Raw genomic sequence first — 251,448 nt, forward strand, 5'->3', positions numbered from 1 at the left:
GCTATGGTGCCCACCTCTGTAGAGAGTTAACAGTGCAATAGAAACCGTATTTCCAGTCCACTCCCCCCTCGACCACCACTCCACTTCCTTTAGAGAAAATCAGCACGAACACTTGCACTCTGAGATGATTGGGTATTGCACCTGTATCCACGTACAGTATTTCTGTCTTAGAAAGCCTTGACAATACCACCGGAGGAAAATCTTGTTGATTGACTTGACGGGTTTGCAAGACATCCCCTCAGGGAAGGAGCACGAGCGCTCAGAGAAACAGTTTCCCTCCTTGATGTAACGTGGCCAGAACCTCACGCCCAAATCCTTCCAGGTGTGTACCACAGGGCAGTGCGTGTAGGTCCACAGCCACTGCAGAAATTTCCTGCGGGCTTTCTTGCCCACTTTTACCCGCTTTCCATAGGGGGTCTCTGTGAGGTCCAGCTTTTTAATCTCGTTAGGCATGGGCCCCTGCAGCTTCACCTGGTTGTCTGGCGCGGAGAGGTTCACCAGCATGGGCGAGGTGATGGACATGAAGTTGGGGTCAAAGTTACTGCCGAGCTTTTTCCTCAGAGTCCTCTCGGCCAAGTCCTGCTCCCGGGGGTCGTACTCCGGGTCGGGGTCCTCCTTGAGGTCGGGCACGGGGAGGTGATCACTGGGCGATGGACGGAGGCGAAGGTAATGCTGTGAAACTCCAAGGTGAACACACACCAGCACGTAAACGAGTAGCGTTTGTGAGAGGCCCATTATTCCTCTTGGTTTTACGCACCGGTTCTTCTCGCGTAAATAATATTCAATTCTCTTCCCGGTCACTGTGTTCTCTGCAATGACTTGCCCGGGGCTTCATAAATAGTAGAAGTTCAGTCACCAGCAAGGCGATACTTTTAATAGACCACGTCGGGTTTGAATGACATGGAGCGCTTTGCTTTTTAGGGCTCCTTCAACTTCGCAATTTGCCCGCTGATGCAACTCTGCAGCGCGGCGCGGTGCCCCTGCTTTGCAAAAAAAGTGTTTAGTCTAAACACAAAAAAAGCACAAAACAGAATGGGGAAAACTCTATTCACGCTCTCTCCGGCCTCACCCCGCTCCCTTGGATTCACTTTGGGTTTCTTTCGGTTGTCATGGTTACCCCGGGGACTCGAAGCCACGACGAACTGTCTACACTGGATGACAGCGGCCGAGGCGAGAGCTGCATGGAATGAAGTGTTTTCTAAAGAGACAGAATAGATCCGGAGCGTCCCGAGAGAGAAGGGCGCACAAAAGAGTACTTGACCAAGTTTTAAATGTCACGCGCCCGGCAATGAGGGCTGCCTTGGCCAATGTTATTTTTACGCACGGCTTTTATAAACGTGGCTTCTCTTAACGTCGCCTGACGCTCTCAGGTTTGACAAGGTCCCAGGGCGCACAATCCATGGACTGAGGAAATGTTCTCTGCAGTCAGTCCCCTGTGGTATTCCAGCCGTCGATCCGTGCACCTCGCTGAAAATGTCCAAAAATAACTTAGAGAAGAATGCGCCGCAGTGGGATGCAACTTATGAAATAACAGCCATTTATCTTTCCAGAGGATGTTCCAAATCGCAGAGCAGCTCTTTACACAAAAGTCTCAGGCTGTATATTCCCAACACAACTCTCGGCTGTGCATGTAATTTGAAATAAACGCTGAAAAGCGGCGTTACAGATTGCAGTGTCAGTGCATATCAAATGCAAACTGCAAAAAAAAAAAAAAAAAAGCCAGTAAACGCTGTTAGTTCAAAGTTCCTTTCACTGTGGCATTGCTGAATCCTTTTCAGAAAAGCGCCAGGTCCCACTGTCGCTGCATGACGAGACAGTCCATAATCTGGAGCCTTTTTGCCCGGTCGATGCAAGCGGTCAATTCCCGAGGGAGCGTCTCTACTCCTTTGATAACTGGTACAGAAGCTCCTACAGAGTCGCTCCTACTTCAGGAGTCTGAGAGACTTGGCGCTGGAGCGTTTCTTTGCTTAGGCACACTGTGTGTGAGTGTGTCTGTAGCGAGTGGTGCTCAGTCCCAAGTTAAATATCCCCCTCCGACGGTACAAAGTGTCAGAGGGGCCTGCCCACCCCGGCCACTTTCACTATGATTGACAGCCCCCCCTCCGGGCCACCCCCCCCTTCTCCCCTCACAACGTGGAAAATATCAGCCACAATCACAGAATCAACTGGGTCCTAGAGCACCACTTTTATCCCATATTATAGCGTAATATTCCTCAACACGAGCAGAGTTATTACATTACAGGGCATCTGAAATATCACACACACACTTTAAGTGCTGTACCAACTGTTTTCTCCTGCGCGTTTCATCAGCAGAGTGTCTGTCATGCACTAATAGGTTCAATACGCTGTCAATATTCAGCTGAGGACTTTCCTTGGCTTGAACTTTCCCATGAAATTGATGGGAAACGTTTAGTCGCTTGTCTGCGGAAAAGGGGCATCACATTCCACCTTTGTTCGTCAGCATTTGGGTCCACACAGGAATTGGCCCGTTGAACTCAGGGGTCACAAAATAGGCGCGTAATTAAGGGCTATAAATGGCCATGGATAACTAAGCGGTACCTTTCCCATGCTAAGCAGTCATTAGGCCATGCTGGACTTTTGCTTCAACTATGTTGGACCTTATTTAATGCCACTTAGGAATGATTCAGGCAAGTTTAATTTGTCTACTAAATCAATGTTTCTAGACAGTTTCTGTAGCCATAATAAACCGCTATTTGTTTTTTGGTGCATATGTTGGCCTGCAGTTTAAACAAACAACAATACATTTAATCAAAATTATTTTAACTTTTTTTTTTTTTCCAAATCATACATAAAACAGTTTTACTCATTATGTCATTACAGTCACATAGGGTGGTCATAGTCTACATGTGGTTCCCCATTAACTGATCCTGGCTCTGGCTGTTGTATTTACCCTGGCTGACCAGTTATTGGGCATTTCGATTTGTCATTGTGCTTGTCTTTTGTAGTGGTCACTAGAGGGCGTCGATCCAGCACGGTGTGGACCTGCAGTGAGGGGCTCCCCAACCTCTCCCTCACTGTTTGACTCCTCATGTTTGAGTGCATGGGGAAGGAATGTGCGCTCATACATAGTTATGATACAGCTCGAGTGAAATTGCTCACCAGTTTTGTGATCAAAGATCTAAAAACCAGTGCTTGAGTCATTGTGCCGAATGCAGTGATTAACCTGAGTCATCTATAATGTGAGGATGATATGAAAAAAAAGTTTCCTGCTGAAGTGCTGAAGGATGGAGGAACTTTTATCACTAGAGGTGCTCTAATTTTAGTGTCTGGCTGGATTAAGAGGCTTCATTATCCAATGCTAACAGCATGAACCACATCGGAAGAGTTGCCAGCAGTCTTTTACATCCTAATAGTAAATTCCCGCTGACCCCTCCAGCATGCATGCAGACACAATGTCATAATCTGGTTAATGATTAGGGTGGCAGTGTAGACAGAGCTCAGTGGGCAGCGGGGACAGTAAGGCTGAGCTGGCTACTGTAGAACTGGCCATTTCCATTGTCTTCCTCCACAGGTCTTGAGGTGCTGAACTGAGAGAAAAAACCCCATGCAGGGAGAGACACTTCCCTTCCTCCTATAGTCTCAGGCACTAATGCTGTGGAGCAACCCTAGCAATGAGTCCACCCCCATCTCCTTGCTAATTACTGAAGATAAAGACAAGGAGAGGAGAGAGGAGGGGACCGGTGAGCACAGTAGGGAGGGTTGGTGGTGGTGGTGATGGTGATGATGTTGAGCAAGTGGGGGTGAAGGCAGAAGATGATGAAGATGGTGGTGGTTTCAGCAAAGAGAAGAGGATGGGAGGGGGCGGCGGTGGTGCCGGATGGCAGTTTGCTGTGGAATGGCTAATTAAATAATTCCATAAAAGGACCCCAGCTCGCTTTAACGAAGCCCGTCAACCTCTGACGAGTGGGGCTGGGGTGCTGGGATGGGGGGTGGGACGCGCCATGGAGGAGAGAGGTGGGGCTGGTGCTGAAAATTGGGCTTGTATAACAAGGGGACTTAGCTCTTTGGTTTTGCAGTGATTGTTCACGCTCCCTTAGGTCTCAATAGGGCGCATGGTGAGGGTGCGTTGGGGGGCAGCCTTTAGGCACAGATAGGACCCCCTTCTCCTCTACTGCTGTGAATGCTATCCACACACTAACACGCAACACAAACACATACACACACTAACACCCCCACGGCTCTACACAAAGGCCCCTACCCAAGGTCCAGGCAGGAGCTTATCCAGTGCGGGGGCACAGCAAGGGGCAGGCCTGGCCAGACTGGCTGACTGTGCCCACTGGGGACTGGTAGAATGGCACAGGGGGGGTGGATGGAGACGGAGAGCTTGGAGAAGAGAGAGGGGAGTAAACAGGAGAGACTCAGAGACCAAGATGAAAAACATTGCTAAGCAGAGCTGACAAAATCAGCATTGTTTTCGCATTTCATATCTTACTCTTGCTGCGTTAAATGAGCTAATGTGAGGAGATAAGGGAAGTTGAGGAATTTGGCATGGTGCTGTGGCCTTTTAGAAATAGTCTTGAGTGGCAGCGATAGTGCAACTCTCAAATCCCCAAGCCCCCCCCTCCCTTCAAACCGACAGATATGCCTGGAGCATGTCTCCTAATTAGTTTTATGTTGTGGCGTCTCCAGCAGAACACTCTCAGTTGGATCTTTGGCACGCTGACAGATTTCAGAATCAAGCGGAGCGGTCACACGATTTTTGGAATTGTCAAAACTGCAGAAAAAAATTCAAAGTATTCTTAACTTAACATTTCCAAGTCTCCTGAGACTGGAACCACAGCATATTTGTTTCTAGTAAAATCCAGCACCCACTGAAATATTCTGTTGTAATAGCTGTACGAGCAAGATCAACTTATTGTACTGTTGGATTGGCTCGATAGATATCTCTGGTCTTGAATACACATGCACCCCATGCCACAATAATTCAAAACAGAGAGGTTCACAATGCAAATAAATAGCTTTCCACCACTGCCTGTCAATATTGCATTCCCTCTATTCCCTGCTGCCCTCGCCATCTTCTCCAGCCTTACTCCCCTCTTCTTTCTCCTCCATATTCGACTCTGTCTCCGAGCCTTAACCCAAAGCAGATGGCTCGGGAAGCATGTCAAAAATCTGTCTCCCGTTAACGCTACTTTTGAAGCCCCCTCCACACTTTTTTTTTTCTCTCCCCTAAAATTCATCATAAAGTTATTTTTGCAAAATACCCAGTAAACAGCATCAAAGTGATATTTTTCCCCTCTTCCTCTGATGACAAGGAGAGGAAAAGAATACAGCACTTAGTGTATAGCTTGTTCCTGTTACTGAGAGAACGCCACGCCACTCTGATGTGCAATCTGAAGCCAATCTGAGCACGGCCCTGCATCCTTTGTTTCTACTACGGCATTCCAGTCATGATGGAGAAAATGTTGCTCGATGCTTGATCACAAGCTGTGATTAATGGTGATCATATCGGAGACGGCTCGGTGGCTTTGTGATGTGATGGCTGGGCCCACTTTGAACTTGGGGGCCTGATGAACTCAAGCTAAGCCAGAAAAACATCACTATGGCACACACATGCACACACTTTGAATATAAATGTATTGCTTTAGATTCTGTACGTGTTCAGTCACAACTGAGGCTGAGAGGAATGCCATTAGTTTTGCAAGTATTTGGTCATAAACCAAAATAACTAGTGACAAATTGAAATTTGATGTCACTAGATGAAAAGTTAAGGGACCACCACAGTGACTCCAATTTATCCTGAGGGGGACAGGAATGTCTGAACCATATTTCAAGGCAATCAATCTATAAGTGTTTCAGATATTTCATCCAGAACCACAAATTTGAACTTCATGGTGGCGCTAGAGACTGAGCGATCACTAAAGTCACTAGGATTCATCATCTGGGAGCCATGAATGTCTGTACAAAATTTTGTGCTGATCTATGTAGTGGATGTTGACATATTTCACAGGAAATGTGAGAACTTTGTCCTAGGTGCTAAAAGAAAAGTTAGGGGACCACCAAGATCACTAGGATCCATTCTCTGGGGACCATGAATGTCCGCATTAAATTCCTTGGCAATCCATTTAATTGTTGTTGAGAAGTTCCAGTCTTGGTAAAAATGGTGGACTGAACAATATGGCAGATCTTCTGGCCAAACTAACTCTCCAACCTTCAACTGTTCAAGAAAACAGGTAGCCAGACCATCGCCAAGGAAATCGCACACAGACATTTGAGATGGCTAGGCCATGTGCTAAGAATGGAACAGGGCTGGATCACGAGAGTTGCCTTAAGCTGGACACCACTAGACAAAAGAAAACCCAGAAGGCCCCTAACTTTCACTGAAGCCTTATGTCCCATAGGGAAGGAAGATGGGTGATAATAATAATAAATTCGGTAAAAAAAAAACCCCAGCATAACATCATCGCGTTTGCAGACTTAAGTTATGTAACATTAAAACAGCTTTTTTTTTTCTAGATTTCTTTGGGGGGCATTTTATCTTTATTCGATAGCAAAAGCTTAAGATAAACAAGACAAATGACAGCTAGGGGCGACGTGAAGCAAAGGACTTAGCCTTATATGTACATGCTTTACCAGTTGACCCACCCGGGCACACCAAAATAACTGCTGTTTTAACTTTACGTGTCACACAGGCATTAGAGTTAGCTGAAAACCCAGCGTGTCTCATAGAGATGCCAAAGGGTGCCTTTGACATCAGTATCACATGGCAAGGGGTGTACCAAAGCGATGGTATTTTACCTGAGACCTGGGAATGAGAACAGGCTTGGCTAGCATGGCTAAAAATTATGAGCGAAGTTGTAATTACCACTCTTGTTGCAAAGTACTTCAGTAGAAGTCCCCCTTGTGTGTGCCTACTAGAATCAATGCTTTGGGCATGGTGGGGTTACTTGAAGTTAGGGGCTGTCAGTTTCCGTAAGCCTCTCCCCTCTCTTTCTTGATGAATCATTACTTTTCTTCTGTAATGGTGCCCAGCAGCTTTTAATTGGGGAGGTCGGTGTGACCTCAGAGCATTCCAGGGTGATTAGCCTCATTCACATCTTATGGAGTTAAAATAAAATCAGGATCTCAACAGCTTGGACCATCCTGTGCACTTCATCTTTTCCTCCTCTTTCGTTTTATTTGTTGCATCCCATTTTGGAAGAGAGTGCCCCCATGCTTTTTCTATTCTCTGCACCTCCTCCTCCTCTTGCCTCCCTCCCTCCTTCCTTCCTTCGCCCCCCTCCCCATGGCAGGGAGTGATGAGGATGGAATTAAATTGATCACTGCCTTCCGGAAAACAACAGGAAAAAATAGTGCATTCCGAACGCCAGGAGGGCGTTCCCCCTGGTCTTCCCTATGGCAGGATGACATCATTGGCCTGCTGCCCAATTCCCACCGTTCACAATAGGGTCACTGTTGCCTTCTCCACAGTGGCACAACAGCCAAGAGAGGAAGACAGACGGAGAGACCAAGACAGAGAGAGAGATACAGAGAAAGAAGGGGGAAAAGAAAAAGGATGCCAGCAATGTTAAGACCTAAAGGCCTCTGCTTTACACAGTAGAACACAAACATCTTCAGACAGCCACGCTGACCAGTGCTCCACATTCCTCTGGACAGATTTGGCGGGTTGAAGACATCAAGGAGTGGTTGAATGAAAGCCATGGCAGCGATATGAGAGCCGTGATAGTGGAACATACAGTATATCACAGTTTATTTGGATGGTTAAGTCATGTGTTTTCACTACTCGCGACTCCTCAAGATTCAATCTGTCATCCTAATCTACTCTCTCATCAGTGAAATCATCGTTGGCACGCTGTATTGATCCCACTCTGCATGCTTGTTGTTATGAAATTACTTCCCGTGCTCTTGGTTTACACAAGATGACAAATGGAAAAGAAACTAGAATGGAATAAAGACTTCAGACGAAACATCATTTGGAATGAATAAGTTACTTCAAACTCCACTTGAAAAGATCAAATTTTGAAAACACAATTGTGTCAAGACAATGTCATTACCCTTTTTTATATCCCTAACTAAAGAGTGATTTGATGTAAAATGTGACCACATGTCTTTCAGAAGCTCTGTCCAACTTAGGTAAACCCTGACCACAAGTACTGGCAATTCGGTCATTCTCCCAACCACTAAGCCATTGTGTTGCCACAGGCCATCTTGTCGAAATGAAACAGTTTGCCCACAGCCACTGACCACAACAGATGTTCCCTTGCCTGACACTCTCCTCAGCATGTGTGTTCTGTTGAGTCTAGAGCCAAGATACTTTCATAGACTGGCACTGCGTAACAAAAACAAAGGGAGGGAAATTCTACGATGGTGTCTTCATTGGTCTGTGACAGGATTCAGATTGAGGTTGCCCTTGTTTAAACCTGGCAGCCTGTTAAAACCGCATTAAAAACTCCTGTGTCCTGGATGGAATGCAGTCAAATAATCAACGCAGGTTGCACACACATGATGGACCGCATCGGTGTCGCGACCTGAACGAGTCCCACCGCCCCTAACCCCAATCAAGCATGTTGACAAACGGGCAGCGTTGGCCTCCGCTGCCCTTTGGCCCTCTGGTATGTTTGTGGAACACGCAGCAGGGTAAGAAGGTGACAGCCTGCCGAGATGCCAGGAGGACTGGGAAGGCTTTGGGAAATGTCTCGCCGATGTGTGAGCGCGCACTGCCGCCCAGGGGGTGCCTGCCTGCTTGGGAACCGGACGGAAAAGGGACGGGGGTTTGACAACAGGCTGAGTGTGCGCTCAGAGAGATAGTTTGTCCAAGGGATGTACCAGATGTTGACTCACACTGGTTTGCTAATCGGGAGCCACAAGCCCCTGGAGCCATGAGTAAACAGGAGCGTCTGCCTTTCTCTGTCACCACAGGGAAATGGAGCTGGGCTTTGGGGGGTCTCGGAGGGCCTCGGAGTACATATGAAAACTGAAGGGGGAAGTAATGAAGTGACAATGTCACGAGAAACTGAAGTGGTGCTGTGGTTAAAGAGCAGCAGAATAATAAAGGCCTACAGCCTCCTTAGACCTCAACGTCAAACTGCTTATGTCTCAATCAAGGATTAAGGTGGTTTTTTTAATTGGGTACTCAGTGGGAGCAGGGAACACCCATTCCCACCCACCTGTCATTGTGAATAAGAATCGCTTCTTAATTGACCGCCTGCTGAAATAAATGTGAGCAGCTACAGACAGCATAGTTACAGAGACTGACAAAGCCGAAATGCAGTGTTGCATAATGAAACCTAAAAAATGATGATAGATTTCGAAAATCTACAAATCTGAATGTAAAAATGGGTAGATAGTTTTTTTGCATAAGGGCCCTGACAAACCAAGCTGATGGTCGGCCGTTGATCGATGTTGGGCCATCTGTGAACATCTGTCCCCCTTGTTTTGGCAGTGAGTTCTGCGCCATTGGCAGTAGTCGGCCCGTGTTGGCTTTTTTTTTCCTTTTTGGCCAATTCAGCATGTTGAACTAGTATCAGAGACAGCAGTCCGTCTGTGAATGAAATTCTTTTGACTGGCAGTTAAGCTCAGTGCACAAGAACACAAACAACCTTGTTGTATGAGGTTAGATTATTTTTTTTAGCCACTGAGCCTTTTAGAAGAAATGGTTCATAATTGTTTGTGTTATTGTTCGCTAGTGCGTGTAATTTGTTCCAACATTGTGTTGTGTTGTTAATGTGCTAGCTGACTAACTAGCATCTTAATTCGGTCCTGTTGGTCTTCTGGTTTCCCTTTTTTAAAGATGAATACAGACTACCGCTGGTATGGAGAGTTATATCCTGTCACGTAGGCACAGTACGTACTAGTTTGCCGTTGGCAAGTGTAACTGTTTGGTCGAGACACAGGCAACGTGAGGCAAAGCCTTTGTCGCCATTAGTTCTTTGATGTCGGTTTGATGTATCTGGGCCCTTATTCAATATTCAAAACACTTAAACCCAACAAGGCATTCTCCCAACATCTCCTCTCTTAAGTCTGTTGCAATCTTTTATCAAATTACATTGATCAGATTATAATAATTGAACTAATCAATTCCCGATTGAACTGGAAACCCTCGGCTATGGGCACAGATAGCTAAGAAGCAGGAAGCAGACAACAGATAGCACTCTCCATACGCAGAGCAGCAGACAGAGGCAGTTAAAGGCATTTACACTCCAATAACTTTCACAAGTCAGAGGGCCCATGGAGACAGAGAGAGAAAGAGAGAGACGGCAAACTGCCTGGCCAAGTAGATCAACAAGGAGCTATTGATACCAGAGATCTGTGCTGGTGTCAGTCTGAGAGCCAAACAGGATCACAATTGTGGTTTGTGCCAATAACCTTGTTGACCTTATTTAACCTTGGATTTGGCCAGTTGAGAGCTCAGACTACAAGTGTCCATTCAAAAAGAAAATTGGGAAATCCATGTTTGTATGAGAGCACTCTGAATCTGACTATTCAGATACACTCTGGCGAAAAAAAGCATGTGGACACCAGTTTGAGCAAGGCCTCTTAGATCTAATTAAGGCAAATCTAAATGCTACAGTTGATGATGATGTTTAAGGAGAATGTGTGCATCCAATTTTGTATTAACAGTTTGGGGAAGGCCCTTTCTGTGTCAACATTGCAATGCCCACATGCATAAAGCCAGGCAAACGAGTTTGGGTCGAGGCCAGATGGTAACCCCAGATTTGCAAAACTCTTGCAAGCTGCTTCAAAATATTCTTGTCTGGCAGTTTTACGATGTGCCAAGGCTGTGATTAAGGTCCGGTCAGGTTTGGACACAAAAAGCAATTAGATTCGGTTGGGGAAAGAAACTGGTTTGTGTTAAAATTATCCCTTGAAACCTGGAACATGAAATATCTGGATAAGTTTTGCAAATCTTGGATTACAACCGTATGAAAAGGGAAGTGTATTTTGAAAGAAGACAATGCATTTAGCAGGCAGAACTTGTGACGAGGTCGGAGTGAGAATGTGCTGGGGGTTACCATCTAGACACAGTCACAAGTTTATTGTGGAAGAAGTTGACCAGTCTACACAGAGCCCGCACCTCAGCCCCATCCAACACCTTTGGGAGAAATTGGAACACTGACTGCAAGCTACTCGTTACATAGGTTGATTAGGAGACTTTGGGCCTTCGGGCACAGATATGCAAAAGGCCCCACCACCTCTACTACACAGGAGCAAGACACAGACTTTTTGGTGGTTTTGCCTCCTTTTTTTGTTATTTTCCTCTTTTTGTGGTTGTTTTGTTTCTCTTTGAGGTAATTTTGTGTCTTTTTGTTTTTGTAGTAAACCCATTCGGTTATCCATCCATGACTCCTTATCGTCCAACATCAGTATCCAACCTTACTAATGCTCTTGTGGCTGAATCCACTCCAAAGACCAAGATCTTTTCCTAACATTTATCATACACAGACACTGTTATGAATTTTAAAAACACTGGCATGGGATGTTTTATTTAACTCTATCAATGGTTTTGCAATCGCCTAATATTAGTGTTCATGTTGGCAATAGGATTGGACTGAATGGGAGCAAATCCCTGCTGCCAGGTTTAGAAATCATCTGGAAAGATTTCCAAAAGTTGAAGCTATTGTAGTAGCATGTTCCCCAATCAGACATGGTATTCAAGGTATTCTTATAGAATAGAATAGAATAGAATATTCGTATGATATCCTACGAATTTGCACCCCGTGAATGATGTTACGTCCGTAACGTACAGTTCTGGAGGTTAGGTTTAGCCAAGTTACGTTACCGTGGTTAGGTTTAGGAAAACAAACATGATGAGGACATACCTTTAAATGACTCAAAGTTCACACGGTTGCAAACACGTAACTCCAGAGGAAAGTCCTGGGGGAAAGTCTTGTATTTTGTGGCCCATCCACCACCACAACCTGCCTGCTTACTCGGGACTGCCTCCTTGTTTACTCCCCTCAGCACATTGTTTACATGATCGCAGTCTTTCAAAATTCGTGGGTTATGCACAAATTACTGGCTCATCATCATGTGGAATATGTTCAAATTTGGGTGCATTACGTTTTGGAGGAAACGTATTTTGTGAGAACAGCCTAAAGGTTCATGTGTGCATATACTTTACCCATCTTGTGTATGATTTCTGTTATTTTGGAACATTCTTGACATGCAGTCACAGCCCTCTCTTTCAGGTTACCTTCCTCAAACTGCTTGTAACTGTAGTTCTGAGGCCGTTCAGGTGTGATAGAGGATGTCATGGTGGACATAAAACTATAATGAGATAGGGAGACAGAATTCAGGAGCCGGGGCACCTTTCTCAGTCTGTCTGGTAACAGTGTGTGTGCATGCATGAATGTGTGTGTGTGTGTGTGTGTGTGTGTGTGTGTGAGTGTGTGGTGTAATTACAGCCAGGTCCCCGGCGTGGAGCCCAGTAGAAGTATCGTCAGTCTGTCTGTGGCATGCGGTGGTGCTGACCTTCCCTCTCTCCTCTCCTCTCCTCTCCTCTCCTCTCCTCTCCTCAGGCCTGGTGACTCTCTGACTGGCTCTGGTTCCACCAGACACTCCCCACCCCGCCGCACCGCTCACACACAGGTGCGAGTAGGACAGCTGGCTTTGTACGTATGTATGTTCGGTGAAGTCTTCCCTATGCATGTATCAGTCATTAATCATACTGAAATGTATGGGTGTGCTGATGTTGATGCAACAGTCGGCACCGGGACTAAATAGAGCAGCTTCTACCTTCATTGTTTTGTGGCGATGTGTCTTCGAAAATTTGTTGAAACCAGTTCTCAAAACTGTTTCAACATGAAGTTTTACTGAGCCATTATATCACAACATGAAACTGGTGATCCACTCAGCTTCAGACAATATTTACCTCTCTGTATGTCTAGTATTTGGTCAGTTGATCCAGCTATCCAGCTTTTACATCTTCATGCTGGGCTGTGGGCACACACACACACACACACTCACAACATTATAATGAGTGAGTGTGTGTGTGTGTGTGTGTGTGTGTGTGTGTGCCCACACTCACAGCATTATAATGAGTGAGTCTGGCAGTAATCTGTGAAGGTTTGGTCCTCAGCAGGGCAGGGCTCAGGGCCTTGGAGATGGAGCCGAATTGGACAAGTGTGATATAACACCAGAGAAGAAGAATGGGGGAGGATGATGGCATGCTCATCAAACAATCAGTGTGACTCACTAAGATCCCCAAAGGAAGTCCATCTAGTCAAATCCAAATTCTGCACAGCACTCCACGTATTCAAGCAAGTGCTTTTTTATGCATGTCTTTGTTTGTGTATATAGTGTGTGTGTTTAAGGGTGTGTGTGCAATCAGTGAGTCTGGAATGTCTCAAGACATTGTGAATCCTGATGATCAACATTGTGATCCTGTGTCACATGTGCTGCATGCTCAGGGCGCATTTACCCAGAATGACTTAAACCACTTCTGTGCTGTGGAGACGAGGCCCCTGGTCCTATGTAAATGCAGCCATTCAATATGTATTCATTAACTAGATGAAAGTAAAAATACTTTCAAGCATTATCAAGACAGAGGACACGTCAAAGGAAAGGATTTGATTCTTTTGGTTTACGCCTCTTTTTTAAAACGGGCACAAAGTAAATTAAAGAAAATACACACATCTGTTAAAAGTGCAATTGTTGGCAGCGCTAACCTGAACATTTGCTTCGCTGTCAGACTGCAGTGCAAAAAGATTGAAACAGTTTAAATGTCGCCAAGTGTTGATCCAATGGCATTTTGAAATGTTTTTGTATGTTCACTGAAAAGCTAAAAATACACTTCAAGAGAATCAAAGTTATAGCTAAAATTGAAGCACTGAAAGAAGCTGATGTGGCAGTTAAAGGAATATTCCACTCCCCAAAATGATCATTTTTATATCAATTATTCACCCACTGAATTTGTAAGGAAAACTTTGTCTTTCTCACATGCCTCCACTGTGATCGAAGAATCCAAATACAGAAAGAAATCTTGATGATTTGAAATAAAAGGGGTCCGAGTTTAACAAAACTATATCCAAATATTCATATTAAAACTGTTACACAACTCCTGCAGTATAATCCAGATCTCATTTATCCAGTCGTACGCTCAGTACTTGTCAAACAGATAGTCGTTTCAGATGGGGGACTGAACTGGAAGTGAAACTTATCTACGCTCTCTTTAAAACCAGACTCCATTGACAAAAACAGTAATTTTACCTCACTCAACACAGGAGCTGCTAGTCTAACGCTGCCTCGATCAATAGTTTGTTTGTAATATCATGTGACTAAGGTGCTTTAAACGATCACATATGAGTCAAACAATCACACCAACAAACTAACCGATCCAGGCAGTGGCAGACCAGCAGCTCCTGTGTTCAGTGAGGTAAAATTACTGTTTTTGTCAATGGAGTCTGGTCATGAAGAGAACATAGATGAGTTTCAGTCTGTTTGGGAAGTACTGAGCATGTGACGGGATAAATGAGACTTGGATTATACTGCACGAATTATGTCAGAGTTGGTACATGAATATTTTTGATGTAGTTTTGCTGTCGTTAACTTGGACCCCTATGGCTTCAATTAATCAAGAATTTTCTCCTTTCATGGATTCTTCATTCACAGGAGGCATGCAAGGAAAAAACAAAGTTTTCCTCATGAATTCAACATAACACAGGGTGAGTAATTGGTACACAAATCATCATTTGGGGGTGAACTATTCCTTTAAAGTGGAAATGCAGGAAGTGGGGAGCGTAATGAAAGAGTTTTAAAAATAGTAGCCAGAAAAAGGCACACAAACAAACTATCTGTCTTGCTGTCTATTTAAATGTGAACATGAGATAGCTCAGGTAAACATGCTCAGTGTGTGTGTGTGTGTGTGTGTGTGTGTGCCCGCATGTATGCCTGCAAACTCCCCCCCTCCTCACTGCATCCAGGGGGATTTATTTGACCCCTTATTGCCAGCGGTGAGCCTGTGGTGGAGATGAAAGCATGCCTTCCCAGTGTGGCCCCAGTTTCTATAGCTATGGACACAGACTCACACTGGTCGCGGACAATAGAGGGGCCCTGCCACTCGCCCCTGCCAGAGCCCTCTCCTCTCCCCACCCCATCCGTCACCGCAATCATATTTTCAAAACAATAACACAGCCGGGGGGGTGGGTATGATTGAAGTGTGTGCGGGTTTGATCTGTTGGTATGCAAGTGTGTGAGTTGTGTGTGTGTGTCTTTCGAGCGTGTGTGCATGTGTGCTGTTATTTTTAGCCACGCGTTTGTTTCATCTGAGTGTGAACATGCTCGTTTGACTTGTGTCATAGTGTCTGTGGGTCCGTAGATGCAGTGGGAAAGCAACTGTGTGCACGCATACTTTAGTGTGTGCTGATGCAAGTGTGTGTGTGTGTGTGTGTGCTGTGAGCCGGGCCTTTGATGGCGTGGCCGGAGCGTGCCTAATGTGACTGCTTGCTGGGGTGGGGTGGGATTGGGGGGTGGCAGCGTTGAGCCTCCTGCCCTCATACTGTCTACCCTGCCGTGGCCCAAGGCTCCCCCTGCAAACTTGAAAGGACCAAAGGAATCCCCCCCTAAACCCCCCGACGCCGCCCCCCACATGTTTTCAGAAGGCATGACATCATCCTTTGCACAAAGGGGGCTGGAGCTGGGGTTAATATGGATGTATGTGTGAATGTGTGTGTGTGTATGTGTGTGTGTGTACAAGCCCATCGGTCACAACATTGAGGCTGAAACACAAGATTTGTCCTTTCTCTTATATTCTCCTCTTGTTTTCTAAATCCCCCATTAGATTCGAACTAGCAGCCCAACTGCGTTTTGCATCTTCAAACACTTCCTCCGTTTATTCTGAGGTACCTGAATCCTCACATGTCCACATGCACACACACACACACACACACACACATCAAACCAAGCTGCTGTTTTTCTCCTTCCTCTTTCCTTTCTTTTCAAGACCCTTTTATGTCAATGACTAACGTGGATTTGATCCTAAATGTCTGGGGAAAGAAAATAAATTGCTTTCAGGTTGTTTGCCAGGCGCAGGATACTGAACACAGAATACCCTCGGCTGGTCCGTCCTTCTCTCATCTTTGTCTGCTTTTTAGATTTTTTTTGGCATCGGTGTTGGCTCGCTTCGTACCAACTCCTCTGGCTCCTCTGCATGCACCCAGCTTTCACTGCAGACCCAAGCTGTTGTTTTCCCCAGCGTTCACAGCACAGGGTGGGTGAGGGAAGGTTGGAGCGCTTTCAGACAAATCAGTGTGGGTCATAACTGTGCAAGCGGTTGACACGGGGAGCATCGGGGGTTGCAGCTACACTCCACAAGGATGTTGGATGGATTGTTTTTGCTTTGACCTCTTTGTGAAGTTTTATGTCAAGATGTGACCCTTTTCTGTTTTGTGTGGGCCTGTTTTGGGAGTGACAGGAGGCACCGAACCAATCCAGTTGCCAGAATATGTAGCATTTGTACATTATTATGTAGCTGATATGTTGAAACTTTACATTTCTTTACATTTCAACAATGCTGTGGTTAATGCGTGGTTATGTTTAGGCACAAAAACCTCTTGGTTATGGTTGGAAAAGATCATGTTTTGGCTTAAAACACCCAGTGAAGAAACTGCAGGTTTCGTTGTCTTTGGTCTCTAGCAGTGGTCTGCAGCTTTGCATATGTCTTGCCTAGATGTCACGCCATCCACCATCCCTTCCACCTCCTGATCACAGTTAGCAGAAACGTACAATGCCAATATTTTCTTCTGGCGACTCGGCTGACCAAACTCATATAGGTAGGGCCCTCAGTACCCTTTCCATATGATTTGCTGATGATCAGATGCCACTGTGGTGTGTGAGTACATAAATGTGTGTTAAAACTGGTGTACCAGGAGAGAATGGACTCAAACGCACGACTCAGGAGGCAGTTCTGGTAAATAAATGAGTCCTTACTGGTCCAAAGTGTGAACGTACACACAGGACGATCATCAGAGGCAAACAAATCCAAAGGGACAAGGCAGAGGCAGAGGCAGAGTCAAAAAAAAAAAAAGCTAAGTCCAAAAAAAAAAAAAACAAGAAACAGGCACAAGGAAACAAAAGGCTGGAACGTTAGACACACAAGGAGCTAAGACGAACTGGCACAGAGAGAAAACAAGACACACACTAAATACTGTGGTGAGGGGGAGGGTAACAAGGCACAGGTGAGGCGAATCAGGGCGGGGCAGACAATCAGACGCAGGTGAGGCCATCAAAAGGGAGGGAAAACACACAGGGGTAGGAAGTGAAGTGATCTGAAATGAGAGGAGGTGTGAGTTTCAAAGTAAAACAGGAAACAACATGAATGAATGAATGAATGAATGAATGAATGAATGAAAACACAACCTAAGAAACTTGAGCTGAGACAATGTGCATACTTGTAAAAAGATCAGATCAGATCCCATTTACTAACTCTTACTCAAGCAAGTTAACATGCTGTTATTCTACCTTGATGCTCTCTGTAAAAGGTTTGACAGAGCTGTCTCACATTTAGGCTGGTAGTGGAAGTAATAACTGCGTTGAATAAATGTCTGTGTAAAGGGACAACTGTCAGGATGGGACCATGGACGGGACAGGTGTGCGGTTTGGACAGTGTGTTATGTGTGCTGCTAGCAGGCTGATAGTAGTTAGCAGCTAACTCAAAAAAGAAGACAGCTCAGATAACGTCTGGATATGCTTTCCGATAGAAGTACGTTTTTAGGAGCGACTTAAGCCTAGTTCACATTACAAGAGTTTCACCACGATTTTAAAATTGCAGAGGATCTTGAGAGCCACCTTGGGTCGGAGGTGAGTCGGCAGATAGTCTGCCACGATGAGTCCTCATGTGTGGACAAGCCTACGCCTCCTCGTCTGTGACTGGGACTGGATATCTGGCATGCTAGAAAACTGGAGAAGGCTGACACGACTGACAAAGAGCATCAGCCAATGAGAGACCGGATACGTCCCACGTCAGCACGCAGGAGGACGGAAGAAATGTGAGGAGGACAAGCTGCAGGGTTGCCACTTGCCAGGTCCTTTTATTTGCCGCAACTTTGGGCTTGTTTCTAAAGTGGAATTGCTTATTTGGGCTTGCTCTCTAAATGTCACCTTCCTCTATATATCCGTCTAATAAGTTATTTAAACGCATGATAGTTGCTTCTTTTGAGCTTGTTTCTATAGACCTGGTTGCTTGGTTCTCTCCCAAGATCTGGCATAACTGACAAGCCGGCAAGCAACAACAACAATGGCAGCGTCCATAGGATCACGGGCTCTGTCGGCGAGGGCTCGGTGGAGAAATCTTGTGGTGTGCACACACAGGTCGTAATGCAACTGGCGAGACTCCTGCTGACAGAAAAACATGTCGCCAGGTACAAACACTCAAAAGATTACAATAGCCTCCACGACGCAAAATCAGGCTTTAAATGAAACAGTGACTCAGACAGCCTTATATCCTCGGGCTGGTCATTCCAGAGCCTTGGGGCCCTGGTGGCAAAGGCTCTGTCCCCTTTGGTCTTCAGCCTGGACTCCGGGACAAGAAGAAGACCTCTGCCTGAGGATCCCAAACTACGCAGAGAATCATAAGGGACTAAGGGCTCATTTATGCTCAACGTTAAATGCCAATCCGGATATGGACAGAGCCTTATGTCCGTGCTCTGCGTTCATTTCGTCCGTATTTCTGCACGTTTTCATAAAGCTTACGGATACGGGCCAAACAGAGCAGTACCACCGGGAACCGTGGGGGCAGTGTTGCTGTCACTACCCGATACGTAGCTCTAGTGAGACACGAAGAAGAAATAACAATTCAATTTCTCTGATCGGCAGTACTAGAGAAAAGAATTCTCGGTCCTCCAGTTGCGATGTATTTAACGGCCTCACTGACCCCCGCCTCCTACAACACTGCCCCTGTTTTTGTCTTTTATGCAAGAGGTACATTATCAATATCTCCTCCACAGTCGCCATGTTTGTTTTTGAGTTTGTTGTTGTCATAAACTTTTGACGCTGGGCTGCCTCCTGGTGGATATATTGGTTAACATCCATGCCAACGTAAAGGGCGCATGGAAGTATGTCGGCAGTGACGGTAACATTGTTTGAAATGGACGTATACATTTTCATATGTAAAGGGAGCATAAATGAGCCCTAAGAGGTCTGGAATGTAATCTGGAGCCAGGCCATGACGAGCCATAAAAGTGATCAATAAGATTTTAAAACAAACAGGGAGCCAATGTAAAGAGGCTGAGACTGGTGTGATGTGGTCGTGCTTCTTGGTTATATGATATATGTCACAATAGAAGTCAATGCTGAACATCCCATGTTCAAAGGCAGTGTCCTTGCTGCAGCAGCCATGGGTTCGATTCCAGCCAGCCCACCCCTTGCTGCATGTCACCCCCCCCCCCCCCCCCCCCCCCCCACCCCCAATGCTTAAGAATCTGTCCTGTCAAATAAAGGCAAAAGTGAAAAAATAATCTTAAAGAAAAGGTCAGAATACACACACAAGAGAATGGGTGTTGTGGAGGGCAAAGCAGAGTCAAAGCCACCAGCATGGCCAATGTCATGGCCACTGAGTTTTAACTGCCACTCCCAACACACACACACACACACACACACACACACACACACACACACGCAATAAAATCAGAATCAGAAATACTAGGAACAGTATGAAATAGAAATATGCAAATATAAAATAAAATGTAAAAAAATGTACCATAAAATAAAAAATATATAAAAAATAGAATGTGCATCATGCTACAGAAATTAACTCTAGTACTTAAGATATAAAAATATTAAAAATAAAATATATATCGTCACCATGCTGAAGCTGTAAGTGTGAAATTTAACTATGATCATACATCAATAAAATAAACAAGAATAGAATAAAAGTAAACAAGAAATATATGCAGTTATTTGCATGATAAAGTCATACTCTGCACTCACATGCTCACTAAAGACTTATGAAGCAGTGAGATTTTTCATTCACACATGAAATGTACACATAATTCCCTCACACACATTTCTTGATGACTTTTATCTCCTTCCTCCCTCTCTCCCTCTGCCTGTGTCACACTCTCTCTCTGCTCTTACAAGTGTTGCTTAGAGGTGAGGGCTCGTCGCCCTCGCCTGTTTAATGGGCCGTCCGTTTGCCAACTGTTCCTTTGAGGGGGCCGGTGCGTCGGGCGTCAGAGCCGGGATTTGGGAGGGAGGGCCGGTGCCGCTGGATCAGACAGATGGAGGGGGGTCCGGCTCCATTCATTTAGCTCTATGAGAACAACAGAGCCCCACTTCAAACAACAAGGACGCAACCTGCTGGCCCCATCGTCTGCGAATGCATACGCAGACACACACATGCTGCAACACACGCATGCTTGTGCTCAAACACATGTGCTTTTATTAGAACTTTTCTTTGCATGTATTTGATTTGATGTGTCTTAAATCTACCTCGAGGACATAAAGTCAACACCCCACAGACAAAGTTGTCACCGTTGATGTTCACGCTGCATCTGCAGCTCATCTGCCACCCTCACACACACACACACACACACACACACTCGCATGCACACACATATGCACCGCACACTACACACATATGCACAGGGGGGCATAAAAACACAGGCTCCACAGTGCCCACCCCCATTCCCAGCCCTTCTTTCCCTGGGACTCCCTCCTCTGCTACCACCCAGCCCCCCCTCTTGAATTCACTGGCACTTCCAGAAAGCTCCGAGGCGCCAGCGGAGCGGGGCTCATCTCTTGGGAACAATAAAGCCAGATCTTCATAAAAACTTCAAAAAGGCCTCGCCAAGTGTTTTATAGGTGCTTTAAAGGTTTATGGGCCCTGGGGAGGGAGGGAAAGAGAGAGGGAGAGAGAGAAATGAGTGATGCAGTAGTGGCAGGCTTCACTTTTCCCACCCACTGCACACACACACATATACAGAAACACACACATGCCAGCGTCCACATACATGTACGCCGCTGCTAATCCGCCAGTAAGTGCCAGGCTGAAATCGGCTGGTGGTAGGAAGGGTGGGGCGGTGGGATGAGAGGGGTTGGGGAAAGGGAGGGAAACAGGTGATCGGTCGGTGCAGAGTAGAAGAAGAGGAGAGGGATGTCACTGCGGCGTCAGTAGAGAGCTGTCAAAGCTGTTGCTGCTGATGTTTGGTTGAACAGTGCATTGTCAAATTCCTTGAAAACATGTCTGCATCCAGGGTCACATGTTTAGGCATCCATCTATACAGGAAAGCTGCACATGTTGGGTGAGCGTGCCCATTTATGATGCATGTAAAATGAGCTACAATGTATGTATGTGTGTGTGTTTGTGAGGTTATCTGGCCAAGGTGTGGACCCACCCTCTGGCCCATAATCCTAAACAACCTCACCAAGGGTCAAGTTGAAGCTCATGGAGGTAGGGAGCTCCAGGAAACAAAGTGGAGCACAGGCTCATGTGCAACCAGCAGTTTAGAGTTTTCCTGCTCCAGTACGTAAGCTTAACAGCCTCTGAATCCTGCCTCACTGCCAGAAGGAGGTGCTGACAAAATCAGATGATCCTCCAAGATGCACAACTTGACTTTGTTGCTGCACATATTTTGATGAGTCACGAGCCGCTGCGCCTGCACACTCCACTTTGAATCTCTTTTATGAGCATGAATGGCCACTATTCAGGGTGTTTTGGGAATGTTTTCTTTGTAGGTATTCAGATATATGCCAGGGTTTATATTTAGCTCGGGTCCTCCTGGAGTCAGAAGGTTTAAAATTAGGAGGTGTCAGAATTCCAGTACAATTCTTAAGTTACTGTCAATAAACGGTAAAGGGCTGCTCTTAAAGGCGCAGTGTGTTGGCAAGGATGCACCGTGGCATGATTTGTGTGTGATAAGCTGCTTGGGAAAGTGTGTGCGACTTTGTCTTGATGTAGTACAAAAGTGTAAATCCTCTGTGTGGTATACATGTGCATTTGCACATCTAAATATCAAGATTCCTGAGTGCCCGTGTGCACCGATGTGTGTTTGTGTGTCCATCTGCATATTAGTGTTTGTAGGATCTGTTGACAGGGAAGCATGCAGCATTTTATTTGCTCAAGGGCTGAAAAAACACATGGCGCTAGCGAGGCAGTGCTGTGATATGAGCCTGCTGAAAGCAACCTGGCCTGCCAGGATTCAACCCTGGGATCACGACTCGACTAAACATCTAAACATCAGAGCTGTGCAACATAAATCTTTCATTAATGCCTATGCAAAAACGCAAAGGTTTCTTGGTTCCATTGCTTTTAATTTAATAAAATATTGCTTAAATATGTAAGTAAGCACGCTGTGACATGAATCACTGTTTTATTTATAAAGTGTTTGTTTTTTTAACATTTCATTTTAAAGTTAAGCAGACCTACTGAAAATACCAGAAATGTCTTAAAGTGGTACTTGTTTAGACGTGTTCTCAATACTTTCTGAAATGTATTAATGCCAACAGTAAGGACAATACACCTAGCAACAGAGTCCTGGTTGAGTACCAGCTAGATGGCTGCTCAAAAAAATTAAGGGAACACTTAATCATCACAAGATAACACCGCGTCAGTTAAGCTTCAGAGATATCAGTCTGTTCATTTAGGAAGCACCAGCGAGAAGGTTTGCTGTGTCTGGACTTGACTTGGAGATAATTAGCCCTTCCTAAGTCCTGCCCCTTTTTGGAACATGGCTGAACCTCGGTGAACTTTCAGCTTTCCTTTTATACTTAGATAAGCTATGTGCTAGGCGTCTCTGTGCTGAAAAGAAAACCATATCTTGAAGATGGTAAAAAAGATGTGGCTGGGGAACTCTTAGGACCTGTTTATATGGTTCCGTATATTTCTGAAAACGGGTATTTATCTTTGCGTTTGCACCTATCATTTACACGGAACTGGCGTTTTTCTCGATGAAAACGGAGATTTTCAAAAACGGCCTTCAATGTGAAAGTTTTTAAAAATATCCATTTCTGTGGAGACGTGTAAACAGGATAGACGGAGATTTTGGAAAACGATGACTTTGCAACCCACTTCGCGCATGCCCATTAGGCGCCCAGGAACCACAACGACAATGGCGGATATATGCCGGGTTATTTACGTTTTGTTTGCACTTTTGGGACTACTTATGAGCTTACAAATGAACTTAGCACTGCTGCATCAACTTCACCGCTACATCTGCGAAAAAAGACATCTGGTGTGGCAAATATTAGTAAGTGCATAGCAGCTAACTATGCTACATAAGGTTAAAATGTAGTTTATCATTGTTTCTATCACTAGCTCCAAGAGGAAAACAAATCACTGTGCATGCGCAGAACGTTCTTCTATGGTGTTTGACATATGGCGTATCACCACCTACTGGCCTGGCATGCTAATTGCAGCAAAAAGCTGCCGTTTTTGCGTTTTCACAACTGATCGTGTAAACCCCCCCCCAAAATTTATACGGGATAAATAAAAATCTGTTTTTATTTGTATCGGTATCTGTGTAAACAAGGCCTTACAATCTCCACAGACTCATTAAATTTTATAAACACTGATAAACACAGCAGCAGCAAACTATGCAAAACCGGCATCTCCGTGTTTATTTTTGTCAAGCTTGTCCGACTTAGCAACAGTAACTAAAGGGGGTGGGGATTAGGATTGTCCAATTACAGGTGTCTATTTGTTTCCCGTACTGAGCTTTGTGGGTGCAGGTTTGCAAAACTGGACCAGTGCAGGACTCTGCTTGGGAAGCTCTTGATGTAAAAGAACGCTAACATTGGGTTCAATATCTCACTCTGCTACAGTGACATACAGGTGCGCTCCTGGACACTGTGACATCACTGCAGGGTGTGGTCACAGGTCACTTCTGGACACAGTCACACTCCTGCTGGGTTTGGTCAGAGATGAAACTTTCAAAATAAAGTGTTCTGTCAGTGTGGATGGAGGCCTTAGAGGTTAATGTAAGGGTTTGTTCTTACAAAAATATTTAATTCAACTGATAATGGGCCAAAGCCAATTTGCAACAAATATGCATGTAGCAGGGTTTGATGTTTACTTTCTGGTTCTTCTATTAGTGCAGCAGAATGACCATTTTCGTTCTCTTCAAGCAGAAAGGGACAGTAATAGTGTGCCTCTTAATTGCTCTGTTAATTCAACCATGGATAAATAGTAATGCTTACAGCTTATAATTCATGAGAGAACAACACTGAGTTTCTCCACTAAAAAAGAGGCATTTAGATCTTATTTTAGTGTAGTTGCACAAACATGCTCATCTTTACAGTGCTGCATTGAGATCCTAAAGCTGATGTAATGCACATCACCCTGAAACTGGTGGAGGGGGATGTCATTATGTCAAGTATTTTCCTAATGCTAAGCCTAAACTCTATTCAAACCTGTTACAAAAAAACACACTGGATCAACAGAGGCAATAGTAACATCATTGTTCATCCCTGGCGAGTGCACGCTGCAGGCTTCATGTGGCCGTGCCCACTACTTACACTGTGAGATTCTGTCTGCAGCTGCCCACCATTCAGTTTTCATCAGCCGGGTGGCAAACGCTGATGAGGTCATTGCAATATGGCATCTGTAGGAACAAGTGCCCTGTATTTGTCATTGACTCTCATTCATATCAGATGAAGGAACAGCTCTTGGGAGTGCATCATACATGTGGATGAAACTCCAAACTAAAAGAATAAGCCCCACAGAAAATCTGATCTGCACACACGTGAAATATAAGCTTGTTATGCCTCTTATGGCTGATGAGGTGAGCCAAAACATATCATGGCATCATAGTGGAATTTCAGCTCTCGAATGAAGACAGTGTTGGGCAGTTGATGTGTAAATTACTCTATCTCTCAAACAGGAAGTGTAAAAAGGTCAGTATGACGTTTTTTCTCAGTGGGACTCACATGATGGTTAGAGACTTCCTCCACTCGTGTGTTGCGATCCCTTAAAAGAGAAGAAACCCTCATAAACAACCGAGGCTTTTATTTTGTAATATTCATTTATTGTTCAATAAAAATAGATTTTAAAAAAGTGACGTGATGTCTCCTTCATGACTTCCCCTGATGGATCTGCCAACAGCTCCTTGTAAACATGGGGCTTTACTATATTTTTCAACTGGAAAGGGAATTCAAAACCACCCTCTTCCCCCTTTAGCATAATCTTAAGACAGACTCCTGCCTATAACTTCACTGACCTTTGACCTCAGTAGTGATGACAGCCCCACATTCACCTACTTTCACATTTCGGGCAGATACAGTACATTCAATCCCTGGTCTTTGTTCATCTATGTACATGGTTCGGTTTCTTTGTTGTATTTTTTTTGTTTTTGCAGTTGGCCCTCGTAAAAACAGCTTTTAACAACGTGTATAAAGAAGACATCTAAGCGCTAACACAACAGTTCAAGCCATTAGTGAAACCAATTACAACTTATAACATCTTAAGACATCTTTATACAGTAGTTACACGTAAACACATCTTTGAAAGTGTAAGGAAACTAAACTCTGTAAACACTTTGAGAGACGCCACCGTTAACTCCCCCCCTGCGACAGGTTCCACAACATCCTGTGAACCTGGAATGCTACAGTGCTACCCATCAGACTCCCCTGACTCTTTTGGACCTTTCTGGTGCTACATTTGGAGATGCTGCAGGTAATTTTAACAGTATGACATTGCTGAGCTTGTGCTGATGCTTTACAGCCAGAAAAAGTAGTTATCATATGCTGAAAAACAATTGATAGGGAAAAAAAAACAAAACACAACAGCCTGCAGTTTGACATGTGGAGCAATATGTGGAGTTTCACAGACTGTACTGTGTGAACAGAGAAATTGAATTTTGGCATAGGTTCCCAAAAATTACCTCATAAGGATGGTTTAGATTGTTAAGAGGCCTTATTTGTTGTGTAGTTAGAATTAATGTGGTTCATCCCAAAAGTACCTGCATCAGTGTGATGGTGATTGAGGTAATCCACAGATTAGAGACTCTCTACTGAACGCTACGACTTGCAAGGCAAGGGTCCCACAACCCATCAGGGTAGACAAACTACTGTAGCACTACTGCTCTTGACCTAGGCCCATTCCTATGTCTACCCCTTAAATCTTCCACTTGGTAATGAGTGCCCTCATTTGCGAGATAACCCTTGATGAGGGAAGTGAGAAATATTAGGGTAGAGATCTTTCCCTAAGAAATGGGACACCACTTCATGCGTCATCATGCGTAGTAGCAACGCAAGATACCGGTAGTCATTCAGGTTTGAAAATGCCGGCTCCAGCGCTTGTGTTGTGGCGTGTGCTATGTTTATTCTTCTCCATCTGATGAATCAACGGAGAAGAAATGCTGACAACAGGAGGTGCCTACGATGTCTTCTAGTTCTGATCGATTTTGTTCGGGTAAGTTGATTTGTTTAAATATTTTGATGCTGTGTTCAACTGAGTTGCTGATGAGTTTACGCTAGTCCAACCATCTGTTGTTTGTATAGCCTACATTCCGATCGTACAGTAACAAATTGTTTTCCAAAACTTGCTGAAGTTGCTGACTTCGCAAGGTGTTCTGGGAAATTTCATCTTCCACTCTCTTGGAATCTATGGCGGGTTTTAAGTGTTGGAAACCACTTCCACTACCTCAATTCTGTTTTGGGACACCACTAGCCTAAACGTGACTGCGCATTACCAAGTGCAAGTGGGTATTTCTAGGGGAAGTGTGGGTATTGGGACAGGCCCCTAATGTGCTAGCATGTTTACTGTGGACTAACCACAGTGTTATCTAATAGACCACAATGAAGCCCCTTTTCACCAAATTAGCTCTGGTTCTGTTCAGGATTCATGGGACCTTGGTGCTATCTAGCGAACCAGTTTCCACCAGTTTTGAGCCGAACCATATTGACTTGGGCTGCTTTCAGACCTAGAGTTGTCTTGCTTTGGTCTGAATCAGGGACTAATTTTGTTGCAAAGTTGCATAATTGCCGAGAGTTGGTTCGTGTTCTCATGGCAGCATTTACAAGCAGACTAGATGAAATGCCTTGTGCGAGAAAGCTGCTCTTAATTGGTCAGAATTTCCATGTGGGAAAAATCCAGGAAGTAAACAAAATGTTGAAGAAGAGTACACTTGCAAGATAAATGTGACACTTTCTAATGTCACAATGGAGGGACAACTACGCAGGCTGATTTTAGTGCTTGTCATCGTGGACTATATTGCTGCTGAATGTGCATATTAAGGCAGTACAGGAGGAGGCGCACATTAATAATCCTCCAGGACTGTAACATGCTCATGCTTGTTTAACCCAAATAATGTGTAATGCGACTGCAGGTGGTTTGGATCAAGGTTGGAACACGTTCTCACCACAAAAGAACCACACGAGAGTTCGTTTGTAACCTCCTCCACCTCTTCAAGAAGGTCTCGGTCCAGTTGTTTTGGTGTGCCCAAATGAACCGCACTTAGGGGATAAACAAACTTGAATTTGACTGAACGGAACCAAACAGGGCAGATGTGAAAGCACCCTTAGATACTTCTGGGTCACTTCCAAAGCAATAAAGATGATTTGACTGCAGCCATAATGTCATATTTTTGAAGGAGGTGGTTTGCTACAAGTGTGTAGATTTTATATTTGACATTTTGCCTTTACTATTCTCCATCTGTCACACAAATTGCAGGTCAAAGTGGTTTGTTTGGGGCTAAAATATATATTTTATCCATCTTATAGTTAAGTTCTTTCATATATAACTTAATTTTAGCAGTTCAGAAGACAGTCTGGTTTATACAATATGTTACTTTGCTGGCAAACAATGGGCCTCTTAACAACTTAAGTCATCCTTCTCACACTGGAATCCCTTTGGGAGACCCTGCTCTAGACTGGCGGGCACCATTTTCTGATCCATCTGGGAATACCACTGAACCAAACACAACAAAACACTGAACTGGTTAACTTTTAGCACAGCATGAACTACAGTACTTGAGATGTACTCGGCACAATTCTGGAAGGTTTACATGCTTTTCCCCAACTATCAGAGAAACAAAGAGTCAAGTATTGCTTGTGTTTTCTCTGATGTGAAAATCCAAATTGGCTGGTTTCATTTTGTTTCCTCACAAGATGAGTATTTGTTAGCTACACTACGACTGAGACTACTATACAGAGAATGTGTTGCTGCAAAAGGGAGGAAAAGAGCACCAGAGAGCCAGTGCCAGGTTGTGAAAGATGCAGCCTCCACCCTCCTCCTCCTCCTCCTCGCCCTCTCTCGCTCTCACTCACTATCAAGCTCTCTCTCCCTTGCTTGGCTGCTTTGCTACCAGACAGCACAGTGGCCAAGAGCAGTTGAGTGACAGGCTGACGGGCCAAATCGTCGGGCCGATTGCGTCCCCAAGCGGAGACGCCAGCCCCCCTCTGTACTCCTCTCTTCCTTCCTGCCCTCTGGGCCGGCTCCAGAGCCCACATCCTGGGAACATGGGGCCGGGCGGCTGCAGCCGACAGCTCTTTGGGAATGACACAATGAGAGAGTTCATAGGAAAAGCCGTGTCCGCGTGTGGCTGGGGAGGATGATGCCGGCCATGTCGTTTTGGCAATGTGCGCGGCCCGATGTGCCGGCGTCAATCATGCCAGAAGTCAAATTGACGCTCCATTAATCTTGCTCTGCATCACAATCTTTTTCACAAATGATTTCTGACAGCACAAAACTGTGTTCTCTTTGTTCCATTTTGTTATTGTTCATTTGGTGTCCACATGAGGGTCTCTGATGTTCATAAAAAAGAAAGGTCCTACGTATGGGAGAACACATTTCATGGAAACAGAAGCTTTTCAGATAACAAGAACACAGCAGAAAATATGACATGTCGTAGCTGCAGTTGTGGACGCTAACACCACAGTGAGAGAGAAAACAGTGTAGAGTTTAGGAGCCTGTTTGTACAAATGTAACAGTTCCTTCATTTCCATACACATTTTTCCAAGGATACTCCACTGCACATGGCATGAGCTCTGAATTGTTTTCTTGATTTCGTTCTCTCTCCTGGAAGCGTCACACTGTGGTGGCCCGGCTGTGTTTGAGCGCTAGTGGTGAATACTCCTTAATGCGAACGCACAGTTTGCCCCTCAGCCAAGGGTTTTGGAGCTCCAGGGGACAGAAATCATCCTGAAGCCACTTTTCTCTATTGTCCACCACCAGCACAAGGCCAAAGTGCTTCAGCTGCTCAGGACTGTAGTACACACACTGCTCCTGTTCACCTCCGCTGCCATTGAGCATGCGCCGCGACACAACGTTCATCTCTTGCACAACTAGCTGGACCATCTCCTGTGCTGACGTTCCTGGTGTTACACAAAGCTGAAACACAGGAGGAAAGGTGTCACAAACACAACAACAGTTTAAAGGTGAAATGCTTCAACATGTCAAGACATACCTTAACACTGGTCTCCTTTGGCAGGCCTGTGCGATACTGCGGGTACACTCTGAGTGTGGCGTGACAGCCTTTCCTGAGGGCAGCAGGGGATGGTGAGGATAGTCTCTGTGTGCCGCTGTCCTCTGATAAGGTACGTGCTGGTGGAAGATGCGGTAGGCAGCGCTCAGCCGAGCAACAGCGGTCCACCGACGAGGGTCTGTGCCATCTCCGCTGTGGTGAGGTGGAGGGCGAGAGGCAAGTTGTGTGGTAGGAGTAAGGCTGGTGGGCTGAGGTGGCGGAGGGGAACTCAAGGCTGCTGGTTCTCACACAGAAGGCCTGTCTTTTCTCTGTAATGTGCAACAGCTCGATCTGCCTGCTGGGCAGGATGAAGTCACTGTCAAACAGCTCCGGGACCCCCCTTCGTCTATCCCCTCCACACCGACCTCCTCCACCGCACCGCTCGCTTTCCCTCCCGTGCTGCGGTTCCGAGGCTTGGAGGACATCTGGCGTGGAATCCCTTAGCGCCCCACCTCCGCGTCCACCGCTATTGAGACACATCCCTCCAGAGCTGCTTCCGTCACTACGCAGGAAACCACGAGGCTCCAGTGGCGCATTAGATGAGAGGGGTGAGGGGGGCAAGAGGTCCAGCTCGCGAGGACTCTGGGCACGACTGGAGTCATAGTCGCTGTCAGTGGTGAGGAAGACCTCAGAGGAGCCTTCCTCATCTGACAGTCCAGCAAAATCTGAAGAACGTGAGAAAAAATACTTACTGATGGTGTGTAATTATAGCAAAACACTATCAAACTCCTGCATGTTAAAGGAATAGTTTGGATCTTTTGAAGTAGGGTTGAATGAGGCATTTATCCAGAGTCAGTGTAGTACATACAGTAGATGTCAATCGGCATGCCCTCAGTTTGGAGAAGCAGACAGGAGTACAGACACAGAAGCTAAGCAACGTACTGCTATGGAGGGGTCAGCTACAAAATTCAATTTAAAAAAATCAATATCATGTAGGAGCTCCAAACTGGGAGTGTGCTGATCGCCATCTTCTGTAGGTAATACACTGACTATGGATAGGTCCCTCCCACTTCAGGAAATCCAAACTATCCCTTTATGTAATTTTTGTGGCATATGAAATCCCGTATATAGCCACAGTATCCGACATGTTTCTGTTCTAAGAGTTGATTCTGACCTGAGTGCTTGCGGCAGGGTTCTGGTGAAGGTATGGGGGAGGGCATGAAATCTGGCTGAGAGGAGGTGGAGGGAGGCTTGTCCGGCAACGTTTCCTTGGAGAAGTCAATTATCCAGCTTATAGATATGCCTCCTGTTGGCTGCTTGTAGCGGGCATACTGTAAGGCGTCCATGATCCACCTCGCATCACGCCAAACCTCCTCCATTTGCTGTCGTACAGTCAACAAGATATATTGTATTACTGGATCCATCTGAATCCATCTACCATGCAAATACTAGTTCAACAGTATATACAATCCAAACATTTAATGTATGTTCCAGCTGTGTTACCTGCATGTGTTCCTGGACTTGCTGGTGTTTCTTCTTAGCAGCAAGGAGCTCGGCCTCAGAGAAGGCCTCCCTCAGCGCCTGCTGGGACATGAGGGACTCCAGCTCCAGCAAAGCCGATACTCTGCAGTACTGGCCAATGAAACTGGGGCAATAAGCATTAAAGTGGACTGTGGGGAAAAGGGAATCCAACAAGAAAAAAAAAAGGAAATGTAAAACACTGTGCCATTAAATACAAGAACATATACTGTAAATTTGGACACGGCAGTTGGTGTCAAATTTCCCATTTCTGCCAAAATCTTTATATACTGACCTAGCTCAAAGATCTGCAGGGGCAGGGTGAGGAAGCCAGAGCGGGGGGAGTATGGGTTATTCTGACCAGGAGCTGTGCACACTTCATCTGAGGGTGGCAGGAGGAGCAGGAAGGACACTTTCTCCCCAAATTCCACCACCTCCTGGCTGTAGATACGGAAATCCTGCACCTATAGACACACAAAGACAGGTGATGTCAGTGGGCTTTTGAAACCAAAGGAACCTACAGTATATAAGGAAGTCTAACTAACTTAAAGCAGTGACAGAATACTGACATCATGTCCACTTAGAATACTTCACCCACAAAATGACTACTTGTAAATCAATTAGTCCTGCCATGCGCTCCCCAATCAATCAACACGACAAGACAAATTTATTTACAAATGGTCATTTTGTGGGTGAAGTATCCCATTAATATGTATGCAATGCTCTTTTGTTCCAAAATTACAACAATCAAGACCATTTACTTGAACTCTCCTTCTTGTCTTTAATAGATGCACTTATTCTTACGGTTATTTCAGCTCTTATTTGATAAATAGAAGTAAAGACTGAGTTCCTGGATGCACTCAAACCACGGAAGTCACAGTTATGGGGGTATGGATCACAGAACAAGACTGCGAGGCCACCATGAAGTCAATTTTTCACTCATTTAAGTATTTTGAAAGTTGAACAAGAGGCTCCAACTCCAACAGTGGAATGAGAAGTAAGAAATACTGCAACTGCTTGGTTTGCTGTAATTAGGGGTTATTGCATATCACTAATACAGTGTTGGTCTCTTTTGGGGAGCGGGTCAAGAGAAAAACTATCTTACTGTTAAAGTCATAATTGTTGTTTTTAAACTTTTTTTAACATCCGTCCCCTCTGGAAACAAACAAAGTTTCAGTTTGACATTCTGATGACAGTCTAATCTATCGATATATATATTAATGGTCATGTTCATATTCGACTTTTCATGGTGCAGTCGTTGAGCCAGTTGGAACAGTGGGTGGTAAAAGGTTAAAGTCAAACGGACAATGATTGCCATTGTGCTGGAATTCAAACCATGTTCTTTTACAGAAATCATGTAGAATTAGTGGTCTAACCAGAACTGGCTCAATACCCATTGGGATCATTTTGCTTTGAGCTCTTGCTACTGCTTGCCTCTGGAACTTGGCTGGAAATCTTTCGAGGAGTTTCAACTGGTTCCATGATATCAGTCAAAATCAGTCGACATAAAATGCTTTTGCTTTTGGTAAAGAAATGGTTGTAAATTTCACTGAAGGATGGACAAAAATACACTGTTTCAGACTGACTCTGACCTGATTGCCAGGGACATTAATGTGTGCCATCAGGTCCTTGATGGCGCTGCGTAGGTCCTGTAAGAGGCGATGCGGAGCGCTCTGTTCTTCGCGGTCCATTTCCAACGACTCCTCCAGAGAGGTGAGAGCCTGCAGCCACTGCCACTCCTCTCTGAAACCGACACACAAACACAACACAAACTCACAGGGATGCTATAAAGGGAGCATCGGTCCAAGTCGAAGGCATCATTGTCAATGTTTCGTACACTGAGACTTCTACTGTATATTCAGACGTCTGGTAGAAACTCATCAAGAACCAACATACACTTTTCAACCTGGACCCCATTTTGCCATGTTTTTGTGTCTAAGTGACTAATGGGAACAACAGTTTTTGAACTTGGTCCAGTATTGAGTGAGAGAGCAGCTGCCGCCGCCACCCGTGAAACAGATTAAAATGCAATCTTTGGGGCAATGGTGCGTACGTAGTCAATGTACGTCCACTAAAAGTGCTTGTTTCTGTCACTGACAGGCTCAGATTGTTATTATTTATAAGCGTCTGACAAAGAAAAGTAATGTCTTTCTTTACCTTTCACTTAATGTGGTCTGTTTGTTACTGTATTCCTGCCGCAACTCAATTGCTGTGACTTTAGAACAAGACTTCTCCTTGAGCGAGACTTGGTTGATACAATAACAAACTGACCGGATCAGGTCAAAGGTAAAGAAAAATATTTATAATAACAATCTGAGCCTGTCAGTGCCAAAAACAAGCACTTTTTGTGGGCGTACATTGATGGTGGGGTATTACCCCAAAGATTACATTGCAACCCATTTTGCTGCTGGCAGTAGCCGTCTCGCTCAATACTGGACCAGTTTCAAAACTTGTTCTTCCCATTAGTTGTTTAAGCCCTATTCGCACAGGACTAGTATTACCTGGAGACCTCATGTGACTTAGAAATTACACCCCCATGTCTGTGTTTCCTGTGGCGCATTTGTATGGGATAAGCGAGTCCATATTTTACTCATACTGACATTACTGACATCCCCCAGATATCATGTGCACAGTCATTCGCAACTTCACTCTACACAACACAGAAACACTAAACTGCACTAATAGCGATGATGTACAGTGTTGATCTCCGTTTTTTCTTTTTAAATGTGGGTTACACAAACAGAACCGATTCTGCCACACATTGTTACACTATCCATCTCATTCAAGATATCGTCCTTCTGATGGATTTGACATCACTCTTTTTGCAAACGGGTCTCTAAACTGTGTAGCGAGATATGCCCCTTGAACCAAATATGCTCTCAAAACTTTCATTTATAATGGCCAACCCAGCCTTTGTAATTCTCGCTAAGGGAAGAAGCAGAAAAGAGGCGCAGAGGAAACCAAAAACCATAATAATATTAGCACACGACCTCTGTATTTGGCAAAATGTGGTAGGTCATTTGCTGTGGAATCTTTACTTGACAAATTACAGACTGCGGCACGGTGATGCAGTGGTTAGAATTGTCTCCTCACAGCAAGAGGATTCCTGGTTTGAACCTGGGGTTGGGGGATTCAAATTCTGGGGTGGGGGAGCCCCTCTGTGCGGAGTTTGCATGTTCTCCCCGTGTACTCCAGCTTCCTCCCACAGTGCAAAGACATGCAGATTAATTGGTGACTCTAAATTGTCCGTAGGTGTGAATGTGAGTGTGAATGGTTGTTTGTCTCTATGTGTCAGCCCTGTGATAGTCTGGAGACCTGTCCAGGGTGTACCCTGCCTCTTGCCCAATGTCAGCTGGGACAGGCTCCAGCCCCCCAGTGACCCCCAACAGAAAATGAATGAATGAATGAATGAAATTACTGATGTGGCAGATTCCAATGGAATTAAGATCACAGACAATTCTGCAAATATTACAAATCACATGAAAAGTTTCCCTTTAAGTTGTACATGATCCCCACCTGGACACGTTGCTATTGTCCCGAATTTTGGTGTGACAGAGGACATTGGGGAGTTTCTGGGGCACCAGCGCTCTGATCTGCTCCACTGATGTACACAGCTTCAGGTAGCCCAGGTATAAACCTGGAGATAACATCTTCCTGCTCCGCCTGTGATATGCCAGCTTCTCCTGGGGAACAGCAGGTGGAGAGAGATAAGTAAGAGGTGTGCATGACAGTGTCGACTGGGGTTGATTGCGTGGTGACACTGATTCTAATTTTGTCTCTTTAAGCGACCTCACATTCATCTAAATGATGTTGTTTTCATGTTTTGCTGCTGTTAGTCCCTCAGAGACTTCAGTCTCAAGTCCTTCCAACATGTTTAGAGTGGAAGTCAGCACGGCAAAAAAGCCCATCAGCACATTTTTATGTATTTCATCATACAATTTGTTCATAACTGGCCACAAAACAAATATTTCAGTGAAATGTGGTTTTGCCGAAGGGAGTCTCCACCATTGTTTTGGAACCACAAGGCCAAACCGACTTACACTTGAGACAAAACAGCATTGCAACAATAGTATCAAGTTTACCGGGCTATATAGACAAAATCAACTTGTGGTTCAGTTCCAGATTGTGGTCGCTGTGAACAAAACAGCCACACAGCATTAGTTACAAAACACAAAACAACAACAGTTAGTGAGATTATCATCATCACGTCCACAATGCTGAAATTCAAATGTAGCCTTCCAATATTCACTGCCTGAATGAGCAGCCTTTAAAAACAGAGTGACTGAGATGATTAACATTCATGTTGGGTTGGCATGGATCCAAGATTTGACCTGAAATTTGGTTTTTAATTAATCTGTTGGCAAGCAGATTCAATATGTCTTTACAAAGGAGGTGACAAATGGAAGAAGAGAGTCATGATGATTAATGTTTGTCTAAATAAAGAGTGTCTGCACATGCAGCTCTCATAATTGGAAGCACATTTCAATTTACAGTCCTATTGTTTCAGCCACGGAGCCTCGTGTTTGCTGGTTTTCTGTGAATGAGAGTTGAAAGACATTAGAGCGATACCAATAGATAAACGTTTTCCAGTTTTTTGGAGGCATTTTGTTGTTGACAAAACGCCTTACACTACGCCGTTTCGTTTCGTTAAATCTCCAGTTAACAAAAAATTCGAAGAATGAGCCTGATAAAAACCACAACCACTGTTGACAAACCCTCGTACCATTCCTAACTGCCGTGGAAGCAGCCTGTCTCCAAAACAAAAGCAAAAATAACCCATTTTCCAAAACTGAACTCACAACCAATCCCTGCCCGCCTATTCCTGTGGGACTCACGTGCAGTGTGATGAGAAGCATGTCCAAGGCGGTGGGCTCTTCGGGGGAAGAGATAGACTTGCGTTGGAGTTGGAGTTTGCAAAGCTGCGTCCAGTGAACCCCGTCCAGGTTGGGACAAGCGTTCATGTCCTTCAGGAGCACCAGCAGCGCGTTACCATGCTTGTCTTTGATTGGCTCATAATATACCTGACCAAGGTCCTGGGTTCCCAGCATACCCTGAGGAAGGACATCAGATTTGTTTAGTGCACCGCCACAACTTCCTACACCATAGCCCTGAAAGTTTGTGACACTGAGGGCAATGTGTACTACCTGTAGAAGGGAGACAGCCTGCAGCATCTTGAGGCGTGTCTGCAGTGTGCAGGAACAGGACGACTGGGAAGGGCTGAGACACTGCTGCAGCCAGGGAATCTCTTCCCATAGATAGGATACCTGAAGCATGGATTGAATATACACATGCAAATGTTTAGCATTATCTTATAAATTCCTGTAGTTTTTTATCAGTTATATGATGATTGTATGAATGGGTTTGCATCTACTGTCTGACAAATATATCAAAGTTTGTTGCTGTATGCTTCTTTCTAGCTTTCTGTTTTACTCTCTGTCTGTCTGTCTGTCTGTCTGTCTCTGTACCTTGGTAAACCAGAGGAAGTCCTGCATGAGGGAGCTGGAGTAAGAGTCTTCAACCTCCACAATAGGAATCTGGTCCTCTGGAGTCACCAACACATTATCATCTCTGTAGAGTATGGTTGTCAGGTACAGACCTCTGGAAAGTAACATGGAAAAAGTATACGTTATTGTAGAAAGACTACAGCACTGAGTGGGTGACTATCAAAATGATACAGATTCACACAACTCTTCCTCACAACAACAGACGTTTTGTGCTATCTTGCCTCGGTGTTTGAAGGTGTTTTAATTTGATGGGATTGCATTGACGCTTACACTGGTCTGCACCTTGTTGTGTGTGTGTTCTCAAAGTAAGAAAGTATCAAAATGATTACATTTCATTAGAGATGTGATATTTAAGTCAGTTTTTTGTATTCCTTTTTTGAAATTATCATTGGAAATGATGCATTTTATTGTTCTTTTTGCTGCAGAAACTCGCAATACGAGACAGTGACACTTTTGCTCCCTTGCTTCTCTTCACTGGAGTTACCTCCCTAGGCTGTCACCACCCTCTGCCCACATCTAGAGTTTGGAAATGCAGTTGAAGGGGCTGAACTTTCTGTCTGCACATTGTCACCCTCTCTGTCTGTGTGCGGTCCTCATCTTTCTCCTCGTCATCATCATCCACCTTAATATTACTATCTGACCTTTTGAAATTAAGCTATCTTTGATATGAAATGATTCTGTGCACCCTGTTCCTCTTTTGTTGCGTATATATCTGTCCCGCAGGTTACACCACATTCTCTTCACTGCTTCTTGGTCAATCATCTCTCTAAAGCAGTGGTTACCAACTGGTGGGTCCTGATCCAAAAGTGGGTCCCAGGTCCGTTCTAAATGGACCGCAAGTGACTCACAAACATGTCAAGTTTGTAAAAAACACACTTTATTTTGAAGTACAGTGAATTTCCGGCACAGAGCTTTTATTTTGAAGTGCCGCTCCCTGCTGGTCAGCTACATGATAAAGACAGCAATCTAGCTCTATGACATGGCCAAATGCAAGTATGATGCTGAATGTATTGAACTGTTTGGACCTTGGACAAATGGCTAAGGAGAAATCTGGACCCCTTGGCTGAACCATTTGGGAACCACTGCTCTAAAGGCTCTGTCAGTCAGTGTGCAATGGTGATTGATACAACATAGGGGGATCAGGCTAGTTTTTAACATAACAAATACGGACTTAGTGTGCAACGGCCTTTGGACCCAACAGCTAGTTGCTGCCAAGAAAATCACTACACAGACAGGAGTATACTGTTACGATTCAGTTCAGGGGAGGTGGACCCAAAAGCAGATCAATAGGCAGGTTTGCAGTGTTCAACAGAAAGCAAGCTTTAATGTAGCTGATTCATAATTTTCAAAAAAGACAGGCAACTCAAAAAACCATCTAGGAGCAGAGACAAAATCAAAACTAAAATAAAACAGCTAGGAACAGAAATGAAGACTGGGGATGGATGCAGGAGCAAGCACAAGTAAGCAGACATGAGCGGAGAGACTGACCAAGGACAAAGGAAAATACACAGGTATATACACACAGAAGAATCACAAGGACGAGACACAGCTGGAGAAGGAAGACATGGGCAAAAGGAGTGAAACAGGGATTGTAGCTGACAAGACTGATACAGAACAGGTGTGAAGGGAGGACTCAGGGAACAGGGAAGGACTAACGAGACAGGTGTGGCAGAAAACAGGCCGGAAAACGCACAAAGACAGGAAGTAAAACCACACATGACACATGAGGAGAGAAGCTACAGAATAAAACAGGAAACAGATTAAATATGAGCTAAACAACATGAAACAATGAACACAAACTATTTTTGTATTTGTTCTTCTGTCCAGCACCCAGTATTTATCATTTTTGGATGCATGTGCTGTTTTTTAGTCTTCAGGTTGGTCGAAATGAGCATTTACCTTTTCAAGCTTTTAACAAATTTGCTGGTGGGTTGGAAGAGGTGGCGGAGGCTTTTGGATACTGAGTGCTTCCTCCCTTGTGACGGAGCTTTGCACTGTTCTGTGTGGACAAGACAGAGACAAGAAAAAGACATCCGTTAATTCAATAGTAACAAAATAATTTGAATAAATATTCCGATGCTCTAAAGTCAGGGCACTTGTCAGAAGCTGTGGCCTGACTCTGATTGGCTGTCTGATTTTCTTGCTAACACCAATGAATACCTCTGTCCTGACAAACTCTAGAAACATCTCTTCCAGTGACAGGCCGTTACCTAATTGACAACAAACCTGACACGTCCAACAACACGGTCAGAGTGGAATGTTTTTCGACATTTCATGCGCTCCAGTGGCGCGGCACCATTTGACAGTCATGCTGGCTGCCAACAGCAGACTATGGGCCTTGAGGGAACCACTAGCTCTCCGCTCCCAGAGGGACACTAACTGTGTGTATATGTATGTGTGTGTGTGTTTACCTGCACATACTAAAGCTGCTGGAGCATGGCATGTCTTGAGCTACAGCCATACGAGTGGAGCCAAGGAGTAATTTGTGTGTGTGCGTCTGTATGTGTCTTAACCCTTTGCCACTCACTGACAGGGAGGTCAGTTAAGTCTGTGGGGACATGTTTATTTTTAGTGGGCCTGGAGGGGGTTGGAGGCGAGAGAGGGAGGTGTGTGTATATATGCATGTGTGTGCGTTTGTGTGGGCGCCTGTTGGTGAGATAACGCACCTCCCAACTCATTAGAAACCCTGAGTCCCAAACCCTTCACAGATTCCCTCTCCTCCCCTCCCCAGGTGATCTGACTCCAGCCCCAGGCCACTTAAAGTCAATAAATCCCCCCATTCAGGACCCGAAAAGAACTAATTTTCTCTTCAGGTGGACGAGTCGAGGTGGAGCAACAAGAAAAAACAGCACCCCTCGACCCCTCTCACCTCCCCAAATTTCTCTTTACTCGTGAGTCTGTTCGGCTCTAGTCCTCCTGGCCTCAGTCCCTGTTTGACACTGAGTAAGACAGACAAGTAGGGCTGACTGCTGGGGTGCTTGTGTTAGTCAAGGCCTCTTTCACAGTTTAATTAATAGTGTTTGGACAAGAGGGAGAATGTGGCGTGGGCTATAAGCCGGGCTGCGATGGGGGGTTCGCACATGGACGTGTGCGAGAGCGTCAGAGCTTAAACGGGGAGCATGTACTTGAATATTTGTGTCTGTTTCATGTACATGTGTATCTATGTGTGTGCCTGTCTATCTTTACGTGTGTATATGTATGGACAGTAGACAGGACGACTGGCAGGCTGTGGGGGGTGAAGGGGGAGGTAGCAGTAGTCAGTGTTAATTTATGCCCTCTCCCGACTCCAGCCCGGGACTCGTCTCTTACAGGAATAACAAACATGACCCCGGGACACGCCACCTTGGCTACCGTGCCTGAACTCTCAAGCTCAATCAGTCGCCGTCTGACGACCCAAGAGCCACTCAATACTGACTATTATATTGCGTCTCGCCTTATTGCAAATACAGTCTGGGCCACAGTGGACAATAGTAAGTGGGCGAGTGTGTTCGGGCGTGTGGGTGTGCGAGAAAAAGAGAGACAACTTGCTCAATGCTAAATGCAGTTTGCCGTCATGTAAAGGAGTCAGTGTGGACAGGTTTTGACACTTATGGGACCAGCTTACAGCCTGCAGTGTTTGGGGATATAAACAGCCTGAGTGTGAGAGAGGTTGATCTGCATTTTGTCACAGAGAGAGAGAGAGAGAGAGAGAGAGAGAGAGAGAGAGAGAGAGAGAGGTATTCAGCAGAGGAAGGGCAGAGTCATGGAAAGATGTATAAGGGGGTGGGGGGGTTGTTGAGACAGAGGGGAGGGTATTATTTTTGAGGTGGCATGCCGTCTTAGGGTGTACGGCCCCCGAAGTACTTGTCGTGCTTGAGATTGTAAAGTGTCTGTCAAGGTGAGATGAAACACAGCAATTGGCGAGACGTGTTACACCTGCGAGTTGAACCGTCCATTGCTCATGTTTGTTTACACCCAGAATATTTCTCAAACATGAACTCGACGGTGGCTGAAAATTCAGATGTGTTTGTTTAAAACGTGACGGGCGTAGTGAAAACGACAGAAGCTCAGGTTAATGTCAGAAGCTCATACCACAGCTCAGGGTGCATTTCACCTCAACTTCTGTGACTTTACTTCAACTGATACCACAACTAAAAGCTGATCTGTCAAGTTGTTATTCTACCTAGGAATTTGCTGCATGTAATTTCACAGTTAAACCCAAAGGCAGCTTAAAGCATCTAGTGAGATATAGCGTGTGCTCATATGCAGAGAACATCAAGTCGCTATCACTACCAGGTTTGGGCATTGGGTTTCAGCAGGGGTCAGCTATGCAAACCGTTAAAGCTCTCGTATTACTGTTTGGTCTTTTAGGTAAACACGCCCACCAAATCGATCAAAAAGTTGTTGATACCATGGCAGACACAGTGGCGGTGAGCTTCTTTTATCTGCCCAAGTAGCTGGTCTAGTGCCTCCTTCTGGCCTCTCTGACGTGGAGCGCAGCCATCGATATCCCTCCAGCCTGCAGACAGAGGTGAGAGAGATGATATTAGAAAAGTGGCCATACAGTGCTGTGTCTTTATTCAGAGTCATGGTGCTAAGTTAGGATCTCTAGACAGGTCTCTTAAGTTATATTGTGCATCATGGTACCTACACACTACACTTTTCAAAGTAATCACATTGATGTACTGATCACATTTTACAATGGTGTCATATAATGCGGCACTTTAAACAGGTGATTGGTGACAGGGGGCCACACATTGCAAGACATTTCACAGGGAGGAATCCCTGACAAGTCTGTCTGATCTCCAAACTACATTTAGTCAATGAAATACATGCAAGAAGTGATGTGGGAAAAGTTGCAGGACCATTCATGACACAGGAGTTCTTTCCTCCAAATACAGATTTGTGTAAGAACCTAGGAATTCAAGTTGTTTGTGCACTGATTTGCAGCAAATAAACACAGTTCACACAAAAGGATTTGGTCTCAGAGACAGGTCCAGATATTTAACCTGCATCTCTCAGATTGTTTCTTTGAAAAGTCATACATAGCGATTGTCGCTCACGGGAATGAGCGCTGATTTGCCTCTGAGCTGAGGCTTTTGTCAGTGCTCTACAAAAACTTTTGGTAAGTAGAAAATCAGGGTTAATATTGTGTAGTGTAAACTCACTATTAATGACGGAGAAGCAAAGATGATGACATGCCCCAAGTCTAAAAAGTTCATTAAATGTGTTGCTATTATGTCATAGCTGCAAGATTAACTTTTAGCCATGCCAGTGGCACAGCTCTTTGGTGTCGGTCTGCCGAACCACCACTTTGACCCAGACTGAAATATTTCAAAAACTATTGGTATGAACTGTCATAAAAATGTGTACAAACACTTGTGGTTTTCATGATCCCCTGACTTTTCTTATTGCATCACCATGAGGTTGACAGTTATGTGAAAAATTTGTGTGTGAAATGTCTTTACCGAACAGGAAAGATTTCCACATTCATGGTCCCCTTATGTTGAATTGTAATAACTTTGTTTATCCCTTAACTTTTCATGTGGCGCCATTATCTACCACATATGCTTAAAGACACCTTTAACATGTTTTTAATGTGTTTGCAGAGATGAGCGGACAGATAGTCGTTTTCCATACATGTGTACTGGCTTGGCTTGACTCTGTTTGACTCAGCGCATCAGCCTGCATGGCAGGGATCTGCATCTCCATACAACAGGGCTACCTGCTTGAGGTGCATCTTTAACTAATGATGCACTTGTCTTAAGTCCATGACCTTTAAAAGCAGCACCCTCTTGAACAATGTTTACTTCTGCACTGTACGATAGTTGTTGGTAGCCGGCTAATTATCATCATGGATTTTCAGGCTGTTGTTACAATTTTGCTTGGCATCTACCACTTAATGCTTTAACAAGATGGTAAGATAATAAAATGGATCAAGAAGAGGAAGATCATCCCTGAATGATGATGCTGAATTGTCCCTGAATGATGACGAAGCCCATCTGATGCCACCACAATCAGGAGGCAGTTAGGCGTGCTTTGGCCTGAGTCTAGAGATGGTCTATCTCAGGTGAAACTTGACACAACCTGGGGCGTTTAAACTGTCAACGGAGAGACAAATCAACAAGGCATAGTTTGACCCGGTGCGGCCAAAAGTGCTAACACTGGACGGCCTGCTGTATGTTTGGTTCAGCAACGTAGGTATTTAGGTACATCAGGTTTTAGGCATAGTCTTATTAGTATGCATCACAAAACTTTTAACGTTCTCAAATGGTGGTTTGAACAAAACTGGAACAAAGAGAGGTGTCCGTCTTTGTTCTATTTATTTTCCACTGTGGAGCCATGTTTTCATTTGATTTTAGCCACTAACAGGTAAAGGTAGCACGCACATCCCAAAAACTTAATGCTGGGTGCTGGACCAAAAGGTAAGTATGAAATAAAAGATAAAGTCCGCACACCAGAAGCTGCTCCTTGAACATTTATTTAGACGTAACGTTTCGGGCTCCTGCCCCCCTGTCTGATTAAGGGCAGGAGCCCGAAACGTTAAGTCTGAATAAATGTTCAAGGAGCAGCTTCTGGTGTGTGGACTTTATCTTTTATTTCATTTGATTTTAGATCAGTCCAATCAGTTTATTCGTTTTCTATGAATAAAGAAACATTATCCATTGTTATTTCCTTCGTTTTGTTGTGTAGGTCTTGTAAGATTTTTATCATGGACACGTTGCTACTGGGGAGGCATACATATTGTGCTAACAGTGGAAGGTTTTAATAACACTGATTTATTTGAAGTAGGTGAACCTGGATCTGTGGACTATGGAGCAATAATTTTGGTTGGATGAAAATAAACTGTGCTTAAACTGACACTTTCACTATTGTATGACCATACGGTGCCGACACATACGTCAGTGGGACTCTATGTGAGGTTACGTCTGGGGATTGGTAGGGGGGTTGATCAAATTCTGCTTGGGACCCCAAAAATTCTTGGGCTGGCCCTGTTCCTGAGGCTTCCAGCGGTAGGAGTGTGAGGTGTGTGAGACGGCCTGCTTCTCAAACAGGTCTTGTGTGTGTGTACTATAGGAAACAGCACCCACCCCAGTGTGAGAAAGCTGTGGTTGGCTGACAGACAGACCTACTGAGCACCGCTGCTTCTGGCTGGCCTGCACATATTTGGGATTAGAACAGTCAGTGTGCACACATGTACACAGACACACAAACAGCGTGTAGCTGTCCCAGTGACAGCGAGTTAGGAAAGTAACACACCATGCATCCTGCTACGCTACAGAAAGCAAGACTACACCCTCTGTTTCTGACTGTTTCAATTCCTCTTCCTGTGTGTTTCCTCTTTCCCAATCACACACACACACACGACCATCTCTGTAGAAAACGATCCTTCAGCACCTTCTGCTTACTGTGTTACCAAGCCAGCATCCTTGCTTGCTCACTGGAGGATGTGTCAGCGATAACCCACCCCCCCTCTACCACCATCAACCACCATCCACCCCCCCCTCATCGCCCCCACCCCAACTCCCTCTCCTAGAGCCCCCCGGAGGGCGCGTGGGGCTGAAACACGGTGAGCTCTATTCCCGGAAAGGTGCCTGTCCCGACAGGACAAGCGGGCCCTTTAATGGGCGTCCACGGCCCGGTATAAGGCCCCCACTGTTGGGGCCGCGCCGCGTGCTACAGCACAGACATGCAAATATTTCCAGTGGTAGGCCCAAATGGAAAACACAAACACGCAACATCGAAATTAGCTCCGAGAGAGGGAGGGAGGTGGACAGTAGAGAAAAAAAAAAAGAGAGGGAAAGCCCAGTCTCCTCAAATGAACACACACACACAGTTGCTGAAAAACACGGTGTGCTGATGAGGACAAACATGTTCATGTGTTCCCCAGATGTGCCCTAAGTGTGCCAACACACCCACACTCACAGTACCTATGTTCACTCTCCTACAGTAGGTGTGTACTTTACATGCTGCACACAAACAGCTATCAACTCATAAATCAATACACTGAATTAATAACTGCACTTAAATAAATAAATCTATCTACAGAGCAACAAATGTAATAATATACTAAAAACTATATACCACAGAAAAGATTTTAAAGTCTTAAATCTGTTCTTAGATAGATAGATAGATAGATAGATAAAGACAGAGAGGAAGAAAAAGGGTCAGAGCTGCTCTGGTGACTCAACACCTCAGCTGTTGTTGCACATGACTTCACGGTTAACTTCTTGGCTGAACCCGGACAGCTTCTCCTGCCAGCCAGCCCCAAACGCCATCCTGCGGCTATGGTTACACACTCTGACGTCCACAGAGGGCGTCCCAAAACCCACCCAGCCTGCTGGCCCCGCTGGGTCCAGCTGTCGCCCCGCTGTAATGATGTCAAAGCAATGTCGGAATGACGTTGGATTAACTGAATCAATTGATGTGTAATAATGCAAAGTCTAAGTCCCCTTTTATGTGTGGCAAAGAGAGTATCATTCATGTGGGACACACTCACATACACACATCTCGCAGCTGAGTCCTGTGTGAAAAGGATTTTTCAGTGGTGTTAATTCAGTGATCCCAGCCAAAACCCTTCAGGGCTCTTGTTCGGAGCTGTAGTTAACGGGAAATTTCATGTTTTGCTTTATGTAAAACTTGAACATACACATATGCATAGACACAGTGGAGACTTACTGGAAGGCACAGCGCAGGCAGGGGTGGAGACTAGTGGAGGCCCCCAGCCCTTCATGTTGTAGGCTGACACCTGGACATAGTAATAGGTCCCCTGTAAGGACAGGACATATGACAGTCAGAAGGCACCATATACATATGTATGTGTGTGAGTCAGTGCATCTGTTTGTCTCTTGCTAGGTCGCTGTCTGTCTTTATTTCAGTGTGTGTGAAGGGTGAAGGGTCTATCTTGAAGCTCTGTCTGTCTCCGTGCCCAGTGTGCAGACAGCAGGCCTCTGTCTCTCCTTTCTCAGCCAGATCAATCAAACCAGCCGCCGACACTTCCTGACCTCGCCTTGACCCCTGTCATGTGACAGGAGTGAGCTCTGGCTGGCAGCGGGGGTCTCAAAGCGGGGGAAGGGGTTTTCTCTCACACAATAACAAACAACCAGTGGAGCGTCCATTTGTCTACGTGCCCGCTTAAAAATGCCAAACATAAATCAGGTGGCAGGCTACCAAGCTGCTCTTTCCATCATCTCGGAGGCTGTTTTGCAACTGTTGCTAATGAATGGTCAGGAGCCAAGACTCTCAACAAATAACAAATAAACTGTGTTTTCCAATTGTGTTTTTTTTTCTTTTTTTCGCAGGGCCATAAGTCTTTCACCCCCACCATCATTTAGGATTGATGGTGACCACAACTTGTGTGTGGAGTTTGATGTACGTAATAAAGGAGGGTCACTTGGGAAAAGCCTTCAGATGTCACCAAAGCAAACTCCTCGAGCTCACATGTAAATAATATCAGGAGGCATTCGTGTGGGAGAATAGCTTCTAAATTCGGTCAGCGCCAACAGCTGGAGAAGCTGGGGCTTAGTGGTTCTTTGTGTTGCTTTGTGTCACCCTTAAACTATCAGATAATGCATGACTGTATCCTTTTTTATCACGTAGTTCTTAGGGACTGAGGTGGGAGCAGAGGAAACGCTTCACTGGGTTCGTGTGAAAATGGTGTGATGTGCAGGAGGGGATAAATACACATGGAGAGATGTTCTATCCAAATCATCTGATGTTACCTTTGACAGCATCACATATAAGAGATTCTGGATAAGATTCTCCCTTATTCCTACTGAGTGAATCATCATACTGAAAAACAGCTTAGAGCATCAGTTCATGGCTGAGATAATGTCAAATCTGTGGGCAACGGGACAAGATTTTTGGTACTGGGAGTGTTCTGAATTTCATTTGTAGTCCACATAATAGTATTGACCAATTATATCCGAGCAGGCTTTGGTTGCGTGCAGGTAAACACTGTGTGGAGAGCAAAAGAGATGGAACGCATCGGCCGAAATGCAATCTCAGAACCCATTAGCAACTGTCTGATGATGATTTAGCTTTTTATTTATTCATCAGCATTGGTATGCAAACATCTGTTTATAAACTGTCTTCAGACTAATGGGTTCAGAGATTGCTAATCTGACTTTAAACAATGACTGGCACAGGAAAGAGGAAGACTTGGCCTGGTTATCCGTTATCCAAATATTCGCTAGCCCCTAACATATTGCTCTGTTGTCCACAGAAGGTACATTGTCCTCGAACTGATAGCCTATGGGTTCAAAGATTGTGGCAGAACTTACACAAGTGAGTCCAGTGATGTTGCACTGTAGTAGAGTGGTGTCCTCCACCACCATCTCACCCAGCAAAGGACTTAATGACGGAGAGCTGCTCCAGCTCACTGCAAATAAACACATTTTGTAACTTCAATAATAAGCAGTAATTGGTATTGAAAACCTACGTACATGCTATTTTTTAAAGGTATACTATGCAGCATTGTCAGTTACTGTCTGGAGACACGCTTGCTGGTGAAAGTGAAAGTGAAAGCCAACCCCAGATTCATTGCTGCTTGGCATTTTGCCTCGCTATATTTGCGTTTTTTGGCACTGTGTCTCTTGGATGCCTGCTGCTTGCACTCTGGCACCTGGTGGCTACCTTCTTCTAAAGCTCTGACCTCACCTGAGCGCTGTGCGGGTACACACCCACAAACATCCCGAACATAGAAAACAAGAAGAAAATACAGGCAAATTGCAAAGTGTCTGCAGAAAAATATGCTGCTACACACTTGTAGTTTGTCTTTACATTGTTTCTTAGGAAAATTCTGCATAGTATACCTTTAAATCCTTTCCATCTGCATCTCATTAGCACCCGAGCTTTACATATTGTAATACTGACTAGTTGGTTCTAAATGAAGCAGTGTGACGGGCACGGTGGCTGACCTTTGTACTTGGTAACTACAGCAGAGTTGACACAGAGAGGTTCCTGGAAGTCCACCCTCAGACTGGTGCTGCTGCTGACGGACAGGCGGACTACACTGGGGGCGTCTGGAGGGTCTGGATGGGCAGACAGAGAGAAAGAGGGCAAGTGAGTACGAAGAGAGACAAACAGGTAAACACAACCAGACTCAGATCTTTCACTGCATATTATGTCCAATAAAATGGAGCGAGCACATACAACTGGCATCTGACTGTAGTGACATCATTTCGTCTTCCCGGTCTGTTGCACAATGCATTGCTCAGTTACAGAAATGGGGAAAAGTTTAAAAAGTGTCAAGCAATGGATGCTTGAGGCAATTTACAGTCAGTAATGGAATCTGTGATCTTCACAAATTAATGTCAGCTCAAAACTGAGAAGAAGCGAGGACGTCAGTGATTGTGAATGTAACTACACAAACATCATTTTGACATGTGGTTTATAATTTCCATCCATGTCCAGACAACTTGCCCATCAATTGACATGAGAATGTGAAATTACAAAGAGGGGAACAATCTATTTTTTTTCCCCCTTGCATTAAAGCGCAGATTGGTTGAGTGTAAGGGAGGAGTGTGTGCGTGTGAGTGAGTCTGCGTTCGGGGGTGGCTGTCTACCCTGCCACTAAGCGTGTCATGAAATGCCTATAAAAAATTAAAGCAGGAATACAGGCGTGTTATGTTAGCACACACACACACACACACACACACACACACACACACACACACACACACACACACACAGTCTTGCGCTAGGCTTTCCAGTGTGGAAGCCATTAACTCTGCCCAGACAGAATGCCAGCAGAGAAAAAGGGTGCAAAAATGAAAACCAAAGACTGCTCGTATGATCTGAGCGGCAAACTTCAGCATGTACAAAAAAAAAAAAAAAAATCCCTCCAAGAAGAATCAAAGTCATCCTGAAGCCTTACTAGCGTGCTCGAAGCCCGTCTGCATGCGTCGGAAGAGCCGGAGCCTCCACTCCCAGGCCTTTAGCTGCCTCTCACGGTCGGATCCCTCCCGCTCTCCAGGACCCTCGCTTCGAACTTGGGCCTGGAGCTCCGACACCCGCTGCTCGGCCTCCTGCACCAAGGTGGCCAAATGCACCGCTCGGCCCTCCAAGCTCACGACTAAGAAACACATGCAAGAGACAGCGAGAGGGAGAAAAGTCAATGCATGCATACTGTATTAAAAGTGACTCCATTATTTCAAACTTACTTTGACATCCAGGAAAAGTACTTTATATCCACACAAAAAGTTGGAAAGCACTGGACTACAAATTTGAGTGTGCTGTTTTTCCAACCAAGATAAATGCAAAATACTGTAAACCCACAATAGTAAAAATTGTTATTAAAAAAGAAAGTTCTCACAAGCATTACTTTTTGTAGCAGAACTACGCCATGGTGGATATTTTGAGGAACAAAACATGTTTTCATCACAAAATTATTTACTAGCTCAATTACAGAGGTAAATATTGTGTTGGTCTGACTTTTATCAAGTGCACATGGTTATACTGATATTACAGCGGCCTGCGAAAGTGGCCCACAAAAGCGAGTGAAATTGCTTTTGCAGGGACTCTTTTTAATGTCTTTGTTTGCCAAAATGCTGTGGCAGATTCCTCAATAAACTTCATTTAACTAAGCAGGCCCTCTTTAGGCATGACATCACCTAGAAAATGACACAGAAAATGTGGCAATGAAAGTGAGAGGGGCAAGAGAGGGAGGAGTATTCTTCTTTTGCGGTCGTAAAGGGAACACAAAATGGTGGGAACGTGCACCGGCATCACTTTAAACGGCCGTTGTAAAACTATTTTTCTGCAAAACTGGTGGAAAAATGTGTATAACTGATCTATTTATATCATACACCGCAGCCTCACACAGCCTCCATCGGAGGAATGTTTTTCTGAGAGGGGGTAGGGGTGTTACTAAAATGTGAACAATGATGTTTACTTCAACAAAAAACATCTCCATAGTAAATACAATGCAACACCCAGTAAAAATATTCAAATCATGGCCGTGCGGTTAGTGATAGTGGCTGTGGGTGGCGTAACACAAAGATTGCAATTACCAGCGTGTGCAGATGACGCTAAATAAAAGTGTAGGACAGGTAATGTAAAGCTGTTAAGGTCACACAGGACAGTAGCATACTGTACTTCGTCTTTGGTGGCTGGTGATTCTGGGAGTGTTTGGGACTGCTGTGTGTCTGTGTTTAGTCTGTGTGGTCTGTGTTTGTTCATTGTAGATTCCACTGTTGAGCGTTAGATTCCACTGTTGACAGTAAGTTTAAAGCTCCGTGTCAAAATGTCCATCTGGGTGTTTAATTCTGCGTCTCTCTCAGTGTCTCCTCAGCGGCTGCGAGCTTCTCTTTGAATCCCAGCGTCTCTTCTGGGTGTCAGTTTTGCTGTTGTCTTCGGCCACTTGTGTGAAGACTTGAAGGCCGTTTGTCACTTTTAAAGCAGGTGACACGAGGGTTGGGGTTGAGTTTTAAGGTTAGGGTCAGGGCTTAAGTTGGGATTATTACTGAGGATCCTTGGACTCTGGATGGAAATAACTCTTAAAGGTCCATTTTGATTTACATTTCCAGCCCTTCCAGGCCAAGAAACTGGTCCAGATGCTGTCACCAGTGTGTACGTGTGTCTTGATTTGTCCTTATTTCACATCAAGGCTGGGATCCTCTACAGCACATTAAAGTGGCTTTGTCCTATTGAAAGCCACCGAGGGATTTATAATGTGAATATGAAGTTGCTTTGGAGAATCTGTTTGATTGTCTTTGTCTGCCTTTGTCTCTCTGGTAACCACACACTGTGAAGTCAAGCATGACAATATCAATAGGCATCGGAGTCAATTCCTTTCAAAGCTCAAGGAAAAGTCTGCAGCGTCTTTGATGTCAATTCTCCTCAGATGGAGTTTGATTAGTACATGCTTATAAAAATAGAAGCCTTTACTTTGCCTTATGTGCTGTTGTTCTCTCTCTCTTTCTTTCTCTGTTGCAGTCCTTTGTACACACACACACACACACACACACACACACAGCTTACACTCTCACATGAGTTATTTGAGTTCTGGAGAGAGAGCACAATCAAAGAGCAAACTTCAGTAAACATCACTTTCCATTCAAGTGTTTTCAATTTAATGATACCTTTATAAGACGTCTGGCTCAGCTCTGGAGAGTGTGTGTGAGTGTGTGTGTGTGCGCACAAGTACAAACACAAACAGCCTAGGAGCCTTGCTGGCGAGTTCTAATCATTAACAGAGGAAGGGAGCGGAGGCTCAGCAGATCACAGACAATGAAAAGTGCTTACGAAGATGACTAATATTGCATCATGATTACCACCCCTTCATCGCCTCTAATATGTTTTCACTGCCAGCACAAAACAAAAAGACATGTGTCAGTAGTGTGCGGATGAATGCACCACTGGTATGCATGATAAGAGATCATGCTATAAGCTATGTGTGCGTCGTTGCTTTGGGCAACACCTGTGGTTGCTTTGGTGGCAGTTGATGTTGTCGTGGCAGCAGCTGATGTTGTCGTGACAGCGGCTTTGGCGTCCGCTTTGTTGATTCCCATCGAGCCACTGTGGAAGCCCAAACAAACTCTTGTCTGGTATCAGTTCTGAGCCATGCTAAAGACTGAAATCTGCATAGGAAAAAAATGATAACAGATCTGTCAGTGAGTGACAGATGTGGTTTTGTTGCCTCGCTCACATCATAACTTGCAAAGGGTACAAGTTGTGATTGGCAGAAGACTTCTACCTTTGGCTTTTGCACATATCACAGAAGATTCGATTGGCCAAAGGACTGGGCACATCTACTTGCTTCCTGCTCAAAGCCAAGGTAGCATTTGCTATGGTATGATTCACCTGTGGGCCAGCCAAACTCCACTACAAAAGTACAAAATAAAGAGCTGTCAAATTTTACAAGGAAAAATACAATTTAATACAAAAGACTGAATACATGAGAGAAACATTGCTCTTTCAGTACAAAGACATTACAATGACCCCTGAAGAGATCTTGGATATTTTCTATGGAAACACAAGTTCAAAACAGCTACTGCTGACTTTTATGTACTAATTATCTTTGTGCATATGAACTGTAACAGTAGTTGTGTTTCCACTCTAGGGCTGCTCAGAATACCAGTTTTAAGGCATCAAAGCTTCAGTGAGAAATGTCAGTGATTAATCAAAACTTTGGTGGGGTGGGGAGACAATGCGAGACATTTTTTCAAACATCACTTTTCAATCAATGCACCTTAAAGGGACATTGTGTAACATTTTCAGTTGTTCATTGGCAAAAATTGATGTCTGCATTCATAAATACGTCATCATTGGTATATTATCACCTCCACCAATAATCTGACTTATTCTAGTAAAAGGAGAATTTCAGATTTGTTTGTACATTGTGTAAGTCGTTTGAGGGGTTCCATAACATTTCGCCATCTTGAGAATACATCCGCCAGCAAGGGACATACAGCCGAGCCTTCTGCGTTTTCGTTGAGAGCCAGGCCAGTGCTGCCTGACTGAGAAGCCCAAGGAGAGGAGCAAGACGCGTTTTGCTACTATCCCGGCACTACTGCAGTATAACAAAGTCCCACTCTTTGAGCATAATGCAGGATCATGCATATGCAGCATCACGGGAGACGGAATCCTTGTCGCCAAGAAAGCGCAAAGGGGAATCAAAAAGGCAGCGTGACCGGCAAATTCAAAAAAGGAGGGTCAACATCAGGGTAGCCTTTCCCAGGTGGAAAGAGCTGCTGAAGGAGAAAGGTAATGAAATCACAGGCCAGCGAGTGATGTGAGGAGAGGGATGAGGTGTGTGAGGTTGAGCCACTTGTCAGTTGTCAAAGGACAAGACGTGATTGGTTTGTTTCGATTTACACCCGTCCCAACAGTCCTACATTGTAAACACAGCCAGCATGGTGAGGAGGGTGTTTGTCAACTCGCGCCACGTGTGTCTGTGTAGGAGCCTGAATGAATGCTCCATGAAGTATCGGATGACATGGTTTCATCAATGTTATCATAGCTTTTTGGTACACAGCGGCTACCGTTGTTGCAATATGTGTTTGAAACAGTGAGGCGCTAGAGTGCGCTATATGTTTGAATGCAATATATGATTTCAACGTTAGATGGGAGAAATTCCTACACACTGTGGCTTTAAATAATGTGAATATTAGTCACTTTGTTAGCATGCAGGTCACAGCAACATAAGTCATAACAACTAAAAAAAAACTCTGTAAAACAGCTAAGCTGTTACTTACAGTTTTCTAAGCTGGTTGTAGATTTGTGATATGCCTGTTTCCTCTGGCATACATGGGACTTGACTTTTTGAAGGTAATCTTCTTAGATTTTGAAACTATTCCTCATGTTTGACTTTTTTAACATTATTCTAGCATATCTCTTATCTGTTATAAGCCTGTCATGTGTGGTCAAACTGTCCAAGTCACAACACCGGCACATACAGGCCTATCACTAAGTTTAAATGTCCTTGTTTGAGAAAAGCTATAATTAATGTTGATGCATGATGAATTATGTTGAATTACTATTTTTTAATTTATGTTCTATTTGGAATTTTTGAGGTAATGGTTTCAGGAAAACTAAGCATTCAAATACTGATGTGGACACCGAATACCATAGTACAGATCAAAGATCGAAGCTTCAAGGCACTTGTGTCAGCCCTATTCCATTTATTTGTCTAGCAAATTCTTAATTGAACTTTAGAAATGTCACAAGAAATAAATGCAAATTAGGTGCCTTTCCACTAACTGACTTGCAGCAAATAAACGAGGCTATGCAAATCATAGTTTCGTCAATAGTTTGCGGTATAGGCTACGTTTTAACCATGGCTGTAATCTGCCAGGAAACAGAGTAGCGGTAGTAGAATGTCCAAACCGGAAACAAAACAAGTTGCCTTGGCCATCTCTCCCATCTACGAACCAGAGAAAAATGGAGAGGTCTTCAGGAATTTGTTTCCATTGAGTAAGTTTTAATTGATTTTCATGTCAGCTAGTACTGGCCATGTTTCTTGCTGTTTGGAGACAAAGACAAATTGTACTGTTATAATAATATCTGGGAAGACACTGACAGCACGTTACTTAAGTTAAATGTTTACTACGGTATAAGGATGTCTCCATATCCCATTTGGTGCATCAACTCTTTACCACAAAGGCAAAATCAACCTTAAGTGAGTGTAATTTTTGTCATACAGCTTTTCTAATGCAATACTTCAAAATGTGCATAAAAATATGCTAGTAGCATAGCGATAGCTTTTCACAACTTTTTATGACCTCCCTTTAAATGTGTATGTTTTGGGTTTAATTCCACTGTTGTCATCAATCACAGAAAATGAACACACTCCATAAAGTGGGTGTTTCTGATGTGCTGTAAAATGAAACAAACAAACAAAAAACTATTTAATCCCATTATGGGGACAAGACACTACAATGTGTGTTCACCAGAATATTTTTCATGTCATGAACACTTTGGACAGCACCCACTGTGCAATATGCTCCAGGAACTGCAGTTTTTGATTTGTTCCATTAACATTTAAATGATGACCAGGGAGGTACCACAGGTACATTGTGTTCCTCTACTCACAGTGGGGGCTCTCCTTGGCGCCAGCTCGCAGCAGCAGCTTGGCCATGGGCACGTTGTTGGTCATGATAGCGATATCGAGAGGCAGGAGGCCCTCACTGTTTGGGGTGTTGAGGTCCAGCTCCTCCAAACTGTACTGGGACAGAAGCAGCTGTACCAAGTCCATCTCCTGGTGCTCCACTGCCTCAAACAGCGCTTCATTGCTCTGGAACTGCGGCACAAAGAACGTGAAGTTAAAAAAGCACATGATACCTTTGGCATGTCAGCTTGTATTAGTGAACTCATTCTCCCCACACACACATAGAGAACACACACACATATTGTTTCTCACAATATATTTTCTATCTTGCTCTACGATAGTGAGATTGGTGGGTGTATGATGCTACTACCTAAGGTTCACTCACTATCCAAGTCTATATGTTTTCCCCTGGCTATTTTTAGACTACAATGTTCCTGAGCTTATTATTTTTTCCCTCTCTGTCTCCCTCTGACTTACTATGGTGGTTTTGCGCAGCCTCTCCTTGTCTCCTCCCCGTCCTGACACCACACTGTCCTCCAGGGCAGGGGGGTTGGTGCCCACACGGAACTTTCCAGACAAGTTGCGGTATAGGCGGCGAGCCGCGCTTGGCGAGGACAGGCTGGCCGTCTTGCGGGCTGGGGCCGGCTGGTGGGCCTGGTCCCCCCTCATGGGCTGCGTCATCTTGGCGGAGTCAGCCCTGGAGGAGAGATGGGTGGGTAAGGGACAGGAGGGATACTGTAGGTGAGAGAATGGATTCAGTGCATGGACCCCGTGAAGTTTGATCACTTAGTGGATCCATTGTAAGAGTTTCTACCTCTGGAGCCACAGACACATGCTAATGTGCGACAAAGCCAAAAGAATAGAGGAGAGTTCTGCACATCTTAGTTCAGAAAAGGCATTTCATGAAAGCCAGTTCTCTTCTCTTCTTTATAGCTTGCAAGTTTATCTCCATAAAACTGTGACTTGCCTAATTTAATTAAATTTGACTAATTAAATGTGTCTTAATATAAGTCAAAAAGAGTTTCTGCTGTTTGATGGCGGAGGAATAAACCCAGCTGGTCATTATGTAATTAGACGTTAGATGTTGACATGTCCACTCATGACCCCTCTGTCATAGGGTGTATATGTAGAAAAAAGAACAGCTGATTTAATAATTATTTTGCCTTTTTAGCTTTTGTGGTTTATTAGAAACAAAAGCATTTACATAGTTCAAAAATTCTTTTTTAATCCCATTATTATCACAACCCCCCAAAAAATGATCTTCAGCCCCCTGGGAAAGGGGGTCCAAACACCTGGCTGAGAACCACTGATCTATGGCATGGTGATAAATTACACTGATCTGCCAGATGGGCACCATGTTGGCATTATCAGTCCTCACTCACAGATGCCATGTGAGTCATCCTGCACTGGCGATGCTAGCCTGGTAGGTTCGGTTTGCCAGTGCTGTTCTGTGATGTCATATCTTTCTGATGTGTCTCAAAAAGATCAGCATCTCTCTCCACTGGTGCCTTGGCATCATTGGTATGACAACTATGCTGGCCCTCTCCATTCTGCCATGGGAACTATGTAGATGGCAGTGTGTTTCTACGAGGAGTCTGGTACGTGGTGTTCACACACACTCGACTGCTGAAGGAAATGTCATCAGGGCTCCACAGGCGATGGTGACAGACTCTGTGACGGGTCCCACCAAACAAAGGCGGAGAGATAATTGAATTCCTCAAGGAGCGCACTTTCAACAGCTTTCTTGTCCCAGTCTTCTAACATCTTATGAACTTGTTTCACTTATCATCTCTTCCCCTCTCTGTTTCTCTGCCACGTTCTTTCCCCTCGCTCTTGGCTTTACCCTTTATCTCCTTATTGCCTCTCATTTCTCTCCCATCACCTCCAACACTCTTTTCTTCCCTCGTCCTGTTCTCCCTAACACCTCTCTTCTTGCCTTGAGTCTACTCTGAATCCCCTTTGTATAGCAGTACAGCTATAATCAAATAATCTTTCTGAAATAGACAGTTATTCTAGCATTGCATCCCAGTAGAAGCCTCCATACTCAATTAATTTTGATACCGTTTCTTGACAAGGTTTCAATGCAAACTGTTAGACAGTAATTAGGTTATGAGTAAGCAGGTTATATAACATTTAGTCATTTATGCTCCAAAATAATGAGATAAAGATGATTACAATATCTGATTTAAAAGGGAGCAGTTACATCTATTGGCATTTGCCGAACAAAAAATCATGATTTGAATCCACACAGCAGTCAGCGCGTATGTCTCAAGCTACGTGTCCTCTTCAAGTCCTTGAGAAACGCTTGCTTATTATCAGTCACTCTGGAAAACATCATCAGTTAAAGACCACAAATGTAAATGTTGTTCTTAAAAATCAATGGGGCTGGGAGAGGTTGGGGGAAAGTAAATAAAGGTTGAGTTACGTTGGTCCATCATGCCATATGCCAAGAAGTATCACACGGGCCAAGAACAGATTTGTCAAGGTGAGAACATCTGTAGGAAAAATGTTATTTATATTCCTGCTCGGCTATGGACGTGTGAGCCCACACAAGCATACACACACTCACACAAGCCCTCCCCCAACACATGCAGTTTGTACAACAGCTGACGGCGGCCCACATAGTAGACTTTAAAGCAGCTCCAAGCCCCCGCAACAAGCCCTTTTTCACAGGGCCGATACACCTAAAATACCCCCGATCCCCGTCCCTTCCCGCTCCGTCCCATCCATCTCCACTCCATCCCGTAATAGAGGCCTTATTTTAGACATCCTCGTGTTCCCGGCTGGGCCTAACCTATTCCAGGGTTCCAGATAAAGCGCGGCAGGTATTTGGAATAATTTTTCCATGGGCCTGGCCCGGAAGATAAAACAAGAGATATATTTGTAATGCGTGTGCTGGTATCCCATTTCAAAGAGAAAGCCCATTGGAATCCAGCCCTGGGCTTATTGTTATTTGCCTGAGATGGAACAGACAACTTTTTTCTGTCGGCAGGACGGTGCCCCATCACTCTCTGACGACATTAGGGAGAGTGTAACATGGTGTGGGGTGTGTGTGGGTGTGTATTTACTTTCAAAGAGATGCTGCATCCTACATGTGAGATTGGGATGTCATTCCCCAATGACATGCCCCCTAAATATGAAAGACAATCATAAAACAAAAAAAAAGAAAGACAAAGTGTATCAGAGAGAGAATGTATGATAATAAAAAATGAATGCCATTCTAACACAGCTTTCAGCAACACATTTATTCATACTATATCCAAGCTGATGACCACTATGATGACTGTATGCTTTTATCCAATCAGTGGCCCTGACGGCTATAATTGCAGCCGCAGTCTACTTTCAGTAAATGTCGACAATGATCATGTTTTGTAGATTCATATTTGATGAACAACGGTTGTTACAAATACACTGTGTTTCCTGTGACTGAGAACTACCTTAAATGACAGAAACCACCTTTAGAAAAAATTTGACCTGTACTGTGAGTTTTGAAGGGGGCGTGGCTGATACTATCATCAAGATGTTTTGGCTTCACTTTTGGGGAGCCGTCATGCCATCCATCTCTATATACTGTATACTCTATATACTGGCTGATGTCGGTGAGATAACCTTTAAAATGGCTAAGCTGAATTGCATGCATGCATCATTTCCTGTGAATCCCTCAGGTTTAGGTCAAGTGGCAACCTCTGGGGCTAAAAATGAAGCCAACGCAGGAGTGGCATAAACTGCAGTTCTTTGAATGGCCACTTGAGGCAGGCTCCAGAAGCCAGTCAATCCCCACAGACACCCATGTTAAAATGTCCAACTTTACACCAGGAATAAACATGTTTACAGCCTGGTACAAAAGACGGCTTGGGTCGCTATCGCATAATTAAGGGCGGGCCACTTTGAGTGACAGGCTGTCTCCTGACAGTATCCTCGGCTTCTCAGTCAGATCCACCCTTCACCCCTTTACAGCGCCAGTCTCTCACCCAAATATGGTATCTTCTGGTTTCAAAACCAAGATGGCAACGGCTGAAATGCTGAACCTGAAGCTTCAAAATGGGAGTCTACCAACCAGTGGGTGATGTCACGGTAGCTATGTCCATTATTTTTACAGTCTATGGTTAAGTTTAATCCAGCACAGGAATGGCAGACACTGCAACTAAAAATAAATACTACTATATAGAGAGGTCAGTATAGAATGGAAATACATGGAATAACTATTGCTGAAAACAACAATGGCTGTATTACAATGGATCTACCACTGTTCCAATGATCTGAATTAATGACTTCAGATTCAAAAGCACAAAAACATCACAAATGCACACACACACACACACACACACACACACACACACAGACTATGTGACACAATTTCCTACACTTTTACCAGGTTTGGGAAACAGGAAGCAGTTGTTCTGGGAAACCAAAGTCTCTACCAAAAGCCAGCCTTCATGTTTGGCCCCCGATCAATCCCACATCAAATACACGCAGCCTGCTACAGTGAGACTGCATCAGCCCGACAAACAATCAACACCCCCAAACTGCAAGCATACACACACAGCATTGACTTTATTAGTTGTATCGGCCTGTTTACACAAACAGCTTAGTCTTCCAGACAGTGAGTCACATGTAAACAAAGACTACATATAAAATACGCAGACAGAGTCTAGACATGCACTGACTAAAAGTCAAAATGGGAAAAACCTGCGATTTAAGAAAATGTTTAAAAAAAAAAAAAAAAAAAAAAAAAAAAAAGTTGGCTCTGGCATCGCAGAATTTCTGAGATTTTTGTGCGAGCTAAAGGGCAGCCACAAGTATGCACATAACAGCTCATAACAGTTGTGTGCAGAGGGAAATCTCAGAAACACTTCAAAGAAAATCTGCAAACTAACAGAGAGTGGAAAATGTTGCTTAGTCTGACAACTCCCAGTTTATGTTGCAACATATAAATGACACCATCAGAACCGTGAAAAAGGAGGAATCCATCCAACCTGTTGTCAGCAGCACAGGGATAACCTCACACACACACATGGGAACACACACATCTGACTCAACTGTCAATAAGATTTGATACCCCAATTCAAATCTGAGCATCTTGGTGAACTAGCAATGAAACAGCCCACAGTTACAAGACACTTGTCCCTTTCTGTTGGCTCCATTTTGTCAGTTTCTTCTCATTTTTGTCAAGTTTTTATATTTCTCTTGTTGTCTTACTCACACACAGTTTGTTTTTAGTTTTCGCTAACTCAGCCTGCCTTGTGTTGTAACGCCTTCTTCACATTTGTTGATGCAACTCGGGGAATTGTTCAGCCCTCCTAATGTAGAAATGGTTAAGACAAATGGGAACTTGAGTGTGAGCAGAAAAAATGTTCTTGGCCCGAGCTTCCTGCTTCTATAAATATAGATAATGTTAATGTAAACTATAAACAATGGAAAATGTCTTTACGACACACACAGGCACAAAGAGTCTAAAGCTACACGTTGTGTTGCACAGTGGGGTACCTACAGACATGTGTTTACGTGAGTGTGTGCATATGTGCATGAGCGTGTAGGTGCCAGAGAAAGATACATGGACGGCGGCCCAGATTAGCTACAGCGGCACAAAAGGAAGATATTTTGATAGTGAGAAACGACAGTGCGGTTATGTTAAAGCAACAACAATGCAACCATATATGGACACCTGGATAGCTATATTTGTCCCGCAGAGCTTCAAGGCATGGAGCTGTGTAGAGGACGCCTTTCACAACAATGCTCCAAAATCTCTTTTCTCTGTCTAGTTTCCACCACCTTTCTCTGTCTTCCTTCTGCTCCACCTCCTTCTCCAACTCCATCCTACGCCATCACATCACAGTGTGTCAGAAGGTCTTTTGGGTCAGCTGTGTGCTGACAGGATCCCCCTCCTCCTTTTTCCAAACCTCTCACCAGTGGCTAGTTTACTGCCACAAGAACACATAAATCTCCGCTGCATGTAAGTGTGTGTCTAATCGTGTTTATTACACACAGGCACAAATGACCATTTATATTAGATGACATGTATTGCATCGGTTGTCTGCGTAGGTCAAGTCCCCGCAAAATAAACAAAGGGCTGGAGGTAGGGTAGATGGATAGAGAGAGAGTGACGAAGAAAAGGCAAAGAGCGGCACCAGAAGGACAGTGCCTCGCTGAAAACAGGGTGGTGGGGGTCAGAGAGGCAGACAGTGAGAGGAGAAAGTTGCACACACACACACACACACACACACACACACACACATAGAGTACGCTGGCTGCTCTAAATGTGGCTTGTAGAAGGAAATTCTGAAATCTGAGTCTTGGCACCAGACAGGCTGGAAGCAGGCAGGCTGCTGGACGCACAGAGAGAGAGGGAGAGAGAGACAGAGAGGGGGAAAGAGAGGGAGAAAGAGGTGGGGATCGTGGAGGCATTATTACTAGAATTCATATAGCCGTTCCCTCTGTTTGGCTCTTATCAGCTTATAGGCAACACAAGGCCACACCAACGCTATGACCCGCAGCCCCTCACGCATACTAAGTTGGCATGGCAACACAACAAATGCAGACATACACACGCATGCTCATAGACTGAGATATATGTACGCACATGTGCAGCCCTGTGTAGGAAATCCACATGATTTTACATCCGAGAAGACAATCAGAGTGACTCTTACGGCTCTTACGGGCCACATTTTACGGACGTGATTTTATTGAGGGATGTATCAGGTGCGTGCACAAGTGTATTAATGTTTCAGCGGTATACATTTGCTAAAAACATCCCCTTTCACTGTATCTCCAAGGGGCCTACATTGTGAGACGCAGATGGATTATCCTACCAGATGTGCATTTGAAAAGTGGCAGACTGGCCTGGACGCAATGTACCTGATCAGCATGATTATAAACACGGACCGTGGTATTTAATTGGTGTTCCTTTGATAAGCTGCCTCGTAAGTGCTGAGAAAACATCACAGCCTGTTGCACCACAGGCAGCAGACAGCACAACTGATACCAGACAGGATAAAGCCCATGGACTCTGTTGTTTACACCAGATTTACACCATCTAGACAATATTTTTCCACTGTTGAGTCATCCGGTTTTTGTAATCCACTGTCCGCCCTATAGCCTCGACTTCCTCTTTTTGATAAGCCGGCTGTGCTGAGATGGTGTTCTTCATATCACTGTTTTTCTGAGGTGATGTTTATTTGTTGTTAGCTTTGAGCGAGTCAGGCTTTCTCTTCTGATCTCTCTCATCTGAGTGCTTGTGACGCATGCAGCAAAATCCCAGAACATTGGTTGGCTTAAGTCTGTGCTAAGAGCCCTGGTACCCATGTTGGCTTGTTCACATCTGCTGTTAGTCACAGTTAGTCAAACAGTAAGTGAACTGAAAAACCCTGTAGGCATCCTGTTGTTACTTATGCTTTCCATTCATACTCACTTTTAAGTGTGAGCTGTGTGCATAATTGGGGAGTCAGAGCAAACTCTGGACGCCAGGTATATGCTTTGCTGCATTCTCCCACATGAACATGCTCCCGCTGCCCTTTATCTCTCCCCTATTTACACTGTCTTTTTTCCCTGTCTCCCCTTTTATCTTGTCCTCTTCTTCTCACTTTCTCTGCCGCTCTCCCTTGGGAGAACGGCAGAGAAAGAGTGGGCGGTCCGCTGTATGTTTAACCTTTGAAGTGGGCCTGCTGTGCCGAGCAAGGCCTGCCACCTGTTGGCTCTGTGTGTGTGCATGTGTTGTGTGTGCATGCAGAGGTAAATCTCTCTAATTTTGATGAGCAGAGACAACAGCGGAGTCACCATGGGGATGTGGTGGCGGGCAGCGGCCGACGTTCTCAGGAGGGGGGGGGGGGGCTTCCAAGGTGGGATCACACACACACAAACATACACAAAACCCCTCCTCTGTCAGAAGCTTGGTGACACCATGTCTCCCACGGCGATCGTGGGCCCAGCCTGGGTGGCTCCAGGCCTTCTGTGTGTCTCTCAATGTGTGTGTGTGTGTGTGTGTGTGTGTGTGTGTGTGTGTGTGACACCAAAGGGGTCCCTACTTGGGCCGCCATATGCCACCCACCCAGCCAGGGAGAGGAGAGGGGCGGGGGCGACCCCTGGCCACTGAAGCCACCAGTTGGCCCATTCTCTCAGTCACACGCCGGCCGGGCGCCATGTTTAAAGTCCCACGGCTGTTTATCTGGGATGGGGATGGAGGGAGGTGGTCGGGTGGGTGGGGGTGAGGGGTGCGGTTTAGTCTCCTGACTATGATAAATCCTTTGTAAAAAGGATAACGTGCATGCTCACACACAAATATGTACAACCCTGATTGGACGGATAGATGGATGGATGCTTATAGTACAAAGGGTGGCAGGCGGTGTGTCTCTGAATGACAACACAAACTCATCTGACATCAGTGTGTGTGTGTACACTTTAGTGGATGGCAGACATACAAGAGCTTGTTTCTGGAAACTCATGCACACCCACAAACATGGTACACACGTAGACACTCAAACACCCATGACTGAAATTCATCTATCGTCCACTGAGCATTGACTTCAATCGGAAAAATGAAAGAAAGGTGTGCACAACTCTTGATGAAATCAATAAACGTCAATGGCAAATGGAAGCTATAATAAAATTGCTACCTTTTATGGAGGGAGCCGCATGGGAACTCCCTGATGGAGTCTAGAAACTTGCGGTGGTGAACATCTAAAGAACACTGAGCCTTGGATGAGACTTGAATCCGGACACACTCTGGAGCTGATAAAAGCTATGGGTGGACAGGTGGAGGTGGGTCATGTAAATCATACGCTAACGTGACAGCTGACAGCAGCCCAAAAAAGAATAATTTTACCAGTGATTGATTAACAAAGGTTGTGGCATCTGAAAGCCTCGACGAACCCGTCAAGTTGCAGCTACAGTTTACATCCATGTCTGTCCAGACTCATATGTAGCCATGGCAGAAGACAGTGCCTCAAATATGGATGCTGCTGTCAATAAACATATTCTAAAACCTGAATGTTTCATACACATCTTCAACCCTGCAGCACAGAGGATCTATACAATCAGCAATGTTAAAAGATGGACACCCAAGATTAGAGTCACCAATTCGCTATCTGACCAAATGTCTCCCCCTCTGCTCCTGAGATATGATAGAAAAGAACATTTTGATGTCACAATGAATTTGAGCTTTGACCCTTTGGATACAAAATGCCACCACTTCAATATTTAACCCTTGTAGACAATTGTGTGAAAATTCGTCATAATCAATGTATGAATTCTTGAGTTATGGCCAAAAACATGTTTTGTGATGTCAAAGTGACCGTGACCTTTGATTGCTAAAATCTAATCAGTTCATTCTTGAGGCAAAGTGGATGTTTGTGCCAAATTTGAAGAAATTCCCTCAAGGTGATTTTGCATTCATTCAAGTATGGCATAGACATACCTACATATACAACCCAAAAACATAATGTCTCTGGCTATGGCTTTCACCGATCCGGAGGCATAAAAATCATAAATAAAAAGTGCAAGAAGTGCAAAGACTTCTTCTGGATTGACACCAGTAAGTGAAACTCTTTACTGGCTCTCACAGCACTTCTGTTCTAATGTGGAGTACACTGACGTAGGTGTGGAGGTCTTTACTACCTGAGCTTCCTATCTCAATCTGTAAACCATTTTCTTTCAAGACCTGTTTCAAACCACAACTCTCTTGGGTCCCCAGCCGATTTTCTTTCTGCCTCTGACCCTGAATACAACCTTCACAAACACACAGAAACACACACAGACACACACATACATTCACAGAGAGTAGGCAGAGGGGTGTAGTTTCTCCAGCTTTATTTGGTTGTCTTTTATCAGCTTATAAGCAACACATGGAGCCACGCTAACCCTTTGACCCACTGGCTGTCTGTCTCTGCACACACACACACACACACACATGCAAACAGAAACAAACACACACTCACACATTAACTGGCTTTCTTCCCCCCATACTCTTTATTTCGTAACCTCTCTCCTTCCAACTCCACAGTCCAGTTTTCAGAGCTCTTCGTCCCTCACTCTAGCTGTCTCTCTCCATCATCTTTTCAATCTGCCATTTCATCTGCTTCAGTCTCAATCATTCTCACTCTCTCTCTCCTCCTCTTCTTACCTATTTCAGTCTTCCCTGACATCCCACTTCCCTTTCAGCCTCCCTCATTCCCCCTCTCTCTCACTGCCCTCCATCCCCACCCCCTGTCTCTCTGTGTCTGTGTGCTGAGTTGAGGTTTGGAGTGGAAACCAGAGTATCAAGTCGGAGACACACAGGACAAGAGGGAGCCAGCCTCATAAATCTCGCTTAGTGCGGCCCACAGCATCCAGAGTTAAGAACACAGTGTGAGGGTGTGCGAGTGCATGCATGTCTAAAGTGTGCACGTAGGTGTTTATATGCATCTGTGCATGTGTGTACTTAATCTACTTAATTTATGTGAGTGCATGTGTTTGTGAACGGGCATGAATGTGAGTGGGTTCATATGTTTCTGTGTTTGCTGTTTGCTGTGTGTGTGTGTGTGTGTATGTGTGTGTGTAAGAAAGAATAGCCCGGGGCCTATCCAAAAGTAGGGAGGTAAGCAGAAAATCTGCTCCCTCGTGTGGACTGGAATCTATAGTCTATCATCTTGCCAACAACTCAGTCTCAACAAATTAATATTACAGGCCAAGAAGCAGTTGAAGTCCAAACTTAACAGGACAGCTGAAACAGCGTGAATAAACAGTTTTGTTCTGGGGAAAATAATTCCCCATATCCTCAAAGAGTTTGTCAATAAAAAACTTGTTTCGATTAGTGTCATCGGACAGCACAGGCTTTTTTATGATATTTTTGCAGGAGCCAATAAAGGTGATTTCAAACCCTCTGTTTGGTTTGGTTAAAGCAAACTCATGTCAGTTTGCCTGGTTAGTACAGATCATTCAGGCAGGTGTGAAAGCTGCCAGTTGAACCCTTGTGCAAAGCAAACAACTGATCTGGGACCACCTGGAAAGGTGGGATTTAGGCCCCGTTTATACGACAATGATTTCAACTGAAAACGGTAAACTTTAGTTGCGTTTTGGCCGATTGTTTACACGACAGCGGCGTTTTGGGTGCCTGAAAACGCAACGATTTGAAAACAGGTTCCAGAGCGCAACGTTTTGGAAATGGCAGCGTCTCCGTTGTCATGTAAACGTGCAATATGCAGTTCCTCTGAAAACGGAGACTTTTCGCACTTGCGCATTACGGTTCTAGTCACTAGGCATGCCGACCGTCACAACAACAATGCCGAGCTCTGTTTGCGCTGCTCACCCTGTTGATTTGAAGTGAAGTGTAGATCTGTTACTGTAGCAACTCCACCTCGTCGTCTATCCAGACAAAGTTATCTGTGCATGATTTTGCCAGTGTGTCTTCTTTGTTTTGGTTTGTAATCACAGCGTTGGAGAGGAAAGCGCTTCAGCGCAGGTGCATGGCGTCATGCTGTGGTGTTGCTTTGCAAATTTACACTGCCACCCATTGGCCTGGCGTGCATACTACAGCGTTTCCAGTAGATTTTGCGGCTCCGTGTGAACGAGGATCGTTTCAATAACGTTGTCATATAAACGCAGAAGTTTTTCAAAACGCAAAGGACAGACTTCCGTTTTTACTGAAATCGTTGTTGTATAAACGGCCCCTTAGTCCACTGTCAAGAGGACTCTTGTGTGATTTGTTTGTGGTGTGAAAGCAAACAAGCCAACCACAGGGTTTTGTGATAGCAGATACTGTATGCGATTTTACCATCATTTCAAAAGCTAAACTGCTAATGATTCCGTCTGCTGCTCATATAATCTGTTCAGGAAACCATCTTGTAATTGATCTGTATAAGGCAATATACTACCTATATTTACCTTGATCCAGTTAATTAATCCCTGTGTAACCAGCTGCATTATACTTGGCAGAACTGAGTACACACACACAGTCAAGCTGGCAGCAATCCCACACTGCAAGAACGGAGACAGTACAGTGGGTGAAAGACTCCACTCTGCTTCGCCTACGTGACGTGATGCAACTGTATCCCATGTATTTCTGCTGTAATAGGTAAAAAGCTGTTAAAACTGCTGTGCTTGTCCAACTCTGTGTACTTTGTCAGTTCATTAAGTCAATTCAAAAAAGTGAGTGACAGGGATCCCATGGTAATATGCCCCAAATCATTACTGTTTTGTCCTGTCTCTGTTAATCACTATTCATTTAATACCACTGATTTGCAGTCTAATAATTAGGGGTGTAACAAACCATCTATCTGAATCGAGATATTGATTCAATGATCAATGACTCAGTATCATCAATGCAAAGTGAGAACATCAATCCATATCATCATCTTTAGATTACACCTGGCCAGGTATCTCACTCCGCTAAGAGACTTACACCAGCAGTGAGCAAGATAAAATATAAATAATATGTCATTTATTAAGCTTGAGTAGAGGAAAACTCCGCTAGCTGCTAGGCGAATTTGTGCACCGTAAACATGCTTAAGCTAATAATGGGTCACTAGCAAAAAACTGTTGTTTTGCCCATTAACCTTGAGAGTTATTATGGAGCTGAATGTTATACTTATGTTAAATTATCTTGTTGTTAGTCCATGTTTTATGGCTGTTAGCAGAAGTTTGCCCTCAGGGTTCTAAGCCAGATAGCCCTGAAGTTTTATTTAAAAGATCATGGTTTGGGTTAAAATGAAAACATTTCTTCTTAACACCTACAATAGGTTATTTCTTTGTGAGCTCTTTGTGGCACCATAGAACATAAATATAGGCTATATATAGCATCAAGGTGCTGAATAAACTTTTGTCATTCATCAAAATTTGATTTCCCCACATGGCTCCGAAACTTGGTTCTTCTGCGTAACTTCATGTTTACTCCTCTTGGTTTGTATGTAAAATACCAGAATGAACAGGAACCAGGCCAGAACTAAAATGCAACCTATATTTTTATCCCCTTTGTCCAGACCTAATGAATTGAACTACAGGTGTGAAAGCACCCTCAAGATAGTTAAAAGAACAATCTCACCACAAGGTCCATTTATACGGTACTGTAGCTGTCGTATGACACGATCTTCACCAGCAAAGTTTGTTCAGTTGTCATGGAATCGCAGATGTTCAAGTTTCCATATTTTTTCTGAACATCATTAGGACTTCTTGTCCTTGTTGACATGAAACATTAAAGCATTAATAATAGTCTCTGGATGGAAAATATGACAGAAGACCACTGATGAAAACAATGATGCATATTTTCTGTGATGACAAGACGTCCACCTGCACACAGAGAAAACGATTCCAGTTTCTAAAAGCCTACTTACATGTGATGTGTGTATAACTGTAATATTTCTAATGTATTGTACATATAACAGCAAAAAAAGTAATAAAAATAATCAAATAATGGATGTTCTGTCCCAATATTGCACGTAGTTCATATATTATCTGAACTACATCTCACTTAAACAGCATTTGGCACTATCCTGTGTGTCAACGCTTTTAAGTGTTTAAGACATTCTCAGAATAATGTCATTTAAATGCAGCCAGAGAGGAGAAGTAAAATGTTGGACATTCCAGCACAAGCAGTGAACACTTTCCTTTTGTTGTGATCTTTAACAGTGTGTTCTGAGCTGATTTTTTTTGTAAAGACAAATTATAGGGATCTTTAACCTCCTCATTTGTCCCTCTTGTTTGAACTGACAGTTCTCAGCCACAGAAAAGAGGAGAACAATCTAAAGGGAGGATGAAAAAGAAAGAGCTGGGAATATTAAATCAAATTAGAACCAAATGAGGCGAGTGGCACATTGTCCAAAACCACTTTACACCCAGGCCCCTTGAGCATTGCCCTCCACTTTCCACTAAGACTTTAGTGATTTTTTTCTATGTTCTTTTTATTCCCTTTGTGCACAATTCATAAGGATTAGCACTTGGTATCCCCCGTTCCCCCTCACACACCCAACGCAACACAGTGCTAACTATTACAATGTGTGTTTGCTCATGTATGTGTGTGAGCATGAATATCAAGAAGAAAATCAGACATGCAGACATGAGTTTTTACCACTATGCGTGTGTGTGTGTGTGTGTTTGGGTGTGTATTAATATATCGACTACGGGAATGGGAGGCTGGCTTCTCTCTCTCTTCTTCACATCAAAATTAGGACGTCATCCTGAGAGTGCTGTCAGCTCCTGAGTTATCCCTGAAGACAGGGTGGCACCAGGCAGAGCAGAGAGGCCTTCAGGGGATGGAGAGGGTTTAAACCCTCCAGCGCATACTGCATAACCACACACATCACAATCAAACACTTAACTGGTGTGGTAGCAACTTCAAATTTCAACTTTTATTTATGAAGTGGATATGGTTTGAGTGCTGCATGCTACAGTACATGTTGATGTTTAAGTACTTATGTATAGAGTTTCCTCTCCAGGCGTACTGCGGGGGAACTGTTGAGGGAAATAAAAACTGCTTGGCCGACATACATGGCTGCCTCTCCATTGTACTCAGGGGTTTTGGCAAAGGGCTGGAACTGCCTCTCTGTCACCATGAGAGGATATGGAAATAAAGACTTATTTACTGGCCCTACGCTGGAACAGAACCAGTGTCCCTTTATAGCCCCAGTATTGACTCTCTGACTCTGCTGGATGTCTCCTGTGTCAACGTCATGCACAGGAAACAAGGCAGTAAATACATGCGGCAGTGGGAAACAGACCTAAATTAGGCTGAGCGTATAAGTTTAGATATTGAACTTAAAGGGACAGGTCACCCCAAATTCAAAAACACATATTTTCCTCTTATGTGAAGTGGTATTTATCAATCTACATTGTTCTGGTTTGAGTTGCAGAGTGTTGGCCAGCCATAGAGATGTCTGCCTCCTCTCCAATATAATGGAACTAGTGGGCACTCAGCTTGTGGTGCTCAAAGCGCCAATTAAATACAATTGGAAAACTCAACAGCAATGTCTCTTTCCAGACATCATGACCCAGTTAATCATGATAACCCACAGACCTTGTTGTTAGCAGCCTGATAGACCTTTTTTCTTTCTACCAAACTACACCTGCCAACCACATCACCATGCAGAAGAAAGCATGCATCTTATGCTAGCTTACCCAGCACCACTGAGCTAGCGAAAGTAGCAGCCAGGGTCTGAAATTAACACTGTCCAAGCACTAAATGTGGATAGATTTACCATCTGATGAGCACTATCCATCGCACTGGTGGGAGAAGTTCTGTAATAGGGAAGTGAATGATTAACCGTTAATAGGTTAGCGGCTGAGAACATTTTTGACCAGTTACACATGTCGGTCTGTAGGTTCTACTCTTCAGTTTACTGCACTACTCAACACTTGACTCTGGTAGGACCGAGGTGCTGCTCAGTGGGCCATTACCGCTAGTAATGCTGTACTAACCTGACAGTGTTGCCGTGGAAACATTGTGCCCACCCTCCCATTTTACCCAAGGTTGATGCAGCTCAATTTTGAGCCATAAAAAACCCTCTGAAGCATTGTAAGCTGTTAGGTCTGTTGACACCATTAGCAGTGTCAGCACGGCTAGTGATGCTAACATAGCAAACAATGCTAAAAGTGTTTTGCGGCTCAAAATGAAGCTGCTTACCCTCGGAGGCTAGCTTAGGGTCGACCAGAGGGTGGAAAAAAATGTTTTCCGGAGCAACGCATTGCACAACCAGACAGTATTACCAGCTGTAATTGCTAAATGAGTGGCGCCACCAGCTACTTAATGTTAGCTCCCACCCGACCCAGGTGGTGTGAAGTGCAGAGCAGCCAAGGAACCAGTGCAGACTGGAGGCTGGGTGGTGTGCATGTTCACACATGATAATGCAGCTGGCCGGCTGTCTGATAGCAAAGCCAACAGAAAATAAAATAAAAGGCAAGACATGTACATCACAAAACTGAAATTTCATCAATTCTGAAAGGACGGTGCTTTAAAATGCAGCGCTGAAGTTCACTGAGGCAATGAAGTGTCAGACCAAAAGGAAGGGCCTCTTGTATTTTCCGTCTTTTTCTTTTCTTAAACATTAACTGGTTAGTTACTGGTTAATGTGGGTGAACCAAAATAAACCAAAATTTACATCCTAGTTTGTACCAAAAAAAAAAAAAAATCTATGCTGAGAGTCTCTACCATGTTTTGATGTTATTTTCGGGGGCACTGCTCTACTGCTCCTGTGTTGTTAGTGTTGGAGACACACACACACATACACATGGATGTGTTTTTACACAGGCTGAAAAACTAACAATCTCAAGTGCTTCTAGTTTTGTGGCACTACAGGGCATTAGCTACTCTGCTAAACTATCACATGAAGGTAATATTATAACGCAGAGGCTCTGTAGTCTGAACCAAGATCAAAACTCTTTATTGCCTTCCACACTATCAACAACAGCATATAACAGCTTCACACCTTCCTTTTTTTTACCTTTCACAATAAAAGCCTTGAACTTCTAATTTGCATCCCTGCTTTCCAGAGAGACCTCTGGCTTTAACTTTTGCTCTCACCTCTTTTCAAAGTTTGAATTTAACATTATACCTTATTAGATCAATAAATGCACTGAAATAAATGTATCAGTGACACAAAAAGGCAATTTAATATTTTGGCCTGTGTAGCTACACTGGTCCAATGAAATAATGGCCTGCTTCATACAGATGTCTTTTAAAAGAACATTTTTGTTCTCTTTCTCTGTTTTTTTCAGACACTGTGAAAACTACAACAAAATAAAAGATATAAAAAGTCTCTCAAGGTAGTGCCCACTGATAGCAGTCCAAAACACAACAGAAATGTGCTGATATAAAATATAAATACAATTTTTAGCCAAACATTTTTTTAAGTACCTTTAAGACCCATTTTTTTTTATCAAACGTTTTATCATTTTAACACCTTATTTATTACATTTTTAATCACTTTTTAACAACTTTATGAACTTGAATGATTATAAAGTTATAACTGAAACAAACACAATAAACACATCAATGAAACTCTCTCTGAGACAGTAAAAACATGCCTGGCCAGTAGATTTTCATCTACTAGTCCCCTTGGCCAATGAGTCAAAAACCTGATTTCAGACACTGGTTACAGTGTGTGGTGATACAGCTGGAAGGTTTCATTTGGTGAAAATGTAGTAATTCCCACATGAAACTGCTCACAACAAAATCTGTGGATTATCCTGAGTAAGCAGGTCATGATTTCTGGAAAGAGACATTGCCGTTGAGTTTTTCAAATGTATTTTTTGGCAAGTGCCATTAAGTTCCATTATATTTGAAAGAAGGCAGACATCTCTACGTCTGATATCTCTAACACTCAGCAATTCACACTGAAACAATCTAGATTGATAAACAGAACTACAGGTAAGAGGAAAAATATGTATCTTTTATCTTGATGTGAACTGTCCCTTTAATGTTCCCATAATGCTTTTTATTCAGAATTATATAACAGTAATCTCGTAAGGCCATATTTTCCCAAAGATGTCACGGATGTAGATTATAATTTCTTATACTAATGGTTTCCTGGGAAAAAAAACAAAAACGTATCAATATTTTTTCAGCAATCTTACGAGGCGGCATATATCCTCTTATTTCCCCTTTACTGCCCCCTCTCACCCCCTCCTACTTCTTTACTCCACCCATACCCTAGAGGCCATTTACTATGATTACCAATAACAATAACACTCCCATTATCTTTTATTTTCCCAAGGCCCTGCCAGCTCTCACAGACTTTGATAAAGCTACAAAACGGCTCCTGTTTCCAGCTTGTATATGGGCTGCCTTGGCTTACAATTCCCTTAATGGTCACAGTTTGTTTGGGTATCTGACTTGAATCGACATAAACGGCAATGGTCCACTAAATAGATAGTTATAGAGTTAAGCCACCTGAGACTATTTTACTGCGGAGGGCTGCTGGTAGGTTTCCAGCTTGGTATTTAATATGATCCTTGTGTCACTTTACTCTTAATGGTTTTGATTTAAAGTGAACAGAGGAGGGGGGGCAGTGCACAGATAAACATAATTAAACCTTCATTTGAAAGTGTATATTGGTGGGTAACGCTACATTTCCACATTTCACTTTCATTACAGGCAAACAAATTCCAGTCATTTAACAGCTTCTGTCTCAAGACACAAAGAATTCACTGAAGCATTAACAGTTTTTAGACAACATGTACCTATCTACTGTAGATCTATCTGAACTGTACTCTGATTTCTAAGCATATACAAAACGCGCCTTGATTAGTCTCAGAAGAGAAATGTTCTATTCCAACATTCAAACACGATAAACTGGATGAGTACACTACTTTGAGAATATAGCTCTGTGATAACAAGTAGTTGTTAGCAAAACAATAACACAGATTGCTTAGACAGACCACAGGAAGTGCAATAAATGTCAAACAATTCCAAAAATGCAACTGATTCATGGGGTGTTTTCAGTCAATGCTACACGCACACGTGTTTTCCTTCTGACAGTGTTGATGACTGTACATTCCAGAGGAGCCGTGCTGGTCTTGTCAGGAGCCGGACCGACCTTGTTTCACCTCCCAGTAGCATGACTCAGCCCTAAACCTTGAATCTCTCCTCCTGGGGTCCCTTGTTTATTATGTCACAAAAGACCAGTCACACTCCCGTAATGGCGGCTCGCCCCAGAGAAAGTCAGAATCCAGCTGTAGCCGAGCCCCCCCTCATCCCTCTCGTAAATGAGCATGTCCAATCTACCCACTGTGTTTCATTAAAACCAGACTACATCAATCGGGGCCTGAACTTTAAAGGCCAGGTCCCCTCTCCAGCAACATGGGAGAAAAACACGAAGCTGTTAAAGTAAAGGACCTCACACTGCACATACACTCACAGCGCTCATACACTTAACACCACATTTCTGCTGGCGGACCACACATCGCAACGTCAGTCCGAGACCACACAGTAGGTCTCGTAAGGCCGACAAAAGACCTTGTAAGACCTCACACCGGGCCCTAGCATGATTGGACAGGACCTCAGAGAATCTCACACCTGTAACTCCACAAACCACAAAGTAACTCTACTGAAAAGCTACTGTAGTCCCCGCACAGCCATTAGAAACCTGGAAACTGTTTAGACCTGTGACTGTTTGGACATTTTTTTACTTGACAAAATTAAGTGCAAAGGAAGTGTAAGATCCGCTTTAACCCGAGGCTATTTTCCCAATGGTGAGAGAAGTCTAAAAGAAGAGCCAAGAATACATAGCAGGAAGCTCAGGGGGGATGCCAGATGGACAGACGGCAGGATGGATGGGTAGATAAATGAGTGGAGGCCGTGCAACAAGAGGGGAGACTGGGAAGGAGTCCCATGGGTGGGGACGGGAAGGCAGCCTCGTGATGGAAAGCTTTCAAACTCCTTTCATCGGCTGCCTGAGGACTGGAGCTTTACAAGAGCAAGATGAGCCGGCGCCACTGGAGCTGCTTGGCGCTCTTCAACGAAACCCAGACGCAGAGACTGAGCAGGACCCTATCACCACTCCGCTCACTCTCTGCCCCCGCCCCAAACACCAGCCCCCCAATCCTCATTGACCTCAGCCTTGACTTTGTACACAGACACATCATAGCAAGGCTCAGTCGCAGTTGTGTCTCTTGTTAGGCGTTACCTTTTGGATTTCAGTTGCAACAAGGGAAAGATTCTGCTCAAAACACTGCTTCTGATACCAATTTATGAAGACTTATTTTATAATCTGCACAGTCTCAGAACCTTAAAGTCATGAACACAGGTCTCAGGGTTGATGTAGTGAAGGCAGAGTACACTATCACAACTTTCTAGGAATCATAAAAGAATTTGATGATGCAGATTAAGAGATGGTCTTACCAGTCGACACTGAGAGATCGTCTTCTGTAGGATTGAGGTCTGTCCGTGGAAGTCTTGTCTGTTTTGGCCACACGCTCCTTGAGGGACAAGCGATGGGTAAATTTGGAGATCCCTGATTCTGACCTTGGGGACAGAAGGAGGAAAAAACTGATCAAAAAGAGTTCATGTTTTAGAGGGGGTTAGGGTTTGGGTTACCTTAGGGCTAGGGGTTAGGGATATGCAATGGATTCCTGGCCCACTACATAGACAAACCTCTATAAACCTTTTGTGTTCCAACATATTTTCCTTTCATACATTATTAATTCTTACATATGAGTTCAAGAGCAGTTAACACCAGCGCCTTCTTTCTCAGCTCTCTGACATTTGTGTTGTGGGTTTATCTTCTACAGTACCACGGAAATTCTCCCTGCCAAAAACTAAAAATGCTCAGCTAAGGTTAATATTACTGGAGAAAACGGATGTCTCCGTAAAATGGATCCTCTTATGCCTAAAACTACACTCAGTTTTGCAGAAATCACAATACTCGGTGGAAATGTAGTCCATGAAGTTGATAAACAGTGTAACAATGCTGCAGTTCCCTGAGGAAACATTAGGTTTCAGGGAAAGCCGCATACTTCCTGCCTAATTTTCTCCAAATCTTTTTCACAGAAAAAAAAAGTGAAGTCACACACATTTTAATCTCCTCTACTGGGCTGCCAATGTCCCAGTTCAACTTTTCGCTCAAAATTAAAAACAGGAAATGTAATATTTCTTCCGTTCCAGCCCGGGACACATTTGATGAGACTCAGCATTGCAATATTGCTGTGGTAACAGTGGGGACTAATCAAAATGTAATAATATTCTCTATCAAGAAGCCAGGCTCGCAGCAGAACTTTGCCGGAGCACGGAAGAGTATGTGATGTAAAAATTCACAAGACTTGTTAAAGGTCCGGTGAGTAGGATTTAGGGGGATATATTGGCAAAAATGGAATATCACATAATAAGTATGTTTTTTTCTTCAGTGTATAATCACCTAAAAGTAGAAACTGTTGCGCTTTCGTTATCTTAGAGTGAGCTGTTTACATTTATATAGCGAGCCGGTCGTCATCTATGGAGATTGCCATGATGTTCCGCCATGTTTCTACAGTAACCCAACCTGGACAAACCAAACACTGGCTCTATATATTTGTCTTTTTGCGATGGCCACTGTAATTTGCAGTCCCTCTGCAGCGAGAGAATTTGTTTAAAGTGTTATTTATTTTATGTGAAACTGTTTTATACAGTGTTTTAACCAGCTTAAATCACCAAATCATCAAAGGAAGAGACAATGTGGATAATTGGCTGCCGGTCAAAACCTCCTTAATGGCTGGATCTTAACTTATCAGAGAAAAAAAGGTGAGCACATTGGTTTCAATCACCTGGTCCACTTGTTTTGGAGAGAAGGCCTCTTTGGATAGTTTGGCTCCTAGTTAAAAATGCCTGACCAATGAACAATGAAGGAATTCTAACCAGAAGTTACAGCTTATTGCAGTCTACAATTCTCACCACTAGATGTCACTAATTCCCCCTAAATCTTACACACTGTTCCTTTAAACAAGGGTTTATATAAATGTACCCAAAGTGTACAAAATACAAATCTGTGGATAAGTAAAAGGACAGACAAAGCACTGCAGGGGAAAAAAAAACAAAAATCTAAAATACGTAATTGAAGGATTTTCCTACTGGTGTTGCCATGAACTTTTTTTTTTCAAAATGACAGAGGGTTACATAAAATGATGCCCAAACATTGCACAGCATTCTTTGCTCACCTAATCTAACACACATGTCGTTTCCATTTCATTATGAAATGATAAAACATCCTTAATAATGACTCACATGTACACGCACACGTACATATATCTCCTCTCAACCTGAGCCAAAAAGTGTTTTAGTCTCCATGGTGAGCTCTGCTGGAGACACGCTGCAGGGATGGTTGATTGAGGACAGCACAGACTACTGGGGTGCACCCTGCCACTCAAAAACAAAGCTTGTATCTGCCATTGCTGTTGTTAGTTTATGTAAGTTGCTGCAGGAATAACAGCTCACATAAGGCTTTGATAAAACGGGATTGATGAAATCGAACACAATAGCTCACGTCGTTATTTTAATCACTGACCAGTGACATGGATGAATGACAGTGTGGTGATGCGTCCAGTTGCGTGTAACTCAATTGCCAAATTGGCATAATGTCGTATCACATGCTCAATGTTTTGGCATCCTGATGCAGAGGTCTGACAGGACCTTGAATAAGTAATTCATATGCTCTTGTCCAGGGGAGTGCTTTACTTCAGAAAGAGGACAGACAGTCTGCGAGTGTCCTGTCAAGTCTAATGCTTCTACAAGAGACTGATCAGATCTGAGAGAATGATTCAATTGGATGGAGACATTTATTGCATCGCAGAATTTTAAACGTTGCCACAGGTGTGAGTTAAAGACTGCCGTGACCTTGGAAATTAAAGTGAAGCCCTTCTTAAAGTTACAGATCCATGCCAGCTGAGCTTTCTGCTACCTTGCTTGGAACATTCTCTCCTCTTTTCCAAACTGATATAAAAATAAAACGTCTCGTAATAAGATTGCTTCATTGCCAAAATTCTATTTCATCCCTCTCTCAAAACGGGCAGAGTCCACATCCTTGACAGGCATCATAAATCAACATTCTATGAACACCAAGTTATAAAAACAAAACAAAAAAGTGACAAATGAAGAGTACATTTTAATATTAGATAAACCTTTTACAGAGTAATCATGGGCATGAAATCAAAGCACCGACATTACCATCACACTTTCCAAAAAGCTTTTCTAGCTATATAAAACTGGGAAGTATTTTCTCCTTGTAGCATATTCTCTCATGCTACAAAGACATATTCATCATGAGACCAGTTGTTGCACTATAAAGACGCTGCCCTAAGCTGAGATGAAAATACATGAGTTTTCATTCAAAATGACCTCATGCTATGGCTTATCTAGTAGAACAAACCCCCAGTCCCACTGCTTTCGTTCCCACTCCTACACCCTCAACTACTGTTTCCTGACCCTACGCCAGCTTCTCCAAAGAGTTGGTTGACCTCTAAGACAAAGAGGCATATTTTCCTGTATGAATCACACAAACGGGGTGTGGGATTTTAGTCAGATGGCGGAGCAACCCCTAATTGATGGTATTAAGTTAGGCTGGGCTTCTTCTTCTTCAAGGGCTTTTAATTAAATTAGTAGCACTGCCCTGTGCACGCCAGCTACTGCCAACCATTGATGCTAATGTCCCTTTCCATAAACTGCGTATTTCACTGGTCCGAGAATATCTGATTCATAAATAGACTACAGGGGTGATTGGTTTGGATCATCATTGGTTGTAAATAATTGCCTTGGTTTATATCTCTAATATGTTTGGCCTATGCCCAATAGTTACATTAAGAGTTCCCTGTAAAACTTCAAACAAACTTTTGGATCAAACGCATGACACAACACGACCATAGGATAATGACTTCAATGCCATGAAAACACACAGGATCATGACTTCAAAGACACGGGGGCCAGTGGACATAGAAGAGGACTCAGGGAATCCCTTTGAGGGGTTTAGAGGACAAATGGACATGCGAAGCAGGTGGGTCTCAGCGGAGGGGATCTGCTGGCAACTGGCTGCCTCTTGGCTCCCTGAGAGCCTCGACCCCTGGCTCCGCCCCATGCAGCTGTCCCCGATAACATCATCACAGCAGGCACACTGTGATGATGCAATCCCCTTGGAGGCCCACTCAGGATATCCCAGTCGATTATCCTCTCATCAGAATTATATTTTCTCTTTCATTTTCCTGGTGTTGATTACGGCTTAAGAAACCAGTGATTGATTGTTTTTCCTTATAGTACAGAGGCAACGATGTGACCTTGAAGCCATGTGATCCCATACACTCACAACCGACAAAGCTTTTCACCTATACCACCACCAGGAAAGTGCATACATACTGTGAGAGGCAGCCAATGCTTAGGCACCTGCCAGTCTGCCCTGAAACATCCTACAGAGCCAATGTAGGCATACCTGTATGTGCCCGTCCCTAGTTGTTTCCAATCTCACATATCTGCAACCTTTCCTTGCTCTCAATGAACGCAGACAAAGGCTATTAAGCCATTCAGACCACATGGAGAATGGACGCCGATCTCTTGCTGAGCGAAGCTGCACAGCATGTGAGCACACTGGACAGCAGCTATGCAGTGGAAGCTTTCTTTTTCCATCTCTTTTCTATTTGTCTCTGATGTATAAGGCTGGTAATTACAGAAATACAATGTAAAAACACCTTCTGAGAACTTATCTTTATTCTTAATTTTACATGGGATGTCATTTTTAAAGTTATTTTACTGGTATCTGTTGTTAAGGTTGACCATTCCTGATTTTAAGTGAGATGTAACGAGTATCATTAATACACAAAACCAGCTTGAAAATGAAGGTAATCTGAAACGATTGCATTAGAGTCAATAGAGGACAGCTGTGTTGTTGTCGGACCCTGGTCTGAGCTGACCCAGTGCTACGTGATGATTGGCCAGTCTGCGTCATGGTCATGATCATGCTACCACTAAGGTGCTACACACGGTAAACAATACTCCATAAACATCAGTATGTTAGCTTGTCATTGCGAGCATGTTTTTATGTTAACATTAGCATTTAGCTCATAACACTGCTGTTGCTCAAGTACAGCAACAGAGAGCTTGTAGCGTGACTGTAGACTCTTAAAATATACCCAACAAGTAAAGATAACTATTTTTATTACAATGTTAACCACACAGAAAGAAACAAAACAGGATACTTTATTTTCACAGTGGTTGGTTACATAAAATCACATGTTTTATAGACACAGTGTCTACAAGATACGATAAGTGTTCCTAATATATCCCTCCAATGTGAAAGCCCACCACTGCCTCACTGCAATGTGACTTAGATTATGATCTTGCCAGCATTAGTAACTTTCCCCAATCCTGCAGGACAAGAGTGCTTTTGTCAGCGCTGAATGGCTTGTGTGGTGATACGGAGAAAACGTTGACCTGCGCTCGCATACACACACTTTCACACTGTCACTGCGAAGGATCGCTTTCTCGCAAACAGCTCACCTAATGTCACTTTCCCTCTCTGTTCTGTTGCCATGGCAGCAATTAACTGTTCAGAGGTATTCATGTGCAGAACACATTCTGCTAAAGAACTGATTGTTCTTGCTCACAGTACACAAAGCTATCGTCTGTGCACTTTGACCCCCGCTCATAGCCTCAGTAACCCACTGCTATTTGAGAGCAGAGTTAAGACTGTGTGGAATTCTGGAAAAAAAAACAAAAAAAAACAGTGCAGCTCAAAGATGTTTAACACTGACCTACAGGACTCATTTTTATTATTGTTACAACGGAATTATGAATATTATAAATATATTAACAAAGCCCCATTCCTCAATGTGTTGGTTATAATTGATTTATTGTTTTATTTTGCCATAATTTAAATTCTAAATTACTATGGTTTACATTCCAGCCCTCCTGGTTGGCACCATACATTTAGAGCTTCAAAGAGTAATTGATTAATCAATTAGTTGTCAACTATAACAGGGTGTCTACAGGTATCAGACGGTTAAATTTAATGCTTTTTAAGACCCGTTCAAGATGCAATTTAACCAAATTTAGGACAGATTTTTGGACAAATCATGTTTTACTTTTCTAAGCATCGCAAGTTAGCATTGCAGGCAAGAACTACATATGTGGTCTTGTGCAGAGGTAAGAGTGAGAATGAGTAGAGTGAGTAAAGTCAGTCTACATTTTGCTGACAGGTAAGTGCAAGAGTGAAGTAAAATGACAGTATAATAGTTTTTTTTAAAGATTTGTAACATTAGAAATGTCGACTTTTACATAAAAAGGCTTCACGCATTTCTACAAAAAGAAATAAAAAAATGGATAACTTAAATTAGATTAAATGTTTGTAGCAGTTGAGACCTCACAAATTCAAATTTGAGACTATTAAATAACTTTAAAGGCCTTATTGTTGTACCATTGAATGGTTTGAGTATTTTTTTAGAATGAATGAATGAAGAAAGACAAAAGGTCAAAATGTCTTTGATTCCAGCCTCTTAAACGTGATTTTTTTAGTTTCTCTACTGCTCTGTGACAGGAAACTGAGTATCTTTGAGTTGTGGACAAAACAAGACATTCGAAAACGTCATCTTGGGCTTTAGGAAACACTGATCAACATTTTTCACCATTTTCTGACATCTTATAGACCAAACAACTATTCCATTAATTAAGAAAATAATCAACATGTTAACTGACAATGTAAATTGTTAGCTGCAGTCCTACATACGTTAAATCCAAATATAGATTAATTGGAAAAAAATATGGAAAGCATGCTGTGCAAAGCTTCTCAGATCATACAGAGGGTTCTGTGTGAGACGTGTTTATAAAGGGATCCCACTGAAACCAGCAGAACGCTATGCATTACACAATCTATGCGGTCTGTCTGAGATTGGGCTGCTCTTAACCACAGATCTTATTTCAGATTACTAAGGCACAGACACGATAGTAAATCATAAGCAGGACAGACAAATATCTGACCCTGTTTCAGCAATTATGGGCAATGGCCGCCTACCTAAAACAACTATTTTGGAGAGAAGGGAAAACAAAACGCAGGGATTTCTTTCATCTCTGTCTCCTGCTATGGCTTCTTATCCCTGCCAATAGAACTCTAATACACCAGAAAGAATGTGGGCACCCACCCATAAAACAGATACATGCAAATGAAATGGATGCAGGCACACATGCTTGCTGGCATGCGCATGCACACATACACAAACACGGGTTTAATTCAGGAACATACCCCTCAATGTGTTTCATTAGGCAAACAAAAAGGCTTTCAGTGGTCCAATCATAAAAGAACGCAGCCAAGCTATGAACATTGCTAATTAAAATCTGCTCAAAGAAAGCCTTGTTTTCCACTCACCATCTCCATCCAAACCCATGTCTGTGTGTACGTCTCTCTACATGGTGGAGGCCGCTTTTATTTCACTTGGACTGAGGTCTCACCAATAAAACATACTGATATTTCTTCAAGCTAACAAGCTTCTCCTTCAGTTGTGATACGATTACATTATCTGAATTGCTCAAAGCGTAATATTTAATCGTCGGTAGCAGTGGGGGTCGACAAACGAGACGCAATATCATAGCAGGCTGTTGCATAATACCTGATGCACTCTGGAGTCTAATGAATTTGGCTTGCTTCTTACTACTATAAAATTGTCTGAAATAATGCATCAAAATCATACAATGCGTGACACGGAGCAAACATGTCGATGAGAGGGATAATTCTTCGTGCAGCCGCATGGGTCCAGATGAGAGGGGAGGCATTAAACAGCCAGCTCACTGCCTTGACAAATAAGTCTTAACAATAACTGCCTCAACTTCAAGCGCTAATGATCTAATCACACTGCTACGTGCCAAACGAAGGGACTCTGTTATCACCCTACGCACATACTCTCATATGCTGCCCATCCACCCACTACGGTAAACACAGATATTTCCATCTCGGCTCCTTTCCCTCCATCCCCTCATTTGCAACGTCTCTGAGTCACACTCATCGTTTCATCTTCTTTTTTCTCCCTTTTTATTACATCGCTCTCTCTCACTCCTGTTTTCCACAGAATCGGCACATACAGAATTTGTCAGGGAGACAAAAATGAGGGAGGAATTCGATGCCTTTTTTCACTTTCGGTTGGCTTGATACCATTCCCTCTGTGTCCCCCTCTCTGCGTTTGATGTGTGCCATAAGGCTGACTCAACACAGTGAGACATACGGATGATGGATCTGCACTCAAATTAATCTTGAATTGAGCTGACAAGCGCGTGGAAGCCAGCAAACTATTAGAGCCTGTAGCTGGAGTACAGTACCACTAAGACGGGAGGGGCAAAGCGAGCGGTACCACAGGACAGTTGTCTTTTTCCACTCGCCTTCAGTTAGGTGGGATGAGATAATAATGTGATTTGGAGGAAACTGATCTGGGGTAATTTAATAGCTATGACACTGGATAGATGTGGTAACACCCAGTTGAACATACAGCAGTGTGTACCAGCGGACATACACACTGCACACCCACAGTAGGAAGGCACACACACCATCAGTTAATGTACTTCAAATCCAAGGTGAGCTGAGGCATCAGCTCTGATTTATTAGCGGGAGACAGTCCAGGAAAGACATACATACATAGTCATGTTCAAGTGTCTGGGGAGGCTGGATTTATCTCATTGAACCTGAAAGCCTTGTCAGAAATCTGCCAAACCTGACAACAATCGCACATCATCACATGACATTGTAACCCACTAATAAGTCTGCACAGAATCTCCTCATAAAACTCCACATAAGACTCCAGCTGGTCTCCTCTAGGACACAGAAAAGCTGATAAAACCTTGTGGAGCCTGGATCTTAACCCCCTGTATTGGTACACTCAGTATTGCAGCGCTGCTGCCGGCCTGTAAGGGCTCGTGGCTCACTGCCTGACTAGCTAAATGGTGAATAAAAGGCAATATGAGAGGGTGCATGTATTCCAGCTTGAGTTCTTCTCTTTGCAATTTGCAGTAAATCGCTATCATTTAAGTGAATGAGTCCGAAAAGCTTCTGTGAGTCCACGGTTGTGGAGCTGTGTGCCAGCCTTAAGTTCTACACCGAGGTTTTTAGAGGCCTGGCCTGACGGAGGTGGACACCCCTCTGGTATTATGTTTATGGCCTTGAAACAGCTTTAAACACACACACACACACGCACAGGGCACCCCACTTTTCCCCATCAGCCCACAATTGAGCACGGCGTCGAGATTCCAATCAGGGTCGTGCCAGCAGACTGAGGGGATTATTTATGCTGGAAAGGAGAAGGGAACCTCGAGGAGGGAGAGAGATGTGTGCGGGTTTCTTGCATTGCTATTCTTGTGAGAACCAAAGATCTATCTTAAGGATAGAAGTTGAGCAAAATCCCTGAGCACTTGTCCAGTTAAAGAGCTAATTAACAGTTAAAGCTTGGGTTTATGATTTAAGTTACTAGGATTAGGTTTTGGTTAAGGTTTGGAAAAGAGTAAAGGTTAAGCATTAAGAGGAGAAAGTTAATGTTGGGCATTGGAGCAGGGAAACACACACACATACACATACACACAAACAAATACCTCTTTCAGACAGACGGAATGACGTGGGTTAAATTGGCATTGGCGGCCAATTTGAATGAGTCAATATGCATCATCCAGCCTGGCTTCGTGACCCGTCCTCTCAACCTGGGTCCTATGTGGCTTGGACACTGCTCTGCTTTGGTGAGCAGGCGATTATATTAGTTAGGAGAATCCAGTTATAAGTAATTGAGGTTTAAAAGACATTTAAGGGGTATTAACTGGTCGAAACCAATATGTTTTTTTTTTGCGTTGGACCTGTTGTCCAGTGTTTGACGGGTAAAAGGAATGCCTGAATACTGCTTTCGTTACAGCCTCTGTGAGATGATGCTGTGGACTGTCTTATTCATGGAAGAGGTAGACACTCCAGGCTTACAACTTCATAAGTCATGTCTTACAAAGGAGGGGGCTTCTGTACTGGGAATTTAGAAATGCAGGAAACACAGAACCTTCAGTTGGCTACCATAATGGCTCCCACTGAGCAGTGCCAGTAGCATTTTATAAGGTTAAGTGTAGGACAATTCTGGGTTCAGGGTCACCTGGTAAGATCTCCCTCCCCAAGGAAAACTCCAATTCAGAATGTCTTCAAGTGACCTTAAGATGATGTTCGCGGTTGAAATGCTGACTTGGCTTGTTTGTACCAAAAAGCTGTTTAATCCCAAAATTATATTTGTCCAATTGTAAGCCAGCAAAGTACGAGCATCCAAAGTGTTGAGATGTTTTTGGGAAAGCTGATCAGATTTTGATGTGTGGTTTCAAATGTAGAGGGAGAGGTTTGGTAAAAGCTTCAGTTTGTTGTGCAACATAATAGAAAGACATTTTCCCTGAGAACTCCCTCAGCTCATGTGGTTGCGAGGATGGAGTGTTCGCATGTTACGTTGTTACATGGTGTGTGTGTGTGTTTGTGTGAGTGTGCATGCTCTTGTATTTAAAGCCAGAATGGAAAAGGCTATGCACTGCTAGAATAGCACTGAGCATAGCAAGTACTCCAAATTAAACTTGCCTTCTCCCTTTGCATCTCTCTCTCTCGCTCTCTCCCTCCCTCCCTCTCACACACACACACACACACACACACACACACAATCATGACCAGGATGCCTTACCAAAACAATGGCTGTCTCTGCCCGCTCAGTTCTTTGGCCTGGCAGCCTGGTCTTGGGAAGTTCTCAAACAACCCAACATCACTGCAGCCAAGCCACATCAAAAAAGCACACACTCACACACACACACACGCCCACACACACACCCACACACACACAGAAAGAAGGGCAAATGCTGCTAATATTCAAACAAATACACACTCTCGATGTTTCTTCCACTCACTTGATCAACAGTTTATGGGTACAAACACACTTTGCTGGTAGGAACATGTGCGCACACACACACACGCACACACACACACACACACACACACACACACACACCAGATTAACTGTACAAATATTCACACACTCAGATAGTCAGCCAGCAGCAGTCTCCTATGGCCCGCTGAGTTAGCTCCCTCTCCCACCACCATTACCACTATTGTAAATACTCCTCAATATGTATTTACACTGGGATTTCAAAACCTTGGAAAAAAAAATGAGGTGAAAAGAAAAAAGTCTGGAAAAATGAAGGAATGTGTTTCACGTCGGTCAGACAGCGGGAACCCTCAGTCCTTATTATCTTTCTGCTAGAATTTGCCTTGGATTGTCCCTCTGGGGAACGAGATAGAGTGATGTGGTGGGTCTTCTCTCTCTGCTTATTTCCAACTGATGCAAAACACGCAGGGCGAGAAAAAAAACACTGTTTCATGTTCATGCTCACTGGCATGCGTGCATCTTTACGTGTGTTTGGTAGATAAGATGTAGCTCATTCGTCCATTGATGTATTCTTCTTTTCCTCTCTCATTTCCTGCCCTCTGATCTGAGACATAAGACACTCTGTTTGATCAGCCCCATTCAGGACTTTGTGTACTGAACATTGAATGAAATACATAAAACCTGTGATGTCCCCATGAATTAAAATGCTGCAGGGCTTTTGCTCCTGTGTCACCTGTAACCACGGCAACAAGCAGCTACTGCCGGGAGGTAAAGTCCTTCAACTGTGGGGGAACGTGGCGGTAAGAAAACAAACTATCCCCCACTAGAAAGCAAAATGATTTCAGTGACAGCTTTTAGAAACTGTTAATGCAGATTTGCAACGATGTAACATTAGAAGACAAAGGACTTCCTAAAGTTATTCTTCATCTATTGGACTGTCTCTGCAAAACCACTTAAGGAAGCCCCTTAATATTCATCACTATGTCCAATATACAACATTTTCCATACACCTCCTATGTGGGGTGTCAGAAGTTACTTTACAGTTGAACAGATACATTACTCTGAACTAGAATATGCTTTTATTATCTAAACAAACTAAGTCAGGCACAAAGAAGAAATGCTAAGGAGCAAATATCCCCTCTTACACACATAGACACACGCACACCTACAGTACGTCACCCCCATATGAGAACAATTACATGGCTTGCTCCCGTGAATAAATTAGTCTAATCAAGTTCTCTCTTCCCTGACATCCGTACCTAAATCCCTTTGCTCCATGAAAAACGCAAAGCATCCCCCAGCCTCCAAGACACCCCCAGTGCCCCATCCTTCCATTATTCCTTCCTTCCTGTACTGTCTGCACCCAGCATGAGTAGGAAAGACAAGTTCGGTTAAGAAAGTCAGGTTTTTTCTATACAGAGTCAATTTTTTCATGAGCAAGCGCTGCAAAAGGTAAAGTGAATAAAATGTAGTAAGATTATGAGTGTGTATAAAACAAGTGCAAACTGCGGACTTCCAACTTTGATACAATACCTTAAAACATCGGTATTTGATACCATTTTCGATACCACAGTGAAAATTGTCATTGAAGGCATATAGTTTAAAATTTGTGTTAAAAAATAACCCTAACGAGGCTATAACATAAAAACAACATGTTTTTAAATGAATGGAAAGAATATTATTTGTGTGGTAGTGCACACGTTCAAAAGCCTCTGAGATTGTCATCCATTCACAAAAGTAAAAAGCAACAACAAAAACCAACAAAACCATGTCACAGAAGCTGTTAGTAAACAGTATGACGTCTTTTGGTGGACGGGGCTAAGATGAAGGCCAAACAGTTCTCCACAGACATTAGTTATCGCTAGCTAGCAAGTGCTGTTGGCTTGATTTTTTTCAATGATGGATGATGATACAAGTGGTGCATTCGGAAATACTCATTCTGAGTACAGAGGTGCACTCTGGCTAATGTGGAGTCCTGTAAAAATGTACCGTTCGGTTATCCAGTAGCGGTTATCTGGAGGAGTTATCTGGGGAGACGTAGCAGCAGAGGGCCAAGCGGAGTGAATGTGTGACCAACCTAATTGTTCATTAATTCATGTAGAAATGTAACGCTCCGTTTCTTCGTCCAACAAGGTTCTCATTTTAGTGCAGAGCATCAGACTGAATTTACGAGTCACTGGTGCGCGGAGCGGAGTCCGCGTGGTCGTAAAGTCTGAGCTTTGCGCGCACAGGGCTTGCGGACGCAGAGGCAGCTGGTATGTGATAAAATTTAAGTTTTGAGCCATGACTCCTTCTATTCTGGCTCCCAATAACACAACGAGACAACATATCAAGACTGCTATGTAGCCTACAGCCCTGTGGTGGCGAGTTTTGCCTCCAGCTAACAAACTAATGTCACTGTGACGTCAGCCCTAAAAGGGTCTACGGGCAACTGGTACTTGTAAGGCAAATAATGATAAGACAGCATTGTGAGTGAGTAAGAGGAGGCGGGGCTATAAGGGAACTGCAGCAGTGTGGGTCAACTTTCTGTTGGTGAAAAGAGAGACCAAGAAAGTAAAAGGAAAATAAGTACTGAAATAATTTTAGATATTAAGAATCAATATGTATCAATAAATTGATATTTTTGAAATCACTACAGACAGTGTCCGTAAGGCCAAGGAGAGACAGTCTAGGAGGAAACACTGGTTTTAAAGTTGGACTACAGCACAATTAGGAAGCCCACTGACCAAGGTAATTTAAGCGTTAAAATCAAGAACGTAAACTCTGACTTAATAAATTTATGAGCAATAGCAAAAAGTGAGAGATAAAAAGACAACTTGGAGCTTGATAAAACCTCTAATGTCTTAAAAATGCATTGAAACCTGTTCAGTAAAAATCTCTGCCAAACGCAGTAAAATGCATCCCTCTTGTAAAGTGCTTCCTTTTTTTTGCTCTGCTTCGTGCAGGAATCCTCTTTTCCTCTGAGTCAAGTGGAAGGAAATATATCAAAATAGGTGTAATGTGAGACCTTTTAGCACACCTGGTAATAAGCCTTGCAGATGGAGTCTGAGCCACCTGTAAATGATCCAGTGATTACCTGCTAAGGCATGAAAAAGAGAACTGCAGTGATCCAAGTGGGACAAAATAAAGGCATGAATGATCATCTCCATCTGGAGGAACAATGAGCCAGAGTTTAGCAATATTCCATCCAAAGGTAAGAAGAGGAGCAGCTCAAATCCTTGACACGCTGGTCAAGAGTTAGAAAATGGATGAACCTAAGATGCCCAACACATTAGTTCACCTTATGGAGCAGAAATAAGCAAAGATTTATCTGCACTGAGATGTTGAAAATGACTGACAATACAAAGCTTTATCAAATATTTTGACATTATCAGGCTAAATGTTTGTGATTTAGGATAGACCTTTAAAACTACTTATCATCTTCGCAATGGAAAGCTGAGCAGAAGGCAGAATAAGAGCCAGAACAGAGAGGAAGTGATTGTTCATATGACGTAGGAAAGGATAATACAGATGGGATATTAAAGATCACAGACTCACACAGGAAAACAACACACACTTTCGCCTGTACGTTGTCATTTGTTTCTCCTGGTAATGATTAGTTTGAGATGGAAACCATGTACACATGTGTGTGCATACTGTTTCCCATATACCCCACTGTATATGTGTATGGCCATTCATGTTTCTGCTGGCATTCTATATAGTAACATAAAATCTATGGTGGAGTACTGAACACTCTTCTCTCTCCCTCTTCTTCTGGGGAAGACTCCTGCTACTTGACATCCCATGATGGCTATACTGCTTCTCGAAAATAGCTGCTCGTCTCCTGGCAACAGATGTCTCCCATTCTGGCACACTGAGTGCTCACTGTGCCAGCACACCTGGCACATCAGACACATCCGATATGACAAAAAAGTATACATTACATCTAGGATGCAGCACATGTCCAACTGTCAGTGACTTAGCAGCATGGACAAAAGAGAGTTCAGCCTCAAACACACATCATACACTCACACACAGGCACACAGACAAAGGACAACTATAGTGATTTTTACTATTAAGAAACATTTTCAGCCAGCAAAAGAACGCTTCTTCGATTCAGCCTGATTGTGTCCCACCATTTTTTGTTTATAAAGATCCAAGCACAATGGGGTGTCTTGAGGACATCACACACACACACACACACTGTACACGCACTCATACAATCCTCCATGTTTAGATAGCAAAGGCCTGTTGCTATGTAACCATGCGAGCATAGGCAGCTGAAAGCAGTGTTTTACCCAAGTAAACACATTATCACACTCGAGACTGGCCTGTACAAAGATAAACAATCAATAGTTTTGAGAATACCTAGCTGAATGTACTGAAGGAAACAACCAAACAAATGTGACACTCACTGAAGCTTCGATTCAAAGCAGTGGTGTGGCTTTCAAAGGAAGACAGCAAGACAGAAAATCTTGTAATGGGTTAATTTGCTAATTGGTCCAAAGTAAGGCATCCTGAAATGTTTTGGACCGGGATAAAGAGAGGAAAATTGGATAACCTCCTTCTTGGTCATTTGAAGAATCCATTCATAAAGAGGAACTCTAGGTTCATAGGGTGTACTGGCTGCACTGCTGACAGGAGGAAACAGACAGGAGACAGGTATGTTGTGATGATAAGTATGAGTGTCCATGGCTTTGGTTGCTGGGCAACTAAAATATACAGCTAATTTAGTTTGATTTAAGTTCCCGCCCCACTTGTCTTTCACTATGTGCCCATTAACTCACAGTGATCTGCAGTGCATCTCAGATGTTGGGTCTCAGAGTGGTGCAGGAATGAGTCCTAAAACCCGGACATGAATTAGCATTCTAGCACTCCCTGTTCCCTCATCTTGAAGTCGACATTTTAAATGGGTTTTTGGTTAGATGCCTGAAATAAGGTCTGTGGTTAACACAGTCTAAAAAGACTTCTCGTTTTGTTCTACAACATAAAATACTTGAATAAATACTAGATCATTCTGAAGCCTGCGCATGTCTTAAAAATGGCGGTTTCTAACAAGTGGCTAAATGAGACTACAGAACATCATCAAAGGCGAACACAAACATGGCTTTGGTGGTGTAGTTCTGGAGATTGCAATTACGTTTCAAAAATCATAAGTGGTGGTCAGTTGTGAGGATTATTTTATGATTTTAGTATCATAAAAGTTGTTTACCACAGAGCTTATTTTCTGCAATAATCCAACATCCAACAGAAAAAAACGTCTTTTTGTCGAGGGAACAAGGGCAGTGTTAACTTACAGGTTGACCTACAAATAAACATCATCCCTCCTGCACTCTATTAAAGTATTGTTTTTTTTCTATTAGTGGCCCCAAACAAGTGGCAACCACCGGGGCTGAAAACTGAGGTGCCAAAAACTGCAGTTCTTTGAATGTCCACTTGAGGCTGAAGCCAGTCAATGTCCCGAGACTCCCATGTTAATATGCCCACCTTTACTTTAGAAGTAAACATGCTTACAGCCTGGTACTTATGGCTTAAAGTTATACATAATTAGGGGCGGTCTGCTTTGAGTGACAGGCTGTCTGCAGGTGGGGTCCTCAGCTTCTCAGTCAGATCCACCCATCCACCTCTCGCTCCTTCACAGCACCAGCCTCTCATCCAAATACGGTCACTTCTGGCTCCAAAAAAACCAAGATGGCGATGGCCGAGGTATAGAACTTATAGGTTCAAAACTTTAGATTACTTGCGTAACCCTGGTTCTCAGAGTAGCATAAGTAAGATGTCTCACTATGGAATAAGCAGGGAGGCATATCCCATAGTGACACATCGAAACGAATAGAGAACAGGAGTTCACAAACCAATGGGTGACGTCACTGTAGCTATGTCTTTTATTCTTACAGTCAATGGCCCAAACATAGTAGCGCACAGGTTACAGACAAAACATATTCACAGTAATGATTTGTTTGTTTGTATAGAGTCAGTGTAGAGTTTGCAATGACAGCAAATAGCAGTAATGGGAAATATAATGGTATCAGATCAGTAAACCAAAAGGCTTCTCACTAAACTATGATAAAATACAAAACTGGGGAAATAAAGTTCTGTCTCCTAATCTTCTTTTATTTTGTTGATACCAGGCTGAGTGGTTAACAATGTCTTATCAAGCAAAAAAGTTCCTCGGTGTGAATCACAAACCCATAGAAGATGTCATTGTCGACATCAGTTACTGAAAAAAAAACACTACAGTCAATTTTCCTTCACACAATAACTAGGTTTCTCTCATAATTTTATTTTTGGAGTTACTGAAAGCGGGTTTAAAACCTCTGAGTGCTTTTGTTCCAGGTAGCAAATTAAATCTTACTCTGATCGATCCAAATGGTGCCATGCTATTGACTGAGAAGCATTACTGTTATGGAAAGGATTAGGGGTCAGGCTTAGACAGGCTTAACTTACTTTTCAAGCACACACACAATCACACACACACACACACACACACACACACACACACACACACAGGCATCTAAATACGTATGAATCAGGTCAAATTCTTGGCTTTGTGTTACTTGAAAAACTTTCGATCGATACTTGATGTTCTTCTTGAACCACAATGAGACATAATTATTTATGTAAATGAGGTCAGTAAGCCCATGTGCTCTGTTTTCATGGCAACACAGGTCTTACATAACCCTAGATAAGTACAGTATAAGCAAACTCGCAGGTTGTTACAACAGGAAAGAATGACAACTAATATGAACTTTACTGTTGCGTTTAGTTGTTGCTGTTGCAACCATGGTCTCTTACCACAGTGGCAACAACCACTGATTTGCAATCTTGTCCATGGTCTCTTTTGCTGTTTTTATGACATCAAATATCTACAAAAGAGAGGAATACAAAGATGGATGGGACTTACTTCTTGTTCTGATTCTCCTTTCGGTCTGCAGAGCCCAGACTCTGGAAATAAGAGAAGAAAAGAGACATTACAATCACCATCTAATACTGGTGGCATGTTGTGGTCCTCCATACTTAAGCACTCACTTATGGAGCATACTGAAAAAGCAGAGGGTATAAATAGTAAGGGTGTAAATTACAGGTTTCATTACGATACGTTACAATATGTTATCATTTCAATTGATTTTTTTTTTTTTTTTTGCACAATTTGCTGATATTATGAAGCCTGCCACAAAACGATTTCGATTAGATTCAGTTCAGCGGCCTGCGATCAATATGAGACGATATCAGTGAATATCCTTACTGTGTTTTTCTTGTCAGCCTGGTGCTGGGCTATTAGCACTGTTTAAATGCTTAGGATGGAGGTATACTCGAAGACATGGTGAATAGTGACACAGATGTGACGTGGTAATTTCACAATAAAGGCGAATCTTCAATCAAAGCATCAGCAAGTTAATGAACCCTAACAACAATTACAATTACACAAACACAAAGACAGAGATATCCTGCCAAACACAATCCTTAATTGTGTTTGGTTTATTACAGTCGAGGTGACCTACATGTATGTCCCAACTCACCCACGAATCTGGACATCTACCTTCAAGGCAACACCAATCAAATGATCAATGCCACTCTGTGAGAGACAATTACATGGGTAATGACCTTGTCTCTGGTGAAAAATAATTAGCGCTCCAGCTACAATTACAAACACTTATCCGGTGGATTTACTTTATTCACATGCAGTTATCAAGATGTGGTGACAGTGTGCAAGCACCTGTGCATCTATCTTTAGGAGCAAAACGTGAGTGTGAGGAAAGTACAGAAAGAGAGGCAAGGTTAAAGGCCATTTCCCTAATGAAAAAGACAACTGTCCAGAAACTCCAGGTGCAAAAATCCCTCCGGCAGAGCCAACTTACTAGGCATACATGCACAGCACACGCATTGACACAAAAACACACCTATACAAACATCTGCACACACACACATTATATCCCCCTGCTCTCCGCGTACTCTAGAGGTGTATAGCTCTCAGCAGTGACACATTTTTAGACAGACAGTAGTGCGCACATAAGACATGCACATGACACATTCACGGGTACATAACTGGCCCGAGGCTGAGGACATTTTTGGAGTGAAATTCTTTTGCTGTTTTGCATTTTCACATTTGGCAAGGAAATTAATTCAGACAGCCATGCTATTACTAAAATAAATTTGAAGAACAGTGCATTACAAAATATTACAGTGGTGTCAAGGCTCACATAGACCTCAAGAATATGTTCACTGACTTCAAAACACTATATTTTCCTAATTAAAGACTGTTTAACTCCTCTGTTACAGTAAACTGAATATATTCGAGTTGTTTACAAAACATGACATTTGTGGATATTATCTTGGGCTTTGGAAAACACTGATGGTGTTTTTCAGCATTTTCTGACATTTTAGACACCAAAGAACAAGAAAATAATCAACCAATTAATCGATGATTAAAATAATTGTTAGTTGCAGCCCTAGCATGAATTCGGCCAGCAACAGAGTACACTGTAGACAGGTTGCCGATCGTACATAGAAGGTCACAGCATGGTCAAGTTTGAACCCAGAATCCTTTGTGAGACAGCTGTACAAGTATGGGTGTATTCAGAGAACTGGATACCAAATTTCAAGGTGGCACCCCATTCATCATTTTACAGTCTTTTGTACTGATTGTGTTTGGGAAATCAAGTCGTTTTGGGCCACCTTGCATTACATGACCTGCATTTCCAACTGTAGCTACTCTGTCCAAATTGCCTCATAGCCAAGTACTGTTGCCGGGGGTTGGGTGCAGGAAGCATGTGTTCTAACTGTATCCTATGTCATATCACAAGTGCAGAGCAATAGGTTTTGGGCACACAGACAGTGTGGGCGTTTTCAAGCACACCTGCTATTTTAGTTTATGTAGGTGCAGCAATGCAAAGTGCAAAAGGGCTGGCTGGAATCAATATATAAGTCAGAGGATGCGGTGATTATTAAATATCCTAACAGCCAATCACGTCACTGGTCTCATCACTCTGAAACAGACATGTCAACCACTAGGGCTATCCCCTAAAAATTAGAGACCACTCAGTGGACCAAGACTCAAATCGAGCAGTTTTTTCCCTCCCTCTTGTGCGTCAGTGTGCAGTGTACTTCTGAGGAGAGCCCATGGTTAGTCTTGGTGAGACAAAGGCGGCTGCCTGGAGAAAGAGAGGTTCTGCCCAATAAGGGTTAGCATGCATTAACTCGTAGGGCTGACTTGGCTTGTTTAATATATTACCTGGACATCACCCTGAACATCCTGCCGAACAGCCAAATTTGACTTGATTGACATAATATTGAGTCGGGTAGAGCCCTACCAACCACAGTGACGGATGATGACCATAGCTGAACAAATGGAGAGATGCTTCTTCAGGATGTCATATTGTTGGATGCTTGTTATTTCTTTGCATTTCAGTATTTTGTTGTATTCCGATAAAATTGTCAGATGAATGTTACTGAAACATGACACAGATGTGAGAAAGTGAATTGCAAGGTCAGGAACATACCAAATGTAGCAAGCACTGCTTGTACTTTCTGTTGCGCTGCCATGAAAATAGGGCCTAATGTCACCAATTTCATCAGCGGAGCAACTAATGGACTCTGGATCTGCTGCTGTTCAGCGACTTGAGTGGTGCTGTACATCGAGTGTACCCTTGAAAAAGAAGTGAGGAAAAGGCATTCGCTCCCTTTGAATCTAAAACTGAACATCAGAGAAAACTGTTGTTTTGAGTGTCACTGTGTGTGTGTGTGTTTGTGCTTTCATGTGAGCAGTGCAATGACATTTTGACCAGCAAGTGACTCCTTTACTCTGGCGTTTTGAGTGTGTGTGTGTGTGTGTGTGTGTGTGTGTGTGTGTGTGTGTGTGTGTGTGTGCTTTTAAGTGTGCAGCACAGTGACATTTTGTCCAGCGATTGACTTCTCTATGCGTTTAAGACTGCGTATGAGTTTCATCCTCCCGGTGGGGAGAGGATAGACCATACAGAGTGACTGACCTTTCACCTCCCAGCTCCCCCACAGTGCCCTCAGGTAGTGCCACTCTGCCATGGGGATGAGGGCAGGTGGGTGTCTTTCATTTGAAAGATAAGTCTGTGGGGGGTGAAGGAGCACAATAGAGCGTACCATTCAGGCTGAAGTAATGACTGCATCAGAGCATTAGGCTGAGACTTAATTTCTTTAGGCTGAAACTATTATTCTTTACAGGAATACCATCACTATGACGTTATAAGCAACTGCAGGATTGCAGCGGATTAATTGATAACTGATATTTGGGAAATGACAGCCTCTGTACCTCTTGTCATATAAAATGCCCAACTTAACAATTCACAATTCACATCACATGATAAGAGGCATCGTCCTGGAAATTTGGTGAATGGACTGCATTTTAAAGGCGTTTTTCTACTCATAGCGCTTCACAACACAAGCACCATTCACCAGTTCACCCACATTACCATTGCTACCATACAAGGTGCCACCTACTCATCCGCATCATCACACTCACATGCAGTTGAGGTTCTTCAACATGTAGACTGCAATGGCCAAGGACACTCAGATTGTTGAACGACCAATCTACCTCCTGAGCCATAGCCGCGCCATTAGGGCAATTATTTGGGCAATCACCATGACAAAAGCGTTTCCTTTTCAACGCACGTAGTACAGTGTCTTACATTTCTGCAAACCCTGGATACATTACATTTGGACTTATTTCATGTAGTAGATACACTGAAACTTAAAGTCTCAACAACACTGTGGTTAATGGGATGCTACAAACCATATCTGGAGCCTAAAAGGTAATGGCTTGCTACAACACAACCGCTTTTCTTTTTTGTTGGTCTCGAATAGTGATCTGCAGTCTTACCAAGGTAACAAGCCATCCACCATCCCCATCATCTCTGGATGACAAAGTCAGCCCATACACTACGTCACTAGAAACATTATGATACATATAAAACTTACTTATGTAACCTATTGGTGGTTTGCAGAAACGTACAATGCCAACATTTTCTCCTGGCAACAGGGCTGCTTTCACTTGATAGCATCCTGGAGGGTATTAAGGATTTATTTAGGAGAGCCTGAAATTTACGATCAAAAGAAACACTTATGACCAATGAACAGTAACAGAATCATTCCCCATGTGACAATGTGTCATGCACAATATATTTAGTCAAATAGAAATATTCAGTGTGTGAAGTTATGGAGGCGAGCTTCAACTAAAACGCCTTTTCCATGTAGATTCCATCATCAGTCAATCATATCTACCAAAATGTAGAAATGAATTGCCTCCGAATTATATTTTGCCAGTTTGTACACCAGCCTTTCACAAACTTGCTCACGGTGTTCCTGCAACTTGCCATCTGTGTCCTCTCACATCTGTCTGCATTTATACACAGAAAGCATCCCTGACAACTGTACAAAAATGAAAGCAAAAATCAAATCAGGGCAAACAGCTCAGGTGCAATCTCAGCTCGTACAAAACCTTTCCCTCCCCATGCATCATCGTTTATTCCCCTGAGCCAAGAAAAAGCACATTTCCCTTGACAACTGTAGCAGGAGACATCACACCTGACAGCTAATAGAGCTATTCTTAACACCTTAGTCAATTATCGAAATGATAGTGAGAAACGTATGGGTCACAATTGGCTGGCTTTACACATCACACATATAACATATTTGCAAATTCTGTGCAATTGCATTTCAAAACTAAAGCAAAAAGGGACATTATATGGCTCTTATAATAATCATATAGCATAATAATCATTAATCAGACTCCAGTTTTACAAACAAGCTTAAGTTTGCATCTTTCTCAGTGTAAGTGTGGAAGCAGGTGTAAGAATGCATACCTCTACAGCAGGTACCAAAGAAAAAACTTGGCATTCCCTCACAGCTGTGAAATTGCAGAGACAATATACGCTGTATTCCTGCCAAATGCCACAAAAGCATAATCCGCTTAACATGTGTTTCTTTAAATACTGACTCACAAGCAAACAAAAATATACAAACAGTAAAACAAGATTTAAAACACCATCATATTTGCAGAATACCTTCACTTTCTGTCCATTAATTCCAGCACACACACATACCTGTCGAGTCCAGCCCAGTGAACCCAGTCGGAGAACGTTACTCCACTCTCCCTGTCTTCTTTTTCTCTCTTCTTTTCAAACCCCAAAGTCCTCACCACAGTCTTCCACTGGTGGCTCTAATTGCTGTTCACCTGTCCAACTTCAACTCTCTAGCTCCGTTTTCCCTCCCTCCCTACCAAACTCTCTCTGTTCTCCTCTCTTTCTGTCTAAAGCCGTTGGTCACACGAAGGTTTGTGAAGCTTGCTCCGATGGTGGCTGCTACCGCCACTGACTTGTTGTACTTTAATTGTGGTTGCTAGGCGATAAGCTTCTCCAATTCTGCACACAGTGAGAAGGGGAGGACAGGAGAGGAGGGGGGGAGAAAGTGAGAGAATAGGTGGCGTGGGGGGTAGGAGGAAATGCTCATTATAGACACAGTAGCCTGAGGAGAATGATCGGCGGGGAGGAGGGGAGAGGTTTACAGGAGGGGAAGATGTTGTGCAGATGAGAGGCATGGATGGATGGAGAAGATGGGACCTCACATAGCAGGTGCACTTCCTTATTTTTACTTTGGGACCTTGTGCAGCTTGGAGCACTTAAGCCATAGCAATACTGCACTTGGAGAATTTGCTATAATACTTCCAATGGACAAGTAATTAGCATTTCTGTACACACACTTCTGAAAGCACTGTCACTTTTTCTGCTTGTGCAACGAATAATTCAAAAAATTTGGATGGGTTGGTATTAGCTTTTACTCAATTTAGACTACAGCACTGTTTTGCAATTATGATTGGACTGACATTCAGATCTAGAGTCAGCAGAGAGTAAACAGCTAGCTAATTATCTTTTTGAGCCCACGTCTCCCTGCTTGTCTTTGATGTACACAGGTGTCTACAGATGACAAACAGCTCAAATTAGCTTGTGTGTGTACTATGTTATGTATTTAAAAGATGTACTTTGAATGGAAACCCACGCCACTGTTGCACTTGTCAGATTGATGGAAGCTTAATATGGCATTTACATAAAGCCTGCACGAACAAAATTAGTCACAATGTGTGATGTCTTTGATTAGGCAAGAATAGCAGCTAGTCATCGGCGTAGAGTGGGTGACGTTAAAAACTGACATTAGATGATTCCAATATGTCATTGCTTAAATATTTAGTAATGCCTCTCTCAAGATTTCTACTACACATTAATGCTGCCCACCGGCAGAGTGGCTGAGATCAGTTTCTTCTTCATGTCAATGATCAGACATATCTACATTAGATAGAAACATAATTGTGTTTTCCCACATCAAAAAAAGATTACGCCCACTGCTGAATGGGCTACATTTCTGTGTCAGAGTACAGAGTCTGACAGCCCCTATTACTGTCAATACCCTGAACTGATGTTTCCCACATAAAGCTGACTCACATTAGACCTACTGACCTGTGATATCCTTGGAAAAAGTCTTACATAAGATGTGGGAGTGGGACTCTGATAAGGCAAAGGGACCCATTAATTGTCATCATCTATTGTCAGGCTTTTCTCATGCACTCTTGGTGCATATACCTACAAAAAGTAATGCACCGAAATTGAAAAATTGTATCCCACGTAATCACGAGCCAGTAATTTGTGTATATCACAAGACTGCCATCACATGACCAATGCGCTGAGTTAAGAAGGAAGACATATTAAGACAGCAACGACACATAAGGATGTAGGTTGAGGTGGTGGATGGGTCAAACAGCACAGGACATTCCCACAGGAGACTGATGTTAGGAACCATGTGAAACCAAGCTCCATCTTTGGGGTACTTCGAAGCACTTCCCCCTCTTGTCTGAGGTAGAAGGAAACAGCTCCACAGAGCTCTATTACCAGCCAGGCAACTTTGTGGCTGGACTCCAGGCTTTGGAGCACTTTGCTGCACTTCCGCGTCCTCCAATGAGTTCTCAGGTACCAACATTTAGCACTGATGGGTTAAACGTAAATCAGTAATGGGTAATACAACCCTATTTTAGTACCCTTAAAAGTACAGAGTTCAGTACCCAACCCTAATTCAGATAAAGTAAAAGGTTCACTATATTTTATAGTAGGTGCTGAAAATAATGCTGTAAACATTTCTTAGCAAGTGTCTGGTGTCAGGCACCTCAAGGTGCATCAAAAGCAGGCTGCTGGACATGTAACAATGAGTTCTTGACCTACACATTGAGTATCAATTTAAAAGGATGATTAGACAGATGAAAACCAGCATGCCAACAGCACTCCTGGAGAGCCCTGGTTATGACCAGTATGCAAATCATGCCTCCTTTCACAGTAATGGCCAACCCGCTCAGACTTTCAGCTCTGGTGGACATAAATATAAATCAATTTAGTCACGAAATCTACATTGTGCTTGGTGGCTGGCGACCTTTAGTGTGACTGTGGGTAACCGCTGTGGGTGGGTATATGTGCATGTATGAAAGACAGTATGTGTGTGTATGGTGTTGGCATGGCGTATTATGACTCACTGTGTGTTTTCAATGTCTGGCTGTGGGCACACACAAATCTCTGCCACCTCATTGTCCACTGAGTGAGCACTGTGCAGCCTGAGCACGGAGCGGTATAGGGAACATTACTCATAGCTGGTGGAAATGTCAAACATGCTGGCATTGCTCTGAAAAGATACACAGGAAATACTGTCATACTTTCTTTTTGTATCCGCTTCATTTCTACCTGTGTCTATCCATCCCTCCATCCACCCTTGCTTTCCGCAACAATAAAATCCACCTGCCAATTTCTGCGCCTGAGACTAGAGGAGATGCGAGCACCCAGCATGCACCTCTGAGGGGCCGCAACAGGTTGTCCTGACATCTGTCAGTCAGGAGAAGCTTTTCTAATTATAATTCACACACAATTACGCACACATCCTGATACAACCAAATGCGCACCCACACACACCCACACACCACTCATTCTCATACATGCACGTATCCACACACAACCTCCTTGAAGGGCTCTCAATGGGTTCCCGGTGGCCTTTCAGTGTATCCTTCTTATACGGGCTCCTGGGAGGAAGTGTGACAGCTGGCTTCAGGATACAACCTGTGCACTGCTAAGCCTCCCATCAACAACAATATCATAATCCTACCATTGGTAGCAAGAAAAACTGCAGCTTATTAATGTGCTAGTGTATATATAACCACTAAACTACTGTTAGACAATTACTGCGATAGTGAACATTCTAATATATACAGTAAATTATTGTAATAGGAAAGTGTTCCACTGACTTGCTAGACAAATACATTATGATGGAAAAGCAAAGCAATAAAAGCAATAAAAACAAACAAATCTGTCTCCAAGTATATTCATTAATATAAAACAGAGACAGAGTGCTTATTATATTTCACAGTACCACTTAGACAAGAGATTACAACAGATTTGAGATACAAGTCCACACTGTGTCCATCTTGCAAAAAAGTGGCCAGTGGGGTCAGTGCATTTTTTACTGCTTAATCGATTGCCAGATTTGTTTGGACTGAGGGCAGCATTCTGCGTGCTGTGGTAACAAAGCACAACTCAATTATAAACAGCAGCTCAGAGCGGTCAATTGGGGGCCTCCTACGCATCTGGGTTGGCGGAGAGAAAAAGAAAGGTGAGAAGGTGAAAGAGAGCAAGAGATATAAAGAAAATGAAACAATTTCAGTAGAAAAAAATCGAGTCATATGGGAGAAAGAAGGGGAAGATGGTTTAAGGAGGCCGAACAGACTGATATGTATAGTAGTTCTGGGTATAAGTATACCCAGAGTTTATTGTTATTCCAAAAGTTTACAAAAAATTGAAAACTACAGTCTGTGCTGGGCAAAACTTAAAATCACCACAGGATATTTCTAGGTTTGCATGAAGTTTTCTTAAGACGAAAGGTTAAAATGATTTTAATTTTTTTTTTTTTTACAGAATACAAACTGTAATACTCTTAATGAATATATAAACAAAAATGAACAGGATAAGCATGTGTTTTTCTTCCTTACTTGGGAAAGGCTACAATCAGCATTTTCTCTCTGGACAAATAGGTTTTCAGTGGTCATGGGTATTTATTGGTTCTAGCTCCGATCAGCTATGATCGGCAGTGATGCAAAGACGAGCAGAAAATATCATCCATCTCCGTCTAAGCAGCACTCAAACATCAATCCAAACTAAGTCAGGACTGAATTTAAAAGAGAGATTGAATAAGTAAGAGTAATAAAAAAAGAAGTAAGCAGAAGTAACTGTAACATCCATGTTGCTTCCTACTGTTTACTAACCCCGTTTTCTGGCCTGTCCATGATGTTGAAAGTGACGCACCGGAAAAACAAAAAAACAGAAAGGCATACTCATTTACTGCAGAGCTGTGTTCACTGCAGGTTCACTACAAGCATGGGAAAGCAGTCTATTGGCTGTTTTTAATTGGTTTCCCGCATTTAAAAAACCCGCACGCACATAATTTTGGTGGGAAAAGGGTACTTCTTTCTTTCTTTCTTGAGCTAATCCATTTTCCACTCTGGTGTTGGACAGAATTAATAGGGCTCTTAAAAACTCAGACACTTCTGAGGCAAAGAAAAAAGATGGAAAAAAAACAGATGACAAAAGGAAAGCTGACAAACAGATACATGACATCAATAGGAAAATAAATGAACCGAAAGACTGGGAGGGCTAACGAGAAGACAGATGCAACATGAGGCAGCTAGCTACGCATTCACAGGTGGGCAGATGCATGCAAAGAGAGGAAACTACAAGATGACTGAGAAAGAAGGTTGTAGTTGGCATGACAAGTGCATGTGCCTTGCTTCCTGATTGCACTGACCAATCAAAACATGTCAACAGCGCTGGGTGATGAGAGGGTGATAGGGCGGGTCTTCTTGCTCTCTCTGTCTCCAGTTTTACAATGTCATTATTTGTACAGGATTCCCCCTCCCAAGTCTTGTGGTCTGGGGACCAAAGGGACCAAAACATGGCTTATAAATCAACACAGCAGAGAGAGACTATGGATATTTACCCATAAATCACTGCGGCGGAGCCACCTACAATCAGACTAATGGGGCTGGAAGACGTGCTGTCATCCAAGCCATGATGTCACCAAGCCTGAGCCTGTGGGTGTTGATGTTGGTGGTGGGTCTCTGGTTCTGTGTGTGTGTGTGTGTGTATGGGGGGATGCCTGCATATGTGGCTGTGGGTCTCTTGAGTGTGTGTGCATGTGTGTAGGGGGGTGTCTGAGTATGTGGTGGTAGGTCTACGGCGCTGCTTGTGTAAGTGTCTGGGGTGAGTGTGTGTGTGGTGTATGTGGGAGGCGGGATGTCTGTTTATATGGGTTTGTGTGTATCGGGGTGGTCAGCGTATACTTTCATCATGTCTGCATTTATATACGTTACATTGATCTATACACACTCACATGCACACACTGATATTCTACATCTTAGACTGGACTTTACACATGTATAAAACACACACTGACATACAGACATATGCACACACACACTGGTCTTGCGGTTAGCGCTGGCTTACAATGGGTGTGGGATTCCATAGAGAAAATCTAAACAAGTCGAGCGGTTAGCACGGGTCTGCCACGTTTCCACACAATGGCGCTCATTGACATAAATAACTGGGGACTTTGTGAAATGGGACACCCATTAACTTCTCCTCCACAGATAATTGCCCATTAGATCTTGGAAGAGCAGTGGATTGAGAAATAACTCAACTCTGACACTAACATTGTGAAAGGGGCCTGGAATCCGTTAAGATGGGTTGGCTTTATCGTACCATCATCCAGCCAAGCACTTGGATTGTCAACAAAGAAAACGATGGCTTGTTGTAGGAGCTGTGCAGTCTGTGCCTTTGCTTAAGCTGCACTTTGAACATGGAAAAGATGATGACAACAAGGGGAAAGAAAGACAAAGACGAAGAGAACTGCAAATTAGAGAAAACGACAAAAGGCAGAATAAATTATTGAGGAAGAAACTGAAAACTACAGTAGTAAAAGAAACAGAAGCAGAATAGCAAAATTTCTAGATTGGTTACGGAAGCGCAGAAAAAGAAGTTCTTAGAACTTTCTTTCACAAGGTTGAGCTGTATTTGAAAAATAAATCTAGGTAATTAAGATGACTAACACAATGTACCAAGTACTGATGTCATTTATGACGTACCAAATTACTTATAGACAACCTTCACCTTGGATGAATCATGGTTTTGTTGTCCCACCCCACAGATTGTCCTTTAATTGACGTGCCGGTGTCGGCACTTCACTTCCACCTACTTGTCTTCCGCCTCACTCTGTGCACATGTTCCTATTTGTGTGTGTCACAAATGATCCAGAGTAGCATGACTCATTCATAAAATCAAATGCCTCCTGCCTACATCTTTCAGAGTGTACCGTCGGCAATACTATAAACAGTCGCTCTCAGTAACACAGGGTGAGTCAATTTTGATGTAAAACATGACTGCGATAATAGTCGGGAATGAGCGTACAGATCAATCGTGGTGTTAAGAATAGATATATGAGTACATCAGGAAGGAGGCTGACTTCACCTGTCAAATTATACAGTGAAAATTCCACTGTGCATCACACGATTCACATAATTCATAAAGTTCTAACATTTCAGATGGTTCAACAAACTGAGGTATTACCAGTAACCTGCACACACATTGTGTTGTTTGTTGCGCAAAGATAGTCAGACAGACACAGATGGAAACACAGACACACACACACACACACACACACACACACACACACACACACACATTTACTCCACCTACACATGCCAATGGCCGTGGCTCTATTTATTTTCCCTCATTAGTTTTAAATGGCCCATCCAGACGTTACTGTGGCCCCTGCTTTTAATCATTGGGAGCGAGCTCGGCTCAGCGTTGGCTTCGTCCTCTTTGATGTCCCCAGTCAGTCCGCAAGCCAACCAGTGAGCCAGTGTCTCTCCTTCCTTCCCTTTCTGCTACTGCAAACAGCTGCCCGTTCCGCTGCACTTTGCAAAGCTCTTTTCAGATTGAGTCATACATCTATCACAATACTGCGGTAAGTATTTAGATCTCTGTTTAATTACTGGCAGTAAAGTGCACTGATGCAAAGGACAGCAATATCTCCATAAAATAGTCTGTATCTACCCAGCAGTAACCTCCAGGGCTCCAAGTGCCATAAACTGCAGTTTCTCAAATGGCCACTTGAGGCTGGCAACTTTATAGCAGAAATAAACATTTACAGCCTGGTACAAAAAGTGGTTTTGAACTTAATAGCTATTTTTTTCCTTCATGACAACTGTACAGGGGGTACATTTTTTAGATAACTCACCCATTAACATTTTATTGAGGCTCAAAGTTATGCATAGTTAAGGGCGTGACCTCTTTGAATCACGGGCTGTCTCCAAGGCGTTACCTCATGCCCCCAGTCAGGTCGACCCCTCCCTTCTCTAGGCTCCACCCTCTCATCCAAATATGGTCAATTCTGACATCAAAAATCCAAGATGGTGACAGCCAAAAAGCCAAACTCGAGGTTTCAAAACCGGAGTCCATAAACCAATGAGGGCATCAAGGTGACTATGTACATTATATTTACACAATCTATGATTTGGGAATTCTACTAGAGCAGGTTTAATGCTGTCTCTTTAAGGCCCCCTCCTAAAAAAAACAGTCTGCTCTGATTGGTCAGCGTTTCTGGGTCTTCTGTATCTAGGCGTCACTGCACGGTCAGTGCAGCCGGTGGAATGACTGTAACGGAGAATGGTGGCACTTTCTACTGCAAAAACTCAGCAATACAAGCTTCTAAACCAAAATCTTCAGAACCAGATATATTCTAGTTTACCTGACTTTAGCATGTAGCATTGCTGAAGCAGACGACCATGTAAAGACCATATAAAGAAAACTGTCACAAGCTGACGTCAGCTCGCACAGCTTGCGTCAGTTGCAAAAGTAGAAAAAAAATGTTGAAAACAGTATTCAGAGCGGTCTGAGTCTGAGGTTTTTGCTCACAGGAATTACTTTTACATACATTTACCTCATTATTTGGCCATGTTTATTAAGTCCATCTGGCATTGTAACATTACACAGTATAAGACAGAAAATAAGGAAAAGCATAAACACTCACATGCAGATGTTATAAAAGATTTGTAAGACCCTTGCCCATCTTAAAAAACATGAATTATGACCATGATAGTCAAACTGGGGAGCTTTCTCCCAATACTGTCTGATGTTTTATGTGTTTGCAGAAACAGAGGGACAGCCCCATAGCAAGGATCTACTGTATGAGTTAGAGAGTAATAAGAGAAAGCTCCCATCGGCTCCTCATTTACCAACGCCGCCTCTCATTTGAGACGGCTGGTTTATCAGTTGCTAGATTAGCTGCCTCTCAGCAGTCTTATTTTTAGGACTTCCGCTATGCAGTTATATTATTAAACCACTGTATAAGCAATGAGACTCCGACTCAGTATCAGTATCAGTACAGTTATCATCTAACAACAGAAGAGGTTAAGAGGTCAAACTGAAGGATTTATCACACTGCTTCATCTAAACCACAGTCAAGTAATTTATAGCTGTTATTGGAATTTGGCAATCAGAGCATCAGATGGGATTATAAGATTTTTTTAATACCATTTTCTTCCTCTTGATAACTACCAGATAACAGCATATTTTTTGGACTTCCAAGGCCTTAGTATGACAGCTAATGGTTCTTCAATGATGTCATGGTCATGGTCATGGATCCAGAGATTTTTAACAATTCCAATAGAGTATCAAAGTTTCCAACCTTTATTTCCTATCCAGACATCCAGGGGACAAGGTACTGGCCAGAATGGAAGGTGACCATTTGACTGCAAGAAAAGTTTCATAGGAACCTACTCGGGATTTAGCTCTCTCTAAATACTGAGCTTCTTCTAGGTAAAGTAAAATAAAGAAGTATCACAGTTTAAAGTATAGGAAATGTCTTATGTTGCACTTCTGACGTAAAGGAAATGGTGTAGTGCTGTTTGATTAGCTATGGATTTTGGCATTATATTTGGATGTATCCTAGACTTCAATCATTTAGTTGTCGTATAAAATCATAAATGGTGCCTGACAGTTATCCAGAGTGTTTATTCCTCTTGTGGCTCAAGGTAAGCAGGAATGGGACAGCACCCCACACTCTCACTGTCACACCAATCCTTATATAAGCACACGCCCCTCCCCTTCTCTCACCAAAGTCCTTTACTTTGTCAGATCAGCATTAGTCTCACCACCAGACAATCAGAGATCTCTGCCTTCTGATAGTCTGGGGACACTCCTTTCTAAAGTGTGCTTAACACACCGGAGAAAACGGCCGGCAACAAAGCAACGCCTCTTGCATTTTTTAAAATGACACGCCCTCCCGGAAATGTGTGTTCCCCCTTTTCTCGTCCGAGCTTGAAAATGGATGCCGAGAGATTTAACTCCGTTTTATCAAACGTGTGCTCAGTCCACAAGATTGTGGAAATGAAGGACCGCCCTGCGGATTTACTATTGGTTCTGCAACGTAGGGAGTTTTTTTAAACTCTGAAATTGTATCCGCCCATCTAAACGTAAAATCAGGGAGAAAATCATCAGTCTTTAGTTAAGCAAAGTGTCTAAAGACTGACTTGTGAGTCTAGATCAGCATATAGAAAGACTGTGACGCGGCTGGACGGCGCTGTTCAGGATTTAGCCAGGCTTGGTGAAACAAAGGCTTACAGTTCCTGATATCCAGTTGAAAACAGATGCTGGCACAGAGGTCGTCCAGTTTATTATTCGACCACAGTGCAATGGATAGCAGGATGCCATACCCTTTTTTCATTGTTAGCTGCGTTGAGTAAAGTCATGCTGCACCGATTTGCCTTTCCAATATCAATTTTGATGCGGCGTGTCACGCAAAGCTCCGCCGGAGATGTACCTTCTCAGGAGTAGATCCAAAAGCCATGCTCGCCCTCAAGCATCTCGCCGACCGCAGCCAACCACTGACGACGCCCACCTTCCCTTATTTTGCTGCTTCACTATAAAAGTGCATACATAACAATATAATTTGGCGGAACTGGGAGTAAGTAAAGCAGAAACAGCCACACTGAGATATTAGACAAAGAGCTGCAGACCAAAGGCTCTTACTGCACCTCTGCAAACAGCTCACCTCCAACAGGTAAACTTCTTTCACCTGCCTTGCTGTGGAATACACATGCAGCAAAAAAAACCTGGGAACTTTAGCTGTGGCTCAGCACTCTGCTTTAAAATGTCATCACTCAAGACAAGCCATTATCAGTTTAAGACACACCTTAAGAAGGTATCCCTGTTGTAATGGCAATGCAAATCCCTGCTGTGCTAGGCTAACGAGTCAAACCAAGCCAAGCCAAGCCTACCCAGGACTGTCGAAAAGGGGTAGCTGACTGGTCAATATTAAAAAGTACAAGGTCACCTAACAGGCATGGCAGCTAGGACTGCAAAAAATGTGTTGGTACTCTTGAATATGTTGCAAATTTGCGGTTCACTGACATTGCAAAAGGGACATTTTCTTCACTAGTCTTGGCTCAGGTGGATAAAATCAGAAGCTTTGGATTTAGATAGAAAGAAAAAACTGCCACACTCACACACCCACACAAAATATATGGCAACATTATTGTACTGCACTTGTATAAGCGTTGATGAAATTAATGTCAGACTATACAAAGTCTGCTTAAGTATATCAAAACCACCAGTAAGTCTGAGTATGTGTGTGTGTGTGTGCGCGTGCGCGCTTTAAATGATAGCAGGGGATCAGGCAGACATTTGTCCAAGAAATAATAAGAAATGTTAAGAAGAAAAATAAGCCTTTGATATGAATGACCTCATCACAGCCTGACCTGTTTTGAATTTCTGACCGGGGGCCTAAATATACACTGTTAGCAAGGCTAGCACTTCATTGTGGTGGATAACTGGACTCATGCCTCTATTCATTACATGGAAACGGCGTAATAAAGAGAAACAACTGGTGACTAATGGGAAATTACAGTCGGAACGGTCTGAAAATAAGTAACAATTCATTTCAATTTAGCTTTATGTCATCACCAAATTTACTTTATTCCTCAAGTTCACCAAGAAAGAGAAATAATATTATTTCTAAAGCACCTTAATAATGTTTGACCTGTCTTTTCAGATCAGGTGTTGAGAAATATGGGGTATGGGGGGGGGGTTAAAACAGCAGGTACATTTGCTGTGATACTACTGGGTGGTACCAGAGAGTGTGTGTTCTCTCCTGATCCCAAAGTGATTTATTTCATTTTAATACAGCATGTTTGCTTTGGAGCTTGATATGTATTTGGTCATGAGACATTAATAGAGTAGAAAACATGTTGAAAAATGAGCTTGCTGACGTGTGTGTTTGAGTACTGTATGTTCTTGAGCGTGTGTGTATGTGTGTGTGTGTACTGCATGAGTCTTGAGGCCCATGCTGTCACTCAGCCCAGCTCACAGGGTGGTCCAAACACTGAGCCCTCTTTACTCAGACACACACACACACACACACACACACACACACACACACACACACACACAGGCACATGCACACAAACAAACAAACACTCACTGGTGTACATGTAATGACATACATAACAAAGTATACATAAATATATGGCCATATATATGACCATAATGAAGCAATCAAATAACCTCAGCGCTTCCCCTCTTCCTGTCCCAAACCGTACACCTAAATATACCGCCACAGACTCCCATCACACAGCAACAAAACTGGAGAGTCCAGAGGAAAGCAACGGCGCTACACAGCAACCCTTTCATGCTCCACATTTGGTGTGGCAAAAGGTTTCACTGGAAGGATGCTGAGCTTGACAGCACGGCGTATTAGCCAGTAGGTGACAGTGTCATTTGGCAGTTTTTTGGTGCGTCGGCGAGGCAAATTACCAGCACTGTGAGACGTATTGCTAAAGGGGGGAGTCTGCTTCTGATTAAAGGAATACTTCACCCAAAAAAATTATAATTTTGTAGCACCATGTTACCATGTACTCATGAAGAAAACGTCAAATATATTGATTTGCTGATTGAATAGACGTTAGACTTTATTGTCCTCGAGGGGAGATTCTTTTTCCCAGCACTGTACATAATCAGACAACAGCAAACACACAGCACACAGTAACAACATGGACAACATCACAGTAATGACACAGGCAGGAGTGCACACTCAGACCTCTTCAGCGAGGCCTATAAATTAAGGTAGCTATGGCTGCGGGGATCAGGCTCTTCCCTATAGTGAGCCCTTCTGCATTTCAGTCCTCTGTACCTGCACTCAAAGGGCAGTGGGATGAGGTGGTGATTAAGTGGGTGTGTGATGTCCTGTTCTATTGAGGCAGCAATGCGTGCAATGGCCCTGACGTTTAACTCTGTGAGGTCGGGTGTGGGGAGAACAGTTATCCTGGCAGCTGTATTGGTGATGCATGTGAGTTTGGCCCTGTTAGTTTTCCAAAAACAGTTTGGCCTTCAGCCCCGACACCGACATCTTCCACGCATCTCCAGATGTCCCAGTAGATGTAGCTGGATACCCAGTGCCGGCTTTGGTCAAATTTCAGCGCTGGCCAACCAGACAGATTTGCTGATGAAGTAGCTAACGTTAGCTAGCTTTCAGTTAGCATTTGAAAACAGCACTCTGGCCCTGATAGCATGTTAAAAAAGCAGGTGGAACAATACAACAGGACTGGCTGAATAATGCTCTGGTGCAATAGTAGCAGGAGATGGGGGGCAACATCTAGTCCTTTAGGCTTACAGTTGGGGACCACGTTTAACAACAGAAAAACTATATCAAGACATGCAATTAAAATCTCTCACACAAGTCTCATTTTCCAGTCAGTACTTCCAAAACACATCAATTTTACTGTCTGATTTTGAAGATAGATAAGTCTAAAGTGTTTGGGAGGTACTGAGCATACTACTGGATAAATGAGACCTCAATTATACTGCATGAGTTGGTGAGAGTTTCTAAACTGAAGTAGTTTTGCTGATATTAAACTGGTCCCCAATCAATGGATGAATCAATATGTTTGCCGTTTTCTGTGGAGGCATGAGAGAAAAACAAAGTTTTCCAAACAAAGTCAAAGTAACACGGCTTGACTTACTGATACAAAAATGGTCATTTTGTGGGTGAAGTATTCCTTTAAGGTCTTCATATTAAAGGGTTCTTGTCAGTGGAAGAAATCTGCCTCAAATCCTCTTGGTACCCAAACTTTCCAAAAGCCACTTAACACTCGCGCTTAGGCTGTTTTTGTTTTTCAGTAAATTGGACGAGAGTGACATTGATTTTGGCCTGCTTACGCTAAGCTGGGCAAGCAATAAAACTAGTCCCTGAGGCCACATATTTAACATTTGATTATTCAGCAATTTGATTGGCGTAAAGATTTCTCAAATTTTAATATCTAAGATGACAGCATTTCTTGTGTAAATAGCGCGCAGCCATGTCAGCTTAAAATCTAAATATTGACCTCACTTAGCCTCACCACTCACCACTACAAAGACACACAGCACTATGATTACTCACAGAATCGCTGCGCTGAAAGACAGAGAATCAGAAGTGAAAGAGTGAAGAGAAAGGGGGGTCTTTTGAGCATGTGTGTATAATTGCGGCAAAGGAACAGAGATTGCGAGTTGTGCCAAAGGAATGTGACACAAAAGTTGATGGCGTGGTGTTTGTTGACATGTCGAGAACTGAACCAAACACATAGATGTTTAATCAGAGCATATACTTTGTAGCAACAAAGAGATAGCTTAAAAGAAGTTCAAACATGTAAATTATACTCCTTTCATGAGTACCAGACCATGGCTTGGCTTTCCATATCTGTTCCTCCAAAAGACAACAAGCCGCATAGTGAGCTCGCAAGTGATTTATTTGGGCTATTAGCGCTGATGTATCTGGATTAGCTCCACTTTCGTCTTCCAGGTGAGGGGGAAATGAGTCGTTAATATTTGCGCTACGCTACAGTTCTCCTACAGCATCACAGCTCGCACAGCAGGAAGCGCGAGGCTCCCTCCCCTTTTCCCGCTATTAGACATTCACTGAACAAATACTGCAAATGAGCCCCGCTTCCCCCACAAAATGGTAATAAGCCATAATTGCCTGTAATCTGAATACATTAGTCCTAAGAGGGTCCTGTTGCTTTTGTGTGCAATCACGGTAGAGCTCGAGGACTAAAATACGATGGTAAGGAAGGTGTATGACTCTATGCGAGCCGTTGATTTGGCTTGGCTCATGAATTATGTATCAAATGTTGCAATATACGAAACAATTACGCTGTATATATTATTTCAGTGCATGTTTATGTTGCTTAATTGGACTCTCGTGAGAATAGGTGTGCTTCTGTCACATATGAAAAAGTGTTGTAAACCAAAGGCAAGCCTACTTAATTGCATTTTAAAGCCTCAAAATACAGTGCATGAAGATTAAATCAACAAAAATGGCACTGACACTAAAATGACATCCACAAGCACAACTGATTGATGGGAGTCAGGGTCATTTACAATCCTTTCATGAGCCTCCTTTATTTTTGTTTTTCTGCGTGTTCCTACGCTGAGTGTGTTCCCCTCACCGGTATGTCAGTCTAAAGGTTGGCATGCCTACTCCCTGTCTTTCTTTTCTTCTTCTTCTGTTTTCTCATTTCTTTCTCTCTGACTCTCCAGAGTTGGAGGCGCCATTGTGTGCTTGTGGCTTGTTTACGAGGAACACTGATTCACCCAGTGAGGTTTGGCTTGCTCGTACGGGGAGGGGGGGAGAAATATGAATGAATTTACAACGCCCCAACCCTCCGCTTCTCCCCTCTATTCCCAAATTCTCCCATCATCTTTCTTCCTCTCTACATGCTCCTCAGCCACCTCCAGGCACACTTTTCCACTGGTGTGTGTGCGTGTGTCAGTGAGAGTGTATTTGTGTAAAGCCAGAGGGGCGGCCAACACTGGCCAGAGGCTCATTTTTGTGGCCGGGCCAGTGTGTATCCCGACGGCTTGCAGGCGTCTCGGGGGCCAGCTCCTCCTTCCAGCTCCATTCCCTCACCCTAGGGCCTCTCCAGAGAGTCTTTGCAACCAGCCATTGCTTAGTCATTTCTAGATCTACCAAGACAAAACCCAGTGCTTAGTTTCAAGCATTTATTAAAAATGACAGGCTGTGTTTGTGGGACCTGTCTTGGAGAGGACGATGAGAAGGAGGAGGAGGGGGGAAAGACATGTATCCAAAACTGGAAAGAACATTGAGAGTGGGTTTCATGGCTGGGTTGGATATGGGAAGTCTTGGACTAACTTGTAATGGTATCGCTCCAAAAATGTCAAGGTTTAAAAACGTCTGCCTGCCTGGCTGCTGATGACCATGTTCTCTATATCTCGTATGCAAAGCCTGTGGTTACCATAGAGACCTACAATTTTGCCTATTCTGGTACATTAGTTTATTATTAAAAGAGTAAACTATCTGGAACTGAGGACAGCAATCTATATTTATCCCCAACTGGGAAGAACCAATAAAAACATGGGGCACATGGTGAAATGTTGAAACTACAGAAACTATATTAAGTTATTAATATCCATATCATTAGGATTGGCAGGAAGGAATTGGATCTTTTTGTGTGGCTAATGAGCTCTTAAATTGAAGAGTCGTTCTGAGGGTCTCTTTCAGGCATGAAGAGCTGAGCTCCAGCTTTTGGCTCACCTCAATAGTTCACGTGGCAAACAAATAAAACGGCGCATGCTTTTCAGAAAGTTCACGGGTTCAGGACATCAGTGAAGGAAGGGGGTGGTATTTGATTTCTCGCTGACACAAGAGGAAAAAGTTGGGGGTTGATGAGCAGGAGGGAGAGAGAGACAGGGCATGGAGACAGCAGCATCCTCTGCTTCACACCTCATCTTTCCCACGGTATTTGGTTTGTTTACAAGCAGGAGTTGGTGACAGGTTCATTCCTTGTATCCTGGCTCCAAGCAGCACCAGGTAGGAGGCAGCCAGGCTGGACTCTGAGGCCTTACTGCTGCTCAAAGCCCCCTCGTGCAGACCAGCATGACCAACAGGCTGGGATTTCCATGTCATAACATACCCCTCCCCAATCCCCCGACTGACGCCAAGGCTTTCTCCTTCCTCTTTGCTGTCTCATTCTCCAGCCCCCCTTCCGTTCCCTTTCTGCCATGTCTTCATCTCTCCGGGGGGCTACAGTAGCCGTGAAACAGCGTGACCCACACTGGATGTCTTTTCATCTCTCCCCCTTCTCCCTTTCGTCTAATCGTTTCTCCAGTTTGTGCTGTTTTGGCGTTGGTGTCCGGATGCTGATACCCAAGACAGCAAACCTGACCCCTGCTGACTCCACACTGCCTCACACTCCCTAGAAACAACCCCCCACCCCACAGTTAGCCTCAAATCCCATCAACCCTCTCCCTCCCAGCCCCGGTGCCCCCCCCACCCCCACCAACCCCATTCCCTTCACGACCCTTTTTGCCACCTGCAGGCCTCTAATTTACAGTGTTTGTGCGTACTGAGATATCCGTGAACGGCTGGCTATTCTGGGCATGTGGAACATGGCATCAATGCCGGATCGCATCCATGCAATTTCCCCTATCTGCACCCCACTACCATACCACGCTCACCATCCCCTGCAGAAGCATTTATGCAGGCTGGCTCAGGTGTCTTGCCCAGTAGCAGTCACAGAGTCTGAGAACATTTTGCTTTGTCACAAAAGGCCAGAGAAGTCATACCAGGAGGACTGGTGGAACCCAGGAGCAGCTAACACTGATGTGAAGAATGCATCTCATTGCAAATTAATGAAGTGCAGTATCTTGCCGCACCGAACTTTAGAACATGCTCCTTCTTAATCTCAAAACAGACACTGGTTAGTTGCAGTTGTGTGTTAAAATGCAAAGTGTTTTCCATGATTACCAGCATGTGAGACTGCACAACTGACTCAGACTATGACAGTGTGACTACTCTGCAAAAAAACAGCCTGAGAAAGCAACAGAAAGGAGGAGGAGAAAGAGTATGCGAGAGAAACTGGCCTAAGAGATTCTGTGTTCCCCATAACATGCCTTTCCATCCCAGGCATTTGAAAGAAGAAATACCACAGTCTCTGCAGCGCTACAGCTCTTGTAAATAATCCGAGTCTGGGCGCCACCTCAGAATCCCCAGCCTGGTCCCCGGCCTGGTGGGTGCCATGTCAGTTCAGGAGGAGGGGTTTAAGGTGGGGTGGGGGTTCTTGAGCGAGGAAAGAGTGAGGCGAGGAAAGGGTGGGGAGGAGAGGGGAGGAGGGAAAGGCCTGGTCTTGCATCATCACTAGAGTACTACTTAGTGCATACTGCCTGGGTGAGGGTGTGGAGTACATGTGTAAAGGTCGAGGAAGAGGACTTCACCCCAACACAACCAACAATCTTTGCAAGTAAAGTTCATTCAATAAACATCCCGACAACTCACTGTATGTCTTGATCTCGATGATACCCCATGCAGCACTTTTAACATAAGTGTAATACCATGTTTCATTGCATGTTTTGGATCCATGACTTCCAAAACTAGCAATGTCTATGGGCAAGATGGGAATCTGTCTGATTTTGACAGGTCTCGGTTTAAACAGACCTGGTACGATAAAAAGAAAGAACAAGATACTGCACTGTATCAAACTTCTGCAACCTTTCAACAAGACTTGAGTTTATACGTACAGAACACTTGAACTCGGTGACACAAGCTCTTGTCCCGTCATAGGCGCACTGGATGTGACACACATACACCTACATGTCCCCATCGAATGCAGCCTCTGTAATGAGACTGCAATGACAACTGTGCATAAGTGCTCCACATTCCGTAAGGCTTGCAGCAGCAATCAGAAAGGCCAGACAAATACAGTACATAATACAGGGGGGCTAAATGAGCTCTGGGCTGCAAAGGCCAGGGGAGCTAAACTTGACCTGCCCCTTGGCCCGAACATGGACACAGCTGCCAGGCTTCCCAATTTCCACCGCATGAGCAAGGGGGCACAATCTTTTCTTACTATGTAAAATATGATAGAAATATACTTCCAGCCTGTAAAATGTCAGGCCTATATCAGGGTCCGTTGAGTAAGCTGTTTGGGTGTGTCTATCGAGATGCATTTACTTATAATTTTATATATGATAGCATGCCCTAGAGTAGTAAGTAATAATCTTGAAATTTTGGTTTCACTGAATGAGGTAATATAATTGTGATTGAGTCTACAGCCCGCTAACGAAAGCACTTGCATTTGCAGTATTATGAACTGGGTGTCTGTGACAACCTTCCCAGGAAAAATCACAAGCATTGCACACGTCTTCCTTTTTCCACCACCTATCAGTGGTTGGTCCGCCAGAGAGGGAACTAATTCAAAAGACTCGCTCTTCAACTCAGGTGTGTGAAATGGCGTACTGTTTTTTCCTGCTCACTGCTAGCATTGCAAGTAAACAGAAGGAAACCCCCATGTTGCATGTATTCCTCCACACCTGTAATTACCACTTGTTGCCACAGGTGCCGCCAAAAAGAACAAAAGGGAGTGCTTCGAGTAGAGTAAGCAAATACAACTTGGGTTGCAAGGTGGTTGTGAGTAGAAAGACTGGTAGAGGTGGTAACTCAGGGACCTTGTTTGGTCCTGTTTGGAAAAAAAAGGAGTAGAAAAAACAGCATCTCTACTCAGCAAAAACTATGCATGTCGAGTTTGATGCAAAAAAAAAACAAAACAAAAAAAAAACAGATTTCATACATCACAGTTGATAAAATGTGAGTTTCTCCATGTTTAATTCCTTGTAAACTTGACATGTGAGCCACGAAGCAAACCAAAAGCAAGTTTCCTGCACCTAGCTTGCTGGAAATGAGAATGGCTGAATTGTTCCAGGCAGCTGACACCACTACCTCAGGCTGCTGTAACATCCAGGTCTCCTGCTTGGCTCATGGGCAGGGTGGCAGGTGAAAGCCCCAGATGGTTGGCACTGGCGCTGTCCCCCTGCACTGCATCCAGCTTCTCAAATTCCATATTGGGCAAGAGGTAGACACAACAACAATTATCCATTCATACCGGCATGATGCTGGCACTTCTTTGGCAGCGCGGGCATGAATGGAAAGAGAAAACTGAGCAAAGTTCTTCTGACAACTACCGAGGATAAGTAGGTTGATTTGATGAATGCAATCACCTTACATCATACCTTTTCATGTATCCAGGAAATCCTGTTAATTGTGTTGAGCAGAAACGTAAAGTGATTCCAGTTTCTGGCCGCTATTTAACAACACATTTAAGATTATGGAGCGACACAACTATACACTGTGAATGTGTATTGTCCTAACAACAAATTAATAAACAGTCCTGCCTCTTGTCATATCTGAGACATGCTGATAATACAATAAGGCTGCCAGTCAAGGCTGAAATTGTTGCAGAGTAGAAATTAAAAATGCTTGCCTGAGTGGATGCAAATGAATGTTAATGTGTGTGCATCATTTCATTGTTTGCTTTTAATTAGTGTGGCATTGCAATACAGTAGTCATGAGCTGTGGCAAGCAGAGGCTGGTCACAGCTGTTTGTCAGCCTCTAGTGGTTACCTGTAGAACTATCAACTCTTTTTAACAGGAGCAACCAACACTGTAGCAGCATATATTTACTACCATTTCTACTACCGGAGCTACTACACTACTATAAACACAATATTACTAGTTATTTAACACAATCTTTTAACTCATTAAAGTGCATTTTAAGTGCCTTATTCCAATTACAAGGCCAGATGAGCACCAATAACACAGGTACCTGATGACTTGGGCACTGAACCTCTGAGTTCAGTGACATTCTTTCTTGACGGCTACTCCTATAAGTGAAAATGTGTTATCGATTAACACAATGCTCTCTGTGGCACATGAAATCTGAGTCATGCATCGAGCATGATGAAAGGCCGAAATGGCGAGATGCTGTTGCCTTTCACATTGTTTCAAACATCAACTTCCATTCATCAAGCCATTCATCTTTCACACTCATCCCTCCTTCTGTTTCATACTTCTGTGTCACTGTCCCCGGTGGGTTCGTGTCTCGAAGTTCCATCTGTCAGCACCATCCAGGGGGGGCGACAGAGCGGATGAGGCCCAAGGGAGAGACATCAAACGTGGGATGCTGGCCTTGGTCCCCTCCCCACCCCCCCATCCCATCTCTATTTGAGTTGCTGGCCCCTCCATCTGTCTGCGCATGATTTGGAGCTGGCTGTCGCAGGAGGGAAAGAAAGGCCGTCCACCAATGACAAATGACAATCTCAGAATAAACACACAAGTGAGGGAGGGGAGGAGAAAAAGAGCTGAATCACTCTTTCATCATCCATCAGCCTCTGTTGGTCTTCTCATTAACCTCTGGTCTCTGCCCCTCACTCTCTTCTGGTGCATGTCACTCATTTTCTTCCATTTCACTCATTCTTACACTTTTGTAAACATATCAGGCAATTTGTCCTTTTGCAATAAGATTGAGAAGCGTAATAAATGATATGGAGTCACATCTCTTCACTCTTCACTGCATGCAATCACTAAAGTTTCAGTTAACTTTCTACTTAAATCACAAAACAACAATCTAGTGGACTGCCTGATCACACACTTGTGAGGCTGAGGTAAAGAATGTGGCTCGTGGCTCTCCTGAGCTGCAAATTAAACGACAACATGCATGCATGTTAATGCTGGAGACATGGATACCGCCAGCAGTGCAAATTGTGGGTGCATACCAAAAGTACGCCGACTCATTCCCTACTCTAGCTCTCAGCACCGGCTAAAACCTGCAGCCAACATGCCGAGCCCCCCTGATCCCAGTGCCGGCTCAACCAAACACACACATGACAGATGCCTCCTCTGCTGCAGCGCAGGCATTCGGAGCATCTCCTCCGCCACCAAAGGCATATTCCTTTTATAACCAGCAGGGATTAGGGCCCATTGGAGGAAGCTAGCATGTGCGCTGGCCTTAGGCGGCTTGCAGATAAAAAAGCATCTCAAATTGAATCAATAACCACCAGCCGCCAACTAATCCTGACTAGCCCCCATAAACACAGCTACAGCAGTCCCCCTCCACAAACCCCTGCCAATGCTCTAGTCCAGCCCCGCCCGACCCAAGCTCCAGACCCCTTCATCTTTTTATAACTGCACCCCAGGGCCATGCAGGGGTGCTCAGGTGAGGGCTTTCAGGCAGGGTAGGGCGAGCCGTATATTCAGAGCAAAAGGGGATGAAGGGGTACACTCATTTTGACCAGGTAATCCATCAGCAGACAGGCCAGCTTTGGACTGCACGGCGACTGGCAGCCGGAGAAAAGTGGACAGCTGATGTGGGTCGAGCCCAGCCACAGCACGCCAGACGGGATAAAGAGATATAAGCTTCCCCACCCCACGCTCAGTGCTCCCCCTCATCCCCCGACCATAGACCCATGTCATCCCAAAGCTCTTTCATCTTCAAACCCAGCGGGTGCTAAAGCAAACTTTCCACTTTGGCTCTCTAGGGGCTGGGCATTGTGGAATTGCAGAGAGACCTGCTCTCTCTGCTCGGTGCCTCAAAGAAGGGTTGCCACACCCCTTGGCTGATTGGTGGATTCGGAGACCAGTGACAGCTTAGCAGCATCAACAGGAGGCTGGAGGATCCATCCAATGTGATGACTGTATAAAACTCACTGGGATAAAAGATCCAGCTACATCAGAATAGTGTTATGGTAGAGTTTAGATTCTACCATTGACAAGCTTAGGATAAGATGGCTGAGCTTAAGAAACAGTTGTAACAAACGACTGCTAACTGCCACTCCCTCCCGTGACTCCCTCCCTACAAAAATATCACAATTATTAATGTGTTTTTACAGTGAAATCAAGCTGTCAACAAGTCTCACAGCCTCCAAGTCCCCGACGTCTCCGCAGCTCACACAAATTCCTCACAGCCCTCTTCTGGCTCTCCTCTTAATGAATATCATTTTCGATCTTTAAATTTTGGGTTGGGACAGAAGATGCAAGCTGAGACGAGGATCAGGCTGTGGAGTGGTGGGATTTCCAAGCTGTCAGGAAAACTGAGCAAATCCTATCCCCAGGCCACTGGCTCCACACAGGAATGCAGGGCGTCCACTTTAATTGTGCTTTTCTCCCGATCCCCATCTCGCAAAATCAAATTTCCCTTTTCCCACTTGTGGAATCCCTGAAGAGCTTGGTGTAACATTTTTAAATGCAACTCAAGGCCACATATAAAAGTCACAGTGAGTGAAAGAGGAGGCTTCGATGGTTAGATAACTGAAAGCTTCAAAGTCAAAAGGACTACAAGAGACAGCCGGACAGTAAATCAGGGAGACACTTCAAAGCGAGCTATGGAGACAGCCGTGCAGATAGACAAATGGCAAAGGAAGACAGACGTTCAAACTCAAAGAAAAGGATCACGGTGCAAATCAAGGCGGCACACAAAACAAACAAACAGCACCACACAAGGACAAAACAGACCAACAATAAGCTGTATAAACAAACTATCAAAGTAGACAAAATATGGCTATAACGGTCACACACACACAGCTGTTGTTAGCAGCCAGCCAGGCAGGCTGACAGAAAGGCAGACAGACAAATAGAGTGAGAGATCCCCGTGTGAAAGACAAAGGAGGGTACAGTAGTGGGTAGCAGCAGCCAAGGGAGACTTCATTAGTGAGGTCAGTGCCCCAGGGTACTTAGTGTAACACTGGAGGCCTATGCAGCCGCCCCCCCGGCCCTATGCCGAGGTGGATATTGCATCTTTGCGATAACATCTCCCTACATAGGAGGGGGCCCCAGCATCACAGCATAAAGACCCCTGTTTTCGGCAAGTTTGAAATAAGGCTTTGTTCCCCCAAGGCCTCGGTCCCCTCCCCCCCCCACCTCCTCCTCCTACTCTTTCCTCTTGGGTGGGCCAGAGACTTTCCAAAAAACTGAGCAACTTGTGTCTGGGGATAGACCCCCCTTCTGCGCATATACACACACGCAAAAACGCACTCGCACATGCACGTATACAGGCACGTGCACACTTACGCACAAATGCACGGACACACATATCTTCCACCAGCCTCAACCCCTGATCCCGACAGTGGCGTCCCCTGGCTTTTGGCCACGTCTGTGTGGAGCGGTTGGTAAGAGAGGTGGAGATCCAGGGCTGCTGAGGGGAACAGCTCCAGGAGGGGGCCTTGGTGGGCTCATCTCACCCCAGGGAGAGTGGGGGGCCCACAGAGAGGTGTGTGTATGTGTGTGTGTGCCTGTGTGTGCGAAAGGCCTGAGGGGGCCTAGTCCTGGTCAAAGGTGCCTGGCTGCCTGGGCACTCCAGGGAGCTCCAGAGACAGGCAACCTTTACATGGAGCCTCCCTTGGTACAGACGCTCCACAGTTAGTTACATACAGTTTACTGTAAAAGCCCTTGCCACTCATCAATAGCCACACTCACACTCAAACACACAGACAATAATAGTAACATTCATGACACAGCACATTAATTCTTACCAACAAACATACTTCATATCAACTAACGAAGCAGAACATAACCGACTATGAAAGTAAGAAAAAAAAGCCATGTATGCTAATTTCCTTGTCCATTCCTGACATGTGAGGGGTTTGTCAAGGTCTTACAGTAGGATGGACAGTATAAATATCCCTGTTGTGATGCTGAGACGGGTTGCCAGGTAGGAAAGACATGCATGCCCCCATTTATACCCACATCAGCTGGTGGATTTATAGGACCCTTAAAACGGATCAATCATTTTCCACTCCCAGGTCTCTACACCTCTCATCCCCTCTCTCCACACTTTCCTTTTTGATTCTACACTCAGAGTGTATAAGCAGAAAGGGGAGTGGGGTTATATGTGCGTATTATACACTCGTGTGTATCAGTGCACCTGTGTTGCATGAGTGTGTGCGTATACCTTTTATGTATCTTTGCACATACATGTAACACAGATTGCGTATGCGTGTATGCACACGGCTGAATGTGCTTAGCGGCTCAGTCAACTACCAGCACTGGGTGCTTTTCATGTTCATTATCACTTGTTTTATAGTGGAATATTTAAGTCGGGGGGCCTTGGCACGGCTGCGGCTATAGTTAGAGAACAAAGGAGAGCGCTGGGGGTGTCAGGAGGGTGTGGCATGCCGGAGCGCAGCGCAGAGCTTTTCAGTAAGTGTTGCGCCCCACACTTCATGGAAAGCCAGGGGGGCTGGCCAGGCCAGCCGTGCAGGCAGACGGAGCTAAATTCAACTCATTCCTGTATTAATGGGAGCTTATGTGCCATTCCACCTCACTGAAGAGGGCATTAGCCAGAGCCAGACAGCCAGGATACACCTCAAAATATCTCCTCTCTCTGGCCTTCTCTATCTCTCTTGCATTATGTATTTTTTTCTTACATGTGGGTTTGGCAGGATGACTGGTGAGGCTGAGGCTGTGTATGTGTAGGAAGGCTATCCGATAGATTGCTCTGTCTAAAATTCAGCATTTTCATTCCAATGTGTACATAAAGCCTTAAATAAACTAAATAAAAAATGTGTCTGCTTGGTATGGAAGTGGTTTGGCGTAAACATTCATACCACTAAATATATTGTTCTCCATACTAAACTGATGGGAGAGTCTGGGTTCTTAAGAAGAGTCAATCTATAATGCTTCAAGGATTTCCCACCTGCGGAACAATTCAATAACGTCTATCAGGAAGCTCTGTTTTGGTCGACTGTTTTTGACATTAGATGACAAAAGGTCCCCCCGGCAAAGAATGAGTTCAGCTTTCTGGGCTTGTAATGAAAACCAAGGAAAACCCTGCAAAATGAACATTCCGCTGGCATTGAGGTGTGGTCGCACTGGCCTGACCCGGTGACCACTGTCAGAAATGGAGTGACCCCACATTCTGGTCCACTCACTGATCCATTTAAGGGTCACTTTCACTTGACGCTGAACATCAATTAACAACTGCTAATGCAAAGTTAATTTACAACATAAACAGCAATACCACAGAACTGGTTTAAATGCACAGGGAAAAAACTGGCCTGTGCTGCGGTACCTCGTAGGGGTCATATAAACACTTGAGACAACAGGAAGGAAAAGCAGGACTGAGCACATCCAAAGTGGAAGGCAAGAGAGAGCAAAATAATGGTCATATTTATAACAGTAAGCTCTAATGGAAGCAGGGGATTGTATTTATAGTATAGCATGGGAGAAATGACACCTTTTCAGGGGTGATAACTGAATTCAAATTGATTCTAACAATACATAGTTTAACAATGCATATAACTTTAACAATCAGGACACAGTCTCCTGCTTTGTACCACTTTGCGAGCTGTCAAGAATCACTCTGAAGTGCATTGTTCTGCTTTGAATTCTTCTGATTTAAATTGGTTCATTTTGTTGGCTGCCTTTTCGTCTGAGACGTCCGTGTGCCCTCGGCGCAGGTCGGTGTGTCTGCATGTGTTAAAAGAGATACAAGTATGCACACGGCAAAGACATCCATTGTGTAACAGGGAATTTCGTGTGCTGTGCAACAGAACAAGCTGAGCGGTTATTAGCTGGCAGGGATAATTGGAGTCTATGTAGGTGGCATGACCCGGCTGTCTGCGGCAGGAAGGCCCAGAGCTGAGCGTGACCTCGACCGCTGACCTTACAAATGCAATACAGTGACCTCTGACCCTCCCCGCATTTAAGAGATAGTGTTGTCTTTCTGCAGTCAGCCAGCAAATTAGAGCGTGAGGGGCCAAGGAATCTTCACCTATTCTTTTTGTTCAGGTTGGTGTTGCATCCTGTTGTATTGTCATTAAACTGCTACAAGACATATCAGGGGGGTGCTATTGACTTGTGGCAGGAAGCCGTAAGGTGCATTTTAATGTGTCTGTCTCCTCCCTCACATAGACCCACTGTGTCATATAGGGATCTCTCATACTTTGTTTGTCCTGGCTACAATAAAATGACCATAGTGATCAGAGTGGACTTTTCAATATCAAATATAAGGTATCAAAAATGTATAGTGGATAGAAAATGAGCAAAATTAAGAAATAGCATTCCAATGTGATGCCGGATCAATGACTGTATATAAAGCTGGACAACATCTCTCTGCTTCGTCCCATTGTACAAAAATGAAGCCTAAATTTCACGGATATGGGTATTGCATTTGTGGGCTGGTGACGTCATTTGGAGCCAGCGATCCTGCCGATCAAGAGCAGTGCCAACAACAGTGAGCAAACTGATTGGCACACACCTGTCAATCATGATGTCAGACCACCTTTTATAGCATCAAATAACTAATTAAAACCAAATTTTAACACTAGAACTTACAACAGCACGATTAGAAAAACCTAAAATGACAGAGACCACTTTTTTGTTTGGCTCATGTCGAATCTGCTGACATGAAGGAGGCGGGGTTTGATACTACAGGTGTCACATTTTGGGAGCTGTCCTACTGTCCATCTTGTTATAAAGTCTATGTGTCTGAACATATTCTCTGTAAACAGATACCTGCGTAGTATGTATGCAGAATCACGGCAAGATTTTCGTGGTGAAAGCGTTCTGGTTTCCGTTTGTAGTCCATGTAGTATTGACTGGGTTTTGGTTCCATGCAGATAAACAGTCTGTGTTGAGAGCAAACCAGGCAGAGCGCACTAGCCGAAATGCAATCTCGGAAGCCACTGGTGATCATCTGACAACCTTTTTTGTTTTCCTTTAGCTTTATCTGCATTCATATGCAGATATCGTTAATAGAGACTAACCAAAATGTCGTCCGCCTCACGTCTCAAGTTGCTAATCAGACTGTAAACAATTACCAGCAAATGGAAGAGGAAGTCTTGGCCTGGATATACATTATTTGAGTACGCGCTGGCTACATGGGAACCACCTACATACTGGCCGTTGCTCCAACAGACTAAATTGTCATCAGACCAATTGCCATGAAGAAGACTTAAACCAGAACTAAACTGAAACAAGAACTCTTCAGACTTGTGCGTGGCCTCATGTGGCCTTTGCTGTGTGATGTGGTGCCATTGGTCTCTTTTCCAGAAGCTTAATAAACCCAATATTACATCTAATAGAAACCCAATAATTTCTTCTGATGTTAGCGGGGGCTGCTCTTTATTTCAGGAAAGGCATGATGCCTCTACTATAAAAACTCTGCGGGAATCCCTGACATAACTTTTCATTTCATTCCCTCTATCATCCAATCATAAGGGGACAATAAAACAACCATGGCTGTTTTTTAGTCACCAAACTGAGTGTGGCATCCACAAAAGTGTGACTTCACTTGCAAGTCATGGATACACACACACGAGCACACACAGAAAAAGACAGAAGGCTACACTTACAAAGTACGTCTTGAATTTATGGAACAATCTTTCAGGAGATTCCCCCCCAATGTCCCTCTTGTCTCCCTCTGTGCATCAGTCACCAAGGGGGCAGGTAGGCCTCTCTTGGGGGACATTAGAGGAGAGATATCTGTCAAGACGGACGCAGTGCTCCCTCAGGCTGCCACTGAGCAACAAGCGTGTCCCCTTGCCTGCTCTCCTGTATCACAATACTGCTGTTGAGTGACTGGAAAGCCCTAATGGATGCAGGTATCTGCTGTTAGTCTGATCTTCTATAAAAGCCGCTGGCAAAAAAAAAAGATAAGGGGAAAACTGAGGAGAGGGAGAGAATGTGTGTGGGTTTAGTGTGTTTATATGTTGGGACGCCTTTGATGGGGAAGTGCATCTGAGTTGGTAGCTCACGCACTGGTGTGAAGAAAATATAATGAGGACATGTGTGGGTGTGCGTTTAGAGAAAAGAGAAAGTGCGCGCGCACATAAGTAAATACAGGTGTGTGTGTTGTTACGCAAGTGTCCAGCATGCATGTATATGTGTGTGTTAGGTCATTAGTGCAGCTTTAAAGGCTTGGCATCCGCACTGAAATCTGCAATAAACCGGAGGAATTCAACATCTCACAAAGTCATCAGGGGGAAAAGAGTTTGCCAGCCAATCCATCATCTAGATGAGTGTTTCTCAACCTTTTCAGCACGCAACTCCAAAAAAACACCTCTTGTTTCAGGCAATAACACACAGAGGGGTGAACTTTAACACCAAAGGATGGATTTTATTTCCTTTTACATGATATTTCACTTGATTATGTAGTGGAAAATACAGGATACAACAGAGATATTGGCCCAATCCCATTTCTTTTATTACCTCTACCCTTCGTTTTCAAGTGCCTCCTTGGGCCTTGGAACAGAGTTACAGGGGGTAGCTGTTAAAAATATCCCCCTTCAAGATCCTAATACATCACCAGTAGTTATAAATGGTGTTTTCGTAAACAAATGCAACATAGAATTAGATCAAAATGCAGGACTGCCATGCACAAAACAGCAATGACAATGTAGGTTAGCTAGCTAGCACATCAGCATACTACTAGCGGTTATTTTTGTTATGCTTATTATAAAGAAAAGGACCATAATACATTGAAATTTGATTTGGATTTTAATTGGATCTGATTTTGCCTAATTGTCAGGAAAAAAAAAATCTGAAAATTGTCTGGCATCCGGGGATGTCAACTGTTCCACATGAATACACATAAATACCAAAATACAAAGCAAATATTAACCAATGAAATGATACAAAAAACACTACAACTCATAACAGACATTACGAAAAGTAGACACAGTGCAACATATTACTCATTACCTATTACATTCGGTGTTCAACCCAGGTTACTTAGAAGCCATACTTGGATTTAACAGGTTGAGAGTCTAGGCACAAAAGAGTTCCTCGACCTGTTCAGTCGAGCCTTTGGGATTCTAAATCTTCTCCTTTATGGCAAAAGCTGATATTCTTCAAATAACGTGTAAGAGGGACGCAATATTACCTGCCAGAAACAACCTTCTTTTAGCATATGCAGTTCAGAAACTTGAGTCAAGCACTTGACCCACAATCTTTGAGCAAATATGCAGCAGTCTAGCTTTAAACTGAACAGAGACTTTTTTTTTTTTGGCCATGGTCTTCATAATGTCTGGATTGTGGGTCATTTAGCTAGGAATATGTCTTGACCTCAACAACAAGTCTTTCTTCATCCATTCTTTGTCACACACTCAAGACAGCAACAGCAACAGAGTTGTCTTTATACATCAGTGGTGAGGAGAGGAGTCGAGCTGCCATAGGAGCAGAGAAAAAGAGCTGATACAGGAGCAGGTATGTAAATAGCAAAGAGTGAGATGGGGGGAAATGCATTTATTCTGGGGGCACCAAGACTGGAAATAGAATAGCGGCCTAAAGCGCTGCGGGGCAGCGCGTCTAGAAGCGCCGACATGTGTCTAGCTGCTGCCGGTGTCGGGTTGTACATAGAAAATAACAGGCCGTATTTTTTGATGCACGCTGTTCGCCACTAGTGTGCTTTGGCCTTTACACTTCACCCTACCTCTCTATCCTAGCAAAAATTGGGACATCTTACCTCCAGCGGTGAACGCACAAAACAGAGGGGTAAGGGCTAAGTAATAAGAGCAAAGGGTGTTTTGGGACTGAACAACAATCCTATAAAGTTTCATGATTGCCTTTTCTACAGTGCTACAAATTACCATCACTGTCATGTCATTCTCTTAAATCTTCTCTGTATGTTACTGCCCACAGATGCCACCAACAAACATTCGAGCTAAAAATATGTTCGTTGTTTGTTTTGTCCAAGGCTGTACTCAATGGTTTACCACCAAGTCAATCATCACGAGATGTAAAGGGCTTAAACTGTTTTCCAAATATTTTCCACTGAGTGAAGAACTTGTGAGTATTCTCCAAGAGGTGCAAACTGTAGAGAGATCACACTGTTTCCCCTAGAAAAGTATCTTAAGTTTGACAACACCTCAAAATTGTTTTACAGTGTCTTATTCTCTGGGTCTCACATGCTCGCTCACACGGACCACCCTGATTCATCCTACCCCATCTTTCATTTCACAACCCAAATCCCTCTTTCCTCTTCACTTCATCCTCTCCATATCCTCCCTCATCCCTCGGTGCTCTTCTCTCTCTTAGCCTGGCATTTTTTTTTTCATCCTAACCTCTCCTTGCTCTCACCTCCTCCTCTCCCTGTTGTCTTTTTTCTTGTTTACTCCACTCATCCATCTGGCCTCTTGACCCGCGCGTTGTCTGCGGACTGAATGAGCTATTGCCTAGCAACCCCACAGAGTATTTTCCATTAAATAAAATAAAAAGAAAGAAAGGAAATTCCAGTCGGTTAAAGGTGGCTGGTTGTTTAATATGGAAAAAGTTAAATGGTGGTGCAAAAGTTGAGAAATTGTTATTGTTTGAAATGTGCCCAGTACACCAGTCCTCTTAAGGTACTGCTTGCAACATAATCACTGCCTACAGAAGTGGGCTTTACAATCCATAATGGCTTTGGCCCGATAACCCTCAATAAAAATAGTTGTTTCCACTCCACTCATCTCCATCCACAGAACTTTAGAGCATCCAAGAAGGGTTGTGTGTCTGGAGGGAGAGAGGGAGCGGACAGGAGAGATTAGAGAGTATGAATAGGAAATAGAGAAAGACAGAAAGGTGGCGGAGAAATGAAAAAGGGACAAGTGAAGGTGAAGAGGCAGCACACAGCAGAGACAGAAAGGAATGGATAGGAAAAGAAGTCAAGGGACAAAGAGAACTGACAGATTGCAGATAGAGACGGAGTGGATGGCTCGGCCCTATTGTTTCAAGCTAATTTCACGGGATCAAACCAAAGCACAGCCCCAGACACAGATGGAGCTACAGCAATCTGTTGGGAAATCTCCCCTCTAATTGGCCCCTCGGAAAAAAAAGGCCACCACCAGCGCTCTGCAACTTGCTCTTGATTGCTTTACCTCCCCACATAAGCGGCTGTACAAGCAGCTAGGCCTGCCAATCAATCACCGCGGTGACGGCCTGCTGCGGCTAACACGAAGGCGCACAGGGTTAACAGTAAGTGATTATTTTACGGTGCTGGAACAATGTGTGTCAGTTTTAAACTAAAAAAAAGCAATAAACAGGGCTTTCACTGTCAATCAGTCAGTCAGTCAGTCAGTCAGTCAGACGGTCTGAAGCACAAAAACACTCCAAAACTGGGGGGGAAAGGAGTGAAAACTTGACAGGGATTGACTGTGTGTGTTGGTATGTATGTGTGTGTGTGTGTGAGTGGGACAATAATGGCGAGTGAGAGGCTTTGTTTTGCAATGCTGTATAATGAAAGAGTGCAGCAGCTGGAGGAGGAGAGAACAGACAACTCCATACAGTGGGTTTACAAGCATCCTCCCTCTTTGTCCAACTCCCACCTGCCCATCTATACATCAGTGGCTGTCACTGCAGGGCACTCCACCTCTCCACACCTTCAGCCACACACACACACACACACACACACACACACTCTGTATCCCATGAGATGATCTCACAGCTGGCGCATCTCTGCTATGGCGACGCCAAAGAACAATGCAGCTTACCCAATGATTATAGAGATCAGTGTGTTTGTGTAGATATACATGTGCTTTGCGGAGATTTATATACCTGTGTGTGAATTTTTCTTGTGTGACCAGGCAAGAAAAATACACATTCAACAACCCCGCATCACCTCATTCTGCCTCACAGTTGTGCTCGCTGAACCAGAGCCATGATGTGGCAGCGGAGGGAGCGAAAACAGTGAGAATTCTCCCTATCGCAGGGGACATGTCAGAGGCTGAAATGAAAAGCGCCGACATAATCGTCTTGCACAGAGAGCCCTGCTCGGGCCCGATAGTGGCGACAGTCCCATTCTGGGGTGACTCATTGTTTCCGAGGCCTCTCATATGTGTCGCATTAGGAGGAGACGACAGACAAAACAGAGCTCTCCACTCGTCTCCTCCCTCGTAGCTCCTCTGTCCTTGTCTCCTCTTCTTCCCCCCATCCTCTGTTCCCTGCTGTCAATTTGCTTTTGCTCTTTGGGTTCACATGTGTCTATCACCCCCACCTCACTCTCATTAATGTTCCACACTTTATGTGTCAGTCTGTTTGCATATTTTCACCTCTCCTGACTGTCTATACAGGGAATTAATGAGGGAATACATTTGTTTTCATCTCATCCACCCAAGATCTGTCAAATGCACCTATCACTCTCCTTTCTCACGTCCTCGATTTCTTATCTGCTATCCCACAGATTTTCTCCACATCATTCGCTCAGCGTATCATTACTGTTTTGGCAGCAAATAGATTTTTTTGCTGGTATCCACTTCCCCTCGTCTTGTCAATAATAGGGCTCGGGTAGCCCCGTTATCAGATCCCTAAAACTTTCCCAGTCCGTGGGACACACATTTCGTTGTCACCTCTCACTTTATCTCTTCTGGTCAATGCCAGGATATGGTGTGGTGTTTAAACCTTGCCACTGAAACTGTCATGTGATCAAATCCTTCCCTTGTGCTGTCAACACAAATACAAGTTGAGAAAATGAAAATGAAGAAAGGAGAAAGGAAGAGGTGAAGTGGATGGGGGGATAGAGAAAATTCCTGCCGGAGCTTGGACAGCCAATAACAAGGAGCTTTCCAACAAGTTTGCCTCAGTGTGTATGTGTGTGTGTGTGAGTGTGTGTAATGATGCATGTGTCCCTGGTGACAGGCACTCTTAGTGACTTACAGTATTTGTATGTGTGTGTTATGAGAGTGTATGGGAGATGGGAGGAGAAGGAGGAGGGGGGTTAAGTCCTTCTAAATATGCATCTTAATGGCTGCTCTGTTCCCACCATTCACTCCGAGTGATGGAGAGAGCGAGGGCGAGAGAGAGAGAGAGGCAGGGGACGAGGAGAAGTGGTGCTGCATGTTTTCGAGTGGGCAGCCAAGACGGGGACGCGGACGGAGAGACAGCGAGCTGAAAAGACAGAATGGTGCGAGCAAACGTCAACAAGAGAAAAGCTATGTAAGGAGCCGCCATACCTGACTCCTTCAACCGTGGCCCCATTCCACAGTGACACACACACACACACACACATGCACACACACAGGCCTCAGCAGCAGTAGTATTGAGGAGCAGAGTGGAGAACTAGCCTCCTCAGGCAGTAGCTGTTTGTCGCTAAATGAAGGCCGGCATTCTTTGGTTTCCCAGGGAGCTGGGTGCCTGCCAGTCCCCCGGCCACTGAGTGCCATTTTATTAAGAACAAAATGGAGCCCCTATGAAAGGAGCCCAGCACTGAGCCTGCACAGGTCTCACTGAGCTGAGCTTCGGCATAAACAAACACCACCTTAAAGAGACAGGCTGGCAGAAAAAATGAGGGACGACAGGGCCCCTCAAGAGCCCTCTGAGAGATACACACGGCTTTGGGGTTGGCACCAGCTGTTATTGATGAGCAAGAATCACTTTATAGCGGTGAGGTGACGGGTGAGCTGAAGAATGCCGTGATAAACAAGCTAGTTCATCATTTAGGAAGTAACTTAGCATTTTGTTTCAAAATCAGTAGATTGGCAGTAGTTGGAAATGGTGAGAAGCTATAGATGAGATAATGACACAGATGTTAGGGCTGGGAAATTAAATAGCACAATATTGTAGGGTTGATAATTAGTGCTTTCACAAACTACACAATGAGATTTCTGCTAAAACATCATCACTAATGTGGATATAATGACTAAGTGGGTGATGGCAAATATTAAAACACCTACAACAGTCTGGTGTGGTCGGAAAATTACATCACTTTACTGTAATGCAGCCTTTAAAACCAGCAAACGATAACACTTACACTACTATGATATCCAAAATCTAAGATGATATCTAGTCTCATAACAATTGGAGCTGTTGCGATAACTACAGTATTGCAACCCACTAATGACAGGTCAACTGCAGGGGATGCCACAACCCACTATGATTTGTTTTTTTTTATGGGAGTGCCGCATATTTACACTACACTACCAACGACAGCAGTGTGAAGAGGCACTGAGCATCTATTCTGTGCTGAGCCTTGCACATCTGTTGGAACAAATACCTAAGGCTGTGCAATTAATCGTCTGGTGATGGTGATTACGATTTTGAGGTCAAACGATTTCAAAATTAATGAAATCGAGAGTCAACGATTTTTGGTCACGGATGCCTGGAGATGTTATTTTCTCTACTACAGAAGCCGCACATGCGCAATACCGCCCCTCCCATCCTCTCCTCTATTCACTCCACAAGCCAGTCAAGTAGGTGGACTACGGATAATGTGACGGGCCGGTGATCGCGGAAGATTTCAAAAACAGTGTGCGGAAAATGGCAGAGGGAGAGCGAGAGAGGTTGGTCTGTGTGTGTGTGTGTGTGTGTGTGTGTGTGTGTGTGTATGTGTGTGTGCGAGCGCACATCGGGGCCGAACTCCACCATGCGCAGAGGAGAATTGTAAACGCGCGACCATGTAGAGATAGAGATCACGTGCACCGCATAATCGTTTGTATAATCGTGATTTCAATTTTGACCAAAATAATCGTGATTAGGATTTTTTCCATAATTGAGCAGCCCTACGAATACTAGAAATAACAACTGTCACATTGCTAAACAACAAGAAGGGAGGAAAATTAGTACTGAACCCACACAGATCAGTAGGTTTGTCCTCTCTCCCCACGAGCTTCAGCCTTCATCCAGAGAAAGAAGCTACTCTACCATGTGCCGATAAGAGTATTTGGTATCAAAGCAACCGGATGCGTCCCAGCTGAAAAAACACTGCATCCCTTGTTGCGTTTCATTGCCTCTCTGTGTTATGCATTTAACAATCAATAAGTATTTCATCTCTCTTAAAACTGTGTCATCTCTGTCATTTAAAATGCAACAACATACCTAAACAGCCGAACGATAAAGCTTATTTACAAAGCTCTAAAATCAGGATAAATGAAGTCATTCACAAAAACAACCAAAAATGGCTGTAATACCACCTGTGGCACTGTTGAGCCACCTTTAATCACAGCAGGACAGATTCCACCACTGCCACAGCCCTAATATTAATATAATGACAACATGACTGTCGCCCTCAATAAACACAAGTTCCAGTAAATGATTTAAGTCCACCTTAAACAGACCAGACCTGACAAAGCTAAGCCACCTTAGAAAGTGTTACAGTTTGCAAACCACCTCACAACACCGGCAGTCTCTAATCAACATGTCATTACAGAAAAGAAAGCTGATGATTATGGACATGTAAGCACAAACTCAAACACATATGCAAACCTGTGCAATGATACAGGACACAGACACACAGAGGACTTGAGTGAGTGTAAAGCCCGATTATTGGACAGGTGGAAAGAGAAAACAACAGTCAGGTGGTTAATCAATTGATGGATGAATGGATGATGAGCAGAAGTGAGGGAGGCACTGTCTCCTCCCCCTCCACTCCCTGTCCCTTCCCATGATGCAGAGCATATTTCACTGATAAGTAGATGTGAACTCTGTCATTGGGGGACATGATCAGAGATCAGTGTAAACATACATGTGTCGTGCCAAAATATCCAATTCACTGTGTTACCAGGAGGGGTCAGTAACACAGAGTATCTGCTGAGGCTCACTGTCAGTGTGGGTGTGTATGTGTGTGTGTGTGTGTGTGTGTGTGTGCGTGGAGTGTGTGAGAGAGAGAACCTCTTTGGTTTGTGTATACAAGTACAAGAGAGACAGTGGTTTTTCTACAGTGTGTGTGCATGGATTTACTTTATATTTGTGTGCGTGCATGCGTGCGTGCATGTGTGTGTGTGTGTGTGTGTGTGTGTCAGATGCCCTGTCATTTTGCCAGCTGAGCTCTCCTCATGATGTACTATATCACGGAAGGTAATAAATGTAAGGTGTTCACCCAAACTTCAGCAGCGATAAATAAATGTGTCTGCTTGTTTTCACGGCATTAAAAAAAATCATTAAAATAATATATCAAGAGATAGTTCTTAGTAATTATTCAATAAACTGATCATTTGTTTACTGTGTGTATAACTGATGATTTACAACTTGTACAATCATCTATTTATTGATGTAGGGAGCCTTGTAAATAAGCATTTCTTTATCTTATTTCCTGCTGCATCGCTTCTTCCTGTATTCTTATTTCTCACAATGCAGACACTGTTAAAAAAAAAATAAGAACAATATAGTGTGATGACAGAGTGTCATAAAAAATAAGAACAGGGATTTTTTTTCCCCAGAAATATTTATAGTTAGCTATTTATAGTTAGACTTAAGAGTTATTTGTATTTTCCATACATTCTTTAATGCTACAAATGAGTGACAATTATCTACACACATGTAATAATTTCCAAGGAAACATGTGTTCCCAAGGATCTGCATATCAGTACTCCCTTTCTCAATCACACACACACACACACACACACACCATAAACACACACACACACACAAAGTATGATGGGACCAGAGCCAACATCTGTCTTTGATATTATTTAACTAACCGCTTATTGTGGGAGCCCACCAGCACCACGGATGGCGTCTAGCGCTGTGTGTGTGTTAGTCTACGAGCGCGCTCCGGCGTCCATTCAGACACTTTGGCAAGCCGCTGTTGTGTTGTTACATCCTTCAGGGGTTGAGCTGTGCGTTCGTGTGTGCGTGTGTGCGCGTCGCTTCAGCATGTGCGTCTGCATTTCTGAGAATGTGACTGCATACCAGCGCGCAATGTGTGTTTCCACAGAGATGTGAGAACAGTGTGAGTGTGTGCGGTGGCTATCCCCCTCCATAGTGAAAGCCGCAGCCTCAAACCACATCAGAGAGCGTGTGGGAGACAGAATGACAAGGCCAGGAACCAGCCAGCGTCTGCCTGCAGCCACACACAGACACACGCTCGCACACTGACACACACACACACACACACACACACATTCATACTTACACATTTATCACACTTACTCATCTACTTATTGACACACGCTGTCTCTTACGCTCTCTCCCCATCTCTCTCTCACTCTCCCCCTCACACACACACACACACACACACACATGCACACACACACGTTTAACATCAACCGTCATTACACCACAAGTCCTATCCAGTGGTCACCGTTTAGGCCAAGGATGCAGTCTGCAGCAGAGGGAGATGTTTGTGTTTGCATAGTTTCTCACAGACAGACATTGACTGAGCAAGAGGGCAAAATAGGCTTTCTACTGTGGATTTGTTTTAGCGTTTTGACGTGGTGCGACTGTCACTCATTGGCGTGTGGGTTAAATGAAAATGAAAATATTTGAATTGTTTATTTATGTCCACCTCACCGGGTACAGAAATATAGGGCACGCAAGCAATAACTAGGCTAACAAAAGCTCTGAAAACAAGATAATTACAGACACGTAAACACGCGCGTAGCAAGCACAACTACACATACTGCGACACAAATGTATGCACGCACTCAGTGTAAATCAAAACACAGCAAAAACATGCACACACTCATATGAATGAACACACTGACACACATATTAGCAGCGGAGACGCAGTATGAGTATGATGCATGCTTGCCTTGTTACACACACACAAACACGATTGCGACCGCCAACGAAAGACCATTCATGCAATTTCTCACGCTGACACACACACGCACACACACAAACAAAGACGTGGCGCAAGTGTAGATCATCCATGGGTCAGTGAAAGCTAGAAGCAGTGTTTTTCCTTGCGGTGGACACACATCAATTTCAAGGAAATTGCTCGCCCCATTATTGGAAAGTGTTACCGGAATGTCAATTAAGGGGGAAGTTTTTAACCTCGCACCACACAAATAAACAGTGCACCCCGCTCCCCCTTATTAAAGGCGGTGTCAGCGCAGACAGAGAGTCTGGAGGGGGTAGAGGGAGAGAGAAGGAGGGATGGAGGGAGGTAGGGATGGAGGAAGGGAGGCCCGGGGAAAGGGAGAAGAGGAGACAGGAGATTTGGTGCTCTCAAAGAAATGCTTTTGGCCCTCCTTTTGTGCCCGAGGCCCTAGACCCTGAGAACCACTCAAAACCCCGGGCTCTGGCCCCGACTCAGGCCCACTTAAGGTTAACCTCAACAGGCAGGGATCTGTTTGACAGCTGGTTGGATCCTGTAGGTGCAACTGAAGCAGACCAATTAAGGGCAGGTCAGTGGAGGGGAGGAAGGGGGGGGGGGGGGGGGGGGGGGAAGAGATAGAGGTGGGAGATTGGAGAGGGAGGATGGAAAGGCAGATGGCGAGAGAGGGGCAGGAGCAGAGAGGTGTGACAGAAGTGAGAGGAGAGATGTAAAGGAAGGAAGACCAGACATGCAGGGAGGAGTATGTAAAGGAGAGATGGATTTGCCCCCGTCAAAAATAGTGGGTACTCAAGCGAATAAACATTTTGAGAAGAGGGGGAAGAGGTAAAGAGACAAAATGCAAGCAACCATGTTCGGACAAATGGCTGACCTTTAAGAATATCGCCGAATAAGAGAGAGGAGCGGTGAAAGAGACAGCGATAATACGATACAAGACAGAGATTTAGACAAATCTAACAGACAGGAGTATTCAAGTATGAAGGTTACATATTGCAGCCTGACAGTATTTCCGTGAAGACAGACAAAGCTCTCCAATGAGCCCTTTAGGCTTGACCAATATCAATTCTGTGCCCTTTTCAATGGGCTGCAGAGCATCGTCGATTTGTTCAGGGGCCTGGAGAATGACGCGTAACGAAGGGTAGATCTCCTCTGTATTGGGATGGACGCTACACTACCACACCTGACCACCAGGAACTACAAAATATAGAACAATCCCAGAAATATTAGCAGCACAGCAACAGGTCAAAGGCCCAAACAGGTACTGTATCACTGTATCATCATCTACCGATGCTTTACTGAACACGACCTCCAAAGATGGGTGGAGTGTGCTCAAATGGCTCCAGGGATCTAAAGTCTGCGAGCTCACAGGCATGTGAAATGCCTTCGCATAGCCAGTGTGTGAGCCTCTGTTTGGAAAAGGGCTTGCCAAGAGCCCCATCACCATAACAGACCAACAGCTGCGGAGAGACTGCGTGTTCCATATAGTTTGCTCGAGCACACAAAAGAGACAAACGGTGCGATTCCTCCGGTGGCTCTGGATGGAAGAGCATGAGCCCCGTTGAATCAGAACTTTAGAAAATATTGAAATGTCAAGCTCTTGATGTCTTGGGTTTTAATAATTTACACAGTATGAGCATTAAAGTCTTGGAGGAGGATGATGTCATACAGCGAGGAAAACCTTTCCCTGAATTTTAAGACAGCTAATGGGAATTTCAAGGGGGAAAAGCTCCTCTATGGTTTAAAATAGGTATCATAAGAGAGCTTTGAGCACCACTGGAGGCTCCAACTGCTCAGTCAGCCTCTGCCACCTCACACCCTGCATGACACATTAAAGGAGAGAATGATATAACACAGGGGAAGTGGTGAGGTGAGAGACTCCTTCCATCCAGGTCATCATCACCTGAAGACAACCGGAGAGTCAGCTGGGGTTGTTGGTCGTTAAGGGTAAAAGCCTGAGGCATGGTGTTGCACATCATCAAGTTTGTCACCCAATGTCTGGGTCTCGCTGTGCCAAGTTGTCACGGAAATCGTAGCGCTGCTGGAGAATGACGATCACGGAAAGACTAGGGCACATCCTGGATGGCCAAGTAGGTTGGTGCATTTCTCTATGCAGAGGAGAGCGGTCAAGCCTGTGCACGCTGTAAGAGGGTGAAGCCAGGGTAAATACAACAAGAGAATACAAATCGAGCAAGCACAGCGTGTAATTCCACTGCCCCAAATATGTCCTGTGGTTAAGAAGTCTGATTTCTCAGTTGAAACAGTCAACGTGGAGAGCGGAGGAGAGAGAGCAGAGATTATTATACATCATCATTAGCGTACAACTGACTCCACAGTAATCCTCTGCAAGAGCTCCCATGTCAGTAAAAAACCCAAACCCCAGCCCCAACTGCGGGAGAAAAGACGCAGAGTGGAGAAAGAAAGGCGGGGGGGGGGGCGAGTGATGGAGAGCTAGAAAGAGACAGATCAGGAGAGGAGCAATTCTGAATCTACATAGTTAATGAACACCATTTCACTGGTTACCAGCGGCAACCAAAGTGGCTGCAGAAAACATTCCCATGCCATTCTTGGTCTGTTTTGGGTGAGCGTGTGTGCGTGCACATGTGTCAAAGAGAGGTCTCACTGAACAAGCACATTCAAACCAGTGGTATTTTTCTCCCTGTTTTTTTTTTTTTAAGTTAAATAACCAGAATGTGGTTCTCCTCCTTTGGATCAAACTCTCGTCCATTAAACCAGAGCAACAACCTTTTAGAAACACAGGGCGAAATAACAGGACAGGATGGAAAATAGTACACTGCACAGAGAGGGAGACGATGGCTGAAAATGGTGATGAATTATGTGTGATGATGTGAGTTGTGTGTATGGGTATTCGAGTAAGTGCATATGAGTGTGTAGAGAAAAAAAAGCCAACCGTAAACCAGCCTAACCATAAATGCGCCTTTCCAAGCCAGACCATTAGAGCTGTGCATTTTTCTGAACCTAACTTTGGTTCTGAACTACAACTAACTTTCACCACTGGCTTTGGTGTCCTAAATTGATTTTAGCCACTGATGCAGTTAATGAAAAATGATGTGCTGAAAATCAGTTTATATCAAGAGACACTCCACCAAACCCCATTCGTCTTTGTTTGTTTACTCGCAATAATCATTTTTCCCGTCTGTAATACAGTAGGGGTGATGCAGAAGAAAAAGAAGAGAGATGCAGGAAAGCTCATGAACCAGACTAAAAACTGTGACTTCATTACTTTATGGGTCTCAGCCTGCTGAGCCACCAGTTCACAGCCCTGATTGTCAGACCGGTGTTCGGCATAGGAATGCTGAGCAAACAAAAACACCACTGTTTTATTTCGACAAAGCAGCCAAGGGTCTGGCTTCTCTCTCCTGTTTTTCGCCTGCTGCTGTGCATTCCAATAAAAGTCTCCATAGATAATGTTAGCAGGCCGTCGGCAGCCCAAACCTTGGCTCCGATGGCAGTTATGACTGTCCACTGCGGTGTCTGTGTGTTAGTCATCTCAGGATGAATGAGTCACCGGAGAGAAAACCTCAAGCACCACCCAGGTAACAGTTCAGCCACACACACACATTCACACACTCACAAGACACAGCACTGAGATCAGCGAGGTGAGGGATTGTAAGGCGGGACTGATATTGCATGGCATTATGCTGCCACCATGTGGCCGGTACAGGGATGAACAAAGCTGACAGAGGCATCCAGCTGAGGAGCATGAAGCATACATGAGTGAATGAATGAATATTAACCAGGGGTTTGGACTCTGTATGCAGAATATATAATGAAGACCCAGGTGACAGATTGTAGGCTGGACTGGTAAGTGAGCCACTACACTGATATGACTCTGTGTGTGTGTGTGTGTGTGTGTGTGTGTGTGTGTGTGTGAAGGCACCTACATGTGCTTGGTACACCTTGGTATTTTTGGCTGATTAGACCTACTCTGGGAACTGTGTGAGTGTGTGCACCTCCTGACTCCTGAGTCTTACACCTTTCTTAATTTAATATTAGAACATGTATTTTATTCACCCTGAGCAAATGACGAATCAGCTAGAATGAGAGCAAATCTGTGTGAGTTTGCAGGGCTTTTAAAAAGTCTCGAAAGTTATGTTAGTTAGTTTGTCAATGAGGATATAAAATCTGTTATCTTATTAACCAGAGAAGACATTTACCTTGACTTGGGATGTTCCTAACAACTATTTTCTGTGACTTTTAAATGGAAGTTTAAACTTAGACTAGTCGACCAGTCTTAAAGTAAAAAAACACTCAGAAAATAGTGAAAATTGAGCACAATTTAATCAATAAAGTTAAATATTGTGTGATTAAGTGTTGCGTATATTATAAAAGCTACATTCACTCTCTATGACATTCGCAATATTAACTCCCTTTCCGCTTTTAAATCGCGTCTAGAAACGCTCCTTTTCAAGCTGGCATATTCAGTCTGATTCAAGGGAGACACACATATATGGTGACCTGCACTGATGATGATTTTATGCTGATGATTTTATACTTAACATTTATAATTACAGTTTCTGTCTAGTCATCTTATTAACTTTTATTGTATATTACAAAATTGTTTGAATTTTATGATCTATGGATACATTGCTGCTTTTTAATTGTGTCTTGTAAGGTGTCCTTGAGTGCTTTGAAAGGCACCTATAAATAAAATGCAGAATTATTATTATCATTATCATTATTCAAAATCATTAATCACATTTTTTAATATCCAAATTGTATATAAAAGCTGCTGAAATGTGTGGCAACTTGCGTCGAGCATTATGAAAATGTCATATTCTCCTACAAAACATGACAACTCACTAAATAAAAGTTAAGACATACCATTTACTTAAAACAATATTCTTTAGGAAAGGTGTTTGATTACAACTCAATTTTCACAGGGTGAAACCAATCACAGAGCAAACAGCCTGTCCTTTGATTAAAAATAAATCAGTCCAAAGAGTCTGTATTAAAATGACATTCAAACAGGTACATGAATAAAATAATAATAGTTTTCAGGGTGCACATTAGTTCACCTGGTAAAGCAGGCACCCCATGTACAAAGGCTGTATCCTTACCGCAGTGGCTGCAGGTTCAATTCCAACCCACGGCCCTTAGCTGCATGTCATTCTCCCCCTTTACACTATATCTGTTCTATCAAATATCAAATAAGGGCAAAAAGCCCCCAAAAATATAGTTAAAGTTGATAAAGTTGTTAAGTTTAACAGACAGTATTTCTGGTGCCAACTAGCTATGGTTTAGCATTAAATCTACTAGTCAACTAATAGTGCACATCCCTAACCCTTAAACATATGGCTGTGTGTACTGCAGCAAGATGATACGGACCCACAGTGTGCTACATGAGGTTTACTGGGAGAGAATAGGTACACCAAAAAATAAACTGAAACACAAAGCACAAAAACCCCTCCTGGAGATTACAGATATCATACAGCAGACAAAAAGCGCCCAAAGGTGGAATTTAAAAGGCAGGCGTTGAGATCGAAAAGTGCCACAGTGGCAGAGTCGTGATACCAGGAGCAGATGTGATGGAAGGAGAGTAACTGCTTTTTCACCAGGCCACTTTATCAGCACTGACAGAGCACATTGTTTTCAGTCCTCCTCGCAGTCCTTACAGCGGGTTGATTCTTCACGATGGCAATTTGGGATTTCAGTTAAGCTTATTTGTGAGTTGCAGGAATAAAAATAAGCTTAATGTAAATGAAAAAGTCCACAGATTGGCCGTCCACACGTCTAGAAATGTGGCTACAAACACTTAAATATGAGCAAAACTCTAATCTCTTAATAGACAGGGTATCCATGTAAGTAAGATTTGTTGTAGCTGCTAGTACTATGGCAAATCAGCAGGGACATATACATATTTAGAGTAGTGAAACTTTTCTTAAGTACCTTGGCAAATGTATTATGGAGTCAGTTGAGTTCATCAAGCTAATTAGGAGTGATTAGCAAAGTGACCACAGGACTATTCAATGCCAAAGCAGTTGTTGTTCCACTTCTCATTATCTTAATGGAAAGAGAGAGTTGGTGAATGGGGCAAACACAGAAAAAAATAGAATTAAAGAAAGAGGGGAAAGCACAGATAAAGACAGTGAGGATGATATCACTGGAAGGAAAACAGCTTGGAGGAGTTCCCATCGCCATGCCCTCCCCTGACTCCACGTGGGCCACATCATCAGGCTAATTACCCCAGTAATTACTGTGCTAATGCTGCAAAGGCCTTGAGGCATCCTGTTTTGATTGAGGCCGCTGGAAGTTGGGCAGCTCGAGGGAACGGTGGAGCTCTCCAACTGCTGCCAGTGTACCATTCAACATCTGTCATCCCTGTCCTTTCAGTTGATGTGTCCAAGTGTACTTGTTGGTGCCCAAGAGGCACACACTGTACAAAAACAATATTTTGATGATCACCCCACCCTGGACCCTTAACTGGTATTATACTGGTGTGTCGCTACCAACAACCACTTCACCTTTTAATGACTGTAATCAGAGAATTAAGTGGCTGTGCACACTGAGGCCCTCCACTGCACTTCCCTGCTGTTACCCGACAGCGTGACAGCACCAACAAAGACAAACACTACTCTCTATAAGAATATTCCTCAGAGTTGAGTATTCATGGTATTGCTAAAAAAAAGCACTTAGGGTGGCATACATGTCCCGTAATTTCATCTCATTTCAAACTCAAAATATGCTCTTCACCTTTTGTTCAAGCACAAGCAAAGCTGCTGTTAAAGGGGCCATTCACCCCAAAACCAAAAATACTAGTAGTGCCATTTATCAGTCTGGATCGTTTTGGTTTGAGTTGCAGAGTGTGCCTGTCTGCCCTTTTCTCAAATATAACAAAACTAGATAGCACTTGGTTTTAGGGCTGCAACGATTAGTCGACTAATCGATGACTAATCGACTATTAAAATAATCGGTGACTATTATAGTAGTCGACTAATCGGTTTGAGTCATTTTTCATAGAGAAGTACTATAATAGTACCCCAAAATACTCTTATTGCAGCTTCTTACGTTCAAATATTGGCAGCTTTACATACTCTCCCATGACGGTGAACTAAAACCCTTTGACGTGAGTACGAAACAATACCTTAGATGACATAATTTTGGGGTTTGGGAGAGACAGACCAACATTTTTCAACATTCTGACACATTTTTCGATAAAATGATTAGTCGACTAATCGAAGAAATAATCGACAGACTAGTCGACAATGAAAATAATCATTAGTTGCAGCCCTACTTGGCTTGAGGGGCTCTTTCCAGAAATCATGATCCGGATGCTAACACACCTTGTTGTGAGCGGTTTCATGTAGGAACCATTCTCTTTCTGCCGAACTACACCTGCCAATCATATCACCACACAAAAAGCCGAGGGGGACACCATGAATGTTTCCATCTCATGCGGTTACGAGTACAAGCCTCTCATCCATAAGTAGATGCACACTTTCTTCTTCATGATATGGTTGGTGGGTGTAGTTCAGTAGAAAGAAAATAGTTCCTTCATCAAACTGCTCACAACAAGTTCTGTATTTTTACCTTGAGTAAGAGGGTCATGATTTCTGGAAAGAGACATTGCTATTGAGTTTTTCAAATGTATTTTTTGCTGCTCTGACACCACAAGCCGAGTGCCATCTAGTTTCATTATATTGGAGAGAAGGCATCTCTACGGCTGATATCTCCAACACAATCTAGATTAATAAATAGCACTACAGGTAACTGAACAATATGTATTTTTGATTGTCCCTGGCTCATACAGCCAGTGTAGGTCAGTATGGTTCTGGTGTAACTTACACTCCCATATAAAACTCTCCACTTCCCCCTGACAAGCTCACTAATGCTGGCTATCCGCCATCAGCCCAGCATCCTAATAGAGCAAAACCAATATAAATGGATGGCAGCAGCTGACAGAGAACCAATTTTGCAGGAGCTTGGTGAACCAAACCAGATCTATCATATCCCTTTTAGTCACTCAAGTTAGCTACGTTACTTCAGCTTAGCATGGAAACAGACAATAATAACTCCATGCTTCATGCGCCTATTATGTCTGACTCCATCGTTTGAGGTATCACATGCCATCTGACTATGCATCAGATGGTGACTTAGCCGAAAACAACAAATGGAAAGCCACATGATTCACTGCAAAAACAACACATCGCGTCCAAAAGGAGGGTTAGTCTGCAACACAAAAACTGGTCGAAACAGATGGGAAATAAACAACTTAACTGCTGTCAAGCGCAGAGCCCGTTTCAAAACTGTAAAGATGCCTTCTAATTCCTAACACAAGTAAGGAAGATCTTTCTTTTACGGGGACACAATAGAGTCTGTATTCTTGGATTTAAGAATCATCAAAGGTACTTTGTGAGCAGATGGTCAGGCTGGGTGGAAGCAATTGCTTTGCAGAAGCCTCATTGCAACTCATGGAAATCTTTGAATAGCTCCCTGCAGTCCCTACCTCAGGTGAATGCTTCCTGTGAGACAGGCTGCTGATTTGCAAATAGATCAGGTGGTAAGAACTGACAGTTCTCTATCACTTCTAATTGTCTCAATATCTGATATCTGTGTATTTACGTAAGATGTTCTCCGGCTGTCTTTCGTGTGTGTGATGTGCATGCTTATGAATGATTAGGTGCGAGCACACCCTGTGCCTGTTTCCTGACAGCAGAGACTTAACCACAGGGAACAGCGACATCTCTCTTAAAGCAATCCAGACGACCCAGAGCTTTTTGGACCAAAGCAACATGCTGAATGTCATTCACCTCATTCTACAAACCGGTTACCACTGAGTTTCCTGCCAGTACTGTACAAAAGAGCCCGCTTGTGTGTGTGAGTACATATCTATGTACATGATCTGTTTGAAATTCATCTTGTGAGTTTCCCGTCGGTTTCTGGTGAATCAGGAGGGTGTAACGAACAACCATTTGCTTTTCCCGGTTTATGAAAAAAAAAAGGAAGAAGGAACATTGACTCCCCTTGTTTCATTTAACAGAGAAACTTTGTGAGTCATCATGCAAACAGAGAGTGTGTCAGACTGAAGTGCTGCAAATCAGCACGAACAAAGCATTATGTAGTTACAGCCGTTCAATCAACAGGAATGATACGGTCTGTACTTTGATTATGTGGTTACTCAGCCCCAGCTGCGTTTGCACACACAGACACACTCATACATAAATAAACCTCTCACACACTTACATATTTATAAAGGTAAACAGATTTCCACTTAGTTATTGACACTTGCAAACTCGTACAAACTGAATCCAGAATGATTATTACGTCAAGAGATTAATTCATGGTTGATGAGAATGAATAAACCGCAGATGTATTTTAAGCTTACATTTCAGGCGTATCACGTCAAAAAAGGCTCCTTGAGATGTGTGACGAGGTGACAACCACCTTCAGGTATAATTTGTCATCATCTCAAGATGCTTCCAGGAGCATGACGGTGACTTCAGATCAGTGCCAGTGTCAAACCAATACTGTGGAGCTGTGTGAGGAATGAGGTGTGACTCGAGTGACGTTATCAGGTAACAAACTCCGGCAGGAAACGGTGCTCGCAGATGTACCTGATAATTAAGTCGGATATGTTATATGACACACACTGCATACACACACACAGAGAAGGTGACACAAAACAACCACAATCCAATCCCAGAGAGATTTTTGTCTATGTAGGAGTAACCAGGAGAAAGCAGAGTGTCATTTTCTCTAGATACAGAAGTTCCACGTCCTACAAATGCTAGTAATTTCATAGCAGGAAAGGTGTGACCTTCAATGCGGGAGATATAAGAGGAACAGCTACTGAGGATGATGCTGTTATGATACATAAACATCTTGAACTATAATGCACAGCCTCACAAACAAGGCTCTGATATCAAGGCACTGCTGCTCTGATGTGTCCCTGCACTCCAGAGTCAAACGCCTCCATGCCTTAACACCGCAGCCAGCGGGCTGAGCTGCAGTCGCTTTTGTCACCGTAATTTTCGCGAAGCAAGTGGTGCCCCGAAGAGGGTTTGAGTGATGAGCGACAATGAGCCCCTCTGAATGTATTCTCCTCGCATCCGCAACCAACACGCCAGTGTGGCTGCTTTTGTACAGAGAGAGGTAAAAAAAGAAAAAGAAGCTGGCAGTCTGAGACAGGCAGCATAAATGAAGACATAAAAACCATCCCTGCTGTGGGAAAAAAAAACCTGTCTTTCACCCAAGATAAAAAAATGACACTTGTCTCCTATAGGTGGAGATACACTGAAAGAATATAGGGTGCAGTTAAGGGGAAGAAAGCAGGACACCGCTGCCTTACATAACCTGTCTTTCTGATGATCTGTTAATGTGTTTTTGTTTCTGTCTGTTTTCTGTCTCACTGGCAAAATTGCAGTCCCTGTGGAGCTGCGCGAAGAGGGACGCTGAATAAAAGCACCCGTCAAAGGTATCATGCGGTGTAAAAGTGAGAACAGTTGGATATGATGCTATACTGTGATATCGGAGCACAGGAATAACACTGTCTCGAATGCTGTGTGCTATAAGAAGACAGGATTGTGTGACATCTCACCCTAAAACACACACGGCAGGTCATCAGGTCCAGTGCTGTCCCCATTGCTCCAACAGTGCTCTTGACTGTTCAAGTTAAGATGTTGACGTGTGACAAAAGTTTGTGCTTCTCGTCTTTCCTTTCAGTCCAGCGATAGATCTCCAGGTCTGACGCACAAAGTGCTCCAAGTCCAACTCAGCCCACCAAAGGTGTCAACGGGATGGAAAATTAAAAGTCCTTTTGACTTCTGACATGTGAATTCTTTCAATTACATCTCAAAAACTATTCCCGCATTAGTGCAATATCTCACTGCATCCACATCCAGCACTATAATATAGAAAACTTCTCCCACCAGACCCTCCCCTGCCTATGCTGGTGTCCTGTTGCACCTGTGACACCGAAGAGTCAATTACAAAGTTCAGGCTGGTAATGAGGTCTCCAGTTTCCTGATCCTGTGACCAGGGGACAATACAGAGGTCTTGAATCTTTAATGCATTTTCACCGAGCCTGTTGCCCATGTCTGGCATCACTGCCACCGAAAGATCTAGTGAAATACATATTAAAAGTGGAAGGGCACTCAGACAGCACAGATCTTTGCCGAGGCCAAATGCCCTTGATCACAAAGTAAAGACAATAAAACAATTATTAATTATTTATGTATCTGCTGCATGATTTGAATCTGCGCCAAAATGTAATGATTCCTCCTGGGCCTGTGATACACCCTTGCACTAAGTTTCATGTTTAGTCATATGTAATTTTTCCTTAATCCTGCTGACAAACAGGTAAACATGATGATCCGAAAAATTCAAACTCATTGAAACGACAATGAACACGCTTAGGTAGTGAAATGAACATTTAGTTCACGGGCAACAGCTCTGATGGACATTACTGCAGTCAGCATTGCAATGGTACGCCCACTCAAACCTGTCAAAACATGTCATCTGTGACATTGTGTAGTGTGATAAACCGGACATTTTAGAGTGGCCTTTTAGTGACTGTCCCAAGGTACACCTGTGTAGTAATCATGCTGTTCAGCATCTGGTTATACCACACCTGTCAGGTGGATGGATTATCTTGGAAAAGGAGAAGTGCTCACTCATTTTTGAAAATGTATAATTGGAGTAATATTCAAGGGATTTTACTAATATTATTTGGACGTAGCACAATACAAATTGTTGTCTTAAAGATAAAAGGACATGTGAAAAGACATGTGAAGACTTGTGAAGTACAGAGGGACAGAGAGTCATGCTGTCTTCACTTGAGAGCTGCTGTGAATGTCTGCATGATGACACATTCTCCTAGCAAGTAAAAAAACCTTAAGCCATGTTGTACTAAATGATGACATGTACTGTAGCAACCTCTAAGGGATCACCTTCAGTCGTCTGTCGAAGCAAAAACCAAAGGTGGCATTGTTTCACTGCATGTCTGTGAACATGTGCCTGCACTGGTGTATGTGTGAGCATGTGTCGAGGGGAATTCACTTGTTTGGCTATGAGAAGTGTGATTTTTTTTTAGCCAGTCTTTTTAGTGGGAAAAGACAAAGGAAATGAAGGATCAAACTTACAAACTTTCTCTTCAGCTTGCCCTTGCCTGCACGGCTTGGCTTGCTCTCGACCACAGTCCCGGAGCTGTAGTCAGAGCCTATGTCCAGGTGGTCATCTGCTGAGACACTCTTGCGGAGGTAGGCAGCTCGCGCCCGGAAGTGGGAGAACGGTGACTGGGAGCGAGGGCGGGCCTCGGTGCACCCACCATGCTCAGGCTCATCTTCGCCCTCCATGTCATCCTCCAAACGCCACAGCTCCCCTGCAGGAGGTTAGATGAGAGGAACAAAAAGAACAAATGATGACATTAGGAGAGAATAAGGAAGGAAACAAGAGAAGAAGAAATAAAAAGGGAAAAGAAAGGTTTGAGATATGTGAGACAGATTGGACAGATAATGAATAATTATTGCTACAGCGTAATCACTGCAAACTTACTCCGCAAATTGTGGAATGTCATCCCCTGATTGCTTTCATAAAATATTTCCTGAATCTAATCAAGCTTCCTTTTGAGGTGGAATATTTTAAACCCAAACATTATTCTCAGCCTGCCTCCTTAACAACTTGATTATGATTCCATACGCTAGACAGAAATGATGGCTCATGTAAAATGAAGAGGAAGGAACAAATTTGCAGCAACGGTGGCGTGTTTTTCTGCAGACTGACATGATGGCTGGGCTTTCACAGTCGCACAACAGAGATGGATGTGAGCTGTCAAAACGGAGCGCTGCTGCACTAATCACAGCCGACTACCATCACTCTGCATTTGATGTTCGTCAGACACCCTGTCAGCGTCCGATGCCTGGCTAATAGTACTTGTGAAAAACACTTACTGGTCTTTCAGTTACTTACCTGATGCATGCTGGGTAAGCAACTACATACAACTTACATACTTGTACATACAAGTAATTTCCAGTGAAAAAAGCCACGTTAAAGGCTTTTTTTTAGACCATGAATACTGAAGCATGGTCACATGTGATGCTAATAAAGATTTAAACTAAGCCCAGTGGAATGTAAATGTATAAACCATTTTATCAATAAAAAAGCTGAGATATCGAAACCTTGAGCACGGTGTATGAAGCTTCAAATGTCACAGTTGCTAACAGCACTTTTTTGAATATCCAGGAATGTCCTGATCAAGTTTTTTGCTCCCCAATCTGAGTCATTAAATATTTAGTATCTGCAGATACAGAGCCCCAATCCAATACGCTTGCTTTCCTGGATAATGCTCTGCACAGTGCACAAACTTCAAGTACATTGAAGTCAAACTCAATCAAATATATATGCTTGACAATTTAATGTAACTCTGCGCCCAAGCTGTTCCTTTAATGTTTGTTTTTTTTACCAGGTAAAGTGGGCTATAAAATAACCTTCTTGAGGCAATTCTTCTCTGCTTTTAGAAGTATCCTCCCTGAGAGTTACCTGAATGAACTGCATTCTATTGAGTGTTCATTTTCATCATCTGCACATCTTTTGAGCAGATTACATGAATAAATTACTCTGATTGGCTTTTTGCTTTGTTTTTTGCTGCACTTGCAATGGCGTGGTAAGTGTGTCACAAGAGACTCTTACACTGAGCTGAATTGAAATAAGTGCACATTAATGAAGTACTGTGTTTTGTTATCGTTTATGGTGGCTCTATGGTGTGTGGTGTTTTGCCAGGGGCAGGGCTCAGACCCTGGTCTTTCACACACAGGGGAGAAGCACTAGCGCTGCGGTCTGTGAACGTTGTGAAAACACTGGTTTCGCTTAAGGAGCATGCAACCTTGCAACTACTCTGGCCACATGGAGGCTGTCCTGCCCCCCAACTACACTGAAGACCCCACAGATGTTCCCAGCCAGTACAATGTAAAAATGGGGTGTCATGGACAGTGCCCAATGTGAATGCGGAGATCCACTACAAACTGTGGAACACATAATAACCAGCTGCCCCAAACAGCGGCCACCGAATGGCAATCGTGGTCCAATTGACCTGGATGATGAATCACTGGACTGGCTTGCCTCAACGGAGCTGAAGGTCTTAGGACATATGCCAGAAGAAGAACACACACAGAGGAGCTTAGCAGACTTTAGGAGAGACGGACAGAACAGAGAACAGAAATCCCTTGATTGGCCCTGATACCAATGAGTGGGACTGAATTGAGATTGGATTGGGACATCCCTAAATACAACTGTCAATCAATTTAAGACTGACATCAGGTTGTGCTTTTTTTTCCCCCGTTGGATCATAGATTGGTTAACACAGACTAATAATTACAAAAGGATTTTAAAGTTTCAGACAATGTGAGCAAGCAAAATATTTTAGAGCTTTACCCTCCAAGTTTTTTGAGTGACCATCCAATATTTGTATACGGTTTAGCATTGACTTGTAACAACATCTTTTATTAAAAAAATTCTGCAGCAGGTCTTTTGGCAGTGACTGTCTTTGTGAGTTCTTATGAATGATCTTCAGAGTGTGAAATATTACAGTATCAGTTCCACTGTCTGAGCAGCAGCCAAAACGCATCTGGCTCCCAAAGCTGAGCCAAATAACACTGCAACAAAGTGACTAGGGAGCAACTCCCAATGCGAGCTCTGAGGCATACTTGTCACTAATACGGGATGTTGCTTAAATCCGTGAATGAAGTGTAGCTGGGTTATTAAACAACTTGAATTTTTTTTTTTTTTTTTTTCAAAAAAAGTTTTCTCAGCACTACTGGAGAGATTAAGAGAGAGAGAGAGAGAGAGAGAGAGAGAGGGGTAGACAGGGAGAGACAGCATCATGGTCGATGACAGTGGTTGCTAGGCAACAAGGGGCAACGTGAGACTGTCTCTCTCGATTTGATATTTGCAACAGAGCAGCAGTAGGGCAAGGGAAAACAGACGAAGAGATAGACGCAGACAGACAATCAGACTCAGACAGGTAATGTGAGGACATAAAATAAAATGTCAAGATTTAACGACAGGAGTGTCATTAAGTCTAAAACCATTAGAAGCAGTAAGAGTAAAGATTTATTGGATAAGGACAGCAGGGGCTGGGGGTTGGCTCAATGCTCCTCTACCAAAGTGGGGTTACTGAGGACATAACATTCTCGCAGTTCAAACAAGAGAGAGACTGGGACAGTGAAAGATGAAGTGAGCTGGCGGGAGGAAGGGAGGGGGAGTGTTTGCCAGCCACGACAACATCGCAAAGGCTGGTGTTTTCTTCACCTTGTGAGTCTGCGTATGTCAACATGGCAAAATGTGGTCCTAGAGAGTCCTATTGTAGGTACAACTAACACAGAAGCTAAGTGGTTTTCTGTCTGTCTGTTTGTGCACAGAATTTGAAACTTTAGAGGTGTGTAGTTAAGATCAAAATGAAGCTTGAGTACCAAGATGGGTGTGGTCCGAGCAAGGGGGCACAAAGTAAGACGGTTCGAAGAAGGAAAGGGGACATTGGCTCCCCAACTTTATGCACCTGGCCCCACATTTGTTAGGTTGCACATCGTTGTATCACCGTAACCCCCATTTTCCACATACTCCGTCTGCGCCGCACTCACATGTGGAAACTGTGAAATCACGCGATAAAAAGCACCATTCATTCCCAAAACTCCTGCAATTTCACACCAGGTCTTCTCCTTTCGGTTTGTATCCCTGTAGAAAGGATGTGTGGTGTCATACAAAATACTACGGTTTTCCACTTCATCTATGAGTTACTCCTCGTCCACCTTTCCTCGGACCCTCGCACTGACTGACAAGTTGTGTGACAGGATGTGACGTGATTTTTAAAAAATTGAGAGTTTACAATCTGTAGTCCGCGCAATGTGTTGTATTTTGAAATTTAACGGATGCTGTGTGCGTTTCGTTTCCAGTTTGGTGCAATCTGAGCTTAATGGCTTGACGTGCAATGGACGCGCAGTCGCTGAAAAACAGACCTGGCGTGTATCTCCGACAAAGCGGAGTCCCGTGGCACTTCTGGGATACTCCTGGGACACTCCAGGGACACTGCACAGCGCTTGCTGTGGAAATGAAGCTATTCACTAGAATGGGAGCGTATCTGCTACGCACTGCGCTACGCTACGCTGGCGGAGTATGTGGAATTGGGGGTAAGAGTGATCCCATTACAAGATGGTCTCTGTTTTTATTCTTTTTTTCATGTTTATTTCTTCAGTCTTTAAAGCAGTGGTTCTCAAATGGTGTGGTGCTGCACACTGGTGTGCCATGGGATTCTGTGATAACTACACATTATTATTCCAATACTCAACTGGGCCTGTACAAAGAGTTATGAATAAATTTTTAATTGACTATATGAGTATGTTGTGTGCACCCATTTCCTAATAAAGAGGCAAACTCTACCTAGAAAATGCAATTTAATTTAATTCACCTTCACAGGGACCTATTTCACCTATTTGTCACCATTCACGCAAGAGAATTACAAGTGCGCAACACATCACATTATCTTACATAATGTCCTGTTTAAATGGATGTGATATTGGTGATTTGATGTAATTTTAAAAAGTTTAAAATCAATTCTTGACTCATTCCATTAAGAAATATTTCATGAGTAACAGTTGGTTGTCAATTGTTATTTGATATCAGTAAATAAACACAAATATTTAAGTTGTGATAAGAGTGATGACACACGTTATAGAGGCTGTTGTGCACAGATATAAATGCAAGTGTGTCTTGAAATTTTGGCTTATCCATTAATGGGTTGCCTTGGGCACAAATAGTTTGAAAACCACTGCTTTAAAGATTTACTAGGCAGGATTATTGGTCACTGCTTGCAAACACACTCGCCAGCACTAGTGAAAGTAAAACCCACCCACCCAGGTTCAGATATATGCATTTTTTGGATGCCTCCTATTTATGGTCTGGCACCTGGTCGCTACCGACCTCACCTGAGAGCTGTGGGGGTAGACTTCCATTAACATCCAGAGCACAGAAAATAAGTAGGAAATGAGAAAATACAGGCAGAGGGCAGAGTCTCTGCAGAAAAATTCACTGCCACACACAAGTAAATCTATACATTGTTTTTTAGGAGAATTCTGTGTAGTATAACTTGAATTTGAACCGCTGCATGCTCAAGGAAGTGCCTCATATTCACTGCATCTAAACAAAATGCAAATATGCCCTTAAATTTTTACTATTTTGGGAAGAATTGTTTCCAATAATATTTGGAATAAAATAATATAATGTTCCCACTTGCTCTTGGTGCTTTGGAATGGATGCCGTTTGAAAGATTCACCCTTAGGTTGTGTCATCTGATAATTCCTGGTCTATTTATGGTCAAAATTAAAATTAGGGCTGCATGGTGGCTCTGGGACTCCGAGTGACTGTGTTGTTTAACTGCATTGTGAAAACTTTGTGCTTGTCTAAGTTTATTTCGAAGTCGGCACCTCCTGAGTTGCTGCCTGTTTCTGCGAATCCATCGGGACTCTGGTTTACTTCAACTGGCAGACTTTGGCTTATTTTAATAAGTTCCTCTCCTCTGATGTTTACCGTTTCTTTTCTGTCTTTGTAACGGTGCACATTCCTTTTCTCTCAAAAGCTACACAGAGGACAGAGTGCGGTTTCAGGAAGGGGAGGGCCTCCTGCGCCAGCTTCTCTTGTATTAAACATCACAATAAGGATGATAATAACACAGCGTTTTCCCTCATCCCGACGCTTGAAATGTGACAATTCTCATCCATCTGGTGGCGGTGGCGGTGGGGAGCATTTGATCAAGTCGAGTTGGGGGCCGTCAATCAGCAGTGACAGACCACTGTTGACTGTGTGTGTCTGTCAGAGCTTGTGAATGAGGAGAAGGTTGTGTGAGGATGTTTGATGTGACGGCTGTTTAGCTTCCTGACAGTTGTGGTGTCTGTCCGTGTCTTGGACGCAGTGTTAAAGGGCTGGAGAGGAAGATTACTTTACAAATGACCCACTTTGCAGCCTGAGAGCTGCTAGAAGCAGAATCAACTGATGTTTAATCATCCACTGAGAAATTATGAATGCATTAAAACATACTGTATGTAGGTCACTTTTAAAACAGTTTAAAAGCAAACTTGAGCATCTTATATCCTTAAGAAATGCTCAGATGAATATTGGACTAATATTTGGTTCTATTTTTTTATAAACTTAACTTGTGTTCATTCAGAGTTTTTACAGAAAAGCTCCTTTTTGATCTGTATGGTTCAAAGCGTTATACAACAGGTCTCCTTTCACATAAAATCTTCACCTGTAAATGTCTTCATCCTTAAAAAAAAATCCTCATCCATCCATACGATGAAAGCTAACTCTGTCAGCAGGTTACAGCTTCAGGATCCTCCATGACAATTTTCCCTTTCAGGTGAAGGAATTGTGTTTGATTTATAAGCAAGAAGGAGAGCAAGAAAGAGAGAGCGGATATATCTGTCTTGCACATGCTGCTGCAGAGACAGCGAGCAGCCGTGTGCTCTCCGTCAGGTGGGGCAAATATCAAAGGAGCAAAGCGTTTGCGGAAGTTTGAAAGGAAACAGGATAGGTTTGACATCTGAGGCTTTAGTTTAAGCTTTAGTGGCCTCTTTCATCTTGAATCTCCGGCGTGACACACTTATCTGATCGATAGTTCAAGAGGCGCACACATTATGCGTTAAGAGGTCAGAGAAGCTGTCTCCCAGAAACCGATGACGTCAAACAGCGCTGGTAAGAGCAAGACATTTATTTTATTCAGCCACTTACAGGACTATTGCTATGAAGACATGAAGTGACTGTTGGTGAATGAATGAGAAGCTGCTGCTGAAGCTAAATGGTGCCATTTCCTGCAACATAAGTCAGGCAGAAGCAGTCATTTCTGGATGAAAAGGAATGGTCTGAGCGACAATACCATAATTGTGTGAAGTGCATAGATTTTGGGGGAATTTACTCGGGCTTTGTAAAAGTCGGATTAGAGATTTGTTAGAGACATTATGTGAACAAAGGAGTAAACAAACAAGCCGAGGAGATGAAAGAATCACACAGTCGATTTTACAAAGCCGCCAGGCGCTGGTTTGGTAAACACACTTTCCCTAAACAGTGAGGAAAAATTACTGTAGTTGTTTGCTTCCTTGTTATCTTTACCTGCAGGTGGCAGAGTGCAGGCCTTTGGGTGGCTGGTGGCGGCGGGCAGGTTCTTTCTGCGAGGAGGACTCCCACCAATGAGATCAGAGTGGTGGACCCTGGAGACTGTAGGAGACTGGGGGATGCTGGGGAGGGTGCGGGACTTAGCCAGTATGGGTCTCTGCAGCTTCCTTTCCAGTGACCTGGTTGGACGGTAGAAATAGTCAATTACCCGGAACGTTTTTGTTTCCAGTGATTATCACAATAACAGCCCATAAAAATGTCCATTAAAACTACCCCCAGTAGTGGAAGCACATTAAGGGATCTTTTAATGATCAGTATGAAATGGAGGGATGATTACAGCAAGACAAACCTGTTTCAGTGTTCATGCAGTGACTATTCTAAGACTGCTAACCTGCCCTTTAAGCTATTACTGTGCAATACAATAGCACACACACACTGGTGGTACACACACCCACAGCTTAATGAGCAACGAGAGCGCAGCTGCACTGATCAATAGTGAAATTGCTTCCACCTCGGCATAATCAAGCTGGAGGCCATTTAGAACACAACCGATTGAAACCGCTTTCTTTTATAGCGCTTGATACCACACGGCAGTCCGGCGGGGCACCAATCAATAGCCACAATCACAAGATCGGCTTAATAGCAAATTGGTGACAAGCCACAACACGGTCAAATAATCCCGCGTACATCAATGATGAGACGTGAAGTGGCTTTGTATGTCAGTGTATTTTAAAAGAAGACACAAGTGTGTGTTTTTTAATCCTTATCGAAGGTGCAAATACAGACAACACCCCTTGTTTTACTGCAGTTTCTCAAGCTGAAACAAAAGACTAGATTGCCAGTATTACATTACACTACAACAGATGAACAGATGTGATTAATATTGCATAAAATCATCCCCAAAATCTTTGTGTCTCATGTAAAATAGAACAGAGATAAGACCTGAAAAACAAAAAACAATACTGAGTCACTGCAGTGAATCCCCCTCCGATTAGCCCAATGTGATCAAATTCAGTGAAACGTGGCCAGCATCTCAGACATCAGAGTCAGCCTGGCAGAAGTGGAAGATGTCTGACCTCCAGACTGTTGTGTGACTAGTTTGGGTACAGAACACATGAGGTTGAAAAATCAGCTAAGGACATGCGAGCTGAGCCCCCCCCCCCCCCCCCCCTTCGGGCTGTTGTGTCCTGGCGTTTTCAGTGACATCGAATGAGATTAGAAAATGAATGTCGCAGGCTGATATTGAGATATGAGATTTATTTGTCTCATTTTGATTTTGACACAAGCATCAGTGGCTGATTGGGACACTTTATACAAACAAAGTCATTCAAGTTAATGTACTGACAGAACAGTGTGTACAATTAGCCTACAGCATCATATAGATAATGATGCATGTCTGTCTGTGCATTGTCTGTGTGAATTTTCCAATCTCTCTCTTCATGTGTTTTTGTTCTCTCACATACCACATATTCAGCCCCCTACCATACTTGTGTTTATTGTTAGGCAGAGGCGAGAGTGACGCGATGTAGTCTAAGTGACAAAGTCAGTGTAACATTGTAAGAATATCGAAGAAGCCCTGATAGGTTGAGCAGGAAGTGTGGAGGATGCGTCAAACACAGGACCTTCACCCAGGACGCTGGTGTTTGCATCCCTAAATCAACGCTGGCTTCTCATAATCAGAAGATAGCGTAGTGTACTAGTATTCTAAGCAAGCTTCACTAGTGACATATGTCATGTGTCATATGTGACTTATGTCGCGTTATGTTGACAAAAGTACTTATTTAATGCCGAACCATGATGTTTTTCCTCAACTTAATCATATACTTTTGTTGCCTAACACTAACCAGTTAGTTTTGGAGCAAAACTGCAAACATTTCATGACGTTAAGGACATGTTTAAAACTGCAACCCAATGATTGATCGCCAGCACCCACCTTCATTTTCAAAAACAATGCATGCTTTGCTTTAATTTTAAAGGAATGGTTTAACATTTTGAGAAATTCGCTTTTTTGCCTCAAGTTAGAGGAAAAGATTGACATCTCTCTCATGTCTGTCTATCATATATGAAGCAGGAACTAAAGCCCCATTGCTACCAAGCAGTATAATACGGTATAGTTCAGTTTGGTACACTTTATTCCATTTCCACTGTGAAAAGTTGTGGATGGTACCAATGGAACTGTTCCCTACCATCCCTATTTTTGGTCCCCTCTGTTGGGGTACCTAGCACACAGATCTGGTGTTAAAAGGTGGAGCTGTGAACACTGCAGTCTGTTGATTCGTACCATACGAAAGTGTTTGGTGGAAACGGGGCTTAAGAGACTGTCGTGGCTAGATGGTAACCCTAGACTTCCAAAAACTCTTGTGGGCTGTTTCAAAATATTCTTGTCTTGTCTTGCTGTTTTATGGTGTGACCATGCTGTGGTTAAGGTGTGGTTACTTTAGGCACAAAAAGCACTTGGTTATGGTTAGGGTTAGATAATGGTTTGGGTTAAAATAATCACTTGAAAGATGAAACACAAATTCTCGCAGGAGTTTCTGGGGTTACCATCTAGACATAACCCTACGAGACAATTAGCTTAGCTTAGCATAAAGACAAAAAAGTGGAATCATTACTTTAAAGTCAACTTTTAAAGACATTTCATCAGCCGAAATGCAAAACAAAATCATGATTGCATATAAATGTCTCATACGTAAAAAAAGAGACCATAATGCTGGCAACTGTAGCATTAAAAATTCATGCATTTACCCAATGAGAATAATCAAATATCATCAACATTATCTGATGTAAGACAGCCAATTACATTAGCCTTTGATCTATGCATGGGATAATATCTAATCCATTAAATGCTTGACTTTACAATAGCAGATTATCAATCAGTAATTAATTAATGAGAGAATCAAATGATGTGGCATCATTCAGTCGTATACGCGTCATATATTGAACGGCGGCCTTCTTAGGGGCGTGATTAACATAATTTTCCAGGCAAGTGCTCTTGAGTAAAACTCTAAAATGTGCTTGTGTTTGGTGTGAAATACTTCAGCTCTCTTTTAACTCCCTTGGATGTCTGGCTCAGGATGTATTTTCAGGCTTGGGGCTATTTATCACTTGGGAGCTATCAGGTAAACCGACAGCCAGCTCTAAGTCAGCACATCCGCAGGCTCGAGAAGCAAAGTACTGACATCTGCCCGCTGTCAGCTCGTAAACTACTCCCCTGATAGAGAAGGTGGGTGTTGTAGTTGTGAATATTTGACCTGGGATCAGAGAATCCCTGGATGAGATTCAAAGCGGAGCCATTGAGGAGCCGGGACGGTGTGATGACGAATAATGCTTTTGTATTGCTGTATATCAGAGGAAGAGCTACTGATAGTGGCTATACATGCAGGCATAGCACACACACACACACACACACACACACACTCTTTGATAGTAATAGAAACAGGCAGTTCTCTCATTCCGCAGAAATCCATATTGACTTGCATGAAAAAGCATTTGCCTGAAGCACGCACACACATACATACACAAACTCCTCACAGCTGGCATGAGATGAAATAACTCAGGGTCCAGCAGTAAACACATGCGCACACGTACAACCGCACAAACACAGTTGTTGGCCTCCCACCAGCATATCATGATGATAACACACTGGGCTGAACAGCCGGCCCAGGCCACTCTGACAATTTGGGCCTCACTCATCCTACAAACCTGTTGCTAAGCGACTCTGTCTACAAAAAACAGGGGGAGAAGAGAGGAGAGGAAAGGAGAGGAGAGAGGAGAGAGGAGAGGCTTTTTTTTTTTTTTTGCTTCTGAGCAGTAATCTGCATTTTCACAAAAACAGTGTCTTGCCCTGAGTTGTAAGCATCAAGTGTACCACATGTTTTGTTGTTGCCTAATGTATTATCTCTGCTGCTGCAGTCAGGGGAGACAACTCACTTTCTTTGTTGGAGTCTGTGCATGCAACAGTGTTACAATATGACAGAAAATGAAAAGATGTTTTTTTGTTAAGAATGACACAATGAGGTATTTAAGAGTTGAAAGAGGAGCAAAAGCTAAAGCATTATAGGATGATGATGTGATGGTGATGTGTGAAAATGACTTGCCAAAACAGGATAGTATGTTTTTTTGATGAGGCCCAAATGCTAACATGTTCTGCACTTGTTCTCAAGCACTCCTCCTTTGGCTCTCTTGTTTCTCCCTTCCATCTCTTCCTTGACAATAAGGAAAGCTCAGAAGACTTCTGTTCTCTCTCTCTCTCGCTACAGGCTAAAATACGATTCGCTCTCACTATCGCAAGAGCAGGTTTTTAGTGCAACAGATGTACAGCAATTTGTATTAGTGACCTATTTCATTGCTAAAATTAGCACATGCAAGCCCTTGACTCCTCTCTCTCTCTCAGCTGTGTGATGTGAAGCTGCGACTGTTGAAGTGTTTTCCCAACCCTGACATGAAAACCTATTTCTGAACAGTTCAGCAGAGTAACACATGATGAGTTTATTCCCTCAACCTTGACTCGGGCTGCTGTATAGGTTGCCACATCATTAAAGCTTGACTAAATCTGTCTCCAGCAGCATGATGAACGCTGTACCATAGTGAATACTGTGGTGAGAACTATCCGTGGTGCTGAACAACTTTTAACACACACACACACACACACACACACACACACTCCTTTTTACACACACTCCCACGGAGGTTTCGTGAAACAATCTTTGGTACATGAGGCAGAAGATTTTGGTTAACCTATTTTAAGACTGAACACATCCTGAAACAATTCAGAATAATGAGTAGGAGCCTATATACCTTTTTTCCGAATCTAATCTTAACCATTCTCCTGCAGGTCTAATGAATGCACCATTTATTAATGTAATGTTCTTCTGAAGCCAGTTTAACAGCACATGGTTATTCATTCATAAGCCAACCTCACTGCTTGGTAGTGAGCCATTCATTAAAAATCTTATTCAGTATTCATGTGTTCTCACTGGAGGACCAAACAATTCAGGGGGCTCCCTGAGAGGAAATGCCCACTGGGGAGCTCCCCCGAAAACGGAATACCTTCGAGGGCTTTCTTCCTGTTTGCGTTCACACCACCTACGAGAAGTGATGTAAACGATGATGATGAAGTGATGTAAGCCAGCCAGCAATTGGTAGCAACATACAGTTAAACCTAGACTTCAGTCTGTCTATTTCTTTGTTATCTTCCATTTTTTAGGTTACCAGCTGAGTATGTACGTTGAAATACGCACTGCCTGTAAAAGTAATGGACGTAGCTGCCGTGACGTCACCTATTGGTCCATGGCCTCCCGTTTTAAAGTCTCAAGTTCAGGATTTCGGCTGAAGCCATCTTGGTTTTTTATAGCTCGAAGCAACAATATTTGGGCGAGAGGCTGGCACTGTAGACGAGTGGGGGTGGATCTGACAGACAAGCCGAGGACACTGTCGGCATTCTGTCACTCAAAGCAGCCTGCCCTTCGTTATGCATAACTTTAAGCCTTAATAAAATGTAAACAGGACAGTGACAGTCATCTTAATGGGGAAATTAGATACAGAGACCCAAACTGTTTTTGTACCGGGCTGTAAACATGTTTATTTCTGCTGTAACGTTGGACATTTCAGCATGGGTGTCTGTGGGGATTGACTGGCTTTTGGAGCTGGCCTCAAAGAACTATAGCTTTTTGGCACATCCGTGTTGGCTTCATTTTGTCCCCAAGAGGTTGCTGCTTGGAAATAGGAGGTAAAAATGTCCTCCAAAGTGCCGTTCTAAGAGCTACCATAGTTCCTTCGGTACAAACACAACAGAAAGAGAGGGTGCTTAGAACTATAAGGATATAGGATGGATGATGAAAGACTGGCTGGCCACATTTGGCTGTGAGGCAGGAACAGCATTGGTATTTGTTCATTTATAAAGCTTTGATGCAGATATATGTCATCCCTTTTAAATCTCGTTCACAGAATAGGTTGTTGCTTCACACTCCCTAGGAACTAGGAAGAATGTTGTTCTCTTACAGTGTACCTTATACATGGAATAATCTACAGAAGACCTTCAACTTGGGCACTCTGCCACCTTTATGACTGTTTAAATGCCTTATTTCTGTTGTGTTAATGAAGTGTAACTATACATCTACACCATAACATGTTTATTGTGGCTGTATGTCCACTTTAAGCGATCATTTATTGCTATTGTTGTTTTAATTGATATGCATGATGGTTCTTTGTTTGTTTGGTTGACTGTTTTCAATGTCTTTGCTCCTGCTCAGCATCATTGACAATGCGGGTCTCCCTTAATTGATTTCCCGAGGCTTAAATAAAGGTTTGAATGAATGATCAAATGAGGTGAAGTGTAGTATCACAATGCTTATCTTTCTTCTTTTTACTTTAATTCTCATCTGTCTTTTGACACCTCCTTTGTCCTTGTAATCTTTTTCCCACACTACACTCTTTTTGAGTCATTGCCTTCTTCACTTAGGGATTCCTGAATATTCAAAATGTTGAAACCTTCAGATGAAACCACTGATAGCAGTATTTATGTATCTTAGTGCTGAGTAGGGAAGACTTGGATGACTCTCAGGAGGTTGGGAGACACAGGACTGACCCTATGAGGCAAAAGGGTATGACCAGATTAACCTCTGTCTTCATTGTTCAGTGATTCAGTAGACACTGGTCGAGGAGTCACTAGACTGAAAAGACTGAATGAAGCAGCTTTGAGCAGCTCAAGTGACAGGTGGGAGCAAAGGCCAGGCGGCCATTGTGGACTCACAGGCTTATCCTTCTACATTACAGCATGATGGACATTAACTTGTTCATTACAGACTCATTCATCATCACTCATCATTCATTATGGACTAACTGACTGACTTGTCACCATTCATTATTGCCGTATCCCAGATAGAGCGGAATTAGTGCCTACGTTCTGCAAAAAAAAAGTGCTGAAATGACAGTATGAGTAAATTTGCATGTAATAATGATATGCTGTGAATCTGAATGTCCAGTTGGGGGAGATAAAAGGAGAAATTCCACACAGGAATCATTACAGCGAAAGACCTCAAAGGATGTGAATGAGTGAAAATGAGCAGAGCTGGACTGCTGAAAGCAAAGTTATGGAAAATCATGAGGCATTCTCAATCGATGAAAGAAATATGGCAATTCCAACTACATATTTTTTAGCATTTCGACAGCATTTAAGGTAGAATTGTGTGATTTTATTGCACCAAAAATGTGTCCGATTGCAGACAGAATTGCCAACTCGATACAATCGGTTTCCATCTTCAGTCTGACACTGTCCACTCTGAACAATTTCCCTGGGACAAAGGGATTTGATTTGCTCTTCCTGGAAGCCAACATATCTGCCTGAATCTAACATCATTTCAAGTCGACACAGGTGTGCAGCAATGCCACCATACTGGTTCTGCCTTGGGCTTAAGAGTGGAGTGGAGGTCTACTTGACTACAACTTGACAATGGCATTCGTCCCACTTGTGGTGCTGACTAGCTAATCATCAGTCTCCCCATAGCGCTCATTGGATCATTGGATGTTTTTATAACCGAGTAACCGCTGTCTCTTGTCACCAGACTAATGACTGAATTTGATGGAGTGGGCAGATTCAAATGTCTGGACCCAGGCAAGCCAAAGATAACTGTGGAAGTTCGTCAGGCTAAAGTCCTAATTAAGACCTTACGAATATCTCAATGAAATCTGGCATGAGGGGAAATGTGAAAGTCATTAATTAATCTCAGTAGAAGGGGGCAGGTGACAATACTGGAGATCATGTTGCACTCTTCTTCCTGATCCTATTTAGTCCGAAAAAGAGAGGTGACAGAGCTCAGCTGTCCAGGCCCAACATTTACAAACAGACTTGTCACAACTCTGATACCCTCAAACCCTTCTGGCTCCTTCTTGATGGATGTCAGAGTACAGAGAGAACAAGCATGAGAGGAAAAAAAGGGCAACAGAGAGGGACAGAGAATGGTTAAAAAAAAAAAAGAAGACAGTGAGAAAACATGGGAAGAGATGGACGGGCGTGGGAAGGGGGTGGCTTGTGAGAAAGAGACAGTGAGTGGGAGAGACAGAGACAAAGAGACTGTGGGGATGAGAGAGATGCTGGATTTGTGATGGCAGGGAATCTGAGCGCTTTTTTTTTTTATCGCACGTCCACCCACGTTAACACTTGTGCTCAGAGTGAATGATATGCAATTTGATGGACATTACAAGTCTAGAGTAGTGGCAGCTTTTTACACTAGCATTCTGATTTGCACTTTCATCCTGGTTATGTAATTTAACATCAGCGCACAGGCAATTTAACCGGCTTCTTGTTCAAGCTTAATGGTTCGCTTTTTAGAAGGACGCTGAAAAAGGAGAAACGCAGGACTCTCAACTCGCCTCCAAAGTTTTTTTTTCTAGCAGTCCAAGCAAAGCAAATTACATTCTCTTTTTGAATTTAGGACGCTAATTGAGGTGCTGTGATACAAAGCAAGAACTTGTTAGAACTTAGCAAAGCCACGCAAATGAAGTCTCCGGTCTGTGTCTCATGAAATTAACTGGGTATAAACAGTGTTGCAGTGGAAGTGAAATTTCGAAATCCATCCGAGGAGACACTTTGTCCTTGCACAGTCCTCCTCGGAGGTGACTCTGATGTGGAAATGTAGGACGAGAGAGGACAGGAGATGACACATTACCACACACACACACTTGAAAAGTAATTTCAAATGTAGCCTCTTAGTAATCAGCAGAGTTGTTAGTGTCACTGGGAAGCTCCCAATGTGAATGTCTTCCTGTCTCTCCCTCTCTACATGCAGCATATCGACTTTTTCCTGTACGTTTCTATCTATAGAAAAGCCTCAGAATCCAATGATGAATCAGTGGGAAGAATCCATAGTAGCCAGCACCATGCCTGACAGCACACATCCACTGCACCTCCACACTTATGTAACATAATGGTTGCTCACACATGCACACTGACACATGCTTACACACACGTACACAAACACCTGTATGCCTGCCAGTCCTGAATGTGTGCACACATGAAGACTCTGATACACTGACTTCTTAAAAACATAACTTAACTTCCTGCAAATATATCTGATGAGTAAATCATAACATTGTGTGTGATGTGCAGTGGAGAATGATAATCTCAAGACACAGCATGTAAACAGGCACATTTTGTTGCACAAAGAAAAACACATAGCGAAGTGATGATGTATTTTTACACCCAAGGAGACAAATGCTCAGTGTGTCATGCCCTGGTGTAGCCTAGAAATACCTGTGCACAGATACAGACGCACATAATCACACACATGGGTTACCTGGCCTCTGCCACAGTGCAGCAGTAACTGCCACTGCGCTGCGAGCTCCTGCCCACCCGCAGCTCCTCTTGAGACTTACGGCGATGAAAGTAGTCTGTGAGTTTCCCAAAACTCGCCATCTTTCCTCCCTCCGCTCACCTCCGCCTCCCTCTCTCCTTTTGCCTTCTTTCCTTTTAATGCCTAAAAAAGAAAAAATGTTTCTGGTTGTGATCTGCAAAGCTCCTCGTCACACGACCCCCCTGTGACTCGTCTGCCTTCCTCTTCCTCTGCTTCTACCTGGATTCTGGTGGCACGGCTCAGCGTCAGCCGCAGGTCCGAGTCTCCCTGCGCACCCTCATCCTCTTGTGCGCGGCACTTAATGTGCAAAAAAAAAAAAAGAAGGAGCCGAACCCCGCTCTGCCTTTCTCTGCCACTCTCCCCTTTCGATCGTTTGCCACGGCGCGCAGAGCGCATACACTGACACTCTCGAAATAGTAACGTTTGTAACTGCCCACCAATCGACACAGCAGGAGCAGTGCCCCCTCACTGGAGAGCAGACAAGAAGGAGGAGAGAGACAGAGAGAGAGGAAGAGAGAAATCGACAGAGAGAGAGAGAGAGAGAGAGGGAGGGAGGTGGTGGCTCAGCGTCGGTCTTGGTGGTGGTGGGAGAATATGAGCTGCTATGATGCTTGTATCTAAGCCCACCCCCCTCTTTCTCTCTGTGTCTCTCCCTTGTTATTTTAGCACGTATTGTCTATGCCGCTCTCTCTCTCTCTCTCTTGCTCTCTCTCATGCGTGAATTCTTTCACACGACCGTCTGACTCTCGGTGAGCACACACACAAATCTTCGATCAAAGCTTGAGAGCAGGTGGCAAGGGTTGAGTTTTGTGCGTGTAACACTCTGTCTTTATCTCTCTCTTCTGTTGCTCTCTCCTCTCTCTCTCTGTTTGTCTGTCCCTCTCTCTCACACACACACACACACACACACACACACACACACACAAACAGATTCACAGTGAACCTGAAGTGCACCTGCTCTACTATCATAACTTCCCGTTTTTCTGGCTGTGTCTCTACGAGGGTTGTGTACAAGGATAGCTCTCTTTAACTCTAATTTCATCAATAATGAAAAACAAGCAGAGAGCTTTGGCCACAGTGACCGAGCAGTGGCCCGCTGTGCATTTATCTGAAATCCACTCAGAATATAAAAAGGATGATGGAAGGCAGGAAGGGAACCATGGGGAAGGCAGGAGGGAAGTATGCAAGGATGGAGGAAAAGGAGGGACTGAGGGAGGGCTCTTTGTAAGGAGCTCGTTAGTGAGTGAGTGAGTGAGTGAGTGAGTGAGTGTGTGTGTGTGTGTGTGTGTGGCTCCCTCTCACACATCCATACAGCATACATACAGGCATTCCTCTGTCTATTCGCTGTCTCGCTCTCATCGTGTTTTTTTTTTTACAATAGGTGTTTTCTTCTCTCTCTCTCTGCTTTCACTGTCAAAATCTCTCAGTTGCTTCCTCCATTTACCTCTCCATCCCCTTCAGCTATCTGCTCCTCCTTGCTTTTATCCATCTCCCTCCTTCTGCCTCCCTTTTCTATACCTCCCATCCTCCCTCTCTGCCCCGCTCTCACTCCTTCTCTCTTTTTCGTCTGTTCAAACAGCCAGAGGGTAACTCCTGAAATTATCTGGCTTGTACATCATGCCGACTTGAGAAGAAAGCCCAAATGTGAAATGTATGCACTTGAACTTGCAACAGGTTCTGGTCCTCACACTCACAGACTGTATAAGATAGGTGGACATAGCCTCTGGGTCTGGGTCTAAGTCATTCTTTCGGATGGTCAGCAGGGGGCGACTCCAGTGTTTGCAATCGAAGTCTACGAAAAAATAACGCGTCTTCTCATTTCATTTATTACCCCAGTAAACATTTTCCAAGTAAGTCTAGTGTCTCGAGGGCTAGTTTCATGTCTTCCTCAGTGCCGTATGATATTCATAATATAGTTAATTATGATCTCAGTTAAAGTAGAATAAATAATAAAGTAGGGTTTACTTTAGGGCCTGGCTACCTTGTAATTGACAGGTTGTTAGCATGGCGTTGTCCTCGGACCTACTCCTTGCTCATCAACAGCTCCACCCTCTAGTCCAAATCATAGACTTTAAAAAACTAATGGACATAGCCACCATGACGTCACCCTTTGGTTTGCATACTCTTGTTTTGAAGCCTTGAGTTTAGCATTTTGAATACCGCAATCGTGGATTTGTGGAGCAAGAAGTGATTATATATGGACGAGAGGGTGGGGATAACCCTAGCGCTAGCTGCTTGTTTGGTTTGCATTTAGAATTTACAGTCTACAAATAACTTCAACAACGCTAAAGCTAATGTTCACTAGTGGCAAACAGCTGTAAAAGCCATTACGACAAATTGTACTTATTGGAAAAACTGAAACTTTGACTTCTTACAAAAGTCTTTCAGTACAACCAAACACAAAACAAGACTTTTTTTTGGGTGTCCAAAACTTTACAATTAACTTTAACGAACTGAAAACACACTGTAATAGCGTAAGCTACGGCTACACCTAAATTCTGTGAATCTGGGGTCACACCATGGTTATATTACCGAACCAATACTGTTGCTGTGGTAGCCACTTGTCAACAGACGGCACCCACTTGTCACACAAAGCGGCAACATCCTTAATTATGTAAAACTTGAAGCCTAAAAAAATCGAGTGAGTTATAGAAAAATTCACCCCTGTACAGTTGTCATGAATGGGAGAAGCTATACAAATCAAAACCTTTTTTTTGTACCACACTGTATGTTGATTTTGGGAAATTTTAACTCGGGTGTCTATGGGGACTGGGGTGCATATGGACCAAGCCTCAAGAGGCCATTCAAGGAACTGCAGTTTTTGGTGCTGCCTTCATTTTTCAGCCCCGGAGGTTGTTGCCTTGTATGAATATGGACACTTCTAAATTCGAAAACCCAAGATGGTTTCAGCCAGAATGCCAAACTTGAGGCTTTAAAACAGCAGTCCACAAACCAATGGGTGACATACAGTCTATGCATCCACTGCAATTTTCACCATACTTTTAACATTTTGAAATTCAATGAGCTACAGCTTTGATGAAAGTGTCCAGGTTTAGTGGCATCATATGAGGTATTCATTTAACAACTGATCTGGGACACTGCTGGAATGATCGTGTTCAATTGCTGTTCAGCTCACATCCTCTTTATAAACCTCACAAGTAGTAGCCAGGTTAACTCAAACCAATTACACTGAATATAACCAGCATGAATAGCATGAATGTAATGGAACATTTTCCTGATCAAATGATGCTCGACTGTGCCATTAGGGCTGCAACTAACAACTGTGGTCATCATTGATTAATGTGCAGATTATTTTCACAATTAAAAAGCAAAACACATCAAAAAATATAAATAAAACATGAGAAAACAGGAAAAAAAATCTGCATCACATTTTCCTTCAGATGTCTTATTATGTGCAACAGTCAAAATCCAAAATATATGTAATTTATTAAAATGTAATACACAAGAAATTTATAAAATCCTCCATTTGAGGAGCTGGCACCATCAAATGTTTGGCATTTTTGCTTAAGAAATTAAAAAAAAAAAAAGTTGCCAATTAGTAGTTAGTAGTTGCCAGTTGGTAGCTGAACATTGAGCTACATTACAGAACACTCCAGTGATAATCAGATACTGTGTAGACGGGTAAAAAGAATATCAAACAGGATGTAACTGCACTGCCAAGACATAACGTGTTCCAGTTCTACAAAAAGTTGCATTAAAATCAGACTAATTGCACAACAGAAGCATGAAAAAGAATCCGTCTGAGCAGAGATTGAGATTTCGACAATTTACAGACTACGTCTCAGTGTGTTTGTGTGCATCTGTGTGTGTGTGTTCTTTGTCTGTTTGCCATGCTGTGATCCCACGCTGCAGTTATTGTTGTGTGAAAGGTGTGGGCTGTGTAAGCTTTGCAGGTCCCTGTGCCAAAGAGTTCAGCTCATCGATCTGCCTCTCCCGTCTCCCTCCTTCTCGATCAGAATTCTCTTCATTCCCTCCCTCTCTGTCATGATTTGCGCAACCCCTCCTCCGACTGCCCATTGATCTGAGGAGCAGGACGGTCTGACTACATTGCCCTGGAGGCATGGTAATCTTTTGAGTCCCTGCGTATACAAAGAGCAGGGAGATAGTGGAAACAGAGATAAATTAGGCGAACATAGTGTAATATTTACTATTAAAGCCCTCTGCATTCCTCATCCTTGCTGACATTACAATATTATTCTTCAATAAGCCTGCAGTGCTACAGCAGGTGCATACACATTTGCAAAACAGATTAATCAGTATTATGAATGCACATCCTGTGCTGCTGCACTTGAATACTCTGTACCAAAACTAATTCCCGGCATTCATTTTAGATTAATTCGAGAACAATTCTGAAGCGGTATCAACAGCGCCCCATGTTTGCCTTTTTTTTCTACCATATGGCGAACATAATCTGAATACTTGAGATAGCTGTAATTTGTGAACATTTCATTTTTTTCACCACTTAGATGCCTGCAACACTGCTGTTACCCATAACTGCAACAGAGGCGATGAAAGACAGATAAAAAACAAAACTGTTCACTCCATTCGCACTTGACAAAATCAGCCTATGTTTATTAGTTAAAATGATGTTGAAATGATTTCATTATTCCTATGAATCTCATTTCGAAATGCTTTTATCAGTGCTGCAATCCTTGTGCAAAAAGTCTTTCACACCTTTTGGGGGGCAAAAATAAAACTTTGGCTGATAAATGATGTTGCCTGTTTTTAAATAGCTGCAGAGACAGAGAGAAAGTGGAAGAGCTGGGAGACAGAGACAGTTGGAGTTCAGAGGATTGAGGGAGACACAGAGAAAGAGAGTGAATCCTGACATAAAAAAGGATACGGCAGCAATAGAGCGAACAGCGAGCCTCTGAGGGGAATTTATCACCACGGCGAAGAGGAGCTGAGCTCAAAACTATTGACAGCTTGGACTTCTTTTTTGCCTTTAGACTGCATTTGGCTCCAAAATGGTTTTGGCTGATGAATAAATTATGTACTGCTATTTTTCTCTGGGTATTTTCAATCAAACACAAAAAGCATTCCCGCTTCGGCAGGATCGTCTTGGGAGCACAATACTTGAGAGGCCTGAGAATGCTGAGCTAAAAATGGGGCTGGGGATCATGAGCGGACAGTCACTCGTGTGTTAGTATAAATGCTGAATAATTCAATCATGATTTAGATTTAAATAAATAACTATTCATAAGGTATTAATTCAATCAGCTGTCAAAACACACAGTGTGAGGTAGCCACCTGAGTACTGCCACAGCGATTAGATTTTCATTAGCAAACATAAGCTATCATCACAACAAAGAGGTGAGGAAGGACAACATGAAACTGTTAACAGACACATTCACTTCTTCTCCACAGTTTAGTCATTGTGTTTTCACCATGTGTGTCCTGTTTTTACACGTCACCAGCTGGTTTTATTTTCATTCGACAGACAGGAGTTTCACAGGACTGGAGCTGCTGGTGCAGTCACCAGAACGTGATGCCTTACCGGCATTCAGCACACACACACTGCCAGAGCACAGCTGTCAGGAACTGAACTGGGTCCCTCCGGTGGTGGGCAAGTGTTTTACGTTAACATGAATATTATTGGAGTATTCATACCTTTCCTAAAAACAAAAAAATGTAAAGACTCAGACAAAAGCAATCCCTCTCAATCATCACTTATGACCCACTGGCAGTGTGTGGTGGCGTCTGTGTCTCCAGAGGACCTGCCCTCTGCCTGTGTTTTCTGTTTTTTTCTTATATTGGTTTGCTCAGGATGTTTCTGGTTGTCAGCCTGTGCGTAGCGGTGTGTAGCCCCCAGTCAGCGGCAGCGCGAGGTTGGGACTTTATAACAACGTAGCAAACAGGTTACACCTCTGTCTCCATCTCTCTCCTCCGCTCTGTGGACGCGAGCTGCAGGTCTGTGTGTCTGTTTGATTGGGGTGAGGTTCACACACACACACACACACACACACACAGAGCAGAGAACAGAAGACAGGATGCTAAACTGGAACTAAATCCTGCAATGCAGCACCTGCGTTGGTGTGGGTGTGCTTGTATGTGCTTTACAACGTTATCACCGTGAAACAATCAGAAAATAGCGTTTAATTTCTCGGATTCACTGCTTTGTTGTCACTAAGGCCCTCCCTCTCTGCAGTCACTCTGCATTCAGCGGTGGTCAAGCTTGCTTTTGTTGAGCTGAGGAGGAGAGGTCAAGTTTGAATGTTCTATTTACAAGCAGTAAGTGAAAAATTCCAGCACTGTACGCCTTTAATCACTAAGTTGGGCCAAGTGCTTCTGCCCACTATGAGGCATAGTAGTATAGAAGAAGATGAAGAAGAAGAAGATCCACCTGGTAATACAGTTAAGTGCAACCCAGGCTATTTTCTGTAACTACAAATTACAGATATCCCCTAAGCACGCCACATGCAGACTGCTGGTATACAGTACAATTTACCAGTGTTCACTAAACATGTCATATGCAGGTTACTGCTGGTAGCGATCGACAACGATGTCCAGCAGCTCCACAATTTTGCCTGTAACATCAATGTTACACAAGGCAACTGCTTAAAATTTCAAAAAGAGTATATTTATTTATTAATCAGAGCACACACATAAAAACACTGGAAGAGTGCTAAATATTTTTTAATTTATGAACAATTCTGTGTCACAATCAGCAGAAGAAGTTGCTTAGAAAATAGCTGTTGCAGTGTGTTGTGTGCGATATACACATCAGCTGCGTCATCTAATGTTACCCCCATGTGGGGCAAACACATGCAGAAAGAATACATTTGTTCCAGAGATAAATGATCAGATTAAGTGTTTACATAGTTATTGGGTGCTAATATTTTCCTACTAAATGGATTATCAAAGGTTTAAACCACCCCACTCAATTTGATTAAAAATTCCTTCCAACTGGGCCGGATCAGGCCAGTCTTTTCTGATTGAGTTGCACAGTCACATAGTTATGACGTACTTGCCTTGACAGACACTCTTTCCGCCAATCAGCACAACAAAACACCAAGAAACATCTTCTTCATCACCAAGGGAGCCAGTTAATAAACCAAGCTTTTGCCAACTCCAGTCGTAAGAACATCAAAAACTTCTTTTACTCACAGAAAAAGAAAAGAAAGAGTGCATGCTCATGTTCTTATTTATCTGCTGTTATTGACTTTCTGCAATAACTTTACTCATTGCTGTGTTTACTCTAACATTAGAGTTAGTGCTTGTTACTGTTCTGCAAGCTTTGGCCTGCATTTTACATCATCAACTACAATGCACTCACTAATTGGCCGCTTATGTTGTCAACAACGGTGCAGATCCCTGATTGGCCCGGATTGTATTTTAATTTCTGGGACGTGTTTGAAACAGAAAGTTGAGCTCACATCATCAGGATGGTCTTACCAGGCTGCTATTATTCTGAGTATTAGTGGAATATTAGGGTCCATGTAAACACACCTAATGTCACCACTGGGGCACTGACAAGTTTATTTTTACACCGTACAATGTTCAATACTCTAACTTGGTGAAATATTTTTAAATAATCAAATCTATGGGATCTTTTTTAAAATGGTCAATTTCAGTCAATATATCTGACTTTTTTTTTAACCTTTAAATGTCATGGTATCATCCTCAAAAATCCTGTATCCGTCAGGCTATAACGTGCACATGGAGCATGTGTGTAATCACAATTGTTAAATCAATATTGACTTGTGGCACGCTGAAGTGTGGCAATAAATATTCTCCGCAGACACCTTGATACATCATTCCACTCCCCAGCTCATCTGACAAGAGAGAGAGACACGCAGCCGCAGAGAAAGTGACAGACAGTTTAAGGAAGCTTCCTCCTGTAATTACTGTGGCAGCACTCGGCAGCCTTCCCTACTGGGATTAGTTAGACAGGACCATTCACACACAGGCTACACACACACACACACACACACACACACACACACGCATGCACAATCTTAAAAAAGTTATTCACAGTAAAATGAACACCATCATTTTGGAGCACACCGGAAGAATCTTTAATATCCTCATGGAATGATAATCACCCTCTATAAAACCAGTCACACACGCACACGCTCACACATACCACACGCTGAGGATGAGCACTGCCACCGTCTTTATGAGTCATCAGTGAAGGGCCCTGCGAAGCAGCCCCAGGATTATCTCCCTCTCCCTCTGTGCAGTGTACTGTAGCACTGACGTCCCTGCCTCGACTTTTGCCTGTGACCAAGCCGTCACCTCTTTTAACTTTCCTTTCTTCTGTCTTTCATTTCTCATCTTTAGTCATTTGTTTCTTTCGCTCTGAGCTCCTTTTTTCAGCTGTCTCTCTCTCTCTCTCTCTCTCTCTCTCTCTCTCAGTCTATTCTCACCACCTCTTTCATCATACAAATCTAGTATTGCTGCTCCTTTTGGAGTAGCATATTTCAAACAATATGTAATGTGATCGAGAACACAAAAGCTTAACGTACCTACTATGGGTGCAAAATCACCTGTTACACCTGTGACACACACTTTTTCTGTCATGCCCCCTTTGGAAAAAAATCCACAGCTGCCAATTAGTAGTGTAAACATAATTTCTGCATACCTTCAAATTGAAACATAAATCATAGAGGTCAGGGATAAACATTTCCTGTAAGCTTATCCAGCTTTTTTGATGATGAATCATCACCCCACACGTTTTCCTACATATACGCAGCAGCTTGGCATTTCAGCATCTTTCAACCCAAGTACACAGAGAATTTTTAAGAATTATCAACATGCGTCCATGCATGTGCATGTCTGTTTAGTACGTTCTGTATCCAGCTCAAGGGGTGATCGGGGAGGAACAAACAACAGCTGTGTTCCGCATGATTCATATCCCCTACTGATATATTTTGTATTAGCAAAGAGGAAATAAAAAAGGGGGGAATAAAAAATCTTGGTGTGTCTCAGTCATACAGTGTCTTATTTACATATACTTGTATGTGTGCATATATGAACAAGCGAGGAATCACTCTTTAAAGCTAATGGAGCATTAGCCTGGCAATAATTGTATTATATAGAGACAATGTTAAAAATCATGTGTGCCCTAGAGCATTGAGTGCTTTCAGTGTTTCACTCAGCACTTCTAAATGATAAACAAAGGTTTTAAAAGTAATTTGGTTAGCCATCATGCCCATTTCCCTTACTTTGTCTTGTCTTAAGTCAAAGTTAAGTGACATTTTTTAAAATGTGAATGTTGTATTTTGGAGGACAATCATGTCCTTCAGAATAAGCCTTTTACACAATTCAGAAAGACACAACTTCATAGGGAACACACATTAATGTCATTAGTTACACCTGCACCGGTCCTGCGACAATGACCGAAATGTCCTCTATGAAAAAGACCAAAAATCATACTGAAAATGTCAATAAAATATTGCTGCCTCCTAAAAGTCGACCAAACGTTAGTCGACAAGAATGGTCATTAGTCGGCAAGATTTCTTTGGTTGCTTAGTCGCAGACCAAAAAAAAAAAAAAAAAAAACAAAAAACTCTTGGCAGTTGCGCCTTGTCAAAATAAATCAAAACCTACAGTACAGGCCAAAAGTTTGGACACACCTTCTCATTCAATGCGTTTTCTTTATTTTCATGACTATTTACATTGTAGATTCTCACTGAAGGCATCAAAACTATGAATGAACACATGTGGAGTTATGTACTTAACAAAAAAAGGTGAAATAACTGAAAACATGTTTTATATTCTAGTTTCTTCAAAATAGCCACCCTTTGCTCTGATTACTGCTTTGCACACTCTTGGCATTCTCTCCATGAGCTTCAAGAGGTAGTCACCTGAAATGGTTTTCCAACAGTCTTGAAGGAGTTCCCAGAGGTGTTTAGCACTTGTTGGCCCCTTTGCCTTCACTCTGCGGTCCAGCTCACCCCAAACCATCTCGATTGGGTTCAGGTCCGGTGACTGTGGAGGCCAGGTCATCTGCCGCAGCACTCCATCACTCTCCTTCTTGGTCAAATAGCCCTTACACAGCCTGGAGGTGTGTTTGGGGTCATTGTCCTGTTGAAAAATAAATGATCGTCCAACTAAACGCAAACCGGATGGGATGGCATGTCGCTGCAGGATGCTGTGGTAGCCATGCTGGTTCAGTGTGCCTTCAATTTTGAATAAATCCCCAACAGTGTCACCAGCAAAACACCCCCACACCATCACACCTCCTCCTCCATGCTTCACAGTGGGAACCAGGCATGTGGAATCCATCCGTTCACCTTTTCTGCGTCTCACAAAGACACGGCGGTTGGAACCAAAGATCTCAAATTTGGACTCATCAGACCAAAGCACAGATTTCCACTGGTCTAATGTCCATTCCTTGTGTTTCTTGGCCCAAACAAATCTCTTCTGCTTGTTGCCTCTCCTTAGCAGTGGTTTCCTAGCAGCTATTTGACCATGAAGGCCTGATTCGCGCAGTCTCCTCTTAACAGTTGTTCTAGAGATGGGTCTGCTGCTAGAACTCTGTGTGGCATTCATCTGGTCTCTGATCTGAGCTGCTGTTAACTTGCGATTTCTGAGGCTGGTGACTCGGATGAACTTATCCTCAGAAGCAGAGGTGACTCTTGGTCTTCCTTTCCTGGGTCGGTCTTCATGTGTGCCAGTTTCGTTGTAGCGCTTGATGGTTTTTGCGACTCCACTTGGGGACACATTTAAAGTTTTTGCAATTTTCCAGACTGACTGACCTTCATTTCTTAAAGTAATGATGGCCACTCGTTTTTCTTTAGTTAGCTGATTGGTTCTTGCCATAATATGAATTTTAACAGTTGTCCAATAGGGCTGTCGGCTGTGTATTAACCTGACTTCTGCACAACACAACTGATGGTCCCAACCCCATTGATAAAGCAAGAAATTCCACTAATTAACCCTGATAAGGCACACCTGTGAAGTGGAAACCATTTCAGGTGACTACCTCTTGAAGCTCATCGAGAGAATGCCAAGAGTGTGCAAAGCAGTAATCAGTGCAAAGGGTGGCTATTTTGAAGAAACTAGAATATAAAACATGTTTTCAGTTATTTCACCTTTTTTTGTTAAGTACATAACTCCACATGTGTTCATTCATAGTTTTGATGCCTTCAGTGAGAATCTACAATGTAAATAGTCATGAAAATAAAGAAAATGCATTGAATGAGAAGGTGTGTCCAAACTTTTGGCCTGTACTGTACATGACTGGACCATGTGGGAATTTAATTTGAAAGGACAGACACAGGAAGTGGCCACGCTCAGCAGTCAGACAGGAGTCAGGTTAATTTCCAGGGCTGGTACCTGTGGTTATTACACAGGCTAGTTAATAACATGTCGGGCAGGAAATCCAAAGTGTGGGATCATTTTGAGAAGGCGAAGGACGAACCCAAGGTGATATGTAAACTCATCTTCATTGGTCGACTACAAACATGACGTATCATCTGAAACATGGAAGTAGCTACATGCCCATTAGCCACTTAGCACAATCATTACTGCTTTGCCGACAGGCGGCTCGCTCAGTGTGTGACGTGCACTTGTAGATAAAATATAGGACTATATTAATGAAGGTTCATTAGTACGGTTTTGTATTTCTCTGTAATGCTACTTATATTATTCTTTGTCAGACCTTGAACTCAAACCATTGTGTTGCCCCACCCAAAATATATAATTCAATAATTACATTCATATCGTAAACATGCGGGCGACTAGTCGACTAATGGCCCTAAATGATGACTACAGGTTGACAAGGAAAATTCTTAGCTGGGGGCTGCCCTAGTGAAAATAATGGTGTGAAGTGTTACATAATTTGAAGCAGCGGTAGGAGAGTATTGATGGTGCAAGAGAGAGCCAGAGGATGAGGGGCTGTTGTTTCACATCCAAACGCAACTGGAGACTCACAATTGATGATGTGAGCTGACACTTCAGCTGAGAGCTTCTTCACTTGTTTGCTTTTGCTTCCTTTGCTTCTTCTGTGTAAAGACGCTCTTCTTCTTCATGTCAAAAAGTGCTTAATTCCATTTTCTGTTAGAAGTAATCGTAATCCACCACCATTAATCTGTGTTTCCACCTAGCATAAACAACAGTAATAGGAAATAGCAATGCATATGAAATTTGTAAATTGGCCTGAAACATGTAAAACATCAGGTTGGGTTTTTTTATATTTCCTTTAACAATTGTGATTGACCATGTCTGACCCTGTGTCTGTGAAAGCCCATCTTACTCTGGCTCACGGGAAAGCTTTTAGATTAAAAGTGGAAGTAAGAGAAGGCTCTGTATAATGTTAGGGATGATTTTCATCCAGCGTCTCCCCTCTTTGAGAAGACGCCCTCGGGGAGGAGATATAGACAGCTTTGTTTTAAATGTGAGAGCTTCAAAAGAAGAACACTCCCCGAGGCTGTTCAACTCTTGAGCAGTAAACCTCTGGCACTTTAAGGTACCTGTTTTTAGCTTTTTGTCTTCTCTGTTTGTAAATTGGTGTATTTTCAATACTCTATTCATATTGGTGGTTTTATCAGTATGAAGTGAGCTCACCAAAGCAAGTTCCTCAAAACTTTTGTGAGGGCAACAAGTAAACTCAGCCCAACATTTGCTTGTATTTTGAATAAAGCTCAGCGCTTTAAAGGACTATTTGAGTTGTATAAATACATTCACAAAGAGAGCGAAACACAGGCGAGCACACACATACACACACACACACACACACACACACACATACACACCACAGTGGAATGTCATATTTTTCTAAATTAATCATCCTCAGAGAGAAAAATGGAAATGCTCTGCCTGCAGGACTTGGAACCAAATGCCTATTTTTCTCATTCTCTCTCTTCCTCTCTCAATAACCTCATCTTTTCCATCCTGTCTATCCATCTCCTCCTCCCTGACTCTATAACATCACCCTGCCCCTCCCAGTCTGCATAATGCCAGTCAGACATATTGCAATTTAGACAGCTTCTGGTCCCGAGGGCTGGACTGAATAAAAGATGAAGCAATGTAAGTATTGGCTGCTGACTTTGAACTTCTCTTTAACTCCCTTCACCTCCCAAAACCCTTGGCCTGTAAAACTGCTTATGAATCATCATTTCTGGGACGCAAGGTAAAACTGTTTCTTGATGTTAAAAATCAAACTCATGTCCAATTGAAAGCAGATCACAGAAATCAGAAGTCAGAAGGACAAGCCCTACATTTAAAAAAGATTAAGTCCAATGTTTTGTTAATCATAGCTCCAAGCAAACACATGCAGTTCATCCATCCATCCATCCATTTTCATCTGCTAATCTGTGGCCAGGTCGTGGGGGCAGCAGGCCAAGCAAAGCACCCAGACGTCCCTCTCCCCAGCTACACTTTCCAGCTCCTCCTGGGGGACCCCAAGGCGTTCCCAGGCCAGATGAGATATGTAATCCCTCCAGCATTTTCTGGGTCTGCCCCGGATCCTCCTACCAGTGGGACATGCCCGGAACACCTCCAACTGGAGGTGCCCAGGAGGCATCCTGATCAGATGCCCGAACCACCTCAACTGACCTCTTTTGATGTGAAGGATGTCCAAGCTACCTACTCTATCTCACCCCACAGAGGAAAATCATATCAACCACTTGATAGACATGTTCCATCAGTGTTTACATTTTACCAGACTTGTGCCTGAGATGAAAGTGAGTAATCATATACATTTACTCCATTCTGTACTGAAGTACACCACTAAAGTACTTGTACTTTGATAACAAAAAGTTATTACAAAGTGCTTTACATAAACTGAATATAAATCAATAGGAAACTATCAGGTAACTCAGGTGTCATCTGGATAATTTTAAAATCAGTCCTGTATCTTTTAGTGTGCCTTTTTCTACAGGGCGAGCAAAATGAATGTAATTGGCTTTTTTATTTCCTCAACATTTTAATGGTATTTTTATTATGCCACTAACAACTGCAGATGATAATAACAAAGTAAAGACATGATAGACTGTGATCTAAGAGACTGTGAGTGAATATACCATGTGTTTACAAAGATTTGCTCAGTCTGTTGATGTCTTTTTATTTACTGTAGTGTCACAGTTAGGGAAGGCTCTGTTAAGTGGCATTTAACTGCCTCTTCTGTAGGCTATCTTTTTACATAAGTTCACATTTGGGCCAATGAACATGTACTTCGGCCACTAGATTTAGGGCCTTGGTGCTTAAAAACATTACATCTATCCCTGTTAATATTCCCAAGTGTCCTATTTTTGTTCGGATCTTCCCACTCCTCCTCCTTCTTGTTCTCAGTGGAGGTTTTCCAGCTTAATCCCCAGTGATTAAAGAGCTAATCAATTCTTCTTGGGGGGGGGGGGGGGGGGGGGGGGATTCACTAAGGTGTTAAGGTGTAGCTTACACAAACACACACATGCTTTATAGCAGCAAATTGTAATGAGCAAAAAAGTCATTTACTGGGTTCAAGCCACTGTGTCGGTAAACATCCGGTGTGTGTAAGTGTTCTTCAGCAACACATTCACGTCTCTTAGAACATCCTTTGGATTTCATACAATTCAGAAGCAGTAACTGGCAGAAGTACATGACTGTGCGCGGCGACTGTGTCAGTTTGGCTATGTTCACATTACAAGCAAGTGTGGCCCAATAGTGTTGGCAAAGAAGCCCAACTCCTGTGTTATACATCCATGGTGTATCCACATGCTCTAAAGCACAGGCTCAGATTACTCACCACACAGTGTCAGAGCGGTCTGTTGAAACTAAGGAAGGCTGCCATGACCGTTTGCTATTGGTGGGCTGCCCCAGTGACCAGCCAATAGAGCCCGAATGCCAGATGCTTTCTGACGGGGATGGCTTGCCTACATACCACGACAGTGTTGTCTTGAGGCACTGATAGATATATTGGAATGTAGCCCAGGACATCCTAAGGTTTGGAAAAAGTGGGGCTACAACCTCCTGACTCCTCTTCTGGCCACACCCACACCTTTCTCTCCACAGAACTACCAGCAATACCTGCTTACACAACCGACCTTTCTATTATGGCGATCATTCGGAAGATGAAGCTTGCACCACAGTGTCATACACTTTTTCCCTAAATGCCTGTTTTGCAATTTTTGTTATTGTTCCAACGCACATGTGTGTGACGCTATTGGCTGCATGTGAGGCATTTCAGAGCAGAGATGCTTCTACGCTGATGTCAGATACTGGTCACTTCAAACATGGACGCCAACAGCCAAGGCAGAACGATCGGATCTGGGGAAATATCAGAATTATGTCCTGTAATAAGAACACAGCCTTTTAAACGAACATCAATAGTAACTTCTTATGTACAAATCATGTCTTTTTAATTGTGTTTCTCTATCTAGCAGACAGCCACAGGATTTCATTCATCTCACTATGCAATGAAATAACCTTGCAATGATGATGAAAATCATGTCAATCATTGAGCGAGCGTGTGTGGTGTGAAACTTCAACACTAAGCAAGGCTGGCTACCACTTTGCTCAAGACTGCACAAAGGCAAACAGAATCAGAACAGGTTAAATTGTCATATCCTCATTATTGAAATGTACCCCAGCCTATGATTCTTCTACAACACCTTATGGATTATTCAATACATTTCTGAGACAAGAAAAGCACCACTACAGGACAACTATTCCTTCCCCAAAATACACTGTCTTTTTCTTATTTCTCACCCTTTCAATCAAGCAACTGACACTCATACAGCCGCTAAATATGTTAACTGCTGCCTTTGTTCTTCTCTCACATAAACATCTCAGAGGATAACATTACCTCATTCCATAGAGACACACACAAACACACATGGGCACACACACACACACACACCCTGTTTTGATGGAAGCCGACCACTGTTTCTGTTTTTGCTCATGTCTGATGTCCAGCCGACCGCCCTCCGTGATTCATTATGTGACGGTTCAGATGAATTTGAACTGCGCTGTGTGTCACTCGTCATTGTCATTGTTGTCTGGAGAGTGATTAAGCTGCCGCTGCCATATGCATTTGTGTGTGCGTGCGCGCTTATGTGGAGGCGGAGTGTTTCCGGCGTTGAGATGAGTGCTCCTCCAGTGGTGGTCGCGACGCCTCGACACAATCAGAATCTCTTTAGGATGAGTGTTTCGTAACAAAGCTCTGATTCATCTGACACTTATTCTCCAAAATGACACAATGACAAGAAAGAGATAACATTAAAACACAAAGACAATAAAAAGGATCAAGGACGTGTTAGTCCCCAGACACATGAGTGTTTGTAGAGGGTTTTGACAGGGTGCTGAGATCATGTCTATCTGCAAACACATAGGCATGAGACCTTCCAGCTATGCTGTTCACACAGCCTTGGAGAATCAGTCACAAACACACAGCCATTCCATGTGTGGTGGTGGTAATCTGTCTTCTCAACCCAAATGCATGCAGCAGCCCTCCACTCAGCATGAATGCATAGTGATGAGCGTAACATAAATAGGCACCTCAAGGACTGAAAGGTGACATAGATCAAACAAACAGGCCAGCTAGTGCAAAAACAGCTAGTCTGACGTCAGTGTCACAGGACCAAGCATATCCTGAACCTGTCGCTTGACAGTGAAGCTTAAAGTGTTCCCTCTGAAAGCTACTTTGAGTCCATTTCTCGCTGAGCCTGTGTTTTACAGGAGTAGAGGCAGAGTGTGTAGAAGTGTACAGTTTTATGTGTGTAGTTATAATGTACCCTGGGTAAACAGTGAGAAGGCGTCGTGCTAAAGCTACCATGTACCGTGTTGATCGTTACTAAAACGGGGATTTGGGTAAAAGCATTGTAGCCACAAAGGAGGAATTGAGAGCTAGTGCAGCCATGTATCATCTTTAAAAATTAATCCAGATAAATTGCCGCAGTGTAAACGCCAGAAGTATTAACATCGACTTGTTTGTGAGCCCCTGTATTCTCTCAGTCTGACAGCTCAGCCCCAAATGACCAATTAGGGCCCTTCTGGTTACCCGTTCACTGCGACAGATAGTATTTACTCAGCTCGTCAGAGTGAAGATTAAGAAATAAACATCTCAGCTCCTCAGCAACTCCTCAAGTCATACGCTTCTTGTGTGTTTACTTGCACGGCACGGGTAAAAGCCACACAAATACACAAGCATGCAAGAGCCTAATGTAATTTGCGACAAGTATTATGCCACATCTTAGTCACAAACCAGCGGCCTAAGTGAGCTTTATGGTCTTTTTCCTTATACATTACGTTACATAACACTCTTTTCATCCTCATCAAAACACTCAGTGAACCCTCACTATCACACTTGAGAACATGGAGAGTCTTATTTCCAGGTAAGAGCTTTCTAACATCAGTACTCTGCTTCTGGTTTCCTTGAAAAACTGTGTACAGTCCCCTATAATAGACCGCAGCCATTAACTCCTCAAATAGCTTAGACCTCAATTTCCCTACACTGATTTCTTCATAGGCTGTGTGAATAAATCTAAAGCTGGAGCCCCTGATCAGATTTCTGCCAGCTTAACCTCAGTGCAAGTAATTCAATCCCCAGAAAAAAAGGGATCGGTAAATTTGCTCAGGCCAGCTGTTCCAGACAAACGATTCCAATGTGAGCAAAGACAAAGAGGGACATTAATGAGCTATTAAAAGCTTCCGAACACCGCTGCACGATGGCCATCTCCTCGCCCAAGGCTGCCATATCCAAACCTTGGATAAGGATTAAAGACAAACATCATGTCTGTTTCTCAGTCTGACAGCTATCACAGTAGACGGTGAAGAATAACCCTGACCATGATCACACAACAGCTCCATCAGTCACATGAAATCCAGCACTGTTTAAGTCCCTGACAGCATGATGATGATGACATTTTTATTGTCTCCAAGGGGCCATGAATCATCTACTAAAGTTTGCACACATTTTAGAATCCAACTTCAAAACACAATCTCACAACAGCGTAAAAACATTAAACTAAGGACCTGTCTGCATGTATACAGACATTTTTTAAGGTTTTTCAAAAGTTACTTTGTTTCTGTGTGGATATGTAAAACCAAGGAGTTATTGGGAAACAATGAATTCATCTCCTGAATTTGCGTATGCCCATTTTTGTATGCTTCACAGACAACACAGTCGTCTGCTGCCTTCAATGTTATTTGGGCCACTCAGCATCTGCAAGAAACAATGGTTTTGGATCAGGCCCAGTCAAACCAGGAGATGATGGAACAATTCTCAGAGTGGGATTGTTGTTGATGAGGACTGGGAGAAAGACTTTTGCACATCCAGGGCATCACTCATATCTTTGTGTGAGCGCTGTTGTCCTGTCCTTGTATCAAAGTGGAATCAACAGTGATGAAATCTCAAGTAAGTGTTTTGTTAGCCTGAGTTTACTGCAGGCGACTGTCTAGAGTCATTTTTGTTCTAGTGTGCACAAAGTTTTTTTTTTTATTTTAAACAAAGGTTATATGGACAGTAGGGTAGGGCAATGTCTGGCGAATTGCCATAATACAATGCTCACAGTGAAACATCATTAATCAACCACTTGAACCCGAGCTGCAAACCACCAGTTGTCAGGACCGAGGGCAGAGACACAAGGATTGAGCACCACTGCCTGTGAATGTGTGAGTGTGTGTAAGAGAGAGTGAGTAACAGAGCGAGGTGAGGACAAGGTGGATTATTGTATGCAATGTTTCTGTGAGTTATTAACACTGCTTTGTCACTTTTGACTTGCTGCAGGTATATTTATGTACCAGTTTCAATCATGATGGTCAGCTCAGTGTCGATGACTTACTGCAATTGGCAACGGGCAATGATATCATCCATCAATCCGGCCCTGGTGGACAGATTTGTTTTTTAATTTGAATTTAAAAATACATATCTCTCAAAAATATCGACATATGTGTAGACAGGGCCTGAGGAAAACTTTCACCCCCTCCATATTTTTTTTCAAATTTCTGTCAAGACTAAACAATTCAATCATTTAACTGGAAAAAAATGAAGTGGTAAATTTCATTCAATCTTGTTGCCAATTTTGTAAATTTCAAACACTTGTCAGTGTGAATATTTTTCAGATTTGTTTCTCCAATAATGACTCCAGTCATGAGCGTTATAAAATATCTTCTCTTGTTTACATGTCATTCATTTTGTTTGGCAGGGACATTTTGTTTGCTCAGGATGTTTTTTGCTGTGTTTCTACACTCAAGAATAATGTTTTCAAAAAAGTACACTCTCAGGAAAACTTGCAAAAAAAGGAAATTCCCTAAGCAATCTAAGCACAATATTTAAAGGTATACTATGCAAAATTGTTGATTACTATTTGTGAACAACGCTCATCAGCAAAAGTGAAAGCCAACCCCAGATTAACTCTTGTTTCTCTTGGATGCCCGCTGCTTATGGTCTTGCACCTGGTTACTACCTTTTAGAAAGCCCTGACCTCACCTGAGTGCATAAATACATGCCCATAAATGTCCCAAACACAGAAAATGAGAAGGGAAAAAAAGGCAGAGGGCAGAGTCTCTGTAGAAAAATACACCACCACACACTTCTAGTAGGTCATAAGTGATGATGGAGTAGTAGATTGTAGTCTACACATTGGTTTTTTATCCCACAAAGTATGTGATTTAATGTCAGTCTCTAAAGTGGTGGTTTGGTATTCCACAGTAAAAACTGATTGAGTGCTATTTCCTTTTTCTGTAACATGACAATTTGGATATGTGAATTTCTTTCAGTAAATGCCAGTGTGTAATACGAGTGAAATAGGAGGAGAATTATGAGCTTCTCCAGGCCCGCTTCTACAAAGCTGTCACCACACACCTGCTTTTAACTGTCAAGGCATGACAGCTTGTGTCATGGGATATTAAACAGCACAATCTATTATTGAGCCGCACTTCCTTCATGAGCGTCTGACTGATTATACATATGCCAGCTCCATTTTTCGTGTGTTTGACTATTACAGCGAATATCCACATCAGCAAACAAGCCTCTTAGGAGTTGGAAACTGCACGGAGACAGCGGAAATGTGAAGAGATGTTATGAGGCATTAAACTCAAGTCGCCCACTCTCCCAAACTTAGATTTCTGTTGCAGCAACTTGAGTTAATTTATGAACTGGCAACATCAATCGAGTAACAAATGCCCCATCCTTACAAAAATAATGTTACAGTAAGACTGACATGTGCTGTTATGATAGCACACATCCAAAATTCAAATCACATGAAGATAATAATATATCATTCACTATGAGTGCAACCTTTCATGTTAGAAACAAATAGTGCTGTCTCCCTCTAGTGGCTGAATGCCCACCACTCTGAACCCAATTTACCACAAACATCAGAAGCGTCCTCATCATTATGCCTGGCCTTATCTTATCGAGGCTGAGTCAACAGAACAGTAATTGGAATGCACAGAGTGTCAAACAATTACTGCTCTGCTTTCCGGTTCTTATCTGTAAAAGGCAAACTCTATTACAATTGTGTTGATTATTATAAATAATGGTGTGTGTGTGTATGTGTGTGTACTTGGACACAGAAAGAGAGAGAAAGGACAGACACACGACAGGCATATGACGTCAGAAACATACACACACCACTTTCTTAATTTCACACACCCACCACAATGAACTTGACTCCAGCAGAGTTCGTCTGACAACACAGGAGGTGTGTATACACGCGCACCATGTGTACAACTATGTGTGGGTGCGCACGCATGGGGGTGCATTTATAGCCCCTTTCCCCGTTGCCATGACTCACCAGTGAGTCATGGGCAGGAGAGAAGAGCGGAGTTGTGCAAGTCAAGAGCCCCTGTCTGTCGTCAGCGGCAGGTCTGTAACCTCATTTTTGAGAAAAAGCTGGTCCCGTTGGCATAGGAGCCAGGGGGTGTCGCATAATGAGGAAGGTGATTCAACAATCACCGATGCGTCACAGTCAATATGAGACACGAGGGGGGCCGTTACTGATACACTGTAAATGAACAGCTTCACTTAACAGGTCGGGGTGTTGTGAGTGGGAGGGAAAGCACGTAGGTACGCATCCCTTCCTGGGCACAGGCACAGGTATGAATTATACATGTTGCATCTCCACGCGCTGGTGAGAGAAAGGTATAATGAAATGACAAGGAGTGTGTGATTCACACACATACCTGAATGAACAATCACACACACACAATCTCACACACACACACACACACACACACACACACACACACACATACACACACACACAACACTTACTATACTGTACGTGCACACGCCCCAGAGACACATTGCCAATCCCGCTCCTGCTATCTGCAGAATGTGCGCAGAAGAAGGGAAGAGGACATGCAATAGAGCCAAGAAGATACAACTCCCCATGGCTCTTATCACACTCTGCCACAGCAGCACTGACAAAGCTGTAGGGATATACGTGCAGGGGGAGCTACTAGGCTTAGGCGGTATCATGGTATTATGGTATACCAGGGCATTTAGAAATCCCAACAGAATGATTTTCAATATTGTTAAAAATACAGATGTTCCTATTTCTATTAAACACATACTGAGAAGCTGTATTGAGGACATCACACACCACCAGAGGTCAGTCTGTACTGGTGGAACAGGCAACTGAGCTGACTGTGAGCAGGGAAAACAGCATGTTTTCACAAATAACTCTGTGAATTAAGGGTTTATTGCGACCAAACTAGAGTTGGCGATTGTAACTACATGACTAACAAGACTAAGTAAGACAGTTTTGGTGAGTTTTATTTTGTTTCTGTCAAGTTATAATGAATTGTGTTTTCCGATGAGTTAACAGAACTATTCAGCTAACGTTAGTTCGGTGAAACAGAAAAACTTAAATTCAAAAGGTGTACCATTGTATATTACTTTTCTTGACATTCTGAGTTGATAGTCTTTGTTTATTAGACTAAAAAAGGTGTAAGAGCTTGCAGAAACTAGCAAACTCGCAAGCCAGTCAGGAGTTTAATAGCGGTGCACCCTAATACTATCATATACCATGTACCCTAATGAAATTTCAGAGAGGTATAAAGGTATTAAAAATAGATATTACCCTAGCCTAGAGGGTACTGTCTGGGGAAAGAAGAACAGCAGGTTTTGAAGGCTTCCTGTCTACAAAAGAGTCATACAAATCCAGACAGGACTTACTCATAAAACTGTTGAAGTCCCCAAATATCTGTCCAACTACAAACACAATCACAACTCAGAGCATCACAATGGAAATAAAGCCTGTGACTTTCTTGTGTACTTCAGGTAGATGCAGATGTTATGTGATACCTCTTCAGGTAAAACTGTTTTATGTGTATTTTGCCATTGTCAAATAATCTATCTAAAGAGAATATCAACACATGATGAAAGCTGACTTTGAGATATAGCAAGATTAGATAGCTAGTAAGGATGCACCAATTTATCGGCTGAACATTGTTATCGGCCAATATTTGCCTTCTTTTTTTCCGTAGCCGCTTATCGAGTTGGGGGTCATGGGGGGGCTGGAGCCTATCCCAGCTGACATTGGGCAAGAGGTAGGGTACACCCTGGACAGGTCACCAAACTATCGCAGGGCTGACACATAGAGACAGACAACCATTCACATTCACATTCACACCTACGGGCAATTTAGGGTCACCACCTGCATGTCTTTGGACTGTGGGAGGAAGCTGGAGTACCCAGAGAAAACCCACACTGACACGGGGAGAACATGCAAACTCCATACACCTGGGTTTGGACCAGGAACCCTCTTGCTGTGAGAGAGCAGCAAGTGGCCTATCGGAAAATAAGATTACACTCACCAATGGCAGTGGCTGATGTTTTTCTGTTGTGTCACATCAAGTTTGCACAGGCTAAAAATCAAGGCTTGAGACTTATGGCGTCCCGTGGCCCAGGGACAACAGAAAACATGTTAGGATACCTTCATGATGAAAAAATGCAGTAAACTCACAATCAACATGTCAGGGGACACATGATATTTCTTCCCAGATCATTCTTAATTAAAAAAGCAAATCTGTGTTGACATTGGGAGGAAGAGAGCTAGATAACATTAGGGTTTACAGGTTTTTTGTCGAAGGCTGTTTCCCCGTCATTAGATGTTTCCCCCTACCTAAACCTAAACCAAACCCTTAACCCTAACCTTAACCACCAAGGGGGGCGCTACCCATTAACAGGAGGGAACACTATTCGACGGGAGAACACAGTGAGATATGTTATAATGCACTCAAGCTCTAGTCAGTAAAAAAATCATTAGGCGGATGTAAAATATAATGTTCTCATGGTTTGAGGGAGAAATTTGTCAATGTTTTAACAGCAACGTAAAATAGATGTTAGAGAGGGAAATATGGTATATTACATATTGCAAAAAGGCCTTTGAAGCAGATTTCTCAAAGATGTGTTTCATGTGCAAGAAGGTTATAGTGAAGTCTGTTTAATAATCTGAATGGTTGCATTTGTGCTCATTGAAAGGTTGTGTAATAAAAAGCTGAATGACTTTAAAACTGTTCTTTTTTGAAGATTTCTTTGTTTCCCTGGTACAAAAAGAGGAATTTAAAAATCAGTATCAGCTATCAGCCAAGTTGTTATTTTAAACATTGCTATCAGCCAAGTTTTTCACAATCAGTGCATTCCTAATAGTTTTATAACTAGATACCTATCTAGCTAGGCTGTTTCACATCTAGCAGTATTGACCAGAACAGCCCCCCATCAAAGGAGGACTTGAGGTATGTAGTGTTAGATGAATCAGCTCCCCCCATCCCCCAACATTGTGAGGTTGCCTTCACACAGACAGTTTGGTTATCACTCCTCTGTGGCATCATTCCCAGGCTTTTTTTTTTTTCATCTTTCTGCTGACTCACTGCTTAAAGGGGAGATGTGGAGTAAAAATGTTTGTGTTTTCCAGAGTTTATGTGTAATTGTGTGCCTCCAAGGGATTGTGTGTGCAAAACAATTCATGATTATATGCGGGTTTCTTTGTATTCCCTTCGCCTCCTGGCTTCTCTGTAAATCTATGATTGTATATCAAAACCCTGACTTTCCAGAAATTCCATTCATCAAATTAAAACTGCAACCTTTTGCATACTGGATGATGATGATAAGTCCTGTTTTGCTAAAAAATAGTAAATAACAGGCTTTCAAAATGCCCAGACATGTTGGGCTGTAAACCTTCAAGCACCTCATCAACCTGTCCCACTAAAACAGTGCGAGACAAGTCGGAGAAACACACAGCATCTGTTTAGATGTCACCAGCTGCCAAAAGAGGTGTCCATAAAGAACAGTGCGACTGGGCTTGTTTTCAATTTCTGTCAAGATGTTATATTTCAAACAGACAGACAGTCAGTCTGATCTTCATGCTTCCCTTTAAATGTCCTCACCCCGGCTCATGCGTACACTTAATTACAAACCTTCAAGCCAGCACAGTGCTGTTAAATCAGTGTTTTGAAACCTTCTGCCTTCACAATGGCTTTTACAAAACCAATGGCCTTGGATTAATATAGTTGAAAATATAGTTGAAACTACTTTCTGCAACTCATATTTTACAGCATCCAAGAGACCCAGTAGGCTGAAGTAATCTGCAATCTGCTATATATATATATGGCTGAAATGCTTCTCCAGTCCCAACAGAAGCGTGGGCAACAACAGTTCCAGGAAGCCCCAAAATAGAGACAGGAAGTTCATTTAGTAAACACAATAAAACATGTTAGCAAACTGTGTAAAACCCCCTGTCAAACATGACAAATAAAGAATCTCCCTTACTCTATAAGTTGCTCCATTCCAGCACCCCAGGGCTCCTGTGGCTCCCCAGGTTTGGGTTGGCAGTCTTCCTCTTACAGTGTCAATCCTGGCGTTCACCTGGGAACACACACACACACACACACACACACAAACACAAACACACGTTAGTCTGGCAGCACTTAGCATGCACCCAGAAGTATGTGAAAGAGCAATGAATGATGAATGAGCAGATGGGGTATGCTGTCTGCTCATTCATCAGAATCATCACTCATTTTACAACCGGAGGCTTCATTGATGTTTCTGGAAACATACAGGACGTACAATCAGTCAAACCGTGACCATGTCTTTGTCTGTCCTCTATATTTGTCACCCACTCTCTGTCTCTTTAAGGGCCTCTGTAGGCCTCTCAGATCTTAAGGTGTTGAGTTTCAAAGTTGTCTTCATACTGTGTGATTTATGACGGCAACAGAGCTAGCCTCGGCTTCTCCGCTGTCTCGGACTTTCCTGTACACTCTTAGAAATGAAGGTGATAACTAGAACCATATTAGGTTCTTAGGTTTGTCCCCATGGGAGAACACTTTCAGGGGGTTCTGTCTTGAACCCAACATAAGTGGTTAAACCTAGAAGTATCTGTTAGAGGTTCCACCCTGAACCCCTCATGAGAGCCTTTCTATGGTGTATCAGAATCCTCTCTAGAGGTTCTATCCACAACCTTTCCACTTTCTAAGGAAGCTGGCAAAACCCACCTGGGGCTTTCTTCAAAGAACACTTCATAATTTCAAGGGTTTCATCTAGAACCCATCCAAGGAGTGTCTAAAAATAGTAGTTGACTACAGTAACCCTACATCTCTCTCCCAGTTATCATGGTTTAGTTTAACAGATTAGGGAAGGGAGCCACGTCCCGCAACCTTGGGCTTCATGAGCCTCTGAAAGGGCCAGGGCTAATGTGGTCCAGCACTGTACACACCACTCATGGATCACAATCATGAACATAAAAATAAAACAAAAATAAAAGACAATGTGGTATTGTATAGCATAAAATGATAGTAAAAATATCAACTAAGGCAGAACACAAGTAAAGTGATTGTTTAAGGGGATTCCAGGTGCATCTACATTTAAAAAACATTTGAAACATGGGTAAACATTTGAACATTCAAGGGTGGGGATCTTTAAACACTCACACTTTCAACAATCCTTGAAGAACCCTTTCTTCAAAACAGGATTGTATGGATAAAAGGGGTTGCTGGAACCCTTAGTCTTCCAAAAAAAACTTGAAGAACCCTTTTTTCAAAAGAGGGTTTTTCTGAAGCAAATGGTTCTGGGTAGAACCTCAGTCACTGAGGAAGAACCCTTTAGGAACCCTTATTTCTAAGAGTGTATGTATTCACAGTTACTATCCAGGATCCCTCCACTTAGACATCTAAAGAATTTGCTGAAGCAAATAAACGTAGTCAGGATCATCAAGTACTCTCCATCTCTGTCAGCTCCTCCTGACAAAGGATCCTATTCAGTTTGCGTTATGTCTGATTTCTTACAAACTTTGAGCAGCTGTGACACTGAATGACTTATTAAATGCACTTCATGGCATAGATATATTCTATTATTTTCCTCTTCACACCCACCACTAAACTCAATTCAATAGAGCAGCGGAAAGCTGCTTTCCCTTCCAGAACACATTCAAGACAGAAAGACTTTCCTAATCATTGCCCACAAACCTTTCTGCATGCCGTAACACTGGCCTATTTCTCACTCAAGGAAACACACCATGAATCTAATTAATATTATTCATGTTAATGTGAGCTAATTATGCAGAGCTGCGGCACCTGGATAAACTGTGTATGGGTGGTGACACCTCTCTCGCCCTGAGCCTGCATGATAATTAAGCAGAACATCTGGTGAGAAGGGAAACATACTGTCGAGTTGAACCGACGGGACACTCCCTTGATCCAAAGTGCTGAATGTTTTGGAAGGTGAACTTCATTTAAATTTGATGATGTGCGTATGTCTTTGTGCCAAGAACTGCTATAATCAAAACTGATAAGCAGCTAACACCAGCTTTCACTGATTTTAAAATCCTGGCAGAGCAAAGACAGCGGATGTTGACAGTGGGTGCTGCATTGTGCTAATGTCACAAAATGCAAACGAACTCACCTTACCTTTAAATGCTCCCACACTTTCCTTGATGTGTTCTATGCTGTACAAGAACACTGACTGACACCGCATGACTTGTGCTCAAACTATAACTTTTTTAATGGATCAAAAGAAAACTAATTTGTCAGTTTTTAATCTGATTACTTTGCTACTTAAAGGTCCAGTGTAAAAGATTTAGTGGCATCTAGTGGTAAGGATTGCAGATTGCAACTTGGTGAAACTTCTCCCATGTGCCAAGCATGAACTCCTGATGAGGATTCCTTTAGTATTCATTGTTCAGGAGGGTTTTATCAAGAACAAAAATATCCGCAGAGGTCTTTTTCTCGACAACACAAATAGACCACGTGGTTAAAACTGGTAAAACACTGAATAAAGCAGTTTCACATTAAAAGTCTACCGTATGATAGCCTATTTATCTAAAATTCTTAGTGCAGAACTGAACTTTATCCAGGTGCTGTTTGTGTGTAGGCACGGGACAGATGTAAGGTAGCCCTGCACTAAAATGATTAACTTCTTCTCCATATTTATCACACAGACTGATATTTATGTAAGAAGGGAAAGATGTCTGTCGGCTGTGACTGGTTGGTACTTGTCACATGACATGCAGTGCGCACTGCTGTGTTCCAAAAGTTGAACTCTGTTTATCTCAGGGAGCAGCCATCATACCCTGAAAAATAGGTGCTCGGGAACTTCTGCGCGCCACTCTAGCGTTGCTCTGGCGTTTGAGCACACCTGCCGTGTGTCTACATTAAAAACATGTGTACGGCTCCTAAGGTAATGAAAACACGATGATTCTTATTTTTTCAGGTGACACTGAAAAAACAACTAAACTACACTAAAAAAAAAACATACTTACTGTATCATATTCCATTTCTGCCAATCCCTTTAAGTCCTACACACTGGACCTTTAAACCTAATTTAATTTCTTGTTTTTAGTACATTTAAGACAAAAATAAACATTTTTCAAGACTCAAAAATGAAATATTTAATCTGTTTTTTAATAAATACAATAATATCTAAAGAAAAAAGGTGATCTTGGCTAATCTAAATGAATTAGAAGAGGAAAGAAGAAGTACTTTATGGAGAAATTCAATTCATAGAAGCCAGAATGTCAGATGTGGCAAACACAGAATCTAGCAGCTAAACTAAACTCAGACTGATAGTCTTGGAAATGATCTTTAAGCCTACAAAATATAGACAAAAATAAATAGGGGACACATTCATAGAGCAATTTTCTAAATGACTTGGACTGGGTTAATCCTTGTCTGGGAAACCGGCTGATACAGTTTTTGTAACTGTGTCCCAGAATGGCCAAGTTTGGACAACCAGACAAAGGCACTTACACCAGCTGCTCAGAGCTAAAAAGGCCAACAATACATCAAACAGCGGGGACAAAAGACAACGGCATAACAGAGGAAAGAGTTATTAACTCACTAGTGTCTGAGCCTTATGATATGCTGCGGTTCTATCCAGATCTCCATGTGCTTAGCTTTAGCAGTGCCTACATGTTGGCCATCATAGGCCACTGTCATTTAAAACAGAATTATGAAAACAAACAAGTACTCATAACATACCTCATGTCTCATTTCTCTTTTTCATGTATCTGTACTGTATCTACCTTCTTTCCTTCACCAAAGTCATCGACATTCACAGCTTTACTTCCACCTAGTCATGCATACTAATCTGTGCTGTAACTTGGAGCAGTGGCCAGCCGCTGCTTGCCTGTCCCATCAAACATGCATAAGAAACAGATGTATCTTTGATGTAGGCTTGTTCATGTTGCCCCCATGTGCATGACTGTATGAATGAGTGTGTGAGTGTGTGTGTATGTTTATGTGTCTTTGTCAGTGTGCTCCCAGGCCCTGCGGGTGAAAGCCAGAGTGGGGCAATGCGGCTGCATGCCCCAACACACAAGGAGAGAGGGAAGGCTGACATACTGTAGATCCTTGGCAAGACAAATAATCAATTCAGAGAAATGTTGCCATACATTATCTTTGAATGAATTATTCATATGACTGGAAGCAGTTGTGCCTTTAAATTTATAGCTATTGCCATTAAACACGCTGTGTGAATTGTGGATTTCATTTAGACCTCTGTATTAATTCACTATTTAAAGTTTTCTTTTGCTTTGATTAAAAAGATGACTATCACAAATATATTCTTGCTTCCATTTTAAGTGGGTCTGTTCTGCTTTTTGGCATGTCAGCCTTTTGCCACGCTAGTGTTATGTACCTTGTTACACATTTTGTCATCTACCTAGTTTTCAACCATTATGTGAAACAGTATTATTAATAACTGTACAAAATTCATTAGAATATTGATGCTTGATTTGTTTAGTATTGCATACCATAGCATTTTCTGTATTACAACACCATCATTATCATGGAAAACACATGGTAATAACATTTAATGTGTCACGCAATGGTTCCCCTCTCTAAAAGCGACCTTCCAAGCTTAGTCAAATAATCTGATAGTTGATCGACAGAAAAATACTTGACTATTTTGATAATTAATTTATTGTTTCTGGTCATTTTTCAAGCAAAAACGCCACATTTTTCCTCACCTCAGTTTCTACTTTTTGCTAATATCTGACAAGGTGCTACTGAATGCAATAACTAGCCTGTGCTTTTAAGTTCCATGGTAAATCAGAGATGGGGGAACTTGGTTGGTTTGCACACACACTTTCTGGTCCTTTAAAGGTCAAAGAAACAAAAATGTAACATCAAAATGTTTGCTTTCTTCACCTGCATTCATCTACAATGCAAAAACATCTGCAAGCCACTTGCTTTTTGGCAGGGTGAGATTTTAGTTTTACAGTATCAGAAGTGGAAAAAGAGGTCTGTGGAATAAATATATTATAAGATGTGTTAGAAGAGAGAAAGAGATATTGCAAATGTGTTACTTGTAGTTAATAGAAACAGGCATCAGCTACATTTGATCTAAGGTTTTAAAGTCTGTAATGAGTAATGGTAATTGGATCACAAGGTTGATTTGCACACTGATTTTGGGGTTGTAAAATTAAGAGGTGTAACTGTAGTCTGTGATATTAAAATTATTTTAGAAAGTTTAAAAACAATGCTTTATATTGTTAGTTAATGTTATTTAATTTGAATGGTCAGTCGCAAAGGTTATTAGACATTCCTACTGATGAATTGCTTAAAAAAATGCTCTGACATGATTTTCATGTTCATGTTTTCTGGTTCTTGTTTGATTTAAGTGTTTATTTTTTCTATAGGTTACTTCATTTTTTTCTGAACTACAGCATTTGAACATTGTGCCAACCAATCCTGTGATGGGACTGTCTGGCACAAATGCACAGCAGAACTTTAATCGCAAATCACCTACATTTAGAAAACACTTGTGCACATTAAAACATATTTGTTTATAGCTGAAACGTTAACCTTTGATTGGCTGCTGGATAGAAAACCCTAACAAAATTATGCCAGAGAGAAGTGCAGCAGAGAGTGAAAAGTGTGCCAACCAACCTCGGTCTCTCCTAGACATTAGTAAAATTAGAGACAATTAAAATATATGGATTACAATAATTAAATATAGGAACCTGTCTGGCTTTGCTTTGGTTTAGTTTTCCTGATGTTTTGGCCACCCACCTTTATCTGTGAGCAGTGGGAGGATATTTTGCTGGCGTTGCACTTAATGACAAGTATGGCACTGGGCCATGAGACTGTCATCTTTCAGCATCTGGACTTGTGAAAACTTCCCCAGCACAGGATTGTAAACAAGTATACTCATGAGTCATCAGAGGGCCACACTGGTGCCGGTAGCTGCTTGATTTGCTTTGTCCGGGTGTGTGTACAGTATGTGTGTGGTAACATCTGTAGTAGTAGTGATACAAAGCCCCTCCGCTCCACTCCCCTTGTGTCCCCTCATGTCCTCCCACAAGTCCATGACCATGTAAAAAAGACCCTGACCCCTCCTTCCTACCATGTCCACACACATGTGCACACAAGCCCACTGAAACATACAATGACACACATTTTTGTCCCTCGTGCAACAGTTGCCCCCCACTCGCCCACACACACATCTTTTTCCTTTTCCCCTAAGACAATTGTGTTGCTCACTCTCTATTGTGGAAGCCGGTCATTTCCACATGTGTGTTGGCCATAAAACAGCAGAGAGCCGACTAAAAGCATCCCTTTCCTGGCTAGCAGGGTCACAATTCGTCTCATATAAACACAGGACACACCTTAGCCCAACAGTTTTCACATATCCTACTGAACCCCTTACCTCCCAAAGTGCTCCTCTGTCCACTGACACAGGATACCAATGACTACACGCTAACAAAGCTGTCTGTCTGTGATACTTCCACGAAGAGTCAAAGGGAATAACATAACACACCTTGCGGTCTTGTTTTAGACTTTAAGTGAATTTTAAGGGGAGTTTTAGTTCCGAGAAAAACTCTTAAACCAGGCTGAACACTGAGGCTGGTGCCTTTTGTGTCTCCCAACGTGCCTCGCGCTGGGTTTCCCTAGCATTGTCATGACAACAGTGTGTACGCACCGACACTGGCCACTGAAAACAATACACCCACCAAGATTTGAGTGAAGTGGGCTAGCTAGCAACTTTCAGTCGTTAATGAAAAGTTAGCCCGAGCGAATAACCGAGTAAAATGGCGACTGAAATTATCTTATATGGCTCTGGCGAGGAACAAGTGCACAAGTGGAGACAAAAAGAAGTGTAGCCTACCAAAGTGCATTCATTCTCATACCTTCTTGACGAAGAAATCTTCCTTTCCTTCCCGGACCGTGTCGAGGTTAGCCACCGCCAACTTTACCTTTATCGCGTTGCTCAAAAGATAAAGTTTGTCACACCGGTAACGTTACTGAACACTAGTTACTCCACGACATGTGAGTGAACACCGTCTCCGCCCAGACTCACTCTCGGCTCTTCTGCCTGCTCCTATCAAGGGATGCTTTGCTCCGCCTCACTCAACCCTGAAGATAAATCACTGTAATCCAAGAGATTTATAGATTGTGTCTCTAAATCGATGGCAGAGTGTATTTTTTCCCATGGATCTTTAAGGATATTACTGAGACTTAATAATAGGCCTGCTTATTATTAATTTGTAAACTTCCTTTAGCTTAGGGGTAAAGTCAGGTAATTTGGGACACAAGGTAAAAGGTTTTACAACACAACATATGTAATTGCATTGTTAATACAAATGTGTTTTACATGAAACATTTATCTTACAAACTTGTTGTAGGATGTTGCTTACTTACAAATTATTCTCCCCAATTACTTTTAATAGGAATGGTTTTGAGTGAATACTTAAAGGAGAGGTACACCCATTTTTAAAAATTCATACATGTTCTTGCTATGGTCTTAGATAGTCCAAAACATATCAGTAAATATGTACATCTCTCTCCCAAATCCAAAAACTAGAGTGTTAAAAGTCAAACTTGTGATGTCATCAGGTATAAAGTTTGGAGCTGCACCACAGACGATGACCGGGGAAAGATGTTAGTTCGTTAGTTAGTTAGTTTGTTTGTTTGTTCGTTCGTTTGATAGTTAGTTAGTTACTTAGATAGTTAGTTAGTTAGTTAGTTAGTTCATTCGTTAGTTATTATGTTAGTTCCTGTGCTCGTTCCATCGTCCGTTCCGTCGTTCATTTTGTCCATTCGTTCCTTAGTTCGTCAGTTAGTTAGTTAGTTCCTGCGTTCATTCCGTCGCTTGTTTCGTCCATTGGTTCGTTCGTTCGTTAGTTAGTTAGTTAGTCAGTCAGTTAGTTAGTATCAGTTTATTTAAGTTAAGTACCAAATAAACAAAATAATCATACAGTAGTAGACAGACATAAAAAAAGGTTACTAAAGGAAACATGAAAACTGAAAACAGCATATACAGTAATGATTTGATTTACATGTCCAAAATGGAGTGAGAGGAAGTACAAGCTTATTTATTCCCAACCCTTCTCCATAAATTAATAATAGTCAGTTATGTAGCTCCCCATCAGTGTAAAGCTGTACAATAATTAATTCTCCTAGGCCTATTCATACATATTCAATTATTTAGCAAAAATATTTGTCTCACGAGTCAGATATAAAATGATTACGAAAATACTGAGAAAATATGAGAAAAATACATACATCTTATATAAAGCATAATCTCATCTTTTTATCCTTATCTAATATCCACCATCCCAATCTGCCTCCTTACAAGCACTTGGCACTGCTTTCTTATTTACTGCCATCAGCGCATTGGTCATCTGATTGCAGCCTTTCAAAATATGTGGGATATGTATGAATTTGGGTGCACTGCATGAGACAGTCATGAGCAAAAAATTGTCAGAACAGCCAGTCTAGATGACAGTGAAAGCAGCCAGAGGAGTATGATTCAATATATGGGTACACTCTGTTTCATGACTGAGAACACTACAATACAATAAAGCTCATTTGGGTATAAAGAGAAAAGAAACACCCTTTGACACCCACAAAATCAGTCTCACATTCAGTGACTATGGAGCAGCTCCAGACTTAATACACTATGACATCACAAGTTTGAGACTTCTCTGGTTTCTGGCTGTGACAGTGAGTAGCTCATGTTCACAAATACTGATTAAACTTCCCCAGGCCATGGAAATAGCATATTGGAATTATTAATTTAGGTGGTGTTTAGTATTTTACTTGGTAACACATTTTCTTTATATAAATATAGGAGAAATACATAAAAAGTTCTAAAAGTAACACTCAGGGTAGTTTTTCTTTTTTTAATCTGTGTCCCAGATTACTGACTTCACCCCAAGGTTGTAATTCATGAATCACTCATCCAGCACAAACCCTGGGTTCATTTTATTTTCTACAAAGGTCCAAACACACATCCAAGTGAATTCTGTTGACTGATTGCACACAGGAAAATTATCTCAATAAGACATTAATAGGTTTTTTAGACTTCGCTATGCTATCTCGTTATTGAAGTATACCGACCCTGTTGATATTGGCCTAATCCTCTGAAGTTCCCTGGTTCAAACAACCCGGGTGACACCGGCATTAACAGAGATAATCCAGACTCACTGAATGTTTCACATGCTATTCTTTATCCTAATGAAAATGTAATTTCACTCGTGGTTTTAAAGGAATAGTGGACAGTTTAATAGGGTAAACAAAACACTAGGTAACATTAAATGGTCAATAAATTGCAGGCTATTCTGTGACTTCGCTGAATTCCTTGTTGGTCTATATTGTTGGATTCACTAAAAGCAGCACAATACTGCTTTTAATGTTATTTTTTATATTTATTGATTTGGGATGATTGTGGACGTACAGTATATGTGTTGTGTATTTATTACTGTCTATTTTCTCTTTTTTATTTTTCAGGCATGGCACAGCAAATTTTGTTGTACTTCTTGTGCGATGACAATAAAGTCTATTGCATTCTTACTCAAGATATGGCCAAAAAAAAAAAAGTAAAGTTCTCAATGCTTTATGACTGAAATGGAAATAATCTTAGTCTTTATTTATAGTTTGCAAAAAAGTTATGTCCCTTTTAGGACAAAATTGCTTAAAAGCAATACAACATTAACCTAAATACAGTCCATACAGCAATACTCAATATGGTAACATTGTATTAGGACACAATTGCACAGAACGTCATACACATGATGTGATGTGATGTGACATGATATATGATACGGTATGATACGATACACAAACACACACACACACACACACACACACACACTCACAAACTGAGACAGTCATGAACAAAATATTAACACTGAAATCCATATCATTAAAAGTAGGACAAATAATATTACAAGCAATTTAAAGGTTGTCAGAGGGAAATATTTGTTAAGCCTAAATTATTAGTAGTAGTAGTAGTAGTATTTCCATTATTTTACCTCGGAAATATATTGAGGTAGAGACCTAATTTACAATGTAGCTGAGTAAAATAACAAATAAAGAAATAAAAGCACTCAGACACAGAAAAAACAAAGAGAAACTTACATAAAAGTGGCAACATGAAGTAAAAACAATAAGATAAGATAAGATAAGATAAGATAAGGTAAGATAAGATAAGATAAGATATACTTTACTGATCCCCCAGGGGGAAAGTCAAGTATCACAGCAGCACAAGACAAAATCAAAGGACATTAAATAGAATAAGATTAAAGAGAAAAAATAAAATATAAAAATTAAAAGATAATAATAGATAAATAAAAGATAAAATAAAATTTCTACAGCAATAAAATGTAAAAAAAAAAGGAAAAAAAGGAAAAAACGCAAGTAAAGACGTAAAAGAAAAATAAATCAAAGCATCAATAATTAATAATAACATCTAGAAATAAAATGTGACACAGTTAAAGACTTAAATTGCCCAAAGGATAAAAATTATGTCAAAGCCACTATTTTTTGGAGGGCGTCAGTGCTCCTATTTACATACTTAAATAAACATTATAAATATATTTAAATATTCAAATGTAAATAGGAATGTGAAATGAACCCTCTTAAGATGTAAAAATGATTTGTTTTATTGCCTTTAGACCCATCCCAACAAACAGTAATGATACCAGTGGTTTAAATCACATAGTTCACATTTAATGCCACTAGATGACACTAGAGTGCCACTACCTGACACTGGCCTGTGGGGTAGAAATGGGAATCTATTCTGATTTATTACTCAGGATTGAAATGTAGGCACAACTGGGACATTTGTACAGGTTGAAAATTAAAGGAAAAAACAAAATCACACACGTGAATATAAATGTATTTTAGTAAGGCTTAAAATACCGTGTATTCGGTTATTTATGTTTGTCAAAGGTGACGACGTTTGTACCCGGATATACCTAGTCGAAAATGTCCGTGTAGAACCAGGGAAATGTAGTTTTCTACCCTTGTATTCTTGACTGGCTTTTACGTACGTTCGCGTGCGCTCCTACGTAGCAAGCAACCACCCGGTACGCATTCGACGTACGCGCGTGCTCTATTTGCTCCTTGGAGATTCCCCTTCCTTCCTGGGCTGTTTGAGGTAAACCTACGCGGTCGCATCAGTCTCGTGAATACCCGTCGGAGTGAAAATAAACTGTACATGTACGTGTTGGTCACAAATGTCGGGAATATGGGGCGGCAGCGGAGCGCGCGAAGCTAAAGCCTGGAGAGGTTACGGTGGCCGAAGTACAACCCGGGAAGAACTTATCGTCTCGATGGCTGTGAAAAGTTAACGCACACACGAGCGAAAAACAGGAATAATTCCCCTCCGACCGACTTGAGGTAAGAATAACCGACGTGTGGCTGGAGTTTGAGAAGTACACAGCTGTAGGGTAGCATCGGTAACGTCGACCATTTCACTGAATAAGAGTGTCTTTGTTTACAGAGTCCCCGGCGTCCTCGGCTCGCGCTGTCTCAATGGGATTGTTGAGAGTTTTCATCAGGCTGCTGCAGCGTATAGCTAATGTTAGTGGTAGTGACAGGGCTCACAGGCTTACACTTTGGCCGTAAATAGATCGATTATGTGACAGTGCCTCTTATTTAAAACGTGGTTTCACATAACAGCTGTGGAGCTTGTTCCACTGTGGCTGCCTCACTTAGCAGAGCAGGATAATTCAATAACAACATGGACATTTTTCTTGCTGTGTGTGAATGGGAGTGGGGCAGGTCAGAGGGCAAGGTCAGGCAGATGAACCAGAGATACTAGAGACTCTTTTGCTTGCCTCATGGGCACTTCAGCAGGGTGCATGATGCATGACCTGAGGCCTGAACTTCTCTCATCCACTTGAGAATCCCCATCCCAAAGAAAGGCTAATGTGTGTAGTTGGGAGTGAGCTTGTAGAGTGTAATCATTTGTGCTCTGCTCAGAGAATGGCCACAGGGGAGAAAACAAGTGTGTGACAGGCAGCCAGGACATTTTGGGTGGTGTAGAAATGACAACTTACAATGTAGCGTGAAATCAGCTCACATCCTCCCTTTCCCTTCTTCCCCCTCTGTGTCCCGGGAGAAAAGAAGTGAAATCCAATCTCTCTCTTTTCGCTGGCACTGACTGTGTCAGCTGCTGTGTCTCTGGGTGCTGGCTTGCAGAGGGACAGGTGGCCCTTGGACAGGTGCACCCTTAACAAAGGAGGGTTGCAGTCGTCTGACTTAAGTGCTCGTTTATTTGCAGTTTTGTGTGGTGATAACAACCTGTGCAAACTGCTTTAGTGATTTAGTTGTTTTTGCACTTCTGTCATTGTGAGTGTGCTGTTATGTAGTTAGGTTAAATGGGTGTGATTGCACAACCTGCATGTGCATTTGGTCACTGAATGGGGTTTTATGATGAACACAAGTAAGCTGTTTATGCCTGGCGTTCTGTATGACGCACACATTCTTGACATCTTCACTCTGGAGCTGGGGTTAGACTTCACTCCACATCTGCCACATAGCTTGTGTTGTTCCCTGGAATTGCAGTGGAAGTCAAGTTTACCAGACAAACCAGTTTCAGTCTCAGTTCACTCAACAAGGCAGCTTCCACATAACTCATCTTTGCGTTGGGAACACACCCTTACTGCGAAACTAGGCAGATTCCCAGACGAATGACTGGCCTCCTTGACCTGCATTTGTTCTTGACTAATGGTTAACACACTTGCTTTCAATGCAATGAAGGATGCTATGGATAATTTAATGCCATGGTTAAGGCCTGTGCTTTAAGTGTGCTGGTGAACGCTGGATTCAAAGAGAAGGATCAGAAAAGAGGTCAGCAAAGTGATATGAAGTGGAAGAGAGAGGAGAGGGAAAGTTTGAAGGCTTATCTCAGTAATGTGCAGGGACAGTTGAGCAATGATGAGTGTTGCAGTCACCGCTATCTTCTATTTAACCCTTTACTCCCCCCCCTCTCTGGCGTTGACCATGAAGGCTGCTTTCTTTCAGCAGGAAAACATGGAGACACTTAGGTTATTAGTGAGTGTGAGCGTGACATGTGGTGTGTGTGTCCCCTGAGTGTGTGAACACACCTCGCCCTGCCTTGGCTGGCACTGACACCCATCATCAGCCATCACTCCAGGATCTTATTCACATTAACAAGTGAGATCCCCACGACTCGATTTAGGTTTATTTAAATCTCTTGAACGCAGCCTCACAGCTTTGCCTCTGATCGCCGGCGCCAGTGCGCCTGCGCTCTGCTGACACTCCAGTAATCCGCTGTTATAGGAGGAGATTGCATCCCTCGTCCACTGCACTCACGCTACCAGTGAGGGAGAATTAAAGCCCGTGGACAAAAAATACACACAACGGGGAGAATAAGGACATATAACGGGACTATAACATGCTCAAATGGAGCCATTAAACACAGGTATCCTGGGGTGGAGCAGCTGTACAGTATGAGCAGGCGACAGCGGGACTGGAGCGAGGATGTGTCCTAATGTAAGGCAGCAAGGCTCAGCATCTACAGCCCTGGAAATATGAGATGAAGGCAGGCTGGGATGGACCCGGCGGAAGATGGTGAAATTTACGATTGAGTGCTCCTTCCTGGATGAGACCTCCTCGGCTATTTGAGCGTTTCTTAAACCTGCATGTCGGCTTCTGTGTGAGACTCTCCCTGGCCTCTGTGCCGCTGTGTGGAAGCCCACCACCTTTTTTTTTTATACAAGTAGTGCTTCGCTGTGGTGTTGTTGGGCTTAATTGGGAGCCCATATGAACGATTAATTATCATGCAACATGCACTGAATCAGGAAAGCTTAACTATAAATGTGATCTCGTGAGATAAAGCAAAAACAAACCACAGGGTATCACCCTCCTCAGACTTTGCCTCAGGGTTTTTGCAAGCCATCGATACTCGTCAAAAGATGCATGCAAATGTGGTGGTGCATATTTCCCGCAGCTGCTTCGCCCGTAGAGAGACTTGCCATGACAGGCCGGCAAGTCCACATAAATCTCAGCCCAAGTTGATGAACTAGACTGGCCGGCCTCGGCGGTGGGATCAGACAGAAATTAAGCTGTCGCTCTCAGACAGCGGAAACTAGGATCATCTCCCGGCGATGTGCTGGCAGAGCACCGCAGCCCGAAACGGAACATCCCTCACCGAGGGTTTTGGTCGGATCTTACGCACAACTCGAGGGCTGAGCTGTAAACATTCACATGCTGTGGCAACTGGTAAAGTTTAAAGAGCTGCTCCCTGCGTCTGGGTGAACATTCTGGAGTTCATGTGAGTTGGAAATCCAAAAATTCTGCAAATACCAGAAGTGAGAAATCCCTCCCTTAAGGGTTTCAAACATGGCGTTTTATCCAGTGGGAGAAATGCAGCTGGGGTGTTTTACTGGTAAACTTCCACAGCAGCTGTTAGTCAGACTGGATGTCTGAAAGATGAGACTCGGATGTTAGCATACTTGTAGTTTTGCCAACACCCTTCCCAGCAAATGCAATGCGTTGATTCCCTCCAGTGCCCACATTGTATATGACTCTGTGGATATCACTTGTATGACTTTTACCCTGTCTTCATGGATCATGATGCTGTTGAGCCGTCCTGGATGTTTTGTTTTTTCCCACTTTCTTGAAGCTTACATTTTGCAGAGATTTACCTGCTGAGATGCTGAAAGATGCACCACACCTTTTCCTGCTTTTTCTAATTGATTGATTGGAGCATGTGCAAAGGAAAGAGGAGCCAAGCATGAGAATGCACAGACTGAGGAGATGTGTCAGAGGGAACGCTGGTGGAATTATGAGTGGCACTATGGAAGACACGGCGCAGAGTGTTACAAGTTTAAAGTCTACGAGAGAGAATTACGAACCTTTGCTGTGAGCAAATTGTATTTTCTCCTCTCCTCAGACCGCTGAATGGGAATCAGCGCTCCACACATCAAATTACTGTTTCAATTGAGAACTTCCTCCCCTGTGCACTGTGGGATTTTTCACCCTGCATACTTGGCCACCTGCAAGTTATGCTCATTTTTTGAGTGCCCTTATCTTGGAGTCCCTGTTGCTGTGATTTTTATTTGTTTTTACTGTAGCGCCCTCAGAGGTCTTTTACGAGAGAAAATCCTTCTTATTTGAAGCAGGAAGTTGTCAACAGGAAGCTTACAGCAAGTACAAACACATGATTGCTGTTGTGGTCCAAACAACCCGTTTAGTCTCCATGTATCTCCGTTTGTCTCACTGAATACAAGTGTGGATTCCTGGAGCTCGAGGCGAAAAGCAAAACAAACCTCCCATCAGAGAGCATTCAGAGACTCATTTCCTATCACCGTGGTGATGGGGAGCTCAGCCTCGTCTCTCACTGCAGAGACAGAGTCAGACCATGGCTTCCGCAGCACCCCGTACCCCTCGTCACCCCCTGTGGGCTGGCTCAGGAACAGCCACAGCAGCCCGGTGTGGGGCACCACCTTCATCACACGTCAGCAGCAGCACCCGCTGCCCCACCGAGAGCGCAGGTAAGAGCCACCACAGTCCGCTCAGCCGGGTGCCAACACATTTCTCAGTCGAGCGCTCTCGGGGCACAGAGCAGCGGGCCGGCCTGGCTCGGCCAGTTGTTGGGGAAGTCACCGGAGGAGTGAGACGTGGTGTTGTGTTACACAGGAATGCTGCCATTTAGAGCTGTGAGCGTACAAACTGGCATTATTCTGAGGCTCTCGCGCTGGTGTTGTCTTGGCTTCAGTATCTGGGTGATGTGGTGTAAACTGAAACCGTTCATCTTTCACAGGCTTTTAGCAACGATTACTGAGGATTCAATAACCTTACAGCAATGGATCAAATCCCTGTTTCATCAAAGCTTATCTAATCAAAGCCTGCATTTTCATGTTTTTTTATGATGCACCCAAAATCTTGCTAAGCCGGATTTGCGAACCAAAATCCAACCCCGTTGGTGCCGCCTAGCACAGCTGTACAGTACGTGGTACACTTGATGCAGCGCTGAGTGGATTGCCTGGACAGATAGATTGACCTGACCTCTTTGAGCCCAATGAAAACCAGCCAGAGGGTAATTAGATGATGAGTTGTGCTGTCATACATTTTATCTTGCTTTGATTCAGTTCTATTAATTTTGGAAGTGATTAAATACAGTGGACTGACTCTCTTGGGAGCTGTGGCTACCCTGTGGTATTGTTTCACTCGGACAAAACTCCCATTTTTGTTAGACTTTTTAGTTTGACTGTCAGTAGTGGAAAGTTTTTAGACTGCAACCTATAAAGAGTTTCTCCAAGAACAAACTTCTTATTGAGCTAGCAGCAGCTGTGTAATTGAGCGAGGTTTAGCGGAGCACACTATTTGTGGAAGAGACATGCTATTCATATACGCTGTTTTGCCAGTATTGACTGTGTGAAAAAGATATATTCAGTTACTGTATCTACAAGGAAGACTGTGCTGCAGTAATCCATTGTTCCAGTCATTGCCTTCTGAGTCATTGTCAACACAGCAAAAGGCCTTTCAGTAGTGTGGTGTAAGAAGCTCTGTGTGAATGTGTGGCTCATCCAGCAGTTTTTGACTGACTTTCTTCCAAAAGGCTGATCTTCCCAACCACCCTCACAGAAACTTGTTTAGAAGCGTTTCCAGTTTTCCTTCAGCTTTTTGGGTCATGTCTCCCGGAACGAGAACAGGCAGTTGTTATCGACCGCCTGTAGTGTATTGAAGTTGTTGCTGAGTCACTCAGGGCATCATGGTCCGGTTGTTAGTTATTGATTTTCAGAGAGCCCGATCACATTTCCCCACAATGGATGTCATTATTTATTCAGCATCGGTCTCCAGTTGGGCTTTCATCTTTCTTGATTCCTGCCCGCCGCTGTCAATGCTTTCCTTGCAGTTGCTCTACATTTAACAGTTAAGGCAGTCATGGCTGCCATTGCTCACTCTTCAAACAGTTTTATGACATAGAAAGAGCTGGTTTTAGCCCCTGCTTCAACAACCATAGCTCCATGCATTTATGACACTCAAGTATAGCTCATGCTGTCAGTGTAGTTTTGCATCATTCAGTCAACTTGTTTTTTTATTCAGCAGACTCTTCCGTGCATCTCTGTAGCAACAAGCCTCTGCCTCCATCACCAATCAGACTCCACCTTCAGTCAGCTGAGCATGAAAACACAGGCAGACACACAGAGTTATACAGGACACACCGTCTCTGTCTACTGCTGGAAGGCAGAGAGGGACACACACACACATATTCTGACAATAGATGTTTTAGAAACACTGTGCAGTAGCACTTGGAACATGCCCTCTTATCTACCCCCTCTCTCTCACACACGCACTCACTCGCAGTCTTATGCACATATACACACTGCTGTGTGAGCCTAACAACGTTAGGCAAGCTTTGCTGAGCTGTGACAGAGCATGAAATATAGAAACAACAGAACACTATGAGCCCGGCTTAACTTCAGCCGTTCTCATACAGTATATTCTCTAATATATTGTCCTATAAAAACGCTTTCTTTCCCTTGTTTTTCTTAGCTCAGAGGCTGCATGAATGGTCTTGTCCTTGGGTAATTTCAATTTGTTTTCATCCAGCAGCAACCCATTGACTTTGGGAAGTGTTTGTGTGCACTGAATCAGTACCTCGACTGTGAAGTTTCACTCAAGATAACAACCCACTCAGCAGACAAAGATTTGCAACAGAGGTGTAGTTGTGTGAGCTGTGATGTTTCATAATTTTAAATTTGAATAGCAGCACAATGCGGTTTTATCCCAATGGCAATATTGTTTAACTTAAAAGGGGCAGTTCACCCCAAAATAAAAAATGCATATTTTTCCTCTTACCTGTAGTGCTGTTTATCAGTCTAGATTGTTTGGGTGTGAGTTGCTGAGTGTTGATATAAGATATCAGCCATACAGATGTCTGCCTTCTCTCCAGTGTAATGTAATTAGATGGCACTCTGCTTGTGGTGCTCAAAATGCCAAAAAAAACCTAAACAGTAATGTCTCTTTCCAAAAATCATGATCTGGTTACTGAAGGTAATCCACAGATCTTGTTGTGAGCACTTTCATGTACAATCTATTTTCTTTGCACTGAACTACATCTGGCAATCATATTGCTGCAAAGAATGGAGCGTGCATCTACTGCTAGCTCATCAAACACCACTGAGCTAGCTAACGTTACAGCTTTGAACTCCGCAAGCTGAGTGCTATCTAGTTCTATTATATGCGAGAAAGGTACACAGCTTTACACTTGGCAACTCACACCAAAACAATCTAGATTGATCAGTAAAGCCAAGCTAAGACTACAGTTTTTGGCCTATTTGTCCCTGATGATTACAGTCACGATTACATTGGTTTGGAACCCCTGATGGTGTTGCCAAGCAACGGCAAACATCCTAGCCCTTGATACTAATGTTAGCTAGCATATTACTGTTGACAGATATTAAAACTGACAGTTGAAATCTCACCTCAGATTCTCGCTAAAAAATAGACAAACCTGTATAGACCGCATTCCCCCACCATTTCCTCATCCGGACTCATTTAGTCTTCTTTTGTTTTTCTCACTGTACAGCATTGCTAACATTACAGCAAGTTGTCACACCATGTCATTTTCTGTTTTGTTTTGTGGCGCATTCATCCCTTCTGCCACGGTAATCTAAATAATATCCTGTAGTGTGAGATGCACCGTTAGTCAAATCTTGTGCAGTGTGTGCATGTTTGCGATTAGAGAGAACATCTGTGAAGTTTCTCCGTATATCTCCGTATATGCATAATGCAGCCCGATTTTAGAATAAATAAAACATCTCTAGTCCTGTAGCCCAGATTAACTACAGGTAAGATGAAAAAATATGTATTTTTGTTTTAGGTTAACCTGTCTCTTGAACAATGGAACTGTGCTTCATTATATCACAGCCCCATAGTGCTGGTGTGTTCCGCTGCACGTGGCCTTTGGAGCCCTTAAAGTTAGTGTCTGCCCTCTCCAGAGTCGATCCCAGAGTCTCCACTGTCCCAGTATGATGGATGATAGCGTTTATCGCAGCTCCATTCCACTGGCTCTCCTCCCTTTAATTGGATTAAAACAGGTCCACTTGGATTCGACCAGCGTGGTCACTGGCCATGTTTATGTCTGAATTATTTCAGCGCATCCTCCTTTTGTTGTTGCCAGTCTGATGAAGACAGGGCCGCGTCAGGACGGTCCCCGAGCCACCAGAATAGATCTGGCATGCAGGCTTTGTCTCGCAGTGTGGCTGTCTTTGGAAAACAGAGCGTCAGTGCTGCAAGAAAAGCTAGCCTATTGGCACTGCTACTGACATGATTCCAGATCCCCCCACTCTTGTTGCCATGGAAATCTGTAGCATATGTTCAGTAACCTAATTCCATCGGGCCCGAGATAAGACCACACATGGTAACCTGGCAGCCTCGCACACGCAAAAAGAAGCGTGCTGGCAAATTACACCTCTGGAAGAATACCATATAACCAGCTGATTATTCATGTCAGTGTGTAGTGGTGTCAGATAGGAGCCAGTGAGCTAGAAACCTCAAGGCAAGTGGTCTGCCCTCAAAGCTTGAATCTGTGTCGTGGAAACAGGAAGTAAAACTCCGCTCTGTGCTGCCTGTCTGAGAAGTTCCCCTCTGGGTGAAGGTAGCGCTATGTCAGCAGTCCTCCTGCCCTCCAGGTCTGGGTGCCTGCAGGAACTCCAGATAAGCACAGTGGCAGCGGTGGCAGCACCCTGCCCCTGCCATTACTTCCCTATTCTTCCTTCCCCACTCTGGAGCTTCCTGCCAGCTTCCTGCTCGTTCTCACTTAGCTCCGCGCTACTGATGTCTGCTGAAACCCTGTCAGACAGTTTCCTCTGTTTAAAGATTCAAATGTCTGAAGCTGTCTCCACCGTTGACAGATTCACTCATCAAAAGTGGGCACTGGTTGTGAAATATTCACAAGGGCACAGCCAGAGGTCGGATGTTACTGTTCTTTCAGTTTTGTTCCCCTCTTTTGACCAGTATTTGCATTCTTAGTATCTTCAGTCTTTTATCCCACAGAAAAGATTTTTACATCATATCTTATCTTGAAATTAGATCTGGGTTATGAGGTCTTGATCATAAGGTGTGTGGTCATGTGGGTCAGGCTTGCCTACAAACAACTTAACATTATAAAAGGCACAACCAGACTCAGATTGCATGGGATTGCCCTGACACATAACACTAAGGCTGCACAACTGCACCCTTGTTTCTACAGCATCACACCCCTCTTGTGATGTTCCATTTTTTTATCGTGTATAACAGAGATACTCAGTTTGCAAAATGACAGGAGGCCAGGGGCCAGTTAACAAACGAACATTAATAATATTTCTCACTGTAAATGAATTTCCTGTTTTCAGTGTTTCGAAGTTTGCGACCTGCTTTATCTTTGCCAAGAGACAAATCCAGTCACAGCGGATGCGCAAAGGTTAGCTGTACACAGGGGCGTGTCTAATATTTGAGGACACTGGGGGGCTCAGCCCAGACCTCTGTTGGGGGGGGGCAAGGGATCCTACCCTGGCACTTTAAAAATATAAAAAACAAGCTCTATTTTGGTGTCTTTCTTGGACTCTGACGCCTTAGTTATATTCAAAGTACAAAAAACTTGTGTACAGCCTAGGGCTTGGCAGTATGGATTATTTTATTTTATTTTATTTTATCAGATACCGCTACTGCTATTGAAACAACATTGTGGGGTTGACTTTTGGTGCTTTCACAAATATTTACACAATGAGATTTTTGATAGATAATCATTAGTAATGTGGACAAAATGACTAAGTGGGTAAAGGCAAACAGTAGCATGGCTATAATAGTGTGGTAAGGTCAAATAATGGCACACTTTACTGTAATGTGGCCATTAAATACAAGAATATCCAAAATCTACGACGATATCTAGTCTTATGTCAATATAATACAGTAGAATATCAAAAATAATATTGATAGAGTATCAATATATTGCCCAAACCCTTACCTAAGTGATGTTTATTGGTGGAACATCTCAGTTTAAGGGCACTTTTCAAAAGGCCTTTAGTCCAGTTTGCTCAGGTCGGAGTAGTCTGTGCCAACACAATAACACTTAATAATCTATTCTGTCTCAAAACGTCTCATTAAAAAGTGTCCTTCTCAGTGCCACTGCATCAAAACTTCCCCAATTATCTTGTTGCGCTGTCCCCAGTGACTAAGTCCTCACTGTCACCAATCCCTCGTGTCACGTCATCAAGTCTCAGCATGTCACAGTAGGAACTCTTTATCTGCCGCCCTAGTCTGGACTCTGGATCCAGCGCCTCAGATAAGTTGCAGCCATTGGCTCAGCTCCATCATGTTTGTTACAACGCATTAATTCCGGAGACCTGTCAGGGTTGAGTAATGAGTCATTTTCATGCCATAACATGGTAGCCGGCAGGTAGAACTAAGGCTTTTACAGTTAATCCTCAAGTCTTTGACCCTGACTCATCAGCTCCTCTGATAGACAGGCAGGGAGGAATGCTTGCTCGGGCGAAAGTACTTTTAAGCGAAAAGGTTGCTCTGATCTGCGAACAAGAAAATAAAAAAATCCCACAATGAAGTGATAAACAAAATCTTTTGCCAGTAAAACGGCTGCAGACAGACTGCATTCATTACTAAAGGGGCGAAATAAATTCTCAGTTGGTTTCCTCAAGTGTGCTAAAGAATGTGTGAAAGTGCTGATCTAATCCCTGTCACTGAAGTTTTCTGGGTGTGTTCGGATGCAGCAGAATGTTTCGACATTCATTATCCCTTTTTTACAGCTTTTCTGATCCAAGGGCATATTGGCCCGTGATAAGTGTCATTTTTAATAACAAGCTGTGCTCTGTTAAACAACAATCGGCACTCATTTGGCATCATCATTCTGTCTGCCAGCGATACTTGCATGGATGAAGTAAAATACATAAAAAGCACAAGCAGTAATGCTACTGCTCTGAAAACCTCGGGTGATACCCTTACAGCTGGCGGTTATAAAAATCACCCCTTGCATCCCTGTTGTTTCAACGGCTGCAGCTATTTAACAGGTTCATCATCAAGTGCACAATAACCGAGACATTTTTCTAACATAAACATTTTATAAGCTATGTTATCTACATCTCCAGCTATCTCCCTGCATTCACTCAAGACTCTGCCTGTAAATATTTATCACAAGAGTGACTCACTTTATTTGAGCGTGTTTGTGTGTGGGGGCTATATGTGGAGCCCGTCTCGCAAAGTGAGTTGAAAACAGTCAGGCTACCAAGAGCCATCAGCCTCACACAACCTATTAGTAATCACTAATAACTGATGCTGCAAAGCAAAAAGTTCAAATAACAAATCAAATACTTATCAACAGATCAAGTGTGGCATGCTTAAGATGAGATGGAGTGCATTTCTTATAACCTTATGTTCATCAATCTACGCATATATTTACGTGCATTACAAACCACCGTATAGGTATCTGACTGGATGAAAAATTAGTCTTGCAGCTTTAGCATGGAGGCAAGATAGTATCCAATTGTCCACAGTATTGATTACCCTATTGATCATTGAGCAGGCTTAATTGCCTCAATGTGAGTGTCTTAAAACTGATTTTACCTGCAGCCCTAATATTCAGTTGCTAATGATTGAAATCTTATTGAAATTCTTAGTTTCTTAAATTTAAAGCTATATTTGGCAACTTTTATAAAAATAACTGACATATTTGCTGAAACTTTCTCTTTATCCTGACAGTAGTACTTGAGACATATAACCTGTGAAAAGATTATGTTCCGTTGCCTCCTCGTAAGTGCTTCTAAAGGCATTTGCAAGAATCCACTGTGGCTGAATGAAAACCAATCAGAAAGGAAGAGACTCTAACGCAGCCATCAACCACGTCAGTCACTGCTTGTGAACTGCGGTCAAATATGAATCAAGATTCTGTCACTGCAATGCCTATTTATCTGTAAAATTAGAATGTTTGTGACCTGGTCACCATGTTGAAAACAGTCAAGCTAGGACTGGGCGATATGCTCTGAAAATTATATCACCATATTTTTCGGCTATATCTCGATACATAATATATATCTAGATATTTTTAAATCTCCTCAAAAGCACTGCATTAATGCTAGGACTGGAAGAGAAAATTGAACATAAGAATATTTCTAACCAAATGCCCCCTCTGATGCGACAAAGTTGTAGGGATGACTATTGTTGTTGTTTTTTTTCCCCAGAAAATATGAACACAATGAGATTTTTGATCAGTAATGTGGATTGAGTGACTACGTGGGTTAAGGCAAGAGTTAAAACAAACTGAAAAGTCTGTTAAGTTGATAAATTTACATCACTTTACTGTAATACAGCCTTTAAAATGAGGGAGAAAAACACCATTAATGTCATATCATGATACAACGATATCCAAAATCTAAGATTATATGTAGTCTCATATCTTGATAACAGTATAATATCTTCCCATTGCCCAGCTTTAAGTCAAGCCAAACCAAGCAATGCGCATTGGCTGGACTTACTTTCTTATTTTACAGCTAAACAGTACACTAAAATGTTTCTGAAAACATCTGAGGTGAGAAATAAGCGTTGCAGTAACAGAATCTTGATTCATATTTGATCAGCGCTGCCTAGTTTGACAGCTTGACCACAGTTCATAAGCAGAGATTGACATGATTGGCAGCTGGGTTAAAGACTCCTCAGCTCTGATTGGTTGTTTTTGTTAAGGCGCAATGGATTTTTGCAAATGCCATCAGGAGCACTTCAGTAATATGAGTAAAAGTTTTGATTATATAAGTTACCAACTGTAACTTTAAATGTTACACAGTTATTACCAGAGGTTATGCATTTTAGCAATCTGCTGTGCTATTAAACAAAGTTCTCAGTCTGTTAGAAAACACGTTTTCTCACAGTATTTCTCAGCGGTGTAAAAGTAAAAGTGGTAGCTAAAATTACCCAACAACACTGTATGGATTGCCGACTCAGTACTGTAGGACCACACACACCTACAGAAGCAACCACATCCAAGCAGTGATGTACTAGTTCGCTAAATTGAATTTGTACAGATACACACATTTTGTATTACGTTTTAGTTTGCTGTTGTGTACAAGATATACATTACAGTCAGGAGTCTTTTTTGTCTGTTAAGTATACTCTTACACCAAGAAATCCACTTGGGATGTTGCTCCCAGATGCATGTAGTACATACATACATACATACATACATACGTACACAAGATAAGAAGTGTGATTTTTATCATTAGTTATCAGTCTGATGGGCAACAACTGTTTGGTTACTCGTGTTAACAGTCGAGGCTTTGAGAAACCTTTTTTGTTTTGTAAAATTGTGAAAGCGCAGCAAGTCACAAGATGAGCTGTCATGGAAACCCCTGTGTGACACTCACTGTACGCTGACTGACAGGCCATGCGTTACATAACATCTGTGAAGTGCTGACTGACTCCTTTTATGTTTTGGCTTCGTCTAATGTCAGGATTAATTTATCAGGCAGCCAGTTAAGTGTTTGAATTGTTGAGGAAGAACTAATATTATTACATTTTTGTCCTTTTTGGTAGTCTTTCATTATTAATTATGTTCTTTGTTTTTAGATTTAAGTGGAACAAAAGGCACGTCTGTATCGCACAGTGCAGTACATCAGATACAACATCATCTGATGGTAACAGAACAAAAACAGGTCTGACATTTAAAAAGTAGTGGAATATAAATGTTAAAGCAGTTCAGGCTTATTGCCACACTTAATCATCAAGGAAATAGACTGTCAACATTTAAAAATGCACATACTAACAGTCACGCCTTCTGCTACTCTGAGGACAATCTGTTTCGTTATGATGCTTGTTGGTGTGTTGAATGTGCAAAGCAGGAGCACTCTGCCCCCAGTGGTTAAGGAGGGTACAACGCTTTCCCCCTCAGGCCCTGGGCTCGAGGCCAACCACGGAAAGGCAGTGCTAATGACTGTCGCACAAAGGCCAAATGTCTCACAGCGACGCAGGGAGAAGCTGGCGAGACTCAGCTCACTTAATCTCGCAACCGAGTTCAGCATGTGGAATAAATCCAAGTGGCCAGTCATAGGTGGCCTACACATGATCAGCGGTGCTTATGGAGACTTACTCTAACTTTAGCATCACTTAAAGAATCACTGACCCCTCTTACATCCAGGGTTGTTTACATTGGGTGTCTCTCAGTTTCTCAGGTATGTTTTCCTCTATAGCCTGAAGACTTGCATGCTGACGCCTCAGTTGCGGCGGTTACTTTGACTTTTTCCACCCACCACACTGTAACCGGTTTGCTCGTCTTCACTGTACAGCTCTCACTCCTTGTAATAGTGTGCTGAAGTGTTCCATGATTGTCTTACACCTAGCGATGCATTGAGAAATTGGCCAGGGGTCATTGATGCTCTTACTTAAATTAATTTAGACTAGGAGTAGGTACTTTATGGGCGGCAGGCTGTACAGAGGGGCCTCATTGCAAAACGATGGGTTTTCTAGAGGTGAGGTCTCTCTCTCCCTCTCTCTCTCTCTCTCTTTCTCTCTCTCTCTCTCGCTCTCTCTCTCTCTCTCTCTCCACTGTAAGCTATTGGCTACTCGCCCAGGTCTGCGACACTGAGGAACTGAGGAGCTGAAGTGGGCACTTTTAGAGCAGCTCCACTGAGCACAGGGCCAAGGACAAAAGGCGCGCGTCTGTGTGTGTTTGTACACACTCCTGTGAGTGGAGTATGTACACAGAAAGCATCCTTTTATGTCGGGTTCAGGGATCACGGGCTGTAGTGTTTTTGTTGTCTGCTACAGGCATGTTCTGTACATACAAGGATTTGTGTACGTGTGTGCGTGTGTACTCACTATACACTCACAGTGCATCCTTTTAGTTGAGGGCCAGAATGATTGTTGTAGTTGTTCTTACAACAGATAATAATGAGATAATTAAGCTAGATATGAAACATTCCGTGAGAGGCTGATCACTTCAATGAAAAGCTCCTGCCTTGGCCGTCGCAGACAGAAACATAATGAATTTGCATTCCCCGCGCTCCGTCGAGAACCAAATCAATTGCTTTGACAAAGTCTCCATGTGGCTGACACCGTGACTTTGCTCTCTCTCGCTGGAGATGAAAGAGGCCTGACAGTTATGAAAATGGCCACGGGGAAGAACCTGTCATCAAACATGAGGTGTTGACACTTGCTGTTGTTGTTGCCGCCGCCGTTGTCGTCATTGCTGTTTGCGGCCCTCGGATAGGCAGGCCTTTGGAGAGCTAAGCACGGTGTGAACATGTGCCATCAATGCTAGCATGGGGCTGCCACTTAATTCGACCACATTTAGCTAAGCTAGGGTGGGGGATGTGTTGTAGTCTGAGGACACAGCACAGGTTGTTTGGGAATTAATATTTTCAGAGCATGTGAAATAATTGTAGGGAAATGATTTTGATCCTTTTTTGAATTCTTACTGAGTGATACTGTTGATGCTTGAGGTCAAGAACACCTAGTACTGCGTAGCTCTCAGGGGGACATGGCAGACACCACTGTGTGATGAAGGACGAAGCAAAACAAAGCTCAACACTGATTTCCCAGTGTTTATATGTCTTCACAAAAACAGTGTTTTCCTAGTTTTGCTTATTGTTATCATTGGAAGGCAGAGTTTCCTCCTCACCCAGTGGGCCCTGCTTTACGTCGGAGTGCTGACTTCAGCCTGGGACAATGAATTCAGCGCTAATGGCTCCTGACATAAAGCACCGGGACTTCTGCTTACATACTTGTGCTGCCCTGGGGCTGAGGACACACACAAACTAAGGCACAAATGCAGTTTGACAATATAACAAGATGCTATCTACAAATAGAGATACAGTAGCTCCATGCCTGTATACACACAAGTGCACACACCCAGCGGCAAGGACCCACACACGCGAAGACACCCAAAGACACGCATTAGCGTCCGTCCCTACTGTCATTCTCTACCTTACCTTCGGGAGGAGAGTTGACGAGAGGAGAAGACAGTGTACTGGGAGCTGGAGGTTTTTTTGTTTTTTTTTTGTGAGAGAGGTTCCCCTGGGTTCGGAGGATTCGCAGTTTGAAAGGGTTTAATGGAGTTGAAGTAAGGGCAGTTAGCCGGCCAGGACACATGGTGCTGCAGTGGAGAAGAGCAGGACCTCAACCGGTCATCCAGCAGTCATAATTACAAGACTTCTCTATACTTGTTCAGTGGAATTGATATGTCACATGAATTGCGTTTCATGCACAAAATATTCTGTTTTTTGCCCCTTTTACAAAAAAGGTTTAGATGCAGCCACGTGTACTCCGATTAATTTACCCTAACATGTCGTTTATCACCTCAAAATATGGAGAAGTGGAATGGCTTGAAACGCTTGTGCCATGTAAACACAGCGGCAGTCTTTTATTTCTTCAGTGACCTTCTTGAAAAAATTGGCATTCCGATAATTTCCCATATCCAAGAACTTGTTGATATCGAAGTCTGTCATGTTATGTATATTGAATCCATGATAACGGACATAGCTGACCATAAACAGGGAGGATGTTGGTGTCGCAAACTGCAGTAGAACCCCAGTTGAGACACATATTCCAAATGTGTTGTATCCATGTCCAAATAATGCTCATAAAACCTAAATAATATACGCATATCCCCTATGTTTTAATCAGACAATGCAACATTCGGAAAATGGCCTACATCCGTAAATCTAAATGTAATATTCTGTGGACTATTAGCGTGCATGTAAATGTCGTCATCGACTTTGAGGTTGTTTTATTCCCATGCCCTGATGTGAAAACAACGGAGGATTATCAGAATATGTTTTTCATAGAAAAATAGGCTGTTTCCATGGGGAGTATAGACATTTTACAAACAGACACAAACCACTCTTCCCTATAAAAGCCTTTGTGAGAGCAGCTTTTAGATTCCTCCAACCAAAACACAATAACAAGGGATAAATGTAGCCAGATCCACGAGCCCAGCGGTCATTTTGCGGGCAGCGTCTTCGCCACAGGGATCAATGCGAGGAACATCGGAGGATTCTAGCTCTTAGCACCTTACCCTCCACTACCCTACAGTTCCCACATTACCATCTCTATGTTGCTGTTCACACATGAGCAGCTTGAGTGGCAGTGACATTTATGGGCTTGTCCAGAAAGCAGCCACGTCCATCCCTCAGGGCCGGCCCTTGCCAACCCCCCCCCCCCCCCCTGCTCTCTGGAGGTATCCAACTGTGCTGCTTCCTCTCCCAAAGGCCTTAATATACCCACTATCTATAAGTCAGATTGACTGAGCTGCAGGCCCACAGAGCGAACTGTACATACAAGTCAATCCTGGAAACAGACTGCTTTATTAGGTTATTATATGTACGAGGTGGAAATCAACGGAGTAGCACGACTAGATAGATGAATTGCTCCCCCATGCTTCTGAATCAAAACTGTCTAAAATTGATTTGTTCTCCTCTCCGCACATTTCCCTCTGCACTGTTTACACCACTGGAGTCCTGTTAAAGATGTTGATGGTAGTTGTTTTTAAATTGCTTTGAATCCAGGAGTGATTTGTCACTAAAATATGCCAAAGTCCTAAGTGCTGCCAGAATTAATAGACTCATGCATTCAAAATTCATTAGGAAATTCATCTGGGCATGGGATTGACCTGACCTTAAGTTGCCCTCATCTATCCTGCATTAGCATTCACTGAGTAAAAGCGGAGAGAGTGCTAATATGAAGTGGAAGAGATCCCACATGTTTTTTTCTATCCTAATAAGTGTCAGTCAGGAGGACTGAAGAAACGCTATCCTTGGTATTCTAAGGCAATAGCCTCCTGTCCTCTCCTTTCCTCTCTCCTCTCCTCTCGCTCCTCCTCTCTATGCGCTGTCTTCCTGGCTCTAATCATGTGGCCATTGTGTATGGATTTACTGCCCTCAGCCCCCAGGAGGGAGATTTGATTTTTCCCCTGCACTGGCTAATCTTTCCCTCTCACACTCTATTTTTCTTTTCTAATTCTGCCTGTCTCTCCTCCTCTTGCACTCTGAGATATTTTTGCTGTCCTCTCTTCCTTTAGTTAATCACCCTTAGTTGACTGGAGGCCTGTATTCGTTCTCTGGCTTTCTCATAATTTCTTATCCCTCACTCTTTCTGATACCGTCCTCCGTCTTTTCCTTTCCTCCTACTTTTCTCCACCAACACTTTGTTTAAACACAGCTCAGAATATTAGTGACTGCAGTGGCTGAAATGATTGCACACTGGCACACTTAATATGCATGTATTATTGCTAAGCAATTACAGTTATATGGCAGAATGTAATACTGACTCATCTGGTTGTTGAATTTGTTTTTGAGTCATTGTTTTCCTTTTTTCCAGCCACTCTCACTCTCCTGGCTCCATGGCAGCAGCGGTGCGAGGCAGTGAGTGGTCATGTGGACGCTGCACCTTCCTAAATGCCGGCGCAGCACCTCGCTGCTCCATCTGTGAGGCACCACGCCAGAAACCCGACCTTAACCAGATCCTGCGGCTGAGCAGCACCGAGGAGCACCGCTGGGCCTGTCCCCGCTGTACGCTCAATAACCCACAGGGATCTGGAGCCTGCTCTGTCTGTGGCTTTGGACCGTCACCTGCCACTCACACGCCCCCTACAACCACCATAGCTGCCACTGCCAATGGCCTCCCACCTGCTCCGACCGAACCTCCAGCACCTATTGTCATCCCCACAGTTCTGCTTGAGCCCCATGGACAGCATCCCGCTAAGGAGGAAGTGCTGCGGCGGTCTGAGAGCAACGGAGAGGTGTGCGGCCTGGAAGGGCACCACTCTGGCTGGGCTTGCCCTCGCTGCACACTTCACAACACACCCGTGGCACTGTCATGCTCGGCCTGTGGTGGGCCAAGGAAACTGTCTTTGCCTAAAATCCCGCCTGAGGCACTGGTGGTGCCTGAGGTGCGCACACCTGTGCTGGGGTTTCCTGTTAACCCAGCAGGGGCTGCCCCGCTTCTTATAGACCTAACAGATGACTCTCCTCCAGCTCCTCCCTGTGATCCTCAAGAACCTCCCCATGTGTCCTCACAGTCTCTTTCCTCACCTTTTACTTCTTTTTCCTCCCTCCAAAACAACCCAGTGCCCCGCAGCAGGAGAGAGGTGCCCCCTCCAGGGCGCCCACCAAACCCAGGCACCAACACTCCCAGCCCCACGTCCCCTTCAGCAGCCAGTGTGCCACCCCAGCCAGGCCCACAGCGGCCAGCCAAGCCCAAACATGCCCAGCCCCAGGAACCTTCATACCCCAGCAAGCGCCTCAGTATATTAGAGGAAGAAGATCCTCACCCACTGAACCCCCACCTCCCTGTTGCTCCCTCCGCCGCCCCCACCTGGAAGTGCCCTAGCTGCTCGTTGCCCAACCCGGGCAGCTCGTCTAAGTGCGAGGCCTGCCGCTCGTCACGGGCTGGTGCTGACCTCATCGACCTAGTAGGCTGTGAGACGGTACGATTTACTCCAGCCAGCCCCTCCAGCCCGGACTTTAGCACCTGGGCCTGCTCCAAGTGCACGCTGCGCAACCCTACTGGTGCCCCCAAGTGCTCTGCCTGCGGTTCTTCTAAGCTGCACGGCTTTCAGGAGCAGCAGGTGCCCCTGCCACGCTGCTGTACACACTGTGGCTCTGCATCATGCTCCTGTACACCTTCCTCATCCTCCTCGGGTCATAAAGCACGGAAACAAGCCCGGGGCTACCCTCCCTCCTCTTCTGCTATTGCCTCTTCTGGCTCCTCTTCGTCCTCCACCTCTGCACTCCTTCAGGAGAAGGTAGCACAGTGGAGCTGCCCAGCATGTACGCTGCTCAATGACATCAAGGCCAAAAACTGTGCAGCATGCCACACACCGCAGCAGTACCTCACCCTTCGAAAGGTGGTTAAGCCTCTGAAGAGGAGGGAGAGCATGCATGTAGAGGCCCGTCGACGAAATGACGAGGGCGAGGCCAAGGAGCTTTGGGAGAATATAGTCAGCTTCTGCAGAGAGGTAAGAAAAATATATTTGTCGTAGCTTTGAAACACATTAAAACACCACAAGTGTTCATCTGCAGGTAACTGATGTGGGTTATTGTCTATTAACAATAACAGTCATGAGTCACCATTACCTTCTTTATATCTTTACATTTTGTAGAGTTTTTCTCTGAGAAATCTGCTTAGTTGGATGTGCAATGCGTCACAGGGTGCACATTGCTTTTCAGTGCACAGTCCCCTCATTGTAATTCCTCTTTTTGTTATGTCTCTGGCATTGTTCCCACTCCCTCAATCTCTCTAATTTCACAGAAATGCTAATAGGCTTTGTCATTGCCTCTGTTTGCACTTGCTTCGTTAGCTGAGTTTTAAAGGGCCAGTGGGCGAATCTTGGCCACTTAAATGAGCTGCAGATACAGAGTGTCTCATACTGAATATCCAGTCTATAACCTGCCCTCAGTCACAGAGAAGTCAGTTCTGATTCACCATTTCAAAAGTCTCTCTTAAGACTGTAACTCCTCAGCAGGAGGCTCTAATGAGTCTGGTTTCATTGTTTGTTCTGATTAGACTTTGCAGTGATGGTTTTTTTTTTTTTTTATGACAACAGCCTAGCTTGAGTCAGACCGCAGCACATCTTACTACCCAGACACACCAAACCAACATCAAAGAGCTAGTGGCGAAGACGGCTGACTGTTGCTTCCCCTCACGTCGCTAGTGTGTCAGCCAGAAAGTTGCAACTGAATAGACCTCAAAGGCTCCAGCCAACAGCTAACTAGCACGTACGTTCTGCGACGCATGAGAGGACATAACTCTCCATACCAACAGACTGGAAGACTGACAGGATGAATTCAAGACGCTAGATACCACAAATGCTTACAAACCATGTCTGCTGAGGGGCTCAGTGGCTGAAAGACATAATCTTACCTAATATGCCGAGTTTGTTTTGATCTCACGCCCTCTTGAATTTAGTCGCTTGTTTGCTTTCCTCATTTCTGTTTCTCCTCTCGTGAACTGAGCTGTACTGCCAGTCAGAGGGATTTCGCTCACTGTCAACCTTCGCCATCTCTGATTACGATTCACCACCGGGATTACAGCAACAGATGCTCACTGACGGCCCGACATTGACCAACAGCTTGGTGTGTCAGGGTTCGTACTATATCATAGCAGACCTGTATGTAAGAGATTAAAACTTTTTTAATCATTCTGAATATAATTTAACTTTAAATGAGGATGTCACCGCATCAATTTTGCCAAGTAATTAAAGGATCATAGCTGTGGTTCTCGTTAACATGCGCTGTCTTTATTTTTATCAATATACACCATGAAACAGAACATTTTCATTAAGCTGCATAAATGTCAGATGGCAAAAAGTTAATCATCAAGTGTTTTTTTTCCTCCTAGAGGAAAAAACTTAATTATGTTTTTATAATTACGGGCTTGTCTGTTGTCATAAGCGCCTAAAATAATGATGCATTTTACCCGCTCCAGCACCTCGACATTTTGATGTTCAAAAGGTCGAGAAGACTTTGAGATCAACTGTGTCATTCATGAGCCCTGATTGGTGCGATTCACAGCGTCGCAGCTGTTTGGAGACACTGAGATGTCTTCCCTAGCAACTATGGTGAAGATGTGACAACCTTTCATGCCGCTTCTTTGCATCAAACCGCTTCGTGCTCACTTTCTCTGCAATACTGAACCTTTGATAGGCCTGTATTATGTTGTCATGGATATGCTATTCAGGGCTGTCGGAGAGGTTCATTTTAGACCTTTCAAGATGAATGCTAATGAGACAAACCTGATTGGACATGACGAAGAAACGTAGACATCGCGGAATATAAAGCTGCTCAGATTCAGGTCATTTTTCGGGGTTTCTATTCTCTGAATTTATTTGGTTGTCTCATGCGTGCCCACTTACTACACAGGCACGGCACCTATCATGCCATGTTTACAATAGCATGAAGTGTGCTTCAGAATGCATTATTAATGGCTCCTTTGAAAGTCGCAGGGCTCACTGCTGCGAGCGTGGGAGGGAAGTTGGCTCGGTAGGAAGGAAAGGATATCAGAGATTCCTCATCCCCACCTTCCCCTCCTCTCTCCCCAATTTAAGATCGACATTTAAGCTCTTCTTTCTTTTAATCATCCTTTCTTTTCTCCTACAAATATTTTAGGCCTAGCTCGCTCTCGCTCTGCCCCTCTGCACTCTTCAAAGTACTTTCCCCTCTTCATCTCTTTTTTATCCCGTCTCCCTCCATCACATCTATCCCCACACACTCATCCTGTTTTTTTTTTCCTCCTCTCTGCTAATATCTCAAAATATGCTTTCCCCTCGCCACCCACCACACCCCCTCCACCCCCATCCCACCCTCTCCACACGACTGCACTCAATTCTCCCGTGTAGCAGTCGATGCGAGGCTGTGTGTGTATGTGTGTGTGTGTACGTGCTAAGGTGAACACAGGGGCTGGCCTATTTTTAGCAGCAGAGCCGGAGAGGAGAAGAGCAGAAATGATCCACTTCCCTATAGTGAACGTAATCACCAACAGCATCAACTGCTGCAGCTCAGTTTTAGGGGTCAGAGGGATGGACGGGGGTAGAATCGGTAAGCGAGAGGAGCTAGTCTTTCTAATCCATCACTGTCGAGGCATTAACACTTGGCAAGCACCAAAACACCAGTCGTGAAAATTTAATTATGATTAAAGCTTTTGGTGTACCCCGATACAAGGTGTGTGGGCAGTCGGAGCACAAGTATTCAGTGAAAGTTTTAGATTGCTTTTTTATTATATGTTAAGTTCAGATTTTCTTTCAGGACTTGTTGGATTATAGCAAGTGGTGTTGCTGATGAAATATACTGAATATGTTAGTGGAGAGTTCGTCCAGATTGCAGCAATCAATAAAGACCAAAACAAGAGCTGGAGTCAGTGTGTACGAAATATTATTCTCTCCTCACCTCAGTGCCGTTTGTTTCTTTTGCCTCCTTGCCTTTCTACTCTCCTTGATTGGTTTTGAGAGCGAGAGGTGTGTGCACTTGATGCCAGTGCCCCGGAGCGTGTCCGCTTACTCACTGTGCCAGACAAGTAAACGCTACTAATGGCCATCAGCGCCGCTTGTGAACTGTAAAACCCAGCATGGCTGGAGCTGGTTCCTCTGTTCCCTCTCCATGTCAGCCTCTGGGGGAGCAACAGAAAGATGCTTCATGGCAACAGAGTGACTTTGATTTGTTTTATTTTCCCTCTTTGGACCACTCTTTATACTACTTGTTACTTGAATCTTTGCCACATTAGCCACACAAGGATTTTATCTGGGGGGTTTTGGATGTTGGATTGTTAAGTTCTGACTGCCTGCAGTCAGTGACAGGTTTTCACTGCCTGTGACAGCATTGTACGTACCAGGCTGTTCTGGGACGCTTTTGTTTTGGGGTTTAATATGCGTGGCACTTTGAAATCCAGCTCTATAGTTCCTTGTCACCACATTTTCATAGATCAGTAGGTTGTCTGTAGCACATAGATATCCAGCTACAAGCTTACTATCCTCAAAAAAAACTTTCTTATGCCTGCCAGGTCTGTGTAGTCTGGGAGATGGCGGGAAGGCAGCAGCTTTGCTTAGCTCAGCACTGAATTGGCTGATTGCAGTCTAGTTTGCATGCTGGCGTGTGCCCAGTGATAGAATCAGAGACAGCAGCACTGGGTTCACTCGATGAGGACAGTCAGCTAGACTTACGCCCGGCGGACGTCACGAGTCACGACACAGCAACTTGAACAACAGGATTATGCTTTAGTGTATGTGCGTGTTAGTCATACTCCTTACACAATCCAAACCTACGAGAGTTTCCACTTTGGTACTGATGTTATATCTTATTTCCCGTGTTGGCAGGTACCAAGTTACAGGTAACAAGTTACATGTAATTACATTACAAAATAAATGTAATTGTAATTAGTTACAGCTACTGAGAAAAATATGTAAATGAATTACAGTTGCTAATCAAAATGTTGCTGATTACAAAGGAGTAACATTGGAATACATATTTGTTAAAAGAGAGTATAAGATTAATTCTGTTGCTTCTCCTGTTGCCCAGTTTAAAACATTTGTTAGAAAAGTAATCAAAAGTAATCAATTGAATTACTTTGATGAATAATTAAAATAATTACATTACTTATTGCATTGTAAACAGGGTAACTAGTAATATGTTACCTATTAAATTTCAAAAGTAACCATCCCACACTGCTTATTTCATATAGGCAATAAGGTTTAACTCTCCATGTTGATATATTTTATATCTATGGGGGGTCTGCTTGTTTGTCAGGGACTGTTTCGCCCATTTAGTTTGAATAACTAGATTTTGATCTATAATCACTGTGAACAGATATCTGTATATGTATGCAGAATCTATAGGCAGTGGATAGTGTTTCAGTTTCCTTTTGTAGCGCAGTCCAAGGAGTATAGACCAGTCATGTTTGAGTGGCAGGTAAACAGTTTGTCCAGAGAAGTGGAATGCACTGGCCCATATAAACTCTTTGAACCCATCGGCTATTGTCTGATGATGAAATAGCTTTATATTAGCTTTTTTAAATTCAATTAATCTGCATTCATTTGCAGACATCTGTTTATAGTCTTGGCCTGGCGATCCACTGGCTATACCAGATCAGCCCGAAATATTGGCCCTCTCCCTCAGAGGCTTTATCATCATCAGACAATAGTTGATGGGCTCAGAGGCTGGATTATCTATATGTAACAGTTGGACTCTAGTGTTGTCTGCGTTGTGTTGATATGAAGAGGCCCAGACCGTGGATATCTTTGGAGGCGATCCCTGTTTATTTCTGACAACTGACAGCAAGAGGTAAAAACAAAATCCTCCGTCAATTACAAGCCGAGCCCCTACACAAATGAAGTGACACAGGAATATGTTAGCATATTATACAATAAGTTAAGGCTGAAAAATAAACGTATTTTAAGAGTGCTAAAACCGGTATTACTATGTGAGCAATGTCACTTACCTCTCCCATGGAATACAACAGCAAAAGGGGAAAGGCAAGGTATTAGACACCTCTTTATAGGTGGGGTACCCACAAAGGTGAAAATAGGCGTATAGAAACTGAGTATCAGACGTTCCACATATTGAATATGGAGGTCTAAACATGTCAGGTAATAACAACTGAAACAAATTTTGTCTAATTATAATACTTAATAATACAAATGTACATTTGACTTGGTTACACATATTACTGCTGTATAATGGACCCTGTTACATATAATAAGACCTGAATAGGATTGAGTGCCTCTGAGTTTTATATAAATGTTTAGTCTCTAAAGCTCTTGGGGGGAAAAAAACCCGTAGTGCACATAAAACACCCTGTGTGCTGCAAATGTGAACAGGCTAATTGCAGCATATGCAGCACAGTCGTTTCCTTAGAGGCAGACTGCAGCAGACCACTCTGCTGATTATCATGTCTTTCAACTGACTCGGAATAATCCGCTCAGATATGTTCATGAAATGAGAGGTGAGTGCAGAAGGTTGTTAAGTACCTTCTTGGAACGCTAACGTGTTATTGTAGCCACCAGTATCTCTCTAACAGGCTTTGAATTGATCTTCTTAGCTTCAAAAATGATGATGCTTGTGTAATATTTTAGACTAGATTGCTGTATATCTGTGCTTGTTTAGAGCTGTTTAGTCTGTTTGTGTACTGCACTGAATGTGCTCCGAGTTACATTAGTTAGAAGTCTCTGAATGTGTCCAGGCCCTCTCCACCTCTGCGGTAAATCCACATCGGCCCCTGAGCCCATGCAATAAAAGCCAGCACAAGGGTCACACATAAGCCAGTGAGCTACAGAATCGGTAAGCTACATGGAGACCTCAGATGGCCAAGGTGGTGAGGCGGTGGTGTTGAAGCGATTCTGTGGTAGCTAATGCTGCTTCAAGACTGCAGAATTGGTTTTTGGGGATGGCGACTAATCAATTCGCTTCACTGTGAGCCACCATTGGGGTGCCTACATTACATCCCCTTGCTTGCCTCGCAACACAACCGAGCCCACTCCTGACACCACATATAAGAAACCGGATAGGGTCGCGTGTGTGACTGTTGGCCCTCTCGGGTTTGTGTACAGAAGAGTTTTAGATGGGCAGATAGTGTGTCAGATTGGGTGTCTTGATCCGTTAATGTATCCATGTAGTGTGGCTCCTGTGTACAGTAGAGAGGCAGCTACATTTTCAGAGTGCTAAAATCCAGTGTGTCAATTTAAATGCTCGGTGCTCTGCAGGGAATATGTCAGAAAGTGAAGTGTTTGAAATGTTGAAATTTGCATATGTGTCCTGTATCCAGGCCGCTACATGGTGCCACATTTGGTCTCCTGCTGTGCAGATGTGTGATGCCACACTAACAGTGGAAGTAATTCCTCCTGCCACGTGACTGAATGGAGAAGGCAGCAGTTGTCCTTGTTTCACCCACAATCCAGGGCTCATTTGGCGGCCTGTAGTGTCCTGTATTAATCATCATCCACCTGCAAAATATATCACATCAGAAATGCGGGGAAGAGATTAACAGTTAGTCCTCAAAGTGCCAAGTGTCCTTCAGGCTTGCATTATGAGTTTGAATAGCTTGATTTTTGAGTTTGAGTTCTCTAATCAGCTTCTCTTGGGGATGATTTAAAATACTTTTTGGGTTTTGAATAAGACATTTTCTCCCAACAAGTTACTGTTTTTGAATCTATTTTTTGAATAGAATTCAATATTTAAACAGGTCTAGTAATCACATCCCTTTGTCTCCCTATCACTTATCCTCTCCCTCTTCTCCCCGTTCAGAACACCGTGAACTTTGTGGACGACAGCTTCCCACCGGGCCCTCGCTCCGTGGGCTTCCCCGAGGGCGACAGCGTCCAGCAGAGAATCAAAAAGTGGCTCCGCCCCCATGAGATCAACTGCAGTAACTTCAAAGACCGAGGCGTCAAGTGGTCCGTCTTCCGCACACCGCGGCCCTCCGACATCCTGCAAGGCCTGCTTGGAAACTGCTGGTGAGCTGTCAGAACCATATGGGAAACTAATCAGTCTAGATAACTCGGGACAACCTAGAGACAGACCATTCATTTACAAAAAGACCTTGAAAAAGCCTGCCTTGATTAATACCTTAGAGATCCAGTGTGTATGATTTAGGGTGGTATATTGGCAGAAATGGAACATAATATTCATCACTATGTTTTCAGTAGTTTATAATCACTTGAAACTTGGAATAATTGTGTTTTTGTTACCTTAGAATAAGCTCTATATATTTACCAAGATCCTTAAGAAGTCTGAATTGGTCTTGAATTCATTCATTAAAAAAAAAGACCTTAATTGGTATTAAATGTCTTAAATCAGTCTTTCAAAAGTCTTAAAAAGGCTAACACAATAGCTCATTGTGCTCATAGCATAGGATTCACCATCCGCTAGCTAGGTTTCGCTGTCACTGTACCCTGGACGAAATGGGGAAGCGCAAATTCAGCAAAAATTGGTTGTTTAACCAAGATGGTGCGGCATGGCTGAAACTGGTACAAGGAAATGCTCATGTGCGCAGTGTATTTTATGTAAAAAAAATAAATAAAATTGGCATAATAGGAATCAAGGCAGAGTAAGAAACACAGTAGCCCAGAACGGACAAATCAAACACTGGCTTTCAATAGAGCCATTTGCATCAGTCACCATAGTTCTCCTAAACGCTTGGTACACGGGAGAAGTTGTAGTTCTGCATCCTCACCACTAGATGCCACTAAATACACCAGGCTGGACCTTTAACCAAGGACAAACAAGAATAGCTATTAATTCTGCTCAGTGCCTGTGAAAGATCAGAGGAATACAGAACACACAGCAGATAATGTTACATGTCTGTGTGATTCTTGTCTGAGTCTGCTTTGGATGTGCACTGCAGCCTGAAGCTCGCAGACACAGAGATGGAGACAGTGACAGAGAGGCAGTGAAACAGTAACTTAGGAAACCGAAAGCGAGAAACTGAAAAATTGGAAGGCAGGGGAGGAAAAAAAAGAAGGCGAGCATTAAATGAAAGAGGGAGGAGGGCGACAGATGTACAGATACACCTGACAGGAAGATTATTCACGGGAATGTGAGTCTGGACACATGCTTTATCTCCCTGCCCTTGTTCTGTCCGTCCTTTGGGGTGTGTTGTGTATATATATTTATATATGTGTGTGTGTGTGTGTGTGTTTGTGTTACCATCCGCCATCTTCCTCCACACACATGCACACACAACAAAGAACAGTCACAAAGTTGTCCCAATACAACTTTTCGCTTCAACACCAGCACACACAGCTTATCAAAAATAACCCTCCCCAGAGCTGAATCCTCTCACTCGCGACAGGATGTAACCCTAATTCGTCTCTCTAACTCACTGTCTCTCTCTCTCACTCATACACACACACACGGACTTGTCCTAATAAACCAGCAAACAGCCCCGCTCCCCTCAGCCAGCCAATGACAGCAGAAGAAAGTAGTGCCAGTCACCCTTGTCCTTGAGTACGAGCTGACGTTAGAGTCACATTATGACACGGCTAATTGGATTTCTATTTGATTCTTTGCAGCCGATTGGTTTTTCATCAGCGCCTGAATGGGCTGATCAGCCTCGCTGAGCTGCCTCGCCGAACAGATGGGATACAGCTTTAATAGTACACATTTCCAACTCCACACAAAGAGTTTTAGTCTTTGACACACATTGACGGCTGGTCTGAAGGGTTATGGCTCTCATCGTTAGATACAGCGACAGCAGAACTACCAGTGGCAAAAGTAGCTCTGCAGTTTGGTAGATAAAGGAAGTGTTTTACTGCTGGGAAAATGGTCTTTTCATGAAAGAAGGCTGTCTGTGCAGTGGAAAGATGCAGATAGGGCTGGGTATTGCCACTGATTTCCTGAATTGATTTGATTGGATTTCCGATTCAATATGATTCCATTTGATTCAGTATCGATTTGATTGGGGATATTTCAGTCTCAGAGAACTAATACTGTAAATTTTACAAGGAATTATTTTAAAAAGAGAATAAATTCAGAACAGGAATAAAACTGAATATTTTATGACAAAATGACGTTTCTAATATCGCTTTTCTACATGTTTCTTAACAGGTGTATTGATAAAGAACTGTCATTTTCCTCATGGAGGTTTTTTTTACACTTACAGTAACAAGCGTAGCCGGCGTCAGCTCAAGTTATCGTCATTTCTCTGTCTCCACTGTGGCGTCTCTGGTCAGTGTTTGTGTGTGCCTAAAAGTGGCGCTCCTGCTGCAGTATAATTACACCAAAACATAAAAACACTAAGCTAACAGTTACAGAAAAAAGAGCAGGTAACGTTGGTGCTTCTCAATACGACAGTCGTTAATAATTTAGCCCCGGCGCCTATTCCCTACCAACGAGATTTACGAGGTTAAAGCTTCACACATCTGCGGGAAAAAGCATATATTAAAAGATTGGTCATGGATTTTATGAATCAATATTGGGTCATTCAAATGAAAATAGATTTGAATCGGATGAATCGATTATTTTAACGCAGCCGTAGATGCACATACTTTTGTAATTGGTGCTATATGACCAAAGGACTTTTGCTTAAGAGGTAGAAACCCTGCAACTACCAGAGTGCACTGCACTACACTGGACATATATTCGCTCTTGCTGGTGGGTGTCATAATGCGAGCTGTGTTGTTTTGACACAGAAAACAATATGGTGGCCAGCTGGTAACAAACAATCTCTAATTACAGCTAAACAGCACACTAAAATATGAAAACATTTGAGGCAAGAAATAGGCATCGCAGTAACAGAATCTGATCAGCACTGCCTAGTTTTGCCATCCGATCTGAGTTTGGCCTGAGTCTTAGAGAGGGGGGCGGGTTTTTCTTTTGATCCACTTCTTTACTCTTTGTGTTTGTGGTGGTGGGCATAAAAAAATGCGGAAATGCACTCTGTAGGTTGAGCAACAGCCATAGAGCCAGCTGATGCATTTATTTTAGCCAAGATGAGAAGGGAGATCTGGGCACTGGTAAAATGGAGGGAAGTGTACCTTAGGTGTTTTGTGCTGCCCTTAGGTGTTTTGTGCTGTTATTAAGTACCCCTTAATAACGAGCGTCGGATAACTGTGGCATCAGCCGTGAGTCAGCAGCATTTAAAACGAAATGTTTTTAGCTCATTGTCCCACACCTCAACTGTTTGTAGTCATTTCATCATTATTGTATGATCTCTTTCCACACTTTGAGATGAACTAATGTTCGCTTTAAAATATATCCCTTTCAAGTCGGATCCTCGTCCCCAGCCGAGTTCCTCTTCTGTGAGGAATTAGCATTTTCTGATGTATCCGGAGTTTTGATTAACTAATTTCTCTCGCAAGCTAATTAGAGGAACCGAGCCAGTTTGTCTTTGCTGCAGGGTGAATTAACAGTAATGGGGAGGTAACCAGAAGGCACAGAGGCTTGATTCATCAAATGTGATTGATTTTCAATGAGGGCAAGTTATGTTTAAAAAAAAACTGAAAGAGGTACCTTTTTTGGAAAAGGATGTTTTAATTTCACATTTAGTCTCACGGCTGTGTGTCAGTCTGTTTATTTTTGTTCTTTTCTCTCAGTCAGCCGACATTCCTAATCCCTTCCTGTCTTTTCGACTGAAACGGGCATCCATTCAGCCGTCCACCTTTCCGCCGCAATCAGCCCATCATTTACTTCCTTGCATCTCCATTTGTTTTACTGCTTAATTCAGATTGTCTTTTGCGCTTTGTTTCCGCCACATCCTCTCATTCACGCATCTGTCCTTCCTGATCCGATGTTTCATTTTCTGATTCACTGAGTTTTATCTTTCTCCAGGTTCCTGAGTGCGCTGGCGGTGCTGGCAGAGCGGCCGGAGCTGGTGGAGAGGGTGATGATCACCAGGACCATCTGCCCGGAGGGAGCCTATCAGGTTCGGTTGTGTAAAGATGGGACATGGACGACGGTGCTGGTGGACGACATGCTGCCCTGCGACGACTATGGCTACCTCCTCTTCTCTCAGGTCAGGGAAGGAGAGAGGGATGTGGGGAGCCCTGGGGGAAGGGGAAGTTATGGATGAGGAAATAGATAATCATAGATATTCAGTGTGCAAGAGATACTATTCATGTCCAAGGTTAGAGGAGGAGGAGGAGGTTTAGATAGAAATATACATATTCTGCTCATATAATGTTTGTCCTCTTCCAGATCATAGAGGTTATAGAAGAAAGTAGGGCTGGGCAATATGTTGATATGATTAGATATCATCTTAGATTTTGGATATCAAAATATAGCAAGTGTTGTCTTTTTGTGGTTGTAAGGCTGCATTACAGTAGAGTGATGTCATTTTCTGATCTGCTCTATTATTTTCCTTAACCTAATTTGTCTTTTTGTCCACAGTACTGATGATTATTTGTCAAAATCTCTGAAAATGAAATAAATCTGGGGGTGTGGAGTTAAAAAGAACTGAGCTTACCAGACGTGTGTAACCCGCTCACGATCTCTGCTGGAGGCTAGAAGCTGAAGGCTGCATTAGCCACTGCTAGCATAACACCCCTGTGACAGTACATTACATTGGAGGTAATGCAGACGTCAGGTTTTGACAAGGGAAGAGAATGCATGGAATAAAAAAAAAGACGCGATTGCTGACAGGGCTGTGGCGATCTCAAACCTTTTTTTAGGATGCAGGGAGAAGTAGCGAGGGCATTTGATGGACAGTATGTCAGACATATATCCTCTCAGATTTATCAGTAAGCATGGTGTCTCTAAGTCGCTCCGTGTTAATAGAGTTGCAGCCAAACATCAGTGTAATATTAACTTCCTAACATAAGTTCAAGCTAATTCATTATCTAGCTTTCTATCACACGCATGTCTCAAAGGACCCCGCAGAGGAGGATTGTTCCTAATTAAACAACAGTCAATTACAGGACAAATTAAGTATTGCATTATGCAACAAATAAAACACAGGGAAACTAATCCAAGCACACACATGCTGGAGAGTAAAACCTATCAGACCTTATCTACACACTGGCACCGTCGACCTTAGATCTCAGGGAAGACAAGGAAATAAAGGTAACAGAGGAGACACTGGATATGGCAGAGTGAATTCCTTCCTTCATGATGACTAAACATGCAAGAAATGCCCAAACAAAATGTTAAGATAAGGAAGAATATGAGAAATCATAAATAACACATTCCATCTTTTTTATCAGGCCGTGTTCAGAAACCGTTGCACTTTGAGTCACAGCCAACCGGTTCAGAGCCACTCCTTAAAACAAGCCCCACTGCAAACACAGCTTCCTGTTACAAGTGAACTACACTCATGACTGAGACATGACTAAATATTTCCTTCTCTTTCCCATCACTCCAGGCCCAGAGGAAGCAGCTATGGGTGGCGCTGATTGAAAAGGCCCTGGCCAAACTCCATGGCTCCTACTTTGCCCTGCAGGCAGGGCGCGCCATCGAGGGTCTTGCCACGCTGACGGGGGCTCCCTGTGACTCCCTGATGCTCCAGGTCAGCTCCACCAACCCACGGGAGGAGCCCATTGACACGGACCTCATCTGGGCCAAGATGCTCAGCTCTAAGGAGGCTGGGTAAGAGAAGGAGAGGAGGGGGAGTTTTGGTGGAATTAGGGCGTGAAGGAGCATTTTCTTTGCTATTTTTATCATTTGCAACTGTCAAATCAATTGATTTAATGTACAGTACAGGAAGTAGATAAAATAGTAGACATCTCATTGGAGAAACAGTGGATCTACATTCTCTAATCGCAACTACAAACACAAAGGTTTTACAAAGCGACAAAGGTGCTGAATGCCAATTAGCAGCATATGTCAGCAATAAAAGAGGTCTGATAATCAGCACTTTAATATGTGAGCTTTCAAAGCAGCATGAGACAACTCGCACAACTCCAAAGGGGCCCAAATCATCTGTGGCCAAACTGCAAGTCCATCTGTCAGAAAACCTGTGGTATTATTCAATATATCAAAGGGGGAGCGGCCCCGGAAAATCGTGACAACGTCGGTATACTTTACTGAAGGGGGACAAAACTGCATCAACAAAGAAGGAGCAGCAGTCACAAACTGAAGACAGATTAACAGGGATATAACCGATATTTGTTTTTTGTTGTTTGTCTGTAACTGTGTGTATTGCTGCCAAGATAAGGAGATTTTAATTTTGAGGTTCTCCTGGTTAAATAGAGATTAAGTTAGTAAAGACATGATTAACATAATTAGCTATGCAAAGCTGGAATGAAATGAAAGTTGAAAATAGTTTGTTCTGGGCTATGTTATTTATTGACTCTTTCACGGTGTGTCGTCCATACCTGTTAGGTTTCTGATGGGTGCATCTTGTGGAGGAGGCAACATGAAGGTGGACGACATTGTGTATGAGTCTCTGGGCCTGCGGCCGCGGCATGCCTACTCCATCCTGGATGTCCGAGATGTTCAGGGTTACAGGTATGCAGTCACGTGAACTAGAGTGATAACCTGCCTGTCCTTCAGTGAGCTCCCGATGTTTCTCTTTGCACCCCTATCTACCTGTTCCATCTCCCTTTGTGCATGCATTTTGTCTTTGTAACGAAAAGAAAGTACACTTAAAAGATAGGCATAAAATTAAATAAAACAAATTAAATTACCATCTGCACTTTGTCGGCATCCCGCCCTACTGTTTGTTCGCTAAAACAAAACAACAGGGTCACCTTTTTAGTAAAGAGCTGCAAAAGCAGAGGACATGAAAGTCCCATTCATTTTCTCCACAGGCACTGTAAGGGTGACTGACAGAAAGAGCACTTCGCAGCTTGAATAGGAAATGAAATTCTCCTGAATGAGTCATCAGTGCAAAAAAATTAACAATGGCACTGGAAAATATCTGGTTCCTTGATTTTAAAACGTCAGAGGCACAAGGCTGTACATAACACCATAAAGTGAGATGTGGACCTCAGCTCCCACAGTGCATTTTGGCAAGAATTGTCAGATTGCAGAGGTTAAAATTCTGCTTAGTGTGCAGGTGGAAAACTGAAAATACACCTGCAGCTTAAATCATTTTTTGAGTTATGGGATGATTTTTGGATGAATTCAGCTATTATGAGATTGTGTTTTGTTTGCAACTAAACTCTAATTCGTGCCTCTGACTGGCTTCTCTATGGCCAGCCAAGACTCATGGGCATTGTGGTATTTAGAGGGCTTACCGTGCCAAAATGACAGGTATATAAACCTGAGTTCCCAGAAAGAATGTTCAGATAATTAAAACTGGAGGCCATAACATAAATATATTAGCTCATAACGGCATCCTGTCATGTATTTCTGTTAACTAACATTAAGGGTTTCGTAAAAAGAAAAGTTAGAAGATACAGAATGGAGAAAAGCACTTGAATCTCCATAAGTGCTATTCCCTTTACAGATTCTTTATCTGACATGTCTCATGGCTGAAACTTTTCCTTCAGTTCCTCCTTTCAACATCTCCCATTCACATCGGCTGTAGTCGAAACCAGTGAATCATACTGGCACTGGCATGAGCTTGCAGGTCTATTTCATGTGAAAAAAAACGTCTTAAAGGGGCTCTTGAAAAAATGGAGATGGCTGAGCTGGCAGCTAGCAGCTAACGGTGCTAACTAATGCGGAGCTAATGGCGTTAATCTGGGGAATCAGAGGGCGAGCGCTGCATTTTTGCGACAATGCTGTCATGATATCAGCACTAACCGCCACGTGAGCATAGTACGAAGTGATTATGATAAGCTAGCCGGTTGGATACTAACACACACGGTAGCCTACCACAATAAACCACATAAAAGGTTAGAGTAGCGAAGGATAAAGGGCACCATCACTCCACTGTGTCTTTACATAACAAGTAGTGGTTTGCTGCAATATTAATGCTCTGCTCTTTAAAAAATGTGTTTACTCATTAAAAAGCATATTCATAAATAAGTATCTCTGGTTTAGAATCGATTGAACAGATGCACACTCTGTGACGGTGCTTTACTTAGTGATTCATGGGTAAATGGGGTGGAGGCATGATGCCAGTGGAGGACAGGTGCACACCAGTGCAGTTTGATCACTTTGATCAGCATTGTGAGTCCACACAATGGAGGCTTCTTCTGTCCTACCTGCGAGAGGAGGTTGAGAGTAGCCGTAAATCCCAGATGTAATTTGCTCAAGAGCCCCACACAACCACTTTAATTTACTGCCATAAAGCAATCTGAGTGGAAGATTGGGCCACAGCGCTTGATCTAAAATGAGTTGGAGTCCTCCTGCTAGGAGCCGGAGGAGATGAAAAGCAGCTTGGAAACAGCGATTCACCTGCACTTTTTTTTTTTTTTTTTTCTTTTCTGGAAAGTGGTGACTCTCCAATATGGGTTTCCATTATACCTCCCAAGTTTCTCACTGTAGGGAGGAGGCAGTAAAATGAAATGGGTTGTTAAAAAGTAGGCAATGATCCATAAGAGGAGCAATATGAGTCTCAGAGATGGGGAGAGTGCGTTGACTGAAAGCTGTTGTCACTCTGACTGGATCCTGCTTTTGGCTCTGACTCTCTCTCCATCATCTGCCCTCCCTAACTGTCAACTCTCTGGCCGCGCTTCAGGTTGCTGCGGCTGCGTAACCCGTGGGGTCGCTTCTCGTGGAACGGCAGCTGGTCGGACGAGTGGACAGACTGGCCGCAGCACCTGCGTCACGAGCTGATGGCTCATGGCAGCAGCGAGGGCGTCTTCTGGATGGAGTACAGCGACTTTATAAAGTAAGAACCAGTTAACAGAGACATTTTGTTTGCTTGATTTCTGTATGTCAAATGTGAGGTATTGTCTAGTATCATGAAAAGGGTAGGCATGATAAGCTGTACCTTTAGTCTACGCCTGTTTTGGACAGCAGAAATCTTCACGTTGTATGATTATGTTCATTATTAACTGTGGTGATTGATTACAGTTTTCAGTTTTGATTTGTTTAGGAGATGGTGGTCTTATATTCACCAGGAAAGCTACAAAAACAATGACATCACAACATCTTTAGCCTCCAAGCTCCTCATTTGTAGACGTGTATCATCTCAGAAAGTCACTCACTCTTTCAGACTGTACATGAATTCACTCATTAACCTTTCTTCCCCCTTGTGGCCACCAGGAGGCATGGCAGCATCTTAAGTCAACACTTGACTGTCATGTTTTGTCAACATCTTTGCTGATAAGTCATCACTGCTGTGATTTATTTTTTTGCACTGCACGTTTCAGAGGTGACTCCACAGTCACCCACTGTGCCCACATGACAGATGCACATATTTTCCTTCTGCTAATTAATTTGAGCCATGCTGGCTGTGGCTGCTAACGCTACACTTCTTGTGTTCATTCCAAACACACGCCACGGTTAGAAATGTAAAATGCATGACTTCCTGTGACGATTTATCCCAGGAAGGAGCTACCCAGCAACAGCTGTTTTGAGCAGCTAATATCAAAGCTTTTGTTAACTGACAACAGGTGACACTAAAAAAAAGTGTATTCACCGCAGATCTCCGCCAGGTGTGTCTGGGGGCATGTGGGTGGGGAACATAACCAGAATAGACAGGCTATGAAGACAAACCTCGGACAAAATGTCTAGTAAAACTCCTCCATATCTTCCTGGTTATGTTATTATGCTAGCAGTGGCTAATGTAGCCTTGAGCTTCCAGCCTTCCCGTATCTTACAGGCAAGATGCCAGCCAAGATAACAAAATCTGGGATTTATTCATCTCGTATTGTGCCTAACTTTAGTGGATATTGATTGATCAATCAATCAGTTAATCAGTACTGGGTATGGGATTAATTTGCAGCTGCTCAGGTTCAAAATTAGACCAAATTTTCTATGGATGTCAAAGTGTAAACCACAATAAAGGCAAAAATGTGACCTGCAACTTACGACGTTAGGTTAGTTTTTTGCCGAGTTGTTTGGCGGAAATTCTTTTTACTATGTGATTTGTTGATGAATTGCATCCCCTACCAGCCACTTAAGAGTAGTAGCAGTCACTGAGGGTATAAACAGAGCAGTTAATAAAACAGGTTCTTAAAAAATTGTGAATCAATCTAACCATGAGAGGTTCCTGAGCATAAATGTGCACAAAATATTAGGCTGATGGGTCCAGTAGTATGTCAGATTAGCTGCGGACAGACAGATACACACATGACCGAATACTTGATCCCTTCCAGGATGGATGGATGCATATAACTTTCTAAAAGTGATGGATAGTTTAGTATTTTCATGCCTTTGTGGATTTTACTGACCATCTGGTACCAACACCAAACTGAGTGATGGCGTTTTTGTTGTTTTCAGTCCATTGTATTTGTTGTCATCCACTGTTTCCCACACCATGGTGTTATTATGCAGTTGTGTGGGTTTTTCTTGTGGTTGCTTCGGTTGCCAGGGACTTTGCCGGCAGAGGCTTAGACTTGTAATGGCTCTCAGTGTGTTTTGTCATATTACATTAATCCTGTCATTCAGTCACACACAGCATCAAGGGTCGGCTGGTGTTTTTCCAGCTCTTCTTCTGTGTGTTTTTATACATGACCATTTAATTGGTCAGTGACCTTGGCGAGGTCAGTAAACACTGTTTCCTGTAACAGTTTGATTGAAAAGTAACCTGGAACACAAATGGTTGTTGCCAAGAACTGTCCTTAAACATAACTGACTGAGCTGTAATGTTAGAAAAATAAACCTGAATGAAAACAGAACTGCATTACAGCCACGCACAGAATCTAACAAAGTGTGAAGACTGTGACCTGCCAGCAAAAACATTCCACTAAGTGTTTATATTTTCAGTAAAAACCTGATTTTACCAAAAGGTTACTCTCGGACTTGCCTGGAAAAGGTTTTTTCTTACTGTCAGCCAACCATCTGATAAATAGACGTTGTCACAAAGTCCACCAGGTTAGTAAGTTCGGTTAAAGATAAATGAAATGTTTATCAGGCTTTTATTCATGTCCCTCGTGTCCAACAAAATAAGAGTTGCAGTACGTCCAGAGGGATCAATGTGGCTGTCCACCTGAACAACTCAAACCTGAAAAATGTGCGCAACGGAGACCAGAGTCCCATCTGTCTTCTGATTGTTTAGTGTTTTTGTCTGACAGACAAATAATCTCTCAGCTTTGTCCTGTATGGCAAATGTACAGCATGTGCCTGCCTGGACTTGTTACAGTGTGAAAAAAGAGGTCAGCTGCTTGCACAAATATCGAGGCTCCTATATTGACTCCAGTGGACAAATAAATGATGGTGCTGATAAATAATAACACTGCAGATTGTTTCACTAAAAACAACAACTGAACCCTGAGAAACAAAAGGTTTCAACAGCAGACATATTTATCTCTAGAGATCAAAACCTACAGTAAAACTTCAGCATGCCTACCTTTTCTTTCTCTCTCTCTCCTTCCCAATTGTCAGGGAGACAAAAGATGTAAGACAGTTGTCAGAGCGGGGTTAGGAAGTGATGAAACAGTGAAAAACAGACTGAAAGTGAGGAAGAGAATGTCTCTTGGGGGCTCCGTCTTTTGAAGGAGGAGGTCTGATATGTTAGCGAGGTAAATGGTGTTTTCACGGCAGCACCTTCGGAGGCTATGCTAATGTTAAAGAGTTGCCTGTGATGCATGCAAATAGACTTAGCTCATGACAGGCGGAGAGCAGTCGGTCAAATCCTCGGTGTCTCAGAAGAATGGGTCCTTATGGACGTTTTTTTCTGTTGATGCTATATATATATTTATACTAAAGAAGGCTGTATCCTCTCAACCATCTCCTCCCACAGGTACTTTGACTCAGTAGACATCTGTAAGATCCACTCAGACTGGCAGGAGGTGAGGCTGCAGGGCTGCTTCCCCAGCAAGGCCAGCGGGCCAGTCACCGTCACAGCCCTCACTGTGCTGGAAAGGACGGCGCTGGAGTTTGCGCTCTTCCAGGAGGGGAGCAGGTAAGTAGGACAAGTCTCTCTCCTGCTGTTTATTTTCAGGGCATCTGCAGGTCTCTTAAAATGTCTTAAATTCGATTTCATCTACTTTAATTTATCCATCTTTTAATTTTCTTTTTATCAATATGATCAAGCTCCTTTGCCTGAAAGTCTACATTTCAGATGGTACAACTCTTTAATCCTAACACTGAATCTAATAATGTTTCTCACTGTAATATCTACATTCCTATGTAAAAGCTACCTCTGCACTTGAGTTGGGTCATCTTCAGTTTGCCAGTCCAGTTCAGTGTACAAGCTTAACCAGTTTGGAAGGGAGCAGGGCACATTTTGTTTATTTACTAGAGAGTTCATGTGTTTTTTTGGGTGACGAGACAACACAAGGCAGAGTTAGGGGCCGTACACATGCCACGTCAGATCCGGCGCTGGATGCTACATTTGTGCCTTTTTTGAGCCAGCTTTCAAGAGCGCAGCAACAGGTTGCATTTGAGGTTGCCAAGCACCATATCAAATCCTATTTACCTGAAATCCTGAGTGCAGAGCTGATCTTCTGCCAGATGCTGTTTCTAAGTGTGTTGTCATATTGTCCGTGGGACAGATGAAAAGCTCTGGCAGCCCTGTGCCAAAGTTACCAACTTTTCCATATTTACCACAGACTGATATTTACGGAAGAAGGGAAAGCTATCCACCAACTGTGATTGGCTGTTCCTCGTCACATGACATGCGGTGTGCGCTGCTGCACTCCAAAAGTGAAACTCTGGCGTTTTAGCGTGCCTGCTGCACGTCTACATTGAAGACGATGAATTTGAGGGCACCAGAAACACAACATGTGTACAGCCCTTTAGTCTCTCAAGAAAACAAAAGCTGTGCCAATATGGCGACATTTTGGATTTGCTGACAAAAGAGGCGTCCTAACTGAGCTAAACTTTTGTCACGTTTCGATTAATTTCTGTCGCTCACTTTGAAAGTGCTGCAATGATGAAGAACAGCAAATTTATGAAGTGAAAATGAAGAATGATTTATCTCCTTAGGCCTATTTAACTACAAAGCCTCTATAAGGTGGCAGCTGGCTGGAGCGGGATCCTTAGGGAGCTAAAAATTCTGGTTTCTGACCCTCACTAATAACAACCTACTGGCTGTTCGTTATAATGTATGTTATTGCCAGTAAATACGACATCAGAAAATGTGGTTTTTATGTTTAAAAAATAATGTTACAACCATAGGAAGACAGCACATAGACTACTCATACCTATTTTAAGTGGTTAGCTCCTGATCTTGAGTGCACAGGTAATGTATTTATGTGGTAAAAGACATGACATTAACAGAAGTGCATTTTTAAAAGATTCAGTGTGGACAGAGAGCTCCAATTTTACGCTGTGCAGCACAGTAGTTGGACGCTGTTGGGACATGGTGTCCTGGTCCACTCAGGAGCGGCTGCTGAGTAAAGTGTACACCAGTCCGTTACAATATACACTACTTACCTTTATACTTAGCTCCTCCTCCGCCTTCTCACTGCTGCTTTGCATTAACTCATTCATCCCCTCCCCAGGCGCTCGGACACAGCCGACAGCCACCTACTGGACCTGTGCATCATGGTGTTTCGTGCCTCCTTCGGCAGTGGCAACAAGCTGACTCTCGGCCGCCTGTTGGCCCACAGCAAGCGGGCGGTGAAGAAGTTTGTTGGCTGTGATGTCATGCTGGAACCGGGGGAGTATGCTGTGGTCTGCTGCGCCTTCAACCATTGGCAGATGAATGTCAGCGGGACGGGAGGTCCACCCACACCCAGTAGGTGTACACAAACAGTATGCTCAAGCAACACTTTTGTTGCTTATGAATATTTGCCGAGTTCATCCCATAATAACCCATAACCCTGTTGTATTTCTGTCCTGCAGTCTCCAGTCCTACCAGCGGAGCAGCACGGAGGCCCAGCCAAGACTTCCCCGGCTACATCCTCGCCATCTACAGCTCCAGACAGGTGATGGTGGAGCAGGTGGAGGCGACGGCCACCACGCTGGCAGACGCCATCATCCTCCTCACAGAAAACAAAGGGGAAAGACACGAGGTGAGACACATGTACACACACACACACACGCCTGAGAACAAGAGAATAAGCACACGTCTCTGCGCGCTGTCTCTGTCTCACACCTACACACACAGACGGTGTTTGAGTATAATGCTTGTGAAGCCGCAGAACGCTTGCAACTCCGTAAGCCACTTTGAGATAGCACTTCAGATTTCCGTAGCAGAGCCCTGAATCCTATTCTGCCTTTACACATGTGAGTGTGTGCGCATTATCTTTCCCACACACACGCACGCATGCACACATGCACACACGCAGCCGCTCACACCCAAGGAAGCAAATTATTCTGGCTCTCCTGAACAGCGCTTTCCTGAAAGTGCTGTCACATCGGCTGGTATTTTAGAGGAGCTTTTTAAACACTTGAGATCATCTTTGTTAAATCATTCAGCTCTTCAGCTCTCCAGGAATTCACCGCTCACAGTAGGTGGGCCGAGCACTAGGGAGTGCGCGGCAGCCACTACACGCGCACAAGTGTTTTAACAATAGGGTGAAAAATAAAGACATTTTGAGGGTGGGTATTAATAAGTAATTTGAGCTGTCCAGAGTTGTGAGACAAGAGATTTGTATTGTGTGTTGCTGGCGGATATATTTTAGGTGCAGTGTGGGATTACTGGATGCTGTTACTGGGCCATTGGACAGCAGCTAAAGCAGTTTGGCTGCACTTGTATTCTCTGTGTGTACAATTACAGGCCCCAGAAGAGAGATCAGCAGCCGCTGCTTGAGAGATGACAGTCATCTTGCCAATTCCTTTATTTTTGTTGTAGACTGAAAATATTTGGGTTTGACATCAAAAGATGAATATGGGACAAGAGATCAACATTTCAGCTTTCATTTCCAGGTATTTACATCTGGATCTGATACACAACTTAGAAGATAGCACCTTTTGTTTGAACCCACCCATTTTTCATGAGAGCAAAAGTATTGGAACATGTGACTGACAGGTGTGTTTTGTTGCCCAGGTGTCTCCCAATTACATTGATTATTCAAACAATAAATAGCACTGAATGTCTGAGCTCAGTTTCAGATTGGGTACGATAGGTTTTGCCTGTGCAGACTGCATTTAGAGGTGGAACCAACATGAAAACCAGAGAGCTGTCTATGGGTGAAAAAGAAGCAATTGTGAATCTGAGAGAAGATGGACAATCAATCAGAGCCATTGCACAAACATTGGCCATAGCCAGTACAACCATTTGGAATGTCCTGAAGAAGAAAGAAACCACTGGTGTACTAAGCAACAGACATCGAACAGGTAGACCCAAACATACAAGCTCATCTGTGAAACACGGTGGAGGTAATGTCATGGCTTGGGCTTGCATGGCTTCTTCTGGGACGGGCTCTTTCATCTTCATTGATGATGTAACACATGATGGCAGCAGCAAAATCAACTCAGAAGTCTACAGAAACATTTTGTCTGCTAATTTAAAGAAAGATGCAACCAAACTGATTGGGAGATCCTTCATCATGCAGCAAGATAACGACCCAAAACACACTGCCAAAACAACAAAGGAGTTCATCAGGGGCAAGAAGTGGAAGGTTTTAGACTGGCCAAGTCAGTCTCCAGACTTGAACCCAATAGAGCATGCATTTTACCTGCTGAAGAGGAGACTGAAGGGAGTAACCCCCCAAAACAAACAACAACTGAAAGAGGCTGCGGTGAAAGCCTGGAAAAGCATCACAAAAGAAGAATGCAAAAGTTTGGTGATGTCAGTGGGTCACAGGCTTGATGCAGTTATTGAAAGCAAAGGATTTGCAACTAAATATTAAGTCTCATTCACTTTAATCTATTTTAAGTTTATATGTTTCAATACTTTTGCTCACCTAAAAATTTTGTGTTCCATTACAAATGCTGTCTTCTAAGTTGTGTATCAGATCCAGATGTAAATACCTGGAAATAAAAGCTGAAATGTTGATCTCTTGTCTCATATTCATCTTTTGATGTCAAACCCAAATGTTTTCAGTCTACAACAAAAGTAAACGAATTGGACTCACTGTTCCAATACTTTTGGAGGGCACTGTATAATCTTTATCTTTATATACATGCCTCTTCTGGAATAACTTTGCTTCAGAAACACAGTGTGCAGTTCATTTTCAGATCACATAATTTTAGACATCACATTTGTTTTTCACTTGTCCGATTCAACGACTGCTTGAGGCCTTTTACTTGTCCTGGGCAAATGTTAATGTTGAGCTCTGCAAACACTTTGGTGGACACACAACACTACTAGGTAGAGTGCTCTCAGTGCGCTGTGACTACTTTAGTTAATTTAGCCGTATCATGCAGATTTGTTTTCCCCCATAAACTAATGGAATGGTTGAAGAGTTTGTAGAAGTAATGAAGATTGTCTTTCTACAGTCCTAGAAATGAAGCAGTCTTTCTTTGGACAGAAGCCAACAAATATGTTGTATTATTTCCTACTCACATTTTTGTGTGTTTCCATGTGTGCTCTCAGGGTCGCGAGGGCATGACATGCTACTACCTGACACATGGCTGGGCGGGGCTTATAGTGGTGGTGGAAAACCGCCACCCCAAATACTACCTCCACGTCTCCTGCGACTGCACTGACAGCTTCAATGTGGTGTCCACGCGCGGCAGCCTCAAGACCATCGACAGCGTCCCACCTTTGCACAGGTACACACACACACACACACACACACTTATCACTCTTTTCCTCGCATACACACAACTCTGAAAGTCATTTTTTATCAAGCTACGTTTCACCTTGGAAGAGCCTGAATGGATTGCAAGTGAGGAGATTAAATGCTTTGGGAACATTTGGTACAGGTGCAGCAAACATCCACCCATTTAGACGATTATATCCGTACCCACATACACACTTATATAAACGGCAGCGTTCCCAGAGGATTAGCGCTCCGTATTTCTTAATAATCTACCTTTGGCTGGTCTCAGCACAGTTATAGCTGCCTTTGTTTTCTGTTGGTCCCAGTTGTTCCTCTGCCCATTAAAGCCAAAGATTTAAAGTGCTGAAAAATATTGTGCACTCGTACACACCTGTGAGTTGCAGCACAGTGAAGCCGTTCACACATCATTAGGTTTATCTGAATTTAGGTTCTTTGGACATCTACTGTACGAATGTTTCAGTCGCACAGACGCATTACAGCGAACATTAATGTAAATTTACGACCTTATCACCTCGAAGTTATGTCCCACTTAATGGGAAACTGTAAAAAGTCACCATGCATGAGGACCATGTCTTTTAATGCCGTTTTTTCTCATCTAACAAGAACATTATGTCACTTTACTTGATAAAAACACTCTGCTGCAATATCACAGTCTTATTTTCCGACGTTCTTACTCACTTGCTATTATACAACCAGTTCAGAGGCGACAGCATTTAGCAGCCAGGTAATCATATTCAGGACTCTCACTGGAGTGTACTCAGATATGGTTAAGACTGGGTAAGTGTGAATAACACTCAAGCCTTGTGTTACTTCATCTTGTTCTCAAAGTAGACTGAATCAGAAAAACAAGCTACAATAGAGTGCTGAATAAGCAGCTTGTCTTCCTACTATCATATATTTAACTTTGCTGACTAGCTAATAAACAGTTCCAAGATCAGCGCCATATTTAGGGACTGTGCAAAAATTATTAGCCAGAAAAAATATTTTTGTTTGAAGGAGGGAAGTTTGACTTTTTGGGGAGAGCAGGGATGAGTCATCTAATTTTTTTATAATCTCATCCCTTTTTTTATTAAAAGGTTAATTGAAAGCAGACAACCAATTACAAAAATACATTACAGTATTATGAGTTCACAGCAGTTGAACAGCATGACCTTACACCTTCTATCCTCAGTATCCTTTTTTAAACAGTGTGTATCCTATAAAGTTTTCTTAAGCTATTGTACATTGTAAAAAAAAAAAAAAAAAAGATGTGTAACAGAGGTATACATTAATGAACTGGGACATTCCAGTACATTATTTTTAAGTTGCTTACAATGGTTAGAGGACCAGGCATCCTTTAGGGGATCTATTAATTTGTCAACACCAAAATATGTGGTTCCTCCCTCGTGCAATTTATTGTTGAAAAGGTTAGATAAATCAAAAAGATCTAAACTGATTCATATTTTTATCAAAGAAATGGAATCCAGAGTGGGGTAAGGATATTTGTGTGCTTCAGTCCATCAGCAGTCACAGACCTGTCGCGTGTTCCTCCTTCACTCTTTAGATAACTGTAATAGTGTTTTTTTAATTCAGCTGCACTTTATTTGGAATCTGAGAGTGTCTGGTTTTGCACCATTCTGTTCTGGGTATTGCAGTTTTTGAAGATTAGGGAAGTGTCTGAAGAAAATATTAATTACGTTGAGAAAGGGCCTTGCTTTTTAGATAAAACGAAACACAGGATATATGGTTTGTTTATAGAAGCAAATAAGAGACATAGGTATTTGAATTTTAACGACCACTGAGTACTTAATGTGAACATATATAAACACCTCTGAATTTATTGCATTTAAATATTTTACTTGTGTTTTATTTGCAATTTCAGCAGCTTAATTTGAATATATTTTGAATATATATGTTTTGGAAATTTAAAAAATTCAGTTTGTTCAAAATTTTATCAGTCAAAGTCAAATCCAGAAATTCAAGTTGAAGAATTTCAAATAGCAATGTCTGGGCTGCCCAGGACAGGATAGGCAGTTGAGTCTGAATGCAATTTAACCAGTCTCTGGCGTATCAGAGCACGATCTGTCAGTCCTGTGAACTGATGCAGCTTGAAAACTGAAACCCAAATTACCAGGGAGAACGATAGGACTCCGATAAGTTGTCTGGTTTGCGCTCTTTACGTGTGATTGATTGCCCCGGGTAGCCTGGGTGTTGCTGTTTGAAACTCTGAGAGTTAAATTTTTATGGAATTGAAGTTTTTAACACTAAAAAAAGATATTAAAATTCAGCTTTTAAAATTGCAAATCAAGAAATTTTACATTTCAATTTCAAATAGCTGAATTTAAATTTTAAATTTTAAAATGGAAAAAAAAACAATTTAATGAACTCAGTGGTGTTTAAATTTCAATATTAATTATTAAGAGGATGAGAAAATTCAAATACTGATGTCTCTTAAAAAATAGTAAATCCCTGTGCACAGCGGCGCAGTGCTTCTTCTAGGTGCCAGCTGGTGCAGGATAAATCACAGTCAAGAGTTCAAAAACTTCCAGCGCACACTAGAATGTCAGGATTGACACAAAGTTTATTCAAAAATGTTTAACAACAAAAGGAGCGAACGATATATTCGACGATGATATTCTAGTGTGCGCTGGAAGTTTTTGAACTCTTGACTGATGTCTCTTCTTTGCTTCCAGAGATGAGGTTGTATGATTACCTAATGTTCACCCCCCCTCCTCACCGTACACAATGCACAGCAGAAATAAAACAGTATTTGTATTGAGTATGGTGCCCTAATGCTCTCTGTCTCCCCCTGCAGGCAGGTGCTGGTGGTGCTTTCACAGCTGGAAGGAAACGCCGGCTTCTCCATCACCCACCGCCTGGCTCACCGCAAAGCAGCCCAGGCCTCCCTGGGAGACTGGACCCCCACCAAGGCCACCCACAGCCCCCAGCTCACTCCGGACATTGATGGCCTACACCGGCCCCGGCCGCTATGACCACCGCCCACTATCTCACCCACACACACTGACTATGATCCGATGTACTGTCAGACCACTGGAAAACCAGGCAACGGAGGGCGAGTGGTGTGCGCAGCCCTGAAACTTAGAGAAAGATGTGTATTTGTGTGTCTCGTTGGATGAACACACACCTGAATGTAAAGCATAAATGGCGCAGCATGTACGTGCTGCTCTCCTAATGCTCCATAAATGCTTTCATCCAGCCCACACGCGCTCTTTCCCTTGCCAAGTGGATGTGCCATTACAGGATGAAATGAGGGAAGCAGGTCACACGGAGTGACCTGGGCTTACTCACGAAAACATTTGTTTCACCCAGGCACCAACAGGATCCAGTTCAGACTACTTAAAAATACTCTGGAGGTTTTTTTGGTACGAGCGCTGTAACGCGGAACGGATGTCATCCCCGAGCTTCATATGCTTGGAAGACGACCCTGCTTTCCTCACAGAAGCCAGGGTGGAGTGCCGTAACTACTGAGCCATTTGCCGGCCCACAAACTATGAGCCAATCACCCGCAGCAATCAGACACTTACCCCCTATTTCGTCCACAAGGACAGCTTACAAAGCAGGAGACGTCACGGGGAGTTAATCTCGCCCAGCCCTCGGTACGGTACTTAATGAGCCAAACCCATATTCTAATTTTACTTACAGTCATACATGTTTTTTTTTTATTTGAGACAACACACGTCAGTCTTACTTGTTTTATATATGGCCCTCGGTGCCGCCTTGTCCATATTTGTGTTTTCGAGGTCATAAAAAAAGCCATCATTCATCCAGTACTGTCTGTCCCCATTCTCCATCATCGCTGCAGTGCTGTCTAGCGCTCTCTCTAGCTCAGGACCAAACCCATGATTTGTAGAGTAAAGCTGGAGTCAAACAAAACCTCAAGCTCATGTTGTGGCAGGTGTAGGGTGCCCAGCTGTGGTGTGGAGAGGTTTTAAACTGACACATAATAGAATTCCCTCCCTTGTGCTTCAATAGACTAACATGCAATTTTGGCTTTTTCCCTGCAAAGAAACAACCACCTTTTTTTTTTTTTTTTTCCTTCCTTCCTCTTACTTACTTTAATTCATTTTCACTCAGCCCTCAGTTCAGGGTCTAAACGCTGGAGGCGAGTCATTACATGACCGGCTTTGTACTTTACCTCTCGGGCACGCTGGCTTCGCTCATCCAGTTCAGCCGTCAGTTTATATCCTCACACATAAATTCACACTTGAGGAGCAAGTCTCCTCTCTAGACGTTTATCTTCAGTGAATTAATGCTGCGTCTTGCACTCTTGGATTGTGACACCCCCAGAATTTGTGTCTGATCTTTTTGTTGGTACTGAAGGTCAGTGAGTATTTTTCTTTTTCTCACACTGCAACAGTTTGCCAGTATTTTTGATTTACACTTTAGTGCATTTAGGGAGTACCAGAGGAGCTACTTGCTGTTTGAACAGTCAGTTTGCCATAGGGGAGCTCTTACGACGAGCTGCCGAGTTTACTTTGGGAGGTCAGGGACCATTATTGTTTGCTTGGGTGCAGCGCGAGCATCTGGGCCACCCTCCCACAAGAATACACCGACCGCACATTAGCGACAGCACAGAGTCCTCGTGTAATAACAAATTACCATTTTGTCAGACTGCGTGCACACATAACAAGAGAGAGAAGGGGCCCCTGAGACATGTTGTGACACAGAAAATAGTTTTAGTTCCCTCACAGTTTTTTCGGCTGCATCATTTCAAAGCAAGGGCTGCCTACAGCTGTTGTACGCAGGTCTTCTTCCAGGACCCAACCCGCTTGTTTGTTCCAATTTCTCCAGTGTCAAAGCCATTACTCCTGCTCCACTAAGGAACCTTTTAGTCCTCACCATGGCAACATGGATGTTTTATCAGTGAGAGGGGAAAGACTGACGCGGTACTATAGTAACAGGGTGGAGAGGGAGTCTTTTTTTTTAAAGTCATAGTTGATGTCTTACTGTTGTGTAGTGAAATGGGGGAAACTTGAAAGCTGATAAGCAAAATTGCCAGAGCTGATTGTCTTTTATGTCAAGATCATTTTAAGTCTAAACATTGATGTTCCCACATGAGATGATCAGGATTTAAAGGTGCAGTGTGCAGGATTTGGGGGGATATATTGGCACAACTGGGGTATAATATAAGTATATTTCCTTTAGTGTATAATCACCTGAAAATAAGAATCGTGTTTACGTTACTTTAGAATAAGCTGTTTATATCTACATGTACAACCGTGTACAGTAACCCAGAACAAACAAACCAAACACTGGTTCTAGATAGGGCTATTTACATTTTTGTAGCCACAGTAGTTAGCAGCCCCCCATGACAAGCCCAGTATTGTTGGAAAAACACGGATTTTTAACATGAAACCGTTTTATTCCGTGTTTTTACCGGTTTAAATGACAGAGTCTGTTTGTTTTGGAGAGAAAGAGACCTCGGTGGGAAATTTGGATCCTGATAAAAACCTCTTGAACATCCAGATCTTAAGTTATCAGAGAAAAAAGGTGAGCACACATTAGCAGGTGCTGGGCTAGCGGCCTGTCTCCGACGAACCAAACGGCGTAGGAGAAACACTGATTTGTAACATGAAACATGCTTTTTCAGTGTCTTTACCAGTTTAAATCAACTGGTCGGTTTGTTTTAGAGAGGAGAAGACCTCTGGTGATAAACACCTCCTAAACAATAAACACAATGAACAAGGAATCCTAACCGGGAGAAGTTTCATCTGGGCTAGCGGCCCATCTCGATGAGCCAAAGAGCTTAGGATGAACACTGATTTGTAATATTTTATGGTTGTATTCAGTGTTTTTACCTATTTTAATCACCTGATCAATTAGCTTTGGAGAGGAAGAGACCTCATCAGATAATTGGGCTCCCAGTCAAAACCTGAAGATTGAACACTGAAGGAATTCTAACCAGGAGAAGTTTCAGCTGGGCTAGCAGCCCGTCTCCAATGAGCCAAATAGCATAGGAGAAACACTTGATTTGTAACATGAAACACCTTTTTTCTGTGTTTTTACTGGTTTAAATCAACTGGTGCTTTGTTTTAGAGAGGAGAAGGCCTCCGTGGATAATTCAGCTCCTGGTCATAAAACCTCCTAACAACAAACACTAAAGGAATCCTAACGAGCCAAAGAGCTTAGAATAAACACTGATTTGTAATATTTTAATCACCTGGTTACTAATTTTGGAGAGGAAAAGACCTCTTCAGATAATCCGGCTCCCAGTCAAAACCTGAACAATGAACACTGAAGGAATCCTAACCAGGAGAAGCTTCAGCTGGACTAGCGGCCCATCTCCGACGAGCCAGAGAACTTAGAATAAACAATCATCTGATCAAGTATTTTGGAGAGAAAAAGAGCTCTTCAAATAATTTGGCTCCCAGCAAAAACTTAAACAGTGAACACTGAAGGAATTCTAACCTGGAGACGTTTCGGCTGGCTGCAACCCTCACTGCTAGATGCCACTAAATCCCTCTAAATCTTACACACTGCTCCTTTAAGCACAGTGACCTTGAGTTTAAAAAGTGCTGCATCATCTCTGGAGCCTCGTCCCTCTTTGTTGTTGGTAGCATTGATGGTAAATGGCAGCACTGTGCACCATATGCTTTGCAGTCTTACTCACTCTGCACAACCACGTCCAGCAGACTGTACTTCATGACATGTTCGGGACAGCGTGTAAGAAAAACTACCACAGCAGTGTGACGTTACTGTGACGAAACCTGAAGCTGAGGTAGCTGTAAATATGTTCTCCAAAGAAACATAATGTGTAATGACCACTTTCAGATGTCTGTCTGCCCTGTGTGAGCGTGTGCGTGGTCTTTTTAATTTATTTGTATAAGTGACTTGCAGGCCTGTTGTCAAAAGAATATTGCTGAATACTGGACTGATGAATGACAGATATAGGAATGTGATAATTTTATGGCTTCAGTTTGAGCCCAGAGGGATTCGCTTGAAGAGAAATGAACCTGCACTGAAACACCTGCAATGACAAGGCACCTCAAAATTCAGTGTCACCGCTGGATCACTTTACATTTACATGAGATTTTTTTCTGTTTTATACTTTGTTTTTTTGTGTCATAATTGTCATTGTTGGCTCTTGCTGGTGTCCTATGAACCTACTCCTCTTCTGTGAAGTTGTGGTGGTGAACTCTTCTGTGCGTCAGGGGCGCCCCCTGCTGCTGACGAGGCTGCATCCAGAGAAAAAGCTGGTCATTTACAGACCGGCCGACACAACGCCTTGTCCTCTTCCTCTCCTTTGTCTGGTTCCCTCCTTGTAAATTGTACAGACTGCAAACTTAAGCCACACAAAAGATAAGAAAACAGAAAAAAAATCAACTGACCCTTTTAAACTTGTAAAGAAAAAATGATTAAAGTATGATAGTAGAAACAAAAAAATGAACCTAATGCTGAAAATAATGGAACTCTGATGAATGTGATATATATTTTATTGATCTTTTCTGGGAGGGGAATATGAGTATATGTGTACAAACTTATGTATGTTTAATTTTCAATCTCAGGTTCCGATGGACCAAATAAATTTTTTTAAATTAAAGCAACATTTGTCCTTATTGCGAACGCAATGTTTTCCCACATACAAAGTTAAGTTACTATATTAATAAGCAGAGGTGGGACCAAGTCAGTGTTTTATGAGCTTAAAATAAATCATAAAAATAATGCTGACATCACACTTTCATAGCATATAGCACCATAATCAGCACCACAATTAGCTCTCTATGTTATCAGCCTCAACTTCGTGTTTTTCGTGCAACTTAAAACGCCTAATAAAGTTGGAAGTTGCAAATCCATCTGTAATTTTTGACCTGCACATCTTGCATACTGCAATTAATTTTTTTAATGAACACTTTAATGAAAACTTGTTCTTAGAAATGTAACATTGTTCATGCTTTCATGGTTTTTCCTGCAGCCTTACTGGATGCTGCTGGATCAGTCCAAACAAAGTGGATCTGGAGAATTGCATGATGACTTGTTGGGAATGACGTTAATGTTAGTCATGGTTGGATCACTGCACAGGCCCAGTGGCTTTCACCTGTAATTTCAGTCAAACTAAATCATAGGGACCAGGAGGAGACTCAAAATGACTTCAAGGAGATACAAAAAAAATTATAGCTGCTGTGCAGCGATGGGTCGGGTCCGGCATTTTTAGGCAATTCTGAGCAACAAGCAGAAGAATTGGAAGACATTTAGGAATTTAGCAACACAATCTGCGTTTTGCATCAGCTGAGGCTTGAACTCTCAACCTCTGAGACTAATAATCAATTTCTATCTCACTGAGCTAATTAGTCAGTGACAATTCATGTGTAGCTTCACAAATTGACTAAGCCAGACGTGCAGCTTTAGCAGCCGTCCATGCATGGAAAAGCAGATTTCAAACCACCAAAAATTCAGTTATCGAAACAAAAATCTGAAAATATACATATTGCATCTAGACAGCATGGAGATGTTGGTAATTTGTTTGTAACAATGATTGATTTGCTCCATAAGTGAAAAACTGATGTTTAAAATTGACATTTTTACATTGACTCCAATTGTTCACATTAGAGCAAAATTCAAAATGCTGTCAAAAATTCAGTTTTTGAGATAAAATTCTGAAATTTGCCACACATCATCTACCATGACTCTAGAATTTTGTCATATTTTTTCATGAGCACTGAAGATTTATTTAGCAAGAATTTGCATGTATATGTTTACAGTACTGTTTACAGTCAAACATTTTGATGCACTGTAGGCTCAATTTTTGATAAATCAAAAATCTGAGAAATGTAGTTTTTGTAAGACAGTCTGAAGATGCTCTGTAGCAAGTTTGGTGTCAATTGAGCAAAAACTGTGGGAGGAGATAGGTTTAAGAAGTTTTACAGTTTTTGAAAAAACAGAGTGATGAACTTAATAATTTTTAATAGGTTTAAATGTACAAAAGTTTCTTCAGTATTGGGGCTACAGTTTGATGAACGTTGTGAAGTTGTAGCACGTATAGTTGATTTGTTATGAATTTTCAAAATTTTGAACTTTAGACGCTTGCTGTAGCGCCACCATCAGTACTATTGGCTTGAGTTTACAGCTGAGGATATCTGGCATGAGACTGGACCTTTGTGCAAAGTTTGGTGGGTTTTCACCCATGGGAAGTATGATTTCCTCGGAAGAAGAAAGAAGAAAGAAGAAGAATACCTAGGATTACAATAGTGTCCTGGCAGCTTAGCTGCCCAGACCCTAAAAAACACAAAACGACCAACAAAGACCCCAGATTACGTAAAACTTCAGTTAATAGCCCGGGCTATTATTTGCTTAAATCACGGAATTCAACAGGCATATATTTGGGACAGGCCTTTAATTCCTTCCACACAAAACTGTTGCTCACCAAAGATCGGGAAATATGATCAAATTGTTTATTTAAACCATGTGAGGGGAAGTGACGGACTGAGGAATCAAGTCTCTTTAATACATGCAGCATGGACAGACTTTTATACCAAACCAAAGCTCTGATGACCCCAGGTTGCACCCACCAGCTGCACTCATAAAGGACAGTGCTCCCCCTAAAAAACGGTTTAGCAAAACAGGAAACTTACTCCCTAAGAAATGAAAGGTCATGACCTAAGGTGTAGAGAATTGCCTCCCAAAGGTTCCTGACTAATTCCCACAACCAGTATGATTACTTGCAAAAAAATCAGGCTTCAGTTTATGTATCAATTATGAATCATTTATTCGATTTAGCTCTAACGTCTAAAGAGCTATTACAAAAAAGAATTAACTGCTTTGCAAGCAGACCAGGCCTCTATTTGAGACAGGCCTTTATTTGTCAAAATGTGGAGCCACGCCGGGCTGGTTCAAGGGACTGGGCGTTTAGTTGAAGTTTTACGGTCTGTTGCAACCAGGAGGAGACACGAAAGGACTACAGAGCATCACAAAATGACCCAAAAAACACCCTATAGTATCTAAATACAACACAAAATTATCTCAGTGAGACCCAAATGACCACCAGCGGACACAAAATGACTATGAAGAGACAAAAAACCCACAAAAAGATGCATAGCAACTAAAAGTGGAGTCTGAGGTCATCCAATTTGTGGCTCGAGTCTGACTCAAGTCCAAGTCAAGTGACGCAAATCCACACCTCTGGTAGTGCATAACAAAGAGGAATTCATAGGCAATCTACAGAAATCAGTTTGGATTTTTTTCCCATTCAGGCTTTTGTTTTTGATAAATAATAGGAGGAAATCAAAGCTTTCAAGCTGCAAATATTTAAGTGGAAAAAAAGTCTGATGAAAGGATAATGTATTTACATATCAAAAATGTTTCCCACTTATATGTACACTTGTTTACCACACTACTATTGATCCC

The 251,448-nt window shown here is 43.1% G+C and overlaps 3 protein-coding genes across 5 annotated transcripts in view; 1 reads left to right on the top strand and 2 right to left on the bottom strand.

Moving 5' to 3' along the window:
• Window positions 1–2,025, bottom strand: part of nog2 (noggin 2) — a 2,672-nt gene extending 647 nt beyond the window's left edge. The window contains exon 1 of the mRNA XM_033610910.2: window positions 1–2,025. This exon is cut by the window's left edge and continues 647 nt beyond it. Coding sequence (XP_033466801.1) covers window positions 100–735 — 636 coding nt within the window. The 5' untranslated portion in view covers window positions 736–2,025 and the 3' untranslated portion in view covers window positions 1–99.
• A 25,189-nt stretch (window positions 2,026–27,214) lies between these two features.
• On the bottom strand, window positions 27,215–162,407 carry ankfn1b (ankyrin repeat and fibronectin type III domain containing 1b). Of its 2 annotated transcripts, XM_033610692.2 has the most exons (23): window positions 161,889–162,407; window positions 152,593–152,774; window positions 145,581–145,819; window positions 91,000–91,040; window positions 73,645–73,767; window positions 54,324–54,543; window positions 53,831–54,038; window positions 48,174–48,371; window positions 47,215–47,328; window positions 46,579–46,676; window positions 44,975–45,065; window positions 40,707–40,814; window positions 38,216–38,315; window positions 36,278–36,410; window positions 35,957–36,076; window positions 35,648–35,863; window positions 34,329–34,495; window positions 32,405–32,555; window positions 31,108–31,276; window positions 30,798–30,964; window positions 30,469–30,676; window positions 29,298–30,019; window positions 27,215–29,221 (listed from the first exon to the last, which is right to left on the bottom strand). In XM_033610692.2, the coding sequence occupies exons 1-23, from the start codon at window positions 162,005–162,007 to the stop codon at window positions 28,919–28,921; spliced, it is 4,197 nt and encodes a 1,398-aa protein (XP_033466583.1). In that variant the 5' UTR covers window positions 162,008–162,407; the 3' UTR covers window positions 27,215–28,918. The 2 variants fall into 2 exon arrangements, with proteins under 2 accessions (XP_033466583.1, XP_078019487.1); XM_078163361.1 differs by lacking the exons at window positions 145,581–145,819; window positions 152,593–152,774; window positions 161,889–162,407 and adding an exon at window positions 96,167–96,224.
• A 35,415-nt stretch (window positions 162,408–197,822) lies between these two features.
• Window positions 197,823–245,862, top strand: capn15 (calpain 15). 2 transcript variants are annotated; one of them, XM_033611623.2, is made up of 12 exons: window positions 197,823–197,960; window positions 215,892–217,530; window positions 224,303–224,511; window positions 228,326–228,509; window positions 229,854–230,077; window positions 230,813–230,938; window positions 233,061–233,213; window positions 236,232–236,393; window positions 237,937–238,172; window positions 238,280–238,449; window positions 240,918–241,096; window positions 243,902–245,862. In XM_033611623.2, exons 2-12 carry the CDS (start codon window positions 215,914–215,916, stop codon window positions 244,077–244,079), a joined length of 3,438 nt encoding a protein of 1,145 aa, XP_033467514.1. In that variant the 5' UTR covers window positions 197,823–197,960; window positions 215,892–215,913; the 3' UTR covers window positions 244,080–245,862. The 2 variants fall into 2 exon arrangements, with proteins under 2 accessions (XP_033467514.1, XP_033467513.1); XM_033611622.2 differs by lacking the exon at window positions 197,823–197,960 and adding an exon at window positions 201,355–202,084.
• Window positions 245,863–251,448: the final 5,586 nt, after the last annotated feature.

This window comes from Epinephelus lanceolatus, chromosome 21, assembly GCF_041903045.1.
Source record: "Epinephelus lanceolatus isolate andai-2023 chromosome 21, ASM4190304v1, whole genome shotgun sequence".
In the NCBI taxonomy this organism is placed as follows: Eukaryota; Metazoa; Chordata; class Actinopteri; order Perciformes; family Serranidae; genus Epinephelus; species Epinephelus lanceolatus.

What these genes read in the sequence shown, in the direction of transcription:
- capn15 (XM_033611622.2), top strand. Translation starts at nt 201,906, where the DNA reads ATGGGGAGCTCAGCCTCGTCTCTCACTGCAGAGACAGAGTCAGACCAT. An exon ending in GAGTACAGCGACTTTATAAA is followed by an intron (nt 233,214 to 236,231) that starts GTAAGAACCAGT and finishes CTCCTCCCACAG; the next exon opens with GTACTTTGACTCAGTAGACA. An exon ending in GGGAGGTCCACCCACACCCA is followed by an intron (nt 238,173 to 238,279) that starts GTAGGTGTACAC and finishes TCTGTCCTGCAG; the next exon opens with TCTCCAGTCCTACCAGCGGA.
- ankfn1b (XM_033610692.2), bottom strand. Translation starts at nt 162,007, where the DNA reads ATGGCGAGTTTTGGGAAACTCACAGACTACTTTCATCGCCGTAAGTCT. An exon ending in CGATCTCTCAGTGTCGACTG is followed by an intron (nt 54,544 to 73,644) that starts GTAAGACCATCT and finishes TCTCTCCTCCAG; the next exon opens with GGCTGACTCCGCCAAGATGA. An exon ending in TGCCTGCGCTGTGCCTTCCA is followed by an intron (nt 40,815 to 44,974) that starts GTAAGTCTCCAC and finishes CTCTGTCTGCAG; the next exon opens with GCTGGAGGGATATCGATGGC.